The 288,358-nt window shown below is 42.5% G+C and overlaps 7 protein-coding genes and 2 long non-coding RNA genes across 11 annotated transcripts in view; 2 read left to right on the plus strand and 7 right to left on the minus strand.

The window, feature by feature from the left end:
* opn5 (opsin 5) overlaps positions 1-1,443 on the minus strand; it is a 16,929-nt gene extending 15,486 nt beyond the window's left edge. Inside the window, exon 1 of the mRNA XM_076084838.1 lies at positions 1,320-1,443. Coding sequence (XP_075940953.1) covers positions 1,320-1,443 — 124 coding nt within the window. The remainder of the gene's footprint in view (positions 1-1,319) is intronic.
* A 37,992-nt stretch (positions 1,444-39,435) lies between these two features.
* Positions 39,436-127,499, minus strand: cd2ap (CD2-associated protein). 3 transcript variants are annotated; one of them, XM_076083719.1, is made up of 21 exons: positions 121,911-127,499; positions 119,098-119,689; positions 115,697-115,778; positions 83,986-84,143; positions 74,286-74,463; positions 72,333-72,433; positions 70,925-71,051; positions 68,745-68,923; positions 64,304-64,391; positions 63,893-63,987; positions 62,396-62,494; positions 61,382-61,435; positions 59,008-59,044; positions 57,022-57,084; positions 52,223-52,373; positions 51,947-52,056; positions 49,394-49,509; positions 47,668-47,754; positions 44,973-45,181; positions 44,785-44,848; positions 39,436-42,697 (listed from the first exon to the last, which is right to left on the minus strand). In XM_076083719.1, exons 2-21 carry the CDS (start codon positions 119,224-119,226, stop codon positions 42,656-42,658), a joined length of 2,169 nt encoding a protein of 722 aa, XP_075939834.1. In that variant the 5' UTR covers positions 119,227-119,689; positions 121,911-127,499; the 3' UTR covers positions 39,436-42,655. The 3 variants fall into 3 exon arrangements, with proteins under 3 accessions (XP_075939834.1, XP_075939835.1, XP_075939837.1); XM_076083720.1 differs by lacking the exons at positions 115,697-115,778; positions 119,098-119,689; positions 121,911-127,499 and adding an exon at positions 94,051-94,458; XM_076083722.1 differs by lacking the exons at positions 115,697-115,778; positions 119,098-119,689; positions 121,911-127,499 and adding an exon at positions 84,522-88,927.
* LOC142941699 (uncharacterized) lies at positions 97,883-109,235 on the minus strand. The gene is made up of 2 exons (XR_012951528.1): positions 106,883-109,235; positions 97,883-104,277 (listed from the first exon to the last, which is right to left on the minus strand). It is a non-coding gene; the product is annotated as an uncharacterized LOC142941699 (long non-coding RNA).
* Positions 123,336-151,583, plus strand: tnfrsf21 (tumor necrosis factor receptor superfamily, member 21). Its single transcript, XM_076083723.1, has 4 exons — positions 123,336-123,761; positions 136,463-136,728; positions 146,427-146,703; positions 149,153-151,583. The coding sequence occupies exons 1-4, from the start codon at positions 123,704-123,706 to the stop codon at positions 149,380-149,382; spliced, it is 831 nt and encodes a 276-aa protein (XP_075939838.1). The 5' UTR covers positions 123,336-123,703; the 3' UTR covers positions 149,383-151,583.
* Positions 151,584-166,689: 15,106 nt separating this feature from the next.
* LOC142942153 (adhesion G protein-coupled receptor F5-like) lies at positions 166,690-198,664 on the plus strand. The gene is made up of 23 exons (XM_076084362.1): positions 166,690-166,782; positions 166,873-166,924; positions 167,402-167,554; positions 167,659-167,826; positions 168,574-168,726; positions 169,856-170,020; positions 180,532-180,672; positions 182,775-182,945; positions 186,146-186,209; positions 188,971-189,047; positions 191,003-191,109; positions 191,199-191,257; positions 191,347-191,504; positions 191,569-191,775; positions 193,777-193,968; positions 194,074-194,211; positions 194,310-194,488; positions 195,396-195,560; positions 195,672-197,057; positions 197,187-197,228; positions 198,198-198,260; positions 198,449-198,515; positions 198,594-198,664. Exons 1-23 carry the CDS (start codon positions 166,690-166,692, stop codon positions 198,662-198,664), a joined length of 4,071 nt encoding a protein of 1,356 aa, XP_075940477.1.
* Positions 198,665-203,569: 4,905 nt separating this feature from the next.
* On the minus strand, positions 203,570-208,951 carry LOC142942339 (uncharacterized). Its single transcript, XR_012951591.1, has 3 exons — positions 206,934-208,951; positions 206,601-206,775; positions 203,570-206,152 (listed from the first exon to the last, which is right to left on the minus strand). It is a non-coding gene; the product is annotated as an uncharacterized LOC142942339 (long non-coding RNA).
* A 23,507-nt stretch (positions 208,952-232,458) lies between these two features.
* On the minus strand, positions 232,459-233,463 carry LOC142941974 (trace amine-associated receptor 1-like). The gene has a single exon (XM_076084104.1). The coding sequence runs from the start codon at positions 233,461-233,463 to the stop codon at positions 232,459-232,461; it is 1,005 nt and encodes a 334-aa protein (XP_075940219.1).
* Positions 233,464-255,430: 21,967 nt separating this feature from the next.
* LOC142941975 (trace amine-associated receptor 1-like) lies at positions 255,431-256,435 on the minus strand. The gene has a single exon (XM_076084106.1). The coding sequence runs from the start codon at positions 256,433-256,435 to the stop codon at positions 255,431-255,433; it is 1,005 nt and encodes a 334-aa protein (XP_075940221.1).
* Positions 256,436-269,850: 13,415 nt separating this feature from the next.
* LOC142941976 (trace amine-associated receptor 1-like) lies at positions 269,851-270,855 on the minus strand. Its single transcript, XM_076084107.1, has one exon. It carries the CDS (start codon positions 270,853-270,855, stop codon positions 269,851-269,853), a length of 1,005 nt encoding a protein of 334 aa, XP_075940222.1.
* Positions 270,856-288,358: the final 17,503 nt, after the last annotated feature.

Genomic DNA, 288,358 nt, shown 5'->3' on the forward strand with positions numbered 1-288,358 from the left:
TTCAGGCTAGACCATCCACATCAGGCAGTCAACACCCATTTGCAGCAACATATTCATGCCATCAAATCCTTACTAAACAGGGGACTATGTACTACATTATTTATGTAAATAAGTATAAGTGCATACTGTAATGTAGCCATAATGAGAGAGAAAAAGGACATAAATATAACAACATGGTTTTATGAATCCCTTCACCCCATCCCCCTTCTGCGTTCGCAGCATCTAACGGCCTGATACTCTCAATAACAACTATATTGATTTGTATGGTCTTCTGTGTGTTCATTTAGTTTCATCAATAGCACTTAATTTAACAGTTCAGTTTACTATGCGTAAGGGTGAGACAAGAATGCAGCGAGTGACGAGACAAACATATGATATTTTAAGTGTACATTGATCCAAAGTGTATCCCAGCCCGGTGAAAACATCATGTCCAATGTGGACTGACACAGTGAACCGCCGCGGGGCTCGTCTCGTTCTCGAACAACCGAAGTGTAAAATTGTGCTTCAAAAATACAGTGAGTCGAGTTGCTTTATGCCACTCCGTAGAAAACACGCAACTATATATACCGTAGTGTGTAACCCTTAAGTGTGACAGGGTAAGAAACAAGAGATTCTCACCCCCATCTCGTCAAATAACGACCCTAGGCTTCAAACTATGATGCTCTAGGTTCCCCTCTAGTGATAGTTTTGGAAGTGACAGGGAAAGGCGGTACTTTGCCCTTTATACCACATCAGTTGCTGAGAGTCTATCAATGACGTGGGTTGGTTTACTTTGAGAGTCAGTCGAAAGTATGGTATCAGTATTGGTATCAGACGCCTAGGGGTCCTGACCAAACTTTGGTATTTGCAGAGTTGGGAGGGAGACCATGGTTATAAGTACAAATAATAAATCAAATTATTCAAATTATCGCCATCTAAAATAAAATTAGAACCGAAACTGAATCCACTTTTTTCTGCCATTTTGTCAAATTTTCCAAATCCTTGTTAATTTTATTCATTTTCTAATAGATCTAGATTTTCCATTTTGTACAAGTAAGATCACTAAGATCGCTCGAATGCCAAGCCCTGAAATGAAACATTGAACTGCTTCTCAATGGCCTGTTGATATTATAGATTTCAAAGAACAAAGAGCCACTTCAAACAGTTATCGCACGTCTCAGAATGTTCTTTTCATCTTACCTTTATCCTTATTGCCTCGCAGTGAGATGTTCATGTTCCAACACATTATCATTAAGCCTGATTGCAGCAACACTCAACGTCACTTTTATTGAAATAAAAACATTTATCAAGAGAAAAGCAATCTTTACGATCAGACTGACCTATGATGCAGATGTAAAAGGCGGCAATGATATCCGCCTCTCTGGACAGTTTCGAAGCGAAAGGGTCACCATGGAGGAGATAATGGGGGATGTATGAAGGGTGCAGCCACGTCTCGTTCTCCATCAGTGGGGGATGTCCTGTGGAGTGGAGGAAAAGGGTCAGACAATGGGGCTGCTCCCTCAAATATAAAAACCTTCCACACACACATACATACACAGGTATCAGGTAAACAGTTTCCAAACTTTTTTTGATTGGGGTGTCCAAAGTGGGACACTGATGTACGTGTGCCTGCACACACACACACACACACACACACACACACACACACACACACACACACACACACACACACATTGGAATGGCATTTATTTACCATTTCTGTCCCCACAACACATAACTCTATTACAATATCTTATGGTTTCTGACATTTATGTTTAATATTGTAATTAAAAAAGATACATAGACTTCCCAATCACAACACAACAGAGTGGCACCATACAAATGTAACATAAATCTTCCATACTTTCTGTTGTTCCTCAAAAAGAAATTGCACCTCCAGAAGTAGGCTTTGGCTAAATAGAAATGAAAACAAAGAACATTTAATAATACCGTCACAGTGTCAAGGTCTGGCTGGCAGATAGTCAATCATAGTTGAGGATAATGGGGCGGCCAATTCGATTTCAGGGGTGACCCGTGCTGCACATCCCCCTGAAACCTTCCACCATAAATTACAAGTAGATGGCCGCAATAACACTAAATCATATTTTTTTTTAGGGTGATGAAGACATTAAATATGACAGCAAACATTCAAGGCTTCATTTGAAAATCTCAATCAAAGAAAAAAAAGTAACATTCAATCCAGGGCAAAGTGAAAGTGAAGCCAAAAAAACCTAGATCGCCCCCTGGTGGCTGGCTGCAAAACAGTGCAGAAACCATGTTAGCCGATGGGGACATGGCCAAACTAAAATAAATCAAAGTACACGTCAAATACACCGTTTTTCTCTCTTGCTACCAAGCTACGACCGGGTGTGGCTCGTGATTGGTTCCACGGGGTGTATGGGTATAACCTCAAATGAGCAAGATATTAGGTCCCGTAAGGACGCATCGTCCACCTGTATCGACAGTCGATGGTGAGGACATGTTCTCGGGGTTAGGTCAGTGTCAGTTATGCTGGTTCAAGAATACCACAAAGGAACTTATCATTACCCTTGTGTTACTGTCTCATGCAACAGTGCATTGGCAATTGTTCCACGAGGAGTATATTATTTAACAAAGTTATTTTAGTAAATATTTTAAAGGTTTGTACATATCAAGCTTTATTTCAATGTTACTTTTAGGTTGTATGGAGATAGTGTCATCTCATAACCAAGAAGGAGCTTATGAAGGCAAATCACTGTCTAAATCAGAGAGCGCAAATGAGATCCACGCGCGTGTAGAGGTCCCGCGCATGCAAATCAAACAGCACGTATATTACTTTTGCGAGCGCTTTCACGTCACTCCGCGCAAAATATCTCTGCTCGCGCGAGCAAAATTGCAGCCTGCGAGGAGAAAACCATGCTTTGAAACTAGCATATTATCACTGTATGAAGTTATCATGGCAACCGTGTTCTCAAACAATTTCTTATTTAAACGCATTCTCAAAGCAACACTTTTCAGAAGCGGAGGTTGCCGTCTGGCAAATCTATTTGAGCATTTATTGAAAAAGTCGTGCAACTGTCACAAATTCGCATTGCCGCTGGTATGAATAGTTTTGATGCAAAATATTCGCAGGAGAGAACAGCACACCGTTTGGTGCTGTGCAAACAGTGTACCCTCTATCAAGCCTCTATAACCCAAGGCTTGAAATGTACTTCAGTAATCCATCACAGTGAACAGCGTGTGTCCAATTTCTGTCAAACAAATACTATTATTGCAGCCAGGAGAGGCACCGTTAGTGCCTGTAGAAAAGCATCCATCTTTCTTTTCTTTTCTTCTAAATTACCTCTTACAAACGGCAAATGATGACAAAGGGCTGTTTCTTTTTGATTGCATTCTGGCACTACTTTGCAGTACCATCCGAAAGAGACAAACCGCCTGATTCAGCAATTACCTTCCAAGAGAACTCAAAATTGACTTCTCTATACGCTTCGACTTTTCAACTCAGATTTTACAATGAAGCTGCTATCACAGTATTGATGAGGCTCATGAGGCTTTCAAAGCGGTCTCTGTCTTGCATCACCAGAGCTGGTAACAGGTGCAGGTGGATTAATGATCGATCATTGCTCTGCCAGATTTCATCGTGGGCCTCTCTGGACAGCTGCGACACGTCTTCGGAAGCGCTCATCCGCTCTGCTCCGCTAAATACCCACGCATGTTATGTTTAATGCAAAGCATCGCAAAGAGCAGATCAAGCCAGGCAATATAAATAACGGGCACTTTGTGACATGTAGATTGAAAAAGAATTATGAGGATTGATGTATTTTTTTATGACTAAAGCGAAGCCACAAATCTTCGATCCATATTGTTCATAACTCGTTGTTTTTAATAGTATTGACTTTGTCTGTCGGCTAAAGCACAAGAAAGTAGGAAATCACAACAAAAAAACATGTTGTCCACAGTGAACTTTGATGTAATGTACTGTGTCAGTGTACAATAGGCTGCTTTATGTAAAACATGGCAGAACTTTCATCCAATAAAATCCTAATTTAATTGTTATATCTGGTTGGCAAAAGAAGAGGTAGGTTTTAGGCTGTACTATATTAGAGTACAGTGGTTCTCAACCTTTTTTCAGTGATGTACCCCCTGTGAAATAGATACACAGCGCTGTTTCATTTATTGACTGTCAACACTGAAGATTGCATTGTTGCATTGGACTGAGTGCTTTTGTATTTACATTTTAGTGAGGTGCTTCTGCTTCACTGAGGATCTTTTTCAGTCTTGGTGGCAGGGAGGCAACTGCTGTGATCAAGCTCTTCTCCAGGCACAGTCTGTTTCTTTGCTTTGATCACAGTCATTGCAGAGAAGAGAGAGAGAGAGAACTTCTGTGTGCAGCAGCAGTTGTGTGTGTTCAGCAGCTCCCATGTTTTCACCGAGGCGGCGAAACAGGCGTGCATTACGTGGCCTTGACTTTATGAAGTTGATCACTTTGATGCTGTCGTTCAAAACGTCATGTAACACAGCAACAAGTTGTGCGTTTCCACTGACATCTGTGGATTCATCCAGCTGGAGTGAAAAAGAGTCGCTAAGTTTTCCCACAACTTGCTTGACAATGTCTGTTCCCATTTGATCTACTCTGCAGCACACAGAGTCATTTGACAAAGGCACAGTCTTTAACTTCTCCGCTGCGTTTGTGTCCAGCATGGTCTCAGCCAGCACAACAGCAGCTGGAAGGAGCAGGTCTTCGGCTATAGTGGATGGTTTCTTGGCTTTAGCTATGAGCAAAGACATCGCATAAGAGGCCTCCAGGGCTTTGGTTGATGTCGTGGAGGCGTTCCGCATCGTGTCTTGAGATGACCAACATGACTTGCATGTTTTGTCTTGAGATGCCCCTGAAGATGTGCTGGCTTCATGGTACTGTTGGCTAATCTCTCCCCACAGAACAAACACAAAGCTTTGGGTGAGTTGCAACTCGTGGACGTAAATCCCATTTAAACATATTCTTCTGAGTACTGCCGGAATACTGCCGGCTCTGGTTTCGCCTTCTTTGACATTTGTCCCTCCGTGTTTTCAGCAGCATTGCTGCTACGCTTCAACCACGACTCCATTGTTTGAGTTTTCAAGGAGGCAGTGATTGACGGGTGATGACAGGTGGCGTGCACCAGGTGGGGTCAAACCATCCTGGTATGGGGGAGACTCTGGGTTTTTAGGATAATGAAATTGAATAGCCTACTGAATATAAAATACAGTTTATGAACTTACACTTGTATTTTATTGAATATTTATTAAATAACTATATAAATAACGATTTTTGAATGGAAGCTAATTTTAAATATATATTTTTTAAATCTCACGTACCCCCTGGAGTGCCTTCACGTACCCCCAGGGGTACAAGTACCCCCATTTGAGAACCACTGTTATAGTACATAACAGAGTTCACAGAGTCAATAATGAAAGAGAATTACATCATCTTTATTTTCCAGTAGGAAAAATTATTGAATGGTTGAGTTCTGCCTTTTTTTTTTATTGAATCTCAATAATCTTAAAAGACATAATACGATCCCAATTTACAATAAAAGAGATCAGCAGTTTTAATGTTTTCCTGTGTTTTTCCCTCTCTCTCTCTCACATACACACAAAGTAAAGAATCCCCTCAAAGAAAATCTTGCCCCCCCTGTTGTCTACCTGGGGGGGGTCCTCGGCATTAATCCTGCTATTTAAGGATCCTCCACTATACCTTGGTGTATATTGGAAAAACAACACCTACTTAAATGCATTGATGTCAATTGATCCCTTGCTAAACCCCTTTTTCCTCGCGGCAATTGATCAATAACAGCTTAGCAACTCGGGGTGGGAATCTCGAGGCAATAGATCTTGATGCATCAAAATGTTTCTACACATAACTTATTTTTGCTAACTGTGACCATCTATTTTACTGTAACTATTTTCACACAGAAACACTGCATATTTGAAATGATTATTACGGTGACTCCATGACCCCATGGCTTTGGTTTTGTCGTAGCGTTAGAATAGTATCGCTGTGTCCGTAAAAACGTTGAGATGAATGTTCTATCTCGGTTCCAAAGTGTCGAACACAGCGCAAAAACTATGGTTCTCAATGACTGGGTAGGGGCGCAAATCCTTGGCAAAAAAAGTTGCAATCTACTTTGTGATTTGCTCCGCCCTTTCCGAGTTGGAATGAAGAAGAAGAAGAGAAGCGCTTCCATATGTTAGCTATAAAGTCAGGGGGTGCCGGTGGGATTGTATCCATATTCGGCTGCTTAAGCTCTTCTGCCCTCACCAAAACTCTGCTAGTATTTAGCCTAGCTTAGAATGTAAACAATCTATTCTATCGGGTCACAAACAGTACAATAGTATAAATACTTGTTTTTCTTTGGAATTCCGGGTTGGGGCGAAACAATCTACGCTGGTTCCACGATGAATTTTTCCAAGCAGTCCAATTAAAGGTTTTCTCCCTTTATTGCATCTACACGGTTGGAACAGATGTTTTGTTGGCAGCAGGATTAAAAAAAAACAACAGATGAGAAGATTATAGCTTGTGAGGCTTCAAAGGTGCATTGTCTAACAAGAGGCTTTGCGGCGGAAGAAGTTACGTCGCGCACTTAAACAGAGTGGGAATTATTTGAATGGCTACAAAAATACCAAGGGAAAGGTCACTCTGAAGGAAAGACGTCCGAATTGTTCCAGACAGTCCAATGAAAAGAAGAGGGTTTAGTTGCCTTTTTGTCTGTGTGCAGCTCAAGGTTGCGAATGCCTTTCAAAGAGAGAGGATTTCCACGGAGGATTTATTTAGTCTGATTGGGAGGGCCGGTCGATACCAGGACAATCTGATGCACAGTGAGACACTTTGTGGTTGGAAATGACGGGCTTGAACACGGCGGTTAGGCAACATCTAGCACACAAACTGCTGCCGACAGCACTCATCAAACATCTAAAGGGGAACCATTCCTCTGGTTTATGTGTGTCCTACATCAAAGAGTGTATAGTATAATTTGAATGAATAATTTATGTCATATGCATTGAATGTGTTCTGTCCATCCTGATAGAGGGATCCCTCCCCTGTTGCTCTCTCTAAGATTTCTACCTGTTTTTCTCCCCATTAAAGGGCTTTTATGGGGGAGTTTTTCCTGTCCCGATGTGAGGGTCCCGGGACAGAGGATGTCTTATGTGTACAGATTGTGAAGCCCGCTGAGGCAAATTTGTTATTTTGGGCTATACCAAATAAATAGAATAGTCCATATTCAATAGGTTGGGGGTGTTTCTGGTGAGAGCTGAACTGAGCGAAGCGGTGCCAAACACAAAGACACGAAACACATTAGAAGGGTCATTATGAAATAGACAAAGAGCTAAAGACAAAGAAAGAAAGCGGGATGAATTCATGAGAACATCTTTATACCGTTGGTATTCAGCATGTATGTGAACCGCGGATTAAAAACACAATTTAACATCATAGTGTGATCGTTATACGGATCGTTATCTGTACTTTCACTCAGTTTGATAAACCTGGTCAAACTGTGAATGTGTCTTTTAACGCAATTAAAGAACAGTGATAAGATATTGTGATGAAAAGCATAAAGGTGATGCTGAATTGCTTTATTTTTTTGCAGGTGAGACGAATAAGTATGCAGGAGATTTATAACACCTCAGCTGGAAGCTCACACATGCGAGGTAAAAGAAAAAAGGGGGGGGGGGGGGATGAAAATTAGTATCCAGATGCAAAAGGCCAGATATGTGATTTTGTGAACAGAAAGTCAGTGATTCCTCAGCTGACTCGGATAAGTCATCCAACATGTCCCCTTTATCTACCGGCTCATTGTCCTTGTCTCTCTGTAAAAATGATCCGATTCTTGGGCCTTCCGACCTTTAAAGGGTCTAGTTTAACCTGGTGATCTAATAACAAACTCAACCTGCTAACGATCAGGGCCGTGTTGAACAGTTGGAAGCTTCAAAGCTTCGTTCAGAACGTTGATATTGAAATTCTAAAATCAATGTTAAAACCCGATACATTTTGAGCAATAAAAACCTAATTTCCTGCATTCTGGTGAATTATTATACACCAACTTATGGTGGAAATGTCTTCATTTATGTAAAGCAGTACACTAAATTCTGGCGGCGGTTGACAATTCCGAATAAATAAAAAACTATAATGGGATGTAATTCAGTAAGGCTCTCAGGCATTCTGTGTTGATCTCAAATATAGAGTCTCCTGTAGATCATTTAATGCTATTGCTGCTGAATCATGATTTACCCTTCCCTCCTCGTTTGTGTCTTTTGTTTGGGAAAGTAACCTCATTAAGTGAGCATGTGGCACCTATTCACCTCAATGATACATTCAATCATTTTAATTCATTCATAAATCCCAGGAATTGAATAGTTCATATGGGTTCCAGGGAAGAGATGGGCTCAAGTTCAAAACGTAATGCACATTCAACGTTTCACAAATATCCGTGTTCTCCTGAGAAGTCGTAATATTTTGAGAAAAAAAGCCGTAATATTACGAGAATAAAGTGATAATTTAATGAGAATAAAGTAGTAATTTAAAGTAAATAAAGTTGTAATTTAATGAGAGTAAATTTGTAATTTAATGAGAGTAAATTTGTAATTTAATGAGAGTAAATTTGTAATTTAATGACAATAAAGTTGTAATTTAATAAGAATAAAGTTGTAATTTAACAAGAATAAAAATGTAATACAGTTTTATTCAATTGGAGTAAAGTTGTAGTTCACTGAGTCCGGATATTATAAGATAAATAAAATTGACCAGCCCTCGTGACTGCTCTGCTGGTGTGTTAGTATCCCCGTCACACCGTCTGACAGACACAGACTCTCATTGGAAGTGCCAATACAAGTGAACATAGTTATGTTTTTATTCCATATAAAACAGATTCCATGGTAGGGCATCTGGTATGTGAAATTGACGGCTATTTAACAGAACAGTATTTGACACAGTGTTTGAATCAGACTGTTCCTGTCACATTTGTTCTGGTCAACCACACTAATGCTGTCCCGGGGTTGAGCCTGAGGACGCTGAGACGAGATTGTGTCCACAGTATTGTTTCTAGGAATGTCGGTTTACATTCTACAAGTACAAAGTAATATTTGTTTCAAGTTAAGACCCAGTGCGGTTCAACCGAATCAGTTTGATGAATGATTGGTCACATCGCACTTTTATATTATTATATTTAATTATTTATTAAATATATTTATATTTAACCAATAGATATTACTGGCTTTTGAAGATATTTTTTGTAAAATTACATACATGTTCAAGATACTACAGGAGAATATGGTAAAGAAAAAACAAATCTGTTGATTCAGCACATCAAGACAATTATGAATTTTTTTGTATTACAAGTTTTCTTAAATGTTACGTTTGAATGACGGGAAATGAAAGCCTTTGATAGATTCTTGGTATACACCAAAGACTCTTCACACATTCACCCCTGAAACTAACCCCCCTTGTGATGTTTTCTACGAAACTCTTAAAATAGATGGAGGATTCTTTCTCACAGGAACTGAAGCAACGATACCGTTTATTAGCTGGGTTGGTCTCTATCTCTGATGAAAATCTCTCAAGAGTTTGCTGAAAGCAAAAGCACTTTTACCGCACATAAAACATGCAGTGTCTTCGGAGTGAAACAGTTCAACAAAGTAAGACTGATACATACTCACATGGTCGCTCCAGATGAGATTAGAGGACACGCCGCTCATTTGCATTCGACTAACAGTAACTTCTCAGCAATTTTCAAGGTTCAACGTTAAAGTGGTGAGTTCCAGAAGCATGATGACAGAATTCTGTGCCATTACATTTAAAAGTACTGCCAAACTTTGAAGTACTTTATTTGAGTATTTCTGTCATATACTACTGTATACTTCTGGAAAATATTGTGCTTTTCACTCCATTGCAATCTGACAGCTGTATAAAAACACAGTTCAAATGATTAGGAAATAAATTATTGCATTTTTTATTGAAATATTTGCTTTTGTTAAAACATTTTTGGGGCAAGAACACTGTAATCAATATGTTTCAAAATGCTTTAAAAGGAAGTGTGTCGCACTAAAGAAAGAACTTTTTTGTAAAAAAAAAATATTTTGTGGGAAAAAATACTTGATTGTTTTTCTTTTACAAACATTTTCATAATTCTAGGACAACAACCTGCCTCGTTCGTTCTTGCTTCAAGCTACACAACTTATTTTTAAACATATTTATTTAAATTTTAAAAACTGGTTGATTAGTGTTCTTGCTGCTTTGTTGGATTATTTCACCTGTTTTAGGAAAACACGGTTTTTAAGACTTAATTAAATACAGAAAGTTCTTCGTGAGATAAGGAAAGGCTCGACATTTGCGATTGCCCGGGGAAGGTGAACTCTGTGTTTGCGCAAGTGGAGTACCTCGTTCAGTTGTCCTATCGGGCAACTGAAAATATATATGTTTATTAGAGGCTAATATTCAATACAAATGTGCGATTGGGAGATCTGCATTAATGCTTTGTAGTCGCCGATACCTGATGATGCTACATTGTGAACAACAAATCCGTTAAAGTCGGCAGGAGGAGAACTAGTTACCGTTAGCTGTTAGCCGGTTGACAGCACAGTCCTGCTTGACTAAATAACAACATAGCAACATTTGAAACGACCAACTTAATCAGACACTTGTTATATTGTTATTCATTCCCATCATGCTGCTCAGAGTAATCACAGCGACGGATTCTCTCCCTACCACAGTCCTGCTTATAACGGAGCTAACAGCTATCGTCAACGGAGGTTGCATTGAGTTACAACATACTGCGTTCAAGCTCCAAACAGTACAAATTTGTATTGGGCAAAGGTAAATTACAATTGTAGTCTTGTAAAAGGTAGTTTTGGGCAAGAAACTTGAATAAATGCAGTTGCTTGAAGGAGATGTTTTCACAGCAATATAAAATAGATATTAGAGATGGAAATACGACCTCTAACTTAACTTCCTATACGTCATCTTGTGAAAAACTCCCTTTTCATTGCTTGTGCACATACATTACCAACCCACAAAAAGAGAACAAAAAGAAAAAAAGACAATCAAGTCAGGTTTTTTTTTTGGCTGCCTGGATCAGAACACATTTGATTCAACAAGTCATTCAGATTTGGCATTACTGGAAGCCTGACGAGATGCAGTTTCGCGTGATATGTGATCCTGCAATTAGATCTGCATTGACATCGCCGGAATCCAGCTACTGTCTACAGTCTACAATCTAAGTACCTCCACATTTTTCTCGCAAACCAAGCAGAGCAAGACTGGCCTTTTTTCAGAGGCGCTAAAACGGAGCATTTTGGGACTACGGGTGAATACAGGTATAGTCAGACAAGCAGTATGTTATTTGAACATTTAAAGACAGAATCATTCCTGTACAGATGCTGTTTAGTTTAGCTCATAGTAATCAAGTAGTCCGCTTACAGTCTTTATTTTGGCTACCACCTTGAGTCGTCTACTCAAACAGTGAGAAACATGGCTCGAGTCACGGCTGCTAGTGACGGAGTATGAAAATGCCCAATGAAAGCATCTGAGCTTAAAGCTGCGTTTGAAACAACCGCACTTTATTTTGAAATTCACAATAAAAAGAAAGTGATCAATTTGACCTGGAAGGAGGTAATCACTTTAAGTGGTTTAAAAGAGGTATTAACCTGAAAATTTGCATAATATGTCTTCTTTAAAAATAAAATGTTCCCAGTCCACCAACAACTGTAAAAAGAACAGCTACTTACAGGGTCATTTTGTCTGCATAACGTGTACTTTTGATACATTTTGCTGATAATGCACACGTTTACTTAAGTGCAATACTTAAAGTTACTATGAGAAACTTTCATTTTGTGTGGATTTTGGCGGTCCCCTGTGGACAAAAGCGGTCCAGAGCACCAGAGTCCCTTTAAAAAACTTCTCGTTTTACTGCGGCAAGGTCCGACAGTCTGCCCTGCCGGGTCCTGGTTCTCCCGTGGCTCCCATCCCCCCAAACAATACTCTGGAGAAAGTCTGGAGTCCACAGTGGACTGGTCTCAGCTGGAGACCCCGCTGGAGTCTGATCTGAAGGAGTTTCTGGTGAACCTGCACGATTCCAACCCCAGTGGAACCAATGAGAACCCAGATAGCAAACTGACTCCGCTCCGGATCCGTCCTCTGAGTATTTCTTCCACCACTTTAACATATTTTACATTTTGAAAACTTTTATCCTTTGTTGCTCAGAGGCACACTTCAGACTAAACAGGATTTTGAAAGCCTGACTTTTTTAAACTAAAGACTGCAACAAACCCATCTGAAGAGGAAGAGGGTGTGTTTGTTTGTTTAACCACAATAAGACAATCAGGGATAGAGGGATACGGCTGCATTTACATCTCTAACCACGCAGCGCAATAAGAAATAAACAACACAGCTGAAATGTTTAGTCACACAAAAAATAATTCTTGTCTCAGGAACACTTGAGAAACTAATGGCAACCAATCGCATCTTTTCACTATATTAACCCGGATGGACCTGAGACCCCAAACAGACCCCCACTTAAATAACACACTTTACAGTGCAATCACCGCGATAGGTCATGGCTTCTCCTCATTTTTATGAGATGCTTATAAATTTTGAATAAATGACTTAATGTTATTGTTATTAGAGTTTTGTTATGTAGGTACATACACAGTGTTGATGCGGTTTGAACATACGAGTTCAAACAGGGATTTACGGAGTTCGACCTCTTATGAATACACATTCGTGAATGCAATGCCAATATTAAAACAACACTTATTTAGTATAATAACAAGGCATAAACGGCCATGTCAGTATTTTGCTACCTTTATCAATCGTGCAAGTCCAGTAAGTGGCAAAGAGAAGGGTACTACGTCATTAATAATCTACATAATGCTTAATAAGCTTAGGCGAAAGGAAAAACATGTTTAAGGTTTTGGATGGTGTTTTGCAGTCATAATTAATATATCGGCTCTGAGACCCCAAACAATGACGTAACGTAAAAAAAACACAGGGTTATAAAATCACAAGCTCTCATCTGAGCACATATTCCAACCCCGTAGAGTGTCTGCAGACCCCCCCCCCCCCCCCCCCCCCTTATTCTATGTGCTGTGAGCTCTGGTTAACATTTATATCACACCAGAGCTGTTTCCATCGATAAAAAAAACACATTTTGTCAAATTAATCTAACGGAAAGTTATTCAATAAAATTTGAAAAGTTGGGAAACTGACGCCCCTGCATGCCTTTATGGAGCTTCTCGGTGTGCTCACTCGTTAATAATATCAACAGTTGTTTTTAAAGAAAACATTCTCGCTCTTAACTAAGTCATGAGAATTGACTTAACTGGGGGATCATTCACATGGGACATAAGGAAAACACAGCTGGAACCCCGCATTACACACGCGCGCACGCACACAAACAAAAACAAAAAATGCTAAAAGTGAAGGTTTTGGCTCATCACTCACCTTTTGTTCATCGGTCACCAGTCATCCCGAGTGGAGTTTAATTCCCAACAATTAAAACTCTCCCTCTGTTAGCAGAATACGCCGTGAGTTCCGGTCCTGGAGGTGAAACATGTAAATATTCCCGGTGTTCAGCTTCCAACTCGTCCTCTGAGCTGCTCTTGGCTTCCGCTGGTGTACTGAAGCATTAGTCAGTCTGCCCGGCGCTCTAATTATTAAAAAAAAATATATATATATATACACATCTACAGACAAGGTGTAGTGAAAGGAATCGCAAGTTCCGGTCTAATCCTTCACAATAAAACTCTTGTTTTTCCCCCTCGACTCTAAAGCGAAAGAAAAAAAAGATCATATTTTCATGATCAGCAATATATATATATATATATATATATATATTAATTTGACATATATATATATATATATATATATATATATATATATATATATATATATATATATATATATATCATAGAAATAATCAACATTGTTAATTAACTTAATTGCAGTCCTTAAAAGATCATAAACAATACCATGTATTCATTACTTGACTGTTCTTAATTAAATGAAAGCACAGAAAAAAATTGTTACATAAAGTAAAAGTGCGCATTGTGCAGATTTGCCCATTTCAGAATAATATAATACTGTTTCATATTAACTATTTAACTTTAAGGTTGCAGCTGGTAAAGCTGGGGCTAATTGTAACTACTCTATATTCGTGCTGAATAGCTTAATCTATAATAATACATCATAATGTATGATAAGCATATTACCAGAAACTAAAGTGAAGTAAAAAGAACAAAGGGAGTAAGATTTATAAAGCAGCAAAAAAAATTGAATTACTGAAGTACATATTTGGCGAATAATATAGAAAGGTACAAATGTCACATGCGGACGGGGACACGTGTTACGTGTCCATAGGGGAAATGTAGCCTACTGACTTTTACTTTGTAGGGAAACGGTCCCATTTCCTGTTGTGCGTCTGACTTGACCACCATCGGTGTGTGCAGAAGCTGCCGCCCCCTGCTGAAGCGGCTCAGCGGGGACTCGCTCAATCCCAGAGGACGACAACGCAGCTGAATGGACGACTTCACCAGGAGAATAAAATCATTCCGGTCGCCCTTTAAAAGATGAATAAGGAAAATGTCCCAGTCCAATGTTGACTTAGAGAAGAACAAGGCTGAACTCATATAGACCCATTTCTATCGGTATCACACTGCTGTCGCATTGATATTGACGGGTCCATATTCATGCAGATAAGATAATTGCGCGTCGTTCAGGCTTCAATAGAAGTAGGAATATGCAATATGAACATGTTCTAAATGAGTGTGGAAACAAAGAGAAAAATAAAGCAATGTGTTTCATAATATGTTGCAGGAGTAGCCAATGAAGACATCATTACAGCACACAGTTAAGGAAGCAAACACTGTTAGCCACTCTCTTCCACTCTTTTAAGAAATAAACTATTTAATGATGTCTGGTGTTTGTCTGCGGTACTTTGAGCTCATTGAGGCTTATTGTGAAGCCCTTAATACCCACCTTTCCCATTTAGTTTTCCAACATGGAATTAAAAGCCCTGAAAACATGTCTATCAGCCGCTTACGAACAATAGGGAGGTATAAGAACACAACATTGTCTGTCAAAGTAAGAACAGTTAATTGAGGTAATTTGACATTAACATTTGTGTTGCTTTTATATGTATTTGTGCCTTTGTTTCCTGGTTCAGCACTGAAAAGATGAACTAATGTTGACAGTGATCTTCATCAATGCAGTTTGAATCTGCAGTTTTAATGAACCAACTTTCAATTTCTCACATTACGACACACGGATGTTAGATGCCTATACTGAGAGCATGCTCCCCACCATCCATGTTATCTAAGTCCAGCACGTAAACGCAATCACTTCTGCCAGTGCTTGAATGCACGGTGCAGACCAGATGATGCTTACCAAAGGACTGCATTTCAAGGACAAGTGGGGATGCTCGTGCACTGAGGCTTCAGCTGACTTTGCTCCCCTCTGTGTGGGCTCAACTTAAAGCTGCTATTATCAATATTTTATATTAATAATAAAGGGGGTCGCTCAGAGTGACAAACCCACAGAAATGTCTCCCTCTGTGACTGTTGTTCCCTTCCTCTGCAGTTGTTTTTAGCAAACTGTTTTGGTTCACTCTCACCGCTCTCATCAGCAAAAACATTTCTCATTAAACCATTACACGCTATCTGCTGAGCACCAAACAGTAGACAGACAAAGTTAGCCTCTAGCTTATGAACATACAGTGGTGGATTTAGAAAGAGACGTGGTGCAGAGCAGCAGGAGAGAGAATATCGAACTTGAATTTACCAAGCGGACAAAAAACACAACCCGAAATGAAGGCTAATGTTGCTCTGTATGTGCCGGATGTTTGCTAACAAGTTCACCACATCAACTTAAAATGAGATAATGTGGCGCAGTTGTGATTAAAGCTTGTTTGTGCTTCCCCCCCCCCCCCCAGTGGCCTGAGGAAAAAAATAAAAGAGTAATGTGTTGTCATAGTGTCATAGTTGCTTAGTGACAGGCTCAGAGGGTGGATCACTTATCAACACAGAACCGGTTCAGCCCAGGCAGCAACCTCTGGTTCTGAAAACATAAGCCAATGTTGCAGTTCCTTAAACTTGCATTCTCTCTAGTGTCCATCAGGGGGCGACTCCTCTGGTTGTATAGAAGTCTATGAGAAAATGACTCTACTTCTCTCTTGATTTATTACCTCAGTAAACATTGTAAACATGAGTTTATGGTCTCAATCTCTAGTTTCAAGTGTTCTTCAATACAGCATGACGATCATGTAGTATATTCGCTACAAAATGAAAGCATTTAAGGTTAACTTCTATAGACTGCTAAAATTAGTCCTTTTTTCAATTATTTTTTGAATAAAGGCTCTGCATCACCCCAAAATCCCAAATAGCTTGTGTAATAAGGAATAGTGATATGTTAGCATGAATTATTGCGATTCTCAGCTGGACAGCGCTGTTTCTTGTGTGTAGAGAGTGTGTGTGTGTGTGTGTGTGTGTGTGTGTGTGTGTGTGTGTGTGTGCAGTGCTTTCTGCGGTACTGAATTAGCTGAGGATAGTCTCAACAAAGCCAGGTCTATTTATTTACTCATTTGTTCATTAGCCTACATATGAGCAAAGCCGTTTTTAAGGGCTATCGCCGTAATTTATTTGATGCGATTATAGCACATCTAGCAGCCATTTTTGTTAACCACAATATAAGTGAATAATGACCAAGTCAAGAAGTCAGCCGCCCACAGGGCCTTGGGTCATGCCCTCTTCCTCTGGAGGGACCTCCCTATCGACATCAGACAGTCGGATTCTGTTTAAATCCAAACTTCATCTCAACTTTTTCCCTTTAACTTTCAATTAGTTGCTTATCCTTTCATTATCCTATCATTTAAGCCTAGTAGTCTTGCCCAGGGGGATATTAACTTTCTGAAAGTCACTGCTTCTCAATAACACTGTTGTTTGTGTCCCACCAGCACAGCTGTGTGCCTCTCTGTATCTCTCCCTCCCTCTCTTATTATTACTCAGGCTTCTCTGTGCTGCATCATTGGTCGTCCTGGGACCACACTTAGACCATCCACATTTTTATTAGCACAGCCAGTTTCTGGTTCTGTACGACGTCTAAAAGCCCAAACCGTTCCCATCCAGACCGCTATACAGCTACACCACATGCTGTTTGCTGACAGAGGGGAGCTGCTTGCGACCAGGCGGCAACCTCCGGTTCTGAAAAGTGAAGCCAATAGGGAAGTGTTTTAAACTTGCATTCTTTTTAATGGCCATCAGGGGGCGACTCCTTTGTTTACAAAAAGAAGTGTGATTGTATAGAAGTCTATGGGAAAATGACTCTACCTCTCTCTTGATTTATTACCTCAGTAAACATGAGTTTATGGTCTCAATCTCTAGTTTCAAGTCTTCTTCAATACAGCATGATGTTCATTTAGTAAATGATGGTCCATTTAGAGTCAAACAGACCATAAAGCAGAGTATGCTTTAGGGCGGGGCTACCTTGTGATTGACAGCTCACTGCCGCTACCAGAAACGTGTACGGCGTCTCTACGTCCCTCATTTTGACACAAACTGTGATGTGCTTTCTAACTTTAACCAAACAGTTTTGTTGCCTTAACCTACCAATCGTTTCACAACATTCACAACTTTTTTATGAGCGCGATATGGGGCCGATATGAAACATATTTATAAAACTCATTTTTGATTCAGAAACACACAGTGACAACTTTTTTCTGGCGACTCTGTTGTTCAGAGACATCTTGTGAGGCTTAATAAAGGTCATTTGCTGAATAATAGATTCAGACTTCCCCGAAGAGGAGCTGAACAGCTGGATCGTCTCTCTTTGTTTTTGTGAAAGAATTAAGAGTCACAGCTACAAAGATAAAAGTGGAACGTTCTTGGGTTTTTCTTACGCTGCCCCGAAAATCTGTCGATGGATCTCCACTTCAGAAGCACACTTTGGTGTTTTTGATCACAGAGCAGCCAGCAGTGACGATTGATGGGAGTTTGGGTTAAGCCCTGAAAAGATGGAGAGAAAAGGAACATCTTGGAAGTACGCTCAGGGCAAAAGATGCAACTTTTGAACAGATCACGTCTGTGGCATCAGGTGCTTCGCTCTGACATCCGCAACCCAGACGTTTCTTTTCCCCCTCTGCCTGCGTTGGTTTGGACAAAGATGGAGTGACAGTTTGATAGTTCAGCCCGAAGCACATACAAGTTACGAGTTAAAAAAGTAGTTTCTTAGGTTTTTACACTAGAGAAGTCAGTTTATACTTTCAGCTTCTTGAGCTTCAGCTAAAAGTGAAATTTTAACTCTTACTTTTTGTGTGAGGCAATATAATTTATAATGTCACTAATGTATACTATATAAAATAGTTTTGTTTATCTAACAAGCTTAAATAAATTACATTCGCCCTTAGCGGACTTCGTTACGTAACTTAGCATGACAACTTATGTAATAAGACTTTTGGCTTCACACAGAGCGGTCACCTGGGTAAAACTCCTGCGTTTGCTTCACTCAATGAATGATGAAACGATTCACTGTTAAAAACCAGCTGAGAGAGGAGCGTAGAAACAGCTGTTGGGGCATGTTGTGAGCTGGCAGGCAGCTGCTAGCAGGAGTATCCTGTTAGTGACGTAAGAAACTATTTTCTCAGAGCCACAGTACTTAGAAAGCATCTGTGGATTTACAGTGTTGACTATGAAATCGATTGCCATTGTTTGTTGTGGCTTGTTGTCATGAACGTTTTGTTTGCAAGTTCAAGGAATTGATTGTGCTTGCGTGGTTATATTACATTTAGCCTTTCAGTGCTGCAGCATATTAGCTCGGGATCATTGAATCTTGTTTTTTTTGGTAGCGGCATTATATTGGATTGTTTGTTGCGTCAAAATTCATCAGCACCTGCTACAAACAATCCCGCCCCCTCCGTAGCTCCCCCTCCCCCGAGTCTAGTGTTCAAAAAAAAATGCACACATCTGAAGAAATGACTGTACAGTTCATGCATTTGCAAGCAGCTTAATGTTCAAAAAGGTTGAATTGATTCGTAGCACGCCTCAATGTCACATATATTATCCCCTCTAGTGGACATTTAGTCCACTAGTGAGTATTTCAGGCAGCAGGACGGCGTATGTGGGATTGAGTCAAAAAAAACTGCAGAGGGTGTGTTCATGTTAAAGACAAAACAGGTCACGCTCATTAATGCGTTATTGTACCAGCATCTTCTGATTGGCTGGCATGTGTGTATAATCAAAAATTCAGGTTTTTATTTTTGAAGTTCATAATGAATGCACCAGTATTACAGTACAGGTAAAGGACAGCAGCTGTGCATCCTAGCTAAAGACCAGGAAACTAGCATTATTTGATTAAAAAACAAACAAGATGGTTTTCTTTAGTTCCTAAATAATCCAAATCTGAGAAAAATTCCGTCGCTGTACAGAAATTGAGCCGAAAGAAACCTTGTTTACTGCAAACTCATGACAAGGACAGAGCGGCTCTGTGCAGTCTCCCCGTTGCAGTTAATTGGTTTATAATTGTTTAGTCAAGTCATATCTTGATGAAGACTGAAGGGTCAAGCATGTTACACCACACAATGTGCACAGAGACGCTACTCCACTCTTTGTTTCGTACAGTGTCTTCCTTTGTCCAAGTCTCTCTCTCTTTTGTCTTTCTCTCCACAACCTCCTTAGAGCCGTGTTGGATAACAATGATGAAGAGCTAATACATTGAATAACTCAGAGGATCAAGTGCACATAATGCAGAGTTATATCACCAAGATACACCTTACTAATCGGCACTGCGAATCCAACGGCAACCCTAAATGGAAGCGCAGGTGTACCTTTATACTGCACTTCAGCACTTTGTCATAAGTGTTAACAAAAAAATTAATAAAGTGGTTTCAATGAGAAGATGAGGTTAAATCCATTTGGCCGGCCTCCAAATGTAACTATAGTTCGAGCAAAGCCCAAATTTGAACTGGCGGACATCGTGTGCTCCCTGCAAGGGGCGACTTATCTCCAGCGAGGTCGCTCAACACCTGGACGCTAAAGAGAAGAAGAAAAAGAGAGAAACGAAGGGGAGAGAAATCGGCGTACTGAAAATAGAGAGGATCACCGTGCAGTGTGCAGAAACGTCACAGCACGGGGCTCAGAAGCTGCGGTGGATGAGTGGGCGCAGTGCGAGTCAGATCCGCCTCGTCTGCGTAGACCTCAGCTTTGCTCCAGATGGAGAGTCACGGCTGTCAGGGCTGAGGGGAAAAAAGACACTGGACATGTTTTAACACAATCGTTTTATACAGTTGTGTGAAAAAGTGTTTGCCCCCTTCCTGATTCCTTATTTTTTTGCATGTTTGTCACACTTAAATGTTTCAGATCATCAAACAAATTTAAATATTAGACAAAGATAACACAAGTAAACACAAAATGCAGTTTTTAAATGAAGGTTTTTATTATTAAGAAAAAAAAAAATCCAAACCTACATGGCCCTGTGTGAAAAAGTGATTGCCCCCTAAACCTAATAACTGGTTGGGCCACCCTTAGCAGCAACAACTGCAATCAAGCGTTTGCGATAACTGGCAATGAGTCTTTTACAGCGCTTTAGAGGAATTTTGGCCCACTCATCTTTGCAGAATTGTTGTAATTCAGCCACATTGGAGGGTTTTCAAGCATGAACCGCCTTTTTAAGGTCATGCCACAGCATCTCAATCGGATTCAGGTCGGGACTTTGACTAGGCCACTCCAAAGTCTTCATTTTGTTTTTCTTAAGCCATTCAGAGGTGGACTTGCTGGTGTGTTTTGGATCATTGTCCTGCTGCAGCTTTTTTTTTTTTTTTAAATTTTTATTTTTTTTTACATGGAGAAGATGTTTTTGCTCTTCTCCCGACTGGCTTCACCAAGAGTTCATTTCACAGATTGTTCATCCAATCATGACATTACTCACAGCCCCTCTTTCCAAATTAGAGACTGCTGATGAAACGGGCATCACGCCTGCTCTCATGTGGGGAGGCTGTGGCTAAGTGGAGAGCAGGGCCGTCCTTCAATCAAAGGATCGGCTGTTCGATCTCCGGCTCTGCTAGTCACATGTCGATGTGTCCTCGAGCAAGATACTTAAACCGAAAATTGCTCCCGTAGCTGTGCTAGAAAATGTAAACGTGATAGAATCTGAATTGTAAGTCGCTTTGGATAAAAGCGTCTGCTAAATAAATGAATGTAATGTGATGGCTACAGGTGTTTCATCAACTGCACAGAAAAGAGCTGGCATTCTACCGGTTCTACTCGTTGAACAGAACATCGGTATTGACGTTTCTGTGAAACTTCTGATTACACTGTGGATGCTATTATAATCAGCGTCAACACAGCCTAAACTAGACCTCTCCTCTCAATAGGTTTAATTTGGGCTTTCTGCATGTACAAACCAAACAGCATGCTCCCATACAGCAACGGTCTCGTGGTAATCCCTTACTGGGTGACTGACTCAAATGTTCTGTAGGAAGGAAATTCCTGTGGTGTACTTAAGTAGAGTTAGAAAGGGGATGTTTTTTTTCCCCACCTGATCAGAAAACCCTTTTTCAGAATGGACATCCTTTTCAAAAGCAGCTCATGATTATGAGGTGAGGTGAAGGCTGCTGCACTCACATGAACCAGATAACACGTGGGCCAGAAGCAAATCACCTGAAGGTTGGACATAAGCGTGGTAACAAATTATGGGACATATAGATTTAGACCATCTGGGAACGTGCCTGCTCCAGGGCCAAGATGTAAGCTATAGAAAAACTCTGCCGGTTTAATCTTTCGACATTATTGACAGCGTGCAGCATCTTTATAGGGATTTACAGTATCTGGGTCTATGTCAGCCAGTCATAGGAGGGCAACACTGCTACCACTTACCAAGATAGCGATCTGATCATTTCTCTGCTTATCAATACGGCTAGTAGTTCTGTTCCGCACAGGTGTTACAGGACGATAACATGATAACATAGGACCAGTTGACAGGAGAAGATGGCAATTTCTTTTTTTTTTTGCCAATGCCAGTTGTTGCGCTTGGTATTGTTTTCACACTGTTATACGACCAACTTCGGGGTCTGCGGTGACCCCAGAGGCCTCACAGGTGCCTCTCATTAAAAATGTTCATGGCTAATTTGTTAATTTAGCCATTAATTTGTTCTTGATTAACAAATTAATTTGTTCTTGATGACTTCATATCAGACTTCATATTACTGTTTCTGTTTTAATTAGTGGGTTTTTTAATACCAATGTCCTGGGGGATTCGAGTCAAATGCAGTTTTATAAAATGTTTGCCATGGGTCCTGATTAAAAGCATTATTAGGTGGTAGGTGCACCTTATTTTGAAGTAGGGCAGGAGCAGATTTCCTCATGTGCTCTCTATTTTCATTTTATACAAATATGCAAAAATATAATTACAATACTTTTTTTTCAGGTGACATTTATTAGATAACTATGTTTTGAGAAGAAATAAATTAACATTTTTGCTATGATGGAAAAACAAAAAACAACTGGCCCCACGTGTGTTCAGAGAGGCTAAGCTAACTAGCTTAGCGGGGAAACAACAGCAGTTAGCTGTTCCCTACTGATTCAAACAGAGAATCAAATGTCCGAAATAACCCCGCGATGACGGGATGCTTCGTCATTAACGGACAAGTCAGAATTAATGTCATTAACACAATGACAAGAACCAGTCACATATATTTATAGGACAACATAAAATGTCAAGCATGACAAATCAACACAGCAGCGCTAGAGCACGAGACATTCATATTATTCATAAAAACGACACGATAAGACAAATGAACAGTAGTAACGTTACTGCAGATGTAAAAAAAAAAAAAATGCAGTTTGTCACTTACCGAATGCTATTCAGTCAAAGACAAAGTCCATCCTCCTTTCTTTGTTGACAAAGAGTTTAAAACCGCGGTTGTTCAGTACATCGTTTCAGTTCCAGTAAGAAGTACTTCTCCATTCATGGACGCCAGTGACAGTCGAGCCTCCCCAGTTGCGGACCGGCCGCGGGTGGACCGCGGTTGTGGAGCTCCGTTTCCCTGCGAACGCGTTCATTCATCTGTAGATCCACTCGGGTTTCTCCAAAAGTTTTCAAAAGCACCGTAGTGTCCTGCCGTGCTATGGCGGGCCTCTCTCCTTACATAGAGACATAGGGGCTGAATCTGATTGGATAAAAGCTCTCCTTAAAACAAGCTTTGCTGGAAGCAGAGCAACAGAGGAAGACAGGAGCTGTGCAATGAGAAAATAAGCTAATGGGGGGGGGAAATGATGACACATGTAGTGTATTTGTGAAAAATTTTTAAATAGCTATAACTTTGTGATTCTGTTTAGGCCAGCAGAGAAGGCTTAGCTGGCCCTGACGGCCCACCACTGCGCTTTACACACCATAGCGCAAGCTCCGAGCATGAACGGAGGCGTTCATACTCAATGCGCTGTTTGTTGCATTATTCTCCAAAACGCCAGAGGGCGTACAAACAACATGAACTGCGAATGAAACCCGGAGATTTGCCCGTAGACTGTAAGTGTGACCGTCAAAGCCATAAACCAGCCTCCACATTGCGGGGAGGGATTGTAATTATCTGTAAACTCGTATCTCATATTTATGGACTACTTTATTGCCTTCATACAAGGCCTGTGAAGAAAGAAGTCAACTAGTACATAAGAAACAACGGTTGAATATCCTGTAAAGTATTGTCAAAATATAGACTCAAATGAAGATATTTCTTTTTAGATCTCTCGTTTCTAAAGCATTTAAAAATGAATTGTCCTTCTTTGTATAATCCCTAGACTTGTAACAACTGCTTTTATCAGTGAACTATTTGTGATAGTCAACTGATCGCGTGCCAAGTTACAGAAATTCAAAAGGTGCACGACCAAGCCCCGAGACCACTTGCAGAGCCTAGGCGCACTGGTTGTGATTACATCATTTTCTGCCACATGCCCCTCGCGCCGGCTTCACTCCAGTAAGTATAAACTACGCTTTAGGTGTCGCCATGTTGAGTGCCGTTGCAAGGCAATAGAAATGCACCCAATCCCGTATTACGCACCTTTAAATCACACCTCTGATATAGCAACGGCTAACAACATTCAAGTGAACGGGTGCCAATCTTTGTTTCCAATATGAAGTGATATTGTGAACTATTTTTAAAATGTATTTTTGCAAGAATATTCATTCTAAACGTGTGTATTATTTTGGTGGTAAAGCTATCTTTATATTTCCACAGTGACCTTGTGTCAAGAAAGCAAAGCACAGAGAAGAAGAAAAAAAACCATCATGATAAGCAGTGGAAACACCTGGCTGAATCCAAATTAGAAACATATTGTTCCAACTGAATCTGCAGCTGAAGCTAAGCCTGTTTGCATTTCCTGTGTTTACCAAGGCATAACCCCGCTTTTTGTTTACGTTCATGTGGGTAATGGTGCTTCACGCCTCATAGCATCAGGACATGAGGTGTCAGATTTACATTAGCTTTCAGTTTTAAGCCGATGCATTTGAGATTTATCGCCTGACTGAAAATATCTTATGAGACTTATGAGATAAATCTTTATATTTTCCTGATGTAGCAGCTGCCCAGCAGGTTTAAGTCTCCCAGCAGGTAGGTAGAGATATAGATATATAGATATATAGAGATATATAGATAGATAGATAGATAGATAGATATACATGCATTCATTGTAATGTATGGTTGATTTTTAATGCACATCTTGAAAATCAATACAAATTTGATCACAAAAAAGAAAGTCTCCCAGCAGGGATGTGCCGTTGTCTCCGCCACTAATTTCCCATCTTTCTGGGGAGCCATTCTTTTCATTTCACTGCGGCGTCATATTTTTTTCTCACACATACATTTCCCCTGTCTGACTCATTTAACATATAGAGTATGTAGAGCATGTAGGCAGAGGCTGTTGGTTTTTTAGACTGTGGTGTTGACAGCAACAGAGGAGTAATTACAGAAAATGTGTCAGTGGTTGTCGTTTTGAAATTACACAACTACACACATACATTATATATATATATATATATATATATATATAGTCTACATACGCACACATACATATACACATAAATGCATGCATCCGGTACGGCTATGTAAGGACGGCATTACCTCACTATATTTTTACATAACAAATAGTTGTTTGCTGCTATATTAATGCACTGAATATTGATTTCAGCAGCTTTATATTTGGTGAGACCTAAGCTGATCCAATAAACCTGTTAACAGAACAGATGTTTGTACCAAAAATAGGATAGTATTCACAGATTGCACATTATTTGCGCCTCAAATATTACTAAATGAGACCAAACAACTCATTATTGCCAGAGCAGATGGTATGTAATCTGTTGTATGTCTGTATATGCGTGTGTGAAAGAGGGAAGGAAAAAATGTATCTTTTCCTGCTGCATCACTAAAAAGCCACACACTTTCTCATTCTTCCGACGTTGTCTTATGCAAGAAGTGAGCAATTACAGTTCACACCCTATAAATAATTGCAGCAACTGTTGTGTAAGTTGTTGATTGCATTCCACGATGCCGTAACCGCTTTTTGCACTTTGTAATCAAAGGAACTGCCGAAAGTGTGAAGTTAATTTCAAACATGATTAATTCAGACATAACTAAACATGATGGGTGAATCCTGCATGTGCCATTTTTTATTCATGGTTCAACAGCAGTTTTGTAGTATGGGAAAAAGCCATATCTCTGCACAGCCTAATGCTGTTCCTCTGAGGCTTGTCTGGGACATGTTGAGCCCTACTTAGCACAAAGACTGGAATGAGGGTGAAATGGCTAGCCTATTTTAATAAAACATTAGGTGCCTTCCAACCACTCCAAAGCTGTCATACTTTAACACGTTCTCACTCCCAGCTCATCAAATATGGCAGCTTAGCAGTTACATGCATAAATCGCCTTTCCAAAATAAACCTCCACGTCTGTAGAAAACTCAAAATTATAATAGGTACGATTCTTAAAATGTTAAGTGAAGTAAGGTAACGTAACTTAAAATAACGCCACATTGGCTTTTGGTTTCACACGGGACATGAACACCAGTCTCCTGGGTGAAAGTCCTTTCGACCTCCTCCCTACGTGGACTTTAACACTCATACAAAACCTGACTTCCTCCTTTATTCACGCCATAACCACAGCCACAAATAGCGTCATAGTTTGACGCGTAGGGTCACTGGCCAAGCTGCCTCAAGTAGGAAGTGACGGGCTTCATACTTTCACATTGTATCTTGCACCAACGTAAATAATTATATGCTTAACTAATGATCAACTAAACATTTTTTTGTAATAAACAAAGAATCAAATGTGAAATTGTCTCACACAGTGCAAAATGTACAGCAGATTATCGCTTAACTCCACAGGAGCTCAGCCCACGTGTATGCACTGGAAGGTCTTGCATGAAAGCGGCGAACGATCTGGCAGTGAGTGCGTGTGTGACTGGGGTTTAAATAGTGGATGTATCAGAGTGAGCAGGTGAGAGTAATGAACTGATTAGGTGAGTGAGAGGTGGAAAAAACAGGCAGAGTGGCAGAGCTGTGACAAATTTCACACAGCAGCAGACAGCTTTTTTCTACAAATATTATGGAAAAGTAATTCACCACCCTAACCCTAAAACAAGATAGAGCAAAATTGTACATGTCCAACAAATAAAATCTGTTAGGAATAAGCCAGTGAGTCTTCAAAAGAGATTTAAAATAAGAGTATTTCCAAAAATATTAAACTATTCCATTAAAAAACTGGGTACAAATATGTGTAAAAGGACTTCATATGAAAGGATTTTGTCTATCTGTGTTTTGTGACCCCGTTCTCATTCCGAGGGCGTCAAATACCGACAATTTGTCACGCCCCTCGGCAGTGTGATGACCGAGTACAAAGACAGAAAAATAACTCTTAAAAGTAAGAATGCATTTTACTTCGTTTATGTACTTAGGTTAAATAATTGTTTTCGTTGCCTAAACCTGAGCGGTTGTTTTTGTTTGATTTTACAACGTTAACCACGTGTTTACTGCGACCGTAGTGGAGCGTAATAGTTTGATCAGCTGTGACTGAAAGTAACCAATCATCAGTATGTGACTAGTTGGGAAGAGAATGTGTTGAACTTAACCACATGCTCTAATAAATTTATATTTAAAATCTTTTATCAGACAAAAAAAAAAAAATATATATATATATATATATATATATATATATATATATATATATATATATATATATATATATATTTGCTGGTGGATTCGCGGGCCACATAAAATGACGTGGCGGGCCGAATTCGGCCTTGAGTTTGACACGTGTGATCTACATCAAATCCACCTCTGAAGTGGGATCCAAATGATCCTGAATTTTATCATCAATGTGATCTAAATTTTTGCTTTAAATTATGAAATACCTAAATGCAGCATTTTGTCACCACTGACCCAGCTGTTGATATTGTCCGGCCAGTTTTTACCCTCTCAGCAAAACGTACTTTTCAACTATTTACTTCGGTACAACCTCGTTTAGTGAAAACACAATACACTTTTCACTTTCCTGTTGTCGTATCATCAGAACATTCCATCACATCTCCACCATAATAAAATGTTTTACATTTTACACTTTAAAGGGAGATATTCCCTTTAAAGTATTTTTATTATTTTATGTTTTTGATACTTCAAGTACATAATATGTGTTACTTATGTGAAATTCTAAATGCAGGGATTTTATTTGTTAGAATTTTTTTTTGGTTTATCCTTTTAACCATTTCATTTTTTTCAATTTCCTCCGGACATGTTTAGTGAAAACACAATACACATACCTTTCTTATGGCCCTTACATGATCACCTTTAAGTAGCTTGTGTGAAGGATTAAATAATGGGTGAGATTGGAGCCACGGTCATCTGTTTATTCACTGAAATTCTTCTGATGGGGTGAACACACACTGTCAAGGACACGCCGTCATCTCACCGTTCAAGGCTCAACAAGGGCTGCCAGATTTAGCTAATTAGCGATGTTAGCTAGAACAGCAACAATGCCAAAGTGATTGTGAATGAGCTACCTAGCTGCTACCGCATTAGCCTGTGTTCGTAGCGACGGTCCACCTTTCTTATCGGCAAGTCGCAGAAGGAGTGATATCTTTTTTTTCCCTTACTCTTGATTCTTATCAATCTTTTTAAAATTGATCTGCCAACAAAATCCAATTCTAAATGTAATAAAACAGCAGGACAGCATACTGAGGCTACAGCAACATTTCATTAAAATACAGTACAGTTAGCAAAGCTGTTTAAAGCAGAGCAGTGTAGTTCTGCTTCAAGAAAATAGAGCCCTCCTCTCTGATCCTCTTCCTGTGTTGGTTTCCTATAATACCGTATTTAGTATTTGTGCGGAAGAGGGTCTCCTGTGTGAACAACAATAGAGTTACACATAATCAGATGAAGACGACTCTTTTAGGCTTAAGACTTTCCTCTTTGATAGCACTAGTTAGGGCTGGCTCAGGCTTATAGTTAGGGCTGGCTCAGGTTTATAGTTAGGGCTGGCTCAGGCTTATAGTTAGGGCTGGCTCAGGCTTATAGTTAGGGCTGGCTCAGGTTTATAGTTAGAGCTGGCTCAGGTTTATAGTTCGGGCTGGCTCAGGTTTATAGTTAGGGCTGGCTCAGGTTTATAGTTAGGACTGGCTCAGGTTTATAGTTAGGGCTGGCTCAGGTTTATAGTTAGGGCTGGCTCAGGTTTATAGTTAGGACTGGCTCAGGTTTATAGTTAGGGCTGGCTCAGGTTTATAGTTAGGGCTGGCTCAGGTTTATAGTTCGGGCTGGCTCAGGTTTATAGTTAGGGCTGGCTCAGGTTTATAGTTAGGGCTGGCTCAGGCTTATAGTTAGGGCTGGTTCAGGTTTATAGTTAGGGCTGGCTCAGGTTTATAGTTAGGGCTGGCTCAGGTTTATAGTTAGGACTGGCTCAGGCTTATAGTTAGGGCTGGCTCAGGTTTATAGTTAGGGCTGGCTCAGGTTTATAGTTAGGGCTGGCTCAGGCTTATAGTTAGGGCTGGCTCAGGCTTATAGTTAGGGCTGGCTCAGGTTTATAGTTAGGGCTGGCTCAGGTTTATAGTTAGGGCTGGCTCAGGCTTATAGTTAGGGCTGGCTCAGGCTTATAGTTAGGGCTGGCTCAGGCTTATAGTTAGGGCTGGCTCAGGTTTATAGTTAGAGCTGGCTCAGGTTTATAGTTCGGGCTGGCTCAGGTTTATAGTTAGGGCTGGCTCAGGTTTATAGTTAGGACTGGCTCAGGTTTATAGTTAGGGCTGGCTCAGGTTTATAGTTAGGGCTGGCTCAGGTTTATAGTTAGGACTGGCTCAGGTTTATAGTTAGGGCTGGCTCAGGTTTATAGTTAGGGCTGGCTCAGGTTTATAGTTCGGGCTGGCTCAGGTTTATAGTTCGGGCTGGCTCAGGTTTATAGTTAGGGCTGGCTCAGGTTTATAGTTAGGGCTGGCTCAGGTTTATAGTTAGAGCTGGCTCAGGTTTATAGTTCGGGCTGGCTCAGGTTTATAGTTAGGGCTGGCTCAGGTTTATAGTTAGAGCTGGCTCAGGTTTATAGTTCGGGCTGGCTCAGGCTTATAGTTAGGGCTGGCTCAGGTTTATAGTTAGGGCTGGCTCAGGTTTACCTTGGACCAGCCCCTAGATAAGCTGCTATAGGCCTAGACTGCCGGGGGACTTCCTAGGATACACTGAGCTCTTCTCTCCTCTTCTCTATCTCCTGTATGAATTCATGTCCCATTATTAATGCACATTACTGACTTTGCTTCTTCCCCGGAGTCTTTGTGCTTTCTCTCCTCACAGGTCTCCATGGACTACAGTTATATCTGGACTGCTTTTGTTATCATTGTTATTCTTTTATATCCACTTCTGCTGATATTAGTAGCCATAATGTTTCCATCATTATTATGCATACTACTCTCATTATATGAATCCTTTCTGTCATATGCATTGAATGTGTTGTAACTGTTATGTTTTTCATTCTGTACACATGACATCTATTGCACTTCTGTCCATCCTGATAGAGAGGATCCCTCCTCTGTTGCTCTCCCTAAGGTCTCTTCCTCTTTTCTCCCCATTAAAGGTTTTTTTGGGGAGAGTTTTTCCTGTTCCGATGTGAGGGTTCCGGCACAGAGGATGTCGTATGTGTACAAATAGTTAAGATCTCTGAGGCAGATTTGGGCATTTGGGCGATACAAAATGAAATTAAATTGAATTTGCTTGTTGTGTCTGAGTTGCTGCCGGTCAAAACCATCACTAATAAAGTATGCAGGACGATCTTATTTGTTAACATCACAACAGCAAAGAAAGAGGGAATGGAGAGCTCTACTCTTTGCCCACATGTTTTTGCAGCCAATGTTGAGATTCACTGAAAACAGACCATCGACAAAACCTTTTTTAAAGGTGCTAAAGTTGAATTAACACCTCTTTCAGAGCCTTCCTCTACTTTTCCAGCACCAGTAAGTGGAGTACAAAAAAATCAATTCTTGAGATTTCTTGAGGTGAAAGAATCAAAACTTTGTTTGCTGACGGTTGTTGGTGGGGTTTTGTCAACCGCCGTCTCCTACAGAATTATAATACAACTGCATTCTCAACTCGGTAAGTCCCGCCCCTCAAATGCAGACAATGGTAGCATAGTTTCGGCCAGGGTCAGGCACAGCAAAGGGTCTATAACGCGAGAGAAAACATGTTTCCTCCTGAGAAGCAATTGACGAAGCGGTGGCGTTTTGTTAAGGAGACCAAGCTGGTTTTGTTTGTACCGTCTGATCAAATACAGATGAGTGATTAAATGATGAGTGTCAGGTGTCACGGACAAAGCGCAGGACCTCACTGATCAGAATCAAAGCACCCGACCGTGGCGCTCTGCGGTGTTTGGGGGCCACAGCACACCAAAACAATAATCAGACTCCCACCGAGTGCCGCACATCTCACTATTGGATTTTCGGCCGTTCCAGCTCCACTGACATTTCCAGAAACTCAGCAGGCTGACCACCATCCGCCTGCCTTTTTGTTCTCCTGATGTCCATCTCTCAGTATTTGTCACACCTTGTTGCATTTAGAAGACATTGAGTTCAGTGCTGGTTGCTAGCGTTCTTGACAATGCGGCGTGCTGTGTTTCGTTAGTTAACCGTCAGTTCCTTTCTTATCCATCACAGCTACAGGTGAACCGGATACAATCGATAGATGAAGTTTCAAAGTTTATTGCATTTTTTTAAGGTAAACGTGTCTTCTTGTTTCTTGAAGCTCAAACCCTTCTGCTTGTTGTTTCAACTAGATGAGTGTCACAGGAAATAAATAAAGTTCCCACATCAAATCACAATTAATTCATTTTTCCCACAATATGAGAATTTAAATTGTTTCTTTGTGTCTGAGTTTTCATATGTAAACAAGAGTAGGTGGAACCCTAGAATATGTTGGTCAATGTGCTAAATTGTGGCCCAACTGTATTTAGTACAAATCTAATTCGTGTAAACTTTGTTTTGTTTATCTAAAGAGTTTGATAGATAGTTGCACCATTGCTCCGTTGTGAGTGACTCATTGGTCTTTTTCCTAATGTGACCTTGTTTTGTCATATTCATACAACAATAGTGAAAGTATAAAACTAAAATGTATCTATGGTAGATTGGAACTTTGCCAAACTGCCCCTCTGTTACGTTCATTAATGTCTTTAGTGAAATGGAGTTAATATTATAATCTAATTTTCAGCTGTATAGATGTATGATAATTTGCATTATCATGCATTTTCATTTCATTAAGATATAAAATCAATCATAACATGATTGTTAACATTTTACACAAATATTACCAATGTCTTATAATATTGAGATTATTTATCCTCCTGATAGCATCATGGAGCTGCACGGTTTCTGCCCGCGGTGTGTTACGACACAAGCAGAGCAATAAGCTTGGCTGACGCATCGCACTGGAGGCGTTGTAAATGAAAATTAATTGAATTAGATGTTTTCGTGACACAAATTTCATCCGTTATCAACCTTTGGAGATGAGAATTGAGCCCCATTAGCCCTATTACGTCTGCAACGACAGCAATGCACGAACAAAATATATTTCAAGGGAGTGAGTCAGAGCAATCTGTTCATGGTCCTGGTCCCGCACACACACGCACACACACAACCGCTCGCGAGCACAATCCAACATGTTCATACAGTCTGATCCTGGAAATAGCCTTTGGGTGAAGTACAACACTGAACTGAATGTACTGTATGAAAGAGAAAGACTGTAGCTGTCACATTATTTTTATTGTGTGTGTGTCTGTGTGTGTGTGTGTGTGTGTGTGTCGCGCCTTTATTCCTGACGTTGAGGGGACTCACCCTTACGTTTTGTGGACAAAATGCACGTCCCCATAATTTTAAGGCGAAGACTAGGTTGAAGGTTAGGGTAAGGTTGGGTTTAGGTTTAGTTTAAATAAATGTAAGTCAATGTAAAGTCCTCCATAATGATGGTAACACGACCCTGTGTGTGTGTGTGTGTGTGTGTGTGTGTGTGTGTGTTCTTGTACTTGCTACATAGGAGGGCCGGAACCCGTCTTTTATCGACATAGTGAGGACATTTTTGTAAAGTGAGGACCTCACTTCTTCAAAGGCCTGTTTGAGGGTTCAGACTTGGTTTAAAAGTTAGAATTAGGTCGGGGTTAAGGTAATGCTGCGTTTACACTACAAGCAACACAGCAACAGGCTACAAGTAATTTTCAATAGAAAGCCGGTGACGGCCAACACTACGAGGCGCTAGAACTGGTCTTTTTTATGTGCTCCATTGAGAAGGTGAAACGATAACCATTCCTATGTTTTTGTTTCACCTTGATCAGTTTCATCTTAAGAAAAAATGCTGTTAGCCATTTCCCAGTGATATTCAACAACATAGCTTCGCCAAACGAGCACTTCAACGGTGAATCGCCGACAATGTAGCCGGCCACGCTTGGCTGTTTTGTCACTCGTAGTTTGAACACAGCATAAGGTTTGGGGATAGGTGTTAAGTTATGGTTAAGGTGAGGGTAAGGACCTCAACGAGTGCGTGTTTGACTCCATGACTGTGAATGAGCTTAACGTACAAGCTAATAGACATTATATTGTTAATATGCGTGGAAAAATGTATCTAAGAGACAAAGGCAGGATCATGTTCCCAGAGAGCCCAGGTTTGGGCTTCCACAAGCTTCTGGGCTCTAAAGCTCAATTCTACTTGGCGTAGTGAAGCCTGTGCGCCAGAAAATGATGCTTTTCCGGTCACATTTGTCGTCTTCTTGCTTCTTCACAGTACATTTTTGTTTGTAAGCTCTCTGGCGTTTCGGAGAATAATGCAACAAACAGCGCATTGAGCAAAAATCTTTGTGTGCTCGTAGCTTGCGCGCCTGCGGAGGCTCACGCTATGGTGAGAAGTATAAACAAAGCCTTAGAGATCAGCAATATTGAATGGATGGTTAAATAAATTAGATGACCCCTAACTTTTTATCCATTGCCACTTTAAGGTCAAAATGTCCCTGTCAGTAACTCTGTGGTCCCCTACAAGCTGTTTAAAACCCTTTTATCCTGATTTGCTTTGTATTCGTGGTCTCCAGAGGATGACTTCTAATCTCAGATCTCTCAAATTGGTTTTCAAAATCTTGAAATCTAGTCCTAGATTCAGAACTGATGTCGATAGAATACTGCTTTGCCTAGATGAAGCAGAACATCATATCTCTAAATTGGAGGATGACAACCACCAGCTTTGCCAAACAGCGGAAAGAAGAGCTAAAAAGTGCGAGGAACTGCATCAGGCCGTGGAAGACGCCGCTAATAGAGACAGACGCCAGAGTCTACGGCTCATCGGTCTGAGGGAGAAGCTCGAGAATGGTAAACCATCAGAATGTGTGAGGAAGATCATCTCTGAAGCTCTGGGGGTTGAATTGGATGGAGTGCAGCTGCAACGAGTGCACCGAGCCCCGGTACCAATGGAAGACCGGTCACCCTGACCAATAATTATTCGGTTTCTAAACTTTCTGGAGCGGGAGCGAGTGTTGGCGGCTGCTAGGGAGAAGTACAGAGTCAAGACGGATCTAATCTGGGGAGGCTGCAGGCTGTTATTCTTCCCCGACATGACTAAGGAAATGGCGGAGAAGAGAAGAAAGTTTAACAAAGCGAGAAGACGACTACATCACCTGGAAGTGCGTTTCACTCTCACATATCCAGCTGAGCTACGCTTCACATGGAGGGGGAAAAGAATGAGGTTTGCAGATCACCGATAAGCAATGGGCTTTCTTTAAAAGGAGGAGATGGAGCAGCAGAGTTTATCACATGATGCTACGTGAGCTTTAACCCTAATGGCAGACAATAACACCGGCAACAGACCTCTATGTGCGCATCTCTCTGACAGGATGGCAACGCTGTGCGCTGTGGCGCAGCAATATGAACAGGACATGGCTTTCTGTCATTGCATTATTTTCTCTATAGTTATAAACAAGCCCAAATCACAGTGAGTATAGGAGTTTATACCCTCCAACCGGTCAGGGAACCTCATACTTGGGCTTGAAGTCAGGGAATAGCTGGGATATTTTCTTTATTTACTTTTCTTGTGTGTGTGCGTGTGTGTGTTGCTAGCTTCTCTGACCTGTGTGTTTGTTGCTAGCTTCGCTGACCTGTGTGTGTGTGTGTGTGTTGCTAGCTTCCCTGACGTAACATTTCTCTGATACTTATTAAGATTAACATATAGGTCAGAGAAACTAGCAACACACACACACACGTCAGGGAAGCTAGCAACACACACACACACACACACACACACACGTCAGGGAAGCTAGCAACACACACAGGTCAGAGAAGCTAGCAACACACGCACACACAGGTCAGGGAAGCTAGCAACACACACACATGTCAGGGAACTAAAACAATGCTGGTGAAGTACTGTCAACAGGTTATGCTGAAATCCACAGCACATACTGCAGGTAGAGAAACATTTTGTAAGGGGATTGGGTGGGGGGGAGGGGGGGATCCTGGTGACCTCTTCAGTGTGCCTCATGGTCCTTTTTGGCGGTCGATCTCTTCTGAGTGAGAGCGGGAGAGGGGGTGGGAATAGGGTTTTGTTATGTGTTCTTTGTTTAAGAGGGGTTTTGTATTGTGTGTTAATGTTTACTTGGGTTTTGATATGCAGCTGGGTGGGACCTCGATTTTGGTTCAGTTTTTTCCTTTTTGCTTACTGCTCTTATATGCCAGCTATCATCTTAATATGGAGAGTACAAAACCTTCTGTTAATCAATGGCGCAGATGGTTTTTCCCTCAGAATATTAAGAAATATGTCGATAAATTGGTTCCCATCCTGACAGAGGTGTACGAAGAATCATTCCCATCGGGAGAGCTACCAAAAACATGCCTGTGAGTTTGATTAATGTGGACTGCAAAATCCTAACTAAGATTTGGGCTCTGAGGCTGGAAGCTATTCTACCACGCTTATTAATACATGCAGATCAAGTAGGATTCATAAAGGGAGGGTCATCCATTGACAACATCAGACGTCTGTTACAGCTTATACAGCTTAATCAGGACGAAACCACTCCCATAGCTGCCTTCTCCTTAGATGCTCAAAAGGCATTTGATAGGGTAGAATGGAGCTTCTTGCGACATACCCTCGGAAAATTTGGATTTGGGGAAGCTTTTATTAAATGGGTGGATGTAATTTATTCAAATCCACGTGAAGCAGTGATAATAAATGGAATGATATCGCCCTACTTCAACCTAATGAGAAGTTAGTTAGTTACTCTTTACGCTATATTCTTGGAACCTTTGGCTATTGCAATCAGGGCAGAAGCGGACATTAAAGGGGTCTCACAAGGGGAAGAGGAACACATGTTTATGTACGCAGATTACATTTTAGTACTGATCAAGGACCCTTTGATATCAACACTTTTCAGCACATGCTGTGTGCTTGTTCTGGAAGCATAGAGGTACCTAAGCCAGCATTGTTGGCAGTGAAAGCAAATGAAGACGTCCACGCAGAGTCAAACTCTCTATTTTCCTCCGTGACTTTTCTTTATTTGGATTTATCCATTGATAGTTTACAGAGGGCGTGGGTCTGAAAATCATGATTAGCCGTTCGCGTTCGCGGGGGTAAAACGCTTGACAGAGGTAGAGGATTTAACTGCCTGTGGGAATAATTAACATATAAGATTCTGTTCATTCTTGATTATAAATTATTTCCTCTCTGAACATGTTTCTCTTTTTGGAGAGCGTCATGCGAGATATCTTCTTCGATCAGCGCAATATTCCTGCTCTTCTTTCTATTTCCTCGTCTCTCCCCCGTGTGTCACGGAGTGTGTAAACCTCGCTCGAGTCAGGAAACTTGTCAGAATACTCATATTTGATTGGCTGAGCTGCATCACCTGATGTGATTTACAACGCATTGGTCGGTGTGTTTCCTGCACCGCCGAACAAGTGCCGTAACGGCTGAATAAGAGGCGCCGGTTAAAGTATAAACTCAGTGCCTAATATGTATAATTCCGAATTATCAATCGGATTTAGGTCCTGGGTCCGGATCGCCAGTTGGGGACCCCTAATGTAGACTCAGGGAGCCGCAACAGAGGGGCTGAAGAGCCGCAGGTTGCCGACCCCTGGTCTAGGGAAAACAATATTTCTATGAGATACATGGCTGGCAAAAGGAATACATGTTATCAAAGATCTCTATGGAGATGGCTCATTTAGATCATTTGAGGACCTTAAAGAAAAATGTAATTTAAATGAGAAGGGGGATTTCTGGAAGTATTCACAGTCGAGGAGCAGCATAGGGTCAGTGTTTGGACTGAAAAGAGAAGAGACAGAAGAGAATAAGATTCAAGAGTCTCTAAGTGCTTCCCGTGTACACTCTGCCTCTATATTTTATAGGAAAATGTCAAATATTCAAACTAGAATGTGTGAAGGCCTGAGATTGATATGGCAAAAGGATCTTGGCAATGATATTAAGGAAGATGTATGGAAATAATTAATATCAAAGTATCTGCAAAACTGGAAGAGCCCACATACGCCTGCGTTCACAGAATGGCTCAAAGTCATGACAGAGACGGCTGCATTTGAAGATATGATTGCCAGGGTAAAGAACACTCCAAGCAGAACTGACCAAGCATGGGGAAATCTGATGGCTTCTATTACAGATTCACAATTTTAGAGGTGTGGAGTACCCGTGTATGGATATGCAGGTATATGGGCATGTATATGGAGGTACATGAAAAAGATAATCAATGGGGTGCCGGGGGGGGGGAGGACTCTTGTAGCTGCCTTTTAAGTTAAGTGCTGAATGTAATTTTTTCTATTGTATTTAATTCATTCTGTGGTTTTGTTTATTATTTTCATGGTTATTTGTCGTCTTTCCTTTTTTTTTTGCAGTCTGACAGGCCTAGCTTTGATGTGTTTGGACAACTAAAAACTTAAATGAGAAAAAAAAAAAAATTAAGTCTGGAGTTAAACGCTATGTTACATTCAAAACATTTTTTTCTTTGTTTGCAACCTGCAAGGCATTCATTTACATAGTAATCCTTAAGACAAATTGAAGTCTGCTCCCACTCACCTTTCACACCCATTATCATAATAGACCTTCAGCTTCAGCACCTGTTCTCCCATTGTGGAATTTAACTCACAGCGATGGCTGAGCCCGCTGCCCTTTCTGTGACAGTGCAATTACGGCACGACTTGTGCGTCGTCGTGCAAAAGGTGAGAGCAAGAATGTGGACGAGCTTTTCCTGACCTCGGTGCAAAGATGGCGGAGAGGTGCAGGGATAAAGAATCCATTCGTGGAACAATTGGACATCGCCCTGAGCAGGGGTGTTTCTAGGATTGAAAGACAGGGGGGGCTTAGCCCCAAGGGGAGTGGCATGTTTGCGCGCGGCAATTTGTTTTGGAGCCGTGGATATCCATTGTTTCAGACAGTTCATAGATTGGTTCAATCAGAAAGAGTGTGATGTTGCTCTGTAGTTTTGCTTGCATTCAGTATATGATAACACAAGAGACAGAATTTCAGGGTCATAGTGAAATTTGACAACACAAATATGAACTTTTCTCAAATAAAGAGAGAAATAATTTTCCTGCTTGTAAAGGAAAGACGGATAAACTAGCTCCCAAATCCTAATTCTTAAAAGGACCGCACACAATGGATGGAGAATGGACCTGACAGTGTCAACTTTACATCGTTAAGTATGATGATAGGCTGTTGGATTGTAATTTGAAGGGGGAGAAAACATACAAACCAGAACGCACGCACATATGTAGCATGTTAGAGTTATAAATAACTTGTCCATGTGAGAAACAATAGTTTAATTTAATGGCATCACCATTTTTTTTTTTTTATTAAAGCCAAATTATTTGGGGGGGCTGAAGAACATTTTAGGGGGCTTCAGCCCCCCTAAAATAGGCCCTGAGAATCATTTTATTTAATTAATCATTCAGTTGATGATTTGGTGAGCAGAAAAAAACAAAAAAACAAAAAAAACATCTATCTGATTGAAAGACATCGTTCGTTTCGGAGTCTCTGGTCACCTGGTTGACGTCCACTCTCTCTGAGTGGCCCTACTCTTCGAACTACGACACCCTACAAACGCCTCTGGCGGCAGTTTCTGATTTGTCGGCGACGGCGTGCTCAGTTTGAATCGCATGGCGAGAGCAACGGAGGCCCAAGGAACAGGAAATGAGCAAAAAGTCACATGATGCTGATAAGAGGGCCAAAGCACACGGAGACTAAATGAAAGGAGAAGAAAGTGGAAGGGAGGAGGAAGAGAGGGACACTTCAAAAGAATCGCAATTATTTTTGCTGTTTTTTTGCCAGACAAAGCCTCGGCCTCCCCTCCGCACAAACGCTTTCATTTATCGCAGGAGGCCCTTTGATCTCTGCCACAGGGGCCCGGCTCTCTGAACTAAACTTACACCAACGTACAGTGCTCACGCTGGTTGACTCCAGCTTATGCCCAATCCTTTCTTTTTAATGGAAAAAATAAAAAAACATACCGAACTGACCTGAACTCCAGATGTACTATTCTCTTTGGGCGGCCTTCGTCGTCTGCAGTTAAAGAGAGAGAGAGAGGAGACTGTTGTACAGCAGCAGCATTCAAGTGGCAGATATCCTTCCAGAGAGAGAGAAAGGTACGATGTCTAGGTTCAGCGTATCTTCCGAGAAGATTAATACTAGAAAAGAGGCCCTATGGCGTGCCCCTAAAAAGGCAAACCCACCTCTGTCCTGATTTCCTTTCTTTTTTTAATTTGCTAAAACAGACAGAAGGTATAACAACATTAATGCTTATTCTACATAAACTATAACAAATACAGATATATATATATATATATATATATATACATACACACACACACATATAAACTACATTAACTTAAATGAAGAATTTCTTATTTTCTTAGTTCAAGCAGGGCAAAAGTGTAACGGCCGTCCTTGACAACTTTCAAGTGACGCACAATTAAAACTCAAAATAAAAAAATAGTCTGTGACAGTAAATAAAGATATTTATTCATTTTATTTGATGAGAATCTCAGCTCATGCAAGGATACAGCTCTTGTAAACAAATATCACTTGAAAATATGTTATAAATGTGCACAGATTTTCTTCTTCGTCTCGGTGTCAAACTCTGGAATGTACAACAATGTGGAAGTTGAGTCGTATTACAGATTATTACATGTAGCCCGAATATTTCATCGCCCGGCCATATTGGTTTAAGAGCCGCTTGCTAAAAGGGCGTGTTAGGCATCGACACATCGCGCGAGGGCCAACGCTCTGTAAGGTCAGACATGCAGTATCAACTTGCACTCTGGAGTCCACAATCTGACATCATGGACTCTGTTACAGTTTTGCAGACAGACACCAGTGAAAACACACACACACACACACACACACACACACACACACACACACACACACACACACACACACACACACACACACACACACACACACACACACACACACACACACACACACACACACACACACACACACACACACACACACACACACACACACACACACTATGGAAGGAAGCCTGAAGATGATTTAAAAGCAAAGTAACACTTGATTAAGACATTTGTGAAAGACATGTTTAAAGATATTTAACATTAAAAATATAAAATAACGAGGAATGATATTAACCAGTACTCGGGTACACGGGAGTAGATGTGAAACAGTTGTACAATATTATGACTTGGAATTAAAAGCTGCTGTGTATATTGTGAACACTCGCGGCTGAAACGTTCCTCTGACCCGTATAGCAGACCAGAGAACTTGGGGGGGGGGGGGCGGCTTAATCTCCGAATAAACCACGCTGCCGTACATCCAGAGCTCGGGGCTAACTCACATCACGCGGTGCATTAGTTCTACTCATTTCTGTAGCCCTGAATCTTGCTCGCAGGGAGATACTTTAAAAAAAAAAAAACGAGATGAGCATAAAGAAGGGCAGCAGTAGTTCTGTGCCGCTTCCCCCCCCCCCACACAGCAGCGTACGGTTAGCCAATGAGCCCACTCCTTTTCTGTTTGTAAGCTTCCTCGGATTTGAAAGTTTTTTTAGCCGTTGGCGACTTCTACTGGTGGTATCAGAGAAACTGTAAAATGCACAACTCGTTATAAATCGATGACTTTGCGTATCTCGTTTGTAATTGGAAAAATAATCCTCATCAAATGTTTTTTTATGCTGTATATTTGTGTATGTTTTTTTTTAATTCAACAGTCGAGATGTTTTTTGAAGATCTTTTTTAAACTTCATATATTAATATCGGCCTCGATAATCCAGTATTGGTCAGGCAACAATGTCAATGTGCAAGTTTAGCATATTAGCATGTTAATATTTGCAAATAAAGACTTAAAACCGACTGCACCTTGCTGCAGTGACTTAGAAGTGCACTCCAAGGTGTGTCGGTACGCCGTGACCTCACTGTGTGGGTGTGGTCAGAGAGGTGTCAGTGAAAAACTGCTCTCCAGCGTGGCGTTAGGTTACTCGAAAATGTTACCCTGAAAAGTCAGAGGATCACTGAAGATATATCATGTGGTAACAATGAACGCGTCTGTTAAATATTGAGATATTTCAAATCAATAACTTTGTTCTGTTGATGGCGTCGCACAAAAAAAACTGAAACAAAAATTAGGGGGTTGCAAACATCGTTAGGATTCGCCCTCTGGGGACCATGAATGCACCAAATGTCTTTGCAATCCATACAATAGTAATCGGCATATTCCAGTTTGGGTCCAAAGAGGTGGATCGACAAACTACGCGACAGACGGATGGCGATTGTTAGCTCTAGAGCGATGATGCTAAAACACACAGATTGCACCAATTTCACCCGGGATTGTCTCGTTTTTCAACACACACAGAAAGTTCCACCAAGAATAAGTAATGTGAAGGATTATATAATCACGTAAAAAAAAAAAAAAAAAAAATCTACACATAGGGGATTTAATTAATTTTCATTCACTCATTCACGCTGCTTCCAGTTTAGTGTGTACTCGGAATGTAGACCAGAACAGATCATGTAGGATGAGGAGACAGCTGATTCTCATGCGCGACACAAAGCAGAGACAAATGAATCGCTCTGAATCAGAGAGGGATGGGAGAAAGGAGAGGAAGAGGTAGAAAGGGGCCGCGATGGAGATTAAGAGGTTAAGAGGCTTAAAAGCAGGTTGCAGATCACTGTGTTGGTCAGCAACCTTGATAACAGAAGAGTGCAGTCTGTCTTATTGTGTTGTGTGCATGTGGATTCGGTTTGCATGGTCTGCAGAATATAGAACTCTGAATGAGAAACATTCCCTGCGAGCGAAACAGCTTGACAAAAAATAGAAGACACCATCATAGGAGAGGCCCTGGATATAGCATTTGACTAGGCATGTCAGTAGACTTAAAAAATATAGATATACAATATATCATGCTGCAAACTGTCCAGACACCGTCGTGGTATATGTGTGTATATATATATATATATATATATATATACGCTCCCGTTACAAACTTAATATAATTCTTTTTTTTCTTCTTTTTTTTTTAAAACAGGCACAGTAGTGTTACCCTGGGCAGAAAAAACATAAAAAAGAGGAAAGAAAGCAGAGCGCTCTCTCTCCGAAAGCACCGCAGCCTCGGGGTGGAGCACTGGGAAAAGAAAAAAAATGAATTTGCTTTGAGGAATCAGAAGATGTTAACTGAAATCGAACATTTTCTCTTTTTTAAAATTTGTGCATCGTTTAAAAAAAACAATTGAGGCGAGGAAAACAAGCGCTCCCTTGCTTTATACAAAGTCAGTAGTACTGAGAGCGAACCTCCTCCCTGAGGGGTTCAAGGAACGCTGGAGTGACAGGGGAGAGAGTGGGAGGGGCAGCGCAGTAGTTTGAAGTAAGGCCTCTGTTGTAATTTTGTTGTGTGTTGGCAAAAAAAATAAAATAAAAAAAAACATATATATTTGTAACTTAATTACATGTAGCTTGATAATGTTTTTATATGTGCAAAAGTGTAATTCTTACAAATATGGGGAGAATGTATTTTCGTAGGTCACAGAGAGAAAAAAAAAAAAAAAGGATTGTGCTCCCGGTGGTTCTCGTGATTCCCCCCCCCCCTCTCCCCCGTCCGCTGAACAATCCGTCCGGGTCACCGCCCCCCTTCTGCCGCTCTCCGGTTGGTCCGAAAGGGCCGGCGGCTGATCTCGAGGCTCACCGCTGATCGGGACGCCGGCTTCACGTCGAGTGGACGGTCCGCTTCAGTTTTTCTATCTCCATCTGTGAGGACACGACACACGCACACACACACACGCACACACACACACACACACACGCACACGCACACGCACACACACACACGCACGCTCAGTACGGGAGACTGTGACGCTGATAGAGAACTTCCCATCCCTCCAGCAGAGTTTGTCTACTCTATCTGCCAGGGAGGGTTTTGAGCCCGTGATCCAGGCAACGTTGATCCCCGCTGTGAGGCACAATGGTGGAGCTTTTATTACTGCCGGGGATTAGGAGTACCGGAATGACAATGAAGCCGGAGCCAGGAGCTGGAGGAGAACTTCAGCCGACGTGGACCAAGTGAAATTGAATGATTCCTACACATTAAATACATTTTCGCAAAGCTGAATTCTTTCATTTTAGGTAGCTCTTATAACACTGATGTATGTTACAGTGATTCGTTTTTAATGACTTATTGGAGGCTATTAAAAGGGGGCGTGGCATTATGATTGACAGCTGCTCTGAGTGAAGTAGTCGCGGAGCCAAAAGGTCAGGAATCCTACGAGACCTTTATAAAAAGTTAGCAGTTCATTCAGTCACTGATCGCTGACGCTAGTTAGCTTAGCAACATTTCCACTGATAGCCAGCGCTGTCGCATTGTCATGTGAACATAACAGACACGCAGACGGCGTTTCTGAAACACGAATCACAAGACAGATGCGTACATTTTAGGGATGCACCAACATCAAGTATGGATAAGTACTTACATTGGAGCACTTGCCGATACCGAGTACCAATATTAGTATTTAATATCGTTACAGCTCTAAGAAGAACTTTGAAAACATGTTTTATCAGATGCTCTTCACTTTCTGACTGTAACACATGAAATATACAACATGATGCTGTATTTGCTGACATTTTAACATTCAACGTTGTGTCTTTCTAGCCAAACGGGTGCGAGCGTAGCAGCTAGGTGGGATATTTCGGCTTCATTTTTATGCAGTGGGCGGAAGTGCAGATGCGTCGCCCATCTACAGATAGAGTCCATGGGTAAAACCTGCAGGCCCACAACTTATTATCACCTAATTTGAGCTTCAAACAGCATGAATACATACAGAGCCTTGTTTAAAGAAAACTTGGAGGAATAGTTCAATACACTTCTCTTCCTTGCCGAGAGTTGATGAGAACATCGTTACCGGTCCCATGTCTGTACGGTGAACTGGGGCAAGAGACAGCTTAGCTTAGCACAAAGACCGGAAACGTTACTGACTGATGCTATATACTGACATGAGGGGCAGCTGTGGGCAAAAACCAGTTAAGAAATACAAGAGTTAATGTGCACAGGAAGCCAGCGGAAGAAGATTTACTATGGAAGGGAAAGAGAGAAAGCATTGAACAATCCATTCGAATCATCTTTGTGTTCCTCTGATGACCACTACTGTACTATAACTCCAGCTGCTACGGACATATCTGAATGAGAACCGAGAGGAAAAGCTCCAAAGTCCTGAGGGAAAAGAAGTGTGACTGCAATCTCTCCATTGTTTTCATCATCTTTGTCTTTCCCTGGTTGGCGTCTCTTCTTCCTACACATCTGTGGGAGTAGAAATGAACCGTGTGGTGGGGGGGGAACTAATCTGCGGCTATGTTTCTGTGTGTGGACTGTGTATGCCGAAGGCTTTCTGCAGGGCGCTCCCTCCTCCTGTGATGTGATTGGTATCGGTGCCGTGCTGGGATGGGCCGGGGTTCGCGTCCACCGCTGTTTGCTTTTTTTTTCGCTAGAAAACTCTAATGGTGTGACCCGGCATCACGGGTCACACCAGAACACAGGGCGGCTGAATGTGTTCACTCTCCAGGGACCACTAAAGCGAGCACGCCGGCAGCCATGTGACTAATGGAAGGAGCTGACCCGGCTTACATAAAATATTATAATAATCATTTAAAAGAAAAAAAACATTGGCTGAAGGGTCTGCTCTTTTTTCTTTTGATACAATGTAACAAGCTGTAATGAAGCACGGTACAATGTGTTTGATGGGTGTGCATTCCAGCCATTGTCTTTGTTCTGGTCTTCATCAACATTTGGCTAAACTAATGAATGTCGACAGCCCGGTGTGTGTTGCTATGGCGATCAATGTTACCTGCAAGACCACGCGCTTCAGCCTCTCCTCATCCAGCTCTGCTCGTAGCTCCGCGATCTCTCTCCTGGAAACAGACATATAGACTCATTAGTATGTGTAGAAGCTAAATGTCATTTACAAGCTGAACCACAATAAAGATGGGAACAAAGCTCCATAACCCTGCTCCCATCTGCACTGAGCTGCATTACATTTGCTGAGCCTTGAGCAGCTCCACGGACATCAGCAGCTCCTTCATCTGGCTCCTCAGCTCGGTTAGCTCGCCGTTGGGCTCGTCAGGCTCCAGTCGGGCCCGGCTGCCCTCTGAGCTCGGGGCTGCCGCGGGACTCGGCTTGGCCTCGGTGCCGGTCGTGGCGGGCCTGAGGAGTGCCGGTGACTGGGATAAGGTGTTCGTGGAAGGCTGTGAAGGACGAAAAATACAAGACAGAGTCAGACAGACAGGGATTTGCCAAATGTGTTGAATTCTTCTGGAGCAGCAGATATTCCCTTATTTGGCTCACAGATCACCGTTCATTTTCAGACTCATCAAATGTGTTCAGTGATCCTTTGTGCAGGGCTTGTTACAAGGCAACTGTTGATTTGCAATGACTCTTTCTTGAGAGGGGACAATGTCCGGAATATACAGCATGGGTGACCTAGGATTAATCAGATCCTTCCACATCGTTTCCACATCTTTCACTTCATTTTTGGCATCACTGCACTCTCAAAACTAGCATTCACCTTTGAAAGAAAACTGCAAATAAAAGGATATTGTTGGGCTACAGTGCATAGACCTCTCATCACTGACAGCTTTTCTGATCCCACGCGGCACCGAACATTCTCCGTCGATGCTTTTATCACATCCATCACGAGTCTCTCGGGAGAGAAATGCCTCTATGAGAAATAACAATGCACGCGTTGACTTCACCGATACTAGAAGCTACGCGTATTGTGGGCTCGTCTAACCGCACATATCTCCTGCTGTCTTTATGTGGTGAACTTAAAAAGCTACTCTGGAGTTTTGGACCAGTAGTAGCGCAATCTTTTCAAGTGTGAGTCCCACAAGACAACACAGTTTCTGGGTATTCCAATGTGCCACAAAAAGGAAGGAAGAAAAGGACTGTTAGCAAACAAACATGGATGATTACAATATTAATAATAATAATAATAATAATAATACATTTTATTCATATAGCGCTTTTCATAGTACTCAAATCATCAATCATCATATATAAAAGCAATACACTAAAAACATAAAATACACAATAGTGGTCACACATTAAAAGTAGTTTTGAACAGGTGGGTTTTGATTTGAGATTTGAACATGGAGGTCAGTGCAGTCTCGGATGTGTTTGGGGAGAGAGTTCCAGAGGGAGGGGGCAGATATGGAGAAGGCTCTGTCGCCCCATGTCCGGTGCTTGGTCCTGAGTGGAAGAGACAGGAGGTTGGCATCAGAGGAGCGGAGCCGACGGGATGGAGTGTGGTGGTGAAGCAGGTCGGTGAGGTAGGAGGGGGCCTGATTGTGGAGGGCTTTGTGAGTGAGGAGAAGGATTTTGTATTGGATCCGTTGTGGGACGGGGAGAGCCAGTGGAGGTTCTGGAGAACAGGGGTGATGTGGTCACGGGAGCGGGTGTGGGTGAGCAGGCGAGCAGCAGAGTTTTGGATGTACTGGAGTTTATTTAGGATTTTGGATGATGTGCCGTGGAGAATGCTGTTGCAGTAGTCAATTCTGGAGGTGATGAAGGCGTGGATCAGAGTTTCAGCAGCAGATGAGGAGAGTGATGGGCGGAGACGGGCGATGTTTTTTAAGTGGAAAAAGGCAGTTCTGGTGATTTGTTTGACGTGGTGTTCAAAGGAGAGGTTGCTGTCGAACATGACCCCAAGGTTGCGGAGTACTTCTCTCACACAATGTACACCTGTATATCAAGTACTCGCCTCGCGTTACCTTGAATTCTTTAAGACAACTTCATCTTTCTCGCATGCCTCCGCGGTGAACGTTAATTCGAAAAATGTATTCAAGACTGTGATGCATCTTTCTTTTGAGTGTAAGTTACTTAGACTCACTTCGACTCCAAACAGTTCCAATAGAAGAGGAAAAGGCAGTGATGTTATGTTTGGGGCGACCGTGGCTTTGGGGCGACCGTAGCTCACTGAGTAAAGAGGGTTGTCTGGGAACCGGAAGGTCAACGGTTCGATCCCCGACTGGGATGTGTCACGTGTCGAAATGTACCTGAGCAATACACTGAACCCCAGGCTCCCCAGGCGCCTGTCATTGGCAGCCCACTGCTCCCTATATACAGGGATGGGTCAAATGCAGAGACAAATTTCCCCCTTAAAGGGATCAATATAATATAATAAATTTCAATTTTTTTAATTTAAATTTTCCACAAAGGAGTGGGAATTAAAATGACATCCCTACATTTCAGTGAGAGGAAACCACAAGGTGAGGTCTTCGCTGTGGCTCACGAAGAACTATTATTATGAATATTATATTCCACTTCTGCAAATAGATCCACCAGAATGCGACACACTGGCCCTTTAACCATTCTACAGCAGTAGATCCAGTTCTTCACTTTCAACCAGTATTAATAACATGGCTGTAAAATACATATTGCATTTCATTTTTTGTCTTGTGCGGCAAGAGAGTTCTGATGCTTGCATCCCAAAGCTAAAGACACAACAAACAATACTGAGAAACCGCTACACACAGAGTAATAAAATGACATGAGAATTGATATTAGACATATGATATTTAACACCCAACAACTTTGAGTACACTAAGCAACTAAGGGGGATAAGAGTTATAGTGATGAGGCATTTTAAGGGGGTCATTGTAGCAAACCATTTCATGGATATCGTACCATTTGCAGTGTTTGTCATCTGGTGAAAGATGGCGCTCTAAGTTACCTTTCTGGTTTCTGTCAGCTTTGGTTTGGCAGCAGCATCGTCCTCATCGAACCTGAAGGACTTCTCCACGCTCACCTCCTTGGTGGGCTGCGAGGGAAGAGTTTGATTCATTGTTTGAGTCACATTCACTTTACGTTTGACTTTCAGCATACAGCTTCCTGAGAGGCGGACCTGACTAATGGGGAACGTGATAACACTCGGGGTAGTGCCCGTCCCCGGTGACTCCTGACAGTTACTCTCACACAGTCGTGAGGCGGGGCTACTTGTGTGTGTGTGTGTGTGTGTGAGAGAGAGAGAGCGTGACAGAGTGTGAGTGAGTGAAGGGGTGTGATGGGTAACAGAGAACCAAGGGACCTCAGAGTGAAAGGAAAATCCATGGAGTGGTACATCCATTTCAGAAGAGAGCGAGAAAATAAGATAAAAAAAACCCAGATCTGATATGTAATAACGTAATTTTGGCCGATGAGCCAGAGAGTTTTTAATGGTAGCCTTATTAACATGTATAACCTGTTGATCCAATCTGAAAAATGTAACTTTTTTAAAGTAATAAGTGTAGCCTTATTACATTACATTACAGTCATTTAGCAGAAGCTTTTATCCAAAGCGACTTACAATTCAGATTCTATCACATTTTTAAACAGCTACGGGAGCAATTTTTTGGTTAAGTGTCTTGCTCAAGGACACATCGACGGAGCCAGAGCCGGGGATCGAACCACCGATCCTCTGATTGAAGGACGGCCTTGCTCTCCACTTAGCCAAAGTCGCCCTCATGAAAGCTGACTTTGAATATGAAAGGTCCATATGCAACAATATGAAGTTGATGGCCTGGTTGAATTACTACTGTAGATTAATATAAACATAAAGAATAGACACCTGACAACAGCCAAAAGTGTCTTTTTAGCTTGAATTGATGTTGATTAGCTACAGCTGATTCATTTGATGCCAGTTGTGTTTTCTCATTTCAACTGGAGAAAGCAAAGTTTATCAAAAGCTAAATTGTAGTTTTAGGTTATGATGAATAATAAAATATAATATAGATAAAAAAATGTAAAAGAGGTAGGAAGGAAAAAAAGGTTTGTTAAGAAATCTTATATGTTTGAGCTGAAAGCTGCTGCGAGGAACTTTCATCTTTGTGTTGATTTTGGCGGGCCCCTGTGGACAAAATCAGTAGCTCTCCTCCTACCACCGGCAGTAAAGCCGGATCTGGGTCCGTCCACGGTGGACTGGTCTCTGCTGGAGTCTGAGCCGAAGGAGTTTCTGGTGAACCAGCATGATTTCATCTGATTTTAGCAGAATCTGACGCCGTGGCACCGATGACAAGCATTAAGAATAACGACATAGAAATAGCCAATCTTCTCTCTGCCGTTCTCGTTTACGAGCATAGGTCATACAGAGGCGTCAGTATTGCATTGAGACTGCTTCATAACCAGTTAAACGTTGCTTGTATTAACTTGAATGAATCTAGGTATTTGGCCTACTGGAGCCAGGTCTAAAATGGAACAGTTATCAGAACCCAACCCAATCTGCTACACAGTACTGCATGTGTAAATCAACCGTATCATGTGACTATCCACCTGCAACAGCAATGTGACATGATATCCTGCAGTAAAATGCAAATTGGAAAGAAACGGTAACGATTTCCAACATTTTGCTCATCCTGACATGTAGAACATGATGGTCATGATGGGGCTAGTTGCGAGTTGCCGAGGTGCTTGTGTGCACTCACCGAATGTCCTCCGCCAAACTGGGCGGGCAGCCTCCTGCCAGGCATCTTTGGTCTGTTAGCAGTGGGGTGAGAGAGCTTCTCCGAGGTAGACGACAACTCGTCAAAGCTGATCAGATCTGTTGGGAATAGATGGGGGAGGCAGAGAGGGAGAAGGAAAACCGATGAGTAATGGGGTGAACGCACAATCTCATTTCATTATTGCTCGTGAACAGCTTGGGCAGCAGAAAAATGAGCCTATAGCCCTTTAAACTCTTAAATCTGTCAATGGGTGATAGAGTTGCCGAGTGATGAAGTTACGCCATTGGTCGAAGTGAGTGACGAAGTTACGCCATTGGTCGAAGTGAGTGATGAAGGTATGCCATACAGGACTGTGCTGTCCAGTACTTCAGCAATGAAGTACACACGCTTGAACATTGGTGTATCAGTTGGAAAATACACAAACTAGGTTCCTTTAGTATGCGTTGGTACGTAAGCTGTTGCTGCTCCAATTCTTTGGACGTATTTTCCCTCAGAGGCATGTTAATAGCTAGCTAACATCAGGTATATTCTCTCTGGAACAGCAGAATTAGCACAATGCTAAATGGTAAATGCTACAGTGCATTCTATCTAAGTTCTGGTAAAATGCCATTTAACGTCTGAACACATTCTCAAACAGACATCGAGTGACTGCTGAGCAACCGTAAATTCTCATGTAGCCGTTTCTTAGTGCGATGCGAAAATGAGACACGTGGACTAAGGAAAATCTGCCTGCTAATGTTCAGCGTGACGACTTTGCACTTTGGAAATAAAGAGGATGTACGATACACATTTAAATGTAACTATACGGTAATATGACATTTGTTTATGAGTGTGTGCATAGGAGCACAACAAACTTAAACAGAGGACAGAATGAGTCATTTCCACTCGGCCGTTGTGCAACAGCACTTTGCAGCTTCACAGTGACAGACCTGCTGCAGTCGGAAGAGCATCGCACGTGACTGCAGGAGAGATTGGATTTTCATGTTCGACGGCAATGTGCGTGGTTCAGGATGCCAGAATGAGTTGTCTGGCGTTTTAGCGGCTTTTAGTCGCCTCTGCACGGAATCTGTCGCAAACAGAGAACTCTCTGGTGGGTAAAAACAAATCAATCCTAGTTGTCTTTTTTCTGGACCCTTTGGCGCCCCCCCCCCGTGCTTCTGTTTATCACTGAACGCCTCAAAACTATTCATCTTTTAAATTACGTCTCCCCCTGTTCAGTTTCCTCGCCACGGCCTGTCTTTTTTTTTTCTCCCACGCTTACACCGAGCTCTGCCTATGTCGATTGAAGCTCTGCGTGTTTTCCCTCACGGCTTTTACCATTTTATTGAAGGCAAATTTGCATATTGATGCACAGCTCATAATGTGCAAAAGCCTGACGACTGCAAACTGCTGACTGACAACGTTTCAATGGTCGACGTGAGGGAACTCTTGGTGGTAAAAGGTTCATGAGGAATGTGTCTTTTAACTGGTATTATAGGTATTCCAATAGGTAGTATTCCTCTACAGGGCATCTAAACCTAAACTACAGCTCTGAAATAATCGACTATTAAATTAACAAATAAACCACTTTGGTATACAAATAGATCTTTGTATCCATAAAACTAAATGGAAAAATGTAACCTAGTTGAGAATGCCTGTTTAATAGAGTAGGGAGGATTTTTGGGGGGATAACATTTCTTATGTAAAAACAGAAGTTGAGTCTGTGTGTTCTGGAAGAAGAGAGGGTTGTTACTGACGTCACGTCTCCAGCAGTGGAGAACTCCCTCATGATTGCCTGACTCCACCTGCTTTAGTATTATATAACTATAGCATGATTTAAGCGCTCCCCTTTTCTTCCAAATTAAGTAGAAGGTTTGTGTTGTAAACTGTGCCGTCGTGTTTGAGTTCCACCCTTGTAGTTGATTTCTTGCGATTCTGAGTCGTAGAAGATAAAGCTTTGTTTACACTCGCGCTTGGCGCCGTAGCGCGAGCCTCCGCAGACGGCGCGCGAGATCCGGGCATGAACGGAGCCGTTTATACTCTTATTATTCTCCGAAACGCCAGAGAGCGTACAAACAAAAGGAACCGTGAAAAATCAAGAAGACCACAAATGTAACCCAGAGATATGCCCACAGACTGTAGGTGTCACCGGCAAAAGCCAGGAACCATCCTCCACAATGCAGAGCAGGGATTGTAGTTATCTGTAAACTAATATCTCATATTCATGCACTACTTTATTGCCTTCATACAAGGCCTGTAAAGAAAGAAGTTAAGTATTGAATGCAAATGTAAGCAGTATATCATTAGTATATTTTAGCAGTATATACTGCAGGGGCAGATCTGGGTGCTGCACTATTTGGGGAACTAATCTATTCATCGCTTTTGGCCTAAAAACACAGATTGGAAACTACTCATTTCGTCTCACTCGTGGAACATTCCGTTTCACCCTGAGTGCGTTTTGCAGTTCAAATAATCAAGATTCCGACATAACAACAAGCAAAACTAATCACCTCCATTATTCTGGACTGTGACATCTAAAGGCAATACTGTACATACCCATATCCAAGGACTTCTCCCCCCAGTCCCCGGACAGCGTTTTGGGTTTGGTGGGCAATAACGGCTCGAAGTCGGACTTTGGTCGCGTGGAAGGCACCTCTCCATTGTGCCTGAAGACAAGGAGGGGAAAACTTTTTTCAACATGAAATTACCGTACTGAGAGTACATTCAGGTAAAAATTGCTGCTCACATCAACACACAAGAGACAAGACTAATAATGGTGCACACGAGCAGATGCTGGACTGACGGCTAAATAGACATGGATAACGGACTCACTTGAGGTTCGGCGAGGGAGCGAGAGGCTTGTCCGGCCTCTTCGGGAGGAAGCCTCCGGGCCTGCCTTTCCCCGGAGGGGGGACTGGCTTCTTGGGTGGGACCACCGGCGCCGCGGGCTTGGATGGTTTGTGATCTGGCGCGGCCCTGTCAACTGAAAGCAGAGAAGAGGTGAGAAGAGAGTTGGAAAAAGATGTTGATGAAACTGTGAATGATAAAAGAGAAACAAAGAGGCAGAGAGGAGAAATTGAACACATACTGAAAATATCATTATGGAAGATTGAAACTGACTAAATTTCAGCTTCCTGCACTCAACTCGACAATGACGCTCAGGAAACCAAGGCAAATCCTTTCGAAGTCTGAGTCTCAAAAGGTAAATTTGTTTTTGTGCAGCGCTGAAGCGACAAGAACAAATTGATGTTCGACAAGCGTATCTGCTGATAGAAGTTTGTCCTCAGTTGAACGTCTCGTCATCAGGCAGCACTGTTTCGTTGTTTTGAGCGAGAGGACTAGTGCAGTGGCCGTTCAGAACGTGTGCCCCTTCTTGTCTCCGGGGAAGTGAAAAAGAGTTTGATTGTAATCAGGCGGCAACCTTCGGTTCTGTCGAGTGAAGCCGATCCAGAAGTGTGTTAAAACCTGCATTCTCTCTAATGTCCATCAGGGGGCGACTCCTCTGGTTGTATAGAAGTCTATGAGAAAATGACTCTACTTCTCACTTGATTTATTACCTCAGTAAACATTGTAAACATGAGTTTATGGTCTCAATCTCTAGTTTCAAGTCCTCTTCAATACAGCATGATGTTCATTTAGTAAATTATGTTCCATTTAGAGATAAATAGACCATGAAGCAGGGGATGCTTTAGGGCGGGGCTACTTTGTGATTGACAGGTTGCTGCTGCTACCAGAGTTGTATACGGCGTCTCTACGTCACTCTTCCGCATTCCAAAGATGGTAACTTCCGGTCATCGGATGCAAACAAGCCAAGATGGCGACGGGAAATTGCCGTCAAGATGACTACGTCCACTTCTTATATACAGTCTATGGCTACTGCCACGTGCTCGTGGGACCGCATTAGTGCAAGCGGAGCAGGAATTCTCCATTTTGAGAAAACTTTTCTGCTCATGGATACTATTCTGTGCGCTCCAATCACGTTTTGAGACTAATTGACTAATTGAGACTAAGCTCAGTTTTGGGGCCGTAAAAAGTCTAAAATTCAAAATGATGCACTATGAAAGTGAGCTAGTTCATTTTATTGTGTGAACTGAGCAAGCTCTTGTGAATTGTGACTGACTGATGAAATCACTCCGTTTAATTATTACTGTGGAGCTTGTGGAGCCCCAGCAACAGCCGTCAGACACACTGGAAGTATTTCAAGAGCTCTATTTTACTGCTTTATGACGGTCAAACACTTGTTTTCTTTTTTCTATTGTTACACAAGATAGAAATAGCCCTGCAATCACTGATTGACTGAATTGTTTTGTCACTTGAGCATGTGATTGGCTTACTGAGAGGGAAATTGGTTTGCCTTGACTAGAACAAATAAAAATACTGCAAATGACAGTCAATATGTGTACCGGTGTCACATCAGAAATCAGTCACTTTATCAATCCGATGAACACCTAACGAGTCCAGAACACATCTGTTCACCTTATATTCCAGAAAAAAAAGGATGTTCGCAGTGTTGATGTTGATGTAGCTCATAGTGAATGATTGTCATATCACATCTACAACAGATTTTTATGCTCGAAATGCTCCATGATCTAATTTGCATCTGAAAGTGGGGCCTACCATGTACTCGTTTAATGTGAGGGGAAAAGAACGTGGATGAAATGAGTGATGTTAACCGACATCGCCGAGGGTGCAAGTTGAAAATGGCATAAATGAAATTGCAGGTAATAAGCTTCACAAGGACTGACGGCTAAAGGGTTAAACCTCATGTTAGAAGACTGTTGAGGAGGAGAGATGTGAATTACATTTGAACATTCTGCTGTGAACGAAAGATGCAACTAGAGAACTCAAGGTTGCTGACAGTTTTTAACATCTAGATTAAAGCTTAAACAAGGAATTGTATGACATGAGATTGATTTGGTCACTAACAACAACCTCACAGTATTTGCCTTGTTAAATTCAAATATCTTTATATTGTCTTTATAAATTATTTCATAAAAAATAATATATTTCTCCAGGAACACATTTTTAAATAAATGTTGATGCCATTGCTGTCTAAAATCCACATTTACTATACCCACCACCATTTCATAACTATATATTAATAAACCATTATTATTTTACTATTAATAATCAGTTTTAATAATAATTTTAAAAAGCTCCATATAACCAAACTGAATTCTAAACATACAATTAAATCACATCTGAAAATGATGCGACACCGACACAGTAGTATAAGCAACTTCTTGCAGACCCATTTACACACACACACACACACATCTGTACTGTTATCTTGATGAGGATCTTGATTAAGAGAAGACATTCCCTAGTCCCTTACTCCAACCCTAATTCTAACCTGAACCTTAAAATCAGGTCTGAACCCTAAAACAAGCTTTAGAAGAAGTGAGGACCGGCCAAAATGTCCTCACTTTCCAAAACGTCCCGACTCAGTCGGTTAAAAACAGGTTACGGTCCTCACTATGTATCAAGTACACACACACACACACACACACACCAAGTATAAAACCGCACACACACACACACACACACACGCACACAGAGCTCATTTCCTGTGCGATCCGAAGTAAGATAGAAACTGCATTGAGAGCACATCTGTCTCCTTACCAAGAATGACTTAACAGAGCTCGCCTCGACATGTGATGCGATTAGATAACTCAAACCATCTGACTTCAAGGTGTCAGCGCTTCCTGCAATCACAGAGCGACCGCCACAGAGGCGTTTGTCGAAATCAGTCACTTCTATTTCTATCTATGGATAACAGCTTAATTTGCTCCCATACTTCTTGCGGCTTTGCAACAGGGGTTTTATTTTGTTTCATGTGTTTAGTGGGTTGTTGGTACCTGCATTTATTTCGTATGTTATATCCGATTTGTGTATGCGGGTTTTTAACAAACCTTTGATTTTAACATATTGGAAATGTCATATCATCCTTTTTATTCAATTATTCCAATTTGGTAGATTTAGAAAAAAAATCAAATTAAAAACTTTAAGAAGACAGAGAAAACACGGAAAAGGACGGATGGCAAAAGACAAATAACCAATTACAAGGAACAATTTTTCTTGTATTTACAAAATGGGGCTTTTCAAAGGAGCATTACTAGAGTCACACACAAAGCTAAAGCGATGCCTTTAAGGCGACGAGGAAGAGCGCTAAATGCTACGGTGTCTTGAGTTAACAGACTATTCTCACACTATGGAAATGTGGAGGAAGAGCAGCATGAGTAACAGAAGAGCAAGGATGAAACTCAGAGAGCAAATGTAGGAAAAATGAATACAGTGAAAAAAAGAAAGAAAGGAGTGCTGAAGGAAGGACGAAATGAATGTGGTGGAAAGTTACATTTACTCAAGCATCAAGTACAATTTTGAGGTACTTGAACTTCACTTGATTACTTGTTTATGCTTCTTTATACTCCAGGAGATACAAGTACTTTTCAGATTGAGATGCTTCCATTAAAATCATATGATAATCTTAATACAATACAATGTTGGCTTGCGACATTTTACGTGACATCCGACAATGCAGCAGAACTGTTTTCCTCTTTCCTCTCCCATTATTTAATCTGACGACCCTTTGGAGGGGCCTGATTCCTAGACTGGACTAAATGAACGAATTGTATTCAAAACATAGACTGTATATAAGAAGTGGACTTTGTAAGAATGACATCAACCATCAGTTTATGGACTATGAGTTTGAAGCCTCGAGTTTGGCACTTTGACCGTCGCCAACTTGGTTTATGGCTGTCGCCATGTTGTTTGTTTTTTTAACCGGAAGTGACACAAGAGGGTGGAGCTATGTACAACCAAGCGCTGAATAAGACATTTGTAAGCAACCAACATTTTATAATCAACTTTCATGAAGTGAAAACACACTGACAGGGTTAAAGTTCGAAGACGAAAACACCGTGGTAGCGACCTGTCAATTACAATGTAGCCCCGCCCTAAAGCATCCTCTGCTTTATGGTCTATTTGACTCTAAATGGACCAAACTTACTAAATGAACATCATGCTGTATTGAAGAAGACTTGAAACTAGAGATTGAGACCATAAACTCATGTTTACAATGTTTACTGAGGGAATAAATCAAGAGAGAACTACAGTCATTTTCTCATAGACTTCTATACAATCAGACTTATTTTTGCAACCAGAGGAGTCGACCCCTGATGGCCATTAGAAAGAATGCAGGTTTAAGTCTTCACTTTTCAGAATCAGCGGTTGCCACCTGATATAGAATAAGCTAGCTCCACCTCAACCCGCTACAACAGTAAAGATTCTGCCTACACATTCAAGTCATTGGTATTGACAATCGATCAATCACAAGGGACATGTTTCTAACGAACCACTACTTTTACTTTTGATGCATCTTCCACCACCGGGTAAGAAGTCACAAAGGGAAGAAGGCACAGTTGAATTAAAAGGAAACAGAATGGCTCCTGGTTACATCAGGTCAATAGTGGTGCTACGGACCACAGCACGTGAGGAATGATGTGTTCCACATTTTTTTTTAAAAGGAGGTCAAAGCTTCGAACAAGTGATACAAAGGTGAGAACGACGTTGAGAAAAGGAGAGGATAGAAGAGCTGAGGAGGGTGAAGAAGTAAAGATGGACAGTCCTACCTCTGTCCTCTGGCCTGATGGGATGAGGCTTCCTGTCGGCGCTGGGAACCTCCGGCCTGAGAGCTGAAAAACGAAACATGGTCCACAATCTGTCCGAACACGACTGATTCAAGACTCACCAGACAATGAGGAGGAACACACACTTTCACAAGTACAATCACACAAAGAAAACCACCGGGTACACACACACACACACACACACACACACTATATTACGCACTGAGAGACAGTTGCAAACACACAGATTCAATATGCATCTCTATCTACACTGTACTGTGCATGTATAGCTGCATGCGCTCGCCTGTGGTTTGTCTGTGCACGGACACACATTCATAGATTCCTCAGAGAGACACACACCAAACTGCAACACAATGTCGTGGTGTAGAGGTTGTGAATGCACATGCTCCGCAAATACTTCCTGTTCAGACAGTAAAAAGATGATGCAAGCGTGTGTTTTGCAAACTGCAGATCTTGGTGCCGATGTGAAGCGCTTGCTGGAACTAAAAGGACACTAACGGAAAAAACATTGTTTTTTTTCATGCGCTGGTCGACTTTGGCTGATTTTGCTTCCATAACACTTCTTCTTTCAGACAAGTGGGGAGAAAAATAAATGTTACTACATTTGTCTTTTTGCGTCGGTAGATTTCCCCTAAATTAACCACAAGTTACCATTAGATGATGCCTCATTTGCATATTTAAATATAACATTTCAGAGAAACAAAACATAATGGTCTTACTCAAAGTAAACAACTGTGGAACTTAAATTGTTATATATCTATTAGTTCACAATTTTACTCTATTCACAGGTAGGGTCTCCCCTCAACAGTAACACTCCACCACCATTAAAACTATGCTGCCTTCTACTTCCATGTTTGGTGAAAGAAGAACTGCAAAACACTAAGTGAAACCCCCACGTAAATCTGGAACAAAGGGCTTGTCTTTGAAACGTTCCATGTATTGAGTTGAACTACAACTCTACATTTAACGCTCGGTCCTCTCTGTGAATTGTACTCATGTGGTAACCACGCGCCAGGAGATAAAACAAGAAAAGCCCTCATCGACCTCTGCATGTACGTTCTCCATTCTCCTGGTGAACCGCACGTAGGTAATGCGATTACTGGCCGTTTTCAGCCCTGATTGTATTTCGGAAACATCATGCAAAGGGAACACAATTTGCTCTTATCGGGTAAAGTCAGGGCTTCTCAGCCTCTTTTCTTTTTTTGTTTCATGTACTGTTTCTATACAGCCACTGGCATTTGGGGATTGGACATCTGGAAACCATTACAACCCCATTTAATACTAACACTCCCCTACCTGCTCTGCAGAAAACACTCAAGGACACAGCACGTGCTGAGCTGAAGTGATTGTAAAAACGTGAGTTGCATTGCATGCAATTCTGGTGATCCATTTTCTAAGTCTGATCTACATTTTTAGTTTTCTCTCCTGGGTTGATGAACAGGTGAACATTTGTTTTGTTTTGTTGTTGTTGTTGTTGTAATACTCACAAAAGGCTGCGGTGCAACACTACTCCATGTTCTAATTAGCACAAAACACTTCTTCCAGGTGAGTTCTAAATTCCTCCATGGACTCTTTGGTTAAAAACTTATTTAAATTGGCTCTAAACTGCCATTAGGGAAAACATGAATGCTTCTGGCTCTATTTAGAACACGGTGTAATGGTGCACGTCAGCCTCTTGTGGCTGAAATGAGAATTACAACAACACACACATTTTATTCATCAACGCCTGAAAGAAAGTAATTGAAATCTGACTTAGTACATGTCTTGGTACTTTGACTGAGCCTTGGTCCTGCTGTGGCTCTGCAGACTCAGCACACTCTCAATCAGTCTAAAAAGGTGACTGCATTCAGTATCCAGTGAGCTTTTGTTGGAGAACCAGCGTGTTCCACTGCACTAATCAAGTCCCACCATTTCCTCACGCTCCCCACTGAGCTGGGGACGTTAAATGAGGCGGACGTTGGTTCTTACCTATGCTTTTTGACGGCGGAGGTGGCTTCTTCGGCTTCTGACAGGAAGAGATGGTGAGAAAAAAAAAAACAAATAGGTCAGAGTGACTCACATCTGTTCTCTCAATTGCAGAAATCAGAAGGCAGAGGGAAGGAGAAAAGGACGACAGATTAGGGTTTCGGTCTTAACACAGAACATCTAATAATATCCAAGATCCCAGACTGGAACTTAAGCCTTTAATGGTCGGAGGATTGCAAATTATTTTCGCATACAGTACAAAGGCTGGGCGACAATTCACTAATACAACAAAGACCATATCATGTAATACGCATGCTGTTGACTTCCACCATGCTTCCCAGCCTGTACATGAAGAAGCTAAAGCTTTGGCTTTACCACTGCTTTGCTATTTGAATATTCAATAATAACAACGTTCGTTTTTATCGTTTTCGATCATTCGTAGAAAGAGAGAGAGATTGCAGACACCATGGCAACAGCAGCTTGAAAGGGAGGCGTGTCTACTTAAAGAGCGGACCGTGACTGCATCACATTCTTCCAGAAGGTCAGCTGCTTTTTGCCTTGATCAGCACCTTTACTGGTGCTAAGCAACTATTCACTGAGAGTGCTCTTGTCAATAATCCTTGAAGGACACGCACTTCAAAACACAGCGTGTATAATTATTCCTGTTGCGTTATTAAATCTCAGCGCGGCCCATGCCGACACGTCACTGCGTGGATTCCTATTTGAAGGGCGGAGGCCACTTCGTTGTCTGTAATTACACATCTGAGCGTAACGACATGTGGAGATCCCCAGAGCTCCGTTCTCTTCTGCTCTCCCTCTACACGCTCCCGCCAGCTCAGGTTATCAGACGACTAAATATCTTGCCGCGATTATGCAGCTGACGCGCAGATTTACACGACTATAAAAGCGTGTGACCGCGGTCCCGTACAGCGAGTGCATTCAAACGTTAAAGGCCACAAACTGAGCCGGAAGTCTGGATGGAGACATGGACTCATCCCAAAGCCTAAATCTTAGGTGACTTCCAGTATCTGAGTGGGACACTTTTCATATTCATACAGTGTGTTTATGATTAAATTGTTTATTGAGATAGTAAAAGTCCTGCATTCACAATGTTACTTAAGTCAAAATACAAAAGTATTCGCATCAAAATATATTTAATGTACCAAAAGTAAAAGTATACTCTATATTCATGTAATATATTTACAGTAGGCCTATATCATTGGATTACAATTATTGATGCTTTAATGTGTTCATCCCTTCATCACTTGTGGAGCTGGTAAAGGTGGAGCTCATTTGAACTACTGTATATACTTAATAACTGTACACTACTTAACAATACATCATAGTTTATTAGTTGATTTATATGTTGTATCAAGAATCTGAAAAGAAGCCGAACTACAAACTAATATTTTCATGTTTCCCATGTATTGGACTAAAAGTATAAAGTTACATAAAATACTCAAGTATGGTACAAGTACCTCAAAGTGTACTTAAGTACAGTACTTGAATAAGTGTGCTTAGTTATATTCCACCACTGATAGAAAAACAAACTGCTCTCAAAGTGCACCAGATTGGTGCATTTAACTCCATTACGGGGGAACATGCCCCCTACACCCCCTGAGAGGGTCCGAGCGCCGCCCACTGTAGTCTCACATAATCCTGTGTGATGACCTGAGTTGAAAGAATAATTGTCAGTCAAGCATTGAGTTTGTCATGGTGATGGATTCATTACTCTTTAGCTGCTTCTATAAATCAGGGCATTTCACCAGGAGTGGGCGATGCTCGTTGTCTAGTGGTCGCTGTGATGGCCGTGCTGATTGAATGTAGAGGAATTAATCTGATCTGTGAACTGCCAGCGTCTGTACTGTATTATGAAACCCACCCACTGCGTCCTGCTTGATGTGTCTGTCTGTGGTTTGTGAGGTAGTGAGCGGAAGGACTATGTTGTAAAACAGGTCATGAGCCCGGCCTTGCTTTGCCCTCAGACGTGGTGCTTTTCACACAAGAGAAATATATTGTTAAGAGAAATATATATATATATATATATATATATATATATATATATATATATATATATATATATATATATATATATATATATATATATATATAGAGAGAGAGATTCGTCACTGAGTCACAGTTCAGTGCAGTGTATCCTTCACGGGGAAACCTCCGCGGGGTTATAAGGACACTGATTTCATCTCTGCGTTGAGCATCTTTGCGTAAGACAGAGAGACAAACATGGGAGTCTGGTGGCTCTGAAGAGAAGGGTCTGTACCTCCACCTGCTATAGGTTATAACACTTCAAAAGGTCTCAACCGTCCCGTTAAAGAGGAACCCATTGTGTTTCATGGCACTCACATCACCAGCGGCTTACCTCTTCTGACTCCTGCTTGGGAGATGATCTCACCGAGCCTCTCGACGTGGGCGTCTGAAACACGGACACAAGGACGACAGGATCAAATAAAGTAATGACGTCTGTGGAAATCACGGCCTCGCTGCAGCTGCTTTTCAAAAGCCGGAGCAATAAGCTAAAATGCATCCGGCTGATTATCCGTCGGCCTCGTTACCCGATAGTGGGAAAGCCCTTCGTCAGAATTCAATGTGTGATGTGGAAAACATAAGCTGTGCTTTACTGCTCCAGAATATCAATTAGATGATGTAAGGTAATGGACCACCATGCGTCAGGAATTGAGATTAACATGAGCAGGGTGAGGAATAGTCTCACCCCCTCCCAACTCTACATGTTTTGTTTTGTTTTCTAAACATATTTCATGATAAACTTTATAGAGCTTTTTAAAAAGGTAACTTTAGTCTTTTTGTAACCTGTTCTCCCATGTTTTTATGGATAACTGACTAATCAGGGCAATGGAACTGGTCCAGTATCGAGGGGAGAACGCAGTAGATGGAGTAGCCTCTAAACGGGCTGTGATGTTATCACACAGAGGCAAGCTGCTCATTAAAGTCCACTGAAAGTGCTCGTTTAACCACTGACGAGCTCGGCTTGTTGAGGGGGGACGAAAAAAAACAAGCAAAACTAAACTGCCGGAAACGGCGTTCTCCCTCAATACTGGACCAATTTTAAAAACTGCTGTCCTCAGTAGTCACTTTGACACTAAAACATGAGAAAAGAGGGTCCAGTTTGAAAAATACAGATGGTACTCTTTATCATTATTATAAAAAGTAGTAACAGGCCTTTCAAGGGTTACGTTCTGAAAAGGAATGAATGTTTGGAAGTTATTATCAGGACTGTTGATGCTTCAAAGATTGAACTCTGTGAAAAGTGAAAAAATATTATTCATTTGTTTTTTGTTTTCATGCAGACTATATGCTGTCCTGAAACGACATCACAGTCATCTCTTTTTAGACGAGGCTCTTAAACTGATCTCACCTCTTTCTCTGCTTCAGACACCGCGACTACAAAGTTGTCCGGGAAGACGCCGTCTCTGCCCCCGATCTCCCCTCGCCACCAGCCGGGCTCTCCGGTGTCCTGTCGCAGATCCCCAAAAAAAAAAGAAAAGTCACATTCTCTCCAACGGGCCTGCTACTTATTTACGTTGCAGCAAGAGGCAGATTCTAAAGAAAATAAATGAAACTTCACAAACTACCATCCAAAAGTTAAAGTCAGTCTAGAAAGCTAGAAAAAAAAAAAAAGATATCAAAAACAACACTTGTGATCTTTTTACCGAGCACTTCTCATCTGTCTCCACTAGATGGTGGTAGCGTTCTACTGCAGTCTTAGTGGGGCAACTGAAGGAGTCGGAGTCATCACACCTCGACATGATGTCACAGGCAGCTGAGCTGAGCCAACAGAGTCTGTGGCCCAATCCCAAGGCTCTTAATTGTCATTTCCTCGCTTCTCGCTTGAACTGGAAGTTGTTCTGCTCCGCCACATTGACGGACGTCCCAAAGCTCTTATTTCTGCTCTGAGAAGCAAAGAGCGAGGAGCAAGGAGGGATCTCTGAGGAGCCATGAGCGAGGGTGCATGAGAGCAGCCTTCCAGGAAGTGTTTTAGCGACCGACACGCCCCCTCATTGTTGATAAGTTATGTGATCGGATGCTGCAGCTGCTTGGACTGATTATTCTCAACATCTCTGGAGTTTAACACCAGAGTGAAGACAGATCACAGATTAAACTCTACTTTATATTTGAATAGTTTTCTGAATCACCGTCTGGTTTAAATAAATGTTCATTGTAGTCTGAACAACAAAAGGACCACAAACAACTTTCTTCATTTATTAGAAAGATTTGTCTTTTCATGATCTGATATTTCCCTCATTAACTTTTATTATGGACACAATTAAAGTCAGAGAGAGCTGGAGAGACTAAACACTTTTTACATCATTTGTAAAAAGTGTGTTTGATGAGTTTTATCATTTAACTTTAACCTGAAACATTGAGCCTAATAAATGAATTCCAGTGTTCAAGAGAAACCATAATCACATTCTGGTTTTGTCTGTTTTAGAATAATACTTATGATCAGCGCATAGATCTATGTTCATTCATCAAGTCTCTCCCATTTAACTCATTGGTGGCCAAACTACGGCCCTCGGGCCAACTGCTGCCCGTTTGTTACAATGGCCTGAGGTGGATGTTTTTTTGGCTCGAGCATATTTCTAATAGATTGCACTGTATGTGCATTGGACATTTTTTAGCTTGAACTCCAGATGTCGCTGCCATATTGAACGCCTACTTGACCAACACTGGTAACTAGTCGATGAAAACGTTCACCCCAGTTGATTGGGTCGGCACGGTGGAACCAAACAGTTGGCAAATAGCAAAAGTTTGCTGACAAATTTCTAAAACCTTGTGAAAATATGTACTTTTCCCCCCCACAGAAACCAAGCGGTGAAGTGTTCCTTTCATGCACGAGGCGGTGAACGCGTACCTTGCTCAGGACGTGGACGATATCGCCCTCCTTGATGGTCAGCTCGTCCTCATTTGTCGCCTCAAAGGTAAAGGTCACCTTACAGTACTCTTTTGCTGAGGAAACAGATACAACGAGGGTCTGAACAAGGATTCAAGGAAACCAACACACAAGGTTTACATCAACACAGTCTGTCAGAAGAACTGAATAAGGGATGTTTCATCATATCCAAACTACACAGTATAGCTTTTAACTAATGACAGACGCTAAAAATGCTAACAGAGCTAGCACGCCCACTTTAGAAGTAAACAGGACGAACAGAAAAAAAACACTCACCCCCCCCACACACACACACTGACAAGGAACAGCTGACAGTAAATACAGGTTTCCACACGTCAAAGCGTCCTCTGCAGTACTTTTACGGTGCTTTACCTTTGGATTTGCCATCTCCGTCCACTCTCTGCGAGTCTGTCATGTTGGGATGGGCGGGCTTTGCAGCGGATGGTAATGATGGGATTGGCTAAAATGGAGCAAACCATACAGATGGAAATGATTTAGCGCACATGAGTGGATGTGTGGCGGAGTCCCCGTCTGTGAGACGGGTTCGTGTGTGTGCAACCAGTGAGCAGAGTCACGTGACTCCGTGAGTGTGGAGTGTAAGTGTGTGTGTGTGTGTGTGTGTGTGTGTGTGTGTGTGTGTGTGTGTGAAAGATGCCGTTCATTTTGGGGGGTTGAAGGGCAGTTAAAGGGGCGGGTCCAGCAGCATCCTTTTCAGAGGTTTTCAGATAAAAACTCATGTGATGTAGGTTACCAAAGTGAGCTGATCAATAAGGTTATGAATAATGTGAATGCAAGCACAAGGTGAGTCAGCGTTGTGTGTCTACTCCCTTGTTCTACAGTGTGGCAAAATGACTGTTTTTGTCAATGGAGGTTTTGAAGAAAGCAATAGAACGGTTTCTGTTCCCCCCGTCGTAGCAGGCCGTCTGACGGCACGTTTCAACGGGTCACTGGAGGAGTTATCTTTGGGCTCTTCAAAGTCACCAGATCCCATTAACAAAAGCAGTACTTTAACACGGCAGGACATGAGATCTGCTGGTCTACCGCTGCCTCGGTCGGTCAGTTTGTTTCTGTTATCATGTGACTAGCGACAAACTAGCGCAGCGTCCACAGCAGCACTTTACTGAGCTTCCTCGCTGGTACTCCTAAGTGCTTCTCCTAGCTAAGGAGCGTGCCACCGTCAGCTAAGTTACTGTATGCAATAGAGTGGTGAAGGGATTGAGGATTGTTAATAGGCCACCAGAGAGTTAGCATCACACTGGTCCCCTCAACAAAAAACAATGAGATTTTACCACTGAAAGTGTGAATGCAACTGGACAAAGTAAACAAAACTCCACCAGAGTCACATGACTTCACGTCACCTCCACAAAGCTAAAGGAGGACCAGTGTTCTAGCGTAAAAGCCGGAAGGGTTTTTACTGAACCCTTTTATATCGTAGAACAAAGCGATAAAATCTTTTAAGCTTGTGGTAACATTTCCGGGTTTAAGGACTTATTCATGCGGTACTGTATAGACGGAATACAAGGATGTATACAAACTGTGTATGTAGCAGCGTCATTAAGCATAAACCTACGTCAGCATAAACCGTTTGGTCGAAGTACGTTTTTGACTCAAAAACGTACTTCAACCAAATGGTTGTGTTGAATACATAAAGAACAGCGTTGGGAAGCTACAGAATGATGTACAAACGTCAAAAAAATAAATAAATAATGGACCCGCCCTTTTAGGATTGTAGATTATATGGAAAGAAAGAAGAATTATTAAGTGATGATTAGTCAGTCACAGCATAAAAATAAAATAAAGACTACATGGAAATAAAGAACCCGAAAATAGAAAAGGAGTACTATCATGCTGTGGTGACTGAGAGAAATGAAAGCAGAGTATCAACCTGCTAAAAGTAACCAGGCAGGTGTACAACAGAACTTTTCGGATTAATTGAAAATCATCCCAAAAAAAAAAAAAAAAGAATGTCCCGAGCAGGATGCTTTATGTCCTCGATACTGCTGCAGGCAGAGGGGAGAGCAGCGAGAGGATTGGTCGAGGCCAAGCGGAGATATCTTTGGCCGCGAGGAGGAAGAGCGTGAGAGCATGCGACATGTGAGGAGTGGAGGAGAGCGAGGGAAGCCGTGTTAGTGGTACTGCAGTAGATGGAGTTTAGACAAACCAGACAGGAGTACCAGTAAATGTGGACGTACTGTAGACACCTAAAAGAATCTATATCACTTTAAGCGCTGTGCTGTCAGACAGCCCGTTCTGATGGGGAACTGAAGTCCTCGTATCCATCTGTGTGATCCTCATCGCCACCAGACTCCATTGGAGAAAAGAAAACAGGAATTTTAACAGGAAGAACACGGGGGTTGCTTGTCTGCCGCCACCTCCATCTGTTAAGCTTAGTTGACACTCGCCGTAGTAAGAGGCGCGCGCCAGAAAACGACGTAATCCCGGCGGTGCTTCGTCGTGCCCCTCGGAATTTTTGTGACCGTCACAAATAGTTCACTGACAAAAGCACCGTTTACACGCCCAGGGATTATACAAAGAAGGACAAGTCGCTGTTAAATGCTTTAGAAACGGGTGTTAAAAATCTTCATTTGAGTCAATATTTTGCAGCCAAATCAAATAGTTTACAGGATATTCAACTTACGTTTCTTTACCATGCTTTTAATATTGAACTCGTTTCTTTACAGGGCTTGAACAAAGGTCTCCATGAAAATAAGTTTACAGATAATTACTATCCCTCCTCTGCATTGTGGAGGCTGGTTTATGGCTTTTTGCCAGTTACACCTTCATATCTCTGGGTTACACTCGCCTTTTTGATTCAAAAACAAAGTTTTTGTTTCTTTGTGTTATCGTGTGACTTTGGTGAATCACAACTAACCAAAGACTCACAACAACACTCGCTAACTAACCCGATGGAGGCAGCGGTAGACCAGCCACTCCCGTGCTGTCTGAGGTAAAAATACTGTTTTAGTTGTTTTTCCCAATGGAGTCTGGAGGCTTGGGCGACATCATATAGAACTGCTTCAGTTGCCCGTAGGAACACACAGGCTTTATAGCTGTCTGACAGCAAGGTATATTCGCTGCAGATATTCTAAATATAGCGTTAGTTTCTCCAAACTCCATCCACTGCTGTAACACACAGACTATGGAGAAGCACCTCTTCCAAACCATCCCTTTCATATCAACATGCCATTGATCCCATATCCTCCCTTGTGTTTATTAAAACTCAAAATACGAAATAAACGAATAAACAGAAAAAAAAAATCAAAAATTTGGGTTTTGTTTCCATTTAAAAAAGTAGACTTCCTGTCTCCACACTGGCTGAGTTGATCTTAAACTGTGTCAGTGTATCTGGTATTTCCTGCTTGAATTTACGGTCATTGAACGTGCCGATGACAGCGAAACAGGTGTATTCACAAAAAGAAGAAGCTTCAGGTGAATCTGGGACTGTTCCTCCAGTGTAAACAACAGAAAGATGCATCTTCCTCCAAACGACACAGAAATAGAGAGAATAGACCCGTGTGTCGTATAGATAGTTAAGAGATAGAAGTGAGACATATGTTTACATAGCCTGCTGCTAGTAACTGTCAGGACTGAAACATTTTGGGTGGATGTTATTTACATAGACCACAGATGGAAATGAGCCTCATCTCATTTGCATAAGTTGCGGCTTTAAATGATGTGATGCCAGGCTATTTAGAACGGCTACGAGTCAGGAACCATCAGAGTCCACTGAAGGACCGCTGGTTGAGTGCGTTGACTAGATTATTTCTGTGAACAGTAGTGGGTGTGAATCCTTCAGTTTCTCGTGATTCTCTCTGAGTCGCTGCAGTCTGCATGTGTACGATTATGCAGTTTTACATTTGAAAAAGTTGTATCAACTGATTGCGATCCTGCTGAACTTGCACAAATAAACATTAATGAAATGTTTTTAGTATTTCTCAATGATGTATCTCAGTGATTTCAAAAACAACCATTTAAAAAATTGAAATAAAAAATAAATATGCTTCATGTTACATAAACAAAATCTGCTAACCTGAGGTGAGCTGCCTTTGTATTTCTCAGTACACTTGCCAATGAGTGTATGATTACTGTCCCTCAGCAGCAATATGTAAATAAATGAAGGGATAGATATTGTAACTGGATTTAGAATCTTGATTCTTACACAAACCCCCATCCCTAGTAAATAGGTAAAAACATTAACTCAAATGCCAACGTTATGAATGAAGCTTCCAGCTATTCGGTACAGCCCTACTAGTAGGTGTTGGGCTATGCCCAGTGTTATATCTGACTCACACAGTGGTCAGTCTGTGGTGATATTCCTCACCTGTTACAATACATAGTGCATGTGCTAAAACAAAACCTTGGTGCAGTCCTGAATAAGGATTGAAGCAAGTTACCCTTCTGAACCCCACGAGAAATGTTTTCTTTAAAAAAATATAAATACACCGTTTGTCAAAGCCAGAAACTGCAAAAAACAGAACTTATTGCTGGTTTTCAAATGGTCCTTGAACGCATCATGTGTCACTTTTGCCAAAAAATAAACTGTTTGCACAAACGATACCGTGTAAGAAATATTAAATGCTGTGCTCCTCAGTGCAACTGTAAAACCAACAGTCATAAAAAACAGTCAGTGACACTTGGACTGAACTGCAGTATGTTTACACAGAGCAGAAAGGACTGGAGAGCTTGTAAATATGCAAATGATGGTCACCACCTCCAGATGATTGCTGGCTTTAACAGTGACACTGGTGAGCAGTGGTATGTACGTGCACATTCGGCTAGAACAACATTTCATAGACTGTATGTTCTCACTTACTCTCTCCTTCTTCTCCTCCAGTTCGTGGCTCGGCAGTCGGGCCCTTAGTTTGACCGACCCTTCTCTGAAAATATCGCCGAAGCCGACGCCTCGGATCTTCTTGGGCTGAGCGATGACCCCGTTCCCCGAGGCGGGCTGCGGGGGCACGGGGGAGGCGCCGCTTTCTATTCCACTTCCATCTGCGGAGGAGAGACACGGCGGTGGTGAATTAATCACATCTTACTGCTGCAGTACTCTATGGACCCATTAACAGTTTGGAAACTATGATGCCGTACGGACATGTGCGCACGCAGTTTGGCAACGGAAGTACGGCAAAAGCTCGTCTAGTTTGAATAGAGAATAGTAGAATATATCAGCTGTTGAAAACAAGAACTGAACATGTAGGTGTCCTTGTAAAAGCCTTCAATCAGTATCAGATACATACTCATCTGTGTTTAGTACCTACGCCAACCGTTAAGTGACTACCATGGGCTAAGAAGCGTCTGTAGTCGTCGTGACGTCACCCTTTGGTTTGTGGACTGTTCGTTTTGAAGCCTAGAAGTTCGGCGATTCGGTTGTCGCCATTTTGGCTTTTTGCAACCGGTGAACAGAAGTGACCATATTAAGACTGCAGAGGAGCGACGTAGAGACTCTGGTAGGGTAGCGACCTGTCAATCACAAGGTAGCCCCGCCCTAAAGCATACCCTGCTTTATGGTCTGTTTGACTCTAAATGGACCATAATTTACTAAATGAACATCATGCTGTATTGAAGAAGACTTGAAACTAGAGATTGAGACCATAAACTCATGTTTACAATGTTTACTGAGGTAATAAATCAAGAGAGAAGTAGAGTCATTTTCTCATAGACTTCTATACAACCAGAGGAGTCGCCCCCTGATGGACATTAGAGAGAATGCAGGTTCAAGACACTTCTGCATTGGCTTCACATGTCAGAACCGGAGGTTGCCGCCTGGTTACTACAAGCAATCACGGACGTATTTGTCTGAAAGTCACCAGTTAACACGGTTACTCGTTAAACTGAAACACGGGACCGCAGTAGAACTTGAATCCCCTGTTGGAGTATCAATTCTGACAACCGAACATGCAACAAGCAGACATTGTGATGCTGGCAATGGTTTTAATTCAACGTTTAAAGCTTGCCAACTCGTCTAGACGGCTTTGGAAAGACTTCTGTTGCCCACATGCCCACGCGTATCTTTGATGAAGTCGGCTGTGAAAGGGTCTATAGGACAGGATACATTATTATTCTTGGAAAATACACATTTTATTCCCCTTTCAGCCACCAGAAGGTGCTAGAACTCTGTTTGTGAGAGAACACAGATTACATTACACCATTCCTAAATGTATGAATGACAATATTCATTCTTAAACAACTTTATGTCTGCAGCACACCAACACATAATGAAATGAAAAGCAGGCACAAGATGGGGAACTTGATTCACAGAGCTGTTGGACCTCCCAGTCACACAACTAGCAGACAAAAGGCTTCAAACGTCTGAACCCTCAGCCAAACTTCTTGTTCAGGCTTGTTTCACTTTAGCCGCAGTAACACCTGAATGTAACTGCACTTCATTTTACTGACAACGAATGAATGGCCACAATGCAAAGAGAAGCAACATGGGGGGAATGGGAAGGAAATGCTCGGCATCAACAATTCTCGAATAAGTCTTGAGGCAGATATGAGAGAAAGTAATGGTCTCTGTCCTCTGACGCAGGCGGCTGCCGTCACATGCTAACAGAGCTTGTTATTGTTCCATGAGAGAGTAACTAGAGAGAGGAGTATTGAAGATCTTGTTATTCTTGTTGGACTCTCTGTTATCTGGGTCAATTAACACTTTGTTGGCAACGTCCCTTGACTTCTTTCTGCGTCTCTTACCTAGAGGTTCAGGCTGAAGTCGTCAATAAGAGCACTTCTTTTCGATACATTAAAGGACGGTTCCATTGAACCGATGTTTACGGTCTATAGACGCTATAACCTGGAATACAAGAGACGCCTGATGGGTTTGTTCGAGTGAGCCAAGTTTCAGAGACACGAATAATCCAATAACAGCCAAAGTTGAGTCGAAGAATAACAAGAAACCCTTTTGCTGAACTGCGGCAAATCCACCCGCCTTGAGCTTGAGAACTTCACATTTGTGAGGGGGGGGGGGGCGCTTGTTTGCCGCTTTTCCCGTCTTACCGGTCTCGTCCGCAGCCGCGTCGTTGGCGTCTCCGTCCTCTCCCGTGGCATCCAGCTCTTTGACGAAGTTGGAGGGAAACAGTCCTGACTTGCCGTTGAAGCTGCCGTTCCACCAGCCCTCCTCAACCTGCGCGGGGACGACAGTAGAAGATTTAAACAACCTGACATAGTAATGCAATTTGGGTTTTTCTGTACTTTAAAATGCAAAAAACAACATGGCTGACTTAACCCCGACTAACCCCTCTCGACAGACGAAGGGGATATCAGGTCGTTAGGTGTTTACCGATCCAGTCTTAAACCTCCAGAACTGTTGCCAGACTCATCTAATATGTCATATATGTGTCGACCGTGTTTCACATTTAGGAGTTCAATGCTGGATGATTATGTCGGCATTTTCCAAGCTACGCTACGCCAACGAGAGACACGAGCCGGAGCAGCCGACTGTGTTTCCGAGCGACTTGTAAGCATCCTAGCCACGGATGCTAACATTAGCTAACACACTACAGTTGACTGATATTAAAACCTCCAGTTCTTCGTGTTGGTCGCGTCTCCCCAACTGTGTCTCATCAAGACCTTCTACCTTTTCGGGGCGGGGGGGGGGGGGGGGTTCTCACTGCAAAGCATCACTACAGCGAGTCGTATCCCCACATCAGTCCTCGTCTTGTTCACACCGGCTTCTCCATGAGATCCCCAGAGAGAGATTACGTACGTTGTTGTTGTTTTTGGCACGACAATCTTAAGAATAGCCTGTAGTGTGTGTGTGTGTGTGTGTGTGTGTGATGCGCTATTTTTCTCTCAGATCTAGTTCTCAGCTGTGAACATTCCCGTTACGAGCGTGATGAAACCCACATTTCACAATAGTTTAGTCCACAAAACTCTTGTGGCTTTCAGGAAGCTCAGCGGTTCCACTGGTTCCATCGATATATGATCAACACGAAGATGATAACGTTTTTATTAAGAACAATTTTAATAACAATGCAAAGCAATTTAGAAAAATAAAATAAAATGTGCATTTGTTGCAATAAGAAGTATAAATTGACATGTTAACGACCAACTTGTACATTGTAATACACACACATTATGCATTTAATGTTCGTCGCCACAGCGCACACATCTACCTCCTTATGAGAACGTCTCTCCCGTCTCTTACCTGTTCTGACTTGCCAGCACCACAAATAACCAGTTAACAGTTATTTGTTTTAGTGGTTGTAATATTACACACAAAGCAACTCAAATTACACACAAAAGGAACTGAGCCCCGCTGTCTTGTTTATCCTTAACGCCCAAAAACAGGTTGGCCGTTAAAAAGGGCCCATGTGGATGATCCAGGAAACGCCTGCTTTACTCAGCCGCTCATGACAGAACTTCATTAAAAGTCTATCGCGTTGATGAACGCATCTAAAAGTACCTCTTCGATGACGTCTACGATCTCTCCGATTTTCAGCTCCAGCTCGTCCTCGTTCTGCGGCTGATAGTCAAACAGGACCTTGCACTGTCTCCTCTTGGGCTCTGTGGAGGGCGGGTCAGAAGACAAGAATAAAAAACAAACAAACACCAGTTAGTCACCCAACCTGTTGTGAGCTCGTGCCAGTCTGTGTTTTGTCAAATGTGGAGAAGCGCTTGGGTGTGCGCGCATGTGTGTGTGTGTGTGTGTGTGTGTGTGAGCCACGAGCATGTCTGTCTCCTCTAGAATATGAAAAGGGGAGGGGGGGGGGGGGGGGGGGTAGGTTGGCGTGAGAGCTGAGACGGGTGAGACAGCAAGCGAGGTGTAAATCCAGGGAGTGGGAGGCGTCAGGCACACACCCTGCTGAACAAGCAGACCTGCACACGGGGGGAGCGAGCGGAGAAGGAACGGCGCTGACGTGAACGTGAAGGGACAGCATCCAGCAGAGCTTCAAGTCCAGCCTGAGGACGGCTGGCACAAAGCTGGTCCCCACACTTACAGGACAACTTTGTTCATTTACATTCCCTGATCGACTGCCATGTGGTAAGAATACAAGTAGATCAGCTTTAATGTGCATGACGAGGCGCAACGAGAGCAGTGAAGACTCACAAACGGTGCAGATGCAGAAGATAGCGCGGGGACTTTTCCTTCGCTCCTCTGAGCGTGAGAAACAGGTGTAGCCGGCGTACAGTCTGGATAGGCTCAACAATAAGACATAAGGAAATGTCCCGCATTACTTTATCTTCAATGTAATCAAGAAGCAACATTTCTCGTGTTTATTCGCATCACGTCCCGTGTAGAGAGCAGACCGTGCAGAGTGACAGCTGGTGCAGGAGGAGCTCTGCACCAGCTGTCCCGTGGTGAAGGGGAACTGAAATAACGAAAATACATTGGGGGAAGGAAAACGTAGACCGTACAGGGATTTGTATTAAACACAAATAGGAAGTGTAGTATTTCATGCTTTCACCGGCAGTATTAATACTGCACATCACTCCAACCATCTTCTGCACTCGCATGTGTGCATGCAGGGAGGGACACATGAGCTCAGGTGAAGCAGTATGCAGAAGGAAGTGTTGACCATGTCAACACACTCGTCCTGTACTCCACGCTAACTAGGGACGGGTGTCATTAGGACTTTATTGATACTAGTACTCTTATCCACACTCTCATCGGTTCTTTTTTATTATATCGTTAGGAAAAAAAGACAATTCATTAAGAAAATAATTTCAAGCAAGTTCAAATACATTCACAGCTGAACAACTAGCTACGCGATTAGCTTTCAATAACTTTATTTATATAGCACCTTTCCAAAACAAAGTTACAAAGTGCTTCAGAAAATAAAACATGAACGCAAATAAGAAACAATCAAAAAGGGAAGATAAGATAATAAAATATATAAATAAGTGAATAAAATAAACCACACAGTAAGAGTGAGTCTTCAGAAGAGACTTAAGAGGAAATATTATCCTTTCTTCTGATCAAACTCTGCATGCCGTCGCTGACGTTATCTGCAGTGGACGAGGACGGACGGCTGCTCCACAAACACAAGACAACTGAGCATTTCTGCAGATTTGTGTTCTGCCTGTTGGCCAAATGTTGTGATAAACTGCTCACAACATTTGAACATTATAAAGTACTGAGCCAGAGTGTGTGCGTGTGTGTGTGTGTGTGTGTGTGTGTGTGTGTGTGTGTGTGTGTGTCAGAGTCAAGCACAAAGAGACAGAGAGAAGAGGTTTGAGAAGAGGACATGTCACTGCAGAGCTTCTAAAGTAGCGATAGCAGAACCGTTAACTTATCAATACTGCGGGTTTTTACTCGTTTAGAACCGGTTCCCTTTTAGAACTGAGTTTCCGGGTTTCCCTAACGCAGACTATTCACATGCATCCTTCCAACCACAGAAGAAGCAGAGCGTCTTACTCTTGGAAGCGGCCGGCGGCTGAGGCAGGAAGCCGCCGGTCGGGATGCCGATGGTGCTCATCCTCTGGACCAGGTTGGCCACGTTCCCCGCGCTCTTCTCTCTCCTCAGAGGCTGAGACGCCTCCTCTTTAGGCTCGCTCTTGGTTTCCTTGACCTCTTTGGATTCCTTCTTCACTTCCTACAAAAAAACAAATAAAAACACCAGACACGGCAATAAGTGGGAAGCTCTCTGTTCCACCGCGTCTTTAATGCACCATACTTTAGGATCACTGTTATTAAATCACTATTCTATCTGCAAGATGTCATGAAATATTCTGCATCTGTGGCTTCCATTGCTAATTCAATACTGAACAATGACATTCTTTCCATATTCATAAAAGACATTTTGAATGATTTCTTAAAAAACAGGTGATGTATTACATTTAAATGAAAATGAAATGTGAAAATTGTAACGAAGAAAATAGATTTTTGCATTGACATCAATCAAAATATAGGTGAATGTTAAAACAACGTGGGAGACATTATACTAGATGAAGTCATCTTCTCAGAGAGGAACACCGTGATCACTTTTGTTTGTTCGGTGGCAGACAGAAGCTTTATCGTTTGCTGGGCGCAGGCCGTAAACCTCACTTTATAACCCACAACCCTAAACCCCAGATGAACCCGTCAGGGAGGCGAGGACACGCACACAGCAACAAATAAGCCCAGCAGACCCTATTGTTCCTCTTGGGACTGCAGCCAAAACAGTGTGATCACCCAGACCACTTCCTGATGTGGTCTACGGGACATTCCGCTACGCTGCAAAACACGATGCATCTCCGTTCCACATCCAGGAGCCATGTGCACAAAAGGTGCACATGGCAGCTGAGACTGCAACAGTGTGGTCACGTGACGCGAGGAGGGGAAGCGAGATGTGACGACGACGCGCATGCTGCCGGGCTAAAGAGCCATGAAATAACCCGCAGCTATGGCAACGTGTGGCAGTGCTGCGTGGTACTGGTCACAGCCCACCTGTGCTAAATGTAGCGTCACGCAGCCACAGCTGCTCTCCCAGCCGGGGGAACTCCCTGAGATGAAAGGCACAAGGTCCAAGTCGCACCTTCACTAGGTAGGGGGGGGGTCACTGGTGCATTGTGTGTCAGTCCTATAGACACGCAACACAGCAGCTTTTTTCAAGTATAATAATTAAATGAGTGTACTCAAATACGGGAACATCTTAAAATGTCCATTACCCAACACACAACCATATTTGCAGGCAACTTAAAAGTCTCAAATGATCCTAACCTGCATGGGGAATGCTTTTGCAGCAGCTTATTACGGCACTGTAACTATATCTGTGGTGCATTATTTATTTTTATTCATTACTTTGTCTAATTGTATTCTATTTGAATAGATTTGTTTCTTATTTTATTGTATTTAAATGTCATTCTAATGCACGTCTTTGTGCGGCACTTTGAATTGTTTGAAAGGTTTCAGAGTGTCATTCATTTGCCAACACAAAAATAAAACACAATAAACAATGTTAGACATCGTCGTTATTGTGAATTATTTTAACCGCATTGTGAAAGTCTGATACACCTTGTATTGTGTAGTACTATTATTATTATTATTATTATTATGTATGCAGAAATAGTATTTTAACTGTCAAATTCAAAAAAGGTGCCATCAGCCTTTCAGTGCATTTATTAAGGGCATTTAGGATTACTGAATGTTTCGTGCAGTTCATAAAGAATAAGGGACACAGACATCAGATAGCATCAGTCCTTCCTCTAGCAGATTGAAGCGGCAGCAATCCAGCAGCTTTTATTCTCACACATGTAGAAAATAAATTTCTTTCTACCGGCCAGAGCGACGGGCAGCCTCCGTAATTTACTCTCATTCGGCGACTGAAGAGTGCTCATTCTGGACCCTGTGCGCAAGAGAAATAAACTTGCCTTTAAACAAACGGTTCATAAAGAAGTCTGCTCAGCAGACGGCGTTCACAGCAAAGTTCATATTGCAACAACCCTGCATCTTTAAGTGTGCCTTCGACTAAAACCAGCAACCCAAACTCTACTTAGACTCTCAACAAGTTCAAAAAGGAAGACAAATCAGAATCTATTCTTTCCAGCTCTATGCATCTTGTTCTTTATGAAGTTGGAAGTCCCGTCCTCCTGTCAGAGGAGCAACTTTTGGGTGGGATCGCTGTGAACCCCACGCAGCTTAGGGGCATTCCCGCTCCTGTCACATTCTACTCTCTGTGTCCTCGACTTTCACTGCAACATAGAAGCATCACCTCTATGGAAACAGCACACGCATGGCTAGAACTAGAGTTACAATGCCATAAATCATAAAAAAGAAAGTTAAATTTATTATTTTACAATAATTTGACAACATTGGAATCTACAACATGTCTGCAGGTTGCCACAAGAGTTACCAATGTTGGAAGGCTCTATGTGCTATATATATATATATATATATATTGAGCTCTCCTCTCTGCTCTGTGCTCAGTTCAGTCAAAGTTTCACAGAATTGTTGTCATGTGACTGTTGGTCTCAGATGAATCAATCATGGCTTCATAGTTGCGCTGAGCAGCTCAGAATTTAATGTTTTTTACAGCATCTGATTAAAGCAAAAGGTTTACTTGTGGCGAGATTTTAAATGAGACATCTAGAATAACATGATTTTGAAGAAATATCACAATTTTAAGCTTAGATTCTTTTCTTTTTTTCACAAAACCATCACAGATGGTGTGTTTAAAGAACGTCGGAAAGATGAAACACTGACGATAATGACAGTCTTTACAGCTTCCGGCTATAATAACGGGTGTAGTTTGAGCGATTGTTAAAAAAAAAAAAATGCTTTTAGGTTAAAGGGTTAAAGGGCCGCGGCGTATGACCACGAGCGTATACAACGATCCTCAGACACACTCTGTGTAGACTCCAGTCAAAGGGTGACGGAGGCTTTTCCTGCCAATGGCTCCAAGGCCCACAAACAGGCCCAACAAGTCAGTATTACCGAAACTGAAGGGAAAACTTCCTGTATAGAGAAAATGATCATTATCACTCAAACACACCCACACGGAGGGACTGGTTTGGTGCTCCGCTGTTTTCAGTCATTAAAAATAAGAAACGTCACACTGGGAGCTCAGAGGAACAGCAACTAAGTGTGTGTGTGTGTGTGTGTGTGTGTGTGTGTGTGTGTGTGTGTGTGTGTGTGTTTAGCTGGACGATTAACCAGTTCACCATCCACTTCCTGGTTCGCACACGCCGACTTCGCTCTTCCACGGGAGAGGAAGTCCAGCTGTGTGTGTGTGTGTGTGTGTGTGTGTGTGTGTGTGAACAGGCATGAGAGGAAAAGCAACAGAATAGAGTGCTTCAGGAATGTGTCCAAAAAACCTGGAAATGAGTCAGCAATCTTTGCACTTCCGGTTCCCTTGTCTCAAAGTCGATGTTTTTATGGGTTTTTGGTTTAGTGTCTGGAATAAGGTCCGTGCTTAAGAGATTGCGTTCTACACTATAAAACACAATCAGTAGATCCCCCTCTCTGGAATTTTCAAGCTTTTATGCGTCTTAAAAAAGGCAGTTGGTAACAAGCGGCTAAATAACTAGTCCTCCTTGCAGTGTAGTTGGTTCATAGCCTAGCGTTAGCTTTTTACTCCACGCGATTGCATTTACCCTTCAAAAATAAAAATAATGATGTTCATCTGTGGAGAGTATCCCACTGAACAAAAATATTGGGGGCCACAGAGCTGATTTCCTGCAATAATCCAAAACTCAGTGGTAATAAATCCCACTGGCTTTTTGTCTAGGGAACCACTTACCGATTGGCCAATAAAAATGCTTGATCCCTGTATACCCTGGATATATTGAGGGTATTCTCTGGACACCCTCTATAAGAGTACATCACAGTAAGACACCATCAATTACAGAGGCAGAAACAGACTACAGTAAAAACAGCTTCCACAGAGAGACGATGATACGGAGAGAGGAAAGCGTAACGTGTGCGAGTGTAGTTTGTGTGAGTGGATCTCTGCTGAGAGCTTCACATCGCCACATATATCCACACACACACGTGGGGGTGTTAATTAGATTGAACATTAACTACAGGCATCATCTCCTCGTCCTGCACACTCATAAAACAAAAGGACCTTTTGTCTTCCCTGACAACTTTGACAGGTCTCATGGTTGAAGTGGCCAACACGATAGAAATTACAAGAAACACTGGGCTCTTCACTGAAGAGGTGATGCCAACAGCTGCCAGTCTGTCCCGCGTGTTCTAGGACTCGGACCGCAAGATCTCCATGGACAAGAGTCTAAAGGCTTACAGCTATTTTGTGAGCAGTTTAGTCCACGACCTCGGGACCAGAGTAGCCGTCTTGGTTTTGCCCGGGTAGCTAGCATCGCTAAAAACAAATCCCCCGGTAGATAGCGAACTAGCTTTCTCCTGCATGAAAACAATGAACAAAACGACGACAAAAAAAACACAGACCTTGGTGGTGATATTGCCGGAAACATAGCCAGACACATCTGTGATATTATCACCCTGTGGTGTCTGATCTGTAGCGGGTGTTTCACAGTTTTAGCTAGTTAGCAAAATCACTCCGCTCCTCCAGACTTTAGACGGAGGTTTTTGATCTATGTCTTTTTTTAAACTGCTCACATTTGTGTACAACTACTGGCGGGACTCAAAAGCAGCCCTTGTTTTTTCCCCGATTTGATTGGTTGGAACAGCCGTAAACAGCGCCTACTAGAGGCATTACTGCTGCAGTGTTGAACCTGCCTCCAGTTGCCTGCCCTCCATCTGGAAAGCACGCCGATGTGTGATGTCATCTGCAAAGAACCTATCAGCATGGCAGTGCAACAGTTATTTATAATCATGAGGAGCGAATCGGCAATGATCCCTATAACAGACCTGGGTACCACTTTGAGATATTGTAGACGTGAATCACTGCTGTCTGCACAATGAATGGCTGCACATCATTGGCATAAATCATCTCATGCTCCCCCCGAAGACAAACATTTTTAGATTAAATTGAAAGCAAAATTAGGATCGATCTAAGATCTTTGTGCTCTTCACTGTAAATAACATGTTCTTGTACTTTACTTGAGTATTTCCATTTTATGTAACTTTATACTTCTACTCCGCTACATCTTAGAGGTGAATAAGTACTTTTTACCTTAATACCTTTTTTTGACAATATTAGCTACTTTGCAGATTCAGATTCTTAATACAAAATATAAATGTGTGTAAGTGTCCGTTGACATGTTGCGTATGAAAATGCATGGAAAACGCCAGCCGTGCTCCTTTCATCCATTTATCCAAGGTGCGTGGGAGGTTGCGCTCATGTCAAGACCATAGACTACAAGAAGTGGACGTAGTCATGGTGACGTCACCATCTTGTATTAAGGCCGTCGCCATGTTGTTTTTCCGCAACCAATGAACAGAAGTTACTATATTTGGAATGTGGAGGAGTGACGTAGAGACGCCGTATACGTCTCTGGTAGCAACCTGTCAATCACAGTAAGCCCCGCCCTAAAGCATACTTTACTTTATAGTCTGTTTGACTCTAAATGGACCATCATTTACTAAATGAACATCATGCTGTATTGAAGAAGACTTGAAACTAGAGATTGAGACCATAAACTCATGTTTACAATGTTTACTGATGGAATAAATCAAGAGAGAAGTAGAGTAATTTTCTCATAGACTTCTACAACCAGAGGAGTCGCCCCCTGCTGGTCAGTTGAGACAATGAAAGTTTCAAGACACTTCCGCATCGGCTTCACTCGGGAGAACCCAAGGTTGCCGCTTTGTCTAGCCTGCCGTTACTAAGCAACCAAAACCTGCGCGCTGCGATGAAGGTGAAGTTGCTTTAAGTTAGCAGAAAGCTTCGCTGACTAAACTAAGTCAAAACAAAGAGAATATATGGATATGGATATATGGATGTCCAGCTGTGTAAATCCCTCACCTTTCAGCCGGATGTTGTGACATCTTTGGACAAACCGGGTGAATAAAGACCGTAAAGCTCAGAGCAATAATGTCACCTTCTCCTCAATATATTTACGGATATATAGAATATATTTCAGACTGAAAGAAAAAGATGTATGCGAGCTGTGAATGGCTGTTTCTCGTCACATGACATGTCGCTCTCGCTTTTGAGCCCTCTGCTACATCGATCATTTTGAAGACGCAATAAAACCCGACATGTGTGACATGGGCCTCCTTTTAAGTAGTACATGATCGTTAAGTATATATTGTGATGAACGCATGAATAATTATAATCCAATACATTATGCTGAAATGGCTCATTCTGCATAGTGAGTATACTTTCACTTTTGGGACTTTAAGTGTATTTTGATGCAAACATTTGGAATGCGGGACTTTCTGAAGCAAACTGCTCACCACTGCGGAGGAAATGCACCAGGCGAGGGTGCTTTTCCTATAAAGAAAAGCTTCCTGTTCCTATTAACATTTCCGGTTTATAATGGCAACTGTAGTTCCAAAACTTAAGAGCATGATTGTTCCCACAAATAGAAATAATCCATCAATATGAACGTTTTTGTGGTGCACTATAAATACTTTTTTAAGATTACAAATGTTCAGCAGGCCTCAACATGTTTCTGATATCCAGACAGTCAGATCCGATCCCCCAGAAACACTGCTCGTACACACGGACCTGAACACCTAAACCCCACACAAATCACGTCATCTTCATGACAATCTTTTCCATCAATTACAGTCATTTCAAGGAACCAGGGACACATTCAAGTCAATTAGTTAGCACAATGAAGCGCTCCTTACCATCTCCTCCCCCGACATGTTTCATGTCCTCCCCCCCTCGGCAGCTACGACGGCATTTAAAAAAGAACCAGGAAGAGGGACGATGTCGTGGGGGCCAAAGTTCAGCCGGGCAGCAGGATCTTTAAAGGATTAACTATCCGAGTGACTGGGCCAGGCCGTTTAGCAGATTACCTATCTCACTACGAAGGATTAGGACCATAAAGGCATGCGCGGCGGGAAGATAAGCCAACTGCTCTGTAGTGACTCATTTCACTTTGTATCGGCTGTGTAAATACCTCGCCCAGAAAACCAGATTTCACAGCAGAGCGCTCAGGTGCATCGAGTGTACTACCGAGTCATAACGAGAGATGACTCGACTGATAGCGTGTCTCAGTCTACAGCTGCAGACTCAACTGTGTCACCGCATCAGCCGCAAACTGAGATTACAAATTGGATTTTAAATGGAATATTACATTTAGATATGTATAATATATTTAAATGGAATTTTTATACCAATAGGATGTTGACTGCTGCTGCTGGTAGGCATCGAGAGGGGACTCAACTGCGTACCCTTCTCACTCAGCTAATAACCGACAAGCAGCTCTCTTTAACCCTCTGAACACCAAAAACCACCGGCGGGTTTGAAAGCATGTTTCCTTTAAACAATCAGTAAAACTACAACGTTTATCACAGCCAGAAGCATGGAAAAAAGAAACGTCATTATCGTCAGATTTTCATCTTTCCGACGGTCCTTGAACGCGGCATGTGCCACGAAAGATTCAGTCAGAAAAAAAGCAACCAAAACGAAGCTTAAAATCGTGATATTTCATCAAAAACATGCTATTCTACATGTCTCATTTAAAATCTCGCCACAAGTAAACCTTTTGCTTTAACCAGATCCTGTAAAAAACATTACATTCTGAGCTCATCAGCGACATGTGTGAGTCTTCTCTCCTTCTAGCCATGAGTGTGCCGTTTCCACAGAGGTGCAGCACTTATTTCAGTGAAAGTCAAGGACACAGAGAGTAGAATGTGACTGCTTGGGTTTCAGAGGGTTAACAGGGTAAACGCCAGGGCATACAACAATTTGTGACGCATACTAATGAGCGTGCATTTAAGAATTTACACTGCCCAAAACGGCATGCTGGGTAACGTTATAGACCGGACAGCTAGCAGCGTGACAGCTGGGAGAGGCTCCGTCGCCACTGCACATTCAAGAACAGAAGAGAGCAATGAAGAAAGAGAAACCTGTTGGAATGTCCAACGTATTTTTAACTTCTTGATCCTGTTTTTCACTAAGACGTCGTCTCTGCAAACGTTTCGCTCATTCTGATTTCTTCATATATTGGATCATTTTGTGGGGACGAGCAAACCCTAAACCATTAAGGCCTTCAGTTTACACAGGACATTAAAATGTTTGTTTTTTTGTATATATTATATGCACTCGTGAATGTAAAATAACCAGCCATAAAAAAACGAGATTACCACTCTTTCACAACATCACTTCCTCCGCAGGGAACGGAAAAAAATAATTTAAAATAACGAGAAATGTCTTAATAAATTGAAGCAGCAGCAAAACTATTGCAAAACATCAGTATGTAAAAAATCTCACATAACCCAGTCCTATGCTCACTACTTCCCAAACACATGCATATTTGATAAAACCATAATATTTACTTCAGCATGAACACATTTAAACAGTAAGGTTTTTGTGATAAATGAAGTATTCCTTTAAAAGGACTGTCGAGTCTCAAGTCGCCTAATGTCACCAGTTTTCATTCAAGTTACTTTTTGGCTAAAAATAACCTTTTTGCGCGCATTGTAATAACTTGATTTACACATTTGAATGAATTCACTATATTGTCCAGCTCTAATTCTAAGAGTAAAATGCGTGTTCCTCGTTCAAAAATCCTCATCGTCGATGACAATCAGGATTGTTTTTCTTCTAACCACGACGAATGGACGACAATAACGCAGCTCTGTGTTAATCGGAAAACAAATGCTCCTTATCGACAAGCAAAGAGCTTCCTGCAGGGACAGAGAGGACACACTGCGCTAACTCATGCTTTCAGTCCCGCGCTATCGGGACTTAATGGATCCATTAAGTGCTGCTTTTAAATAGTCCATCAAATCTGATATCAATAAAGGCTGGACTATAACCTCTTTTTACGGTCAACCAGCGCACGTCCTTCATCCAACCAAAAGCACAACAACCATCGGTCAAACGGCCTCCTCGGGCCTGACACTGCAAACTCTAGACCCGCCTTCTTTTAGTTCTGGTTCCTGTTCACACTGACTTCTCTCAAACAAAGCCAGGAGGAGTAAACATGAAGTTATGGAGACTGACGGGTAACTCGTTTGATTGGACAGTTTTGGAGATTATCATCCTGCATCATCAGGACCAACGTGGGGAAATGATATTACAGACGTTCATGCAGCACTTTAATGCTTCTGATGAGTATATTTATGAAGAGATAACTGCATTATTAGTACTACTAGAGGGGAGCGCACAGCCACGAGGTGTCGAGTACAGTCACGACTCAGGGCTTGTTTTTACTGTGGGATCGCTGTCTCACACTTTTTAAAGGACTTGATGAACTGACTAAGTACACAGAGTCGGATACAAGCACAGCAGTTTCAACAGCTTTTGATGGAAATCGAGTCGTCCCCATACCGTGCACTTTAACACCTGCTCATATGCTCTTTTTTTACTGTCATTTCCTGCAAAGAAAAACGTCTACAGGATTCAACAAAGATCCAACAAATCCAGATGTGACTCTAAGAAATCAGCCCCCACATCTCCAACACAGATGTGACAGCCCTCGCAGCTTCAATGAGATTATCTCTGATGGAAACACAGCGTTTGCAACCTCAGAGGAAGTGCGAGGTCAGCTCTAGTGAAGAGTCAATTGTGATCGAGCCTTCCTCTTCCTCTCACCTTAACAAAGTTGTCGGGGAAGAGGCCCCTTTTCCCGTTGAGGTCCCCCTCCATCCAGCCGTCCTCCTCTATGTAGCGCACGTTCTTGATGACGTCGCCCGGCCGCAGGGTCAGCTCGTCCTCGTGGAGCGCGTCGTAATCGTACTCCGCCACGACCTCTGCTCAGGGAGAGAATGGTGGAAGAAAGAGAGGAAGTCGGCACAGGGGGGGGGTAGCAGGAAGAGAATAAGGGTTTGAGGGGGCGATAAGAGAAACAATAAGACACAGTTAATAACTGAATATCAAAATGACATCTTTACTCGTATTAATTCCAGAGCGATAAAACATAATAGTTGTAATAACTTTTGTAATTCTGGCAGTTTGTATAGAAACCTCCAGGGCAGTTCAGTAGTTAGAATAGCCTGCAGTAGTCACAACATTCAACATTTGTAATTATGAATTGTCATAATTAGCATACAGGTTCTTGAGCTATGGCCAAAAACCTGTTTTGTGAGGTCACAGGGACCTTTGACCACCCAATTAGAAGTCGCTTTTACCTCGAGTGCGAGTGGACGTTCCTGAGTTATCAGCAGAACGGGATGGAAGTGAGGTCACAGTGACCTTTGACCACCAAATTCATCCATTCAGTTCCTCCTCGAGTCCAGGTGGAGGTCTTTGCAATTCAAACAGGTACTCAAGTATCCGTGTACACACTGCGCGTAATATTCCGAGCGGCTCGAATACGTTTCTGATCACAAGAACAGCGAGTGAGAGAGACAGAGGCGAGGGACGTTTTGGCAGGTCTCCTGACTGCTTCCAGAGCAGCAGGTTGAGCAGCCTCTAAAAAAACAGCAGGGCTGCAGAGGACTAACTGGTAGTCAGGTATTTCACCGCGCGGTCTGGCCCTTTGAAAACACAAGACTCACGGCGGAGAGACGCTCCACTGGCACGGCCGACTTCACACAGAGCACAGCCAAAACAAGTACAAGAAGGGTGCACGTACACACACGCACGCACACAAAAAATTGCACACCTGGGCAAAGTCATTCAGCACCACAGCTACATTGGTCCAGCAGCACAAGATTAACTGCTGTTGAACTTGGCCGTTCCCACCGCCGGCTCTCCCCTCTGACATCACCGACCTTGGCCTCAACGCTACAGCAGCCCGGGCCCACATCCAATGATCTCAGAGCAGCTTTCTCCACTACATCAAATGCCAAAAGACTGAAAAGAGGATAAGGATAGAGCAGCAGCGGCTCTAGAGGGGGGAGGGGGGGCTGCCTAGTATAGCTGCCTGGAGTAAAAAAGCGAGAGGGTCAAACACGCTAAATATTCAGCGGTTACATTATTTCAGAAAATGCTGTGGAAGTCCAGTGGATGCACCAATCATGCGTTTTAGGGCTCATGCTGATCACAGTAATGCCACATATAAACCATGTGGTCAGAGTGGGCTGATGGAGCAGATACCAATCACCGATTCTTCCTACATAATGTCCCATTGGCGGCACATCGTTTACACCGTCATTACGAGTCTCTGAGTCGGAAAACTGTTCACATGAGCTTCCTGGTTGTACTTCTGAGTCAGCAGGGACACAAAATTCACTGTTTCGGATTGTGTCGCTGTTTTGAGCCACAAATCGGATCACGGATAAAACGCGATCTGTTGCACCGTGACCCCAAAGAACTACAGAAGTGTCGAACTTTCTTCACGATTTTTTCTTTTTGGACACTTGTAGGTTTTTTTGGACATGCTGCAGCCCGTACCTTCTGTGAATTCTGCTACATTTTTGTCTTTATTTGTGTTTATCACTAAATGGCATATGACAGAACACATTCATTAACATCTGAAAAGGAGGCGTGGGGATGGTATTACGTGCAGCAGACTTTGAGAAGATCACCGGCCAGGGCGGACCAACCAGCCAGACCTGCCGGACCAAATGCCACCAAACTGGCCCAGGGAGGAGAGCAGAGATGGAAGATAAGCTAACCCAGCTATAGGAGCTGAGGCTACTCCACTACCCAGCCTGCCGCTGGCTGTCTGACGTCCGGTCGCAGAAAAATAAGATGGGTGAAAGCAGCGCGAGGTCGGTGACTGTTGAGCCCACATCTTCACAGAGACCTGGATCCATCGTGGTCCAGGATCAAGCTGCACTTGACGGGCGGACAGCAGGACAGAGAGCAGGACTCTGGTGGACCAGAGGAGGAGGACCCTGTGTTTACATCATGATGCTTGGTGCTCAAACACAGTCACAGTTGATGGTCAATGTTTTCCTCCTGTGTGTTTAATGTGAAGATGTCGGCCATGTTGTCTGCCCAGAGAATTGTTGCTGCTGTTTACATTCCTGATGATGCAAATTCTAAAAATGCTCTACAGGAATGTACTACTGTGTTTGTTGAGCCACTAATGGGCTCCAACTGAATCTCGTTGTGCATCCCTGTGTTGCATAATGACAATAAAAGGTCCTTGCACCCTGCGGACTAGTGAAGTAGCACAAATATACAAAACAACATACAAAACATACAAAAGACACACACTCCGTCAGTAATGGGTCCAGTTCTGTGAGCAAGGCCGAGCTTACGAAGCAGTCAGCCCTAAGCAGCACACTGTGTCTAGACACATGAATCACAGCACAAGTTGAGACGTACACAATTAAACGACTGGGCCGAGGCCCCCCACCCCCATCCCTCCTAACAGTAATTGGGCCCATCTGTCCGTGGAGCCACAGGAAGAGATAAACAGTCTGCTGTAGTAAACAGAACAAGAGGCGACACCGACGGGCAGGAGTCCCGCTCCGCTGAGCTGATGGGGCATCTTCCAGACGACTGGATGTGGAGCTGAGGGCATATCACGGACGGACAACCCCGAAAACATAATTCCTCTGGCCGGCGTGGACGCATAAAAAACACATCATTTTTCTCACATTGTCTGTCTGAATATACCTGTATTCACCCTCAGTCTCTTTAAGCATGTCTCCCAGAAAATAATATATGGCGCAGGTAGTGGTGGGTGGAGATATTCAGATGGTGGGGGGGGATATATTCTAGTGCCATAGGAAGGGGAGCCAAATGTGATTGGCTTGTTGAATCACATGTTTTCAGATCAAGCACTGAAAAAGTTCGTTTTTTCATGATGTGTCCACTTTAATTAAATAATTCTGTGTGTTTAAAGCCAACAGCTTTCACTGGTAGAGCAGGAAGCTCACTGGCTGTTGATGCATCATGTGGATGTGGGTCAGCGGGTCAGCTCGTCATCCATGGTCAGACTGTACAAACGGTACAAAGTGAAGCTTTCATCCCGTTCCTGGTGTCGCACAAGCAGAGCACTCAGAGGGAGTCGCTAATGCGACGTTAATTTATAATCGATTCCTGAACACATTATTGAACAATATAAGATCAAAAACAACATCATGGGGCCCCAGCAGCAGCAGCCACAAACACGCTGCAAGATTTGTTCTTTGTTCTGACACAAATGCAGAAATAGGTCAAAAAGCTGAGAGCCGAGGCCAAAAGTGCATCCACTAAATGGTGTGCTGTCGAGCAGATGATGGCAGCAGAGCGAGAGTCAAAAGCCGGCACGAGAGTGAGACGAGATACGACGAGGTGCTCTGGGGTCTTCAGACAACCACGATGGGATATTACCGACAGCGTAGAAATATTTTCTATTTTGTGGTGTTTCCTTTAGTCCCGACTTGTTTATGTTCTGGTTTGGTTTAAAACCAAAGAATTGCCTCTTTGTTTTTTTTGCTAACGGGAGCAGACATCTTTCTTTCTGGGCTACATGGGTAATTACAATACACAACGTGTTTTCATCCAACGAAATATTCCGCTTCAATTTGTTGCCGTTTGGCCTTTCAAAAACAACAGTTTCCCTCTCCAGCTTGCTGCGTGCACGCCAAACATCAGCGGCACATTCACGAGAAATAATGATAGCAAGATAATGATGATGCTCATCTGTCTTAACGACGCTCTTCATACACTTTTGTAACTGCTGAGTCATCGAATAACGAGTTCGACTGAGTGACAAATGACGACCAATTTAGCAGAAAACCTCGGGTCTGTGCTTTGTCAAGTAATATATATGATCATTGGTTATCAGACACTGAACGTGCTTATGTAATGAAAGAAGTACGGTACGTCAGGAACACAATCCCAGCCTAGATGGCTGAACACAAGGAACGCCAGGACCAATACCTTCAATAGAATCCATTACTATGTCATTAAAAAAGAACATGATCACTAAAACATCGAATAGATTTTAAAACTAAATCTCGACTTAAACTAAACAAATTGACTAAAATGTGATTACAACTTTCAGTAAGCGACCAAAACTAAATTTAAAATCGGTATCAAAATGAACACTGACAAACACGCAGCAGGAAACCTGTTATCTTTCTCATTAACAGTGGCATGACACCTAGGCCTGTGGGAGTGGCGGCTCAGGATTCCTGTCATATTTAGACATATATTCACAAAGCTGAGACTCATGAGCAAGGGGGGGGGGGGGGCGTATTTACTGACGTATTCTATGTCGTAGAGCAAAACATTAACATATGTTAAGCTCACGTTAACCACCGACCTTATTTCAGGCACCAATCCAAAAACACATTAAAAAAAACACAACACATGGACTTCTAAAGAACGGAACCGGATGTGCTAAAACGCTGACTCATTTCCAGGTTTCAGGGCTCGTTCTCTCTAGAATGGGATTACTGCAGTCAGTCAAAGTATCGTAGTGTATTCTCACCACAGAGAGTAGTGCTACTGCCTGTACGTCACTCCGCATGTCTTTTGAGTGTGTGCGTATCGCCTCCTCCGCATACCTCCGTCATGCCAGCTCTTGTTCTAAACTGTCTTCTTCTTATCAGATCCCCCCCCCCCACAGTTTCGTTTCACTGAACTGGCCCAGTGGCCGAAGGGTTAAACTAACAGAGTGAGAATCTCAGTCTTCACTCGACATATTTCCAAGACTTCTTGAAGCATACTACATCATGTTCTATGTGTCATCTCCACTCTCGCGTGTGGCTATCTAACCCAGAGTGCACGCCACATGTTGGACGTCGCTTCCCGTCTGTGTGGCGGAGAAGGAACGGAACTTCCAGGTTATTGTTTTCCTTTCCTCGCACGACGCTTCCAGGTAAGGAGTTTGTAACAATATGGCTCTTATGTAAAGCCAGTGACAGACAGGGGGATGTAACGGGGGGAGAGGGGAGGGGGGCAGAGAAGGAAAGAGGGGAAATACCCGAGGCCACGCAGGCAAGCCGACTGCCAGGCAGACAAGTCAAAAAAGATCTGTGCGCTCTCTGTGCTTCTCTCGAGTCGCTCACGCAATCAGCGAGGAGGAAACTCATAACCGCATTCCTTCGCCCGCGAGCTGAGAGGAAGCTGATACGGAGGGCACGGTGTCAGCGAGTGAGCCGCTTCAGTCAATGAAAAGACAACCCTCCCGTTCACCTGCGTGTTACCCACGGCAGTGTGTGAGGAAAATAGCTCGACATGTGTGCGTTCTACCAACACACACACACACACACACACACACACACACACACACACACCTGGGAGCAGCACAGGCTTTGCACGGTGACTGCATCGCTATCGCTATTGAAACACGTCCTGTTTCACAATGTACATAACCAAGAGTTCCGTTAGCGGACTAAAAGGCCTACAGCCGCGCGCAGACAACGGCGGTATCCGTGAAACGTAACTATTGCTGCGTGTTACGGCTGTAACGATGCACAGGCAAGTAACAGATCAGACGACCGTGGTGGGAGCAGGAGTGTTAACATCTATCGCTGGTTTTGTGGTACAATCTGCTAATTCAAGTGGAGCTCCCGCCAATAATCAATGCGCTTGTATCCATGTGTGCAAAGTGCCTCTTGTATTTCACGGCATTTTGCAGTTTTTGCAAAACTATTAATCAATAAATCTATTGAACCGGACATTACAATTTCTTAAATGTGGGGAATCGCTGCTTTTCTTTACATCGTGTGATAAGAATATTGATTATGTTTTGACTTTTATTGAGAGGAACGTGAAAAGACCACCTACCTCAAACGATTTCTCAAGAAACAATTGACAGATGAGTACATTTGGAAATGAAGCAATCGTCAGAAACTACTTCATGTTTCCAACGTTTAAGAGTTCAGTAGCATCTCAAATATGAGGGTTTGGTGCTTTCTCCTTACTTACATTAATGAATTGAACACATTTGGGTTCTGACATTTGGTCAAAGAAAAGGTTCAAGATTTGGTTCAAATGAAAAGGAGGCTGGTGTTAGGATGCCAACATCTGCCTGACGTATCCACTCATTGTGGAGCCACTGACGTGTCCGGCTACACAGTTTGTACCTGAAGCAGGTATTGGGTCAGATGAGACGAGAGAAAAGATTGTGTAGGATTCAGTTTACGATCTAGGAGAACAGCGGAGCATTGTTTTCTCTGGTGAATGCATCCAAACTTGCATAATGATAAATACATCTTAGCTAAAGCTGACCGATTTTGAAAAAACATCAAAATTTCCGTTTTTACGATATTAAATTTGTTATACGATACAATAAATTTTCACTATTCTCATTTTAATTGAAGAAAATATTAAAATGGTGTGATTTTTGCAGGGATCTGCACCCAAAAAAATCAAAAGATGTTTTCTTAACAATGTAGAATATGATGTGTGGACCAGGTCATCTCTGCAGCACCAGAATATTGTATTTAAAACGGTATATTAACGCACATTTTGCCTTCGACAAGTATTGCGCCTCCTGCGATTTGAAAATGATAGTAGGCCACACAATACATAGATGTCTTGGACATAACGTCAACACTGGAACCTCTCCACGTTCTGTTGATAATGTCACGCGTTGCATCTTTAAGCACCAGATTAACCAGTCCAAGCTAAGTGACCTTCATTGGTTAAATTAAAACCTCAGTGGGAAATCAACACAAAACCACTCGCTGGTAAATATTAGTTGAAGCCAGTGAGGTTAATATTCAATCAGACATTCTGGCACAAGTCCAGTCTTTGTTTCAGTGGTGCTCCGGGATCCTGCAGTGAGGTTGACTCATGAAAGAGAGCACTAGAATGGCGTGTTGGTGGGATTAAGAAGTTGTTGATGTCGTCACAACGTCCCTAGTTCATGTCTCGCAGGGGGACATTTGTTGCATGTCGTCCCTGCTCAAAACAAACAAAAAAGGGGGGAAAATGCACCAAAAGATACAACACACTGTTGAACAACAGCTTCTGGCTGGTAGGAAGAAGACCAGACAAAACAAAATTACAGTTTTTGGATCTGTTTATAACACGGATTTTACAAGACTGTGGTGGGTGGACTGAGGTCCGGAGGCATGCTTCCCCCGGAATCATTTTAGAGTGAAATGCAGTAATCTGGTGCACTCTGAGAGCCAAATTAGGAGGCTAGATCTATGAGGACGTTTGTGCTCCAGCAGTGGTGGAACGTAACAAGTAGGGATGGGTACCGGAACCGGGGATTAAAGGGGAACTGGTGCTAAATCACTAAAGATATGATAAGGTAATGATAAGCTTAGACATTATCAGGAAATAATATTTCAGGAAATCGAGAAAAAGTATTATTTCCAAAACACAAAACTAAAACGGTGTATGAACACCAGAACTTTTATCACTGCTCACACTGAATGGACAGCTAGCAGACCGTGACCAGATGTTCAGTGACGAGGTTATGACGGAATTTTTACAACCCTTTCCGTCAAAATGACAATGACATCGAGAATGTTCAACGCAACCACTGTTTTGGTGCAATTTATGATCACGCTACAGCTCCCATCTCCTCTGCTCTCTGAGCCCCTCCAACTGACAGGAGAACCGGGACGGAAACAGGCGGCCCTGCTTGCAGCCCCCCCTCGCTCTCGTCGCTTTCACCCTGGGCCGCTCTCTGCGTCGCCACAGAGCAGGACATGCGCCCGGCGAGGGCTAGCCATACTAAACTGCCAAAATGTTCATATGAAACTTTGGCGGGACAAAACAGCCTATCGCGGGTCGCCACAGTCAAGGTATCTGCACTGGTGGATTACTAGTAGCAGGAGGCATGCGGCCAGAGCTAGGTTCAGAGAACAGTAATGTGAGGGGCTCACACACACACACACAGCTCGGACATGTTCAAACACAGCCAAGATATCCTCAGAGATGAGCTGCCCGAGGGAAGGCATACCAAAGAGGACAATGCATTACATGTGAACGTAGACTTCTATAAATGGACATGAGTACAGCCTGTTTTGCTGGATTCTCATACGTAGCGATTAGATATTCGAATGAATCCAAGAGAAAGATCTGTATTAGTTGTGGGATCACATTCTTTGTCTGCTTTCCTCCTGCAGTGTTTTTTGTTATTCTCGTTGCTAATTAAACGCAGTGTTAGCTTCACATGTCTCCTACATCCTGTCAGTGGTGTATCACTGTAGTGTTTACACTGTAGTGTTTAATACTAAGTGTAAGCAACAGAGTTCATGCAGAGCAGTCTTGTGTGGAAGCAGTTACAATGTGAAAAGCACCACGTCTGAGGGCAAAGCAAGGCCGGGCTCAAGACCTGTTTTACAACATAGTCCTTCCGCTCACTACCTCACAAACCACAGACGGACACATCACGCAGGACGCAGTGGGCGGGTTTCATAATACAGTACAGACGCTGGCAGTTCACAGATCAGATTAATTCCTCTATATTCAATCAGCACGGCCATCACAGCGACCACTAGACAACGAGCATCGCCCACCCCTGGTGTATCTCTTTACAACTTATTAACCTTCTTTCATCCTTTGAGGCAATACTCGCAAAATGAACCACTCGGTCATCACAATCTGTCAAACACATGAGTATAGTCCATTAATATCTATGATGGTGTTAACATAGTGTGAGGAGGTACAATTCCTTTCGTTTTTTTACTGAATTGACAGGTTTTTTTCAGTGTTGCAAGGGTTGTTGTTTTTTTACATGGATGTAATTTTGAGGCAAATATTCTACTCACTGTATATAACTTTAAGTGATAGATCACAGGTAACTTTTCTGGTACAGTAGATGTAATGCCACACAAATAAAAGTACTGTTGAAATCAGAATCTAAAGAGCTCAGTGCGATACGCAATAGCACTCAGCTGGACAAACGTGTATCGTACACAGCAAGTAGTCAGTGTCAACAAATGAGTAAAACAAAAACAGAGATCTGTATATAGGAAACACTTCCAGGCTTCACTGCTGTGGGGAGAAACGAACATCCAAACATATTGCCCAGCACGGCTCACAGGAAGCACTTTATATTTCAGTGGCATTGGCCAATAGGGTTTAAAGCATGAATGAGAGTGTTTTGGATGAGTTACTACTTTTTTTGCATGCATGCAAAAGAGTTGTGATGTCCCATGAAACAGTGATTGCGCTTACAGAATAGAAAATGTTAAAACTGTTTCATTAAAAAAAGAGCCAAAGCGATTGATAAAAGACCTAACACGCTGCTGTAAAAGGTTAAAGGATGGGGGTCCACACCAGAAAACCAGACCCCTGGTCCTGTGTTACGTGGGGACAATACACACACATGCATTTGAGTAGTGGGATAGTCACCACACACAGTGTGCACAGCAACGTGTACCTATTCCAAATGTCAAAAAGGGGAGCTAACATATCAGAAGAAGCTAACTTAATGCCTTTAAGTCTCTTGTATGTGGAGTTCTTTCAACACTTTAACCGCAAGGAGTCCTAACGTTGCCCAGCCAGGCGAGAACAAACTGGGCATTTAGAGCAACCAACGTCACAGCAGCGTTCAGGGCATAAAGTGGTGCCATGTTGACATCAGCTTTGAGGCGGCTCTGCGTTCACATTAGCTAGACGTGCATTCAAGGATGGAGGTGGCGTTATCCTGTTAAGCGGACAGCTAGCTGGCTAGGCTAAGCAGCAAGCTAACTGGCTTGCTAACTTTTAACTCCCCTGCTGGCAAACACCGACAGCGATTTAATGTCACCGGTATTCGGTTTTAACGCCTTGCGTGTGTTCGACTCGCTTCGTCCGTCGAGTCGAAAAGAAGGCGGCAGTGAACATATTAAAACGCAGGCGCCACATCATGGAAAAACTCACCCATTCCCGTCCTTCGCACCGCCTCGCTATCGAACGCTGGGAGTCTCTTATCCAGCAGCAGCAGTCTCGCTGCTAGCTATCTAGCTACTAGGCAGGTAGATGTTATCAACCGCAAAGTGGGGTTTTCTTTTGCCGATTCACAACAGCCGAAAAGACAGAAAAATAAATAAGCCGTATATCCATTCGTCCTAGCCCCAGCAGCGGCGGCGGCGGCAGCAGCAGCGGCGTCCCCAGTTCTCCTCTCTTGGTGCTGCTTCAAGATTATTGTGCAGGAAGTTAACCAAGGAGTCTCCACCTTTCTTGGACTTGTCTCCACGGGTTGCTGCTGCTGCCACCAAAATACAAAATAGCAGGAAACTTCGCGATGTTTCCGCCTCGGACAGTCCCCGCGAGAGGAAGGTTTAATGGAATGTTGGTTTACACCCCCACCACCCCACCCCACTCCTTGAATTATTGGCCCACTCAGCAAGTACAGTAACTACTGTACGTGGGTGCGCGAGAGAAACTTTAGTCACTCACTCGAGCGCTTGACAGCTATTGTGACATTTGTTAAATCCATTTGTTAAATCCTGAAACTCATTAGGGTTTCAGGATTTAACTCCAGTTGATCCTGGTGATCCTGATGCAGAATTTCCTCAATGACTTCTGGCATGGTCATAAAGGGCCCGGCATGATTCTAAGCATTCACACCACGCCCCAAACTACGTGATTGCTGGGAAGGAAACAAAGAGGTAAAATTGCTCATAGTACAATCCTACACCTGAGCCTGTCTGAAGAATCGTAAAAAAAGAGATTGAAATCCCTGGATTGCCAGAAAAAAGCCAGTCATTGCTGCTTTATTTAAAGGCATGGGGGCTCCCGCTGCAAATTACCCAGCTTATCTCTCTCCAACACCAGAGAATGAACTGTGAAAAAAGGAAGTAGTTGAGGGCAAATTCATCCTGCCAGGGTCCATTTAAGCAAAGTGTCAACAGTTTCACAAAGCGGCATAAAGCACAACTTCAAAGCAAACGTGTTTGACCGCGCGAGTACCACACACAAACACACACACACACAGAACATGGTTCATTGTTGGCTAGTGTGAATGCCATGCAGTGGAAGTCCAAGTGGTTTATGGAGACCACAACAGTCCTCATTTACATCTGGGATTTCTGTCATGGCTGCCCATTTGTTGTCCACACGTCTGCATTTCTTCACCAGAAGCATGTCTTTAGAATGTCTCCATTGACATTAATTAATCCGCTTAGATAGTTAAAGATAGCATGACGAGTGTAGATTCATCCGCACTAACGGATGAGAGTGGATGTGAAGGATTTTGTTGTCAAGTTGGCATCAAGTACACTGTAAAGAACTAAATAGATACTACATCTGGGGAAATCAGAGACAGTGTCGTGTAACTTGAACATGATAAAAAAGGGAAATTAGTGTAGAGACAGATGTGAAATTCAACACGTTTGAGGACAGCATGACACATCATTTTACAAATCCATCAAATTTCCAATAACAACTTTGTAGTTCAGTGCTAATTGTAAAGAAAATATGAATGCCCTCTTATAAAAAAAGCTATATTGCAGCGATGTTCATTCATCATTTATTTATCATGTAGTGGAAACTTTAATGTTTGGTAATGCGTAATGTTATTTGTCTTCAATTCCCTAATCATTGTCTTGAAGTCTGCTAAACAGCTCTCTGTATAGTTCAGCTTTAATTGCAGGGAAAAAGAGACAGTACAACTGGTGCACTTCCAATTATTAATTCCAAATGACTGCAGACATAACACAATAGAAACTGGTTATTTATTTGGGTCTGAGTAGCAGAGCAGTAATTCCTATTTTCTACATAATTAGTAACAAATTACCTCCAAAGACATGTGAGCAGTAGGATTCCTGAAATGGCTCAGCTGTACGGAGGCCCAGAGCGGAAATGCTTGCAATTCTTTTTTTCTTTTTTTAATGCCTTTATGATCGCAAGTTGATCATGTCGTTATCTCAAGTCACATGATTAGCTAATCATTAAGGAGTGACAAAGGAGTCACGACTGACGTGACAAAATGTTTACTTTAGTTTTTGCACTAGACACGAACAGCGGCCTCCATGGTGAAAGTCTTGTTTGACCCATCCAACACAACACACACATTGTAATGTTGAGATAACGACGAGATAAGAGATAAGATAATACGTTAATGGTCCCACAGCGGGGAAATTTGCAAGAATGAACCCTATCACTAGAAAACAAAGTGACAAAAAAAACAAAGTCTCTTGTTACTTCAAATATGTGGGTCGAATCAGTTAAATGCATTCAAATGACCCGACTTGGTGAAGTCAGCGAAAGGATACACGTGGGACTACGTCTGCGTTTGCAATTATTATTATTTTTCTAAACGTTAATGGTAACAAAGCTCATTCTCTTGCGTTGACGACATAATTAACTTATGATTCGTTACATTTTTTTTTTTTAATAAATAAGTAATTGTAAGTATGGCCGTTCTTGGCTTCCATACAGTTGTATCCGTATATGTGTGTTAAAAGCTATTATCAAGGAGCCCTTCAAAAAGAGCACCGTACATAAACAAAAAACATAAAGCAATGAAGCTGTTCAGGGCCCAACAGTAATAGGGAGCACATGTACATTAATGTAAAATGTATTTGCACTGAGCTGTCCTGTGACTGTCTGAACAAACAAACAACAAAATTACATGGAAATGCAAGGAGCAGGCACTGCTACAATGAATGGCAACTGAATGAAAAGAAGTTTATGTTTATGTATTTATACTGCAGCAAACATATTAACTATGAATCCCTCCAGACATGTCTGTTGCTCAATGTAACTTGGCTTCACTGTGTAATCTAGCAAATTGAAACTGCACTTGTATCCTGTAGTACTGTATGTATAAGTTCATATGTATAAAAATATGGCTGGCTGGCTGGATAAAAGGATGGATGGATGGATGGATAGATAGATGTACATTTGTAAATTGTTTGTCTGTCTCATTTTTTTCATATTTGAGCTTGTTTTCCAAATAAACATGTCAGGATCCCTGTCTGACCCGTTGTGTGTTACCTGTGTTTCCCCTGATCTCCTCTCCTCATGTGTTCTGTCATTCCCCTGTTTGTTATTGTGTGCCATGTGCTCTGTGTTTGTCCTCTGCCTCCAGGTACCTCCCATAGCCACTCCCCTGATTAGTGCACAGCTGCGGACACTCCAGCCGATTACCTCCTGCAGGCTGACACACCTGATCCTGATCCCACTAATCATCCTCCTGGCACTATATCAACCCTGGTCCCCCAGTACTGGGTGGTCAGTCCGTACCATCTACCACCGGCTTCAACCCCGTACCGACTCGGTTGCATGCTTCTGGTGTCGGTCCACGGGAAACCACACCGTCAATCCTGCCTGTCATCCTGTGTCGGACCAAGGGATCCACACAGGTGATCCTGCCTGTCTTCCGGTGTCGGTCCACGGGAAACCTGCCTTTTGTCCAGAGTAAATCAAGTCTGTTCTGTACCTGAATCCTGTCTTGCTATTGGGTCCTGTCCTGGAAGCCATTTACGTTGTTGAATGTGGTCTACTATTAAACCAGGAGGTGGCAGCAGAGTCAAAGTATCTCGATCTATTCAACAACCCTGATTTTTATTTTTATTTGGTTTTTAAGTCTTTGGCAGATTTGAGTGAGGCCCCTCAGAGCCGGGGCCTCTCCTGATAGATGTTCATCTTATGTACACCCAATGGCTTAACTAGTAGAGGTTTCAGTTTGAATATGCAAATTAGGCATTCTCTTCTATGTGCTAATTTGCATACATTTGCAGTGAAGAAATCAGAACATTGGACAAAGCCAGCTTAAAAGTTCTCGCTTTTATTTTGTTGACTTATTGGAGTTTTTTACAGAGGGAAGTTTGGATAACTCTTTGTATCACTCCATAAAACAGAACATATTGTCAACAGCCATAAAAAGATCAATTTTCACCATGTTTTGTGTCATAAAATGTTTCATATATCAGGCTATAGATGATAGATGAACAAACCGCTCTGTAAAAACCTTCAGAATGAAACTGGAGGGTTTTGTGTTTGAGAGCTGCTGAAGTGGAGATTTCTAACTTTGTTTTGTAAAATAACAGACATTTTGAAGACGCTATAAGTGAGTAGGGTAAAACAATTCTAATATATATCACCATGAAACGACCCCAGTTGATTATTAAGACAATTGTTTTTTTCTGTTACAAGTTATATTTAAGTATGCAAATGAGGTATTATCTAATGGTAACTTCTGGTAAACGTAGGAGAAATCTACAGATGCAAAAGGACAGTAAAATAAAAGTTGTCTTTCCAGCAGTCTGAAAGAAGACGTGTTATGGAAGTAAAATAGTCCCAAATAATACATAAATATCGTGGTCATTTTGGATCCAAACATGAAGAGGCAAAACAATTGGTTTGGTGCTGTGCTGTAAGTTATCGCCAAGTTTGTCCAGCAGAGATCAGGCTAACCTTGTTATTGTACTTCAGCAACAAGTGTTGTCCCTCAGCTGCTTCCACACATTTAAAGGGCCCGTGCTAAATCCCCCAAATGAGTGTATTCAAGAGTATGTATTTTGATTTGTTCCAAAAGCTATTGTAGTGTAAATGGTGTTATTGTTGTGACTTAATATACAGTGGGTACGGAAAGTATTCAGACCCCTTTAAATTTTTCAATTTGTTTCATTGCAGCCATTTGCTAAAATCAAAAAAGTTCATTTTATTTCTCATTACTCAGCACCCCATCTTGACAGAAAAAAACAAATGTAGAAATTTTTGCAAATTTATTAAAAAAGAAAAACTGAAATATCACATGGTCATAAGTATTCAGACCCTTTGCTGTGACACTCATATTTAACTCACATGCTGTCCATTTCTTCTGATCCTCCTTGAGATGGTTCTACTCCTTCATTGGAGTCCAGCTGTGTTTAATTAAACTGATTGGACTTGATTAGGAAAGGCACACACCTGTCTATATAAGACCTTACAGCTCACAGTGCATGTCAGAGCAAATGAGAATCATGAGGTCGAAGGAACTGCCCAAGGAGCTCAGAGACAGAATTGTGGCAAGGCACAGATCTGGCCAAGGTTACAAAAGAATTTCTGCAGCACTCAAGGTTCCTAAGAGCACAGTGGCCTCCATAATCCTTAAATGGAAGAAGTTTGGGACGACCAGAACTCTTCCTAGACCTGGCCGTCCAGCCAAACTGAGCAATCGTGGAAGAAGAGCCTTGGTGAGAGAGGTAAAGAAGAACCCAAAGATCACTGTGGCTGAGCTCCAGAGATGCAGTAGGGAGATGGGAGAAAGTTCCACAAAGTCAACTATCACTGCAGCCCTCCACCAGTCGGGGCTTTATGGCAGAGTGGCCCGACGGAAGCCTCTCCTCAGTGCAAGACATATGAAAGCCCGCATAGAGTTTGCCAAAAAACGCATGAAGGACTCCCAGACTATGAGAAATAAGATTCTCTGGTCTGATGAGACCAAGATTGAACCTTTTGGCGTTAATTCTAAGCGGTATGTGTGGAGAAAACCAGGCACTGCTCATCACCTGCCCAATACAATCCCAACAGTGAAACATGGTGGTGGCAGCATCATGCTATGGGGGTGTTTTTCAGCTGCAGGGACAGGACGACTGGTTGCAATTGAAGGAAAGATGAATGCGGCCAAGTACAGAGATATCCTGGAAGAAAACCTCTTTCAGAGTGCTCTGGACCTCAGACTGGGCCGAAGGTTCACCTTCCAACAAGACAATGACCCTAAGCACACAGCTAAAATAACAAAGGAGTGGCTTCGGAACAACTCTGACCATTCCTGACTGGCCCAGCCAGAGCCCTGACCTAAACCCAATTGAGCATCTCTGGAGAGACCTGAAAATGGCTGTCCACCAACGTTCACCATCCAACCTGACGGAACTGGAGAGGATCTGCAAGGAAGAATGGCAGAGGATCCACAAATCCAGGTGTGAAAAACTTGTTGCATCATTCCCAAGAAGACTCATGGCTGTACTAGCTCAAAAGGGTGCTTCTACTCAATACTGAGCAAAGGGTCTGAATACTTATGACCATGTGATATTTCAGTTTTTCTTTTTTAATAAATTTGCAGAAATTTCTACATTTCTGTTTTTTTCTGTCAAGATGGGGTGCTGAGTGTACATTAATGAGAAATAAAATGAACTTTTTTGATTTTAGCAAATGGCTGCAATGAAACAAAGAGTGAAAAATGTAAAGGGGTCTGAATACTTTCCGTACCCACTGTACCTCCTCGTGTTGCATCCAGGAGTCAAGGATCATTTATTTGTATTATGTTACACGGGGTGGCACAACCAAATGCAGTTGTAGTCCATTTGCTAAACAAGAAAAACATGATCAAACAAGACAAAAATCGATTTTCTGGGCAGATAATATGGTTGGGCCGTTAACATAAAACATTCGACATCAGGGAAACGAAACAAAGATGTAAAATGTCACATTATATGACTTTAAACGTTGCACAGTTACTTTTATACATATATATTTATATATATAATTTTGTTATTATTAAATATGTCTGACAGTGACGTTAATATGTGACTAAAAACAAACTGTCTTTTATGAAAGATTATTCAATTTAATTTTCAATTTCATCAAATGTTTTATAACAAAACTAAAGAAACTTGACCAGCACAACAGTGATTGAGATTCAGGCAACGTTACTGATAATAATACATTGTTGTTAATGTAGAGGGACTAAAGAAGCATCTGGTACTTTTGTCCCAACAATGACTCCTGACACTTCAAAAATGACTTGCTTCTGCGGAGAACAACTCTGACACGGCAAACTTCAGGATTGTGTTAAAGCACTGGTAGGTTTCCTGGTAAAACACCACAACACTGACGTAGTTAGGCAGATCAGACTCCTATGAGCTCAGAGAAAAGTAAAGTCATGTGGATTTGGTTTCAACTACAAATCAGTTTTTCCAAACGTGATGGCGCAGTCGGGTTAACTCTGAAATCTGCCACTTGCGGATGCTAGCATGAGTGTTTCCCCTTTAGGCCGTGCTGTGACGGACACTTGGGCTGGAGTCTGGTCTGTTACCAGGAGACTCCTCTCGACAGCTGCTGCTGAAGCCTCCAAACTCCAAAAGGAAGGAGACGAGCTTTTGACACGAGTTCACACCCAAAGCTGTGAATCCAGAATTGATTAGTTTTGCAACAACTTAGAAAATGGGTTTCAACAGAGATACACAAAATGACAAGTGGGTGACAGGTAGCTTACATAATGACATATTTGGATTATTAAACCATAGGGCTTTCATGGAGTATTGACTTGTGGAGAGTTATGGAGTACGTGAGACAAGTTGTAAACTGTCAGTGACATATGTTAGGCTAATTTGTGTTTGAATTGCCAGAAGACCTACGGCATCAACAAGCTTGTAACTTCACATATACGTGGTGGAGCGTCCATCTTTCTCAGGGCAAAAACAAATCTGCAGGTTTTCCAGCACAACCCTCAACGTGTCTCTACACGCTGCCGATACGAATACGTCACAAAGGAAGCACTGCTCTGAAACTTGCTCACGTATGTCTCTGAACACCCATCGTTGACGAGGTGAAATTTGTGAGTAGGAATGTGTCAAAAAAAGGATTAAAAGTTAATTGGGCTGCCATTTAAATCAGTGGAGAGACACCTTAGGGTAAAAAGATTGCTTTTCATGCTCTGGTCAAATTACAGATTTTGGGTTATTTTGCTTCCATAACAGGTCTTCTTTCAGACTAGTGGAAAGACTACTTTTATTTCACTCCTTTTGTCGATTTGTGTCTGTAGATTTCTCATAAATTCACCAGAAGTTACCATTACATAACGCCATCATTTCAGAAAACGTGTAATAAAAAAAATGATTGTCTTCATGTGAGTAATCAACTGGGGAAATATCATGATATCTATTTATTTATTTATTTTTTACCCTATTCACCTGGAGTGTCTTCAAAATGTCTGTAACTTTACAAAACATATCTTTTAAAAGCCAGAAATCTCCACTTCAGTAGTGCTTACATGCACCAAACAGAGGGGCTTGTTTATATATTGTTCATAGCCTGATTTATGCAACATTTTATTCATGCAAACATGGTAGATTTGTTTTTATGGCTGTCGACAGTATTTTCTAATTTATGGAGTGATACAAAGAGATATCCAAAATTCCCTTAACAAAAACCTTTGACCCTAATATGTCAACGAAAGGAAACAAGAACTTGGCTTCACATTTATGTTGTGGAAATGTATGCAAATCAGCGCAGAGTACAGTCCAATAGGTTCATTTTTAGGTTGTGATTCCACCGTTCGCCTTCTAATTAAGTTCAAGTAACCTGGGGGATTGTTAACAACCGACATGGTCCTCTGACTGCTCGCGTGCCTTATCCCTCACCTGACTTCTTTTTACCAATGTCGCCTAAAAATACAAAAACCCAGTGATAATAAACCGGAATTTACTTTTAAAAAGAAGTACGGATAAAACACACTCTGTCCAAATCTTCAATGTGTAGTGCTATGGCACTAGTAGGCAACATAGAATTCCCTGGTGGTTGCAGAGACTGAAAGAGGTTCATACAAAGTAAAAAATGACTGCAAATCTACAACTGAAAATGGACACTTTAATACGAAGGTGGACCTGTGTTACATTGTAACTATGGGGGTTTAAACTATTAGAAGGGTTGTTGTAACAAAACTGTGGTGTACTATAAGGACTACCATTGCTATGCTCCTCTGTTACTAATCCTCTTCTAATACAAATGCCACCCTGTTTCTCTCTTTTATTTGTATTTATTTATTCATTTTGTTTTCATTTATTTATTTAATTCTATTCTAGTTTAATTGTATTATATGTATAACTGTACACACACATTGTATATATTATTTATTAATGTTTTTTCTCCCTCTTATATATATTCTTTTTTGTGTAAATGTGTGTATGTATATATGTTTAGGTGTATATATATTTAGATATGTATTCACTACTTGTTAAATTATTAATACTATTATTATTGCTATTATTTTTATCACGTGCATTGTTTTTTTGATGTTTTTTGTCAAGGACTGTTCTATTTTATTAGAAACAAAATGACCACAGCAGCGATTAAAATATTTGCCAGGTTGCACTTTTGCTTGTCAGGTGTGCTGCTGTTTGTGTGCTGGTAGTAGATGGTTGCGTGCATGCTTAGAGGATTTGAGCTTGTGTGTGTGTGTGAAGCTCTTTGAGCATGTTGGAAAGTGCACACACTTTTTCTTTGTTTCTTCTTTCCTCAACACACAGACCAAACACTCTTTTCCCCATAGCATGTTTTTTATTTCTCCTCTATAGAAGGCAACTTCACCTAGTAACTGCAGTCTGAGGACATGTGTTGGCCCCGCAGGGACCAACCCTTTGGCCCACTGAACAGTCAGCTCAGCTCTGCAGCATGAGCGAGCAGTGGCAGTGTCGGTCAGTAGGACACATGTGCCCTAATATCCAGAAGGATTGCCCTCACTCTTATTTCCTCTTTTGTTTTCCCTTTCCTCTGCTGTCATCCTGCTGAGTCACTGACCCACTTCTACTCACTCCTCCCCCCCCCCCCCCCCCGTGGCACGTTTCATCCCTTTATCTCTTCCCTTTCTTCCCCTCCATCCCTCACTTCCCCTATGAACGCAGCGCCTTGAGCCCCTAGCGTCCTGCGTGAAGGGGCCAAAACACTGCCCGCATTGTGTGTGTGTGTGTGTGTGTGTGTGGATGTCTTGACAGCGGGGGCGGTAACTGGACGGGGGACGGTTTCGCAGCTTCGCTCAAGGCGCTATGTTTGATTCATTGATATATACGGGACAGTGGCAGGCCTAATATCGTGATGAAAGAATAGCCCCGTGGAAACACTTGTGAAGTAGAAATCATGCAGGTTCACGAGAAACTCCTTCAGCTCGGACTCCAGCAGGGCCTCCGGCAGCGACCAGTCCCCAGATCCGGGCTTTGCTGAAGCTTTCGACCTGCAGTCGGAGCCCTGGCGGGAGGAGGAGGGCTCAGCTCCTGGCCTGGAGGAGGAGACACTTCTGCCTGGAGCAGAGCTTCGCCTCGCTGTTCCTCCGGTCCCCGCTGGGAGCCGACACCAACACCACGCTGCTGGAGACCCAGGACGTATTGCTGAGCCTGCTGGAGCGAAGGGAGGCACATGGAGAACCAGAACCAGGACTGAGCGGGGCAGACCGTCAGACCCCTGCTGCGGTAAAAACAATTTTTTAAAGGAAGTCTGGTGTGAGGAAACACCACAGGTTTTGTCTGCCAAAATCAACACAAAATGAAACTTCTTCCAAGTAGCTTAATTAAAGATTGCTAACACCTCACTTGATTTGATCTTTTCCAACAAGTCCTCATATTTACATGGCAAAATAGAGCCATATAACTGTTCCATATAACTAAAATGATTTCTGTTCTGGAAGCTGTATAGCCTACTAAATCTACTTTACAAGATGGTAATATGTCAATCTGCCATTCAAATGGTAATAGTAAATGGACTTGTAAAGCACTGTTCTAGTCTTCCGAACACTCAAAGCGCTTTAACACTAAATGTTAACATTCACCCATTCAGACCCATTCATACACTGGTGGCAGGGGTTACCATGCAAGGTGCCAGGACTCTAACTAACCAGCCACGCCCATCCACCAATTTAATTTGGGGTTAGGTGTCTTGCCCACGGCACACCGACGTGAACTTGTGGAGCCGGGGATTGAACCACCGATCCTCTGATTGAAGGATGACCCTGCTCTACCACTGAGACACAGTCGCCGCTGGAAGGTTTCTGACATGACAGCCCGGGGTAAATAAGTTAATTGCAAAAAGTGAATAAAATATCACAGCGCTAATTAATTTGTCTATCTAGCAGACGTAGGTGGTTGTTCATCTTTCCATCGGCCATATGTTTGTCGTCTTTTCATTTTCCCTATCAAAATGACTACAGTACCTCAGGTAACACTACAGTAGGTCAATGGGCACAATTCAGGGCACATCAAAAAGGCTGTTAAATTATTCATACGTTGAGCATGACTCTGCACTTTCTATTAAAAAAAATCCAAATACACAGAGAATGGCCTAATGCTGTGGGGGAAACTGGATGACGAGGTTACTGTAATGGCTTCGTAATGGAAAACCCGGCTGTATCACACTTCAGGGGAGTGTGAGGGGGTAGCCTATACGTCCGAGCTCAAAAAGCCATTACCGCTTTGTTATCTGCATTCACAGGGGCAACCTTAGAAGCAAGTAAAGGGGACATTAAGGGAGAATGGAATACTGTATTACTGTATTTCATAATAAAAGTAAACCACATAAGACTTTTCTGGAATCATGTTCTACTCACAGAATTAAGGTGAAGTGCTGGCCCAAATCCAGCTCCAGTATAAAAACCTGCTATCGCTCTCAAACTGAATGGCTGATTGTCTTAATACAGGCAGAGATGTTAAATAATAATTCCGTCTAAGTGACTAAACTTCTCTGATGTTGCTGAAGGTTTATTAGTGTCAGTAATGTTTGTACATACAATGATGCAACTGACTACATTAAACTGATCATATTCTTAAGTGTTATAACTCGGCTACTTTAAGGACCTCGTCATGTTGGGGCCTGAGGTCCACTATTCTCTTCAATCCTTTCCAAGACAAACCCCGACCCCCCCACAACAAAAATGTAAGATGGAATTAGTAGCCTAAGCTTTTAATGGAAGATGTCATTTTATCCATGAGATAAAACTCCCAACGTGCCAAATAACGAGTGAGTCACTAACGAGTCACGAAAAATTTGTGTTCGTTTTTGAAGCATCGTGAGTCGTTAGTCACGTGAGTCGTTTTTCTCCGGCTCGACTTTCGTCCAGGAGACCGCGGTTCCCGTGCGAAACTAAAAGTAAAGTTGGTATTATGTCACCTGAGTTGTTAGTCAATTAACTCATTAGTGTCGTTAGTCATGTGAGTCATTAGTGGCATTAATCACGTGGCTTTTTTGCCCCTCGCTCAACTTTCTTCCAGGAGACCACTTGTTGACCAATGTTGACAATTTGTCAAGTGAGTTGTCAGCCATGTGAGTCGTGAGTGTAGTTCGTCACGAGTCACTAGCGTGACCAGCGACTTGTTTGTCACTAGCTACTAGCTAAGAGTCGTCAGTCACATCAACGTAAACCACGCTCTTCTCCTAAACCTAACTAAGTAGTTTAATTGCCTAAACCTAACTTCCTGTGGAGAAGGAAGTTTATTTTGAAAAGACACTCTGCATGTAACAAGCATATAGTTTGAGGCGTAGTGCCACGGACCAAGGTGTATTGTTTTGCGGCATCGGTGTGAGAATGTGTTGATAATAGACTTGATTCTGACTGAAAGACGTGGAATGATTAGTATTTAAAAGCAGAGTATTCATTTTTATTTGTTTTACAACTTTATTGAAATAAATACACAAGTTTTTATCTTGCGTACAAAACAAAAAATAAAAACATGCCGTGGAGGCTAACAAATGTAAGAAAAATTAAATAATATCTTGTTAAGCTTAAGGTTACAAAAAAAATCATACTGTTATGTCTCACAGCACACCAAGGACATGATGTCCTGGGCCTGAACCCGTGTTCACCTGCAAGAACAACGCCCCCCCCCCGTCCCGATATACGACGGGGTTCAACCACACACGTGCACGGCTCTTACGAAGCTGCGATTGGCCGAGGCGCGTCACTAACGCCCGCCCCTCTTTGACTACGTCATAGCAGCAGGGCTGTGTGGCGCTACGCAGCGCCGAAGAGAGAGAGAGGGAGAGAGAGAGAGAGAGAGAGCCGCACTGCACACTGACGAACCTGGACGGGGCGAGGTGGGGTTGCGATTCCCCCCCAGCGTGGCCCTCATCCATCATCGCAATGGGAATCACCAACACAGCGTTCCTTCTGTGCCAAGCCCTGGTCCCGTACTACCTGAAACCGGTCCACCTGGAGACACGGACTACAAAACCCTGCAGTTGAGACTACTGCTGCACCAGAGCTCCTCTCCTCCAGCAAGCCGCGGAGGAGGATGATGATCAGGAGGAGGAACATCTAGGGATGAGAAGTGTTTCTCCAGCAGGCAACTTGGACAAAGACGTTTGCTCGACCCTCATCTGTATTTAGCACACCAGGACGATGTCTGCACTGTGTGCGTCCGCAGTGGTGAGTACACCCAACCTTCCTTTTTGGTTTTTTTATTCTTTATTTCTAAGGACTCCACCAGCAGGTTCTCCATTTAAAGGGACAGTGCCTGTTTTTTGTTTTGGTTTTTTTGGTCCCAGACTGAACTTCAAATCAAGTATCCAGAAATAATGTCCAACTTTGCCTGCTAAATAAACTCCAAGAGAGACATCTTTCAGGTTTAAAACACCCCAGCAGTGTGTCATTCATTCATTCCCTCTGTGGGTGAGCGACACAAAAGGGTCTCCAGTTGGAAGGATGGAGAAAGTCAGCGGCCCATTGTTCACCTTGTAAACGCTCTGTGTCGGACAAACAACTGGAAATGTCAGTCCTCTGACCCCGTCTCAACAAAGACACGGTTTGATTTGGAGCAAGTAGAGAGAAAGGAAGTACATTTAATACAGTCGCGTGGGTTTTAATCAGCAAATAAATTGAAACTGTGATAAAAAAAGTTATTTTTTTCCAGTGAAAAAGGACGTTTTACTATCACCATCAGTTTAATTTATGAGTGGGTGATGGGTGGATGCCTTTGTAATTAGACAGGATTTCCCTCATTCACACGGTGGAGGTGTCCCTTTGTTATGCCAGACGTGTTGAATGTAGTTGGATCTGTAAACTGCTTGAGCTCTCCTCACCCTCAGACTTTGCCTTCGTCTCCTCACTGTGACGCAGACGTCAAATTCACTTCTTCTTTTTTTTTTGGTATCAAGACAGGATAATAGGAAAAAGATGGGACATAATCAAAGAGGCTTGGCTATGTGGGGATTATTTCAACTTTTAATTTAACAGCAAGGTTTGTCTTTGACCTCACATTCGTTTCGCCAGGTTCTAAGGACTTGATTTATAAAAAAAAAAACTTAGAATTTGAATGTCTATTATGTGAACATGTCTGCCAAAGCAAAAACACCCAATGTAGTGTAACTGTAACTATATTTTACACCATATCTAAGACTTAAGTAACGTTCTGCTACTCCACCCAAAATAAACGAGACAGAGAGTAGCCAACGCGTTGCATTTAGGCTGCCAAGATAATGGTCAGTTATAGATAAAATAATGGGAAAGTATAGCCTCGGGTCTCAACCTGGTCTCAACCCCAGCTCGTCAAAGACCGACGCTCGGCACCGAGGCACCCTTTAGCGTCTTCATGAGACGCTCCAGGCTTTCAACTAACTCCTACATAAACCCATCTGTTTAATTATTAGACTCTCAGAGCATCTGACACAGTAAAAAGAGCGAAGAAGGCCGCGTAGGAGGAGGTTAGGGTGGAAGGTTTCGTCAAACAAACACAGGACTTTCACTCAGGAAACCCGCGTGAAACCAAGTCAACGTTTACTTACTGTACCGTACTTGTTACGTACTTAACTAACGCCACGTACGTAAGTAACATAACAAGAGTACTTATTTTACATAGCACACCTACTTTTCCTAAACCACCATCTTTTCCTCAACCTAACCGAGTACTCTTGAGGCCTAAACCTAACCAAGTAATCCTAAAAACTAAGTAATCCTACGTTGGAAGTTTATTTTGAAAGGACGCTTTGCATGTAACAAGCGGGAACTGTCCTAACCTGACCAGCCAAGTTGAAAAAAATATGTGGCAGATGATTGGATGAACCATCAGTCATTTAAACTCATGCCTAAGCCAGTCTGCAGAGGAGTGAGAACATCTTTTCCACGGAGAAAAGCCTTCAGTGTCGTTCTTTGCTCCTATTTCTTTCAATAAAGAAACACTCCCCAGTTCTGATAGAACCGATGCTAATGCAGCAGCTACGCTAACCTCTCCCTCCTCTCCGCGTCGTGTCACACACACCTTAGCCACGCCCATAGCTACCAGTAGCTCCTAAACGGGATGCTGATTGGGTCCGTGCTCTGGCTCGCCGGACACAAAAGCATCACTCGAAGCCTGACGAGATGGATTTCTGAATGTCATGCGATCCAGCTTCCATTTCAAAGGTAAACGCCGTATCTGTCACGTGGACACATTTTCATGATGGACGGCTCAGTTCCATTTACAACAGAGCCGTCGGTAATGTCGGCAGTAAGTCAAAATCTCTGCTGTGAATAAGCCAGCTCACTAGTGTATTTGTGGCAATGCTTTAAAATATTTCAAATGGAAAAGCTGGCTCTCCAAAGCAACCCGTTTCGGTTATAAGACATAACACAACTTCAGTGACATCCCGTAAATCGTTGCCCTGTTTCGTCCATCTCCGTCTCCCTGGTTAATACATTTTAAGTGACGTAAAAAAAACCACTAAACATTTTATATTAACCCTTTAAACAAGCTACCGTCCGGCCGCCGCTCCTATCGCTTTAAGAAATGCACGACTTAGAGAATCCGCCCGAACCGCGAAACCAAGACTGCAGAGGCCGACGTTTTGTGAGTTCTACTTTCACAGCTCAGTTCCAAGGCACCAGCAGAAGACTCAAAATATCTATTCCACGCATAAATAATCTATTGTCAGCGATGTCTGTACTCTGTGAGCTGAAATGGGCCCGAGGACAACACAGCAGCAACAGATGCTGCTGCGCTGCATGCCGCGTGTGTGTTTGTGTGTGTCCCTTTAAATGGATAGTAATTACAGATAATGTCTTCTGCCACACACAGATACACAAACATCCCACACTCAAATGTTTGTATGCACACACCTCATTATGTAACACACGTGTTCCAACACACACACACACACACACACCAGACTAAACAGTAGCTTGATTGTTTTCTGTCTGTGTACAGTGAGTCGAGTCGTCCCGGGGGAAAAACCTGCAACAATTTCTGAAAGAACCACAATATTGAGCCGTTTGAATCTGCTGCTCGGTGCCTCAGTCTACTTACTTCCTGCTCTGTGGTAAAGCGTGTTGCCCACTAAGCACGAGTCACTAAGCCTCGTCACAGGGTTTGTGTGCAGCGGACGGTCACCGCCGTGCCTCGCGGCTCTTCCTTTGGGGCGCGCTGGCCCCTCCGTCCACGTGCACATTAACCGCTCATGCTGTTTAGAAATGTAAAGACAGGTGCTTTCGCCTGTTGCTCATATCAAGTTTCAGGTGGGTGGGCTAAGTTGTCCTTTGTGCTGTGGTCATGATTAGGCTCAGTTCCTGTAAATGTTGGGCAGTGGTTAATAATGCTGCGTATGGTATTCCAAAATCATTCCAGTATTACGTTATTTAGTAGAAAAGGGAGGTGTCAGAGTGTCTCACAGCAGCAGATGGTTGAAAGAAAAAAGTCATGATTCAGCAGTTTTGATAACAAAAGCGTTCACACATAAAATCCTCCCGGGACCCTCTTTAGAGAGGTCAAAGTGAACACTTTAAACAAACGAGAAAAAAAGCAGCATTTGCTGTGAAAGAAGAGGGGTTTTGTGGGAAATGTGGTTTTATTCGACAGGGAATCAACCAGCCCTGACTGGACCCAACCAGCAACTGCCCCGGCTGGATGTTAAGGCACAAATAACTACATTAAAGGGCTGCTCCAGTGATTCAGTGTGGCACTTCCACAAAGTTGGGAGACCTGCAAGAGACGGATTAAAAATAAGAATTGTCAAAAAGAAAGCAGCAGAGGCGGAGATATGCTGACTTTTAGTCCCTAATGTGGATCAAACTCCAAAAACATTTGATCCTACAACTTCCAGAATGCAACTCGGTCGTGTCTTTTGTCTCCCACAAAGTCCCCAACCCCAGCTTTTGGTTAAAAATGATATATTATACAGTACATTTGTTGCTGAGATAACCCTGATCATCTGGGTTAGTTTTTTATAAGACATGTTTCCACTCAGTACATGCATAGTGTCTTTACAGAAATAACCTTCCAACGTTGATTTACTTTCTTTGTTTTCTTGCGCAACAAAAGCACTCGGTTAGGTTAAGGAAAAGATCGAGATAAAATGAGTATGTTTTGTTGCGTGGCCAATGAGTTATTTAACAGCTAGGTAAAATAAGTCAATGATGTCTTGGTTTCATACAGTACACCCATCTCCTGTGTGAAATCAATGGGAAAACCCTCTACTTCCCTCTGTGAATACAAAGTCAGCAAACCTATCCACACAAAAAATGGGACCTTGAGAGGTTTTAATTTCATAAGTAAGACTCTCAGAAAAGATATTTTGAGGCTTAGAATAATAATCTTGAAGATTTTCATTCAAATAAATGCCTGTTAAGTCGCTTTCCATCGCCGAATGAGGTACCACATTGGGGATTGAGCCTATGGCCCACTGATGAAAGCCTGCGCATTTGCAGTATTACGAACTGGGTGTCTGTGGGGACATTCTCCGGGAAGAATCACAAGTTGCCATCATAGGTTGCCATCCCAGCTCGGCTCTGACCAGACACCACTCGACATGTCCTGAAATTTGAATATTGACGTTCAAGTACTTGAATAAACGATGGTGGAAAGCTTTAAAAAAGTAAATAAAGGATTCATAATGTGCCCCCAGAAACGTATGGGTGATGTCACAGATGCTTTTGCCCAATCAACACCAATTCCACTGTCATGAGACATTGGCTATTCACCGTAATTCTACTATGATATAAATGCCTTGGTGTTTGGAAATTCACTCCTCCATAACTCTAACATCGGTCATAACAACAACTGTCTGATGAAATTAGGCGTGCAGCCGTGGCCCATCACATGCCGAAAATGCTGATGTCTGTCTGACTGCTCACTTACAAAAACAGGGAAGTGGAAAAAAGGGGTTCAGCTTTAGGCCACCTGTCACCTAAAAAAAGATTTGACCTATCAAGTCGTGCTCCTGCTCCGATGCCCACGAGCAAACTGGGTCCTGGGCGTGTCTCCGGATGGCCTGTGGTTGCAGTCTGGGGGGTAGAATTACAGAACGTTCTGCACAAAGTCGGGGGTGTTGAGGTGTTTGTTTCTGAGTGCCTGCGTGTGTGTGTATTGTGGGTGTCTGTGCTTAACAGGATCACTGCTCTGCAGTGGTGCAGCGGTGCCACAGTGTTGCCTGTGTGATGTAAACAAGAGCTGCCTGGCTGACGGCTCCACCCTGGGATCTCTCCCTTCACTCTGTCCTCCGTCAGTGAGTCACAGCGGCATCAAATGAAAAGTCCCCCGAGCCTCCCGGCATGCAGCAAAATCCTTGGGATTGAGTTACACATTCAGACATAGATCCTCGCTAACGTAAGTTTGTTTCAAACGAGAGATTATGTCATTGGTTTCCTCGGGGTCTGAAAAATAAAGCCAATGCGGAAGTGTCTTAAACCTGTATTCTCTCTAATGTCCAGCAGAGGGCGACTCCTCTGGTTGTATAGAAGTCTATGAGAAAATGACTCAACTTTATTCCCTCAGTAAACATTGTAAACATTGTAAACATGAGTTTATGGTCTCAATCTCTAGTTTCAAGTCTTCTTTAATACAGCATGATGTTCATTTCGTAAATTATGTTAATTTTAGAGTCAAATAGACCATAAAGCATGGGATGCTTTAGGGCGGGGCTACCTTGTGATTGACAGGTCGCTACCACGGCGTTGTTTGGTCTGGGAGTTGTCCGTGTTTTCGTGTTTGAACTTTAACCCTTTCACAGAGTGTTTTTCAGTTCATGAAAGTTAATTGTTACATGAAACTTCTTATTCAGCGTTCAGTTGTACTGTTGTACGTTTCTTTGTGTCATTTGTGGTTGCAAACAGCCAAGATGGCGACGGTGAAAATGCCAAACTCGGGGCTTCAAAATGGTAGTCCACAAACCAATGGGTGACGTCACGGTGACTACGTCAACTCCTGATATACAATTTATGGTTTTTACCCATCACAATATGGGGACTGTTAAAGCTACTATAATGTGTAAGTCAGTTAATAAACAACATCTAGAGCTCGATGTAGCTCCGTTCAAAAAGCTTCGTTCTGGGTGGCAATAGCAAATAATGCACATTTTGCCTAGTAGGAGAATGTCAAAAATACATTTATTTTTTCAACTGAGCTTTACCCCCCCTGCCTGCTGGGGGTTAGGGTTTAGGGTTTAGGGTTAAATAATCAACAATATTTTGAATGATTGTAAAAGGTTTTATCGTCATCGAAATGCTTCTGTTTGTTTTACCGTGACACAGAAGTGAGTCAAAGCACGTTGGCACTTCTTGGTGACTATAAAACCTTTAACCATCATTCAAAACATTGTTTATCAGAATTTAACCCCAAACCCGCTGGCGGGCAGGTGGGTCTGAAGATGTTAAGGGGTACTGCAGCAATTTGTTAATGCACTTCCATAACGGGGAAAAAATAAATAATGGTCAAAAATCAATGCAACAGAGGGGGAGACATCCAGACCTTTCTGTCGCTCTCACAACAAATAGGATGGAAAAGGACACCAGCAGTTTTAGCAGTGACAGGGACACACCGGCGTGGGAGCAAAGAGGGATAACGGCATAGCCCAGTTCTTGTCCCATCGCCCTGCGTCTGGCCGTCTGATTGGCTGGTCGGCCTGTGCACCGGGCAGATGATGTAGTTTATAGGCAGTGCGGCAAGACAAAGTTAGCATAATAAGAGGAAGGCTGGCAGCACTGAGACTGAAATTGATTCATGCTTTGCTGAGCTGCAGAGGTGGCTGTGTAGAGAGCCTGTCTGTCCTGTGTGCGTGTGTGTGTGTGTGTGTAGGCAGTTGTGTACTGACAAAGTGCCAGCGCTGCACTTTGTTTCCATCTTCTGCTTTTTTGAGTCTTTGTTGGCATTTTATTTTCCTAATGGCTGCAGTGACAAAAGAGTGGTTGCATACTTGTGTCTGATTGGGAGGGAGTGGTGCTTACAGCGAATGCCCAGGCGCAACCAGACACGCTCACCGTCTCAGAATATGAGCCTCTGGTTTGCTGCACGTTAGCTTTCTGCACTCCCTCCCTGATGTGCTGAATGGGTCATGAATGAGCATGATATTAGGCTGTTTGGTCCAGCAGTATGCGAGAAAGCTGTTGACAGACAGACACGCAGACACACCTGAGCATGCACAAGCATACACATGACCATATACATAATCTCCTGGCAGAGATAATAATTAGTGAGTTTTAGAGGTGTTTATGGGAAGATACATCTTTGTACCATTAAACAAAGCCAGGCTAGCCGTTTCCCCCGGCTTCCAGTTGTAATGCTAAGCTAAGCTAACCACCTGCTTTATTTTTAGCATACATACATGTAAGTGGTATCAATCTTCTCATCTAACTCTTGGCAAGACAGCAAATACACACATTTCCAAAAATCTTTTCCTTTCAACCAACTTGAACCTGATGTTTGACCAACCGCGCCGTTTGCACTCCTCTGTTTTTCCTCCACAGTCCCACCTGATATGTCACAGCGGGAAAAGCACATGTGTAAATAATAAAATTAATTTGCTGCTTCAGTTTTAGTGTGCATAAAGTAAGTCTACTGTGCAGTACCATTTGTTCATGAACTTGCAGAAGTATGTTTCAGGCTTTGGAATAAGTATGTTTACCTATAAAATTACTTATTAAGCTCCTTTTGTTGACTTTTGGGAATGGCCTGGTATTTTCCTATGAGCCCGCTTCCCCACACAAAACCAAAATCTGCACCACGGGTTCAGGCTCGAAAAGCACAAGGGTCCTGTGAAGTTCTGTTGAATACTAGCACGTCTTCTCTTCCACAACCTCACGTTAAAAAGTGAGTGATGTACCTCAATTACATCAACGGCAATGAGGGCATGCTATTTCAAGAATAAAACTCGACAAATGAGCAAAAAGAGCAGACGGAGAGGGGACCGCCCGTTGTCCCGTAAACAAGCAGAATGTTCCCATTCACTGCTGCGTGCGCTCTCTACCAGCGTCACGTCGATGTTGCGTCAGTAGGATCAATGCATTCATTCACATCGATGTGCAGAGTTATGAGCAGCATGTCGAGAACATGCTCCTCTGATGTTTATGGATGAGGGTTCTGGGAACGAGCACAAAGAGCCGAATGGGTGGTGTGCGGTGAAAGGGCAACGGAGCGGCGAAAGAATGGACTGCTTTATTCTTATTAGCACTAATTATAAAGCAAGTTTGTCTTCTTTCGATTGTTAAATGAAGTGAAGTTTGTGGGAAAAGTCTCTTTATATCCTGTTCTCCTCCTTGATGTCTCAATTTTCTCTGCGGTGGATTGCGTTTAAATCACGGTGTCCAAATAAAAACACAATTCATGATTTGTACGTGGGGCCAGTTTATGGGCCTCTTAACCTCTCCTCTTCTGAAGGAAACATGATGCAGTGATGCTTTACTGGTATGACTCTAAAGAAATGCTTTTGTTCAGTGCTCATGGATGACCAACATTCATGTGCGTCATCAGCTAAATTCTCCCCTCAGTGCATCACTTCAAACCCAGCAGAACTGTTGCTTCTGCACAGAAGGGCTGCTAATCTTCATTCACATTAGTCTGAGTACACACACTCAGGGAAGGGAAGAACACTCGTAGACACACATTTTTGCACACAGATCCACCCGTCCCCATCCTCGTTTGTGCTTCTCTCATACCGTCTGCCGCTGTGTGTCCTCCTCTTCCACTTCTGTGTCGGATCAGGCAATCGTAGAGTCGTAAATTCTCGGCGTGACTTGGCTGCGAGACATGGCAGAGTACACGTTAGGCCTTGAAGTACGCTGGTAGGGATGGAAATCGATCATTTTTATTGATAATGCTACATTGTGAACAAGTCATCCATGTTGAAATTGGCAGGAGAGCTAGTTAACGTTAGCTGTTAGCGGCTAGTGGGCAGCACAGTCCTGCTTGGCTAAATAACAGAGCTAACATATCGGAGGTTGCATCGACATTACATTACAGTCATTTAGCAGACACTTTTATCCAAAGCGACTTACAATTCAGATACTATGACATTCATACCGTAGGCACAGCTACGGGAGCAATTTTGGTGTTAAGTGTCACATGGACATGCGACTAGTGGAGCCGGAGCCGGGGATCGAACTGCCGATCCTCTGATTGAAGGACGGCCCTGCTCTCCACTTAGCGGCTAGTGGGCAGCACAGTCCTGCTTGGCTAAACAACGGAGCTAACAGCCAATGATATCGGAGGTTGCATTTAGTTACATTATGATGCGTTCAAGCTCTATTCAGTAAAAATGAGTATTAGGCAAATATAAATGATACGTTATGTTGGCGTTCCAATGTAAAGACAATTTTGTTTTTAGGGAGAAACTTGAATAAATCCAGTCGTTGAAGGATGTTTTTACAGCAATATACAATAGATATTAGAAAGGTAATTTTGACCTCTTTAACTTACTAACACTAGCTCTGAACAGCTTCAAATGCATCATAGAAACTACTAATAACAAGAATATTTAAATGAAAATACAATCATACATCTCCTAATAATTTGAATTGTGTTGTTATGCAGTTGAACACTATAGATGATAATAACAAAGTAGAGGGAAGTATTGGGAGTGTGGTAAAAACAGTTAGTCTGGTGACTGGCCTGTATGTACTCTATTCTACACAACAATTTATCAGCAATCAATCGATAAAGAATTGGATTGATGTGTGGTGGTTGTCTGTGTTTCCGTCTTTGAACTTGCCGAAAAGTCTCTTTTCAGCGTTTTACTTTGCTCCACCCTCTCATGTCACTTCTTGTTGCAACAAACCACTTCTTGTTGCAACAAACCAAAAATCAAGATGGCGACAGCTAAATACCAAGATGCTGATGGTCAAAATTCCAAACTCAAGGCTTCAAAATCGTAGGCCTCAAACCAATGGGTGAAGTCACGCCGACTACGTCCACTTCTTATATACAGTCTATGGTCAGAAGGCAAAAAAACAATGGTCTTTCACTACGACACAAGACACAGGGTGAAATGAGCAATTATCCCTCACAAGGCTCATTTTCCTTCTCGTCACCACATGTCTGTTGGGTCAGGCTATCATTGGGCTGCTACAGTGTAGTCAAATGTTGACATTAGCCACAGACTCAGATCTGCACTGTCAGCCCTCCAGCATTATTGGAGAGGTGGCTGCCTGAAGTTATTGCTCTGACATGACTCAGTCACTTTGTGTATGTGTGTGTGTGTGTAAACTTGAGACATGTGTGGATTATTCCCCTAAACCCAGTGAGCTGTCAGCTTCCCAGCAGAGGTGAGAGGGGAGCCAGAAATACACGCACACACACACACACACACACACACACACACACACACACACACACACACACACACACACACACACACACGAGGAAAGCCGGACTCATACTGTTTATCTGTTAAAAGTCTCAGTTGTGGTTGTAAAGTGAATGTGAACTGTTAGCAACTCAAATGAAGGGGGGGGGACAGGATGAGTCATGAAATGAGGCTGGATTAAATGGGTATTTTCCGACAAATTTCATCAAAGCAGACTCATACATTGGGAACCTAAATGGCACCACTGGAAATTGGACTTTCCAGAATCCATGTAACCCAAAACACACTCATCTCTGCCAGCCTGGCCCGTGATGTTTCATACCAAATTCTACAATGAGAAATCTGAGCATTAGTCTTGCTCACTGTGCGTCTGGAAACAGTTTGATTGGATGTGTCAATGCTTTGGTTTTGTGGGTCCTAATTCTTGACCTGATCAGCGTACAAATCCAACATCAACAAAAATGTATTTGGGCAAACAAGAGTGAGGAGTCTCAGTTAGGTTGGGGCGCTCTTGGTCCTTCTGTCGCTTGCTCCGTCCAGCCAGCTGTCCATTTGTCTGTCCAATCAATCCAGCCATGTGTCCAGCCCCTTTGATCAAGAACTAAACGCTCTTCAGAACTTGTGGTCAGTTTATTATTCAATCTGTGGTTATTCATGAATAAGGATTACTACTAATGTTGGTCTGCTCTTGATTGTTCTTCAAGCTCTACCCTTTGGCAATAAAATGTGATTTCTGCTTTTGGTTTATTATGGATTGTGGCTTGGAGGATTGTGAACATAATGGAATGTGCATGCATTTGCTCCCAATTTTACTAGAATTTTAACATTTTACACAAGATAACTGACAGACGGTTTTCCTTGATATTTGCTGTGGATTATCATGTTCCCTAGAGGATTAAACCCTTGTGAGTTTGGTCGCATTTTGGTACATTAACACGGCTCTAAGCATTCATGCTCCCAGAGGGAAGAACCATTTAGAGGAATCATTTGGAGAAACGGTGGGCAACTTACCTAAACGGAGTACATTTTGGACTTGCATTCACCTAGGCCTAGGGTATTGTAGGTATTGTGGAACATGGGGCTCTAGGTACTATACTATATACTATACTTGTACTACAATAACCCAGTACCAAGTAGTACTGAAACCTCTTCAGTCAAACAATACCTGCCTCAGTACCTACACCATTGTATCTGTATGGTTTAGCTTGCAGCCAATCACTGCAAGCATTCCCCCATTTAAATGCGACAGGTGATTGGCCTGCCGGCAGTTACAACAACAAGATGCAGTATAGTGTGACGCTGTGGCGAGGTCAAGTTGAGTGCTGTGTATTTGACAGAGTTGGCAGTTTGGCAAAAATGGTCAAAAGGTTGGCTACTGATATAAATAAATGTGGTGGTGGCATTTTACGCAACTAAATGCATTCATTCACATCATAGGTATCGAATGAAGTAGAAGAAAAGGTATCAAATGAAGTACTCTATTAGTATCGGTATCACTTGAGGGTGCTGGTATGGTAAAATTATACCCAGCTCTAATGGGGCTTCAGTCACATTGCATAGAGATATTCTTCTATCTAAATACTATTGCCTTTTTTTTTATTTCTCTTTAACTTCCACGCTTTCTTTTCCTCTCAGCTCTTATGTGCAGTGATGGTTGACATCTCAGCTCGGGTTTTGACCACAACCAGCCCAGCTGACCAATCCATCCTCTCACCCCGCCACTATCAGCACACCGACCCAGACTCGGGCACCCACCTGGTCTGTGACAAGTGCCCGGCAGGCACCTACGTATCCGTCCACTGCACCCCAGTGGCCGTGAGGGAGTGCAGCCGCTGCCCTGAAGGCACTTTCACACGGGGCGAGAACGGGATGCAGAAATGCCATCTCTGTCAAGCTCCATGTCCTGGAGGCTTCGTCGAGAAAGCCATCTGCACGCCCATCCAGGACAGAGTCTGCACGTGTCCCCCCAACAGCTTTTGGTTGCGGGATGGCGGCACAGAGTGTAAGCCCCACTCACTGTGCCCGCCAGGGACCAGGGTGAAAAGGCGGGGAAGTGAAACAGAGGACGTGCTCTGTAAGCCGTGCACCAAGGGAACTTTCTCAGATGTGGAGTCGAGGGTGGTGAAGTGCCCGACCCACACAGACTGCCAAGCTCATGGGCAGGTGCTGCTCACACCAGGGACAAAAGGGACAGATAATGTCTGTGGAGCCCCTTCTGCAGCCCCCTCTTCCTCTTCCTCTTCGTCTTCGCCTGTCTCCACAACCACCCTACTGGGGCCTGCACAGGCTGTGCTTGTACAAGAACCCATGACTTCTTCATCCACTCCATCATCATCCATGACTGGACCTGCACATAAAGGTGAGAGACACTGATTGAATGCAAAAAGTGCCGTGATGTCTACTTAGGCTACACCTTGTTGAGATGGGCTGATTTAGGCTAGTAAGAGCTGAAGTATGCATGTACTTTCCTCCTTAATTTAATTGGCATTCATGGTTAAACATTTTGAGTAACAGGCAAACATACTTTCAAGATGTGAGTGTAGATAAGAAAATACCACTTATTACAGGGCTGGAAGTCAGGATCAGCTTAGCTTAAAGGAGTGGAAGCATTACTACGCATTATTGCTGAATTTGCCAGTTGGACAGTGTGGGAATCCTAAAACGAAAGACATTTGTAGGCATGGAAACAAACTGGTGGCAGCTCCCTACCTCCGGAATGTTACTATTTCTTCCTCATTCACCCTCCTTTTTTCCTACTCCCTCCCTCCTTACTTTTCCCTCTCCCTTTTGTTTTTCTTGCTCTCTGTCCTCCTCCCTCCCTCGCTATCCCTCTTACATCAGTCTTGTCTCAGTCAGTCATTTCTCAGAATCAACTATCTATAGCCAGTAAACCCCTTCTACAATGACAATGACCACAATTGGAGTGGACACAGCGCCTTGTCAGTAAAGGTACATTTATCATGGCAGAAGGTAGACATTCAACAAGTGAATGGAATTTTCAAAACAAATTTGTCTCAAAGTATGTTGACACTTTTAATGAAGTGCAGATTTAAAAAAAGAAAAATGTAAATCTGTTGAAACATTTTAAAATGTCAAAGGCTCTCTCTATATACAGTATGCTATTCAGAGCATTAACAACATTTGTTACAGTTTCTCACAAAAAACTAATTTCACAAGAATACATTTGAGCACATCATGATCGCTTTACTGGCTGTCCTCCCAATTTCAACACAGATTTATTGTTCACGATGTAGAATTATCAGGTCAAATTTTCTGTTGTCCGACGAAGGTACACTAGTAGTCTCGAGTCCTGATGCCCGGTTCAGGGCACCATCACGTTTTCAGAATCTTCGACTTGGTACCGAAGAATCAGTTCTCGTGACATCCCTGGAAGTGCATGTGAGCGTGTCGCCCTGGCAGGCTCATGGCCGCCGCTCTCCACTGCACCCATATGGCGGTTACAGCTGATAACGCCGTCCAGACCAACAATGCCATTAGTGTATTACTATAAAAAGTTGACTTCTTGCTGCCAGCCAAAACAACAGCTCTAATTTGGGGATTAGACCCGCTTCTGTGTACCTGTCTGCTGATAAAAGGATGAGAGGGATTACCAGCCATCCAAGTGACAATCCTAAAAACAGTCAGCAGCGCATTCATGATTTAATGCCATTATACAACACCTATCCCTTTAGCAGCAGTACATGGGCACAGAGGGAGCAGCAGGGAGGTGATGGCGGCCACACCGATAATCAATAGCAGTTAATGACGTACTAATATTGACTGACCATTACAGTTTGTTTCCATGTCTGAAAAACACTGACCCTGCTGTTGGGACAATCCTAATTGTACTTTTCCCATATCAACAGATTTGTTCGGCTGCGAATAGTTAGCCCATCCCAATCCTTTCTCCTTTTTTTTCAAATTATTCCTGCACTGGAAGCCTAAATGTGATTACAATTGCCCTCACTTAGGCTTAATCAAGGGGCAGACTGTGGGATGAGCAAATTCAGAGCTCATCTGCTGTAAGATTACAAGGTGGAGCACAGTTGTGCCTAAGTGTGGGGGAAGGAGTACAGCTGGATCGTACTTTGTTTAGGGAATACACCAAGATTTTTACTCAAATAAATACATGAAACAAACAAAAGTATCGTATTTCCATCATGTTTTCTAATGTTTGACAGGAGCTCTCTTTATGTCTCGCTGTGCCATCTTCTTCTGCAATGGTTAAATTGACTGGAGAATACCACGAGCTGTTTATCTTGAAGAACCAACTCCTAATATTGGTAAAACAGTAGTGGATGGAAAACTCATATTAATTAACATTTTCTTTTGGCAATTCTCTGAAATTCAGTTAAAACCTGCTGTACATTTGGATAGAAACCTGGCTATTGACAACCAGCTAACTTGTAGTGAACGTGTTGCATCTGTCATCTGTTCTGTATGCAACTCAATTCCTTGTACATGTCATCTCTTGCCTGGACAGCTGTAAAATCCTTCTGGCAGCAGTAAGGATGCATTTGGTCCAAAATGTTCAAGTCACTAATGCCTATCTATAGAGTGACACCCACCTTTTTGTACTCCATCCATCATTTAGGTTTATTTGCCTTCTCATTCGCCACTATCAAGCAGTGAACGTCAAAAATATTGGTCTTCAGTTTGGTATACACTGGGTGGACACCCAAGGATGGAGGGTGTCAGCAGGGAAGCAGATGACCGAGATCACAGGGGGGGGGCGGGTTATTCTTCCTTTTGTTTAAGTGTCAGATTGCTTGCGTGGATTAAAGTGTTAGGTTTCCCTTCCGTGATACCTTCTGTTTTCATTGTCTGGGTAAAGCAAATCTCTGATGTGAATTTCCTCACCCTCCCTTTCTTGTCTCCCATCTGGTCTCTTGGCTCTCTCTGTTCTCTCTCATCTCTCTTCCTCTTACTTGCTCTATCTTCATCGTCGTCATCGATCCCTCTGTCTCTCATCACAGGCACCTACAGCCAGTCAGCAGCCATTCAACTGTGGGGAAAACCGGGTGGGGAAGACCACCGTGCAGAGGGGCTACTCCTCAGCCGGTCTGGCACTCCCACCCCACCAAATCGCGATCCCCCACGGATTCCACATCTCCCAGCTCCCAAGCAACACATAGACCTCGAGCACCAACGCGTGCAACCCAATTCTGACCCTGTGCCAGGCCCCATCAAGAGTGCGGTGGAGGGTCTGGAGGGTGCAGAGGTAGTCAGGGTTGGTATCAGCAAGGTAGCCGGCCAGGGGAGTGGGGGTGGTGGAAGTGGGGTCTCCAGCTACTACAGGCCCACTCGCAGAGGGTCCCCAAGGCCGAGCACCCATGATCACTTTGACATCAACGAGCACCTCCCCTGGATGATAGTGCTGCTGCTCCTGCTGGTGCTGGTGGTGATTGTGATCTGCAGCGTGAAGCGGAGCTCTCGCGTGCTGAAGAAGGGCCCCATACAGGACCCTAGCAGCATCATAGAGAAGGCAATTCAGAAGAAAGCAGCTGCGCCTCCATCGCAGGTCAAAGAGAAATGGATCTACTACTCCAACGGACAGGGTAAGCCTGCTGTTTCTTTGATTTCAACAAGAGTGATTCCATTAAAAGAGTGTATGACATGGCATACAAACGGGTGACAAGTGAAAAGGGAAATCGAACATAAAGTGTCTTAGACCAGTGGTCCCCAACCACCGGGCCGCAGACCGGTACCGGGCCGTGGATCATTTGGTACCGGGCCGCACAGAAAGAATAAATATTATATTATTTCCGTTTTATTGATTATCAGAGTCTGAAAGAAGTTTTATTTTGAAAAATGACCGGATTCTCTCGCAATTTCATCCGCCTGTGCCTCTTGACACATGTTAAGACGCTTGTCTCGGTCACGTGATACGTTACCTCAAAAATGAAGCCCACAAACTAGCGAAAATTAGTAAATAACTTTTGGAGAGCTTCTTTGCAAAGGAAAAAGGCCACTAAGGAGACAGAAGAAGAGCCTACAACTTCCAGGAAAAATAAATCTTCATTTAACAGACAATATCAGGAGTCTAATTAAATATGAGGAGTCATTCTGACGCGCCAAACCCGCTCTGCAGAATATGTGGCGACAGAGGAAGATCAGCTGCTGGAGATTGTAAATGACGGTGGCCTTAAAAGTATGTTTGAGAGAACAACTCTGCTGGTGTTTGGATTAAAATCAAGGCTGAGTATCCTGAGATCACCACTAAAGCACTGAAAACCCTGCTTCCATTTCACACATCCTCTTTGTGAAGCAGGATGTTCTGCAGTGACGGCAATCAAAACAAAATTACGGAGTAGACTGGACATAAAACACTTCGGGTGTCATTGTCTCCCATTACCCCCAGATGGGACCGTCTCGTTGCAGAGAAACAAGCTCAGAGCTCCCACTGATTCAGCGTTATTGTGAGTTGTATTTATTTATGCATTTTATATTTGTTTTCATGCCGATCGTATCATTTTATTTCGTCGTGTTTTTCCGCCACACCTTGAACGCCGGTCCGTGAAAATATTGTCTTACATGAAACCGGTCCGTGGTGCAAAAAAGGTTGGAGACCCCTGTCTTAGACCACCACAAGCCTCTAGAACAGAACAGATTCAAAGGTTGTTTTTTCAATGGAGTGACGTATAAAGCTGTGCTAATCCACTATATAGAGGATTCTATACTTTCCCTTCCACACTTTAGGACAATAAGTTAGATTTGGCTAAATTTGGAATCCATTGGTTAATTGTCTGATGACGATTTAGCCTCTGAAGTGCCATGGCCAATATTTTCGGGGGTTCTGGTTTAGCTGGACCAAAACTCCGTGCTGCGGTCTTTGTTTACATTCCGATAAGCAACTTGGGATGCGGGAATGGAGTTGGAGCTGAGAGACGACGTGTACGACTAGATTGTTGCACAATTGGCCAGTTACCAAGCTAATTCTAAGTTATTGAAAAGAAAAATCGTCGTCAACGGAACACATTGGCCCAAATTGCAATTCGGCCAATGTGTTCCGCCTATTTTGTGCTCTACACAGACTGTTTACCTGCAATTAACCCAATTGGTACTAATACTACTCGGACTACAAACGGAAACCAGAATGCTTCCTGTAACAAAATCTTGTCCCGTTGCCCACATATTCTGCATTCATAAGCAGATATCTGTTTATTGAGAATAGATCATGTTGGAAGTTTACCTGAACAAGCAGGTACTCAAAAGCACATTCACAGTATTTCAAAATAGAGTTTCTCATTTACATCTTAATGAAAATTCTTGACTCTGGTGTTCCAGGTGGTAGTATGAAATAAGATGCCGCAATGGATCCGACTGGAGTACACTGAGATGAATGAGCTGATAGCAACACATTCATCCCAGTGTCCACATCAATTGTCACAGTTTGTCCTATTTTTATATAAGCTAGAACTCTATTTTAAAGGTCTTTATGTATGATTTTGTTGTAAAACATCTCACGTCTCAATAGCAACCATCTTTATGAGACTTCTACCAACCTGGTAGCACTCCCAACTCATCATGTACCGACGGTTGGTCAGTGCCCCTGGGAGTCTAATGTCAATGCACTGGGCATTCAACTAACTCTACTGTAATACACCTACAGTGCATGACATCATGTTTATGACAATGTCAGTAGCATTATGACATCCCTGTTAATATGTAAGACATATGCCCTCAAAGAACGTGTCATAGCAGTAACCTGCCATGATGTTTTGTAATCTCAGGACTAGTGGTTCTACATGGTCTACATCCGCAGCTAACACGGTCCCATTCGGGTGTGGTGACACACGTTTTGTTCTGCTCCCGAGCCGTGTAGAACCTTCAGTTGATGCCATCGAGCCACTGTGGGTTTCTGATCCAATCGATTGTGCCCCATAGCACATGGCGTGGAGGCCAGTGGTTACACAAGCAAGGACGTGACCCTGTTGTAGTACCACCCTGCTGTCACAACCATCTAACCCCAACACACACACCCAGGTTGCATCACTGCTCTCAGTTGTACAATTTCATCTTGGTTTCTATTCCCTCTACTCACCTCTCTTGTTTTAACTCCTTGTTCTTAGTTGCTTCTCTCTTCCTTTGTCATTTCTTTGTACCTTTATTTCCGCACATTTTTTCCACCTGTTTTGTTGTTTCGCTCAAATCTTGTTGTTTCTTCTTCTTATGTTTCACTCACTAAGCTTTATTTTTGACCTCTTCCTGTCTCCAGCTGTCTTACATCCTCTATTTGCCTCTTCTATGTGCCTCATTTAACTTCCTCTGTCTGATGATTGTTTTGGAAATTTTGGATTTCACTTCTCTCTATATTACTACTGTTACACCCCCCCCCCCCCATGCACTCCTCTACAGTGCCCGTCTGTTGACACTGTGGCTATCAACAGGTAGAGTACATTTTGTCCCACAGCTCAGCTCTAGATTTCAATCAGAGAGAAAGACCCAAACCCAGGGGACACCTCCTGCCTGAGACACTCGACTCTCCATTTTGAAACTCTGTATGTATGTGTGTGTGTGTGTGTGTGTGTGTGTGTGTGTGTGTGTGTTAAAGCCGAGCCACCCGCCACCCTCTCTCTGCTCCCTCAGTGCCTGGCCACAGAGAACTGGAATAATCTGGTTTCAGCTGCATCAGGGTTGTTGTTTGGTTGGCAAGGCACATTAGTGGGTCAAGCGGGTCTCTTACAGGACGACAAAGAGAGATATATAGACAGAAGGACATGGACAGAGAGTGAGAGAAATGGTGCAACACTGGTGTGCGTTTATGTTGGAAGCGTGAGTTGTGAGTTTGACAGTGGGAAATGTTGTATTGTACCGTTGCTGGCTAACCACACTGGGGTTTCCTTGTCGTTACCTAGCAGCCCTTGTTAGCCCAGATACTGGAGATGCCTGACAAAGAGGTATGGATGTAAATAGAGACAAGTAACTTTGAAGAAGCTTCTTTGACACCATAAGAGATAAAGTGCAGGTTTCCTCCAACCCATGAACTGTGCTCTATGCATAACTTAAGTTTCTGTATGTTGAATGCAAATGCCAGAAGAACTACATTCCCTTAAAGCTGCACTGATTATTCTTATCTTAATAGTGGACAAAATGACTATATTTGAAAAGGATCAACCCACAGAGAATTATCACTTAACTCTGCAGTTCCTCTCTGCTCAACAGAGCGTTTTAGCATCTCTCAGCTCATTGTTTTGGTTTTCCCTGCCCACAACTTTACTTGTCTTTTTTTAAAATAAATAATGAGATCAAACCCACAGCTCAAATACACAGACAAAGATAATGATACTCATGCTCATCACCTCATGCTTAGTACTGTTGTTGTTGAGAGAAATGTGTAACCCAGAGGATTTTTCCTGGGAAAGACTCAGTATTTGTTCCTTCAGGCTGCCACTATGGGTCAATAATTGTGGAAACATGTCGAGCTGAAACCCATTGCTGTGTAAGGATCAGTGCTGACGCCTTCATGGCATTTAAAGACCCGTTTTTAAACTGACCTTGCGGTGTGTCACGTTGTCACGTTATTCTGCGCCCATGTGAATGCATTTACGTGGAGATGTATGTATGCACATGCAACTCAAATAGCCATTTTACACCGCTGTTTACTCTCTGGAGCATAAAACAAAACAGCTTCTTAATCCTTCCAAGGTGCGTGGCTGGCTCAACTTGAAGGTTGTAATGCCCCTTTACTAGAGCAGTTAAAATTCTCAGGCAATAAAGGAAAAAAAGAAAAGGAAACGTCAAAGCACAGATCACACACATACAGTACTTGGCGTTTGCTCTGAGCCGGGTCAGGAAGTAGTGAACACTGCTAGTCCTCCACCGCACGGCCGAATGGGGCTTTCCAGGGCCACGCGCCAGATTTGTATTGCGCAGGATCTGAACAACCTATTTGTTTATCTGGAACAAGGGCGCAGCAGTCCAATGAAACAAAAGGGAATCACAAGAATGTTGTATAAAAGTTACCCTGTGGTCCTACATTTTTTTCGTCCTCAAACAACTGTGTCATTTGGTCACTTATGGTGCTTTTATGTAGCTATTTTGCGATACAACAGACGATCATGGCCACTTTTATCAGTGATCGGCCAGGTGTGCAGAGGAGAAAAAGGCAGGATTTGATCTGTCTTAACTTGTTTGTACAACCAAAGTATGCCACCGCAAATGTCTTCAGGGAGAGAGTGTGGACATTTATTTATCTTGTCAAAACACATTATTTGGAGTGAGAGCGAGGAGGTGATAAGATGCACCCAAGAGGAGGCTATGACCGCAAGCGTTTTGCAGCGCCTTCGAGCGTGGCTGTACAGAACAGATACAAACAGATTGGCCCGAAGCAAAATTAACCTTACTGGTGGTTTTACATTTTTCAGTATGAGATTGGAATCAATACAGTAAACATTTTATCAGCCCTTTGTTTTGGTCAAAGTTACTTTTGGTGGCTTGGTAATGCAATTGCAAGCAGGAACGGTTTCGATAGCCCTTGTTGTTGGTGGAGGAATCAGAAACTTGAGAATTGACTGCTTAGATTGTTAAAAACTAGAAGTTAAATAGTAAGTAAAGGTGTACATAACTGGAATTTGGTTCTTTTTTGCTTCAGATTAGCCTCGAATTCTCATGAATACAAGGTAAAGATACAGCAATTACTTGAAATTATATCTTTTATTTAAAGTTTTAAAAGTAGATTTTTACACCTCAGTAAAATTGAATTGAAACCAGTGGCAGTCTTGAAGGTAGCACATCAATCCAAGACTTTATAGTCTTCTTTGGAGAATGTTAATGTAATGTTTAGTGAATGCACTTTGAACCATAAACATGGAAAAACCATATTGGTCCTTTGAGAGAACCTCAGATAGAGGCAGGCTTGGTGTGTTCACAAGGCGTACTATTCACAACATACTGTATATTGCCAAAGTCAGATTCAGACTGGAGGAAAACATGAAGGAAAACAACATTCTACCTGCCCACCACCCTCCCTCGTTAAACATCCACACCGTTAATAAAGCCAAGTTCCACATCCAAGCCTAGCGGGGAGCCTCATGTTAGAATATACTGCGCTGTGCAGTACTAAGGTGGGCCGAGGTAGCCTGCTCTCGGTTCAGCCTGGGTTTGATTGTGAAGAGCACAGTTTGGGGCGGGTTGTTGCCCGGTTGGAGGTACACCGCACTTGTTATGATCCCATAAAGCACACACACACACGTTTCACCAATTTAATGTTGTGCGTTCCGAAAGTGGAAGAAATGTGAGATGACTATGTGATGTGATAAACAGAATGATATTTGTGAGGATGCTGACGCACACGGCGCCCTGCTTTACATCATGTTACACGCAATAAGAAGGCGCTGGAGTGAGACGACTTGTTGGATCCATAGGTTTTTATTTTTTCTTCACGTTAATTTTTCATTCGCGTGTTTAATTTATATGATGTGTTGGACACTTATGCTGCAGCACCCATAAGCCACCGCTGCTGCTATAAAGAAACGTGTGTCATTGTCATTGTAGTCATTAAAGAAAACTATCCTATCTTCCTATTACGGAAGCAATTCTGAAACTCATCAATGTGTCCTATCCTATCTCAGACATCCTATCTTATCTTAACTAATGAAATCCTAACTACGTCTGTAGATTCCATTCTTCACTCGGCACGCGTCCTGTCATGCCTCTATCTATGTTTAGAATGTAGGACTACACGAGACTGCCTGTATCTGCAACCTTAGTCTGGAGGTCAGCCAGAAACAAGTGCGTTTCTGATCTGTATGACCACCGGCAGAGCCCCATGCCTTCTTGTTGGCCTCTCCAAAGTCGATACGTGATCCGGGAAATTTAAAGCGTCATTATACTGTTTGAGTAGCCTTTCAATCATTATATTTCAGTGTTTATGATATACTGTGTATATATATATATATATATATATATATATATATATATATATATACACACACACATAGAAACCTTACAGTTCTTTTGAATTTCAGATAGGTTGTATGCCATTCAGGATTCCTAACTTTGGAAAGTTGGGACAGTTATGTAAAAGATAAATTCTTGTCCGAAGATAAGACAAGGTTTTTTTCCCCCTAAATGCAGTTAGAAAACATGTTTTTGTAACAACAGACATCCTAAACCGAGAGAAGGATTTCAGAATTTGGAAGTTTCTGTAATGAGGCCTCAGGTGGGCAAAGTTGTCAAACTGATCCAAAATCTAGAACTGCATTGTTTCCAACCGCTCAGTTTTCCCAAAAACATTCTTTGTTTTGGAAGCAAAATAATGAATGAATAGGCTATAATAAGTCAAAGTGGTACACTTTCTTATCTTACAGTGGGGCTGTACCGAATAGTTCAAAACTTCATTTCCAGTGGCATTATCAGAGTGAGCCACTATAGTAAACGAGTTCTTGGGGTCTTTGAGCGAGGGTAACATGGAACAAGCGGTTGACAGACAGACGGACAACAATAATGCTGACAGGTTTGACGAACTGTTGTGGCGAAGGCGAAGCTCAGTCAATCTATGGTACAATTTGTTAGGTTTTTAAGAACAAAGGATGAGAGAGCCTGCAGGCCGCAGGTACTCTTCTGCTGCGAGCTTCTTACTGCGCACGCGCATCAGAAGAATGAGCTGGACCCGGTTCAAATTAAAAACAATATTTAATGTACTACACAAAGTTCACTTACAAACTGAATTAACTATCAATAGTAATGTTCTCGAGAGCAGAGACCACATACACGCATCTCCTCACAGTCCGGCGCGGCCAGTTAGCTGAAAATGAGAGCTGCAGTGATCTAAACTCCCTAAAACTCCCTAAAACATTGTCTTTTGTATCCCCTGAGAGTCGGAAAGTGTCCGATACTGTCATAAAACGTGTGAATGACCCTCCGTGGCGATTAGTGATTGGCTTCATTTGAATTCTGTCCCCTCCCATTATCGATCCCTAAGCAAAACATCTTGGCTCCTCGCAAAACATCTTGGACTCCTCCTCTCTGTCCTGCTGGTCAGCTTGACATTTGACCGTCCCACTGGCCCCATCCTCCATCGATGAGGTCGCCTCCATTTGCTGCTGCATGTCTGACACCTCACTCAGAATCCCTATCTGACCCTCAAGACTATTCTTAGTGTTTTAATACCTACAGTGACTATACTTCTATGATTTAATACATTCAATGAGTTAATATACTGTAACATATAATATCCTCTATAAGTAAGAATATTGTAAACCTATAATGCATTCCATATGGAAACATATTGTGACTAACATATTTATTATTGTAACACTTCTACTCACCACTAGGGGTGTTATTAAATCCTACTAATAATGCGTTTAATACTGAAATTCTCCACAATTCCAAACTTCACCTGTGGTCATGCGCTTATGGTAATGATGCAAATAATGCCATTGTGGATGCAAGCGGCTGAAAGGTGTTTCTTTGGCAGAGTGGCTAGGCCACAGAGACCCTGAGAGATAGGGTGAGGAGCTCGGATATCTGGATGGAACTTGGTGTTCCTTTTGCATCAAATGAAGCCATTTGAGAAGCGAGCCCCTAGACGTTCTTCTTTTTTGTCAGATTCATTCATTGCTGTCAGGATGAAAGGAAAATTTCAACAAATGTGACCAGAATGTTTTTGAAGCAGGTTACCAACCCTACCTTTTAAGATAATGAATAACTGTTATTCTGTGGCACTTATCTACAAAGATACATACAGTGTCCACTGAGAACCTTTTTGAGTGCTGACCTCCCTTTCTTATTATCTGCTGACTGAATGTCTCGTACCAGAAACTTTAGATCGTTACTTTTCCACATAAGTAAAGAAGACTACTGCTTGCCTATGTTTGGTGATGCAAAAAAAGACGCTTTACTCTTTAGTTTTAATGGACAGATGGAAAACGCAAATCAAGTGGTGTCACAGTAGAAGTCCTTATCACCTGCACTGCCAAACAAGATGTGTCATTGTCAACTAATCAGGATAGGACACAACACTTTGTTTTTCGTTAACATTTGTTGTGTTGGAAAGTAACACCAGTGTCTCATTCGGTGCTGTGTGCAAAAATGACACTCGCGTCGTGTAGCGCACCCTCAGGATAGCTCGCAGTGCGTCCCCTCCAGGCAGCGGTATCCTGCTTCATATGACATTGTGATAAAACACGTCAGTTTGCATAAATACCAGCAACAAGCAGCTGTTTGACAGTTTTTTTCTGCTAATACACACGGATAATTCCCTATGCAAACACATAAACACATCCGCAGGCCGACGCACTGAATTATCACGAGACTTATATAGGTCATTTAAATGTGCTCAGCTCGCAGTGGCAGCGAGGCATGCAGAGCGGGGGGGGGGATTTCTCCTCTGTCGCCGTGTGTTATGGCAAGCGAAGTCGACAGGCTCCCTGCCAAGAAGGCCGGCACGCGAGGGCCTCTGGGTCCCTCCACGATTCATGAGAGTTCATTCATCTTGAGCTGGAGGAGGGGATTGTGTGTGTGTGTGTGTGTGTGTGTGTGTGTGTGTGTGTGTGTGTGTTCGTCAACACCTTTGAGTTTTTAAGCAATTTTGAGTGAGGACACTTTGCAAAATGAGGTCAAATGAAGTCAGCTTGAACTCCTACAAAGGGTCAGTTAAAGACCGGGGCTCTGGTTTTGGGTCATTTACTTTCAAGGTAAGGGTTAGTTGTCAGGTTAGTTTAGGATTATGACTTGGGTTGAGGGTTAAAAAAAGGATTAGGTTTAGGTTAAATGTTGAAGCTAACCATGTAGTGATGAGGGTTCAAGTTGGGATCAAGGATCGAGAAGAGGAGGATGAGTGTAAACGGTAGAGTTGTAGTGTGTGTGGCATATTGGGGTATTGTCTAAATGGGTGCCAACGCCATTGGGCCAGAGTAACGGGAGTGATTCCACTTCTTATGCAGTGCCACTTTTCATGTAATACCACCTGTATAGTGGCACGGAAGTAACCACCAGTTCTGGCAGGGCCTTAAACCTGCATTCTCTCTAGTGTCCATCAGGGGGCGACTCCTCTGGTTGTATAGAAGTCTATGAGAAAATGACTCTACTTCTCTCTTGATTTATTCCCTCAGTAAACATTGTAAACATGAGTTTATGGTCTCAATCTCTAGTTTCAAGTATTCTTCAATACAGCATGATGTTCATATACTAACTTCTCTCTCGGCCTATGTGTGCTTCTCTGTCTGTATATATCCATGTACAGGCAATGTGTTTATGTTTCTGTCGAGTCATGAATTACCACCACTGGTTTACATCCATTTAATCTCTCTGAATCATCCTGGATTTATGTACTTAGCATGTTTTGCCCCAGTAGACTAATAGATTAATCAGGGATCAAGCTGATACTTATCAAAAGTGGTGTCATTAATTCTGTGCCGATGCTCTGGAAGTGTAACCTCCACGTAGTAGGCCGCAGGAGGCTTCAGTGAATTTACAGAACCAGAAAAAATTCAACAAATTGACCATTTTTCTGAGCTTTCCTACTGCGAAGACAGGCATCAGCCAATCATGTTGTGCGGAATATTCAAAAACGTTTGCTACAGTACTTTATTAGGATTATAAAACAATAACACCGAGGCTCTGCGGTCCCGAACCAAGCCGGCAAACCATGGCTTATGCATACACGCACAGTGTCACACAAAACATCCGAGGCGCTACCTTTTTGCTTGACAAACGCACGAGTCAGCATTTATATTGCCAGCCAAGTTATTGTTGAGTCACGCAACAGTCAGCGAGGAAGTGGAGCAGAGAGTGCCCAAACAGGGAGCAGAGCGTCTGAGGGGGGAGAGCTGCTGCTGGAGAAAAATCAGTAGTCACAGCTCCAAGAGAAACGTCAAGTGGTGATGTGTGTGTGTGTGTGTGTGTCACGAGAGAGATCGTGAATGGCAAGTGTGAAGGTATTTGAGATGCATGAATTTACTGTGACACACTTACAGTAAGATTAACAGAAAAGTCCTTTCCAACACATTCTGCAACAATGACCATCTTTTTTTAAAGACGTTGAGTTAACAAAGAGAAAAATTCAACCCAAGTGCAAAGTCCTCCTAATAGCGTCTTACTGCAGAACTCCAGGCTCCATCACCAGGACCTATGGTAGAAAAATATCCCATGTGTGTTAAACTAGACAATCAAACGTTTATCGCGCTTCCTTATCAATAGATAGTGTTTAAATGCAACTGTATTGTATTGCACAGCATATTGTTTCATCACGCTTATTGGTAATTAATAAAGAAGACTACTGAGCATATATTTAATGCAATGTATCGCGTCCATTACATAACCCACATCAATAACACTAAGGTAAACAATAGAACCTTCATATTTCGATGTGACTGCAACTTGTAAACTTGCAAAGTTGTGTAATGTAACGTTAAGCAGCAAATAACTTGTACTAACCTTTTGACTTTGTTAAGGTTCGCAAACATAAGCTAGCTATGCTAATATTGTTAGCAAACTAACGTTAGCACGACAACAGGAGAAAAACGCAAAAAGCTCATTGTAATCATTTAAGCCAACGTTTTGCATTTACATTTTGTATTTATTATATATATATATATATTTTTTTTTTTTTTTTTACTGATTAATGGTAATTTATTTGCTCACATTGCACAGATAAGTAGTGTTTTGATGTTGGATGTTACAGTGATCAGACCCGTCATAACAAAAGTAAACCTTTTTTCCCCATTTTTTAGATGGTTGTGTGTTCTTTGTACTATGACTAATAGGTTTTAAACAGCAGACCCCAGAAAAAAAGTTCCTTGACCCCAGAGGCTGATCATTGTCCGAACAATAGCCAGTGGGTTCCAAGAATTTTCTAGGACAGTTTTTCTATCGCAATATAGTTAATCATAACCCCTGTATCATGATACGTATCGGATTGCCAGATTCTTTCAAGTACCGAATGCAGTCTTCCCTGGTGTCCATGTTCTATATTTCTTCACGTATCCTTAACTGGTATGAGCACCAGATAAATAACAGCAAGTGTCGACAGGTCCAGTATTTGTTTATCTGCACTGAACTTCCCGGTTACACAACAAAAACACTTGTGAGTCCATGTGAGCTCTGTCTACAGGCCCTGGTTTTCCTTAGAAGACCATGGTGTGTGCTTGAATTAACCAAATATGAAATCTAACAACAACAAAAAGAAACATGCTAATGATACTAATTCTAATAAGTTTCAAATTTGATTGATTCTCCACTGTGATCGACCCAACTTGACGTGTTTGGTGTAATCACAAACACTTTTGGAAATCAGACCGGCATTGGCTAAACAGCTGTCTGTCTTCAAGATTAATGACTCTGTCTATTTCCTACTTCCAACGACACAGCAGGTGTGTGTCCACATACTAAAGTAAGAGACTGCCTCAGCTGATCCAGGGGGATCAAAGACTAATGACATGCTGTCTGTTGCATGACAGTGTGTGGAAAGCTGAGGTGTTGGTTAAGAGGGGGATCTGTTGCACTGAGTGGATTCTTTGAGCTCCTCGAGTGCTACTGGCCTCATGACTAAGTTGGACACCCTGAAGAGGATCGACTTGCTCTTCTGCACAGAATTCTCCTGTGTAGGACTCGTTTCTCTTTGACGCCGGATCCTGTTATCGTCAATCAAACAGAGGAACGCCTGAAGCATACTTTGCTACTTGACCAGTCCATGGTTTTGTGGGCTGCCATTTTTTAAAGTTTGGGTTGAGTGAATAAAAAAAATTGCAGCTGCTATTGGCTGTAGCTTGGCTATTGAAAAATGTCAGGTTTGTGTAGGATGTCCCAACCACTTGGTGGTCTGCAGTGTTTTAACTCCACCTTCTAGTATCTGCTCAGCTGGCTTGAAACCTCTGAGGTGATACCAAAAAAAGTACCAGGTAGCCTCAATTGCCACAATTTTTGCTAACGTAGAGTCGAGCCGCTCCGTACGATGCGTGAGAGTCCACGGACATGCTAGCAGCTCTCTGAGGCTGTACTTAAGCACAGCAGTGCTTTGAACTAAACATGCTCATAATTGGCAGCAAAGCACAGCTGAGGCTGATGGGATGTCAATAGTTGAGCAGGCATTTGGTCAGAAAGCAAAGTTTAGAATGACCTCATTATGGCAGCAAATGAAAAAGATGTGTACAAGTGCGATAATATATACTGTATGTCAGTGGCGGGCCGTGTATTTTATACCTGGGCCTTCAGTGCTGTCCTACTACAGTTGAACCACCTCCCAATAACCTCAGCTACGGGTTATTTGTTTCGTGTAACAAAACGCATATTCGCGTAACAATGCAACATTTATCAAGTGAAATAAAATGTTACATGAAGCTCAACACCTATGAGGGCTACAAGTACACTAACTGCAGAGTGCAGATACATGAATACGCGCATGATGGGATGCTTCGTCATTAACGGACAATGCATATAGTCATATAAATCCTGCAAAACTGTGGCGCTAACAAATGCATTCCTCCACACACTAAAGAGCACGGGACTAAAGAGATGACACACTAGTTGCACAAGCTGAGACGGTGTAATTCCAGACACACTCATTCACACACCTTATAGAAGTTCAGTGTAATTGACAGAAAGAGAACAATGGTGTATTGTGTGGCGGATAGCATGAGGGCTCCATTAGTTAGAAATGAGGCAATTGTTTGCTGCTGCATCCTGTTAGTTAGCACAGCGTACAGCTACATTCTTCAATTAAGAGGAAATCCAGCAATCATCTGAGTCGTTTTTTTTATACTGAATAGTGGTTCAACAAATGATCACAAGCCTTTCTTCTTTCAACCTTAAAGAGCGGGTTTATTATTATAATGGGGGGGTTTTGTGAGTTTTTTTTAATCATTCTGTAATTTCCCAGTGTTCCTTATGTATTCAAATCCCAACATTTTGGTTGAAGTAGGTCTGTTTTAGTGTCAAATGCAATTTTCCCAAGCCCGTCTGAAAACCTTTCCCCACGTGACCCGACGTAGGTTTACGCATAGAGACGCTGCTACATATTTAGTATATATCCATCCTTATAGTCAATGTACCGGCAAGGAAACTAAGCAATTTTTTTGCTAAAGGCTGAGTGGGCGTTTCCATTTGAAAACCTTGGAAAAGAACCCAAATGTAGTCAACCTTTAAGCTTGCGTTCGCTAACTTTTCTTTCTCTGCTCAGGGGTGGATATCTTGAAGCTGGTGGCGGCCCATGTGGGCACCCAATGGATAGACATCTATCAGTTGCTGGCCAATGCCACAGAGAGGGAGGTGGCCGCCTTCTCAAACGGCTACTCGTCGGATCACGAACGGGCGTACGCCGCGCTGCAGCACTGGACCATCCGGGATGCCGACCCCAACCTGGCCAAGCTGATCAATGCCCTGCACAGACAGCGCCGCATCGACGTGGTGGAGAAGATCCGCTGTGTCATGGAGGACAACCCACAGGTAGGCCGGATGGATTTGTGGGCAAGACTGTTTAGAACCAGCTTGTATTCAGAAGTGTGGCAGGGGAATATCTTTGACCTCTCCCTGTGTACACATCTTTTCCCTCTTCAGCTCCGTCAACATCGCTGGCGCAAGCTGTAGTACACGCTGTTCTTTGCATCTCCCTCCAACTGAAATCTAATCTGTGAGGAGAGCTGCGTGTCCCGCTGGAACCAGTCCCTGTGGTTTAGCTGCATTCCTCACTTTAAAGCAACGGCTCACTTTGGGAGAATGATTTGATGTTGAATCAGTGATTACACTAAGTGTTGCAGCCGCTCTCTGCAAAAACTATAGAGTAATGGAAAATGCGTGTTGGGATGATTGAGATCGTGAGGGAGGAAGTGGTGTGACTTTGTCTGTTTGAGGACAGAATGGAACATTGGGACCCAATGGGACATTTGAAGCAGTTTTTTTCTGTTATTAGTCCGTTTATTGAGATATACTACATTTCTCGTGAACATGTGTACTGTTAGTTAGCCACACACACCATCCAAGACACTCTGGGCACTAAACAGCAGACGGGGGTCGGCGACTACCCTCTGATGTGTTATCAGTAGCGGCCCCTCTACTGATACTGACCGTTAAGAGTAGTGAGTGAGGAGTCAGCAAGCAGGCAATAACAAAGCTGTTTTGAGAAAGTGTGAGTCACCGCAACCACGAGAGGTCCGAGAGTATGCAGCCATAACTGGCTGACCAAAATATTATACAGCTTGCTGCAGCAGAATGCGAGATTAGCCATGGACAGACACATAGTTGCACACATTCACTCACGGACGCACACACACACACGCATATGCAACTGATCGCATGATCCTCTTGCGGAGATAATTACATAATTTCCACATGTAAACAGTTTGGTTTCATTTTGAATGCATGGCTTTATATTTGACGGATGTCATTGGGGCTGGAAAGTGCTTTGAGAACTCCATTTTGGCCTACCGTCTACAATAAAAATATGAAGCAATTTAAACCAGCAATCTTCAATTTCTTTCCAGCAGCAAGGCAACGGAGATAGCGCACATAAGTCCTCTCCACGCTTCGTGTCCGTAAGTCAGTTTATGCAGAAGTTAATGTCGAAGTTAGTACCTCACAGTTCTTTGCAAATAGCACACATAAAACTGTCCGCAGCTCTGACCACCGGCACCCACCCGCATGCCCAGTGTACGTGAATAGTCACGTGATATTCGATTTCAGGCGTTTGAGTCTGGACGGAGATCATTTAGAACAGAGGTCCCCAACCTTTTTTGCACCACGGTTTCATGTAAGACAATATTTTCACGGACCGGCCTTCAAGGTGTGGCGGAAAAACACGATGAAATAAAATGATACGATCGGCATGAAAACAAATATAAAATGCATTAATAAATACAACTCACAATAACGCTGAATCAGTGGGAGCCCTGAGCTTGTTTCTCTGCAACGAGACGGTCCCATCTGGGGGTAATGGGAGACAATGACACCCGAAGTCTGTTCCTGATGTCCAGTCGACTTCCTTTTGTTTTGATTGCCGTCACTGCAGAACATCCCGCTTCACAGAGAGGATGTGTGAAATGGAAGCAGGGCTTTCAGTGCTTTAGTGGTGATCTCAGGATACTCAGCCTTGATTTTAATCCAAACACCAGCAGAGTTGTTGTCTCAAACATACTTTTAAGGCCACCGTCATTTACAATCTCCAGCAGCTGATCCTCTGTCGCCACATATTCTGCAGAGCGGGCTTGGCGCGTCAGAATGACTCCTCATATTTAATCAGACTCCTGATATTGATATTGTCTGTTAAATGAAGCTTTCATTGTCTTGGAAGTTGTAGGCTCTTCTTCTGTCTCCTTAGTGGCCCTTGTCCTCTTTGCAAAGACGCTCTCCAAAAGTTATTTACTAATTTTCGCTAGTTTGCGGGCTTAGTTTTTGAGGTAACGTTCCACGTGACCGAGACAAGCGTTTTGACATGTGTCAAGAGGCACAGGCGGATGAAATTGCGAGAGAATCCGGTCATTTTTCAAAATAAAACTTCTTTCAGAATCTGATAATCAATAAAACGGAAATAATATATGTATTCTTTCTGTGCGGCCCGGTACCAAATGATCCACGGCCCGGTACCGGTCCGCGGCCCGGTTGGGGACCACTGATTGAGAAAACGATGCTGAAATCATGTGGACGGAGATCGTTTAACAAAAACGTATTATTGTGGATGTAGACTCAGGGAGCCGCAACAGAGGGACTGAAGAGCCGCATGCGGCTCCCGAGCCGCAGGTTGCCGACCCCTGCTTTGGTTGATCAGTGATAGTGGTTGAACACACAAACCACGAACGTTTAGACTTGGTTCCTCTATTAGTTGCCTCTACAGGGGACAAGCTAGTTTCACAAACATAAATCTCATACTTTTCTTCCTCTGAAACCTGCGCACATGTGTTGACATGATGCAGCCTGGTGCATGTGTGTAGCAGGATGACTGCTGTTGATTACACAACTCACATGTCCAACCTCAGTCATGGGCCTTCTGGTATCAGCCTCGCACTGTAATCTCCTCAGAACACAAACACACACAAACAAAAAGCCACAAACAAAGGGGTTACACCGAATCCTTCATCACCATTTACTTACTTCTTACTCTCTGTTAACTTTCCAGTGATTCATATCTTGGTGCCCTTGACTGCACTGTCCACGGTCAGCGATGCACAGTCACAGCCTTGTTTTGAAAAAGCTCCGGCTGTCTCAGTGTCTCAGCTCTTTAGTCATCCGTTGTAATTTGTCCTTTCATCGCAGCTTAATAATGAGCAGATCATCTCCGGCGATATTTGTCTCTCTTTGGATAAGATAGCAGATAATGAAAATGTTTGGCGAGGGGGAGGCATGGTGATTACGGAGAATTCAGTATGTTGAAAAGGGCCCTGTTGGAACAATATTCATACTTAATTAACTTGATTTAAGAAGGACAGAAACACAGTATGGCCAATAGTATGTGGACACCCCATGTGTCTCACACAAGACGGTGTGTCTTGTGCAGTTTGGGGCTGTTTTTAATGGTTTGTGTTTGTCACAATGCCCACATGCACCAAGCCAACTCCATTAAGAAAAGGATTTTCCCAGTTTGGCGTTGAAGACCTTAAACTTTAACCACCATCCAACACATTTGGAATGAGCTAGAACACTGACTGAGAGCCGGGGCTCATCACCCAACATCGGCTTCCAAAATCTGATTTGAAAAGCCTTCCCAGAAGAGCGAGGGCTGTTATAGCATCAAATTACTGCCCATGGTTTTGTAATGACCCGTTGAACTATTACAGTACACGTGGACGTAATGTTCAGGTGACCACCTACCATGTAGTGTGTGTTCTTATTTTGTTGAAGAGAGATTTTCTGGTTATTTGCCTAATTTAACAGAAGGCAAACTGAAAATACCTAATAAATGACAAGTACTGATTGCACACCGAGGTTTTTTGGCATGACTGAATGAGGGTACTGATTCCCCAGATCAGCCAATCAGGAAGTAGTCTGTGAACCAGTTCCCAAACACAGACATATTTACTTAGAGAAACAAACCGTCACAAAGGGAGAGAACGAGCAAGACCTCATCGTTGGTGTTTGTTCATCCAAATATGAAACACACAGTAGCTAGAGAGAGAGACAAAGTTGGGTGTAAAGTCTTTCTAGTTACGTCTTTTCACAGTCTCATACATTCTTGACGTGCAAATGTATCTTTTCAAATTCAAAGGGGATTAAAAAATCATTTGTCTCGCACCATTTACTAGCGTACAATTCATTTTTCTGAAATGGTCCACAAGAAGGGGCGGGAATGTCCCTATTAGGAATATAGAAATGGCAGCAAGTACTCAGGGACTGCTACAACTGCTCTGACCGATCTGGACCTGGTACCTAATTCAGTCCTTGGTACCATCATTTCACAGAGTAGAAAAAAAAACATTCACTGTATCGATGGTATTCCCATTGGAACAACTGAGTGTCAGCTGGTTGATGGATGTTTCTATTGGTATCTCTGCTGCTGCAGACTGTAGAGCAATAAGTGAGTCTGCAAAGCAGTCAGATCAAAAATAAAACCTTGAGTATGTGCAGTCCCCACAATTATACTGACCTGTATCCAAAATGTTTACCCAGTACCAATAGCACTGCTATCTGGTGTAGTGTATGTGACAAGAAGACTCATTTTACACTTGGAAAGCAACCAAATGTATTCTGAATAGTTGACAGGAAGTTGACTAATCTTAGTCTCTGTATACAAATAATTTTAGATTATAGTCGACTTCTTGTCAAGTAACAACAATACACGCTTTATTCATGCCATAAATACATGTTTAATAGCTGCCTGCTTGCTTTTCTAGTGTGATCAGTGTGTACAAATAAGTGATTAAAGAGAAGCCATGCTGTTTCACTTCGATAAGTCTTCTGAGTGTGGCTAATGAATGCATCATGTTAGAGACCGCAGCAGACCGAGCTGTCCTGGGGGAGGAGTGAAAAACAATGAATCATCAAAGGGGAAACATGGCAATTGTTTTTCTTTGCTGTTCAGCCTTTTCGGTTAATATAAAGACATAAAGTCAAAATTGTTCGTGTAAGTCTTTCAAAATATCAGAAAAAGATTTAAAAGTGTGAAGAAATAATGGACCACCACAAGAACAGCTATAGAAATATCATATTTGCTGTTGAAGTGAATGAGTCAATGCTGCCTTCATGATCCATCTCACTACCATTATTTAAATTCATCAGCCAAGTCATTGGATTATTATGAGAATGTATAAAATGTATAGTCGTGATGTTTTTTGGTGTTTCTCGTCAAACCCGGAGTTTAGCACAGCCGGAAGTGGGGAGTGACCTGGCAGCAACCTCCAGGTCTGAAAAGACTTAAACATGCATTCGTTCTAATGTCCAGCAGAGGGCGACCCCCATTGGTTGCTAAAAATAAGTCTGATTGTATAGAAGTCTATGAGAAAATGACTCTACTTCTCACTTGATTTATTCCCTCAGTAAACATTGTAAACATGAGTTTATGGTCTCAATCTCTAGTTTCAAGTCTTCTTCAATACAGCATGATGTTCATTTAGTAAATGATGCTCCATTTAGAGTCAAATAGACCATAAAGCAGAGGATGCTTTAGGGCGGGGCTACAAAAACCAAGATGGCGATGATCAAAAACCAAGATGATGACAATAAAAAAACAAGATGGCGATGACCAAGTAAAGTGACACGAGAGGGTGGAGCTAGGAAGTGAGTTTGGTTTTCAATGAGTACATTATTCACAGGACACACGGATACACACAAGCAGAAAGTGATACGCCTCCTTCTCTTTCTACGCCTTTCTCTGAGAGGGGAATTCACAACAAACTACAACACACAGGAGTCATTATCCCTTCCTGCCACAATGATGCACAATCAAGTGGAATTTCTTCCATAATTGGGTGTTTATGACTCGGGTCCTATTAGACGGCTTTCAGTCCCTTCCATAAACAGCCCCATAGGCGGATGAAATGAAACCACATCCATTACTTTCTGGAGAAAAGGACAAAAAAAGGACAAAATTCCCAGAAACTGCATTGATTCTTTTAAAAGTAATTCAGAGGATTATCTGCACGTGTTTGTGAGTATGTTAGACATTTGAATATGCATTAATAAGAGGGCTTATCCATTTGAAGATGTACTTAAAATGTCATCGATGAATTAGTGGTAAAGGCTGAATGTACGGTGACATCATAGATTCTATCAAAGTGGGGTTGATGCTGTGTTGGGACAAGTTCCTGACTTAGCTACAAGCACATCTTAGTTAATAGCTCATCTGTTTAGAGTAATTACAGCTGAGTGAGATACTTTTTTTTGGATCTCATTAATCAACACATCTCTAATGTGTGTGTGTATGTGTGCGTGTGTGAATGTGTGTGTCTGTCCCCTGTGCCCTTCACTCTGCAGTACTCTGCCAACTCTAACAGTGAGGCTGGCTGGCTCAGTCTGTATATGTGTGTGTATGTATGTGTGTGTGTGTGTGTGTGTGCTTAAGTCCCTGTCCCCAGCAGGGCATTGTGTTGTGCTGACAGGAGCAGTCAGCAACTCAGGCTGATCTTTTTCTCTCTCACACACACACACACACATACACACACACCAGCCTGGGAGCTTTCTGGAACAGCGGTGCCGTTCTTCCTCGCAGTGACCCCTCAGCGCTCCAGCTCCGTTCTCGGTAGCTCGGCAAAGAGCCGCTGAAGGCTGCCAGCGTGAGGAAACCAGATTCCAATGCGGTGTGAGAGGCCCTCAGACAGAGTGGCAGATGTACGCAAAGTGCTCTACCAGAGGGGGGAGCGGGTCAGAGTTTGTCACTGGTGGTGTGATCTATTGTATGGCAATGACTGCATCGCACATGTATATGGGAAGGCATGTAAGTAGCAGGGCTTTAAGGACGCGTTTTAGGCTTTTTGCATGTCATTGCACACCACGTTGTTTCCGTGAATCTGCCGCAGTTGGGTTTTGGCAACAAACATGGGCAAAAACATCATGGTTGGGCTAAAAGTAAGCATGTAAAGTAAGATAAGCGAAAAACAATGTGGCATCACCAACTTCAAATTAACTCAGGAACACTTTGGGACCAGTCTCCTGGTTGAAAGTCCTGTTTGTTTTATCTAATAATTAGTCTTTTTCCCTTTGGCTCTGAGCATAGCATTCCCCCGCTCATGTGTTTACATTGCAGTCAGTACAGACTACGTGACATGTATGTCGCAGTTATTGCACGCTAAATGACTTACAAATTGTTGTGTTATTTGCACGCCAATTGGTGAGCGACACAAACCTTATTTGCAAAGCGTCAGAAAAACAACAAACCAAAAAGAAAACTTCTCTCTAGGATATCCGTATAACCCAGTACCAAGTAGTATCAAATCTCCTCTTGACATTTTGTATGCTTTTGCTGGCAGCGAATCACCACAATTGTCAATGACCGACTACCGCATAAGCTACAACCCATACAGCCGGGATAGACTGCCGGCACACGGCTCTGCAAACAGGGATTTATGAGTGGGCGGCTGGCAGCTACTGGCATCGTCATTTTTTTAAACAATACCCAGCCCTACTTCTACCTCAACCCTAATAGAGAGGACGTGTCAGCATTGAAAAGTGCTTTATTCATCTTTATTCCTTGATGTTTAACCACTCGGCAACCTCTGGTTTTGCCGATTGAAGTCAATGCGGAAGTGTCTTAAACCTTACATTCTCTCTACTAACCAGCAGGGGGCGACTCCTCTGGTTGTATAGAAGTCTATGAGAAAATGACTCTACTTCTCTCTTGATTTATTCCCTCAGTAAACATTGTAAACATGAGTTTATGGTCTCAATCTCTAGTTTCAAGTCTTCTTCAATACAGCATGATGTTCATTTAGTAAACTATGGTCCATTTAGAGTCAAACAGACCATAAAGCATGGGATGATTTAGGGCGGGGCTACTGTGATTGCAGGTTGCTGCCGCTACCAGAGCCGTATACAGCGTCTCTACTCCTCCGCACTCCAAACATGGGGACATCTGTTCATTGGTCACAAAAAAAACAACATGGCGACGGCCGTAAAAAAAAAAAACTTTTTAAAACGTATTTTTTCCCATAATCAACCAAATAAAGTAACCAAATAGGTACATTTTGAAAAAAATGTAAGTACATTTCACTACTTTTTGAGCCAAATCTGCAAAGAACTAGCAATAAATTTAGATCTGAGCCACAAAGTTGAATATCAGGTTGTATAATTTGGCCTGCTATTATGTTCCAGTTACATGTGCTGCCGTGTGAAAGCCTGCGTGTCTTTTGTCACGGTGTGGGTACGTGTCTGTGTATGTATGTATGCACGCCTTTGTCAGCTGGACACAGCTTGTTTGTTCCATCACAATCACGTAAGTTGTGTCACGCTGCAGCCCAGTGACCCAGACATTATGGAATAAAGAAATAAAAAGCACCAGAGAAAGAGAACTGGTGTTTCTGTGTCACGTCCCGCTGGAGCTAATTCATCAGGCCTGATGTTGAGCTGAGCAGAAATCCTCCACAGCATGAAGATGGATTTATCATCATGAGGAAAGAACGTTTATTTTTCTTTGTTGGTTCCGTTTTCCATTTCCAGTGTTTGCAGCCAATGAAATGACCTCTCTGCTGCTGCGACCGTTAGGCCAGACTGGGCTCACACTGAGGGAACCGAGACGTGCTCTCATGATCTCATCCGCAAACCAGTCGCTACTGGTTCAGACCACAGGTTCATTACCACACCAAAGAGAGAGAGAGAGAGCGGGGGGAGAGGAGGGGTTGCAACAATAGAGGAAGTAGAGAGAAAAAGAGAGGCTGACGAAGCGATAGGGAGGGAAACTGAAACAAAATGGGACAAAGGGAGAGAAAAAAGAGGGGGAGGAAAAGATGAGGGAGGAAGAATAATGATGGAGGAGGCATAGATGGATGAGAAAGAAAGAAACAGTGATTAAATTGAAGTGGTAAAGAAAGGTTTAACTACAAAGAAAGAGTTAGAAGAATAGATGAGTGCACAAATATGAAAGGATGTGGAGATAAACAGATAAAAATGTACTGAGAAATATTTAGTTTTTTTTTAATGAGATAAAGAACAAAAGATGACGAGTCTTTTTTTGAATGATGATTAAGTTCAGTCGCACTTGTTTTAACAAATGAATACAAAATTCAAAAAAGCATTCATGATGTTTGTAAATTGAATATATTTTTATTCCGTAATGCCATTACATTTGGTAAAGAGCGCATTATGACTTGTTTTGAATTCGAAACTCAAAGTCTGGGGACTTGGGGCCTGCCTCTGGACTTGCCTGTCTTATCTTGGGACATGACTGGGGACTTGCCCAGCTTAGCATTTCCATTTCTTAACTGTGGCCGACATTTTGGCAGGCAACACGTGTGCAACAAGTGTGTCTGCTTCAGGTGTCAGACACTGTTAGAATATCAAGTGACCTGGAGTGCTTTTGGAGACTCGCTCCCACATGTCCCACATGTTTTTACCCGACAAGGCATTTCTGGTCACCAAGACATGTGATGGTTCTCAGAGGACAGACTGTGGTTTGTTAGCAGTGGCCTGTGTGAGTATCAGCCGTTTCTTTCCATCTTCACACTCATTCAGGCGTCTTGCACTCATAGAAAGCTGTGTGACAGCAGTTCAAACATGGACGTGTGGATGCTGACTGCCCTCATGTGGTCCCTCCGGGTGTTGTTGCTAAGAGAAAAACATTTTTTTGCATTTCCTCATGTCTCATATTGTATTAATAATAAGGCTGTATTTAAATTATGTGATAAAAGAACACTGCAATCTGTAGCCACAATTTATGGGATATTTTATACAAATTTCTAGAAAATTTGTTTATACAAATGTCAATATGCCAGCGTGTTTTACTTTAAAGATCCCTATAGATTTGATAGATGTGTGACTGGGGTTAATCAGGGCCGATGATTGTATTACTAAGATTATAATTGTTTGTTATTGTAATAAGAGAGTTGAGAATGAGGGCGATGAAGAAATGAAGAGATACAGGACAAGGATGTGGAATTGTGCCCAGTGGGCAGCAAATACCAGCCTGTGTATCTGTGTGTGTGTGATTATTGGTTCGTCACACGCTCATGTTTATTTTCTCCTCTTGTCCTCACTCTCCACTCCTCCCATCTTTCTGTTTCTATCTACAGTTTGACATCAACCAGCTGATGACCTCAGTGAATGTAAGCCAAAGCCTCAGTCCCATCCACAGGCCGCTCGAGTCCCCCAGCAGCGTCGGCAGCGTCGGCAGCGTCGCCAGGGCCAGCGGCGGTAGCGTCGCCGGGGCCAGCGGCATGGGCGTGGAGCAGTCGCCGCTGGACCGCACCAAGGGCTTCTTCCCCGACGAATCAGAGCCCCTGCTCCGCTGTGACTCCACCTCCAGCAAAGATTCCGCCCTCAGCAGGAACGGCTCCTTCATTACCAAAGGTGAGAGAGTTATCCGTGAAACAGTGTCAGTGCCCAGAAACCAGGGCCACTCTTTTGGTATGACTGTACTGTTAGCATAGTTTAAAAAGTACACCTTTATCAACCATGACTGCAATTATAACTGAGATTGTAACATTCGTGAAGTGCCTTACATCTTACATGAAAATCGCCATCAGAGGAATAGAGCGTCTTGTTTGAGACGCATCAGGCTTTAAACTAACTCCAATTTACACCCTTCCGCCTCACTACTCGACGGTCAGATCAACTGACGTGGTGTAAAGAATGTGAATGTCCGAGCATCGAGGTTGGATGGGTCTAACAAACTGTGTCTCATTTGAAACCAAAAAGTTAACGTTGACTTATTTTACTGCACTTTTGTTACGTCACTTCCATACTTTACTAACGCCAGTTACGCAACGCACTTACTTATTTCAACCCGAACCACGATCTTTTCCTAAACCTAAACAAGTAGTTGTGTTGCGTAAGTAAACCTAAAAACGAAGTATCTACCGTTAGAAGTTTATCTTTTAAAAGACACTGTATTCATGCAACGAGTGGAAACTGTATGCTTTCTGGGAACACGGAAGTTTAATTTGAAAAGACACCACGACACGTCCAAAACTGATGCTAAAGGGGTATCTAGAGCGTCATAAATTGAAGCGTGAGGCCAAGCGTCGGTATTCGATGAGTTGTCAGTGGGATTGTGTTGCTAGCAGTAACCACAGATTCTTACCACTTTAAGAAAGTCTTTCTATGATAGAATACTATCTATCTGACTCCAGTTTTGCTGTGTGGTGAAAACATATTAATTTATGAATATGCAATATAGAAGCACACAACTTGAAACAGTGAAGATTGTGACACAGGGCCCTTCTTCATGAAAGGGCCCCTGGCGCTCAGGAGCAGCTTGCTTTGTTTGTTATCCCACAGTCGACACATAGATAGAATAGAAATGTTCCATGCTGAGGCAAGTCTGCGTTTTATGTCTGACGGAACCAAAAAGATGATAAAGGAAAAGTTTCATTGTGTCTCTGTTACATCTTCAATGAGTGAAGACTAATAGGGTTGCTTCTATTTTCACATCAACCTCTTGCTTAATGGAGCTGTAGCATTTCCATTTCTTAACTGTGGCCGACATTTTGGCAGTGTGCAACAAGTGTGTTTTTAAATGCTTCAGGTGTCAGACACTGTTAGCATATCAAGTGACCTGGAGTGCTTTTGGAGACTCGCTCCCACATGTCCCACATGTTTTTACCCGACAAGGCATTTCTGGTCGCCAAGACATATGATGGTTCTCAGAGGAGAGACTGTGGTTTGTTAGCAGTGGCCTGTGTGAGTATCAGCCGTTTCTTTCCATCTTCACACTCATTCAGGCGTCTTGCACTCATAGAAAGCTGTGTGACAGCAGTTCAAACATGGACGTGTGGATGCTGACTGCCCTCATGTGGTCCCTCCGGGTGTTGTTGCTAAAAGAAAACCATTTTTTTGCATTTCCTCATGCCTCATATTGTAATAGCAATAAGGCTGCATTTAAATTATGTGATAAAAGAACACTGCAATCTGTAGCCACAATTTATGGGATGTTTATACAAATGTCAATATGCCAGCGTGTTTTACTTTAAAGATCCTTATAGATTGATAGATGTGTGACTGGGGTTAATCAGGGCCGATGATTGTATTACTAAGATTATAATTGTTTGTTATTGACTTCTATTAGTTCTTGCCAACTGCTAACAGTCATGATGAACTTTGTACACATGTTCCTACTGTTTGCTAGCTGGCAATTATCCAGCTCGTCAGCAAGGTCACCAACGTAACAATAAGTTCACACAGACTATTCACAAGATGTATTTGTACCATCCACTCCTGGCTTGACTTGGGACCACACGGCTTCAACATAAGTGGATGGAGAAGCAAAGCTAACAAGCTACTATAGCATCCTCCTTCTTGGACTCTCCGTCAGTTCAGTCAAAGGTCAGCGATGTAACGGCAGCTTGCTATTGGCCAGACAGGCCAATCCACTGTTCAGATTGACTACATCTGAATTGATTTTTGTTTTTTTAAATGTTGGTGTGACCAGGCCTTCAAAGCTCAGATTTGTTACATATCATTAAACCTGCATTTTGGCCCACTTGGAGGAAAAATTTTTGGGCTATTTTTGGAAAACGTTTTGGGCTATTACGCGAGGACAGACAGACCCACACATGCACGCACACACGGCCGAAAACATGAGAGCTGTGAGAATGAACCAAAACAGTAAAACCAAAACAATGATCTCTAAGATGCTAAAATGCTTTGTAGAGCTGAGGTAGACAACAGAATTGAGCGTGGGTTTATCTCCACAAGTGAACCCCTGTCACGTAGTCTTATGATCCATTGTTAATATGAATATATTGATTAGATTAGCTTTAATCCCAATAACCGTTCACCCTCTCCGTTTCCCCTTCAGAGAAGAAAGACACCGTGCTCCGGCAGGTGCGTCTGGACCCGTGCGACCTGCAGCCCATCTTCGACGACATGCTGCACATCCTGAACCCGGAGGAGCTGCACGTCATCGAGGAGATCCCGGCTGCCGAGGACCGGCTGGACCAGCTGTTTGAGATCGCGGGGGTCAAGAGTCAGGAGGCCAGCCAGACACTGCTTGACTCGGTCTACAGCCACCTCCCTGACCTGTTATAGTGCAAGGAAGGAGGAAAAAAACAAGCTGAACAAGCTGAATCGGCACAGGAGTAAAACAAGGAGTGTCTCTGTGGGAGGGATGACTCAGATCTGATGGAGTCTGACATTTCACATTGTCACATAATTTGAGCTAGGTGTTGTAGATGAGGTGGTGATCTATTCCTCTCAATGACTCATTCAAATCTCTGCTGGTACTTTACTCCTCTTTACCCTCCTCTTCTGTTGTCTTGTGTGTACACACTATTCCTTCAAAACACCTCCATCCTCTACCAGGATACAGGGTCAACCCTCAATGTGATTAAAGTACACCGAGTGTCACACCAGGAAGTACTTGTGTACTATGTGTACAGCCTTGTTTAAGGTAGTGTTAAGAGAGCATTTTGACCAGAACAATTAGGCTCAAGGGCAGCCTAACTTAGTTTCTACATCTCAACTGGCCAATGCCTTCACCTTTAAAGGGTTTTACTGGTGTTTTTTGTCGGTCGTGCCAATCGTCCTGGCTTAACATGATTTCAGTGTTGAAACAAAAACAAAAAATTAATCTAATTTAACATGGTGGTTATTGCTATATGACTGCAATGAAGGAAACTACACACAGACAATGGTAAATAAGCTATAACTCTAAATGGCACTGGTAATATTCTTAGGGTTTTAAAGGGTTTAGGAATCTTGTAAACCACATTCACAGATATTTTGCCCAGGTATGATTTGGAGGAGCTGGTCCCTTTTCTCAGCCCCTCATTTTTTTTTTTTTTTGCCTGTACCTGGAGCAAAATCATCTGTGGGTCATTTTAGCTGGTAACCTACCAGACCAGCAGGGGGCAGTGTCAGATTAGAGGGCTGACCTGCTGCTCTGGAACCAAAACCATATTTAAAAAAAAATACTGGATTAAACATCAAAGTAATCCAATATTACATTAGTCTAGTAATATTCACCTCATCTAATATTATGATTTATGGCTTTGCCTTTGAACTTTATGTTTTTGGACAAAGGGGTCCAAAACTATCACTGAACTGAACAGGAAGGGAGCAGCGTTTACCGCCACTGCCTTTGCTGCTCTGGAACCAAAGCCATATATCTAAAAACGGTTTAGATACGTTGCTTTGGAAGCTCTGTCGCTGTTGGACTCAAGGACAGTAGAGAATAAATACTTCTACCAGAACGCACATCCAGATCTCTGCTAGCTAGCCCTGTTTGCCTCAACAAATGTAGCGTTGATAAAGTGTTCTTGATACATTTCGGAGCTTAATGTACGGCTGAGTATTTCAGTGCTTTTTTTTTCATGCGTGATATGTTGCAGATATGTATGGATATTAAAATCTAACAATGATGCACTAATTCTATTTTCTAGACTGAGGCTGACTGTATTTTTCCTTCATTTTCACAGTCTTTTATTCTGAAATGCAGATGACTAACATTTTATTTTGTTGTCATGTTTTCTACATTTAGTTTGATTACGTTATTGTAGCACCTCTTTGTTATCATTTTGACTTCATTGTATCTGGTGTTTTCGCTGGCATTCAGATGTATTCCCCCCCCCCCCCCCCCCCCCCTCGCTTGGCTTGATGATGATGACCTGGCCGGGATGTAAGTTATGCATTACTCCATACTTGAAGTCTACTTGTGTTACTTGATTGAAATGAGGTAGAAATAATGTGCTCTTTCTGTTCCTTCGAAGTTCCAAGTTCTTAAAATAATAATAAAAGTGAAAAGCACCACCAAAAAAACTCATCGCTGTTTGGAGAGGACTTTGCAGGCGCCATGAGAGCAGCAAATGATGGACTCTGTTTTCAGCAAACCAGTTACTATTGAAGCTCCCGTGGTGCTAGATGTGAACTCTCACCGGTTGGCCTGTTGCAGGGGGTCTTAACCCCGGACTGACTATTTCAAGTATTCCAGACAGAGCGAAGGAGAATGAAGGTTGTGTTGCTGTGGATTGTGAGATGTTGAAAATGATGATGGTGATGTTGGGGATGAGAATGTGTGAGCTTGCTCTCCATGACGCTGTGGAGACTCAAACTGCAGGGTGTGAGCTTTTTTTTTTCCTTTTATCTTCTAAGGAAGTCTGACAGCATGAAGATGAGGTGTGAAACGCACATGTGGCTCGAGTGGATGATTTCATTACTGTGTGTAACCAGTATGTTTACTACTATGTAACCTCTTAAATTCAACCAATTAAAGCTCAAAGCATTTGTCATAACTGTGTGTGTGGTTGTCACTCATTCAGATTGTTAACAGTACTATAAATGTAAAATGTAAGTTTAATGTAAAGTAATGTAAAGTGTCAGGTGTATTTAAATAAAGAATCAGAAGGGATGTGCAGGGGAGTGTACCGGAAGGAAATTTTCCTGGGGATGACAGCGTCAGTGGGGGTCCCGGGATTTGTTGATGAGCCCCACAGCAGATGGGAAAAAACTTCTCATGTGGCGTGAGGTCTTGGTCCTGATGGACCTCAGCCTCCTGCCAGATGGAAGGGGCTCAAACTGTTTATGTCCAGGGTGAGAGGGGTCGGCTACAATCTTTCTTGTTCGCTTCAGGGTCCTTGAAGCGAACAAGTCTTGGAGGGACGGCAGATTGCAGCCAATCACCCTCTCAGCAGAGCGAATGATGCGCTGCAGCGTACCAGACCATGATGGAGGAGCAGAGGATGGACTCAATGATGGCTGTGTAGAAGTGCGCCATCATTGTCTTTGGCAGGTTGAATTTCTTCAGCTGCCTCAGGAAGTACATCCTCTGCTGAGCCTTCTTGGTGATGGAGCTGATGTTAAGCTCCCACTTGAGGTCCTGGGTTATGATGGAGCCCAGGAAGCGGAAGGACTCCACAGCGTCAACGGGGGAGTCACACACAGTGATAGGGGCTGGTGGGGCTGCATTCTTCCTGAAATCCACAACCATCTCCACTGTCTTCAGAGCATTGAGCTCTAGGTTGTTCAGACCACACCAGGTCACCAGATGGTCAATCTCCCACCTGTAGGCGGACTCATCCCCACCAGAGATGAGTCCAATGAGGGTGGTGTCATCCGCGAACTTCAGGAGCTTGACGGACTGGTGACTGGAGGTGCAGCTGTTTGTGTACAGGGAGAAGAGCAGAGGGGACATGGATGAGCTTAATATGTGCGTCCACCACGAAAAAGGATTCTAACTGATTTTCAACTTGCATTCTTTTTGTCCATGTACACAAAACCAATACATTGTTGTTTCACGACCTGCCATGTCACTGGGCTGGTATTTCCTGCAGCAGAGGCGAGATAGGCATCAGTCCAGGAATTGGTACCTTATACTACCATAGACTGTATCTAAGAAGTGGACGTAGTCAAACATTGGTTGGTGGACTACAGTTTTGAAGCCTAGAGTTCGGCATTTTAGTCGTCGGCACTTTGGTTTCTGTTGCTGTGGTCATAAATGGGGCTAGCCTTTTTTATTTTTAAATGTCCACCCTTTTATACTGGATGTGCACTACCTGGTGGTTCCAAATATACACGGTGTTAAGCACGGACATTCCTAAGATGAAATGCATAGTTACAAAAAACAAAGACAAATTGGATGTGATGCACAGTAAACAATTTAAATACTGCCCAACAAACAAAAAGCACAGCAGCTAAATGAAATGCACTCATACATAATGTTCTACCTACATCTTTTTCTTTTTTACTTCTCTTGCTCATTCCTATAGTCTAAGAATAACTTTTTGATACGCACATCATATCAAATGTTTCCCATTCCTCTACACACCCAGTGACTCACTCTTTTTATTACACATGCACAACGTGAGGATTTATGGCAACCATCATAGATGGGTTTCGCAATTTATTATTATAACATGTTTTATTACATGTAAACTCAAAGTGCTTTTTTCTATCATTCCAATTTCTTATTGTTTTGTTAATTAATAACATGGTTTCTGTTATAATTCATGCTTTTCCAAAAATACCAATGTATACATTCCCCTGGAGGACTCCAGTCAAAAACGTCCACTTGCAGCCCATGCAGTAATGTTAATAGATGCAACTATTTATTAAGTTCATGTTTGCCTTGGGGGTAGGGGCAGTCATTTTGAAGAAGACGAACACAGATGCAGCAGACACTGTACCGCTTCAAAGCTGAACCCAAAAGCAGACAAGCAGGTAAGATGAAAACAAGTCTTTGATCGTGAGAAGCAGGCAGGGATTGTGAGTTGGTGGCTGGCTGGAGATACCGTGACAAACTAATGTTTCCTTGGCAAGTGTACACACAATTCATTTTGTGCAGAGAAGGTAACTGTCGAGACTGTTTACTGTAAACAGCTATAGCGTGGCAACACACTTTGACATCAATTTACATGCAGAACAGGTTTTACTAAATGATAGTATGTATTATTTTAATTATATATAGGCAAATATACTTCACATTGCCTTGTAGTTGGCAGTTAAACATTTACAACATGTGCTACCATTGTCGTGTGACATCAGACACGCAACAATGGAAGCGCACAGACAAGGTTTATGGATGAAACCTGAGCTCTGACATTGAGTGGCGTTTCATTGCAATTTCTCTCGCAGGTCGGAAATTTTTTAGTTCCCAGTTGTTGAGTATTGCTTGATGACAGGTGTGGGGGGGGGGGGGGCAGAGAGAGAGAGAGAGAGAGAGAGAGAGAGAGAGAGAGAGAGAGAGAGAGAGAGAGCATACTAAAAACGTAACAACTGTCACGGAGGTGGGACCGTGACAGACACAGATTCCCTGATGTGCTCTCTCTGGTTTAGTTTCACAAAACATGCATATTAACTGTAACTTTCCTAAAATAATAATTAAATGCTCTTTTTTTTCTTCAGATGACACACATTACATAACTGATAACTTTTATGCAATGCTAGTTGTTTCTTACTGTACAGCAGTTTATTCTTGGGGTCCGTAGTCCATGTATGTCAGACATAAATATAGACTAATCTGGGTACTGCTAGAACTTCCAACACGTTCTCAATCCCAGGGCGTCACATGCAGATGCTCCCGACTCGTTACATACTGATGCTTCGTCAAACCCCTTGTCGTCATTTTCTATCACACTATGTAGCCCAGCGCACGGTTGAAAACACATTGTTAACATTGTTGACAATGTGAATTCCAACAAAAAGTTACATTGTAGTTACTGGAAAGTCCTTAATGTCTCAATGACAAAGCGTCGGTATCAGAAGTCGAGGGCCGTGAAAAAAAAGCATCGGTATCGGACGTACATCAACCTGTGTCCTGGGAATCAGTTTCTGTCTCTAGTGTGTCCCCATTGTTGTAAATCCCTCACTTTCTCATTTAAATTAAATAGAAGGTCAGTGTGGCTTTAGTTACAACAACTGAGGTGGGTGCAGTTTGGGAATGAGGACCTGCCGAAAGTTGGAGTTGCAAAGATGTCTCTGATTCCCATCAATCCACAAATGACATGGTGTTAGACGGAGTAGAATAGAGGACATGCAGGTGATGTAACATATCCTCTGGCAGCCATATTACAGGTTGCAATGTCATGAGAGGTCAATATAGCAGGCTAGGGTGGGTTGGTGCAAGGCAATTAATAAAAACAGGCAAAAATCAACGATTCCCAGAAAAAGGTCAAGGTTTATTCTTCTTTAACCAACTCAAAAGGTCCAAAACAAACAAAAAGCGTCCACGAGGAGATAAGGCTTTGTTAGACTGAACAGTATTAAAAAACTCAACATAGGGTGTCCTCGGTTTCACAGGCTACCAGTTCTTCTTCCTTTGGATCCTACTCAGTCTGGTTCAACACTTTTCTGCAGTGGTGGGCCATCAGGGCCTGCAAGGCCTTCTCTGCTGGCCTAAACAGAATCACAAAGTTATAGCTATTTTATAATTTAATAATTTTTCATAAATACACAACATGTATTATAATTTTTTTCCCATTATCTTATTTTCTCATTGCACAGCTACTGTCTTCCTCAGTTGCTCTGCTTCCAGTGCAGCTTGTTTTAAGTAGAGCTTTTATCCAATCAGATTTCACCTCTGTGTCTCTAGGTAAGAAGAGAGGCAGAGGCCTGCAGACTCTCATGTGAATCCCTTTGCAGTTTAAGTGAATGGGGACGATATTGTTGATTGTCATATTCTTCAACCAATCAGATCTTTAGTTTGACATGTTGGGCGTATTCTTTGACGTGTCAGAGCCTGCTAGCTGGCCTACAAGTAGGTGATTGGTCAGTGGGCTAGCGTGACATGTTGGGCAGTGACAATCCCAATATCTGCTGCCTCTGTGGAGCGGACATTTTCAGCCCTCAAACGCATTAAAACCTATTCAAGAAATACAACTAAGGCTCGACTGTCTTCACTGGCGTCCATGAATCGAGAAGGACTTCTTACTGGAACTAAAATGCACGGATGTACTGAACAACCGTGAGATTAAACTCTTTATTAACAAAGAAAGGAGGAAGCACTTTGTCTTTAGGTGAACAACAGCTTTGGTAAGTTAACTGCTTTTGTTTTTACATCTGCAGTCGCTTTAATATGCTTGTTTATTATTATTTGTACAACTTGTTTTTATGAGGATGGATTTTTGTTTGGTTTAATATGTGATAGGAACCATTCGCTGGGGACATATTTAGCAGGTACCAGTGTTGCCAATTTGGAGACTTTCTCGCTAAATCTGGCGACTTTCCAAACCCTCTTGGCAACTTTTTTTTGTCAAAAGCTATTCGTGACAAATCTAGCGACTTTTCTGGTGTTTTGACTCTGACGTGAAAGCGCGTACCGCTCTGTACCGTTCGTGAACGACAGGAGGTCACTCTCACAGCAGCCTCACGCAGCAGTCCCAGCTGCAGTCAGAGCAGAGAGGAGACGCACTCTCGGCGTATTCATGTATCATTTTTACATTTTTACACAAAACAAATAATAACCGTAGCTGTGGCGTCATATTGAGATTATTCAGCTGCAGGACAGCAGTGAAGGCCCAGGTATAAATTGCACGGCCCGCCACTGCTTTTCTGTACGCCGTTCTCAGAGCTCCTTCCAGCCACGTGCTCTCTCTTCTCTCCTCTCCTCCTGCAGCTCTCCAATCCTGTCTTAATCAGGTGCATTAAATACCCACACCTGGGTGAGTGGCGAGGCCTTCTGGGAGCTGTAGTTGTTGCCTCGGCAGCCATCTTGTGGTGTGGCTGCTGATATTTAAAGGGGAAGTAGCACCCATCTACCACCTGGCCCCTTGTGATGCCACAAGGTCTAACAGCGTTCGAGGACCGTTAGTATTTGTTCCTGTTTGCACAACTTCTGTCTCAACTGAGTTACCAACATGTGCTTCTCTTTGATTGTAAATTCGACAATTTAGTGTGTGAATCATCGAATTTAATTTTTCAGATACCTGATTGATACTAAAGTACAGGCATTGGACACTTTCCTATCGTTGTTTGCATATAGATAAAATAAGTGCTAAAGTAATAGCTAGTTAAAAATGTGAGCAATGGTCCTATAGCTAGCTAGTAGTGAGTTGAAAAGCTTCAGAAAACAGACCACAGTACGGAAAATACCAAAAATGACTTCACTTTCACTTTTACACCACATAATATTCATGTGCCATACGTCATAGATCTCATAATATAACACTGGTGAGAAATTATGAGCAAACAAGTCATCAGATCCAAACGTTTTTGATTGTGGGCCAGTTTTCACCAACAAATCATCAAATTCAACAAACACACTTCCCCTGTGAAAAAGTAAAAATCTTCCTAGTTTTTAAATTCTTTGCCACTGACTTGCTATCTTCTGTCTTTTTGGTTTACCTATTCGATTACAGTAAATGTTTTCATCAACTAGTAATCAATGTAGGTCAAGTAGTTCAAAATGTTCAAAAAGGCAGCGATATTTAGTGTTCAAACGATAAGAAAAAGGCTCTTATTTTTTTATTTCATAGTGGGCCATTTAAAAAAGGGCAGAGGGCAGTAGTTTGGCCTGCGTGCCATAGTTTGGCCACCCAAGGCTCAGATGCTTCCAACTAAAAATGTATCCGTGATCACGTACAGAACGCCAAAAATGATATGACACAGACATTCATAGATGCCGAAAGTCACCACTTAACACAGTCACTCGTCTAACTGAAACACCTGTTGCTCTCCAACAGTCGGGAGATCCTGTCTGTAGAACTTGAGTTCGCTGTTGGAGTATCGATTCTGACAACAGAACATGCAACAACCAGACATTTTGATTCTACTTTTAATTATAATTAAATGTTTAAAGCTTGCTAACTTGTCCGGATGTGTGGTGCAAAACGCGATTGCCGTTGCGAACATATTTTTTACAACGTGGGCTGTAGCAGGGTCTATGCATTTGCAGTGCAATAAAAGCACAGTGCTGTATCTTGTTTCCTTATGCTGCAGTTGTATGAAAACCATTTTCACGGTCACCCATCCATCCATCCATACGGCGCTCCAACTCAGCTGTAAAATCTGCAGTATAGGTTGAACATAACTTGTCATACTGGATTCTTCAAAATGCGCTCCAAGCACCGACCTTGTACACATTGACAATAGACAGATGATTCATTGAAGGATCATTCCCTCAGGCAAGGGTAAAATATCTCTTGTTATTCTTGTTTTTTTCTTGGAACTAAAACTCATTACAATGACTCATTAAACTTGTTATATAATTGTCTGAATTCCAGTGGTTTACCATAATCAAGCAAACCAGCAGAGATTTCGCTGACTACATTAAGTCTCAAATGTGGGTCTGTATGTTTGAGTCCGACGATTTGAGAGACAAACTGGAGATTCTTATCATTGGTGCGCTTATTTAGTCTGTCGGACTAGAGAGTTCAAGTTGGAAGTCATGATGTAACTTGAAGCAGATCATACTTTCCAGAGCCTTTCTGTATTTAAGAATATTGCTTTAGGGGGCGCAGCAGCAACCTGCAGCTTCACCCTCAGCACTGATGACTTCAAGAAATAGAAATGAAAACGACTTAAAGCAAACTTAAAGCTACTACGAGGTATTTATTTTTGTTTATTTTTGTGGTACCTGCGGACAAAAGCGGTATTGTTTCTGAGCTCCGGATTCCCTTTCCGAAAATCTGTGATTTTATTGCAGCAGGGTCTGATACCCACTCAGTCCTGGTTCTTGTTCTCCCTTGCCTCCCTTCCTTCCAGCTGGCCCATCAATACAGCTCCCAATAGGCTCCCAATTGGCTCCCAGCGGGGTTCGGCGGAGCAGCGAGTTAAAATGAATATGAAAGGCTAGCGTACATTCTGTTTGTGTTACTGATGAGAGGAAATGAAAAGAATGAGAGAGTCTGTTAACTCCTTAATGCATTTGTTTGGTCTCATTTAAAAGGTATTTAACATGTGAATATGTTTTCAATAACCCATGCATAAAACAAACATATATCTCTTCTAAATGGCTGGTTTACCTATTAATGGCAATAATATAAGATGAAGTGAGAATGTCAGTTAAAATGGTCAGGAACGTTCATTTACACACACATTCTTTTGTATTCTCACAATTTATAGATAAGGCCTGTGAATCGTGTTTGTCATTTTTAAACAGCGGGTCAACACGGATGGTTAACGCGGATATACGAAGAGGCATCAGTATTAAACTGAGATGGCTTCATAACCAGTTTAAAGTAGCCTCATAGTAACTTGAACCAAAGCTGAACTGAAGTGTGAAATTGACACAATGTGTGCACTGCAAATAGAAAAGAAAAGAGAAATACTAAATGAGCGTAAACTATAGAACCTAGGTGTGTGCGTGAAGGTGGCTTACTGACATTCGAGTCAGCTGTGTGGCACAAGATGCTGCTACTGGCAGAGCATATTGATGAAACACCTTTCTCTTACACATTAGATAACTATGTTAGATTGTCAAAAGGAAAGATACCACGTGTTTTACCACCTGTACACCACCACTGAACCATGGCCCATAGCTGCAAGACCAGCAGTAGAAATGACCTTTTAACTTGTGGTTTTAAATGGCACTGACTGGCAGGAGGTGACGGTGCTGTCAAGTCACACATTCTTAGCAGCAGAGCTGTGAAACCTGCGGAGCAAGTTCTCCAGCCTTGACTCTGACCTGTCACATCTCAGATTTTTCATTTCAGTGATTATATCGCAACCTCTACAGTAATAAAACATTATACATATCACTTTCATGTTTTATAGTCTGGTTGATTATTTGTTTTATTCACTTATTTTTACCCAAAACACAATTTTAAAAGATCGTGGTTTGGGTTATAAAATAAGATAAAATAAGTCATCGTTGACTTAGTTTCACCCATTGTGAAAATATATTACAACAATGTAATCCATCAATTTACACCTCAGGATATTTTCATATAAATGATAAAATCTCCAGTACGAAAAAATTGGTTTTACCAAAACTGAGATTTACATTGGCTATTTATTTAGGCAGGCTTGTTTATTACTTTGAGTTTGATGTTTAGTTCCAGATTCATATCCAGTTTGTACAGTCTGTAATAGAATCAATAATTCAGATTGATTCATTTTTTCACGGGGGGATTGAATGGCAGCAGGGTATCGGATAATTAATTGGCTATCGTCTTATTATTATATAGTTATTATGTTTTTATGTCGGCCTTTAAAAATCCACAATGGGTGTACCTCTGAAATCATTACTCATAATAGTAATAGGTGACTCCCAGGAATGTCACTGCCGAGCAGTGTTTACACTGTAGACAAACACATCAACAAGGGTTGGGTACACAGAACCAGTTCTGAGTTGGAACAACATGAACTAATTGAGTCGGGTTCGTGACGAAACGTATCGCAAGCTGAAGACAAAAGGTCACTGCGTAGCGTCACATCGTCAGCAACTATCAGTGTCAGTATAAACAAACTTTTGGTTTCACTTGGTACACGATCGTTCGTCTCCTGACCAAAAGTCCTGTTTGTCTTACCCCCATCCACTAGCCTCCCATCTGTAGACTTCTCTCCCTTAAATACTACGCCTGTTGCTTTGTGTCTAATCCCCATGCGGATGGTTTAACGTTGGAGTTATTTGAAAGCCTGGTGCGTCTCATACTGTTGTTCTGATTGGTATTTGATGCCCTGGGAGTAAGACCAGGCTGACCAATGCCAAGTTCCAAAGAGTGAACATTCAAAACCTGCTTTTTCTCATTGCCATCCTCTCTGACAGTCAAACATACAATATTGACAATATCAGTGCACCTGGTGCACTAGCTTTAGGTTCCACCATTTCATTTGAGTGTAAATTCCATCGACCTTAAACATTCACACTATGGAATGAAAATAAAGTTCCCTGGCACGTACTCCATCCTGCAATGCTATGTGTCACATTTAACCTTCCTGTTCGTTTCTCCCCCTTACTTTAGTGTTCCCGGTCAAATAGTGTTCCCAGTCAAATTTGACCAGTCTGTTTTAACTGCTCTTACATTAACACAAAAAAACATTAATCATCACCAAATTTTATTTAACACTTTATTTAAGCTGTAAACATAGTGGTTTATATGAACAACTGCTGTGAATATACAAAGAATAGACACTGAAAATGTACCGCTAAATGAAATGAAAGTGTTGTAAGGAATTGTTGACAGGAATTGTTGACAGGAATGTAGGCCTCCCGGACTCCGCATTCCACAGACTTTTTCTAGCCTCATTGTTTGAGCGATATACTCCTGCTAGAATCAACAGAGCCATGTAAGCTTGGAGGTCTGGTCCAATGCTCTCCATGTGTCCACAAACACACGCCTCCCTTCCAGGTTTGTCATGTCCAGTATAATACCCTCAATGGACTCTGGTAAAAAGAGTTGGAAGCTGGACTTGATGTCATCCACACGAGATGTTGCATATCGTGTTGGCCCTGGCGTCATCCTTATTATGTTTTCAACTCTCGCTCTGCCTCCTCTGTGCTGGGAGGATGAATACCAGAGCAAGTTGCCACCCTTGGACTGGAATGTCACCTGAGGTGCCTGTTCCTCTGATGCCACTTCCTCTCCATCTGTTATAATAGTCCGGGTCGAAATCAGGATCACTGTTGTCTTCAATTTCTGAGACATCTTCGTCTATCTCCGGTTCAATCTCCTCTTCATCTGGTTCAAAAATTAGGTCCAGAGCCTCTCTGACAGAAAATTGCCTCATCAGTGGCCTACTCATTGTGCTCACAGAGTAAAATGAGAGCAAGGCACAGATAATGGTTTATATGGGGGGAAAGTGAGAAGATATGAAACATTGTTTAGTCTGGAAGGTGTGTGGGGGGATGGGCACATAAGCGTGGTATAGAGATGGGCTCCCATAACAAACACCTGATTTTTTGTTTGAAGTTTGAAATGTGTACAACTTTATATATGGGGCTGTGAACAGGTGTTCACACAGGTAGGTGTGTGTGTGTGTGTGTGTGTGTGTGTGTGTGTATGGGGCATAATCTAGTATTTCCCATTCATTTCCTATGGTGGTCACTTTTGACCGGTAACACCATGGGTGTTACAAAGTTGACTAAACCACTAAAAATTCAATGAAAGAGGTGATCAGCAATTTAATATGTTCAAATGCCTAGTGTGGAGGATATCATGAGGCCTTGAGGCAATCAGATGTAAAACACAATATTTATGATTGATTAAAGTTGTAAATCGGTCAGATTTGACCCGAACACGACAGGAGGGTTGTAGGTTGGTAAATGTGCCTACACCTGACAGTGAAGATGGGAAAATTATAACTGAAATCTCAATGAACTGCAGACTAACAATACGAAGTGAAAGTAAGTGAACTGAATGAATGAACCAGTGTCAGCCAGCGTCTATATCTTCAGTCTCCAGACGGGCTTTCCCTGGGCATTGTTGAGATTTGGGCGGTGTGCAGCCTGCTGTCGGCTTGTGTTAAGGATTGAGTTAAGTGTGAAGAGTGGTTGGGCTCGGCTTTGTGTGTTTCCCAGCAGCCTTAATAGTTTTAGGCGTGATTGCTTTGCCAGATACTTAAATCCCTCCCACCTCCTTAACTTTGTGCCTTCTGTTGATTCATGTGAACAGAATAAAAGTAATTCACCTGCGCAACAACTGACAGTCTCTCGTTGACACAATGGATTCTTCTAGAATTCTGAGTCACTGTCGTTCTCTTGGTGCTTTGTGTTATCAACTTTACTGTGTTTCCAACTTCCTGCTCGTGCCACTTTAATAATGTTCTCTCATGACTTGTTTTGAGGAGATGAAAAACAATGTATTTGATAGCCTATTATCTTAACTTATCTATCTTTCATTGCTTCACACATTCCTACGGGTACAAAGATGAAGTAACTGATAAAATCAGTCAAGGAAGCTGAGGGAATTAAACCTGTTGAGCTACCCTTACTATATTACAGGAAGTGAGCTGCGCAGCACGTATCCCATAGTTCCACTTGCCTGTTGACAGCCTCCACACTACACTGCTGACTTCTGCATTGGCGTGTGTTCCCTGAACACAGGAGTGGATACATACATAGAAGTGCAAGAGAGAGGATGGTAAGGAGCTACATTTACATGTCTGTGGGGACTTTATTGAAGAGGCTTTTTTCAGTGTTTGTGTTTTCAGGTTTGAGCTCACTGAGGCTGGCTGTTTACAGACAGCGTGACCTCTTCTTTTGTGATTGTGTAGAAATCATTTGCCATGGAGCCTTTTCAACAAACCGTAGCTTTGAAAATGTGTGTGTGTTAAATGACTGGTTATAGTGAAATAGTTTTCCCTACTGCACAGTATTTACTGTATGTTTTCTGGGAAGTTATTTTGTATTGTTGGCTTAGTGTTGATACCAATACTTTTGCAAACTGACAAAGTCAAATACGAATCATACACAATTATTCCTTGACATTAAAGAGGGTCAAAATAAATTACATTTATTCGTCTTCGGGGATCAAAATGTGTTTCTGAAAGCTGGAATATACTCAGTGAGTGTTTGATGTGTGACATTTCAGCGGGTTCATAGTTTGCTGTGCAGTTATTTTCCTAGTTTTGACCAATTATTAATGTAGCCGAAATAAAGGTGTCATTTTCATGGCATTAACACTAGTATTTTTAATACTTGACTCACTCTTTTATTCCCGGGAAAGTGTAATTATTACAAAAACAGTGTAGAAAAATGACGTGACTGTGACTACAATGACCATGAGTTCCTTTTGTGAAGCGTATGAAAATATTTCTCATTTTTTGAATGCGATGGGTCATATCAACAGGAACTGGGACAGGGTTTGATAATACCTGATGGTTCATTCTATGGATTGATTAGGTTTGAGAGAATAACTGAAGTCAGTTGGGACGATTTCGGAAAAAAGGAAGAAATCGTCTACAAAAAGAATTCCAACTTTGCAGCAATATCTTTTGAGCCAGATGCAACCTGGCGGATCTGACTGACCTTAACATCCCCAAAGTGTGGAGAAGGCATAAACAGATTCAGAATGCAGAATATTTGTACAGAGATTAGGAGACAGGTGACTAGTCAGAGGCATGGAGGATGACAGATAATGACATTGTGTGTTCAGCAATGGAAACCGCTTGCTCATCCAGAACTCCTCGAACACCTTGATACCATGCGGTGACAAGTAGCCCGCCGCACAGTTATTTTCCTTGCGTACAGCGTTCCAAGGATCATCATGCTACGGAGTGGGATTAACTGGAGCAATCTTTGGTTTTGCTCCCAACCGAGTCCTGGAGGCTGGAGGAGCAGGCTCACTGTAGAGTCTAGCTCTCTTTAACACTTGCAGAGCTTGTCACCCAGAACTGAGATTCTTACCTCCAGTTGGGCGATCTTCTTGCCTTAGGTCTTTGTGTCCTTTGTTCCCAGTGTGAATGTGTGTGACTTTGCCTGCCACATCCCAGAATGTAGAATATGGGTTCTAAAAGGGGTCTGGCTGGGTCGGCGCCATGCAAAACCTGCCATGCATTGTCCAGTTGTCCGTTGGTATACTCTAGTCTTTGAGGGCCATTGCATAACCCGGATAATCAGTCTTCTCGTGAAAATGTTAAGTTGAAGTCACCAATACTTGCTACACATGACTCTCTATGGAGTTAACTTTTCAGTGTCTTTCATAAAGCAAGTAGTGAATGAGGGAACAAGCGAGTGATTCTGGACAGAGCCCTCTGTTGCAAGCTTTCCTACCTGAAAACACTGGTAGCCAGACGCACTAAGCGCCAGCCTTTTCAGCCAATGAAGGCCAAATTTCATCATAAAACCACAGCATCTTTTACTGTATTTTGTTTTGTTCTGATCAGATTGCTGGATGTTGAATTAAGGATATCTTGACATGATCTTTGAGAGACTCTTAATTCACATACCTTTAAATTATGTAACAACAGCTCCTTTGTTCAGAGCAGTACTTAACAAAGGAGGTGTTGTCACCTGAGAGCCAGCCTCGCACTTATAATGACATGTCACTGTCCCCGCTGTCAACACATTGTGTCTTTGTGCCATGTTAAATGCAGCACTATGGGTCATCATTCAGCATTCACTTGGGCCAAACAAGCACATTAAAGTGGCAATAGACAATTTTTCAACTTTCCCCCCTAAACGACTGGATTGCTTTCCCTTTTCCTCATAGCCTACTACTAGGGACAAATGAGGGAAAAAGCAAAAAACATATCAAAATATATGATATTGTAATTCAGTGCTTAGTTAATCGCATTCCACGGCTCTTCTGGCAACAGCACAGTGTCTTTCCCTAGCTGCAACCAACGCAACCACAAAGCTTTACTCAAATGAATGCACAATAACGTCACCAACGGGCAAATGAGCGTTTGATAATCATCTGGTGACATGTATACATTTGGATCTATTCCCAGCTAATTTCTTTGGGAAAGAGTTGCACAGGTCACACAGAATTTTGTTTTCCACAGTTACTCCGGTTGTTCCAGCGTTCACCATTTCCACCATTGGAGATGATAACAAAGAACTAACATTGATACTCTTTGGTGACTGGGGAAGGCTACGACAGCTACCGGGGAAAACAAAACAGCTATACTCTAAATATTTTGGTTGCACACAAGAGAATTGCATAGTGAAAGCCAACCAATTAAAGGTAACCAATCTAAATGCCATCGGTGTCATTATTCCACAGCCATTAGATGGTGAAATCAACATCGTTACTTCATAATGATAAGTTATAGAACTTTTTAAAAAAAAGTATCTTCATCTAAATAACTGCATGTCTCAATCACTTCCAATTGTGAACAGGTCACCATTCTGACATCCTACAAATGATAAATCCTCCACTGTTGTGCCATCTAGCCAAACTGGATCTTGTTGAGCCACAGCCAACATGTGGAAGCTTTTCTGTCCAGTGCAGTTAAAGTCAACTTGAAGAGGAAAAGTCATTAAATCCGTGTTTAGAGGTAAACGATGCAGGGTTTGTGTTTATTGTCTCTAGATAAAAAATACATCTGATACCTATGTCACACTTGGCAGCACAAGTAGTTTCAGGAGTCAATGCTTCCTGGTTTCACCCAAATACCAAGAAATATAAAGTTACCTCAAGCTCACTGACATTTTAGATTTGATATTTGTTTCACTTGACTGAAAGCAAACAATAAACACTTACAGTGACTTATAATCACATTATAATGCATCATGACATGAATATAATGAATCATAAAAAAGACGATTATGTATTACAACTGTGGGAATTATGATCCTTGCGCACACGCATGTCCCTGAGTCACCATCAATTATGAAGTATGTTTATACTTGACCTTATAAGTCATTGTAAAATTATTTTGAATGAGTTATGATTATTAGTGTAGTAACACTACTACACTTTATTACTACAATAATACAGTGCTATAAGCAGATTATAAAGCATCATACGTATGTTTATAATGCCCATGTGTTTCCAACACTTGCTGAGTCATCGGCAGCTTCCTCACAGCTTGTCCCACGTTATACAAAGGATAGGGGGTCTAGCTAATGTCTTTCCTGGTTCCATTTGTGGGGATGGGAAACAACCAGGCCATGAGGACTCGCAGGATGTGCTGTAACTCCAGCACTAGGAATGCAACCCTGTGATTTCATGTCACCGATGCAACAAAGCAACAGCTGACAACGCCCCTTCCAGTTAATTGCCCGTGGTTGAGATTACCATAAGTGATCCTGCAAACGGTTAGTACCTGCCCACGCAGATATTGCAGCAATGAAATAACGACACAAATATTGTCATGCGGAACCAGTTATCGGAGACAATAGACATGCTCCCTAGCTCCCCTTTAAACCCTCAAGTAATGAATCCTTATATCTTGGACTGTTTTAAAAATACAAACAATAGGCTGTGAGGCAATGCAGCCAGTATGCTAAAGCTGAATAGAATCACTATGTAACTTATTGTTATTTTTTTCTGTCCCTCCCAATCTTTCTTGAAAGGAATGGCAATACCTAAGCATGGCTTGGTCATCATTGCCCTTCTACTGACAACTATTATTTTGGAAACAGGGAACTTCTCACGTCACTTCTTACCGGTAGGTCCACTGCTGAATGGAAAATATGGGATCAGAGGTTTTAATTAATAACACAAAGCAACTCTCTGAACGCGTGTTCTGTTTTCTCAGGTGCAGCACGAAGAAGAACACTTTGTATCTCACATTAGGGAGAAAAGGACTGGTGAGTCCCATTAATGAATATGATATGAATATTGGGAAATACACTTATTTGCTTTATAACTCATAGTTAGATGAGAAGATTCATAAATACAACTCTGTTTGTCCGCACATGTGGAGCTACAGCCAGGAGATTGGATCGCTTTTGACATGAATTGTTCTAGTTAGGGAAAAAAACAGCTGACCTGAAGTCTCTTTTTGTTACTGTTGTGATGATGTTTCAAGGAAGTCACCGGTTTTTTTTCACCTTGGTTTTATTGACTAAACAAACACTATACAGCATGTTAATCAGTCAGCTTTATTTTGTGGGCGGTCTTTATGCTAAGCTAGGCTAATTGTCTCTTGGTTGTAACTCTTCAATGTACCGACATGAAAGTGCTGTCAATTTCCCAAAAATATCCATCTATCACTACCTTGTATATCATGCATGCATGGCTGTCATGTGTTGTTGTTTTTCTAATCTCATTTCAATCTTTTGCAGTAACTACAGACCAATGGAATTACATCATTGAGGTCGTAGTGTATGTCCCTAATGTAGAAACAATCCAGCAGATTCGGTCCGCCTTGAATGCTACCAGTTTTCCCAAAGCACTTGATAACAGCACAGAGATCTCTGACATTAACATCACCACAGGTGAGTAGCTTGAGCATCAAGCCTCGGCCTTCTTTCAACGAGTCAAAGACAAACATGCTACCAAGCTCTATAGTCTATAAACACAAAATCTACTCTTCTGACAGTGTGCTCCAGAAAAATTGAAGCTGGCTTCCAGTGTAGATGTGAGGAACATTTTGCTTTGCCGAACAGCATTTGTGTCACGTACAGAGCCTGTGATGGAATATCCAGTGGCATCTGTAAATGCATCCACGGCATTCCAGCTGATGGACAGTTCTGCCAGTCAATATCAGGTAATCAAGTTGTAACTTATAATTAGGGGTGTCCCTGACTAACAATTTGCACAGTCGAATGTGATCTGTCCATACCTAATAAACTCACAGTGTATACTACTTGTCCAACACCAAACATAAGACAGACAAAGTTTGCGATTAGCTGGTGAGCAGGTGGAAAATTTAGCAGCTAAAGAGCCTGAGTTAAACAAAGCTAAAATGAGGAGAGGAAAACAAAGCTAAAATGAGAGTGAATATTGGACTTAAAATTCATTAGTTTCACACAAACACCCTCCAAATGGCTGTGTCATGACAAGTGACAAATGTTATGTTCGCATCACCTTTCATGAAGTTAATATGGCAAAGCTGATATGGAGCTAGTGTTTTAATAATCCGTCTATGGCTGGTTTCTGCTGCCCCTTTATGGTTAAACATTTTTTTTGCAGATTTAAAAACACTATGTAGACACTCCCAGCATGTCAAAAACAGTATAAATGAATTAATAAATTGATACAACACAAAAATCGATGTTAATGTGGAGGTTTGTAGTACACTGGCCCAACCACCGTCACTACTTTAGGGAGAAAGACATGATCCCTCACTGGCTTCCCACCCCATTGAACTAGGTTCCTGTCTTACTAGCTGAATGTATATGCCAGTGAAATTTGAGTGTCCCTGTCTGTAGATTAAATGCCAAATTGATATTTGCTTTTGAGGGTTGCACTGATGAATAAAGCTCATTGTACAAACCGATTGCTTTTCATACAGCGCTGCTAACTCAGGTTGAGTATGCAGTGGATGTGGAGCTGAATGTTACCGACATTGAGACGGTGGACTACCTTAGGAGCCTCCTGAAGAGCGGTGCCTTCACCCTGGCCTTGGGTCCCACTGTCAACGTCACACACATTGACATCACCACAGGTGAGAATGGAGCTTCCTCTGGTCGGAAACACCAATGGAGGCTAATTTTTGTGAATCAAGGGGCAGTAAAGTGTGCAGTGTACCTTTTCACAACAGTTGACAGAGTGATTAATTCCATTCAATCCATTCCGAATGGATTTCTGTGTATGTTGCTATTTTCTTTCATGAAGACATTTGTCATATTAGATATAATATTACAGTTTGTTACAGGAAGGACCCTGGTTATCCTCTGCATTAATGGACAATGTAATGTCTCACCTATTAACTCCAGATATCTGAAAGATGTGATAAAGGAGCTGAAGTCATGCACCTGCTCTCTTGACCTTCACCCCCAATCACCATTAAACTGTTCACTTGTTTTTGAACATTTTATTTAATATAATGCGCTCCTTCCTTGTTACAAACTGGGACTTTCCCCTTATCACAAGCAGAGAGAGGCATGGAGTTAACTTTAGCACTGGTCAAATATTTCTGAACTGTAAAAAAAAAAAACACCAACCCCGCGTGAATTGAAAAGTCAACATTAAATGACGTAAAAAAAAGATTATTATTTATTTTATGCCAAACTTTGATTGCCTGAAACTAAGTCATTTTATTGCCTTTTGTTTTTGTTACAATTTACTTCGTTTGAAACTGCGACCGAAATCCGGGATAATTGTAATTGAGAATGCAGTTCAGCTGGAAGGGTATCGTATTGTATCGATGCTGCATTCTACGGTTTACTAAACCTGTTTTCTGGTGCGTTCTTTGGGTGGAAAAGGAGTCTTATCTCCTATTTTGGCGGTTCACCGCGGTTGGGGCAGTCGCAGGCACCAGTTGCCTTCGTCCCCCTAAGTACAGACTTCGGGATGCCCGGTGCGGTGCGGGGGCCCTTGCATATATGCGCTTATTTTTACAACAACAAAAACTGCTATCAAAAACTATCAAGGCCTGCACACATGCACAAGTTACAGTTTAACAATATCAAATCCTGCAGTCCGCAGAGACCAAATGGCCTGTGAATGATTGATCAAAAAGGTGTCTCATGTTCCTCGTAGTGTTCAACCAAGAGTGAAATGTATGAAACTGCATATATTTTAACACTTTTACTCACCTGTGTGTGTGTGTGTGTGTGTGTTGTTTTGTTTAGTGTGTTTCCCAAATGGTACCAACTTCCAGTGCAGGTGTGAGGAACAGTATGTTTGGTCACATGACAACTGTATCACATACGGAGCCTGTGACGAGATCATTGGGGACACGTGCGGGTGCATCAACAGTATTCCTACCAATGGGCAGTACTGCCAGCCACAGACAGGTGATTTTAAAGGTTACTTTATGCTTAATTTAAGGTTAATTATTAAAGGTGTTCTTTTACATTTCAGCTGCATCTTGATGTTTTTGTTCTATATGGAAATAAATGCATCTTTAAGTATTGTAATACAATAGCGTGGCTGTTCGTTCTTGAGCATTGAAAACGTATGCAAAAAAAAAAGAATTAAAGAGTTAAGATCGTTCAGAACTTTCAGCTGCATCTCACAGTCTTAGCTCGGGTGTCATCACATGACCTTGATTTGGAACGAAAATAATCACAAAGAAATTAGCTTCTAATTACAGTCTCTTTTCCAACTGTACTTCCAGTGTTCTATGAATACCAGATCTTCATTGAGGTGAACACCACAGACACAGATCAACTGAGGAACACCCTAAACAATATACCTTTCCCCGTCCAAATCAGCTCCCAATTACTCATCACAGAGGCTAATATCACTACAGGTAAGAACACGGAGATTCTAGTCTATGCCTATCTTAAACTGTTTTACCTTTTCATAAGAGAAAATACAGTGGGGTTTTTTTTTTTTGCTTTTAGTTTGCAGCCAAGACCTCACTGGGATCCAGTGCCAATGTGAGGATGACTACCTTTGGCCTTGTGACAAGTGTGCCACCTATGGGAAATGTGATGGTAATACAAGCAGCACATGTGGGTGCATTAAAGCTTTTCCCATAGATGGACAGTACTGTCAGTCAATAAGCAATCAAAGTGAGTACTATGATCGCATTCTGATTCCAGTTTTAATGCCCAAAATTAAAACATTTTACTTTTCTTTAATTTAATTTGTAAATCAATTCATGACATTACTAAGTGACATATCTTTTGTTTCTCTCTACAGACTTTACGATGTGTCCTCAGACAACAACGCCACCATCAACAGGTGAGAAGACGCTGCTGTTTCAATCAGAAAAGAAAATGCACAACCGAGACTCTTGTTAACGCTTTGATCTATTTGATTTCTTTGTAACGCTTTTTTTCTCTCTCCACATGATCAAACTACTGCAACTAATTGTTCTTTTATTTTCTTCTTTTTATTTGCAGTTCCACCAGTTCTTTATGAATACGTCATTTCCGTTGAGTTGAACATCTCAGATGCGACACTAATAAATGCACTGCTGTCCATTCTGAGCAACATCATTTACCCTATCAGCATCAACAACGACGTGCAAATCTATGGTGTCAACATCTCTACAGGTAAAGATGGTCGCTTCTGTCGTTTTGGTTTTCTTGATTCAAGGTTCTTTTACAGTTATTATGTGAAATGCATGTCTCTACATTCATGATATTGTGTCCAGTACTGTCCTTGACTAAAAAGAAAAAAAACATTTATTTTGTTAATGCAAAGTCATGTCGGCCATATTGTTCAAATTAACATCTAATTATCAATAGTTCACAGTTAGAAAAACATATTTAGCTCCCACACGTGAAATTCATTGTGTTTTGGTATCCAGGTTGCTCTCTGAGCAGCGGTGGTCCAGACTGCAGCCTTTCCTTGCCACCGTGGCTTCAACATCCTGTTACTCATGCAAACTCTGTGAACACAATCAAGCTTTTGTCTTTGTAGGGAGTGAACTTTTCTTCACCTTTGATTTAAGGGTAACAACTCATAAGTGCATATATACTTTGTATTGGTGATTGGTTAATACATCTGAATTGAATAGATCAGATTAAGGATACAAATATACAAGGTCACATTCCGTCTAATACAAGAACACATTTTCCTACCACATTTCCCCCCTTGAGTGACTGTTGTCACTCTCTCTGGAAAATGCTAAAACCTCCCGCTGGTCTTCTGGTCCATGTGCTTTGCGCACAGTAGAGAACCACTCACGCAAATGGTTACTGGCACCTCGTGGCTGAATGCATGAGTTTGTTGTTGTCTTCAGAGGTTTGTCATTCTTAGCTATATTCTATTGATTAACTATTACAGTCTTAAGTTAACACACAACTTAACTATAGGCTACCTATATATATTATTATTGTATAACATTTTAGATGATTACATATTAACCCTACTTATGTCACTTAAGGTGACCAACTGTTTAATGCTGAATATGCTGTTTTTTAGGCCCTATACACCTAAGAGTAATGCAAGCAGATTACATATTGTTATTACTGTTACATCGTAGGTGGTTAGCTATATGACCTATACGTGTCATTACATGAGTGTATGAGGGTTCTAGGAGTAGTTTGAACTACCTTATGGTTACTCCTTGAGGGTGGCTTCTTCTGCCCATTGCAGTGCTTTTGGTTGCTGAATAGTTTGAGTACCCAGGTATTATTTCTAACTGGGGCAAGGGGCTGCTATTTCTTTACGTGTGTCATAATTCATACAGATTCGCTTATGCCTGCTAATTATCATCATCATTATCAAGTGCCAGTCAATCTCTCATACTCAGTCTGGTACATTTTACTCAATTTTTCTGTGTGTAACTATGGGGAACGGGTAAGTTGAGTACAGAACGAAAGTACCATGTAGTGGGACTACACAGCTTTTTATCTCATATGTAGTGGTCACTAATAGGCACACTCTGTTAGGACCATGACAGCCCTGCTGCAACTCCCTTCTCTGATCATATTGACACCTGAGGCTATACTATTTAACTTGGATGCTGGGGCAGCATTTACTAATGGAAATCACCTGTTCTTGTCGAATGATGTCCAGGGCCTTGAACACTCTTTGGCCTCCTGGTAGACTGTCTCAATCAGGAATTGGTGCTGGGTATCCACAGTATCTATACTGCGGCATGACCGGCCTCCTGTTATCAGCCTAATTGTTTGGGAATTTGATGGAGTGACCGTCTCCCTAACCCTTCTGGACTTTTCACATGGATTAGTCCCTTTCGGCATCTGCAACAATTGTAATATAGTTAGTTGGCAGTCAAGCATTAGTCCTCAAAAAAGGATTAGTCGCTAATCCGGGACCTCTTTCGTTTCATGTACTATGGATAGATTTCCAATTGTCCTTCTTGAAATATTTCTGACAGCCACTCCTATGGGGACACTATGTCTTCACAACAGTTCCTGAATGTTGCTGGACATGAGTGCTTTGATGGCCAGTGTCAACCTTTGCACTCTGACCAGATTGGGATATTTCCTTCAAGTGCAATATCCACTCTGATGTGGCTTTCAAGTTTCACTGAGTATCTTGTCACACTCCCTGTGTGGTCGTAAGGGTCATTCATCAGTACAGTTGTGAAAGGTACATTCCATAAGTGGACCCCTCTGCTGAATTGTAAATTGTAGCTTTGCCACCCAACACTAGTGTTGCATGTTGGTGAGTGGTAGAGCCTGTTACCGTTGTTATGTACAATTTGTTATTTCCTCAGTTATCACTTGGGCTCTGTTACAATATCGCCATACTCTGAAGTCTGGGTCACTGCACCTCAAACATCTGTGAGGCCGTGGTAGGTGGGATTGTAAAGTGAGCCAGAGGTCTATGAGTTGTGGATGATCATTTCTATTTCTTTATCTGATGTTGTAGTAGGAGATCTGCCACTACATAGAACCTTGCCTCCAGGTCTCTAAAATATGTTGTTCTGCCATGAGACACGTTGTTTATTTAGTTAGACGTGGGTCTTTCCGTCAGGGCTGGTGCTCTTGGAATCATGATCTGGTTCTTGTCTTCGTTTTGCTGCTGCGTCTTGATGTCCAATGCTTTTAACTGCTGTATTATCTTCTGATAGGACGGTGGCTCTTCAGGGGAGGGAGACCTGCTGAGGGGTTCTCAGTCAGGCAATAGGTCAAGGTAGATGTAACCTGTGAGGATCCTGGAGTCCGTCTTTGATTGTGCATCCTCCATGTCTTCATACAACAGTGTCTCCCCTTGCTATCTGCTCCTCCTTGGTGTGCTCCTTTGCAGTAGCGGGACAACTTGGATTCAGTATTGTCCTTTACTTCCCATCATTTTGGTTATCATGATTTTGACACAGGGGATGAGGATTAGGACCCCATCAGCATCAGGAGCATTGTAAGTAGTGCACTGACTATGAGCGCAATGATGTGTTGACATCCTCTATCCATTATGTCCTACCATTTTTGAGACCCGTAGGGCACTCCTGCTCTTCCGTCGGGACCGAAGGCGTTTGCTATTCAGTGTGTGGATGACGTGGGTCATGTTGGCGGTGATGTCTACAGCCAGAGTATAAAATGTTCCTGTTTCATTTGGATGTAGTGCAGCACACAGACCACCTTGCTTAACTAGCAGGAAATCCAGAGCCGCTACATGTTGGAGTAGGGCCATCCACTGGCTTTTGGCTGAGTCTGACAGGAATTTGAATCCTTCTGTGGTCTCATTGGCAAACTCTTGGAGATTATATCGGTGATGTTGTCAATGTGTTCTGCCAAGAATGGGACACCATAAAATGGAAACAGTCCAATTCCACATTTCTCTCCAATTCAGTAGAGGAAGGCTTTGATGGTAATTAATTTTGCCAATGACCTTGTGGCCCTTTCATACAGGTGATTCTGTGTTGTTGAGATGTTGCTCCAAAGAGACGTCTGTCACGTGATACGGCAGTTTCAACGTTGCCTGTCCGCGACATGCATTGAAGTCTCTTGGTAAGACAGGGTAGGAATGCACCACTCCATGCACCACTGATGAGTGATTACTTGGGTACACCGGAATGAGTTGTGGTCCTGTCGTATCTTTCATGCGACAGCTCTGTTGAAGTGATGAGGAAGGATGCTCCGTGGACACTGTTCTTGCTGGTATAATAAAGTTTATTACAAACAAGCAACACATGCCATAACGGACGTCTAGATCGTCCGGAGGTCTCAAGTCGAATCCTAAAGTCCTGCCTTTAGGGCTCTCGCTTCATCTTTATATAGGGTACATGTCATGCAACATCTGGGCGGAACATAAGAGAATGTATGTGGCCTCCTCATTCTACACATCCACCCTTCTGCCCCTGGTCTCCTGCACATCTGGTTTTCATCTAAGACAACTACACTTGGGGTCTTCGCTGTACTGTGTAAGGCCTGAAAATATACCACAGTCCACTGAGGCTTTTTACCTCCGTTTGGTAGATGTCGCCAAGCTTGCATCCATAGATTTGTCCCTCGTAGGCTCTTGAGTCCTCATTATGTCCCGTGACACTTTCAGACACTTACTCCCAGCTGTTGTTCTGTTCCATTTCCACATCTGCACCACTGTAATTACCTGGCAAGACTGCTATTCCGGCTATCTTACCTTCTTGGGTTGTGTCTGCTTTTTGGCTGATGGTGTTGGAATCATATAGCTCCCTCGAGGTGTACCTCCTGGGCTGGATGCATTATATCCTTCCGTAATCATGCGGCAGCTGTAGCACACTGCCCTGTCAATGGTGCGACTATTGGTCGTCCTACTTCCTCCCAAGTCAATGGGACAGGTATTCGTACCAGATACAGCTTGGGTTGCCTCCTCTTATTCAGTCCGAATGACAGCTGTCAATGCCACTGGTTCCTGCCAGGGTGTGTGCATTGAAAGCATAGGTGTGATTTCGTCCCTCTGGTTGTCCTTAGGTTGTGTAGTGAGATGATTTCCTCTTGGTGCCTTGTCTAGTGTGGGACATGGCATGGTTTGCTGTCCTTCTAACCGCTACTTATTCCGCCGCCGACGGGGTGGCCCCCCCATTGCTCTAGAAGTGGAGGTGGGCTTGATATCTCCGCTGTTTTCTTTTGCAATGTTGTTCATAGTACGTCCCTATCTATTCTGGTTACGGAGAAGGGCCATTTGCCAACACTCTAAGCAGGGTGATGTAAGTTTCCAGTCCACATTGAAGATCTTTCAAATGTGCCGGTGTTGACAGGTCTGTCGGTTCCTGTCCATCCCAGGGGGATTTTCTTGTTCGTCTTGTATAGACTCTACTCCTTCTCCAGATATTACTCTATACCCAGGAGAAGTGCTCCATGTCTTAGCCTCCAGCAACCTCATGGTTCTTCAGGGGGGGTCCTTCTGACGTCGGCTTGAATCCTGGTCTATGCCCTCACCTGGGGTTAGTTTAGCTTCATCGTGCTGTCTTCTTCAACTTCCTTTTCCCTCGTAGCCGGTAACGGGGCAGTTGTAATTTGGGAGAGTGTACACATTAACAAATGAAAAAACATCAGACAGGGGGGGACTTGAGAGAGAATGGGATAGAGGTCAATGAGGCTTGCTAAACGAAAGCAACATTACAGGGTCATTCATTCATTATTCCACAAAATCTGTTCGTAAGGGTTTTACGTATCTCACCCACTTGTCCCAGAGTTGAATAAACAGATTTTTCTGAAGGCGAAGGGAAAAAGTGATCCTTACCATAACATAGATGTTGTTTACTATATCTATCTACTCCTGTATCGTGGGGGGCTCAGGAAGCAACCAGCGCTTTGTGAGTGCTTTTTTACAAGCTGTTATTAAAATGCCAAATATGTATTCATCTGGACGCCCAGGGGCAGGTCAGTGTTGAGTATGCTTTTTAATGTTTTATGAAAGGTTTTATCACTGGACACTCCAAATACATGCCGGTGATTTGCTTCCCGAGCCCCACACCGTCTCCAACATGTAGCATCCCCTCCAGCAAAGCGTGCCTTCTGCTTCAGTGTGATAAAGAAACAAATAACACACTTCCACGCAAATTCCCACCACATGTGAGAATTGGTGCATTTCCATTGAAATTTACACACATCCACCCAGTCCTTGTTTGATATTGAGAGGTTACCTTCTCTTTCCCATTTTTCCTTAACATATACTGCAGTGTGGGTTTTTTTTGTCATAAGGCCTTTGTAGGATCTAGAGATAATTCCCTTATTTGAATCATTTTGGTAGGCACCGAGAAATATTCTCAGTATTGGGTCATCAAGGTCTGTTGTATTTCTAATGTTATGTTCAAAATGGTTGCGTATCTGGAGGTATCTATAAAAATCTGATTCTTCAAGAGAATATTTTTTCTTCAGGTGTTCAAAGTCCTTTAGTTGACCCTTTTCTGTCAGAGAATAGAATGTTGTTATACCTTTTGGAATCCAGGATTTAAATCTATGATCCATTTCATTTGGTTTGAACCCCGGATCATAGGCATGCCATTGAAGTATTTGTAGTTTATGATCTAGTTTATATTCTCCTTCGATCACGTTCCAGATTTCTAAATGGAATTTGATCCATGGATTTTGTAAATTGTCTATAAGCTTTCCCAAGTTTTTGCAGTGGTGGGCCGTCAGGGCCTGCAAGGCCTTCTCTGCTGGCCTAAACAGAATCACAAAGCTATATATATTAAAAAAAAAAAAAATCTATTTTATAATTTAATAATTTTTCTTAAATACACTACATGTATTATAATTTATAAAAATATTTTTCCCATTATCTTATTTTCTCATTGCACAGCTACTGTCTTCCTCAGTTGCTCTGCTTCCAGTGCAGCTTGTTTTAAGTAGAGCTTTTATCCAATCAGATTTCACCTCTGTGTCTCTAGGTAAGAAGAGAGGCCCGAGGCCTGCAGACTCACAAGTGCATCCATGTGCAGTTTAAGTGAATGGGGACGATATTGTTGATTGTCATAGTGTTCAACCAATCAGATCTTTAGTTTGACATGTTGGGCGTATTCTTTGACGTGTCAGCACCTGCTAGCCGGCCTATAATGACGTCAGCATTAGTGCAGCTCAGTGTCTGCCACGAGGTGCAGAGTGTGCTGTGATTGGTCAGTGGGCGAGCACGTGATTATCGTGAAACGAAACTTAACAGTACAGGCTTAGTCGGGTAGTGAATCACATCACGTGATGCAGCTCAGCCAATCAAATATGGGCATTCTGACTGAGTGAGATGTACCACACACCATGACACAGGGGGCTGAGACGAGGAAAGACATTGCAGAGCAGTACGTTCAATGTTCAAGTTGTGAAAGTAAAATCCTAAGACAATCTCTTTGGGCCGTGACTTGTCATTAAGGAATGATGGTGGGTCCCACAGCCAGACCAGCTGAGAACCACTGTCCTCCATGAGTGCAGTAAACATTATATTTACCTGAATATAAGCTTCTGCATTTTTCAAATGCTCTAGTACTATTTAAACGTATTGCAAGTCTCGTACCGAACGGTACGTACATAGATACGTACATTTACTACGTACATAGTTACAGCCTTAGAAACTAATAATAGCTGTGGTGCCATCATGTGGTTATAAGGTGGTATTTCAGCTGCAGGACAACAGTGAAGGCCTAGGTATAAAATGCACGGCCCGCCACTGAGTTTTTGTGGGCCAATACTGCATGAATTGGGGGATCATTCATAATAGAGAGTTCAATATCTTTCCACCTGGCACAATAAATTGTGGTACACATGTTAATTAAGGATTTAATCTGGACAGCATAGAAGTAATTCTTAAAATTGGGTAGACCCATTCCTCCTTCCTCTTTTGGGAGTTGTAGAGTTTTAAATGTAATCCTTGTTTTTTTCCCTTGCCAAATAAATCTTGAAATTCGTTTTGGGGGAATTTCTACAGTTTCTACAGGAAGTGCTTGAAATAAGAACAGATATCGTGGGAGAATATTCATTTTTACAGATGGCTTAGTCCGAGGAAAGAAATAGAGTTCCATCGATGTATGTCATCTTTAATTTTTGTTAAGAGGGGGGTGTAATTTATCTCTGTCAATGTTGAGATATTATTCGGTAGGTGTATTCCTAGGTATTTCAAGGAGTTCTGGTCCCAGTTAAGGTGGAATTTCTCTCTAATGTTTTTAGGAGGTGTACAATTAAAAGTCAAAATTTGTGTTATTTGCAGATTTAGTTTATATCCTGCATATCTACCAAATGTTTTTAGCAGGCTCATTAATTCAAAAAAGGAGTTAGAGGGGGTACTTAAATAGATCAAGATATCATCAGCATACAGGGCCACCCTGTGGGTGTTTGTAGGTTTTAACATATAACATAATCATCAGGTTGGACTGCACTCCAAGGATCTGGAGGTCATCTGCAAAGCGACAATCAAACAAATGTTTTCATTTTTGGGAATGGCTGGTTATAGCCGTCCATGGGTCTCAGACTATACTCTCAAGTCTCAACCACTCCGCGATCTCATGAAAACCGCAGTTCAGAACAAAACCGTTCTTCTGCAATGGACCAACATTGCGGAAAATACTTTCATGCTATTTAAGGCTGATCTGTTAAGTGCACAGGCTCTCCTAGACTACTCCAAACCTTTTCACTTGTTCGTAGCAGAAAAACAAGGATTTGCTAATGCAGTCCTGACACAACAACAAGGAGAGCACAAGCAGGCCATACCCTATTTCAGCACACAACTCAACCCAACCTTCTGAGGCATGCGACCCTGTTACAGGGGATTGGCTGTTGCTGCTTATGCAGATGAAATGGCATGTGAATTGGCACGCAGGACAAGTTTCACTTGGTTGCAATCTGCAGCCTCACCGCTAGATGGAGCCATATTTTACACACTGTACCTTTAAGTTATTCAGTATATACAAAATTGTTTTCCATCTTGTGATGTATTTTAAATATTTGACACATTGAATTTACAGCACATAGCGCAAGTTGTATTTTATTATATATATGTTTATTTTATTTTATTTCCATCTCCAAATTTGGCATGCATCATTTCTCAAGTTCCATGATATGGTTATGAACACATTTTGTATTGATTCACAGTTGATTGATCTGTTTTAGTGTGTGAAATATATTTGACAAAAGCAGCACGAAGTTCAAAATGCACCAGCAGCTAATCATGACACTCAATGACAACATCAGATGATGACTCTGACTGGCAAAATGTCAAGAAATATTTTAACTGGCGGTTCAGGAAAAAACAAGGTGTTATCAGAGTGTACCAACCCAACTCAAACTGATACTGTGTCTCTACCAATCCATGAAGTCAAGTGTCACAATGAACAAACATAGCTGGTAGGACAGTTCAGCAGCATGAGATTATACAGGTTTTCAAGGCTCTACTTACATCAAATATATGTCTTTGAAATGTGTTACACATGCACATGTTTTACACAATGTATATGATTGTCCCCAGTTTGCTCTCCGAGCAGCGCTGGTTATCAGTGCAGATGTGAGGACCAGTATCGTTGGTCATGTCACCAGTGTCTCCAGTACGGATCCTGTGACAACATCACTGAGGACACATGTGGATGCATCAGTGCCATTCCTCCTGATGGACAATACTGCCAGCCTGCTGATCAGCACAGTAAGCTGTTCACTATCAAACATCAGGTTTTGCAAAAGAAACAAAGCCAGTTGAACAATGCAATTATTGTTATGACAGTTTTTTTAAATCTTATTTATGGCCTGATAAAAAGAGAGAGGGTATTACTGATTTGTTCCAATTTGTAAAACCGGTGTGTGCTTGTGCATTAGTTCTTATTCAGCAACATTTTTTCTCTTTCTTATCCCTGACAGACTGGACCTCCTGTCCTGTTACAACACCACCTCCATCACCAACACGTAAGACTGAAAAGACCACAGTAATCCTATTAATCACAGCACGGATCAGAAATAATGAAACATAATGCTTTTCTCTGTCTCTGCAGCTCCTCCAGTCGTCTACGAATACGTGATTTCTATTGAGCTGAACACCACAGATGTTGCTGTCATAGAACGACTGAGAAACATCAGTTACCCGATCAGAATCACGGTCGACGTTCAAGTCTCTGAGTTAAATATATCTACAGGTCAGAATAATGCATTTTAAAGATCCAGTGTGCAACATTTAGGGGTAGTTTTTTGTAAACATGGAATAATACATTAATCCTACAACCTGCACACTGCACCTTTAAGTTATTAAGTATACACATTTTTTCCACCTTGTGATGTATTTTAAATATTCTAAACATTGAATTCATTGGTGGATTCCAACTTTTTGTCTAGGGTCCAATCACATGGCAAAGAACTGTGTTTTTTTAAAATATTTTATTTATTTATTTATTTCTATCTCTAAATTTCACATGAATCATTTCTCAAGTTCCATGATATGGTTATGAACACATTTTGTATTGATTCACAGTTGATTGATCTGTTTTAGTGTGTGAAATATATTTGACAAAAGCAGCACTAAGTTCAAAATGCACCAGCAGCTAATCATGACACTCAATGACAACATCAGATGATGACTCTGACTGGCAAAATGTCAAGAAATCTTTTAACTGGCGGTTCAGGAAAAAACAAGGTGTTATCAGAGTGTACCAACCCAACTCAAACTGATACTGTGTCTCTACCAATCCATGAAGTCAAGTGACACAATGAACAAACATAGCTGGTAGGACAGTTCAGCAGCATGAGATTATACAGGTTTTCAAGGCTCTACTTACATCAAATATATGTCTTTGAAATGTGTTACACATGCACATGTTTTACACAATGTATATGATTGTCCCCAGTTTGCTCTCCGAGCAGCGCTGGTTATCAGTGCAGATGTGAGGACCAGTATCGTTGGTCATGCCACCAGTGTCTCCAGTACGGATCCTGTGACAACATCACTGAGGACACATGTGGATGCATCAGTGCCATTCCTCCTGATGGACAATACTGCCAGCCTGCTGATCAGCACAGTAAGCTGTTCACTATCAAACATCAGGTTTTGCAAAAGAAACAAAGCCAGTTGAACAATGCAATTATTGTTATGACAGTTTTTTTTAATCTTATTTATGGCCTGATAAAAAGAGAGAGGGTATTACTGATTTGTTCCAATTTGTAAAACCGGTGTGTGCTTGTGCATTAGTTCTTATTCAGCAACATTTTTTCTCTTTCTTATCCCTGACAGACTTGACCTCCTGTCCTGTTACAACACCACCTCCATCACCAACACGTAAGACTGAAAAGACCACAGTAATCCTATTAATCACAGCACGGATCAGAAATAATGAAACATAATGCTTTTCTCTGTCTCTGCAGCTCCTCCAGTCATCTACGAATACGTGATTTCTATTGAGCTGAACACCACAGATGTTGCTGTCATAGAACGACTGAGAAACATCAGTTACCCGATCAGAATCACGGTCGACGTTCAAGTCTCTGAGTTAAATATATCTACAGGTCAGAATAATTCATTTTAAAGATCCAGTGTGCAACATTTAGGGGTAGTTTTTTGTAAACATGGAATAATATATTAATCCTACAACCTGCACACTGCACCTTTAAGTTATTAAGTATACACATTTTTTCCACCTTGTGATGTATTTTAAATATTCTAAACATTGAATTCATTGGTGGATTCCAACTTTTTGTCTAGGGTCCAATCACATGGCAAAGAACTGTGTTTTTTTTAAATATTTTATTTATTTATTTATTTCTATCTCTAAATTTCGCATGAATCATTTCTCAAGTTCCATGATATAGATATGAACACATTTTTCATTCATTCACAGTTGATTGATCCGTTTTAATGTGTGGAATATATTTGACAAAACAAGCCCCAAATTCAAAATGCACCAGCAGCTAATCATGACACTCAAATGACAACAGCAGATGATGACTCTGACTGGCAAAATGTCAAGAAATATTTAAACTGGCGGTTCAGGAAAAAACAAGGTGTTATCAGAGTGTACCAACCCAACTCAAACTGATACTGTGTCTCTACCAATCCATGAAGTCAAGTGTCACAATGAACAAACATAGCTGGTAGGACAGTTCAGCAGCATGAGATGCTCTTGTGAATGTCACATTGAAAATATTTTAGACAACATCAAACACATACAAGGCTCTACTTACATCGAATATATGTTTTTGAAATGTGTTACCCATGCACATGTTTTACACTATATATGATTGTCTCCAGTTTGCTCTCCGAGCAGCGCTGGTTATCAGTGCAGATGTGAGGACCAGTATCGTTGGTCATGTGACCAGTGTCTCCAGTACGGATCCTGTGACAACATCACTGAGGACACATGTGGATGCATCAGTGCCATTCCTCCTGATGGACAACACTGCCAGCCTGCTGATCAGCACAGTAAGTTGATCTGTAGTCGTTATTGCTTTCAAGCCAGAATGTGATGTGCCTCATTGTAGAAACCCTTTTTCAACTCATGCTTTTGTATAAAAATTTAAATGAAGATAAGACACTTAGTGTGGCTGGGTATAGTTTAAAAAATGCCATTACCAATGCCAGTGCTCCTAAAGTGATACCGGTACCAGTGGGGTGCACTGCACAGCGCTCATACAGATGTGGTCCCCCAACCTACGTGGCGGGACCTAATTATCGCGGACGCATAGTGCCCACCCTCCAATTCCTCCCAAGTTAAAACTGTTAGCTCAGTCGGCACCATTCTCGTTGCCTGGAGCTGCTGCGATAGTGGGCCAATCACCTGTCTGTTAAAAAAAATACGTGGGCACAAAAAGGACGTAATGCAGGTGGTCATTGGGTCACAGAACATTTTACCCAGGAGGGGAGCTAGCCAGCTAGCGTCTGGTGGTCGGGCCTTGGCACATGAGGTTCTGCCAGGCAAAGCTTGAAAAATCTGATTTGAAAGCCACTGCACTGTGGGCCTGCCACATGCAGGGATAGGCATTGGGGTCAGGTGCAATGTGAGCCAGGAGGCAGGCATGGGCATGGACCTAGATATTGTTGGTCTCATCTCAATGCATAGCACTGGTTCGGGAACCAAACTCCTGAAGGAGGGCTGGACTCCATCCTTTTCTGAAGTTTCCCAGAGTAAGAGGTGCCTAGCAGGTGCCATATGTCTTTGACACTGGTGAAGAAAGGAGCAGAGCTGTCAACTAATCACCACCTGGTGACGAATTGAATCAAAGATGGCGGAGGGAGGCTGCCCAACAGACCTGGTAAACCCAAGTGTGTAGTGAGGGAGAACTGGGAACGTCTGGCTGAGGCCCTGCGAGGTCTTCAACTCCCGCATCTGGAAGATTTGTTTGTGGATCCTCGGGGAGACTGGGGACATGGAATCTGAGTGGGCCATGTTCAAAGCCTCCATTGTGAAGAACTGTGGTTGGATGGTCATCAATGCCTGTCGTGGCCGCAATCCAGAACCTGATTATGAGGTGAGGATTGGTAAAATGGAGCTTGAGATGTACAGGAGGTTTGGTGCAGCGTCAGTAGTGCTACGCGAGTGGTACCGGACCGTTGTGGTGAAGAGGGAGCTGAGCCAGAAGGCAAAGCTCTTGATTTACCACTCCATCTACGTTCTGATTCGGTAGTGACTGAAAGAATGAGATTGTGGATATCAGCGGACAAAATTAGCTTCCTTCGTAGGGTGGCTGGGCTCAACCTTCAAGCTCAGACAGACAGCTGAGGTGGTTTGGGCATCTACTCTGGACTTTAGAGGTTTTCTGGGCACAGCCAACTGGTAAGAGGCTCCTGGGTAGACCCAGAACACACTGGAGAGATTGTGTATCTCATCTGGTCTGGGAACACCATGGAGTTCCCTCGGAAGAGCTGTGAAGTGTTGCTGGGGAAAGGGATGTCTCGAATACCCTCCTAAGTCTGCTGCCTTCGCGACCTGGCCCCCGGATAAGTGGAAGACGATGGATAGATGGATGGATGGATGGATAGATAAATGCAGACAACAAAGCTGTGATTTATCAAACATATATCTCTTCCAAATGGCTGGCTTACCGATTCAATATATTAAAAGGTGATGTGAAAATGGCAGTAAAAATGGTCAGGAATGTTAATGCATGCTCTTTTCTTGATTGTGAATTGGGTCGCAATAGTTTGTCAATTATTGTAATTGTCTTTTCCTTAAATGAAAGATGACTCCACTTTTTGAAATGTAATATCCGGAAAAATGACGCGAGTTATAGTCAAGCAATTAAAGTGTACAGTGGTAATTACCTTTGATGTGTCAGTCTCTATATTTCCCTATATTTGTATCTATTCAGCAGCGACTCCTCTCTCTCTTCCTGCTTACAGACTTTACAGCGTGTCCTATTTCAACAACAACTCCATCAACAACAAGTAAGACTGGGATGACAGTATTCAACTTATGACAAGCACAAAATGTATTTACAAATAAGATTTAGGCAACACTCTGACAAATAAATGTTCAAATGGTCTTTTCAGATTCAACACCTGTTACTACAACAAATTTAGTGTATTCTTAGTTTTACAATCTTAAAATTCGAAAACATTCGACTGTACAATTTATTTGTTTTCTACTTTTCTGACATTACTTTTATATTTTGATATAAATTTGAGTTTTATAGTTTATAAAATGTTCTTTTCAGATTCAACACCGACTGCTACACCTCATGGGAACACTACAACCACCACAATGTCACCAACAAGTAAGTGATGTTAAACAATCCTTACCCTTCCTCATAACAAGGCAGCTATTGTCTTCAATGATTTGATTCTACAGCTTAACATACATGATAATGAAATGGGAGTGAAATATGTGTAGGGTCTAATTTAGTATAACCTGACGGTAAATGATTTGGCTTTGACGAACTCAACACCTCATGCTACAACACATCAGAGCATTACATCACACACAACTACACCAACTCAAGTTACCATGAAGTTGTTAGATACAAGGCATTGGCAACACTCTTCTGGTTACTATTTGCTTGAAACCATTAAGGATTTTTCCTGACTTGAAAGATGTTTTCTTTAAACATATAAAATAGTATTTATTTAACAGATGTTAACCCTATAACGGTTTCCACAACACCAACAACAATTTTAACAAGTAATTGCTTAAAAATAGTTGTCACAACATAAAAAAATAATTTAAAAGTTAAATAAATAATAAATACATTTATATTTTCAAGAAGTGCATATGATCAGAATATTGCTGATCCTGACTGAACATGTATTGCCACATCACATCGTAACACCCAAACTACACCAAGAATAGTTGCAATGTTCTTCACGTGGTAACGTGGTAGTTATACCATGGTATTAGGTATTTAAACTATGCATCCATTGCAGTGCAGTATACATGTTGTAAAGGCAACTGATCAGGGCTAGAATACTGTTGCCTTATACTGTCAGCAGTAACACACTGTTATGAAATGTCTCTAGAATTCTGACATCGCCACCATCAGCTGTCTTTACCAGTGGGTATTTAGAAATGTGTGCTGGGAAATCTCATCCCTGGTTGACATTTGTTAAAATACTTTCTGTAATATATCTTCACTTGAAGGATTTCACTTTCCAGTTAAACATACATGATTATGAAATCATATTTTTAGATTCAACAACAGGCGTGATCACAACAGCAGTTACCACAACAACTACAACAATTGGAACAAGTAAGTGATGGAAAAATAATTGTTTTAGCACACAAATAAAAAATAAAAAACATTATAGTTAATGCCACATCAGTTGTTACCTCCACTCCAGCTCCAAACCCAACCCCCACAACGGCTACAAGTACCAAGGCTACAACCACTACCACCACCAGAGTTCCTCCCACTATCTCCACCACTACTAACTACTAAAAGACCACAGTAATCCTATTAATCACAGCACGGATCAGAAATAATGAAACATAATGCTTTTCTCTGTCTCTGTAGCTCCTCCAGTTGTCTACGAATACGTGATTTCTATTGAGCTGAACACCACAGATGTTGCTGTCATAGAACGCCTGAAAAACATCAGTTACCCGATCAGAATCACGGTCGACATTGAAGTCTTTGAGTTAAATATATCTACAGGTCAGAATAATGCATTTTAAAGATCCAGTGTGCAACATTTAGGGGTAGTTTTTTGTAAACATGGAATAATACATTAATCCTACAACCTGCACACTGCACCTTTAAGTTATTAAGTATACACATTTTTTCCACCTTGTGATGTATTTTAAATATTCTAAACATTGAATTCATTGGTGGATTCCAACTTTTTGTCTAGGGTCCAATCACATGGCAAAGAACTGTGTTTTTTAAAAATATTTTATTTATTTATTTATTTCTATCTCTAAATTTCGCATGAATCATTTCTCAAGTTCCATGATATAGATATGAACACATTTTTCATTCATTCACAGTTGATTGATCTGTTTTAATGTGTGGAATATATTTGACAAAACAAGCCCCAAATTCAAAATGCACCAGCAGCTAATCATGACACTCAATGACAACAGCAGATGATGACTCTGACTGGCAAAATGTCAAGAAATCTTTTAACTGGCGGTTCAGGAAAAAACAAGGTGTTATCAGAGTGTACCAACCCAACTCAAACTGATACTGTGTCTCTACCAATCCATGAAGTCAAGTGTCACAATGAACAAACATAGCTGGTAGGACAGTTCAGCAGCATGAGATGCTCTTGTGAATGTCACATTGAAAATATTTTAGACAACATCAAACACATAACTTTGTTTTTTGTAACTACAAATATTATACAGGTTTTCAAGGCTCTACTTACATCGAATATATGTCTTTGAAATGTGTTACCCATGCACATGTTTTACACAATATATATGATTGTCCCCAGTTTGCTCTCCGAGCAGCGCTGGTTATCAGTGCAGATGTGAGGACCAGTATCGTTGGTCATGTGACCAGTGTCTCCAGTACGGATCCTGTGACAACATCACTGAGGACACATGTGGATGCATCAGTGCCATTCCTCCTGATGGACAATACTGCCAGCCTGCTGATCAGCACAGTAAGTTGATCTGTAGTCGTTATTGCTTTCAAGCCAGAATGTGATGTGCCTCATTGTAGAAACCCTTTTTCAACTCATGCTTTTGTATAAAAATTGAAATGAAGATAAGACACTTAGTGTGGCTGGGTATAGTTAAAAAAATGCCATTACCAATGCCAGTGCTCCTAAAGTGATACCGGTACCAGTGGGGTGCACTGCACAGCGCTCATACAGATGTGGTCCCCCAACCTACGTGGCGGGACCTAATTATCGCGGACGCATAGTGCCCACCCTGCAATTCCTTCCAAGTTAAAACTTTAGCTCAGTCGGCATCATTCTCGTTGCCTGGAGCTGCTGCGATAGTGGGCCAATCAGTGGCCCTAAAAGACAGGTTAATGCATGCTCTTTTCTTGATTGTGAATTGGGTCGCAATAGTTTGTCAATTATTGCAATTGTCTTTTCCTTAAATGAAAGATGACTCCACTTTTTGAAATGTAATATCCGGAAAAATTACGCGAGTTATAGTCAAGCAATTAAAGTGTACAGTGGTAATTACCTTTGATGTGTCAGTCTCTATATTTCCCTATATTTGTATCTATTCAGCAGCGACTCCTCTCTCTCTTCCTGCTTACAGACTTTACAGCGTGTCCTATTTCAACAACAACTCCATCAACAACAAGTAAGACTGGGATGACAGTATTCAACTTATGACAAGCACAAAACGTATTTACATATAAGATTTAGGCAACACTCTGACAAATAAATGTTCAAATGGTCTTTTCAGATTCCAAAAAATAATTTAAAAGTTAAATAAATAATAAATGCATTTATATTTTCAAGAAGTGCATATGATCAAAATATTGCTGATCCTGACTGAACATGTATTGCCACATCACATCGTAACACCCAAACTACACCAAGAATAGTTGCAATGTTCTTCATGCTTATAACGTGGTAGTTATACCATGGTATTAGGTATTCAAACTATGCATCCATTGCAGTGCAGTATACATGTTGTAAAGGCAACTGATCAGGGCTAGAATACTGTTGCCTTATACTGTCAGCAGTAACACACTGTTATGAAATGTCTCTAGAATTCTGACATCGCCACCATCAGCTGTCTTTACCAGTGGGTATTTAGAAATGTGTGCTGGGACATCTCATCCCTGGTTGACATTTATTAAAATACTTTCTGTGATATACCTTCACTTGAAGGATTTCACTTTCCAATGTAACATGATTATAAAATCATCTTTTCAGCTGCAACAACAGGCGTGATCACAACAGCAGTAACCACAACAACTACAACAATTGGAACAAGTAAGTGATGGAAAAATAATTGTTTTAGCACACAAATAAAAAATAAAAAACATTATAGTTAATCAGTTGGTACCTCCACTCCAGCTCCAACCCACACAACGGCTACAAGTACCAAGGCTACAACCACTACCACGGACACCACCAGAGTTCCTCCCACTATCTCCACCACTACTGACAGCCCAACAGGTATTGTTTCATTGCCCAAAAAATGGTCCTACGGATCCATTTATGATCACTAAATGTATCTTGCATTATTAATTACATTACTTACATCAGATGTCTTAAACACCACTGTTCCAGTTGTCTCATTTGATGGCCATTAGAACTGAGGGTCAAACGCTCAAATTCAAACACGATGTTAGGATCGCTTTATTGGATCAAGGAAGAGGCAACGACATCTCAGTTGCTCTTCAGCAAAGCTGCAGAGGATGTCTAAAAGAAAGCAGAATATCAGGCACTAGAATACCATTCATATTTATATTTAAAAAAACGTTACCTCATTTATGGATCTCCTGCAGTGCAGTATAAATGTTGTAAAGGCAACTGATCAGGGCTAGAATACTGTTGCCTTATACTGTCAGCAGTAACACACTGTTATGAAATGTCTCTAGAATTCTGACATCGCCACCATCAGCTGTCTTTACCAGTGGGTATTTAGAAATGTGTGCTGGGACATCTCATCCCTGGTTGACATTTGTTAAAATACTTTCTGTAATATATCTTCACTTGAAGGATTTCACTTTCCAGTTAAACATACATGATTATGAAATCATATTTTTAGATTCAACAACAGGCGTGATCACAACAGCAGTTACCACAACAACTACAACAATTGGAACAAGGAAGTGATGGAAAAATAATTGTTTTAGCACACAAATAAAAAATAAAAAACATTATAGTTAATGCCACATCAGTTGTTACCTCCACTTCAGCTCCAAACCCAACCCCCACAACGGCTACAAGTACCAAGGCTACAACCACTACCACGGACACCACCAGAGTTCCTTCCACTATCTCCCCCACTACTGACAGCCCAACAGGTATTGTTTCATTGCCCCAAAAAATGGTCCTACGGATCCATTTATGATCACTAAATGTATCTTGTATTATTAATTACATTACTTACATCAGATGTCTTAAACACCACTGTTCCAGTTGTCTCATTTGATGATGTAATGTCAGGCACTAGAATACCATTCATACACATATTTAAAAAAAACTTTACCTCATTTATGGCTTCAGAGTCAGGGGCTTACACATAAACAGAGCAGACAGTGCAGTTGCACTGGGGTGCATGCCCTCCAACAATATATTGGGCAGAAAACAAGCCCTTGCAAGTAGTTCAGACTAACACCTCAGTCACTCCAAGTGGCTTTTTTGTACGTCTCCACATTTTACATCCACCTACCAAATTTCATACATGTATGTGAAACCTCAATGAACGGCTTCATTTAAAATGTATATTCAAGCAACTTTGTATTGGGGGCTTTGAAAGGAGCCATTTTGCCACTCCAAAGCCAGAGACCCCTAGAATATACCATTTTCCTCACGTGTGATGCGTATGCAAACTGTCCCAACTTTCTGAGCATGTTAAGCCCCTCGAAAAGGTGATTCATTTGCATATTTAATAATTCCTTCCTTTAATAGGGTCCTCGCACGGAGGTCATTACTCGAGCCCTTAATATATACAGTACAATTAACAATGATAAAATGCTACGTTATGCTACAAATACTGTTCAAGTATTGCACATATTGCACTGTTCAAAGTAGGGGGCTATACTTTCCCATACAGTGCGTGTGTGTGTGTTTGTTAAATCTTCTACCAAATTGCACTGAATACTGTTGGATTATCGGCCTGCCTATATAAATTCCGGCAGCCACGTTACAACTCAAAACTTCAATGGCAAAGGATGTTTTAAGAGGATATGAACACTTTTGAGAGAAATGGTTCAATACACCATTGATATGCACTGGTGTTCAAATAGATCCTACAGTGAGCCATGGTTTATTGTCCACTCTCTTGTGTTTTTTCTTTTGTGTCCTCTATCTGACTTTTTTGTACTGGTGTTTGTCAGTTTCTTTAAAGCATAAACATTTATCCATAACTTTGCTCATGTATTTCATCTCTTTTAAATAAACAGAATTCAACGTGGAAATGTCTGTCGAATTAAACAAAACCTACACAGACGATTTAAATAATGCATCAAGTTTTGCATACAAGGATCTTAGGAAAAATATTCGTACAGTGGTAAGTGCATTGATAACACCATATTCAGTTGGTCCTTGTATTTTCAGTTCTTCGTGTTCCGATGTTGATATTATTAATCTCTTCCACAGTTATTGAACCAGTATAAGGGAATCACAGGGTTTGTCAATGTCTCTGTGACCGGATTCAGGTATTGGCAATTCTTCCGTCAAAAATGTTTGGAAGCAGGAACCCGTACACATTTTACACCACAACGCTGACTTGTGTTTGTTCTTACAGGGAAGGAAGCATAATAACAGACTTTGATATTCTGACAACGGAAATTAATCCATCTGAAGTGGACACTGCAAATAAAAACCTTCCAGAAGCAATGCGGCCCATTGCTTCTGTTATTGGCTCAGTTACTGCACTGTTCAACAGTAAGTTCAAAAAAGCTAGTAGGTAATACATTTTTGTTTACTTGATTGAATTCCAAACTGATATCTTTTCATTTTTCCAAAGGTCAAACTCGCATTATTCCTCCAAGCCCCCTTCTAACTGGCGAACCCATGAAGCTGATGTGTGAGGACAACCTGAATGAGGCAGTCATGACCGGTTCTGTGTGGAAATTGAATGGAAAGAAAATTAAAATCGATGGAAGGATTACAAAAACTGATTCTGGTTTGACCTCTAGCCTTCAAATTGAGAAAGTCATCCTTCGTGATATTGGTAAGTCAAAGCTAGCTGAATTTGTTGACTAATAAGAAATAAATTACCACAATATCACTTTGCAATTTGTATAAAGCAGTAGTTACCTCACCACTCAAAGCTGGGTTCTACATTCCATATTTATGTGAATTGAGATCAGATATATCATAGTTTGGGGATTTTATTCCTGTTATGTCAGAATATTGTGAATAAATATTAAAGTTGTCTTTTCCTGTGTTAGAGTAAAATTACTTTTTTTGTTTTTTGTTTTAGAGAAATGAATTCCTCTTCTTGTTTAAGGAAATATTTGGCACCTATGTGTTCGGTGTTGATTGTAAATTAAGTGAATCGAAGCAAAACAACTGTGCGTACTATATTGACCAAAAAAGCAGAGTTGTCCTGCTTGCGGAGCCATGCTTGCAGTGCCTACATGTACCAGGATGCATTGCGCGCTAGCTTCTGTGCCTCTATATGCCCCTTATCCCTCCACTCAGCAGCTGGGATGCAAAACATAGGAAACTTCTGTTGGTCCTTTGCTTAATCCTGCCGGAACATGATCCCGAGACCTTCCAGAATGAGATCGGAAAATCAAAATATTTAAATACATAATACAAAATAATATGCAACTCCGTGCTTAATGCGACTTAAAAGGGCATACACTCAGGCCGAAAGCCCCCTGGGTTCTATTGGAGACTGCTCTGACACCGGCAACAGTGATGGCTCCCATTGGTTAGTTGACTGTGGTTTTGAGGCCTTGATTGTGTTGTTTTGGCCATCGCCGTCTTGGTTTTTTGCAACCACAAATGACACGAGAGTTTGGAGCTAAGCACGACCAAACATTGAACAAAAATTGCTCCGGGTATGGGTATGAAGGATTAGTTAGAGTACTGATGGGCAGGTGGCACCTTGCATGGTAGCCCCTGCCATCAGTGTATGAATAGGTGAATGATGACCTTTAGTGTTAAAGCCCTTTGAGTGGTTGGAAGACTAGAAAAACCCTATACAAGTACAGTCCATTTACCATCTTACTTTCAGGAACTGAAAACACACTGGGTTTTTTAGTCTTAGAACTTTAACCCACACACAGTGTCACAAACAACTCCCACAGGACAACACTGTGGTAGCGACCTGTCAATCACAACGTAGCCCCTCCCTAAATCATACCCTTTTTTATGGTCTATTTTACTCTAAATGGGACCATAATTTATGAAATGAACATCATGCTGTATTGAAGAATACTTTAAACTAGCAATTGAGAGCATAAACTCATGTTTACAATGTCGACTGAGGTAATAAATCAGTCATTTTCAGACTTCTTTTTGCAACCAGGATTCGCCCCCTGATGGCCATTAGAAAGAATGCAGGTTTAAAGCTTCACTTTTCAGAACCGGAAGTTGCTGCAAGCCCCAGAGCTACTAGGAGTTTGTGCTGTGCGATGAAATTAGTGTAATTATATATATTGTATATAATTCCCATCGTTGTGTGCATAGTGTTTACTCGGCTCCATTGTCATGTCAGAAGAAGCAACAATATCTTCTATCGGTGCGCCGCGCACAGAGTTGTTTATTGTGTCATTCTTGTTTAGCTTCAGCACAGCAGCAGCCTGTGTGTGGTTTTGATGCGTGCAGTGCACACATGGCAGAAGTTTGCCTTCAGGACTTTCTCCCACAAATCTTGTAATGTTTAGACAATAATCCCACTTGGTTAGGTTTAGGAAAAGATCATGTTTTGGGTTAAAATAAACAATTTCTGGCAGAAAGCCCTCAGGGTCAATATAGCACGCACTAAGGAAATGCTTCAATGGACTACATTTACCATCAACACTGATTGGACATCCACTTAAAAAGGGGACACATTGTCCCTTTTTAGCTAGCATACTAGCCACAACATTCATCTCGAAAAATAATGTCAATGTATCAGTATCAAAAATGTTTAGTAAGAGCTATAGTGAAAAGTTAGAATGTTTTCTTTATTTTACAGCATAAAATTGCAACCATTGACACTTGCTTCTCTTAATCACAGGACGTTACGAATGTACTCTGACGGGCGGAATCATAACTTTCAGCCAAAAAGGAGATGTAACGGATATCACACAAGCTCCCAATATACGACTGCAGAGGGAAGTCAATGCTAAATGTAAGGAGGGAGAGACACAACCCCTTCAGTGTTGTGTGCAGTCCCCCTATAAGATCGAGTGGGTAGGAGTGGACTCTAGTAAGTATCAAGTGACGTTGAAAACTACTCAATCTGACCATACTGAAACGCTGGACTCAGCTGTTTGCAGTTTCTCTCGTTAACAACACTGTTTAACGTTCACAGCCCCTGTCGATGGAGGAAACTGCATCAAGTATGATTACGAGTTCGAGAGCTGCAGCGTAGCAAAGGAAATCGTTTTCATTTGTAAAGTCAAGGATCAATCTAATCAAGATCAAACTAGGTTGAACGTTTTCATAGACGGTAAGAGCAACACTTAAAATATGATTTTGCTGTTCCTTAAGATGTTTGTTTTTTTGCCATCTTCATGTCAGACACTAATTGATAATTTAACTCTTCAGATGTTGTATGTAATGATCATCTATATGGGGATGGACAAGAAGGCGACATATCAAGCATACAATGTGATGAAGGTCTAGCAGGGTTCAAGAAGGCGCAGTGTCAGCTATCAAGAGAGTGGAAACTTTTGGAGGACACCTGCATTGTAGCAGAAATCAATGAATTGTTAATTGCTTCAGCGGTAAGTGATCAATTATGCCATTTCACCAATATGTAGCTTCAACTTAATTAACTCAACTTCTGGTCTCAGCCATATCATCTTCATGATATAGTCGGTCAATCAGTACCTTGACATGCTCACTAGTCCGTTTTATGTTGTATCCTGGTTTTAATCAGGTTGTGGATTTGATATGAAAACATTCACTAAGACAACTGGTCAATGATGATTCTATTATAGGTGTTTCTGATGCTTCTGTGATGTAAGGTATCTGTTATGTACTGAAGTGCAGGAATTATCAGTAGCAGACTTGCCGTTGTGAATGTCCTGACAAAAATTGTATGAGACAATGTATATTTAAAGTTATTACGAGGAAATTAATTTCATGTTAATCATGGCGGTCCCTTGTTGACAAAAGCGGTGGTGTTTCTGAGCACCAGAGTCCCTTAAGAAAACCTCTCATTTTACTGCAGCGGGCCCTGACAGTCTGCCCCACGCATTCCTGGGTCTGGTTCTCCCGTGTCTCCCTTCCTCCAAGTTAAAACAATTATTTACGTCATTAATTTGAGCTTATCAATTTTGAACTAGGACCTTCACTATTTGGATGAAGACACTTTTGAACAATAATGTGCGTCAGATGCAGTAGGCTACAGCTGTTATTACAATGTGTCAAATACATTTTTATTAACATTCAAGTAAATATTGGATGCACCCAGTATGGCAGATACCCAATATTAAAGGACTCAGATCGAGATCGGTCCAAAATAACTGAGACATCCTTAAGACCAGCCAATTCTTTTAGCCTGCTCTTTCCTCTTGTGGCTTGAAAGGTGCACAGCTGTTGTCTGTAGCAGTTTCTAGTGACCAGGAAGAAACATCTCTGCATATGTCATGAATATGTTTTTGTGTTTCTGATGTTTCATTCTTTTAGAATTTGAATGAGGAGACGGTGCCAGACTTTGTGGCGAATCTAAGTATGATTGTCAGAAATGAACAAACTCAAGTTTCTGATTCACCTGCAACCATATCCGCTATCGTCGACATCATAGGGAACATAGCCAATATCGGTGATGAAATCAGTGCATCTGACATAAAGGTATGTTAAACCTTCCCCTCTGTAGCCTGTTAATAAAGGTTATGTGTGTACTTTGTGAAGAGGCCCCACCCTCACAATGAAATGTCTCTTCATCTGCAGGATGTACTTCAGGATGTACTTGAAACAGTTGATGTCATCATTGGTGATGATTCAAGAGAGTCCTGGGAATTTCTGAATGCAAATGAAACCAGGAATTCGAGCTCAAGCCTACTGGGTTCACTGGAGACCCTCGCTAGTGGATTGGTGGATGAGGTTAACTTTACGACTCCACGGATCATATTAAACAGTACCACATTTAACAACTCCTTCATGGCAAATCTGAATTCAAGCGTCTTCTTAGAACTACCAGACGACCCCAACCTTATCAATGTCTTTATCACCACCATTACCTTTCCTACTCTTAACAATGTTATGCCGGCGCGGAACTCCAGCCTCTTCAACACCACCAGCAATGAGACTGTCATCAATGCTGCTGTCGTGCTAGTCCAAATAAATATGAATGAAACAATTCAGAATGTTACTCTGCGCTACAGAAAGCTGAACAAGTCGCTGTCACAAGTCCCACAGTGCGTCTTCTGGAACTTTACACTCTTTAATAATCTGGGCGGTTGGGATGATGAGGGTTGTACATTTGTTTCCGACATAAACGACATAGTAACCTGCAACTGCAACCATCTCACCTCCTTCTCAATTCTGATGGCGACCGACATCCCTCCAGGGCTGGGAGTCGCCTTGGATATAATCACTTATGTTGGGGTTGCGATATCTCTGGCAAGCTTAGTTATATGTCTAATAATTGAAGGATACGTTTGGAAAGCCATTACCAGAAATAGCACTGCCTTCATGCGTCATGTTTCCATCATTAACACTGCCCTGTCTCTGTTGATCGCCAACATCTGTTTCATCATCGGAGCCTCTATTGCTAACAACCCCCTCGAAAACCCAGGGGAGAACTTTGTGGTTCCAGTTGGACCATGCAGCACAGCAACATTTTTCATGCACTTTTTCTACCTCGCTGTGTTCTTTTGGATGCTGGTGTCAGGCCTACTGCTCTTCTACCGGACGGTTATGGTCTTCTCCCACATGTCCAGGTCAACCATGTTGGGCATTGGCTTCCTATTAGGCTATGGGTGCCCTCTGATTATAGCTGTTATTACTGTTGCTGTCACAGCACCAGGAAATGGATACATCAGGAAAGACGAGGCTTGTTGGCTCAACTGGCTTGAGACACATGCCCTGCTGGCCTTGGTGATACCTGCCTTGTTAATAGTTTCCATCAACCTCGTAATCGTAATCGTGGTCTTGTTCAAAATGCTGAGAAGAGGTGTGGGAGACGCTGCCCAAACAGATGAAAGGCACACACTGGTGGTCATTCTAAGGTGTGTGGTCATTTTGACTCCTTTATTCGGACTGACCTGGGCTTTAGGAATCGGAACCATGATATCATCAACAAATAAGGGAATCCACATTGCCTTTGCCTTCTTCAATTCACTACAGGTATTTACCACTATTGAAATACAACGTTGTAATTTAATAATTACATGGCAGTATTTTTGTGTAATGAAACACTTTGTGTTCCATCCTTTCGATTCTAAAGAAATCTGCATGTCATCTGCCTTTCCTCAGGGTTTCTTCATTTTAGTGTTCGGGACACTGCTTGATTCAAAGGTAAGTTGGCTTCAAGGAAATAGTTTTTTTTAGGAAATGCACTTATTTGCTTCTGGAAGAGATCGATGAAAAGCAGTGGAGGGAGTATTTAAATCCTGCATTTCATAAATTATTCTCAAACGATCGTACAGTAGTATTGTGACTCAAATGTACTTACAGTATCAAAAATAAAAGTACTCCTTATTGAGCAGAAGGGTTCCTATCAATGTTATTGATATGATTATATATTCTATAATTACATTATCATGATAAAGCAGTTTTTTTACTGTTGTAGTTGGCTGATGTGTAGCTAATTACTACTACTTAGCTATTCATTGTATTTTCAGTTTTCTGTGTGTAATCTGCGAAGTAATTGGTAACAGTACAGAAGTACAATATTTCCCCAGGATTGTAGTGGGGTAGAAGTATTATGTAGCACAAAATATAAATACTCAAGTTAAGAACAAGTACCTCAAAACTTTACTTAAGTACAGCACTTGAGAAAATGTGGTACTTTCCACCTGTGCCACCTTCATGTATGCACTAAAGCCTCGGTTATACTCCCAAACAGGTGCATTCAGCTGCAGACACAACGTAATAGTTCTGTTTATACTGTAGCTTAGCTTAGCAACAAATTGCCAATACCCCTACACCCACTGATGACAAAATGTACATCATGTGGACTCTAGTGGACCCTCGCTTACTCTAAAAGTAGAACTTCGGCTTGAGTGTGGAGCTTAGAGACAGGAGGCAATTAGCTTAGCATAAAGACTGGCAGCAGCTAGCCTGGCTCTGTCCAAAGTAAAAAAATCTGCCAACCATTACCTCTAAAGCTCACTTAAAAACACATCATTGGAAAGCGAGTAAGCTTATTACCCACAATGTCAAACTGTTACTTTTAAGCGTTAGTCTTGCTAAATATATACCAAATTACACAGTAGTTGAACATACTAAAATCTGACATTGACATAAATTTGATTGTGCCTTTAGATCCGTTCTATCCTGTCAAGAAAAATACCTACATCAAGCACAGGCTCAAATAATACAACAAGAGTAAGTATTTTTTATTTTATATCCCAAACTGTTACATAAACTCTGTTAAATTCATGTAGGTTTTCCTTGTTCCTAATGATGCAAGCCTGTAGTTGAATCTACAGGCTTTTAATCAATCAATCTCAATGACAATTACGCAAGTCTTTTCTGCAATCACTTGCTTTTACAAGCATTTTTTTCTACCATAGAGTACCAGTGGTGGCATTGCCTCTCACAGTGGACTAAGCTGGATAAATCGACTGCGTGGAAGAAGATGCAAGTAGTTGTTTTAAATTTTGCAATTTTTCCGTCCATTTGAATTAGCTGTTAACAATTTGTTTTTTTGTCTTTCAGATATGTACCATGTGTCAGAAGCGGCAAACTCAAGAAGCAACGGTGCATCGGAGTCATTCAGCAATATCTGAGTCAGCGCTTCAACTGTTCATATAAAATGTGTTTCATTACTGACTTAAAAGATCAGCCAGTTATTGTTTATAATAACAAACTAAAAAGCATAAAGTTCACTTGGATGTTCTCAGTTTTCTAATGAGAAGCCCTAGAAAAGCAAGCGTGACGTGTCTGAATGTAAAGTTTTGTGTTATTTGATAGTGAATAAAAAACTGAAATGGTACTTTTGAAACATATGCCTTGTGCTGCTGATTTTGAAATGTAAAGTCTACTGTTTCTTCGTTTGGTAAGAAGCACAAAAGCCAGTCCGGGGGGGATAATGTAGCATTCTGGTGTACTCTGATAAGAAAATTAAGTGATAAGCCATTTACTTTAAGCAAAAAACTAATTTATTATTCAGTTATTAATCAGTATTTCAGCTCTATTATTATTAACCTTTATTCAGACAAAATCCATTGAGACCGAGGTGTCATTTTCAAAAGTTTTAGTCATATAAAAACAAAGATAGCAAGAGTAGCGAGAACCATCGCCTTTACAAAATAAAGTGATTAGTTTTCATTGAACCCTGTTTACTGTATGGCTTACTATTAACTTCCACTGTTACTGTAAAGCTGTTAGAATTGTGGCCTATCTTCTATTTGCAATTAATATGCATTCAATCCAGTTCAATTATTTAAATTAAAATGATAATCTACTCTGGCTAAAGTAGCTTATCAAGAGTAAAATAATAGCTGTGATATATACACTCCTCTGCATTAGCAACCTGCTGACATGAAGATACAGGCACCTTAACACTCTCTCTCATTACTTCAGGGCCCTTGGGAGCAACTGCACGTGGGACTGTTAGTACACTGGCTGTGGTCATCACAGTGAGCAGTGTGTACAGTGTGATGAGAGGGCATGTGAGCCCTTGTTGCTGTACTTCATCTCCTTGGAGCAGAGGCTGCATTTAGCATACCCTGCCTTATCAATTTAAAATACTGTGACAGCGGGAAGCTGTACTCACGTCTGTTTAGACCTCCACCTTTATCCAGGCCCACCTCCACCTTTATCCAGGCCCAGCTCCACCTTTATCCAGGCCCAGCTCCACCTTCATCCAGGCCCAGCTCCACTCACATCTCAGCCCTGCGTGAAGCTGTGCTGCACAAACAGCGTCCTCTTCATTAAGCTCTTTGACCTCATCATCTCATCAGTATCTGGGCCTCATGTTTCGTGGTCATAAAAGTTATCACCATGAAATTGCCTCATTCTACTTTGAGTTAAAACAAACAACCTGCAACCAGATGCGCCGGTGTTCCGGTTTAACATTAATGAGTGACCGTGTGGACTGAACCGGAACACGGGGGGGCTGCATGTTTAATCACGTTACGTTTTTTCCTCCTAAATCGCGATAATGCCGAACGTTAACAATCGACAAAGTTCCGCATGCACAACGTAACTTAAACTTTAACGGAGGGAAATGAAGACGGTGTAGACATCTTAACGCTGATTGGCCAAGACTCGACAGTCAAAGATGTTTTATTGCAAAGACCATGACATAACCTTTTCTCCTCGTCTTACTCCAATCTGAGAAACGCTGGCTGGCCAGTTGACCCCCCCCGAAAAGTGACAAGTTTGCAGGTATGCTTACAATGTTTGTTGTTATTTTGAGGGATTATTCGACATTTGGCCAAGGTCTAAAAAAACAGTTATGCAGTGAAATAACTGTTCATTAGCCCGTCAAGGTGAACTTTGCTGTTCAATGATTTGTATGGTACAATGAGTTTTAAAGAAACAGTAGATTTATTATTACCATGTTGAATACTATAAATAATCAATCCGTCACAATTAAACAAATAAGCACACTATATTTAAAGATAGATTGGTTCCTTGATGGTCAATGTCAAATTATTATGTCAACCAGAGAAAATGTATCGGAACATTAGAGAGTAAAAAAACCTTTGGTACTGTATACTGGATTTCCCTTTGAAACATGGACAGACACCGGAATCAACAGTGTTACATCAATGTAAAGGTGTCTGTCATGATAAAATGAAGACATGGCGAAGCAGCGTGAATGTGTTCAAAACACAAAACTGATTGGACCCCATAGCATGAATTTGGTTTCCATTTCTCTGTTGCCAAGCACACATTATTGTATGCAGCCTTTTAATCCGTCATCCGATAAAATCGGTTACCTTGCAGCTAAGAAACCTTGCACACCAAGTCGGATGTGTTTTATTATCCTATCTGTTGCGAAAGCATTAAATATACTAGTCCCAAACAGGGCTAACGAATAAATCACATTGGAAAGAAGCTAAGCTAAGGAACTCGTGCTCGGGGCAGCTTTAGCTATACGGACTGTGTGCAAAGGCCTTTACACTAAAGAAATCAACAATTTGTTCACTGGAATACCATAATTATGTATAACATCATCACATTTGAAATTTGACAAACATTTGTCATGACCGTTTGTAGAGCCGCCACCCCATATCACGGGCAGAGGAGTTAGTTTGGCACAGGAAAACTTTAAAAAGTGATGTTGAGGAGCCAGGTTGATAAGCAGGAGTAGTGCATAAAAGTGGCATTTATTAATAAAAAGTTTAATGAAACAAAGTGCAAAAGCGTAACCGTAATTTTAAAAAAACGAAAAAAAAAAAAAAAGCTGCCCGGTAAATGGACTGTACGTGTATAGCGCTTTTATAATCTTCCGACCACTCAAAGCGCTTTAACACTACATGTCATCACTCACCCATTCACACCCATTCATACACTGATGGCAGGGGCTACCATGCAAGGTGCCACCTGCCCATCAGTACTAACTAACATTCATACATCGCAGGAACAGCCTGCAGGAGCAATTTGGGGGGGATTAGGTGTCTTGCTCAAGGACACATCCACATAGACAAGAGGAGCCGGGGATCAAACCGACGATCCTCTGATTGAAGGACGATCCTGCTCTACCACTGAGCCGCAGTCTCAGTAAAATTCGTAGCAATTTACGTACGTAGTTATAGTAACACAACAGTTTCCACTGTAGCGCGCCGTGCCCCCGCACACTTTCTCAATTTAATTTTTAATTAATAAAAATAAAAAGTAATAAACAAATAAGAGGCCTTTTGTTTGAAACGAACAAAAGTGGAACGAGGCACCCTCAGCAGTGGATGCACGAACTGAGAGGACCTCGCCGGCGACGGGCAGACCCTAGCTGCCGCCGGGATGACCACGGATCCACGGCACTTGTGCCCCGCTGTCCGGTCACCCCCTGTGAGCACCCCTGATGCAGCAAGAGACTGCGAGAAGGGGGGGAGAGGCAGAGTTCAGTTCTCTCTCTATGTGACTTGCTCACCTGGCCTGGAGGAAAGTGGCTCCCGCACCCTTCCCCTTGTTGTTTTTTACGGTGCTTGTTAACATCTAATAACCATGGCCTTCCGTGTAGTGGCATCACAATTTCGCAAAACACTCCAACATGTCTAACACCCTCTCTTGCGAATTGTGAATTGCTTCTACCGGCACTCCGTAGGTCACACAAAATCGTTGTTACCACGATTAATCGGTACCAAAACCTTCGACACTGTCTATCACAGTGAGATAGTTAATCTAAAATCAACTATCGTCATCACTATCTGGGCTCATTCGCAAACTCACCTAACACCACTTACAGGACATATGACACAGGCAACAATTAATTTGTATTTATTAAGCAACAATATAAATATAACATGAACAATGTTCTTTAAATACAACTACAATGAAATAGAAAATGCACGATTGTTGAGCAAAATGGCCCTTTCCTTCTTTAAATGTGAGCGACTGTGGCTCAGTGGTAGAGCAGGGTCGTCCTTCAATCAGAGGATCGTCGGTTCTACCCCCGGCTCCGCTAGTCCATGTGTCCTTGAGCAAGATACTTAACCCCCAGGTTGTTTCCGTAGCTGTGCCTGCAGTGTGTGAATGTTGTATGAATGTTAGTTAGTCCTGACGGGCATCAGTATGAATGGGTGAATGATGACATGTAGTGTAAAAGCACTTTGAGTGGTCAGAAGACTACACAGCAAAATCAGAAGTGTGAATTTAACTCGCAGTGTTTATATAATTCTCACTGGTTCCGAGTTAAATTTACACTTTGGATAGTGTTAATATTTTAACTCTTTCATAGTGTTAAATATCCGACACTCACAGTGTTGTTTACAGTGTATTTGTAACACTAAATTGTGTATCCATGTTGTGACAAAGTGGGTGAGAACACACCATTTGTCCCATATTACATTCATCCATAAATCGAAACCATGCGTGTCAATTGTTTGTGTACCATACCCACCATGTGTTCCAGAGGCTAAAGGGGGAGGCACCCAACCATTTCCTCTATTTATACACTGGATGATGTCAATAATGACGTCATTGGGTCAAACCAAGTATGGGGGGGGAGTATGTACAGGTAGATTTGTAGGTTAGTTGTGATCTGTTTTACATTGTTGTGAGTGTATAGTAAATTATAAACCATATAAAATCGTTGGTTACCTAAAGGGGTGCTGTAAGGTATAGGTCGTGTCTGTTAACTATGGAGTCAGTAATTGGTGTCACCTGCACTCATGGTAGGAACTGAAGCCTGCTGATAGGAGGCTCTATATAAAGGTGATGACTTTGACTGAACAGGGGACAGAAAGGGAGATCAGTGTTTAGCTGTGTGCACGTGATTATGTTACTTTAAGTTGAGTTTTATTCAGTTAAGCTACGTTAAACATTTGTTTTGTTTTGTTTGTATATATGTTTGGTTACACGTGTCGCAGGGCACTTTTATAAATAACACCTTTTTGATATCTGAACAAAGTCTCTCGTGTCTGCCTCCTACCACTACAGAAGCCACTCAGGTCAGGCTTCACCACACATGTTTACATAAGTTTAAATGTTTTCACCCTGAAGACATAACAGTCAACTACAATAAATCATTGATACAAAAACATGTTCTTTTTATTCAGAAAATATCTTCCAAGCACCATGGGCACAACTTAACTACATATGCACATTTACAAAGAAAATAATGGTACAATATATAGGCTCTCATCTTCACCATAAGCACTTTGTAAGTCAAAGGGCTTATAAATAACAAGACTGTCTGCTTTGATTACATCTTTCTCATCACGTTCACATACTTGGTAGGCATAGAAATGCTCACTGAAATGGTCAACTACAAGCTTGTTCACTTCAGTCTCACTGCAAATGATTAGTCCTGCCCTGTACTCTGTCCCACTGATTTTAACCCAGTTGGTAGAGAAGATGTCTTTCGGGACAGCGGCATTCAGGGCTCGGGCAAATATGTCACTATTGTCCACATATGGACATTTGATGTTTCTTTGCAAGAGATTTAGTTATGTTCTTGAAGTTGTGTTTTTAAAAGCCTTGTGTTTTGCTTCAAATCTCATGCTCCACATCAGGGGTCCGATTTTGAACAATTATTATAAAATGCTTTAAATGTACAGTCATGCCTAGTGTAACAGATGGAGAAGATATGATGTTGATTATCTGCAGTAAAAGCAAAGTCCACTTTTGGTTTCCTTCTGGCACAATGTCACCAAAAAGCAAAGTGTGTTTCTTACCAGACAAAGTGGAATTGAGTCCTATGTTATTGCCACTACCGTCCATGTTAATCCTTGTAGGGCGATTGTTGCGCTCCAAGTATCCATAGTCAAAAGCATAAATCCTAGAGAACAAACATTGACAAACATTGTCCTTGACAAAACATTTTCTGAGAGATACTGTAACAATAACTTCATCTCATACTGACCCACCCCATCAAGAATGTCGTGCATTATGTCCAAAGAAAAATTGTGGCAAACATGAAAAAACTGCAGGCTGAAAGTTGAAATTCTCTTTAAACCAAACACGGATAACTTCTGTGGTTCTGATTGCAACTAATTGCAGTTTATTTCAAAAAACTCTTTTCCACGCAAGATTATCTTGGGGTCATCCTCATTGTAAACATTCTGTGCATCAGCTTTTTCAATCAAACACAAACGACAGAAATAATGTCCAATAAAAGACTGAGTAAAACCCAGAATTGCGTGCATCCCTAAATTGTCCCCAGTTATCTGACATATAGTGCCATGGACTTTTTCAGTGGAGAAAGACAAATCAAGGCCGTGACTCTCCAGCATTTTGATGTCATCAATCAGAGGTTGCAGAATAGGATCAACGCCATATTTTTTCACATCTTCAGTATGAAACAGTGCAACCAAATGAATGTTTATCGAAGTAGAGTTAAACTTTGGCGGCAGATTTCTGAGGACAAAATAAAGAAAGAAATATAAAGAGCCCCTATTTTGTGAACGCCACATTTTGAACCCAGTGGGTTAGCCGTTTCAAAGTCATCTTAGTACATCTGAATTTGTAAAGAAGTTTGTTGTTTCGAGAAAAATGGATGTGTCTTGAAGACATTTCCATTGTAGAAGTCGTCATATCTGTCAGTTTTTGATACACAAGGTTCCCCAAGCAGTTTGCAAATATCAGAATTGCGGCATATACATTTGATTGTTTCCAAAATTGGATTGTAAGCAAAAATGTTTAAAAGTTTTTTTTATTTCGCCTGGTATCAAATCGAACTCCTAACATTACTTCTACTGGCTCCCCCCATTTCTCATTGAAATATTTCAATCATTTCGTTTCAGTATTAAATTTAACAAATGGGTTTTCGAAATTCTCAAGACCTTCTTCTAATGTAGATCTTACAGGATCATCTTTAGGCACAGCAGACAGTACATCATGCTTAAGTTGGGAGTGCAGTCCAGTAGCAAGTTCTTCCAAATCACCAACAATTGTTGAAGCCACACTATTTGCCATACCGCTTCCTTGGAGTTTAGCAATAATTGACGTGCAAATATTTTTTGAAATTTTCTCTGTAAAGGCCTGATGCATTGTTCTCAGAACACCCAGCCTCTGGGCTCCGCGTGGCACTTGTTACAACAGCTTCTGTTGTATCTTGTTGACTGTGAAAATTTGCTTGAAATGACTCTGCTGCATCACCACTTTGACAAACATTCCTCTCATGAACTCTAATTAAATGTTTTTTTTAAACCAGAATATGTTGAAAACTGACTCCTACAACGATCCTGTGCACACACCAACTTAAACCTGGTGCTATCATAAAAACTGATCAATTCTTAAATGGGTTATCAAGTCCTGGCAGGCCGCATGTACAGCTTGACAAATGAAACACTTTAAACCACGTGTAAGACTTTCGCCCGGAACTCACGGACTCTTGGAGACTCATCTGTTCATCAATGTTGTAGACTGTTGTCTGCACGAAAGTGAAGAGTTGGACCAGGGTTTCATCATAAGACAGGTTGAACACGTAGTGGGATTCAAACAGTTCGTCAACAGCACCCAACGAGCTGGTGGCTTGGCAGGGGATGAGCTGTTTGTCCACAACGATGTAGAAAAGCATCCATTCTGTTTTTGGTTCGGCCAACAGCAAGGATGCGTGGTTGTTTAGCTTCTCTTCCCTGCAGGTGTTCAACGATGCTGCAGCATGACTGAAAAACAGAATAACATGAACCTTAGAGTGGCAGTTCAGGTTCTTAGCCATGCAGTGGTAGTTATTGTTCCATAAGAAGTTTAATAGATCCTCCAGTTTGACCAGTCACTCGCCCCCGTGTTGCAAAAATGTGAGCTTCACTGGGAGTGTGTTCCTCCCAAATGAAGTCCCAGTTAATTTGGAAGGAACACACTCCCAGTGAAGCATGCGTAAGAATCTGAATTATGACTTTAAAGCAGCGTAGGAAAAGGAAGAGTTAGCAGGTTTTCAACTGCTCACTGCATACTTGGGTCTGTTAGACAAAAGAAAAGTTGAGTTGCTACTGTAGGCCTATGTGTCCAAAAAGAGTAAATGAGGCAAAACAAGTCATTAGTATGTACGTGGAATGCACAAAGTTAATAGCGCCAGCTATTTGGAATATAAACAAAGGATATCATGTAGCTTACTGGTGTAATCGTTCTCTGCCAGGTTTTCAGCAGCTGTCAGAAGTCGGCATAGCTCAGTTGACTGAGTCAGGTGTTTGGCCTCTTTGATAACCTTGGGCTTGAATGCTGTATCCCACTTCTGAAGCATCTTGGAAGCTGTTTCAGCACCAAACAGCAGCATGAAGTCTTGATTCACCTGTTGATCATACACAGATGCAAAAAAAGAGAAGAAGAAAATCAAGCAAATCGTGTGTGCACTGTTAACTACTTACATTTAACCAAATTAAGGACTAGAGTTCTAAGAGCTCTAAGTTGTTCAGTCCACACCAGGTCACCAGATGGTCAGTCTCCCACCTGTAAGCGGACTCATCCCCACCAGAGATGAGTCCAATGAGGGTGGTGTCATCCGCGAACTTCAGGAGCTTGACGGACTGGAGGTGCAGCTGTTGGTGTACAGGGAGAAGAGCAGAGGGGAAAGAACGCAGCCTTGGGGGGCCGTGCTGATGGTCCGAGAGGCTGAGACGTGTTTTCCCAGCTTGACGTGCTGCTTCCTGTCAGACAGGTAGTCTGTGATCCACTTGCAGGTGGAGTCGGGCACGTGCAGCTGGGAGAGCTTGTCATGCAGCAAAGACGGGATGATGGTGTTGAAGGCAGAGCTGAAGTCCACAAACAGGATCCTGGCGTAGGTTCCTGGGGAGTCCAGATGCTGGAGGATGAAATGAAGGGCCAAGTTGACTGCGTCGTCTACAGACCTGTTGGCTCTGTAGGGGGTCCAGGAGTGGGTGGGTGAGGGTTTTAAGGTGGGACAGGACAAGGCGCTCAAAAGACTTCATGACCACAGAGGTCAGGGCGACGGGCCTGTAGTCATTAAGTCCTGTGATCCTTGGTTTTTTGGGGACGGGGATGATGATGGAGGCCTTGAAGCAGGCTGGTATGTGGCATGTCTCCAGGGAGGTGTTGAAGATGTCTGTAAACACCGGAGACAGCTGATCGGCACAATGTTTCAGGGTGGAGGGGGAGACTGATGCCCTGTCCACACTACTCCGTTTCTCCTTGGATGCAGATTTGTCAAATAGAAACGATCTCCGTCCACACGGCAGCCGTCGAAGGCGGACAGCACGTGACCATTAACGTACACTGGGCATGCGCGTGACGGTGTAAACAGGAAGTGAATTGCTTGCTTAGTTAAAAAAATAAATAAATACGACAGAGTAATAAAGTAGTCTTTAACAATGAAAGGTTGTATTTGATACTTAAGATCTTCCTCTAAAATCTCTCTCTATAAACTCAAACAGACAGTTCGTGGAAAGTTTTATTTTTCAGACTTAGTTACAGCGCTGCGGGTCTCTCGCTCTCTCTCTCTCTCCAAATTTACTTTAACATCAACACTTACACATAAACGTTTACTAGATTATGGGTCCATCAATATGGTCAACACACGTCTCACTCGTTTCCTCCGTGTTGTTGATGTCTGTTCTCACTAGTAGCTCTGAACGTCATGTCCGCCTAGCTAGCTTCTAAGCTAATTTTAACATTACCGCCAATGGAGAAATGCTAACCGCGCTGAGCATTACAGCGCTGCGGGTCTATCTCTCTCTCTCTCTCTCTCACATCAAATTTACTTTAAAATCAACACTTACATGTAAACGTTTACTAGAATATGGGTCCATAAATGTGGTCAACACACGTCTCTCACTCTATTCTGCTCCTGCTTCGTGCAGGAAAGCTTAGCAGATCGCTAACAGTAGATCCATGAAATAAAGACCATGGAATCCATAGAAGAGTTTCAAGACTTCAGTGTGAATCTTTATTTGTAAAACTGTGGAAACACAATATGAAATATGGCTTTACGAACTGTCCCTATACACATTACATGAATACAAAAACAATAATCCATGATATAGCCAGCATGTAACATGTCCGCCTAGCTAGCTTCTAAGCTAATTTTAACATTACCGCCAATGGAGAAATGCTAACCGCGATTAGCATTTAATACAACACAAATGTTATACTAAACACGCGAATAGAATATATCTACGTACATCTTTTCATGCTCCATAAATACATACTTACAGACTAAGGTCTCTCAAGGCTACCAAACGGAAGAAGTAAAACGTTAGTGCAGCGTGTCTTCTCATTAGAATCTAAAAACAACGAGCTGCTCCATAGGGCTGATGCCGGTCACGCCGCTCGCTAATCACTCCAACAGCTGCTTCCTCCACAGAAATGCAGACTTTTACTGCACAACGCAGCAACATCATGTAGCTGTTGTGCTAGCAGCAACGCTTGCAATTAGTTATCCATGTTGAAATGAATCGCTGGTAGCCCAGTTTGTTTTCTTCCGGGTACGGGTCACGTGATAGTGAGTGTGACGAATAAGGGACGGAGATGTCATGGTTGCCAAGAACCAATCCAGTAGCGAACACGGGTGTGGGCGTAATTTTTTCTAAGCACATCCGTATCTGACCGTCCACACGCAAACGCAACCCCGGAGTTCTCAAATACCTCCAACCTCGGCGGAGTTTTCAGATTCCTCCGTTTAGGGTGCTCCAAAACTCCGGCGTAGTGTGGCCGCTCAGTGTAAACGTAGCAAATACGGAGTAGAAACGGAGTAATGTGGACAGGGCGTGAGTCTGGGCCATCTGCTTTGCGGGGGTTTTGTTTTTTAAAAAGCCTGTTAACGTCTCTCTCCAGAATAGAGAGAGTCGTCACTGGGGAGGGGGGTGGGGGGGACACTGGGATGGGTGATACAGAGGCATGGGCCCCTGCTGGGCTGGGGGACCTGGTGGTCTGGGGCTGGTTGATGGAGCTGTGGGGGATGGAGTCAGGGCTGTCCCATTGTCTATCAAAGCGACAGTAGAACTCGTTCAGCTCGTCTGCCAGGCGGAGGTCGTTCATGGAGTGTTTGGCTTGTAGTTGGTGATCTGTCTGAGGCCTCTCCAGACAGAGGCAGAGTCATTTGCTGAGAGCTGGTGTTGCAGTTTCTCAGAGTACAGTCGTTTAGCATCTCTCACCGCCTTACTAAACCTGCACTTTGACTCTTTATACAAGTCTTTGTCCCCACTCCTAAATGCCTGATCCTTTTGCAGTCTTAGCTGTCTGAGACCATGTCCACATTACTCCGTTTTTGTTTGGAAACGCATATGTTTTACTACATTTACACTGAGCATCCACACTACGCCGGAGTTTTAGAGCACCGTAAACGGAGGAGTTTAAAAACGCTCCCGAGGACGGAGGAGTTTGAAAACTCCAGGGTTGCGTTTTCGTGTGGACGGCCGAAACGGATACATTCAGAAACGATGACGCCCACACCCGCGTTCACTACTTGATTGGTTCTTAGCAGTCATGACGTCTCCTTCCCTGATTCGTCACATGCCTATCACATGACCCTTACCTGGAAGCTCACAAACAACAACATTGATTACCGATCGACTACCAGGTTAATTTAACATGGACAACTGATTACAGGCATTGCTGACATTGTTGTCTTTATCAGCAGCTGTTCAGTTAAAGTCTGCATTTCTGTGGAGGAAGCAGCTGTTATTGGAGCGATTAGCGAGCGGCGTGACCAGTGGCGTCATCAGCCCAATGGAGCGGACGTCAGAAGCCACAGTTAGCGGTAAATGCTATTCAGAGCTACGAGTGAGAACAGACAACACCGAGGAAACGAGTGTGTTCTGCCCCCACATTTCTGTGTGGTAGAATGTCATTGCATTTTCATGCTCGTATTTATCCCTCCTCTCTTGCCGTAGTTAGTGCCTTGTTGTTTTTAGATTCTAATGAGAAGACACGCTGCACTAACGTTTTACTTCTTCCGTTTGGTAGCCTTGAGAGACCTTAGTCTGTAAGTATGTCTTTATGAAGCATGAAAAGATGTACGTAGATATATTCTATTCGCTCTTTTAGTATAACATTGGTGTTGTATTAAATGATAATCGCGGTTAGCATTTCTCCATTGGCGGTAATGTTAAAATTAGCGTAGAAGCTAGCTAGTCGGACATGTTACATGATGGCTATATCATGGATTGTTTTGTATTCATGTATGTGTATATGGACAGTTTGTAAAGCCATATTTCATATTGTGTTTCCACAGTTTTACAAATAAGAAAGATTCACACTAAAGTCTTGAAACTCTTCTATGGAGTCCATGGTCTTTATTTCACGGATCTACTGTTAGCGATCTGCTAAGCTTTCCTGCATGAAGCAGGAGCAGAATAGAGTGAGAGACGTGTGTTGACCACATTTATGGACCCATAATTTAGTAAACGTTTACGTGTAAGTGTTGATTTTAAAGTAAATTTGATGTGAGAGAGAGAGATAGAGAAAGACCCGCAGCGCTGTAACTGAGTCTGAAAAATAAAACTTTCCACGAACTGTCTGTTTGAGTTTATAGAGGAATATTTTAGAGGAAGATCTTAAGTATCAAATACAACCTTTCATTATTAAAGACTACTTTATTAGTCTGTTGTATTTTTTTAAACTAAGCAACCAATCCACTTCCTGTTTACACCGTCACGCGCATGCCCAGTGTACGTTAATGGTCACGTGCTGTCCGTCTTCGTAGGTTGCCGTGTAGATGCAGATCAATTCGAAAATGATGCTGAAACGCCCGTGTGGACGGAGATCGTTTCTATTTGACAAATATGCTTCCAAATAGAACATTAACAACTAGAACACAGCTGATATATGAAGTCACAACCTCTGTGTACTCATCCAGACTGTTGGTAGCAGTCCTGAAAACATCCCAGTCTGTACAGTCCAAGCACGCCCGAAGGTCCTCCATAGCTTCACTGGTCCACTTCTTGAATTTCCTCACCACAGGTTTACAGAGCTTTAATTTCTGCCTGTATGAAGGAATCAGATGGACCATGACGTGGTCAGAGAGACCCAGTGCAGCACGAGGGACGGTGTGATAGGACCCGCTGATTGTGGTGTAACAGTGGTCCAGAATATTCTCCTCTCTGGTAGGGCATTTAATAGACTGTCTGTCTGCATTTGGGGAGTTCATGGCTGAGGTTTCCTTTGTTAAAGTCACCAAGGACAATAACTAAAGAGTCCGGGTAGGTCTGCTCCACACACAGTATCTGTTCGGCGAGTGTCCGCTGTGCTTCCTGCACGTTGCTCTGCGGCGGCATGTAAACACCGACTAGAATGAATGAAGCGAACTCACGGGGAGAGTAGAAGGGTTTGCAGTTAATGATAAAAGATTCCAGATCAGGAGAACAGTGTTGTAGAATCACTGTCACATCGTTGCACCAGCCACTGTTGGAGTAGAAACAGATTCCTCCACCTTTTGATTTGCCGGAGAGGTCCGTGTCGCTATAGCGTTTCACTGCATGGGCTAAGGTGAGCGCACCTTTGACTAGAATGTCCAGTAATTCCACAGAAGTTAGCAGAAAAGTTGGAACTAAGTCTGCTGGAGTTGTACCCCTGATGTTCATGAGCTCATGTCTGGTGAAAGAGCTCCGGGTATCGCAGCATAAAACTGAATTAACGACAAAAACAACACAAAACAATGTGCACCAACACATCGAGGCAGCCGTCCGTGAGATCTGCTCCGCAGTTCAGTATTCCCGCCACATGTGTGGCCTTCAGAGACAGAAACTGTCTGCTGCTCCAGACAATCAGTCTGTGTACCAGCATGTGTAACCGAAGGGATCTCAAGCCCCCTTCTCTGTTGATATAAGCCACTACTGTGGTGTTGTCCTTCCGGACTATCACATAATGTCCCCTCAGAAAAGGGAGGAAATGTTTCAGTGACAGATAAATAGCCACTAATTCCAGGTAATTTATGTGAGAGGAGAGCATGTGAGGATCCCAGGTCCTGTTCACTGCTCTCCCTTCGAACACGCCCCCCCAGCCTGAGAGGGAGGAATCTGTTGTGACCACTTTCCTGCACAAAATAACCCCAATAGGCACTCCCTGAGTCAAGAAGCCCTCGCTTCTCCATGGGATTAGTGCTGCTGAGCAAGCCACTGTGACTCTCACCATGTGAGAGCCATGACGACGTGGGTCTAGCCTGTGAGAAGCCACCCAACACTGCATTCCCTTCATGTGCAAACGTCCCATCAGAACCACCACTAGAACGGAGGCCATCAGCCCTAACAACCTTTGGCATAGTCTGAGAGACACAAATTTGCCCCTGTGAAAAAGAGCAAAACAATCTCTGAGTGCCTTTAACCTTTCCCCAGTCAGCCTCACTCTGGCCTGAGCCGAGTCTATACATAGGCCTATAAAGGAGATGGTCTGACAAGGAAGAACACTATTTTCTTGATTTATTTTGAAGCCCAGATTCACCAAATGTTCCATGAGTAACTTTGTGTGATCTGCTGCCCCCTGGTGGGAGGGCGCTGCAATAAGCCAGTCGTCGATGTACGTGGCTACTCGGACGCCTCCTGAGCGGTTCCACAGTTGCCTCAGTTCATTTGACAAACACTCTTGGGCTCAGTGTCACGACCCGGCTCAAAAGGCCGCAACATGAGGGAGACAAGACGAGTTAAAAGTAATAAATAGACATTTATTTAATGAACCATCTAACAAAACCGAAACAAACAAAACAAAGCAGCAGCCAGGTCCTCGAAACAGGAGGCAGAGAGGAGAGGCGCGGAGAGGCACCACAACCAAAGAAGAGGGGCAGCCTTTATAGCTGGGACCAACCCAAAGCTCAGGTGTCGCCCATCAGTGGCCGATTAACATCCTGGAAGACAACTGAGGAGAAAACAGGACACAGACCCCTGATGGAAGGGAGGAGTCGTCACAGAGACCAAAGGGGAGGACTAGATACTCGTAACTTGTCCCCTGGAAGTTGAATCTGAGATACTTCTTGTGTGGTGGGTATATTGCGATGTGAAAATAAGCGTCCTTGAGGTCGATTGAAGTGAACCAATTGCCCGGGCGCAGGAAACGCAGCAGAGACGTTAACATCCAGAATTTGTATTTCTTGAGGTGCTTGTTTCGCTCTCGGAGGTCTGATATTGCATGCATTCCCTTTCTTGGGAACCAGGAAATATCTTAAATAGAACCCACTCTGTCTGTGTTCGGGGGGAATAATTCTTATTGCTCCTTTCTCTAGCAGGGAGGAAATCTCTTCCTGCAGAAAACAGCCAGCTCCGCCTGGAGCTTGTGACTGAATTACCCCCCTGAACTGTGGCGGTGTTACGGCGAATTGAAGCCTGTATCCCCTGCTTAATGTTCTCATAACCCACTCTGAGCTGGTGCATTCTGACCAGCTCGCTGTTTTCAGTGACAGAGGGCTGATAGGCCAGTCTGTCATACAAAGAGTTAGAGCCCCCTCTAGCGGCATAGGGACATCGCACCGCTTGTTCGGTACTACGCATGAGTGAGACGGAATACTCACATTTATGCCCGAGAGAGGTCTCACTCCCTCTGGGAAAGGAGGGACCAGCAAAGGTTTTATTTTGTTTTTCATTTTTATCAACTGCGCCCTCGGCACATTGCCTGGATGCGACAGTTGGGACAACTTTAATTATTTGTAACAGTAAGAAGTGCTTATGAGACATGCTTTGGGACCACTGATGGTTCCTAACTGCATCTCTTCACGGGGCGCTGGGCCGGGTCGAACATCCCGTCGTCCTAACGCCGAACAGAACCGAGCTCAGTCAAACTGCTCGTGAACAGGGCCGCTGGAGTGAGCGAAGCCAAGGGGGCGGGCGAGAGCCGCCTCGCTCCTCACGACCAGGGTGGATATCAGGCCAGCCGTTTCTTCCTCCTTACACCGTGAAAGGAGGCCGAGGGTGGTTGGTCAGACCAGGTTTCTTCTTGAGGGAAAGACTTCCTCTGCCACGGGGCCTTCGGAGCTGATGCTCTCGGCGGAGCCTGAGGTACTGCTTGAGGTTTCGGCGTTCCCCTTTTTGGCATCTAAGGGATGCGGGGAGTAGCGGTGTTTATTTCCCGGGGAAAGAGAGACTGAGCAATGATGACGGTTTAACGAAAAGAGTATTTATTGTAAAAAGGCTAGCTGCTTGCACGGCAGCAAAAGAAAACTATTTCCTTATAGAAAGAAAGCGACACTATACACACAACAGCCCACACGGCTGGAACAAAGGTGCAACACATACGCAGCTCCACCACTACGCGTTGCCCAAGGGTTGTCATCTCACAAGCACAGCCTCACTACTGTGGTCTTTCCAAGAGGTTGTCCTTCTCCTCTTATCCACCGCTTATCGCGATTGTCCGCAGCCGTGTCCAATCAGCCGCTGCAGCTTGCATCCGGGATAGAGGGTGGAACCCAAGAAGACACTGAGGGAAAACAGAGGGAGAGCACAAACACAAACACAACACGGCACGTAACAATGCTTCTCTCTGTACGGCTTTTTGCGCCAAGAGACAGCAAATTCCTCCAGTAGTTCTGGAAAGATAGGCAGGAGCTGTTTTCCTGTCCTTTTCACTTTGCGCAGCTTTTTCCCGTCATAACGGGACTGTGTCACCTCAGCCTGGACTTCGGGCCATCGGATCTTGAGCTTAGCGGCGTGCATTTGCATACATCCTGCAAGTCCAAGTCTAATATAGGGGAAGATGCGTTCCCATCACCCGCCGGAGCCGCGGAGGCTTTGGGTTTTGCAACCCGGCCAGACAATAGACAAGACTCATCATCGTCATCCTCGTCGGTCATGAGGAGTTCCGACCCATCATCCGAGTCATCCGCCACCTCCACCTAATAATCCTGCGGGTGTGCTGCGAGGCAGGGACCGGCAAATTGGACTAATTATTGGGGCAGCGGGTCCGCAAGGTCCAGTTGATCTCCCCAGCTCGGTCCAGCCTCAGCTTAGGGGACCATCAACTCGGCTAGCTCCATCGGCTCTGGAGCTGCTGCAGTGGAAGCCATAACCGGGTCTCCGCCGGTCATATTCGTCTGACAAGCCAGACGGCGACGTAGCACTTTGAGGGAGAATCGGCCACAGTGCGTGCACTCCTCTGTGGAATCAAAGGCGGCTTGGGCATGTTTCAAACCAAGACACATCACACACATCTGGTGAGTGTCCCTGCTTGATATTTTATTGATATTTTATCGCTCGCGCCTGCATTTTCTCATCTGCTTTAGGGACAAAAGTGGTAGCCATTGTCACTAGCAGAGATAATTAGCTGTAAAGCTAAAGTTAAGCTGTGTGTGCTGTGGAGGCTGAAATCTTCCCCACCGAGAGAAGGCCGGAGAGCACGCTCCACTGTTTTACAGTAGAGTTGCTTCTTAATAAATCTACCATAAACTGGTTAACAATTAAAAAGTATTTAATCCTACCGAAGCTAATACAATTACAGAATGAAGTACACTACTAACAGAATATATAATAATATGATCCGCGCGGAAAAGCTATTCATTCGCGACTCAGCCTGGAAACACAGATGTTTCCAGGCTCAGAGCCGAGGAGAAAGAGCGTGAATTCCTTTCCAGCACTTCCCCTTACAGTTTGAAATCCCCTCCCTTTTGTCCATCTTAATTCCTATTGGCTAATTTCGGTTGCCTCCTCCTGGCGTCAGGCTTCCGAAAACCCTCGCGCGGGCACAACCTGCAAATGTCTGTCTGGAAGTCTGACTTTCCCTTGGCTATTCTTCACAGTTTAATACATTCAATGACTGTCTTTTATGGCTTAACACTTCTATGATAAACATTCTATATAAAGATAAGGATTTGCAACTTTTGGCAAAAACTTCACAAGTTTCACAAACCGATATAAAGGTGCTACTAAGATACACTTCTAACTACAAATCACTTCTACAATTATGAATCTTCTAATTATGTATTCCAAAACACTTCTAATTATGATTTCTTAATTATGAATCATTAAACACTTCTATTATGATTTCTTAAAACATTTCTAAACCCAAATTTCCTACAACTCCCCCCTAATCCACTGTTCACAGTGGATTAAATAATACGCTGGAAACACAATCCCCTCAAGCAATCAGAGGATGAGTTTCCCTATCTAAACAATAGCAAACAACTATTATTTTTTTTCACCCCTATCTGATCACCCTACGCTTGCCTCACTACACACAATAACAGTCGATTCCGGTTGAAGTTCTCAGATGTCCAGGTGGTGGGGCTGTAGATGGTGGAGGTGGGAATGGTCCTGCATCGAGTCCAGGCTCCATCCTGAGGGCTAGAGAAAATTTCTGAGAAGCCTTGTCTGCTCTTTTTACACTTGACAAAATTACATTTCTTAATTATTGCACCCTGAAATCCCATTATAACCCAATAAAACAAAAACAATCCTCAAAGTACTCAAAACAATCTCTGTCTGTTTTCCAAATTTCCAGTATCTCACCGGATGTGTTTAGAAGTCCATCTGGGCCTAATCAGGTCCTTCAGGATCTCAGTGAAGATGTTCAGGAGCTGCTTGTGAAGTCCTGCTATGGCATCGCTGGTGGCCTCAACTAAACAGTGGCCATCAGAAGTTCAAATTCTTCCTCATCGTCGACACGTAACTGATTGCACCTCCTACCAGTCGGTGACTGGATTATCGACACCGGAGTTCTCTGCTAGCTCGTGGCTGAGTGTCGTCAATCCGGCCAGCGCCTTGGTCACCGACCCATCAGAAACTGTTATTTGGAACAAAAGTACCACAGGCGGATCCAAACTCCGCCCCTCTCAGCTAAAATCATATCTAATGCTATTCTATTCTGCAAGGTCATTAAACTAGTCTTCGCTAGCTGTGCATGCAGTCCTGATATTGCAACGCTGGTGAACTTTACAAAACGCCGTTGGTTATAGTAAAGGTAATTGATCCAATTGACATTTTTATTGATTGACACCCTTTGAGAGAAAGCAGATTCTAAATCTGCAGCTATTTGATTTCTGGCTTTAAATTCATTAGACACCCCCCTTGGTACCCCTATGTCATCTATGTATCTTGGCTATAAAATGAACCTCCCATGGTCCAGTCCCCCCTGTTGGTCAGCACCACTTACACCTGTGGACCCCATCCACAGGCAGCTGCCTGGTGATACAATAGGCAACTGCTTTCTCCTGTCAGCGGATGCCTCTGTGTTCTCCACCTGTGAAAACAAAACTTGACTCATGTTAGTTAGCGCCCTTGTATATTCTTTTGGTCGGCACCGCCCCATGGTCCTGGTGGCAGCATGGGCATCTGTCGCTGTGGGGGTCTCATGAAGGAGGTGGTCCTGGCAGACCTGGTTTTGAGTACTGCTGATGTGGTGGGAATGGAGCCCATTGTGGTGATGCACTGAACTGTCCTCCTGCTCTCTGTGGGCAGTCTCTCACCCAATGACTCTCACTCCCGCATATGTAGCACTCCCCTCTACCTACAGGTCTTTCATACCCCCCTCTATAGTTACCTCTCCCTCTGTTGAATGCACGTGCATGTCCTCTGCCTCTGTAATGTGGTGGAGGTTGGTAGTACACCACTGTGGGGGCCGGTTCTGCTGGATTTTGGGGCTGTTGTGAGGCCTGAGCCTCGGCTATGACCATCTGTTTCTTGGCCTGATATTTTCTACTTATTTCTCTGTCGGCCTCCGCTATTTGAAGTTTCAGCAGCTGCCGCGTCATTCGCTTCAGATCTTCCTGTCCACTTGTCTCCTCAGTTTGATGTCTCTGGTTGTAGTGAGTAAGGTATTCCCTCCACATGGCATCTTCCATGTTGCTCAAGCCTACTACTCCTCCCAGCGCTGTTTGTACTGGTAGGGGAAGGCCTTTCTGCACAGTGTGTCGCCATACTACAGTGGTGGCTTCATTGCTGTCATGTCCCCCCCCTGTGGCCCTATGCCACTCTTCTTCAGCTCTTTTCAGATATTGATGGGTTTCTTCTTCTGGTTTTATCTTCAGTCCAGAAAGGGAGTTCATATTCGGTTTTGTGGCCCAGATGCTTCGCATTGCTCTCCAGAAGACTCCTCGAAAGGTGTCAAATGAGGTTTCATCCCCTCTGTTGGTCGTTCCTGTTCTTACTTCCAAAGCGGTCAATTGGGCTGTTCCCTCGGCGCGGATTATCATGGCTCGTATGTCTCCTAATGCCAATTTATCCGCTGCTGTGTGTTTTTCAAAGAGACGGATCCACGGGTTGGCTCCTCCTGCCAGCGGTGGCAGCGCCTTTTCCAGTGCGTCCATGTCTCGATGTCCCCATGGCACAAACTCAGCTTGTCCATTGGATTTCACCAGCAAGGGGTACTGTTGGGTCTGGGCTAATGGTGGCATCTCACCTCTTACAGGACAAAACCAGTCTGCATAGCATTCTGGTTCCTTCCTTTTCCTGCTGGACCGTCTGGGAAGTGGACAACCTCCGGCTGCTCCACATATCCCTTCTCTTCTGTCCTCCGTATCAGTGTCGTCAAGGGTGTCATCATCACTTGTGGCCGCTCTCCGTCTGTTTCTGGGTTTGAGGAACAAATAACCTTTTGTCTTATACTCACCACTCCCCATCTTCCACTCCTGTTTTTTCTTTTTTGTCTCTTCCTCTTCTCTGCACCCCATTCGCCCTGCTTCGTCCTGGCAGCTCCCTGGAGTACTCACCTTCTCCACGTCCATATCCAATGTTCCCCCATTTACTCTATGCACAGGTGCCTGGATTGAGGGTTTTAACAAAGAGGGATTGATTATTCTGCACTTCTTCCTGTCATACGGCGGGGGAGGTGAGGGAAGCTTAGTCTGCCCGTGTGCTTCTGTCAGCACTGACGGTGTGTAGACTGGGTTGTCAGGTCTGGGAGTGGTGGTGGTTTTGAAGTCTGTCTCTTGCAGGACCTCAGGTTGTCCCACAGCATCTGGAGGGGTTCTCGGGTCGGCAGCCTTCCAGTAAGTTAGCAGACGCTTGGTATCTGAGCACCTCTTGTCTTCCATGTTGAGGGCCCTTTTCCTACCGAATTTGTTCAAGCGACTGGCTCCTACATGATCTGCAACGGCATTGTTTTTAGCCTTTGCAGCTTCTCTCCACACTCTGCATCTGTGTTCCGCTATGGGGGCCGTCACGGTTGGAAACCACCCGTTCCTCTGCCATCTCATCAGATATTTTTTCATCTTCTCCCATTCTTTTCCCCTCTCCTTGGGCACCGTTTGATCCTCCATCCTTTCTCTGGCTCGTCCCAGCATTTCCTCCTGAGTATTTAGCGCGACCATTCTGTAGCCTGGGCCTCGTACCAGAACACATGTGGAATCTCCCCCTTGACAACTCAGATTTTGTGGGGACAGAAACAGAGACAGCAGCAGTATATTTTGTCCAATAAACTCTCTAAATGTGCTGTGCAGTGAAGTGAATCAGCCTGCATGTGACATTCTAAACAGTACAACCTTAATAGTTAACGTGACACGCTGTAACTATCTAAATCCTTCAATCTCATTCAAATACATGTGCTATGTGGGTGTGAGTGGCGTTTGTCTAGTTTCTAATGTGTGTATTAAATGTACACATTTGTCATCTAATGAAGCCAAAGTCAACTCACCATCTGTGTCGTATTATGTGCTCGTCGATCCAAAACTGGAATCCACTGCTCCACCAACTAAGAACGGCCATGCACCTTGACTAAAACGAAGCAAAACAGAACTACCCAAGATTCAGCAGTAAATGTTAGAATACATCTTCGCTAATCTGTAATTGGGTACAAATTTGTCACATGTAGAGATACAATTTAAAAATTCACAATCCAATTCTTAGATGTGTGTGTGTGCAACTCACCTCTGCATAAATAAATGTTCCTCTGCTCCAAACACACTCCAAGATGATCACATCCGAAACACTAGTTTGTAATTCTCTAGGAATTTCTCCTCCTGGCAGCTGAGTTGCTTTTTGCCGTTTTTCTTCTTCTACAAAATAATAGTACTTCCGGTAGCTTAAGCTATGTTATGCTAACAGCTATGCTAACGGCGAAGCGTAATTTATAACAAAAGATCCCCACTCACACGTTTCGCCAAAATCCACACTTTATCTACACTCGTACGTCCGTTGACCCCTCTCATAATCCACCGGTTATATTCTTTATACGCACCTTTCTTTTCTATTTGCAGTACAATAAGGTCCGGAGCAAGCGCTTAGCTAGCTCCTACAGCTACAAACGTTTTTGGCACAGTCTCATTCAACAATTAAACACATGTCAACACTGCTAGAACGCAGACTAGACACACGTATTACTGGACTTATTGTCTCTTAATTCCCTAATTACCCACACGATTCCTTTATTCACTCAAAGCAAAGGCCTGGCGAGTCAGTTCTCAAGAGCCGGGGACCCTACAGGAGCTACCGGTTTTCGGGGCTAACTCTGTCCGCCTCTGCCCAAGTAAGCGTAAGTATATTCTGCCCGAAGCCACGATACTTGGACCTAGATGAAATGCCTTTCAAATACTCTCCCAAGTATGTGTCCTCAGTTCGCAGAACAAGACAAACCCTTTTAAACAGTTAGCACACTAGCCCAGTAACACGATGAATCAAACCCCCTTAAAGCCGCCACTTAAAGACGGATCAATTCACGCATCACCAGTTCGCCGGTAATACCAACCATTTTTCTTAATCCCAATGTGGTAATTTTATTCTTTATTACAGTGCTCGTAATATTAACCCTTAATCACAGCACTCGTAATATTCACCCTTAAGTCAGTACCCTTAATTCATTCTGCAGTATGTTTCACAATGTAAATATACATTACTCAGTTCAATGAGGCCTACCTCTCTTTGTCCGCTTCTCGTCAGCTCCCAGCAGCGTTAGCCTTTAGCAACGCCAGCCCTCGAACACCTTCGCTAAATTGTCCTATAAACTACCTATACAGATTTTATTAAAAAGGTTCTGCTGACCTCTGTGTTTGTGGGCCCCGAAGGTGTCGATGGCGAACGCTGTCCTCCAGCCCACGCTGCTTCTGGCGAGAGTGTCCCTTCGTGGTTGCCAAATTTGTGGAGGCTGAAATCTTCCCCACCGAGAGAAGGCCGGAGAGCACGCTCCACTGTTTTACAGTAGAGTTGCTTCTTAATAAATCTACCATAAACTGGTTAACAATTAAAAAGTATTTAATCCTACCGAAGCTAATACAATTACAGAATGAAGTACACTACTAACAGAATATATAATAATATGATCCGCGCGGAAAAGCTATTCATTCGCGACTCAGCCTGGAAACACAGATGTTTCCAGGCTCAGAGCCGAGGAGAAAGAGCGTGAATTCCTTTCCAGCACTTCCCCTTACAGTTTGAAATCCCCTCCCTTTTGTCCATCTTAATTCCTATTGGCTAATTTCGGTTGCCTCCTCCTGGCGTCAGGCTTCCGAAAACCCTCGCGCGGGCACAACCTGCAAATGTCTGTCTGGAAGTCTGACTTTCCCTTGGCTATTCTTCACAGTTTAATACATTCAATGACTGTCTTTTATGGCTTAACACTTCTATGATAAACATTCTATATAAAGATAAGGATTTGCAACTTTTGGCAAAAACTTCACAAGTTTCACAAACCGATATAAAGGTGCTACTAAGATACACTTCTAACTACAAATCACTTCTACAATTATGAATCTTCTAATTATGTATTCCAAAACACTTCTAATTATGATTTCTTAATTATGAATCATTAAACACTTCTATTATGATTTCTTAAAACATTTCTAAACCCAAATTTCCTACAGTGCTATTAGCCTGGTGTGGCTAGAGTTTGCGGGGGCCGACTGGGAGTGTTGCGACTTCCAGGCGGGTTATAAAGCGGGAGTATTGCTACTCTGTGATGCATTAGCCCCGTGAAGCTAACGGTTTGAGGAAAGGGTTTCACTTTCGTGGGGTATTGCTACCTCGGAGTGTTGCCATTCGGTTTGGATAGCTGTTGAAAGTATTGCTACTCTCCACAGTTAGCAGCTCAGACTACTGTTTGGTGACAGACTAGTATGGTAATCTCTAATAACTGAGCAGTCCGTGAACAAAGCGCCCGGTGACTGAGTTTTCACTCGTGTCTATGGACAGTTAAGCTAGGTCCCAGATAGACAGTTAGATCGAGAGATAAAAGGTTGGAACTTCTGCTCGTAGCGAGAAGAGGTTTTTGAATGACTGGCAGCGTAGCGTCAAGCCCTTTTATAAGGGGAGGGCCTCCACCCTCCTTGACACTGACATGCTTAGTTCCAGCCAATCCTGGCTGGCAGAATGCAATAGGAGCTTCTGATGAGGGCACGCTGAAGGCATTCCCAATGTGAGACACGAAACGAATGCTATGAAAGAGAACCAGATATGTACGTAATTCAGTCAGGATTGCATTGCGTTAACTCGCTGCAAGAACTCCGCCCCCAGAGCTATTTAAGTGCGAAAAGAACACCAAAGTCAACACTGATCAACTCAAAATATTTTTCACTGGAAAATGAACACCAATTAACACTACCAATTTTGCTGTGTAGAAAAGCGCTATACAGGTACAGTTTGTTTATCATTAAATGTTGTCGATGCCACACGGGAGCCGGTTTCAGATGGTCTGTGATATTTTCAAGGTGGACATCTGTAAATAAAAGTATTAGAAAAAAATATTCACTTTTTGAAACCAGTTTTGATCGTTTAATCACCAATGACCATTGTCGTTTTTTAAACATCTTTTTTAACAGAGAGATGCTCACTGGGATATTACACAGTATAATACTTTGTGTGTATGTTGCTGTCTGCCAAACAACAACGTTTTGACCCTCTTCTTGTTAACACATCGCTTTGTTTTACTCATTTCCTCCCCATTCAAACTGTGTACAGCCCCACTCGCCTTCTGTAGTGTTTTAGATGTGAAATGGCCTAAAAACGCACTTCATACAGCTACAGCGACAGCCCATGAAGACAGTCTCCAACATCAACTTACACACTTGATTGTGTTTACTGTTGATCCATGCTACAGTACGCTACAAGCTTACAAGCTAACATGCTAACGCTACAAGCTACAAGGCCACATCGTGAGCAGCATAAAATTATCCTACTGGTGCTAACTTTGGTTTGCATTATTAGAATCCAGTGGTTGAAGTACTTACAAAGTATGTAGTTAGTGTGAAGCCTCACGGTTATGCCGTCAGCTCATTCAATTCGCTTAGCAAGTCCAGTGCAGAGTGTCCGGACTGGTTCTACTTTCAAAGTTGTTGGGGCAGTCTGAGCCAAAGTACCTGCGCATGCGTGTTCCAGCAGTAACACACACTCGTATTTTACATGAATGTATAGACAGAATGTACACTGCTCCCGTTACGATATCTTGGGAGCATCTTTTTGGCAGCACACGGTCTATAGTTCCATATTTATGACATTTTATATGAAACATTTAAAGTGTTCAAATCTTTGTGTAGACCACTTTTCACCGTCTAGTGTAATGTGACTTTGGAGGAATATGTTCACAACCAATATCGTCTCTCTTTCAACCTTCAAACATTTTCAAACAAATTGGTGTTTTGTGACACGTTGATGTTCTAACCGCATTTCAGCTGGTTGAAAAGACGGCGAAAATAGGTCTTAGATGTTCAAAGCAAATATCACCCAGTTTTCAACTAGAAATCAACATTGTAATCCCGGTTGGGGCTCACTGGGAAGGCTTTAATTCGACCAAACTAGATTGGATGGTATTCGCAGTGGAAACTAAGCAAACCAAGATGGTTTTGATTTGTTGTATTTTGTTTCTGTTGAGTTGTGTTTTTCAATAGTGTCTGATAGGTTTGAGGAGAGCATAACAGCTGTTTACATCTAACTCTGTGAATAATGGGTTTATTACGACCAAACCACAGTTGGTGATTGTACACTGGAAAAAGCCAACCAACATATTTTTAATGAATTTTATTTCTTTTTTGTTTATTTGATTTTTTTTTACAATCAGTAAAGTAAAATTAATGTGATTTTTAATTGTCAGCATTGTATGTTTTGTACATTTGTTTTGTACATTCCCTCCTGATTGTATTTATTTTCTAATAAGCCTACAAGTATATTGTTTTGAGGAATGCAAAATCAAAATTCCTACTAGAAATTACAATGTACTAAATGTATCTGAATAAAGTTAAAAAAAAAAAAAAAAACATACAGATGATGACTTGAACCCTAATGCTAAGTCCAAGGAACATATCAATGCTTGGTATGGATGGAAGGAACTTAAAAAGGTCATGGAGACAAATTCTTCCATGCTCCACGTGAAAAAACAAAGCAGGCAAAAGAAAATAGAAGAGAACTGCAAATACAAAAAAACTGTTGCAGATGTACTCTAGCTAATTGCGACGCAGAACAGAGAGGTCATAGAAAGTCTGAAAGTCGCGTGACAGTCAGCCTGTTGTAACTTGATGGACAGGCTTCCCGTGGTCTTACTTGTTCTTCAGGACATCACACATGAGATAAGTGGGGTCGGAGCAATCGATGTACTTACTAATCCAACATGTTGTTAGGCTTCATGGCATCCCTGCGGACATCGTTTCGGACCGTGGCCCGCAATTCTCATCCCAGTTATGGAAGGCGTTCTGCCACGGCCAGTCTCTCCTCGCGATTCCACCCACAAACTAATGGACAAACGGAGAGGCTGAACCAGGAGCTCGAGGCCATCCTCAGGTGTGTGACCGCTACCAATCCCTCCTCATGGAGCCGTCCCCTCCCGTGGGTGGTGTGCGCCCACAATTCCCACACGTCTACAGCCACCGGACTATCCCCATTTGAGGCCTCCTTGGGCTATCAGCCTCCCCTGTTCCCTAGCCAGGAGGTCGAAGTTGCAGTTCCATGAGTCCAGAGCAATGCCCGTCATTGTAGGCGGGTGTGGAGAGAGACTCTGGCCACTCTGCTTCGCACGGCAGAACAGAATAAGAGAGTGGCGGATCAACGTCGTGTTCCAGCTCCTGTCTACCGTACCGGACAACTGGTTTGGCTCTCGACCAAGGACATCCCCCTACGCACCGAGTCTAAGAAGCTCTCCCCCAGATATATCGGTCCCTTCTCCATCATCAACCCGGTCACGGTCAAACTACAGTTACCTCGCTCCATGAGGATTCACCCAGTATTTCATGTCTCCCTCCTCAAGCCCGTAGTCTCCAGACCCCTAAACCCTCCGCCAGAACCCCCTCCACCCCCCCGACTCATCGAGGGGGGACCAGTCTTCACGGTGAATCGCCTCCTGGATGTCCGCCGACGAGGTAGGGAGTTTCAATACCTGGTTGACTGGGAGGGTTATGGACCAGAGGAGCGTTTTTTTGTGTCAACTGTCTCTCCACTGACCAGCAAGGGGCGACTCCTCTGGTTGCAAAACAAAGTCCAATGAAGTCCGAAAATGACAACTTCTCACTTGAGTTATTTCCTCAGTAAACATTGTAAACATGAGTTTATGGTATCAATCTCTAGTTTCAAGTCTTCCTCATTACAGCATGATGTTTATTTATTAAATTATGATCCATTTAGAGTCAAATAGACCATAAAGCAGAGTATGCTTTAGGGTGGGCTTACTGTGATTGACAGGTCGCTGCTGCTACCAGAGCTGTAAACGGCGGCTCTACGTCACTCCTCTGCACATATCTCTTCAAATATGGTAGTTTCTTTTCACTGGATGCAAAAAGCCAAGATGGCGACGGCTAAATCGACGAAATCGATGAAAAACTTCAGCCTAGCACATCCTATTATCCCAAAGCGTGGAAGCCGGTCCTGGATATTACTCACATTATCATAGTGTAAGGTAGTGTTAGCGACCTGGATTAATAAATATTTATTGCAAGATGCAAACAATGTACTCGTAAATACATACCTCTCAGCCATTCATTCGTGTAAAAAATCAAATCAAATAGATTCTCCCTCAGGAGAACATGGCTGGATATAAAACGTTCACATTCACTCCACTCATAAACAGATAAATGGTCATCTAACATTATCGTTATCGTATATTTATCCAACAGTCTCCTGGATTGCTCTATTTACAACTTAGGTGACACCGTGGTCTGCTCCTGTCCCAGGACCTGTAGTTAGTGACATGCTAGCTGGAAGGCTAGCTAGATACTCATCCTCCATAATGTGTACGTGCCAGCTAAGAAACATACTGACATACTTTTTTTTTTTTACACGAATGAATGGCTGAGAGGTATGTTTTACGAGTACATTGTTTGTATCTTGTATTAAATATTGATATGTTCTTTATCACTTTGTCTATTTGCCTTTTCTGTTGAGAAGATAACTGAGACTTTTGTGGGTTTTGAGGCACTGATGGCCTTTCAATGTCATTTATAAATGCTTTGTAAGGCATTGATAGTCCTCACTTTAGATAGTCACACAAAATACTTAACGACTAGTAACTACCTGAATTAATCATGAATTGCAGTATTAATACGTGTTTATAAAGCATATATTGGCATAGTCCCTAACCATTAGTGCATATTTAAATCATTATATATATATAAACACATGAATAATGTACATCTAAATAAGTTATTAATCATCTACAACTCCTTAATAATTGGTTTGTAATATTATAAATACATAATTTATAAAATATGAAAACACAATCACGAAACACATAATAGACGAGCTTATTAATCAAGAATAAAACATTTATAACTTTTGTTATTAATTGTATACCAATGAGTGTTAATGTAGGAACAATGCTTTACAAATGATTAATTAAGTGTTTACTCATACTTAACTAATGCTTCATAGCATGTAGTTATTATAAAGTGTTACCGCGACCTGTCCTGCTCTTTATTGGATTTGGAGTTTATACTTCAGCAACTCCATCTGAACTTGTTATGCCAGATTTCCTTACATTCACAAATTGATTTGACTTCAAAACATTTACGACCACATAATATTTCTGTGTATCCTGTTAATTTCCGTACTTATTTCCTGTTGCAAATTAATAGTACTTATCAAGATCTTTTGATGACAGTGTTGACTCAGTAAGTCCGGTAATGATGGGCACAACTCTATATTGGGAACGTAGAGGAGCGTGTTTGGGTTATCAGCATCTAAGAAACTAAATTCTTGACATCAATAGAATTATTAATGTCAGTAACAATTATTAATGATTATTAATAATAACGGGGCACCACCCTGCGAACAGGGACCAATAACCAAACAATAAAACTAAGTCTCATAATTAGCGTTCACTCATAATGTCAATAGTCTGAGTACTATTACACATTCAGAGTGAAAGTGAAGGTTTAAGTTCGAGCACAGGCCACTACATCCAGTTATTATTACACACATATGCACAAGTAATCACAGACGACTGCTCTTTAAAATATAACAGAGTTTATTAAATCAAAACAATAAATGATCAAATCAAGTACTATCAAAATCAACAAACACTATCATACAATTATATATCTAATACCTAAAGTCAAATGAATAAAGTGGGGTAAGGATATGTGTATCAATATATGCACATGTAGGTGTGTGTGTGTGTGTGTGTGTGTGTGTGTGTGTGTGTGTAAAGAAAGGGGGAAGGGGGAGCCTACTCAACAGTGATGGTGGTTAATCTCAATAGGGCGTGTGAGCCTACAGGCCAAGATGGTGAGTCTAGAGACCGGCGACCAAAATGGCGGAGAGGTGGCTGCTAGAACCACGTGGGACGGTGTACCATGTGGGTAGGGGTCAGAGATTAAGTAATCACGAGTCTGAGAGGTTCACCCAAAATCAGTAGCTCTAACTACGTGTATGTGCGGGTTAGTAGAGGGAGAGAGAGAGAGAGAGAGAGAGAAAATCGAGCTCTGAGCTCGGTGCTCTGCGCAGTAGTGAGGCAGTGAGGAACAGCACGCTTTTGCGGTGATAGTTGCAGGTTCTAGATCTCACTCGCAGAGCCGATTTAAAGAGGAGAGAATAAAACCAAAAACAAAATAAAAGAATCCCCAAAACAAACAGATCTTTGTCACTGCGGTGAAACGCGAGTATTGCTCTCTTATCACCCCGAAACTCGGTCGGCGAAGACGAGGCTCCGCCACCGTGGTTTTGGTCTTTGAAATGATAAAATCACAACCTCCACATCCACTAGCAGCGACGGATCTAATGCAAACAGTTATAGCAGGAAATACACAATATAACGGGACTCCGTGGTCCGCGATGCTTGCGCAATAACACGTTATAACACGACCGTAACTTAACGTAACAAGATACAGGAATAACAACGACATAACGAATAGGCTAAATTAAGCTAATGCTATGCTAAGCTAAGCTAGGCCCAGATACCAGTAACTCTTACTTGTAGAAGCTTTGTTCGGTGGGGTACGTTTCCCGTGGTGGGGATCACTCGGTCCTCGAGTAGCTGCTGGCTCTCGGTGGCGCGGCCTCGGGGCTGGCTGGCGCAGACTCGGCCTCCTCGCTGCAGAGAGGGGCTTTTTAACTTCGGCTGAGGGACGAGGTTTGGGTCGTCCTTCCCGGAAATCTTCGGCGAGGAACGATTGTTACCTTCTGCCGGCGGTGTGTACACAAAAAGGGTGGGAGAACGGGGCATAGAAGTTATCAGTTCTCGCACTACAGGATCCAAAACTCAAAATAAAACACAGTCTGTTCGACCAGCGAATGTTGCATGTGACCTGATAGGATTTGATGAGGCAGCGGTTCCTCGTGGATCTTCTTGTCCCCTGGACGAGTCCGGGGTGAAGAGAGCCTTGTGGATCTCCTTACACCAGCGGTGTCTGGACGGAAGAGCGCGAATTCTAGCTGTGCTCAGGCTTATAAACCAGGTGGCACAACCAGTGGGGGGCCCTTTCTTGGCCAATGAGGGACCAGCATCAGGTTTCTGCTGTGCTGGGAGGTGTAGTCATTCATCTTGGAGTTTTCCATCAGACGTTGTATGACAGGAAGGAGCATGGGTGCTTCTAGACTAGGGCCAGATCCCAACATCTACATTAAGGCTCAGATATTTAAGTTTTTTTTCCATTAAGATTTTAGCTTCTATGGCGGAGCAGCACCTAATAGTCAGGCAGATTGGTGTCAAACATTTTGAACCACAAATAAGTTCCTCAACAGTTCTGTTTCATTCAGGCATTTAACTGTGCAAACGGGTTTAGTTGTATTACTGAAAGTAAATATTTAGTCATTAAATCCAACATAGAGTATATTCAGTTAGTTTAAAGTCATATGCAATGATATTATGCAAACTGACATCTCTCCCATTGGGGGTATGAATGTTGAGTTTTTGGTCCCTGAGCTGCTCTGGTGGTGCAGAGCTCGGCTTTTCCCCAAGGTACGCTGTATAAACAAACTATCTAATTGTCACTAGGCAATTAAGTAATGTTGTTATGTGAAATGTTTCCAACAAGGCTACAAACTGGGAACAAAAAAAGAGAAGCTGAGTAAGAACAACAATGACATGACATGGTAACAGCAAAAATAACTGCCATCACTATTGTGCAAGAGTCAGGTTTTAGTTACAACTAAACTTAAAAGGAAATGTTGCTGATTTCAACGCACTCTGCACACCACCCACATTGCAATCGGTTGATGATAGGCAAAGTTTCCTTTTAAGCTTGATAGCAAAAAACTATCCATCAACTAATACAAGGACATCAATAAATTACACTACAAGCGAGACAAAGGTTTAATTGTCTTCCCATACTCTTGCTCATGCCGCTCCCTCTCCCACACAGATCAATGCTCCAGCCTTGCCAGAGAGCCGTTGCACTGATTAGGGATCAAATAAAACACTACAACAGCTCAATGCACCTTTTGTATGATCGTATGTTTTAACGTCGCTTTGTGCGGAGCTGCTTTTTTCTCAGTGCAACTTCAAATTACAGGTTTCAACCCCGATTCTGTAATGACACCGTGACTCACATTATCAAGCCTCTTCTCCCACTTTTGCGCCATGAGCTTTGTGCAGTGCATGGAAGTACTAAAGGGAGTTGGAAAGCCCATTTTAAAGTCAGCAAATACTAGCAAGTTGCTTGCACTAGTCTTTGTGCTATCATGAAAAAAGGTGCCTTTAAAGTCCCTGTGTCTATTATATACACATGTCTGACATTGGGGATCCTTTCGATGTCAATCTCACAATGTCAAGACCTATCGCTTTAAAGCTGCACCAATCACCATTTCTATATTATCAATGGATCAAAAGAGATTCTGGTGTGACAGCTGTATGGACTGTATTAAAATTAATTTGAGCAAGCTACACGTTAGTTTGAATTTGTTCAAACTTAACTTGTAACCAACAGTCGACATGGGTACGTCAACTCTCAACCCAAACCTGGAGCCAGCAGGAAGGGGGAAGGATGACATTTACAGTGTGGGCAGCATCCTTTCAAATAAGACTTTGTGATTGAAAGAATAAGCGTATTCTGACTGATTGCTAACTTTTTTATGTTTACCGTGTTCTTATCTCCAGGTGACTGTAAGCATTTGGTGTATTCATGTTAAGAACAAATATGGAAAATTTAAATCATGCCTGTATGTGAAAATGATGTATACATTTATACAATACTTATTACAATCATGAAGCCTAATATGAATGCCTACACATTATGCTTTGTATGTGTGATGGCTGCAGCTACTAGCCAAACCATCAACCAGGCATCGTGAAGGACATAGTAACATGTTTCCCAGTTCTTTCGTTTAACATCATTATACAAGACATAAAGACACTTGTTTTGGCCCACTTTATTTTTCTAGATTGAGTGCACGCAATCAAGTAAAATTGAGTTAAGGTTAGTAAAAGTGTTAACAACTTTCCTGTCAGTGTCCTGTAGCTGACCATCCTTCTGGCAAAAGACTGAGTCCTTGTCAGAAGAGTACTCATAATGTTGTTTTGAACTAAGTTCTGTGTAGGTAAGTTGTGCTTAGACTCCAGAGCAGTTATGTTAAGTTTATATAGTTATTCAAATTTTTCACTTTTGCTTGATTTTGTTACCCATCTTAATTCTTGTAAATACTTTGGGTCAGTAAAATCTCTATGTTTTTCCACCTTTACCTGCTCTCCCAGCTTTATGCATACCCCGGTCCTTCACAGTATGGTAATAGAAATAGATGACATTTTGTTGTACACTTGCATATGGGAGTTATTTTTATTCAAAGTTAATTTCATAGTCTCTTGTCTTTTTTGATAATGCATGCACAATTTGCTTTATGTTCCACCAAAAAAAAACGTCAATGTGAATACAACAAATGCCATGAGTTTGTATAATCTCTATTTTACAAGTGATATGTATTATGTCCAGGACAGTCTAATATAAAGCATATGATGTTAAGAAATAAAAAAAACATTTTACTATCTTAACTAGGTCTTTATAATAGAAACAAATGTATATACAACTTCGTCAATACTGGTATAAATGTTAAAACGGTACTGTCCTGCATACACATAGTTGTTTATCCAAACGTGAAGATAATTGCTTCTTGTTTTCAATGAGTTTGTTTTATTTTTGGTTTCATTTCATCTTTCGTAATTATAACATATATACAGTAATAACCTCACAATTTGACAGAACAGAGTGTACTGTTTAAGTGACTTTAGACACCTGTGTGGTGCAGACTCTGTGTACATATACTAACTACACAGAGCACCAAACAGTGACAGTTCCCTTGCACCATGAATACTTTAATAAGCTAGACAGAGTGGATCCAAGATGTTAATCTTTATTTTTTTCCTAATAACATCAATAGTCAGTGCAAATCATCAGACGATGTTACACTCCATAATATCTGTCAATAAAAATACAGCACAAGTTCAGAATGGAAGATGTGCTTATCAAAGATGCCACAAGCAGGTCAGCCACAGAGTTTGTGGGAGCGTAAAGCTGTGTGAAGTAAATGATTATCACAGGAAGGTTTCTACATATTGTGTCAACAGTTAATGAGTCAAGGAAAATATATAACTCCACATAACATATAAGAGGGGACTGCACATTGTTCAGACGGCCCATTGCTATGAAACAACATTAGTCCAAAAAATGTTGCATCAGAGCGAAAGCCCATTTGTCCGACAGCCCGTTATCCCGAAAACAAACATCCATTCGAAGGCCGGAGTTTAACATGTTATTTAAACAAAAGACGAGTCAAAGGAGTTTTGAGTTTGCAAAATTACCTTGAAATAGTTTTCCAGAAATGATCATTCTGAAAGCTGTTCTGAACCAGCTGTAAAAGAAAGCGTAAATAAATGGATTAAGCATTGAATTTGACAGTGTAAGCCAGTTCAGTGTTTCAATCACAGCAATTGGTGTAACATTGTACGTTAAAGGCTGAAAGATGATACAAAGAAAGTACGGAGTCCAACATAAGAGAAAAACTCCCAAAACAATAGCCAGAGTTTTGGTGGCCTTTCTCTCCATCTTACTGACGGTTGCTCCAGATGACTTTGTGCTCAGACCGGTTGTGTTCTGAATGCTGATTGCCTGTCTCTTTGCAACAAGGAAAATTTTCAGGTAGATACTAAGCATTATAATGACCGGGATATAAAATGAAAAAATACATGCCAGAGTGGTTGATATTAGAGCATCAATTAAGCAACTTTCTTCACATTTTCCTTGATTAAAACCTGCAAATATAATGCTGATGCCAATTACAGCAGCAACTGCCCAGCTCACCAGGATCATAATTCCAATGACACGATCATTTACTTTACTTTTATAAGCAAGAGGCTGACACACTGCGTAGTATCTGTCAATAGAAATACAGCATAAGTGCAAAATAGAAGCTGTGCTCAGTGTAACATCAAAGCTTCCTCGTACTTTACAAAACAAACCCTCGTGATACCAACATGAGGTTACAGTGAATGTCATACTGAAAGGAAAGACTAGAACTCCTACAAGCAGATCGGCCACAGCCAGAGACAGAATGAGGTAGTTTGTAGGGATGTGGAGCTGTTTGAAGTAAGAGACGGAGATTATTACGAAAAGGTTTCCACATATTGTGACAACAGACAATGCACCGAGGAAAACATATAATAAAACACATATTATGGAAGGGTTGCTTGTGAATAAGTAAGTTGTATTATCTGATTCGTAGCAGGGATGTATGTCATTAACAGTGTAACTCCCGTTGTCAGTCGCTTCTGGTTCCATGCTTCTACATAGATTCCTGAAATTCAAATTTCCAATATTAACCAACTGAGGAAAATTCTCAAATACTTGAATATTTACTTGTGCATGTGTAACCACAATATCAATCTTCTTGAGAAACAAAGACATACATTTAAAATAACAAAATAATTGTAGTGTGTTAAGATTCATACCAAACCACTCAAAATAGATGACACATCAGCGTGGGGTGTCCTGGGTGTGTGGCATTCTCTGTGCTACTGTGCAAAACCTTTTGACTAGATGTTAAAATAATCAATCCCCACCTAATTACCATAATTTATTAAAAAGTCACCAGTCTAATTAGATGAGATATGCTACATTCTGTTTGCATGTGATATGAGGTATTTTATACTGTGTGTGTCCTTGAGCCTGTTATAACAATTTCAAAGACATTTTTTAAATTAACAATTTAATGTTTACTAAAAGGCTAATATAAGATATACTGCACTTATAGAAATGCAATGACAAGAACCTAGCTACTGCAAAAATGTACAATAAAATGAAGACTCTAAGGCTACATCCACACTAATATAAGTTGTAAAACAAAATGATCTCAGTCCACAACTGAAAACGAATATCACATGACTATTCACGTACACTGGGCATGCGGGTACCGGTGTAAACAGGAAGTAGATTGGTGGCTTAGTTAAAAAAATGATATATATAATACATATAAAGTAATATAGTAGTCTTTAATAATGAAAGGTCGTGCTTGATACTTAAGATCTTTCTCTAAATTCTTCCTCTATAAACTCAAATAGACAAATTTCGTTTTAGAAGTTTTATTTTTCAGACTTAGTTACATTGCTGTGTGTCTTGCTCTCTCTCTCTCTCTCTCAAACATCAAATTTATTTTAAAATCAACACTTACACATAAAAGTTTACTAGATTATGGGTCAAGAAATTTGGTCAACACGCGTCTCTCACTCGTTCCCTCTCGGTTTCGTTGTGTTTTCACAGTTGTAGATCTGCTGGTGGCTGACGTCTCTGTCGTAATGGAGAGCAATTACTGCTTTTGTTCCTTTACAGTTCATGTGTGTTAACTTCACAACAGTTGTGCAGAACAAAATAAGCACTGATAAGGAAAGGAAAGTCCTCCGTTTTGTGTCCGCCGTCTTCCTCAAAGCCGCAAACCGTGACTTCAGACGTCTGCTCTGCCGCTCACTAATTGCTTCAATAACAGCTGCTTCCTCCACAAAAATGAAGACTTTAAGTGCACAACAGCTGTTAGTAAAGACAACAAGGTTAGCAAAACCTGTAATCAGTTCATGTTTTGTGATCTTCCGGGAAAGGGTTGTAAAGGACTCTTAAGAGGTTCTGTGAATGTTTCCTACAAACCTTTTAATTAGAAGTTACTTAAGTTAATCACTTCCTGCTAGCTTTTATTTTGTAAGTCCCTTTTTACGTTTTGGGTCCTTTATTTTGAAGTAATTTTGGCGAAACCGGAAGCAGATCCAAATCTCGTCAGAGTATGTTAGCTTGACTTCGCCACAAGAAAAGTATGAACAGTACAGACTAAAAGGAAAAGTATTATAAAATATATTACTCCGCAATAACAGTTTAATAATTAACGGTTAAGCACCTAGCTGGAACGGGAACAAGGTATTGTGTTTTCATTGTGTTCATTGTGTTTGATGTGTTGGTGTTTCAACTGGATGCTAATGTTAGCTTAACAGATATAGCTAAATGACTAGGCTGTGGTTTTGAGCTGGCATTGGCATCTGGTTGAAGCATTAATATATGCTCCCATGTATATTTAAATGTTATTTTCTGAATGTTTAAACTCGTAAGAGCTCATTCATGTTTTATCTGTTCCGTAGCTCTTACGGTGTTTTCTGGAGAAAGGAGAAAAGTAAATTTGTGTTCATCAAAGTAAAAGTCAACGGTTGAATATGAATAAAGGCCTCTGAAACATCAGTACGCTTCACCATTGTTCGGCTGGGGTCCGCTACAGTAAGAGCTTGGCCCTCACCGATCTGATGACTTGCTGCCTCTATGACGGGCCGTGACAGAGTGTCTTCACGGCTACCTGCTGCTGCTGCTACGTCTCCACATGCTGTCCACATGGATTCCTCCAGCGTCACATGTGCCCATGTGCCAGCACGTAATGCACTTCGGCAACTGTGGTAGTGGTCTCATGGATTCGGTGCATTGGTCAAGTACGGTCACATTACACCCCCCCCCCCCCCCCCTTTATTACCCACAGTCTACAGTACTGCAAATAAGGAAATAAGGTGAGCCTTGAGACTGAACCAGTGAACATTTCATACTGACCTGCTCATCTACAGTAAAGGAAAGACATTGTTGTTTACATTCATATGGACTCTTATTAATTACAAACATTTTACTACTTTGGATGCTATATTCCAATTACTTTGAGAATTGTGTTAACACGGTACTTACCTGAATATTTACAGTAATTTGAGTATATGCACACGAACGCAACTGTGTTACTTTCTACTGTTGATCTGATATTATACGTTCATGCTGTTTATTGCAAGGGTTTTATAATATCTGTTTAAAGGTTTTTCTATTGGCTAAATTATTTAAGAAATTTAGTTTACGATGTCAGAGTCGGGTAGCGTTAAGGAGACTGAGGAACTTCAAGATTTGCAGAGTGAGCTCCTCTCACTGACTGATGTATCTGAGAGACCCAGTCTGAAAGATAATCTTCACAAAAATGATGACCAACCTGAAGGTCCTCGACGCTCTGAACGTGCACGGAACCCTACAGAGAAAATGCTTGTGTTGCAAGGTGAAGAAGCCAAGAGAAGGGAAAAAAGGCTGCTCTTAATGTATGAGAAATGGAAGCTCAATGTACGTAAGGCAAGAGATCAGCTGAAGACGTACATGCCAGAGAGCGAGCTCTGGCCTCTCATTGAATAGCTGAAGAAAAGTAAAGATAACGTAACATGTATTTCGAGAATCGAGATCTCGCCACACCTCCCACTGACGTGAGAAGACGAGTAGATACGTGTGAATCAATTACCACGGAAATTATCAGTATCGCCTATAATAGAGCAATTAATGAAGAAAGTGAGTTTAATGAGGACCAGGAAAGACACCGCCTTCATGAACTGCTCCACCGTGACTGTGCAAAGTCTGTTTACGGATCTGCTGCTTATTCTATAAGTCACAGCAAATCTGAACACCATTCTATAACTTCATCCACGGCAGCTAAGCGTGTGGATGCAGCTGATGAACTTGCAGTGAAGGAAGCGAATTAAGATGATGGTAGCAGAAGAAAGGCAAAAGGAAGTGATCCGAGAGTTAGAGGAACAGCAACGGAAGGCTCTAGAGGCACAAAAGCGTGAGTTGGAGCGATTGCAGGCAGAGAAGGAAGTGCGGGCGGCTCAAGCCAAACTTAAGGTGTACGATAAGGAAATGGAACGTGAAGCCGCTGACTGCATTAACAACGAAAGGAACGAGGACTCAAGGAATGAGCCTGTAACCACAGTCCCTCTTTCACATGCTGCAACACACTCTCCTGCAGACATTTCCTCTCTTGCTCAGGTCTTTCAAGACAGCATAGCCTTAAATAGGCTCCCTCTTCCAGAGCCATCCATCTTCAGTGGTGATGCAATGCAATTCATTGAATGGAAAGCAGCATTTACCTCACTCATCGACCAAAGGGTGATCGCTCCAGCTGAAAAACTCTACTATCTGAAGAAATACGTTGGTGGTCCAGCACGTCAGGTGCTAGATGGCAATTTCTTCCAAAATGATGATGAGGCCTATCAGGATGCCTGGAACAAGCTAAATCGTCGCTTTGGCCAGCCATTTACCATTCAGAGAGCATTCAGAGAGAAGCTCACCAATTGGCCAAGGATTCAAGCTAAGGATGCTGAAGGACTCAGAAGCTTCTCAGATTTTCTGAGTGCCTGTCAAGATGCCACGCCTCATGTCAAGGGTCTCAACATATTAAATGACTGTGAGGAAAACCAGAAGCTCACCCGTAAACTACCAGACTGGGCAGCTTCACGCTGGAACCGACAAGTCACACATAGCCTAAAGGAGAAACAAGAATTTCCAAGTTTCAAGGACTTTGCAATCTTTGTGTCAACTGAAGCTGAGATTGCCTGCAATCCAATTACATCTTTCCATGCTCTTCATACATCAGACTCTCGCACTGAAAAGAGAAATCTCCTAGACACAAAGAGAGACAGGGCCAGTGTTCTCACCACTCACACAGCTACAGACAATGCAAACCAAAGGTCGGATCAGAGACAAGTTATAACGCCCTGTATTCTCTGTGAAGATAATAGATACCAGCTACATGCATGTCCTAAGTTCATGGAAATGTTGTTGGCAGAGCGACGGAACTACGTAAGGGAGAAGAAACTTTGCTACGGATGCTTAAAATCTGGCCACAGTGCAAAAGACTGTCGTCACCGTCACTTCTGTGACAACTGCAAAGGAAAGCATCCTACTGTCCTCCATGACTACAGCTATGGAAATGAAAGGTCTTCATCAGAAACAGGGACAAATCAAGGTGTCGCTGCAACGTCCCTCAGTGTAGCAGGTGAGGGCTCATCCTACACATCAATGGTAATGCCTGTGTGGGTGTCATCTAAACACAACCCTACAGTTGAGAAGCTTGTCTACGCCTCTACTCGACACTCAAAGCGATACCACATTCATCGACCAAGAAGTGAGTGACAGTTTAGCTGCTGACAAGTATCCAGTGAAGTTGAAGTTGACCACGATGACTGGAAAGAACACGGTTCTCCCAAGTGAGTGTGTTTCTGGCCTTTGTGTAAGAGGATACAGTTCATCCATTCATGTTGAACTTCCAGGTGCCTACACAAAGGACTGCATACCTATAAACCGTGCTCACATTCCCACTTGTGAGAAGGCTAAACAATGGAGCCACCTCAGAGAAATAGCTGACAAAATCCAACCACTAAAGGACTGTGAAGTAGGACTTCTGATAGGCTACAACTGTTCCAGAGCAATGGCACCAAGACAAATCATTCTAGGAGGAGATGAGGAACCCTACGCTGTATGGACGGATCTAGGATGGTCTATTGTGGGGCGCTCCTCACAAAGCCATGATTCACTGAGCACAAGTGGCTTGTGTCACAGAATCACAGTTAAAGAGCTACCTCTGGTACCACCTGCAGATGCTATTCAAATTCTAAAATCCGACTTCAAGGATGGCAGTGAAGACAGTGAAACTGTGTCACAAGACGACATCACTTTCTCAACAAGCTAGATGAGAGCATATGGAAAAATACGAATGGCCACTACGAAATGCCTCTGCCTTTCAAAAGCAGACCCAGCTTACCTTACAAGGATTCAGCCATGATACGCCTCAACCACCTGAAAAGGAAATTGCAACGGAACGGAAGGTATACGGAGCAGTATGTCAAATTCATGGAACAGGTAATCGAAAGAGGAGACGCAGAGCAGATCGTGGGAGTGAAGGTGAGAAATGATACATTCCACATCACAGCGTTTATCATGCAAGAAAGCTGGATCGACTTAAGGACCAGCCTGCAACACGCCGCGGCATTCTGTCAACAGTGGCCTCACTGTATGATCCTCTCAGATTTGTGGCGCCAGTTCTGCTCAAGGCAAAGGTCATTCTTCAGGAGATGTGTAGGCAAGGAACAAGTGGGGACGATCTTCTCTCAGATGAGCTTCGTCCGCCATGGGAACATTGGAGAACAGATCTAGCTCAACTAGATAATGTCACCACATCCCGCATTTACTCACCTGCTGGAGACTGATTAAACTTGCTTACTCCACTATGCTTCACAATACTTTCTCCAAAAGCTTGTGAGCTCACTTAGTTTATGAAGGTTTTCCACTTTCTTATTGTATATGGAAGGTCATTTTCAGTTAAAAATCATTCGTTCCTAATGTAAATTGTATACAGTTACATTATTTACTCATGATTGGTGGGAGTGTAAAGGACTCTTAAGAGGTTCTGTGAATGTTTCTTACAAACCTTTTAATTAGAAGTTACTTAAGTTAATCACTTCCTGCTAGCTTTTATTTTGTAAGTCCCTTTTTACGTTTTGGGTCCTTTATTTTGAAGTAATTTTGGCGAACCGGAAGCAGATCCAAATCTCGTCAGAGTATGTTAGCTTGACTTCGCCACAAGAAAAGTATGAAATTCACGGTACAGACTAAAAGGAAAAGTATTATAAAATATATTACTCCGCAATAATAGTTTAATAATTAACGGTTAAGCACCTAGCTGGAACGGGAACAAGGTATTGTGTGTTCATTGTGTTTATTGTGTTTGATGTGTTGGTGTTTCAACTAGATGCTAAAGTTAGCTTAACAGATATAGCTAAATGACTAGGCTGTGGTTTTGAGCTGGCATTGGCATCTGGTTGAAGCATTAATATATGCTCCCATGTATATTTAAATGTTATTTTCTGAATGTTTAAACTCGTAAGAGCTCATTTATGTTTCATCTGTTGCGTAGCTCTTACAGTGTTTTCTGGAGAAAGGAGAAAAGTAAATTTGTGTTCATCAAAGTAAAAGTCAACGGTTGAACATGAATAAAGGCCTCTGAAACATCAGTACGCTTCACCATTGTCTGGCTGGGGTCCGCTACAAGGGTCACGTGATAGGGGGGTGACGTATAAGGGAAGGAGACGTCATGACTGCTAAGAACCAATCAAGTAGCGAATGCGGGAGTCTACGTCATCATTTCCAAACTTATGCGTTTAAGACCGTCCACACTAGGAGGCAGTGGTGGGCCGTGCATTTTATACCTGGGCCTTCAGTGCTGTCCTGCAGCTGAAACACCACGTAATAATCTATTTATGAGGCACGCGCAAGCTACGGTTATTTGTTTCTAGGGGTGTAACAATACACGTATTCGTATTAAACCGTTCGGTACGAGGCTTACGAACCAAACAATACGTTTGAATAATACTAGTGCATTTGGAAAATGCAGAAGCTTAAGAAAAAGTATTAAATTATAAAATAGCTATAACTTTGTGATTCTGTTTAGGCCAGCAGAGAAGGCCTTACTGGCCCTGATGGCCCACCACTGCTAGGAGGTAACCCCGGAGTTTTCAAACGTATCTGTTTTCTGTGCTCTGAAACTCTCGCCTAGTGTGGATGCTCAGTGTAAACGTAGCAAAAGATGTGCGTTTTCAAATGGAAACGTAGTAGTGTGGACAAGGCCTAAAATATCATGAATCAATGTATCCAATTATGCAACTCCCCGACACCCTGAACCGCTTCTTTGCCCGCTTTGATATACAGCACAGCAGAGCAACAGCTGAGAAGACCCAGCCCAAGGAGGAGCAGACACTCTTCCTCCAGCACCACCAGGTGAGGTCCGCTCTGAGGAGGATCGACATCACCAAGGCAGCGGGACCAGACAAAGTGTCGGGCCGCACACTGAAGACCTGTGCCGACCAGCTAGCAGAGGTTTTCACTAACATCTTCAACCTCTCCCTGCAACAAGCTGCAGTCCCCACCTGCCTCAAAGCCACCACCATTGTCCCTGTCCCAAAAAAGACCGCAGTCACCTGCCTCAACGACTACCGCCCAGTTGCCCTGACCCCAGTCATCACGAAGTGCTTCGAGATGATGATTCTATCGCACATCAAGGACGTCCTCCCAGCAGACCTGGATAGACACCAGTTTGCGTACTGAGCAAACAGGTCTACGGAGGACGCGGTCTCCATCACTCTTCATACGGCCCTGTCTCACCTGGAGCACCCTAACACATACGTCAGGATGCTCTTCATTGACTTCAGCTCTGCCTTCAACACCATCATCCCCCATAAACTGGTGCATGAACTCAAAAACCTTGGACTTTCTACATCACTCTGTTCATGGATTCTGGACTTTCTCTCAAACAGACCACAGAATGTCAGGATAGGGAACCTGACATCAACAACCACCATCCTGAACACAAGTGCACCGCAGGGCTGTGTGCTCAGCCTGGCCCTCTTCCCCCTCTTCACCCAGGACTGCTCCGCCACATATTCCTCCAACACAATAGTGAAGTTTGCTGACGACACCACTGTGGTGGGTCTCATCTCCAACGACGACGAGACACACTACAGACAGGAGGCCCAACATCTGGCTGAGTGGTGCTCGGACAACAACCTGGTCTTGAACACCACCAAGACCAAAGAAGTCATAGTGGACTTCAGGAGATCCAGGAAGACCACACCCTCTCCACTCTATATAAGTGGGAACTAGGTGGACAGTATCAAATTCCTGGGGCTCCACATTACTAAAGACCTCACTTGGTCCCTGAACACATCACACCTGGTGAAGAAAGCCCAGCAGAGGCTCTTCTTTTTGAGGAAGCTAAAACAAGCTGGCCTGCTCCCTGCACTTCTGGTTAACTTCTACAGAAGCGTGATCGAAAGCATCCTCTGTCAGTGCTTTACTGTGTGGTATGCCAGCTGCACAGCAGAGAACAGGAGGGACCTGGCCCGGGTGGTTAGAACAGCACAGAGGATTGTGGCAGTTACTCTGCCTGACCTGGACACTGTGTATGCTGGCCGTCTCCAGAAGAAGGCCAGAAACATCTGTACAGACATCACACACCCGGGTCACTCTTTGTTTGTTCCACTACCATCAGGAAGGAGATACAGGACCATCAAAACCCGGACTAACAGGCTGAGGAACAGCTTCTTCCCCAGAGCGGTTTCCTCCATCACCCCCCCACCGCCACCCACCACCCCACCCAGCTCACACCGGACAGTGCTGAAACAAATATAGTCAATAACACGACACTGTAACCAAGAACATTTTTCACTTTGAAGCCATTGATGCCTGTTCTTTATCTTGTTTTATCTTGTATATATTTATTTAATGTCTTGTTTTTAAATCGTCTTGTCTTAATGTTTTTATACACTTTTTAACTGTTGCTGCTGTACTGATGAGTCGCCAACTCAATTTCGTTGTATGTTCGTACAATGACAATAAACATCCTTATCCTTATCCTTAAAGTATGAGACAGAATTATTTTGAACACAATGAAAAAAACCGGTTAATTCCTCAATCAGATATAAAAAGATTTAAAAAACCCACTCCTAACAGCAATCCAAGACACACCGACATTTTGTATACTCAAAAGACATGAACACATTTTTTTGTGGTTACTATCAGAGACTTCATCATTCAGATAACGTATCAAGTATTATGATAGATAAGATGTAACTTTATTCATTGTGAGGGACTGTACAGTAGTTGCAGCACAAAATAGGGAATATATGTAGAGTGTAAATCTACATGATACCAGAAATGCAAACGGGTTAACGGTGTCATAAATATGAGCTGTTTAATGTAAGGTGCAAATCCAACAATGCCAAAAATAAAGCAATTATTGGGAAAGACCACAGATATGTATGAGAAATGGCATATAGCCTTGTATGTACAGTATCAGATCTTAGTTCAGGTGGGTATATGTGATTAATTAGACAGTGGACCAGCTCTTTACCCTTGCAGGGCTGTTGGAGGGGTTATGGGACTCAGGCCATCCAGTCTACATGAGTTTAGTGAACTTGGAAAAGGCTTAAAACTGTGTCCCCCCCTGGAGTCCTGTGGGGGATCTGCGGGAATACAGGGAACCAACTTCGTTGCTACGAGTAATCCGGTCCTATAACAGAAGTAAAAGCTGTGTCCGTATAATCTGCACAAAGTCAAACACTTTTCCAGTGGGTGTTGGCCTCCACTAGGGCTGTCCCCAGTTTGGGGATCTCAGAATTGTGTTTCTGTTCTTTGCAGATGATGTGGTTGTGTTGGCTCCTTCATACCGTGATCTTCAGCATGTGTTGGGAGGGTTTGCAGCTAAGTGTGAAGCATTGGGATGAGAGCCAGTACCTCCAAGTCTGAGGCTATGGTTGTGCGTCTTCGCACACGTGGATTTCGCACACCGCTGCCAGGCATATTTCTCTCAAACGTCCGCTCACTGTGCAACAAACTGGACGAACTTCAGCTACTGGTGGGGAAAGACAGAGACTTTTCTTCATCTTCCGTTTTGTGCTTCACTGAGACCTGGCTCTGTGGATCGATAACGGACTCTGCGCTCCAGCTGGCTGGCTTCAGAGCGGATCAGAGCGGATCGCGACACGGAGCTCTCCGGCAAATCAAAAGGTGGAGGAATCTGTTTCTGCTCCAACAGTGGCTGGTGCAACGATGTGACAGTGATTCTACAGCACTGTTCTCCTGATCTAGAATCTTTCATCATTAACTGCAAACCCTTCTACTCCCCTCGTGAGTTTGCTTCATTCATACTGGTCGGTGTTTACATTCCGCCGCAGAGCAACGTGCAGAAAGCACAGCGGTCACTCGCCGAACAGATACTGTGTGTGGAGCGTACCAACCCGGACTCTTTAGTTATTGTCCTTGGTGACTTTAACAAAGGAAACCTCAGCCATGAACTACCCAAATACAGACAGTTTATTAAATGCCCTACCAGAGAGGAGAACATTCTAGACCACTGTCACACAACAATCAGCGGGGCCTATCACCACGTCATGGTCCATCTGATTCCTGCATACAGGCAGAAACTCAAGCTCTGCAAACCTGTGGTGAGGAAATTCAAGAAGTGGACCAGTGAGGCTATGGAGGATCTTCGGGCGTGCTTGGACTGTACAGACTAGGACGTTTTCAGGACTGCTACCAACAGTCTGGATGAGTATGCAGAGGCTGTGACTTCATATATCAGCTTCTGTGAGGACAGCTGTGTTCCATCAAGCACCAGGGTGAGTTACAACAACGACAAACCCTGGTTTACAGCAGAACTCAGACAGCTAAGGCCATGTCCACATTACTCCGTTTTTGCTACGTTTACACTGAGCGGCCACACTACGCCGGAGTTTTGGAGCACCCTAAACGGAGGAGTCTGAAAACTCCCCCGAGGTTGGAGGTGTTTGAGAACTCTGGGGTTGCGTTTGCGTGTGGACGGTCGGATACGGATGTGTTTTGAAAAAATGACGGCCACACCCGTGTTCGCTACTGGATTGGTTCTTAGAAACCATGACGTCTCCGTCCCTGATTTGTCACACTCACTATCACGTGACCCGTACCCGGAAGAAATCGCGATTCATTTCAACATGGATAACTAATTGCAAGCGTTGCTGCTAGCACAACAGCTAGCAGCAGCTAGCAGCTGTTGTGCAGTAAAAGTCTGCATTTCTGTGGAGGAAGCAGCTGTTATTGGAGCGATTAGCAGGCGGCGCTACCAGCGGCGTCATCAGCCCTATGGAGCAGCTCGTTGTTTTTAGATTCTAATGAGAAGACATGCTGCACTAACGTTCTACTTCTTCCGTTTGGTAGCCTTGAGAGACCTTAGTCTGTAAGTATGTATTTATGAAGCATGAAAAGATGTACGTAGATATATTCTATTCGCTCTGTTAGTATAACATTTGTGTTGTATTAAATGCTAATCGCGGTTAGCATTTCTCCATTGGCGGTAATGTTACAATTAGCTTAGAAGCCAGCTAGTCGGACATGTTACATGATGTTCAGAGCTACGACTGAGAACAGACATCAACAACACGGAGGAAACGAGTGAGAGATGTGTGTTGACCACATTGATGGACCCATAATCTAGTAAACGTTTACGTGTAAGTGTTGATTTTAAAGTAAATTTGATGTGAGAGAGAGAGAGAAAGACCCGCAGCGCTGTAACTAAGTCTGAAAAATAAAACTTCTAAAACTTTCCACGAACTGTGTCTGTTTGAGTTTATAGAGGAATATTTTAGAGGAAGATGTTAAGTATCAAATACAACCTTTCATTATTAAAGAGTACTTTATTACTCTGTCGTAATTTTTTTAACTAAGCAACCAATCCACTTCCTGTTTACACCGTCACGTGCATGCCCAGTGTACGTTAATGGTCACTGCTGTCCGCCTTCGAAGGTTGCCGTGTGGATGCAGATCAATTCGAGAATGATGCTGAAACGGTCGTGTGGACGGAGATCGTTTCTATTTGACAAATCTGCTTCCAAATAGAAACGGAGTAGAAACGGAGTAGTATGGATGTAGCATAAGACTGCAAAAGGATCAGGCATTTAGGAGTGGGGATAAGGACTTGTATAAAGAGTCAAAGTACAGGTTTAGTAAGGCAGTGAGAGATGCTAAACGACTGTACTCTGAGAAACTGCAACACCAGCTCTCAGCAAATGGCTCTGCTTCTGTCTGGAGAGGCCTCAGACAGATCACCAACTACAAGCCAAAAGCCCCCACTCCATGAACGACCTCCGCCTGGCAGACGAGCTGAACGAGTTCTACTGTCGCTTTGACAGAAAATGGGACAGCCCTGACTCCATCCCCCACAGCTCCATCAACCAGCCCCAGACCACTTGGTTCCCCTCCCCCAGCCCAGCAGGAGCCCATGCCTCTGTACCACCCATCACAGTGTCCCCCCCACCCCCCTCCCCAGTAACGACTCTCTCTATTCGGGAGAGTGACGTCAACAGGCTCTTTAAAAAACAACATGCCAAATACCAGCCTGCTTCAAGGTCTCCACCATCATCCCCGTCCCCAAAAAACTTAATGACTACAGGCCCGTCACCCTGACCTCTGTGGTCATGAAGTCTTTTGAACGCCTGGTCCTGTCCCACCTAAAAACCCTCACTGACCCACTCCTGGACCCCCTGCAGTTCGCCTACAGAGCCAAGGTCTGTAAACGACGCAGTCAACTTGGCCCTTCATTTCATCCTCCAGCATCTGGACACCCCAGGAACCTATGCCAGGATCCTGTTTGTGGACTTCAGCTCTCCCTTCAACACCATCATCCCGTCTTTGCTGCACGACAAGCTCTCTCAGCTGCACGTGCCCAACTCCACCTGCAAGTGGATCACAGACTTCCTGTCTGACAGGAAGCAGCACGTCAAGCTGGGAAAGCACGTCTCAGCCTCTCGGACCATCAGCACCGGTTCCCCCCAAGGCTGCGTTCTTCCCCTCTGCTCTTCTCCCTGTACACCAACAGCTGCACCTCCAGTCACCAGTCCGTCAAGCTCCTGAAGTTCGCGGATGACACCACCCTCATTGGACTCATCTCTGGTCAGGATGAGTCCGCTTACAGGTGGGAGACTGACTATCTGGTGACCTGGTGCGGTTTGAACAACTTAGAGCTCAATGCTCTGAAGACAGTGGAGATGGTTGTGGATTTCCGGAAGAATGTAGCCCCACCAGCCCCTATCACTCTGTGTGACTCCCCCGTCGACGCGGTGGAGTCCTTCCGCTTCCTGGGCTCGACCATAACCCAGGACCTCAAGCGGGAGCTGAACATCAGCTCCATCACAAAGAAGACTCAGCAGAGGATGTACTTCCTGAGGCAGCTGAAGAAATTCAACCTGCCAAAGACAATGTTGGTGCACTTCTACACTGCCATCATTGTGTCCATCCTCTGCTCCGCCATCACAGTCTGGTATGATGCAGCCACTGCCAAGGACAAGGGCAGGCTGCAGCGCATCATTTGCTCTGCCGAGAGGGTGATTGGCTGCAATCTGCCGTCCCTCCAGGACTTGTTCACTTCAAGAACCCTGAAGCGAGCAAGAAGGAATGTAGCCGACCCCTCTCACCCTGGACAAAAACTGTTTGTGCCCCTTCTATCTGGTATGAGGCTGAGGTCCATCAGGACCAAGACCTCACGACACATTAACAGTTTCTTCCCTTCGGCAGTCGGGCTCATTAACAGAGCCCGGGGCTCCCACTGACTCCGTCATCCCCAGGACAATTTCCTACCGGTCACTCCCCTGCACATCCCTTCTAGGTTCTTATTTAATTATACTTTTACACTACACTTACATCTCACTTGTTTATAGTCCTATTATCTGTTTGTTTGTGCACTTTATTTTATATTTCACTTTATTTTATATTCCACTTTATTTTATATTCCACTTTATTTTATATTTTACTTTATTTTATATTTTTCTGTAAATTTTAATATGTTTCTACTTTGCACGGTTGATTGTTGTTGATTGTCGTTAAATGTTATGCACCTCCCGTCATGTCAAATTCCTTGTATGTTCAACATACCATGGCAATAAACGGTTCTGATTCTGCATCCCTTGGAATGGGAATGAGTCACCCACAGAAGTGAAGGAGTTCAATTATCTTTGGGTTTTCTTCAGAAGTGAGGGTAAAATGCCACCTGTGGAGTAATGTACATGGTCACAGAGATCCAGTTCAGCAAAAACGAGAACAGCACACCTTAAGTTTTATTTTCTAACTTTTGCTAGCTTTCAAATCAGCAGTGATTTTACTGATGAGAAGCAATATGTGATTATTGTTTTTTGTACTAAGGCAGCTTAACTGTCTTGTAAAAACCCAACAGCTTCACCAAGATGTTACTCAAGCGTTTGGTGGAGTAATTATGTTGATTAGTAGTACAGGGAACTGGTTAATGGCATTTTTGATGGAACAGAACTTGGGGAAAACTAAACACATAATAGGTTGATGCTTAACTGGAGCACTGAAAAAAGTTGAGACCAGCATTTGTAGTGTGGGATGCCCGTATTGGGCGTCAGTTTGTAGCTTCATGTCACCGGCCTTCATAGAAAATGAGATATAGCCTGTTGCTGTGTTGTTAGTAGTGTGAACAGAGCATTAAGGTGCTTTAACACCTAACCCGTTTGATTCCTATAAAACAAACTCAGATCTGTTTTCCTGGTTAGTTCAAATGGGGGGGTGGTGTGAAAGCTGTCAATCAAATCCTGGTGCGGACCTGGTTTGTTTGTGGCACGAAAGCAAATGAACCAACCACATGATTGAATGATAGCAGATATGTGATTTTAGCACTATTTCGAAAGCTAAATTACTAATAAATCTATGTCTATGTCAGGATAAATCTATGTCCATGTCAGGGTGGGTATTTTCCCTAATTAATAGGTCAAAAGATGTTAAAAGTCCTGTTCTTGTATCCGACTCTGTGGAGTCCTTCCGCTTCCTGGGCTCCATCATATCCCAGGACCTCAAGTGGGAGCTGAACATCAGCTCCATCACTAAAAAGGCTCAGCAGAGGACCAAGACCTCACGCCAGACGAACAGCTTCTTCCGGTCCGCAGTCGGGCTCATTAACAGAGCCCGGGTCCCCCACTGACTCTGTCATCCCCAGGACAATTTCCTTCCCTCCCTACTACTCCCCTGCACATCCCTTCATACTTAAATACACTTGTCACTTTTACATAACACTTGTTTACAGTCCTGTTATCTGTTTGTTGTGCACTTTATTTTATATTCTTTTAAATTCTATTGTAAATTTTAATATGTTTCTATTTCTTGCACTGTTGATTGTTGTTTATTGATTAATGTTATTGTCTAATGTTATGCACGTGATTCTGATCACCGGGTCTACTACAGCTCTGGTTGCTGCTGCAGCCTGGGCCGGGAGGATCCACAAAAAATCTCCCCCTGCGGTATACCATCCATAACTTTCAACAGTATTGGTGTATGTTGAAACAAAACACTGTTAAGATGAAGTGGAAAGTTGTTGCTTTCTTCTATTTTTCATTGTTGTCAGAAATGATTAGACTGCAGCTTGCTTGTGTCAGGACATTGTTCCTGGCCCTGACTTCAGTGAAGCATAAAAGGGATTGAGTGTCTTTCTAGAGGAGCAGAGCTGACAACTGATCACCATTTTGTGGTGAGTTGGATTAGGCGTACGGAACTGGTAAACCCAATCATGTAGTTTGGCTGAACTGGGAATGTCTTGCTGAGGCCACTGTCCTCGAGGTCTACCACTCCAACCTTCGAAATAATTCTTTATGCAATCCCGGGGGAGGCAGGTTTTGGGAATGAAAAGGAGCGAGTTTGAGTTATCAGCCTACAAGAAGTGTTGTTTGTGTGGGTCTGCATGCAGTGTGTGTGTAGGGGGGAGAGAACAGCTCAGACAACGTATGATGTAATCTGAAACTTGGCGACGTCTCTCGCGAGCCCACAAGATGGCGCGAGGCTCTAAAATGGCGGTAGACAATAGAGATCTCGTTATCTACACGTATCAGAAGTCGTTAGCGCAACCCCGGAGCTACATTAGCTTAAACCTATATGTGTGTGTTGGTTAGTAAAAGAAGAGAGAAAGCAAACAAAACTAAATAAATCCTCCAAAAACACAATATAATCCTCCCTGCCGCGGTGGAGTACGGAAGATTGTTCTCATCTACAGAAAAATAGCTGATGACTCTCTGATTCGCACAGCCACGGTTCTGACCTCTGAACTAATGAGAACTTCCGGCCTCACCAGCAGTGAAACATCTCCACACGATTGCAGCAGATACACGGTAACTTCTACACACCATTAACGATCTCGGTCGTTAATCTCGGCGATTTTGAGCATACACACCACGTTATAAAAATGAAACAGTAACTTAAGCAACACAAACAAAATAATAAACACAATAACCTAACTGCCCAGATTCTTTGCCTTACTATGAGTCGATTTCTTGGCGGTCGATGAGGTCCTTCTGAGTCCTTGGCTGACTCAGGTTGCGCGGCTCCATGCGGCGCGGTGATAAAACTCTGTGCGTCAGAGAATTTCTTCGGGGTGTTACGGGAATCCTTACGGCTGAAACAAAGGCGGCTTGGGTGGAGAGGAGAAATGTGCTTCTCTCTCTGAATAATCCGTTTCTTGACTTCTGCAGGAAAATTGTCTGCTTCCTCTTCCAGGATGCGAACAAAAACAAAACAAACAGTCCACTAAATTCGTCCAGCGAATGTAAAAATGTTTAACCTAGGATTTTCCTTTAAAACACAGCAAGGTTGCGTGCCTCCTTTTCCAATGTGAGTCAGATGGGAATGGCCTAGAGGTCAGGCTGAAAGACTGTTTTATGGAAACCGGGCTGGTCCACAGGGCACCTGGGGTGTCTGTGGGCCTTGGCCAATGGGAGGACAGTTTGGATGCTATCTACCCAAATCAGGATGGGTCTTGCCTGCAGAATCGGCAGGCCTAGATCTTTGTGTCAGAGCACATGGTGAAGCCAAGGACATGGTCCCAACACTGGGGATATGGAATTAATCTGGGCAATGTTCATAGCCTGCATTGTGCATGAGGCTGCTAGTAGCTGTGGTCAGAAAATCATCAGTGCCTGTCGTGGCGGCAACCTAAGAATGAAGGAGGCCGTCAAGCTGAACAGGTACAGGTTGTCCAGAAGGTCTGCAGCTGTGGTTTCCAAAGCAAAACCCCGGTTGTGGGAAGAGTTCAGAGAGATTATGGACAGGGACTTCCAGTTGTCCTCAAGAAAGTGCTTGCAAACCGTTAGACAACTCAGGAATGGAAAGCAGAGCTTGGCACAGGCTGTGTTCAGCAGGGGAGGAGTACTGCAGAAACGGACTGGGAATTTTGCCGGGCAGTAGAAAGAGCACTTTAAGGAACTCCTGAACCAGACCAGCATGTCCTCGGTGGAGGAGGCAGAGTTTTAAAACTCCGGGGAATGACCCATCCCTATTCCTGGCAGAGGTTTCTATGGTTGTAAAAAAAAGCTCCTCGTCTGCAGGGCGCCATGGGTAGTTGAGTTTCGCCATAAAATGCTGAAAGCTCTGGACATTGTTGGGCTGTCTTGGCTGGCATGCATTTTCAGTGTCACGTGGATGTCAGGGACAGTGCCTGTGGAGTGGCAGACTGAGATGGTGGACAGGGGATGTGCTTTGATTATCTCTGTATCACACTGTTCAGCCTGTTGGGAAAGTTTATCGCAATGTGTTGGAAAGGAAGCTCTGACTCATTGTTAAACCTCAGATACAGAAGGAGCAATGCGGATTCCGACCTGGCCATAGAACAGTGGATCACCTCTTTAACCTTGCAGTTCTCTTGAAGTGGTCATGGGAGTTCGTTTACTACTGAATTTTATTTCTTACACTGCTTTTTAGTGTTTTAATGACTGTTTTTAATGTTTCAATGAATGTTCTTAATTGTTTTCAAATCTCATTTTCTTTTGCCTTATGCTGCGTTCACACCAAACGCATCGCGAATTATTCGCGCGAGTAGATTACATACAAAGTCTATGCACAGACGAGATGAGACTGGCGCTGCGCGAATTTGCGATGGTGCGGCGCGAATTTGTGATGGCGCGGCGCGATTGACGCGAATTCGCGTCAAACGCCAAATCGCCCCAAACGCGCGAGTTGAAATTTTTGAACTTCTGCGAAATATTCTTGTTACGCCCCGGCGTGATAGCCTATCAGCGTTGAGATGCTCCTCCTGTCATCACTGACGTCCTGCCGTTGTTGAATCAGGAAATAAATACTGTAGCCCTCTGTGTTCACCCAGAGCTCTACGATCAAATCGGCATCATTACGGAGTTATTTCGGAGTCTCTTTTTGTCGGTTTATTCCCGTTAAATCACAGCCAAATCAATTTATTTTGTGTTCATACAGCTATAGTAAACAGCGACGTGTGGCTTGCTAGACACAGTGAATACACCTCGATACTATGTTATCAACCCAGACATGACAGTGTTTAGTTTCCCGGGATATCTGTGACTTCCACACCACGTACTAAGCAGAAATAGAGGTTATTTTTCCATGGTTAATGGCGGACAGTTGAACGGCTTTCAGGGCGATAGCCTCTCCGGCGCATCCAGCACGAATGACCACAAATGGTCCCCGGCATTTTGACCGGCGGCGCGGATGACTAGAATACGCGGCGCGATAAATTCGCGACGCGTTTGGTGTGAACGCACCATTATGCTTTGATGCTGTTAATGGTTTTATGTGAAGCACTTTGAATTGCCTTGTTGTTGAAATGTGCTATACAAATAAACTTGCCTTGCCTTTGTCCATCAAGTCAACATGTGTATTGTAGACTTGGAGAAAGCTTACAACTATGTCCCTCTTGGAGTCCTGTGGGGGATACTGTGGGAATATCGGGCACTGGGGTCGTTGCTACGAGCCATCTGGTCCTTGTATGCCATAAATTCTCACCAATCCTGTTTGTGATTTTCAGGGACAAGATCTTAATTGTCTTCCCATACTCTTGCTCATGCCGCTCCCTCTCCCACACAGATCAATGCTCCAGCCTTGCCAGAGAGCCGTTGCACTGATCAGGGATCAAATAAAACACTACAACAGCTCAATGCACCTTTTGTATGATCGTATGTTTTAACATCGCTTTGTGTGGAGCTGCTTTTTTCTCAGTGCAACTTCAAATTACAGGTTTCAACCCCAATTCTGTACCGACACCGTGACTCACATTATCAAGCCTCTTCTCCCACTTTTGCGCCATGAGCTTTGTGCAGTGCATGGAAGTACTAAAGGGAGTTGGAAAGCCCATTTTAAAGTCAGCAAATACTAGCAAGTTGCTTGCACTAGTCTTTGTGCTATCATGAAAAAAGGTGTCTTTAAAGTCCCTGTGTCTATGATATAAACATTTCTGACATTGGGGTTCCTTTCGATGTCAATCTCACAATGTCAAGACCTATCGCTTTAAAGCTGCACCAATCACCATTTCTATATTATCAATGGATCAAAAGAGATTCTGGTGTGACAGCTGTATGGATTGTATTCAAATTAATTTGAGCAAGCTACACATTAGTTTGAATTTGTTCAAACTTAATTTGTAACCAACAGTCGACATGGGTACGTCAACTCTCAACCCAAACCTGGAGCCAGCAGGAAGGGGGAAGGATGACATTTACACAGTGTGGGCAGCATCAGGGGCGTTTCTAGGATTCAAAGAAAGGGGGGGCTTAGCCCCAAGGGGAGTGGCATGTTTGCGCGCGTAGTGCACGGCAATTTTTTTTGGGGCCCATTTGGGGCCACGGATATCCATTGTTTCAGACAGTTCATAGATTGGTTCAATCAGAAAGAGTGTGATTTTGCTCTGTAGTTTTGCTTGCATTCAGTATATGATAACACAAGAGACCAAATTTGAGGTCATAGTGAAATTTGACAACACAAATATGAACTTTTCTCAAATAAAGAGAGAAATAATTTTCCTGCTTGTAAAGGAAAGACGGATAAACTAGCTTTCATATCCGCGTCACTCCCAAATCCTAATTCTTAAAGGGGCCGCACACAATGGATGGAGAATGGACCTGACAGTGTCAACTTTATATCGTTAAGTATGATGATGGCTATTGGATTGTAATTTGAAGGGGGAGAAAACATACAAACCAGAACGCACGCACATATGTAGCATGTTAGAGTTATAAATAACTTGTCCATGTGAGAAACAATAGTTTAATTTAATGACATCACCAAAATAAAAAAATTATATATATATATATATATTTATATATATATATATATATTTATATAAAGCCAATAATGCCAAATTATTCGGGGGGGCTGAAGAACATTTTAGGGGGGCTTCTCAATAACTTTTTTATGTTTACCGTGTTCTTATCTCCAGGTGACTGTACGCATTTGGTGTATTCATGTTAAGAACAAATATGGAACGTTAAAATCATGCCTGTATATGAAAATGATGCATACATTTATACAATACTTATTACAATCATGAAGCCTAATAGGAATGCCTACACATTATGCTTTGTATGTGTGATGGCTGCAGCTACTAGCCAAACCATCAACCAGGCATCGTGAAGGACATAGTAACATGTTTCCCAGTTCTTTTGTTTAACATCATTATACAAGACATAAAGACACTTGTTTTGGCCCACTTTATTTTTCTAGATTGAGTGCACGCAATCAAGTAAAATTGAGTTAAGGTTAAGGTAAAAGTGTTAACAACTTTCCTGTCAGTGTCCTGTAGCTGACCATCCTTCTGGCAAAAGACTGAGTCCTTGTCAGAAGAGTACTCATAACGTTGTTTTGAACTAAGTTCTGTTTAGGTAAGTTGTGCTTAGACTCCAGAGCAGTTATGTTAAGTTTATATAGTTATTCAAATTTTTCACTTTTGCTTGATTTTGTTACCCATCTTAATTCTTGTAAATACTTTGGGTCAGTAAAATCCCTATGTTTTTCCACCTTTACCTGCTCTCCCAGCTTTACCCCGGTCCTTCACAGTATGGTAATAGAAATAGATGACATTTTGTTGTACACTTGCATATGGGAGTTATTTTTATTCAAAGTCAATTTCATAGTCTCTTGTCTTTTTTGATAATGCATGCACAATTTGCTTTATGTTCGACCAAATAAAAACTTCAATGTGAATACAACAAATGCCATGAGTTTGTATAATCTCTATTTTACAAGTGATATGTATTATGTCCAGGACAGTCTAATATAAAGCATATGATGTTAAGAAATAAAAAAAACATTTTACTATCTTAACTAGGTCTTTATAATAGAAACAAATGTATATACAACTTCGTCAATACTGGTATAAATGTTAAAACGGTACTGTCCTGCATACACATAGTTGTTTATCCAAACGTGAAGATAATTGCTTCTTGTTTTCAATGAGTTTGTTTTTTTTGGTTTTATTTAATCTTTCGTAATTATATAACATATTTGCAGTAATAACCTCACAATTTGACAGAACAGAGTGTACTGTTTAAGTGACTTTAGACACCTGTGTGGTGCAGACTCTGTGTACATAGACTAACTACACAGAGCACCAAACAGTGACAGTTCCCTTGCACCATGAATACTTTAATAAGCTAGACAGAGTGGATCCAAGATGTTAATCTTTATTTTTTTCCTAATAACATCAATAGTCAGTGCAAATCATCAGACGATGTTACACTCCATAATATCTGTCAATAAAAATACAGCACAAGTTCAGAATGGAAGATGTACTTGTCAAAGATGCCACAAGCAGGTCAGCCACAGAGTTTGTGGGAGCGTAAAGCTGTGTGAAGTAAATGATTATCACAGGAAGGTTTCTACATATTGTGTCAACAGTTAATGAGTCAAGGAAAATATATAACTCCACATAACATATAAGAGGGGACTGCACATTGTTCAGACGGCCCATTGCTATGAAACAACATTAGTCCAAAAAATGTTGCATCAGAGCGAAAGCCCATTTGTCCGACAGCCCGTTATCCCGAAAACAAACATCCATTCGAAGGCCGGAGTTTAACATGTTATTTAAACAAAAGACGAGTCAAAGGAGTTTTGAGTTTGCAAAATTACCTTGAAATAGTTTTCCAGAAATGATCATTCTGAAAGCTGTTCTGAACCAGCTGTAAAAGAAAGCGTAAATAAATGGATTAAGCATTGAATTTGACAGTGCAAGCCAGTTCAGTGTTTCAATCACAGCAATTGGTGTAACATTGTACGTTAAAGGCTGAAAGATGAGATAAAGAAAGTACGGAGTCCAACATAAGAGAAAAACTCCCAAAACAATAGCCAGAGTTTTGGTGGCCTTTCTCTCCATCTTACTGACGGTTGCTCCAGATGACTTTGTGCTCAGACCGGTTGTGTTCTGAATGCTGATTGCCTGTCTCTTTGCAACAAGGAAAATTTTCAGGTAGATACTAAGCATTATACTGACCGGGATATAAAATGAAAAAATATATGCCAGAGTGGTTGATATTAGAGAATCAATTAAGCAACTTTCTTCACATTTTCCTTGATTAAAACCTGCAAATATAATGCCGATGCCAATTATAGCAGCGACTGCCCAGCTCACCAGGATCATAATTCCAATGACACGATCATTTACTTTACTTTTATAAGCAAGAGGCTGACACACTGCGTAGTATCTGTCAATAGAAATACAGCATAAGTGCAAAATAGAAGCTGTGCTCAGTGTAGCATCAAAGCTTCCTCGTACTTTACAAAACAAACCCTCGTGATACCAACATGAGGTTACAGTGAATGTCATACTGAAAGGAAAGACTAGAACTCCTACAAGCAGATCGGCCACAGCCAGAGACAGAATGAGGTAGTTTGTAGGGATGTGGAGCTGTTTGAAGTAAGAGACGGAGATTATTACGAAAAGGTTTCCACATATTGTGACAACAGACAATGCGCCGAGGAAAACATATAATAAAACACATATTATGGAAGGGTTGCTTGTGAATAAGTAAGTTGTATTATCTGATTCGTAGCAGGGATGTATGTCATTAACAGTGTAACTCCCGTTGTCAGTCGCTTCTGGTTCCATGCTTCTACATAGATTCCTGAAATTCAAATTTCCAATATTAACCAACTGAGGAAAATTCTCAAATACTTGAATATTTACTTGTGCATGTGTAACCACAACATCAATCTTCTTGAGAAACAAAGACATACATTTTAAATAACAAAATAATTGTAGTGTGTTAAGATTCATACCAAACCACTCAAAATAGATGACACATCAGCGTGGGGTGTCCTGGGTGTGTGGCATTCTCTGTGCTACTGTGCAAAACCTTTTGACTAGATGTTAAAATAATCAATCCCCACCTAATTACCATAATTTATACAAAAGTCACCAGTCCAATTAGATGAGATATGCTACATTCTGTTTGCATGTGATATGAGGTATATTATACTGTGTGTGTCCTTGAGCCTGTTATAACAATTTCAAAGACATTTTTGAAATTAACAATTTAATGTTTACTAAAAGGCTAATATAAGATATACTGCACTTATAGAAATGCAATGAGAAGAACCTAGCTACTGCAAAAATGTACAATAAAATGAAGACTCTAATTCATCGAATTCATCGCGCCGCATATTCATCGCGCCGCGTATTCACGCCATTCGCGCCGCCGGTCAAAATACCGGGGACCATTTGTGTTCATTCGCGTGAATTGCACTGGACGCGCCGGAGAGGGGGCGCGGCTTATCGCCCTGAAAGCCGTTCAACTGTCCGCCATTAACCATTAAAAAAATAACCTCTATTTCTGCTTAGTACGTGTTGTGGAAGTCACAGATATCCTGGGAAACTAAACGCCGTCATGTCTGGGTTCATAATATTGTCCAGAGGAGCTCCATGGATTTTATCGAGCTGTATTCACTGTGTCTAGCAAGCCACACGTCGCTGTTTACTACAGCTGTATGAACAAAAAATAAACTGATTTGGCTGTGATTTAACGGCAATAAACCGACAAAAAGGGACTCCGAAATAACCACGTAATGATGCTGATTTGTACTTGTCTTCTCAATGGAGCTCTGATGGATCGGTGCTAGGCTAAGCTAACATTGTAGCAGCTCCACCAACACTCAGAATAACGTCATGTAGACGTAAATACGGCAGCGTCTATTCATTGTTTGTACCATATGGTTTACACACACACATTTATACACATAGTTTGGTCCGGTCTCTATTGATATGAGGTATCGTAGAGCTCTGGGTGAACACAGACGGCTACAGTATTTATTTCCTGATTCAACAACGCCAGTCCTCGATGGTTGTTTCTGATTCAGCAACGGCAGGACGTCACTGATGACAGGGGGAGCAACTCAACGCTGATAGGCTATCGCGCCGGGGCGTAACACGAATATTTCGCAGAAGTTGAAAAATTTCAACTCGCGCGTTTGGGGCGATTTGGCGTTTGACGCGTCAATTGCGCGGCGCCATCGCAAATTCGCGCCGCGCTAGTCTCATCGCGTCTGTGCATAGACATTGTATGTAATCTACTCGCGCGAATAATTCGCTTTGGTGTGAACGCACCATAAGGCAGTGGTTTTCAAACTGTGGGGCGCGCCCCTCTAATGGGGCGCAGCGGTATTGCAGGTGGGGCGCAGGGGGAAATGCAGAATTTGTTTATTTCAAGAACTTTATTCATACCTGCAAACTTGTCGCTTTACAATATGTACACATTTGACATCCTCTTGTCCCGGGACCCTCACATCGGAACAGGAAAAACTCCCCCAAAAAACCCTTTTAACGGGGAGAAAAGAGGAAGAAACCTTAGGGAGAGTAACAGAGGAGGGATCCCTCTCCCAGGATGGACAGAACTGCAATAGATGTCATGTGTAGAACAGGATAAGTGAATTACAACACATTCAATGTAATTACAACACATTCAATGTATGACATAACCACGGCAGGAGGTAAGACCTGGTCCAGGTATAACCCGGATACACAGGAACCTGTGAGGCGAGAAAGCACAGAGACTGGTGAAGAAGCAGGTCAATAATGTGCATTAATGGTATCGGTAATATGAAATAGTAATGTGAGTAATAATAAAAGTGATATTAGCAGTTGGAGTCAGCAGGGCCATGGTAGGAGGAAGGACCAGGGTCCAGATGAAACCATGCTCCATGGAAACCTGTGAGGAGAGAAAGCACAAGGACTCCGGGGGAAGAAAAAAAGTCAGTACTGTGCATTAATGGTATCGGTAATAGGGTTAATAATGTTAATAATGAAGATCGTAGTAGGTGTCAGCAGGGCCATGGATGGTTGAAGGACCAGTGTCCAGATAGAACAGCGGTCATGGGAACCTGTGAGGCGAGAAAGCACAAATACTCCGGGGAAGAAGTAAAGTTAGTAATGAGCATTAATGGGACATTAATGCATAAAGACAGAAGTGAAGAAGAGGAGGAGAGAGGTGCTCAGTGTATCCTAAGGAAGTCCCCCTGTAGTTTTTGCCTATACCAGTTTGTCTAAGGGCCGGTCTAAGGCAAACCAGAGCCAGCCCTAACTATAAGCACTATCAAAGAGGAAAGTCTTAAGCCTACTCTTAAATGTGGTGAGTGTGTCTGCGCCCCGGACTGAAACGGGAAGCTGGTTCCACGAAAGAAGTGCTTGATAACTGAAGGCTCTGGCTCCCATCCTACTTTTTAAGACTCCAGGAACCACAAGTAACCCTGAATTAATGGAGCGCAGCTCTCTAGTAGGGCAGTATGGTACTATAAGCTCTTTAAGATATGATGGTGCCTGACCAATTCGGGCTTTGTAGGTAAGTAAAAGGATTTTAAATTCTATTCTAGATTTTATAGGGAGCCAGTGCAGAGAAGCTAATACAGGAGTAATATGATCTCTTTTCTTAGTTCTTGTTAGTACACGAGCTGCAGCATTCTGAATCAACTGGAGAGATTTAAGAGACTTATTAGAGCAGCCTGAAAATAAGGAATTGCAGTAATCTAGTCTAGAGGTAACAAATGCATGAACTAATTTCTCTGCATCGCTTTGAGACAGGATGTGCCTGATTTTTGAAATATTACGTAGGTGAAAAAAGGCAGTCCTAGAAATTAGTTTTATCTGAGAGTTAAAAGACAAATCCTGATCAAAGGTAACTCCAAGATTCTTTACGGTGCTGTTGGATGCCAGCGCAATGCCATCTAGAGAAACTATATCATTAGATAAATGATGTCGGAGGGGTTCTGGGCCTAGTAGAATAACTTCAGTTTTGTCTGAGTTTAACATCAGGAAGTTGCAGGTCATCCAGGTTTTTATGTCCTTAAGACATGCTTGCAGTTTAGCAAGCTGATTGGTTTCATCTGGTTTGATCGATATATATAATTGAGTATCATCTGCATAAGAATGAAAGTTTTTAGAGTGTTTTCTGATAATATTGCCTAAAGGAATCATATATAAGGTGAACAAGATTGGTCCAAGCACAGAACCTTGTGGAACTCCATAATTGACGTTGGTCTTCATCGAGGCTTCATCGTTTACATAAACAAACTGAGATCGATCCGATAAATAGGATCCAAACCAGTTCAGTGCGGTTCCTTTGATGCCAATATAATGTTCTAGTCTCTGCAACAGGATGTAGTGGTCTATAGTATTGAACGCAGCACTAAGGTCTAACAGGACAAGAACAGAGACTAGTCCTTTGTCTGATGCGATTAGAAGGTCATTAGTTATTTTTACCAGAGCTGTCTCTGTGCTATGATGCTTTCTAAATCCTGACTGAAAATCCTCAAATAAACTATTGTTACGTAGAAAGTCACACAACTGATTTGCAACTGCTTTCTCAAGGATCTTGGAGAGGAAGGGAAGGTTAGAGATCGGTCTATAGTTGGCCAACACCTCTGGATCAAGAGTGGGCTTCTTAAGAAGAGGTTTAATTACAGCTACTTTGAAGGACTGTGGTACATGGCCTGTTAATAAAGACAGGTTGATCATATCTAATAAAGTCGTGCTAATTAATGGTAGGACTTCTTTAAGCAGCCTAGTCGGTATAGGGTCTAAGAGACAGGTAGAAGGTTTAGACGTAGAAATTGTTGAAGTTAGTTTCTCATGGTCGATGGGAGTAAAGCCATCTAAACATATATCAGGGTTTACAGCTGTTTCTAAGGTTATTCTATTTGTGGAAAGATCGGTACTAGTCGAGGGCAGTACATTGTTTATATTCTCTCTAATAGTTATAATCTTATCATTAAAGAAGTTCATGAAGTCATTGCTACTGAGGTCTATAGGGATACTCGGCACAACAGAGCTATGACTCTCTGTCAGCCTGGCTACAGTGCTGAAGAGAAACCTGGGGTTGTTCTTATTTTTATCCATTAACGATGAGTAATAAGCTGCTCTGGCATTACGGAGGGCCTTCTTATACGTTTTAAGACTGTCTCGCCAGACTAACCGAGATTCTTCCAAGTTAGTGGAACGCCATGTTCTTTCAAGTTTTCGCGATGTTTGCTTTAATTTGCGGGTTTCAGGGTTATACCAAGGAGCGAACCTCCTTTGTTTTGCTAACTTCTTTTTTAAAGGAGCAATAGAGTCTAGTGTCCTTCTCAGTGAGCTTGTAGCACTATCAACAAGATGATCAATCTGGGTAGGACTAAAGTTAGCACAGGAGTCCTCTGTTATATTGAAGCATGGTATTGAGTTAAATATAGATGGAATCACTTCTTTAAATTGAGCTACGGCACCATCAGATAGACATCTAGTGTAGTAACTCTTGCTTAACGGTGTACACTCCGTTAGTAGGAATTCAAAGGTTATTAGATAATGGTCCGATAAAAGAGGGTTCTGTGGAAAGACTATTAAATCTTCTATGTTAATGCCATAAGTCAGAACCAGGTCGAGAGTGTGGTTAAAACAGTGAGTGGGTTTCTGTACATTCTGACAGAAACCAATCGAATCTAATAATAAGATAAATGCAGTACTGAGGCTATTGTTCTCGACATCCACATGAATATTAAAGTCACCTACAATAATTATCTGTTTTAAGGACTAGACTTGATAAAAACTGAGAAAATTCCGATAGAAATTCAGAATACGGACCTGGGGCCCGGTACACTATAACAAATATAACTGGCTGTATTGTTTTCCACGTTGGGTGTGAAAGACTAAGAACCAAGCTTTCAAATGAGTTATAATCTAGTTTAGGTTTAGGGTTTAATAATAGGCTTGAGTCAAAGATGGCTGCTACTCCACCTCCTCGGCCGGTGCCTCGAGGAATGCGAGTATTAATATGACTTGGAGGAGTTGATTCATTTAGGCTGACATATTCTTCATTACACAGCCAGGTTTCAGTAAGACAAAATAAATCAATATGATTATCTGTTATTAGCTCATTTACTAGTACAGCTTTAGATGACAAAGATCTGATATTTAAGAGTCCACATTTAATTATCCTATTTTGTTGCACTGTTGCGGTAGTTTTAACTTGGATTAGGTTATTTTGTTTAACTCCTTGATCGTTTATTTTTGATTTAATTAATTTAAGTGGCCGTGGGGCAGACACAGTCTCTATGTGGTTTTGGGTGAGTAACTGCTCTAATGGAAGCTCAGAGAAGTGTGTAAGACTGCAACTCTGCTTCCTGGTCTGAACTCTGGGTTGTCATGAACCAGGTCCATACAGAAACTGGGTCATATTTGCAGAAATGAGATCTGCTCCATCCAAAGTGGGATGAATGCTATCCCTCCTAAGCAAACCAGGTTTTCCCCAGAAAGTGTCCCAGTTGTCTACGAAGCCGACATTGTTTGCTGGGCACCACCAAGACAGCCAGCGGTGAAATGATGACATGCGGCTAAACATTTCATCATTGGTCAGATTCGGGAGCGGGCGAGAGAAAACTACGGAGTCCGACATGGCTTTTGCGTATGTACACACAGATTCCACATTAACACTAGTCCCCAGTTTGGGGATCTCAGAATTGTGTTGCTGTTCTTTGCAGATGATGTGGTTGTGTTGGCTCCTTCATACCGTGATCTTCAGCATGTGCTGGGAGGGTTTGCAGCTGAGTGTGAAGCATTGGGATGAGAGCCAGTACCTCCAAGTCTGAGGCTCTGGGTTTCTGCGTCCCCTGGAATGGGAATGAGTCACCCACAGAAGTGAAGGAGTTCAATTATCTTTGGGTTTTGTTCAGAAGTGAGGGTAAAATGCCACCGGTGGAGTAATGTACATGGTCACAGAGATCCAGTTCAACAAAAACGAGAACACCGTAAGTTTTATTTTCTAACTTTTGCTAGCTTTCAAATCAGCAGTGATTTTACTGATGAGAAGCAATATGTGATCATTGTTTTTTGTACTAAGGCAGCTTAACTGTCTTGTAAAAACCCAACAGCTTCACCAAGATGTTACTCAAGCGTTTGGTGGAGTAATTATGTTGATTAATAGTACAGGGAACTGGTTAATGGCATTTTTGATGGAACAGAACTTGGGGAAAACTAAACACATAATAGGTTGATGCTTAACTGTGTCATTGGAGCACTGAAAAAAGTTGAGACCAGCATTTGTAGTGTGGGATGCCCGTATTGGGCGTCAGTTTGTAGCTTCATGTCACCGGCCTTCATAGAAAATGAGATATAGCCTGTTGCTGTGTTGTTAGTAGTGTGAACAGAGCATTAAGGTGCTTTAACACCTAACCCGTTTGATTCCTTTAAAACAAACTCAGATCTGTTTTCCTGGTTAGTTCATTTCATGTGGGGTGGTGTGAAAGTTGCCAATCAAATGCTGGTGCGGACCTGGTTTGTTTGTGGCACGAAAGCAAATGAACCAACCACATGATTGTATGATAGCAGATATGTGATTTTAGCACTATTTCAAAAGCTAAACTACTAATAAATCTATGTCTATGTCAGGATAAATCTATGTCCATGTCAGGGTGGGTATTTTCCCTAATTAATAGGTCAAAAGATGTTAAACGTCCTGTGCTTGTATCCGACTCTGTGGAGTCCTTCCGCTTCCTGGGCTCCATCATATCCCAGGACCTCAAGTGGAGCTGAACATCAGCTCCATCACTAAAAAGGCTCAGCAGAGGATGTACTTCCTGAGGCAGCTGATGAAATTCAACCTGCCAAAGACAATGATGGTGCATTTCTACACGGCCATCATTGAGTCCATCCTCTGCTCCTCTATCACAGTCTGGTACGCTGCAGCCACAGCCAAGGACAAGGGCAGACTGCAACGCATCATCCGCTCTGCCGAGAGGGTGATTGGCTGCAATCTGCCGTCCCTCCAAGACTTGTTCACTTCAAGAACCCTGAAGCGAGCAAGAAAGATTGCAGCCGACCCCTCTCACCCTGGACACAAACTGTTCGTGCCCCTTCCATCTGATAGGAGGCTGAGGTTCATCAGGACCAAGACCTCACGCCAGACGAACAGCTTCTTCCGGTCCGCAGTCGGGCTCATTAACAGAGCCCGGGTCCCCCACTGACTGTCATCCCCAGGACAATTTCCTTCCCTCCCTACTACTCCCCTGCACATCCCTTCATACTTAAATACACTTCAATCAGGAGAGACAAGTAAATGATTAGTAGTTAACATTTATTATGACAGATGAAGCGTTCATAAGTTACACGGAATTTGTTTGGCGCTTGAACTCGACAAGGATATTTGTGATTGCGTTGTGATTGCCCTGAGCGGCAACAATATATATAAATCCCCCCGAGGAGTCCAGACACTGGTGGTAGTGGCTGGAGGTTCTGCTGGAGTTGGCTGGAGCTGCTGATGGAGTACTGCATCTGCGAAGATGGATGGTGCTGGGGAGGAGGGTCGCATGAAACAGCAGCAGGAAGCTGGAGGCGGGGATAGGGCACATTTAAGAGGAGACAGCAGCAAGCTGATAGGCTAACGAAGAGGGTGTGACTCTGCGCTATTAGCCGGGAACGGCCAGCTGTTGAACAGCTGATAGAGTCTATGACACCTCTGACAGTGACAGCCGGAATAGAGAATGTGCTGCTAGTTAGGGAGCGGTATGAGAGAAAAGCATATGAGCATGAGCGTGCAGGGATAGTCTTCCTGTCTGAACTTGCGCTAGAGCTTCATTTGTCACTTTTACATAACACTTGTTTACAGTCCTGTTATCTGTTTGTTGTGCACTTTATTTCATATTCTTTTAAATCCTATTGTAAATTTTAATGTTTCTATTCCTTGCACTGTTGATTGTTGTTTATTGTTTAATGTTATTGTCTAATGTTATGCACCACCTGCCATGACAAATTCCTTGTATGTTACATACATTGGCAATAAACGGTTCTGATTCCGATCACAGCCCCAGGCTGCAGCAGCAACAAGAGCTGTAGTAGACCCGAGCCGGGAGGATCCACAAAAAATCTCCCCCTGCGGTATACCATCCATAACTTTCAACAGTATTGGTGTATGTTGAAACAAAACACTGTTAAGATAAAGTGGAAAGTTGTTGCTTTCTTCTATTTTTCATTGTTGTCAGAAATGATTAGACTGCAGCATGCTTGTGTCAGGACATTGTTCCTGGCCCGGACTTCAGTGAAGCATAAAAGGGATTGAGTGTCTTTCTAGAGGAGCAGAGCTGACAACTGATCACCATTTTGTGGTGAGTTGGATTAGGCGTACGGAACTGGTAAACCCAATCATGTAGTTTGGCTGAACTAGGAATGTCTTGCTGAGGCCACTGTCCTCGAGGTCTACCACTCCAACCTTCGAAAGAATTCTTCATGCAATCCCGGGGGAGGCAGGTGTTGGGAACGAAAAGGAGCGAGTTTGAGTTATCAGCCTACAAGAAGTGGTGTGTGTGTGTGTGTGTGTTTGTGTGGGTGCATGCAGTGTGTGTGTAGGGGGGAGAGAACAGCTCAGACAACGTATGATGTAATCTGAAACTTGGCGACGTCTCTCGCGAGCCCACAAGATGGCGCGAGACTCTAAAATGGCGGTTGACAATCGAGATCTCGTTATCTACACGTATCAGAAGCCGTTAGCGCAACCCCGGAGCTACATTAGCTTAAACCTATATGTGTGTGTTGGTTAGCAAAAGATGAGAGAAAGCAAACAAAACAAAAGAAATCCTCCACAAACACAATAAAATCCTCCCTGCCGCGGTGGAGTACGGAAGATTGTTCTCATCTACAGAAACACAGCTGACGACTCTCTGATTTGCACAGCCACGGTTCTGACCTCTGAACTAATGAGAAACAACTTCCGGCCTCACTAGCAGTGAAACATCTCAACACGATTGCAGCAGATACACGGTAACTTCTACACACCATTAACGATCTCGGTCGTTAATCTCGGCGATTTTGAGCATAAACACCACGTAACACCAGTAATTTAAGCAACACAAACAAAATAAAACAATAATCTAACTGCCCAGATTCTTTGCCTTACTATGAGTCGATTTCTTGGCGGTCGATGCGGTCCTTCTGAGTCCTTGGCTGACTCAGGTTGCGCGGCTCCATGCGGCGCGGTGATACAACTCTCTGTGCGTCAGAGAATTTCTTCGGGGTGTTACGGGAATCTTTTTTTCCTTACGGCTGAAACAAAGGCGGCTTGGGTGGAGAGGAGAAATGTGCTTCTCTCTCTCTCTCTGAAGTATCCGTTTCTTGACTTCTTGACTTCCGTTTCTTGACTTCTGTAAAAATGTTTAACCTAGGATTTTCATTTTAAACAGCAACGTTGCGTGCCTCCTTTTCCAATGTGAGTCAGATGGGAATGGCCTAGAGGTCGGGGTGAAAGACTGTTTTATGGAAATCGGGCTGATCCACAGGGCACCTGGGGTGTCTGTGGGCCTTGGCCAATGGGAGGACAGCGTTGCATATGGGTGATGAGTTCACATCTAGATGTGAACTTTTTTCTGGTGGGGGTTTGGATGCTATCTACCCAAATCAGGATGGGTCTTGCCTGCAGAATCGGCAGGCCTAGATCTCTTTGTCTCAGAGCACATGGCGAAGCCAAGCACATGGTCCCAATACTGGGGGTATGGAATTAATCTGGGCCATGTTCATAGCCTCCATTGTGCATGAGGCTACTAGTAGCTGTGGTCAGAAAATCATCAGTGTCTGTCGTGGCGGCAACCTAAGAATGAAGGAGGCCGTCAAGCTGAACAGGTACAGGTTGTCCAGAAGGAATGCAGCTGTGGTTTCCAAAGCAAAACTCCGGTTGTGGGAAGAGTTCAGAGAGATTATGGACAGGGACTTCCAGTTGTCCTCAAGAAAGTGCTTGCAAACCGTTAGACAACTCAGGAAGGGAAAGCAGAGCTTGGCATAGGCTGTGTTCAGCAGGGGAGGAGTACTGCAGATACGGACTGGGAATTTTGCCGAGCGGTAGAAAGAGCACTTTAAGGAACTCCTGAACCAGACCAGCATGTCCTCGGTGATGGAGGCAGAGTTTGAAAACTCGGTGGAATGACCCATCCATATTCCTGGCAGAGGTTTCTATGGTTGTAAAAAAAAGCTCCTCGTCTGCAGGGCGCCATGGGTAGATGAGTTTTGCCATGAAATGCTGAAAGCTCTGGACATTGTTGGGCTGTCTTGGCTGGCATGCATCTTCAGTGTCACGTGGAGGTCAGGGACAGTGCCTGTGGAGTGGCAGACTGAGATAGTGGACAGGTGATGTGCTTTGATTATCTCTGTATCACACTGTTCAGCCTGTTGGGAAAGTTTATCGCAATGTGTTGGAAAGGAAGCTCTGACTCATTGTTAAACCTCAGATACAGAAGGAGCAATGCGGATTCCGACCTGGCCATAGAACAGTGGACCACCTCTTTAACCTTGCAGTTCTCTTGAAGTAGTCATGGGAGTTTGTTTACTACTGAATTACATTTCTTACACTGCTTTTTAGTGTTTTAATGACTGTTTTTAATGTTTCAATGAATGTTCTTGTTTTAAAATCTCATTTTCTTTTGTGTATTGTAGACTTGGAGAAAGCTTACAACTATGTCCCTCTTGGAGTCCTGTGGGGGATACTGTGGGAATATCGGGCACCGGGGTCGTTGCTACGAGCCATCTGGTCCTTGTATAAATTGTCACCAATCCTGTTGTGATTTTCAGGGACAAGATCTTAATTGTCTTCCCATACACTTGCTCATGCCGCTCCCTCTCCCACACAGATCAATGCTCCAGCCTTGCCAGAGAGCCGTTGCACTGATTAGGGATCAAATAAAACACTACAACAGCTCAATGCACCTTTTGTATGATCGTATGTTTTAACATCACTTTGTGCGGAGCTGCTTTTTTCTCAGTGCAACTTCAAATTACAGGTTTCAACCCCGATTCTGTAATGACACCGTGACTCACATTATCAAGCCTCTTCTCCCACTTTTGCACCATGAGCTTTGTGCAGTGCATGGAAGTACTAAAGGGAGTTGGAAAGCCCATTTTAAAGTCAGCAAATACTAGCAAGTTGCTTGCACTAGTCTTTGTGCTATCATGAAAAAAGGTGTCTTTAAAGTCCCTGTGTCTATTATATACACATTTCTGACATTGGGGATCCTTTCGATGTCAATCTCACAATGTCAAGACCTATCGCTTTAAAGCTGCACCAATCACCATTTCTATATTATCAATGGATCAAAAGAGATTCTGGTGTGACAGCTGTATGTATGAACTGTATTCAAATTAATTTGAGCAAGCTACACATTAGTTTGAATTTGTTCAAACTTAACTTGTAACCAACAGTCGACATGGGTACGTCAACTCTCAACCCAAACCTGGAGCCAGCAGGAAGGGGGAAGGATGACATTTAGAGTGTGGGCAGCATCCTTTCAAATAAGACTTTGTGATTGAAAGAATAAGCGTATTCTGACTGATTGCTAACTTTTTTATGTTGACCGTGTTCTTATCTCCAGGTGACTGTAAGCATTTGGTGTATTCATGTTAAGAACAAATATGGAAAATTAAAATCATGCCTGTATGTGAAAATGATGTATACATTTATACAATACTTATTACAATCATGAAGCCTAATAGGAATGCCTACACATTATGCTTTGTATGTGTGATGGCTGCAGCTACTAGCCAAACCATCAACCAGGCATCGTGAAGGACATAGTAACATGTTTCCCAGTTCTTTTGTTTAACATCATTATACAAGACATAAAGACACTTGTTTTGGCCCACTTTATTTTTCTAGATTGAGTGCACGCAATCAAGTAAAATTGAGTTAAGGTTAGTAAAAGTGTTAACAACTTTCCTGTCAGTGTCCTGTAGCTGACCATCCTTCTGGCAAAAGACTGAGTCCTTGTCAGAAGAGTACTCATAATGTTGTTTTGAACTAAGTTCTGTGTAGGTAAGTTGTGCTTAGACTCCAGAGCAGTTATGTTAAATTTATATAGTTATTCAAATTTTTCACTTTTGCTTGATTTTGTTACCCATCTTAATTCTTGTAAATACTTTGGGTCAGTAAAATCCCTGTTTTTCCACCTTTACCTGCTCTCCCAGCTTTACCCCGGTCCTTCACAGTATGGTAATAGAAATAGATGACATTTTGTTGTACACTTGCATATGGGAGTTATTTTTATTCAAAGTCAATTTCATAGTCTGTTGTCTTTTTTGATAATGCATGCACGATTTGCTTTATGTTCCACCAAATAAAAACTTCAATGTGAATACAACAAATGCCATGAGTTTGTATAATCTCTATTTTACAAGTGATATGTATTATGTGCAGGACAGTATAATATAAAGCATATGATAAGAAATAAAAAAACATTTTACTATCTTAACTAGGTCTTTATAATAGAAACAAATGTAAATACAACTTCGTCAATACTGGTATAAATGTTAAAACGGTACTGTCCTGCATACACATAGTTGTTTATCCAAACGTGAAGATAATTGCTTCTTGTTTTCAATGAGTTTGTTTTATTTTTGGTTTTATTTCATCTTTCGTAATTATATAACATAATTACAGTAATAACCTCACAATTTGACAGAACAGAGTGTACTGTTTAAGTGACTTTAGACACCTGTGTGGTGCAGACTCTGTGTACATAGACTAACTACACAGAGCACCAAACAGTGACAGTTCCCTTGCACCATGAATACTTTAATAAGCTAGACAGAGTGGATCCAAGATGTTAATCTTTATTTTTTTCCTAATAACATCAATAGTCAGTGCAAATCATCAGACGATGTTACACTCCATAATATCTGTCAATAAAAATACAGCACAAGTTCAGAATGGAAGATGTGCTTATCAAAGATGCCACAAGCAGGTCAGCCACAGAGTTTGTGGGAGCGTAAAGCTGTGTGAAGTAAATGATTATCACAGGAAGGTTTCTACATATTGTGTCAACAGTTAATGAGTCAAGGAAAATATATAACTCCACATAACATATAAGAGGGGACTGCACATTGTTCAGACGGCCCATTGCTATGAAACAACATTAGTCCAAAAAATGTTGCATCAGAGCGAAAGCCCATTTGTCCGACAGCCCGTTATCCCGAAAACAAACATCCATTCGAAGGCCGGAGTTTAACATGTTATTTAAACAAAAGACGAGTCAAAGGAGTTTTGAGTTTGCAAAATTACCTTGAAATAGTTTTCCAGAAATGATCATTCTGAAAGCTGTTCTGAACCAGCTGTAAAAGAAAGCGTAAATAAATGGATTAAGCATTGAATTTGACAGTGTAAGCCAGTTCAGTGTTTCAATCACAGCAATTGGTGTAACATTGTACGTTAAAGGCTGAAAGATGATACAAAGAAAGTACGGAGTCCAACATAAGAGAAAAACTCCCAAAACAATAGCCAGAGTTTTGGTGGCCTTTCTCTCCATCTTACTGACGGTTGCTCCAGATGACTTTGTGCTCAGACCGGTTGTGTTCTGAATGCTGATTGCCTGTCTCTTTGCAACAAGGAAAATTTTCAGGTAGATACTAAGCATTATAATGACCGGGATATAAAATGAAAAAATACATGCCAGAGTGGTTGATATTAGAGCATCAATTAAGCAACTTTCTTCACATTTTCCTTGATTAAAACCTGCAAATATAATGCTGATGCCAATTACAGCAGCAACTGCCCAGCTCACCAGGATCATAATTCCAATGACACGATCATTTACTTTACTTTTATAAGCAAGAGGCTGACACACTGCGTAGTATCTGTCAATAGAAATACAGCATAAGTGCAAAATAGAAGCTGTGCTCAGTGTAACATCAAAGCTTCCTCGTACTTTACAAAACAAACCCTCGTGATACCAACATGAGGTTACAGTGAATGTCATACTGAAAGGAAAGACTAGAACTCCTACAAGCAGATCGGCCACAGCCAGAGACAGAATGAGGTAGTTTGTAGGGATGTGGAGCTGTTTGAAGTAAGAGACGGAGATTATTACGAAAAGGTTTCCACATATTGTGACAACAGACAATGCACCGAGGAAAACATATAATAAAACACATATTATGGAAGGGTTGCTTGTGAATAAGTAAGTTGTATTATCTGATTCGTAGCAGGGATGTATGTCATTAACAGTGTAACTCCCGTTGTCAGTCGCTTCTGGTTCCATGCTTCTACATAGATTCCTGAAATTCAAATTTCCAATATTAACCAACTGAGGAAAATTCTCAAATACTTGAATATTTACTTGTGCATGTGTAACCACAATATCAATCTTCTTGAGAAACAAAGACATACATTTAAAATAACAAAATAATTGTAGTGTGTTAAGATTCATACCAAACCACTCAAAATAGATGACACATCAGCGTGGGGTGTCCTGGGTGTGTGGCATTCTCTGTGCTACTGTGCAAAACCTTTTGACTAGATGTTAAAATAATCAATCCCCACCTAATTACCATAATTTATTAAAAAGTCACCAGTCTAATTAGATGAGATATGCTACATTCTGTTTGCATGTGATATGAGGTATTTTATACTGTGTGTGTCCTTGAGCCTGTTATAACAATTTCAAAGACATTTTTTAAATTAACAATTTAATGTTTACTAAAAGGCTAATATAAGATATACTGCACTTATAGAAATGCAATGACAAGAACCTAGCTACTGCAAAAATGTACAATAAAATGAAGACTCTAAGGCTACATCCACACTAATATAAGTTGTAAAACAAAATGATCTCAGTCCACAACTGAAAACGAATATCACATGACTATTCACGTACACTGGGCATGCGGGTACCGGTGTAAACAGGAAGTAGATTGGTGGCTTAGTTAAAAAAATGATATATATAATACATATAAAGTAATATAGTAGTCTTTAATAATGAAAGGTCGTGCTTGATACTTAAGATCTTTCTCTAAATTCTTCCTCTATAAACTCAAATAGACAAATTTCGTTTTAGAAGTTTTATTTTTCAGACTTAGTTACATTGCTGTGTGTCTTGCTCTCTCTCTCTCTCTCTCAAACATCAAATTTATTTTAAAATCAACACTTACACATAAAAGTTTACTAGATTATGGGTCAAGAAATTTGGTCAACACGCGTCTCTCACTCGTTCCCTCTCGGTTTCGTTGTGTTTTCACAGTTGTAGATCTGCTGGTGGCTGACGTCTCTGTCGTAATGGAGAGCAATTACTGCTTTTGTTCCTTTACAGTTCATGTGTGTTAACTTCACAACAGTTGTGCAGAACAAAATAAGCACTGATAAGGAAAGGAAAGTCCTCCGTTTTGTGTCCGCCGTCTTCCTCAAAGCCGCAAACCGTGACTTCAGACGTCTGCTCTGCCGCTCACTAATTGCTTCAATAACAGCTGCTTCCTCCACAAAAATGAAGACTTTAAGTGCACAACAGCTGTTAGTAAAGACAACAAGGTTAGCAAAACCTGTAATCAGTTCATGTTTTGTGATCTTCCGGGAAAGGGTTGTAAAGGACTCTTAAGAGGTTCTGTGAATGTTTCCTACAAACCTTTTAATTAGAAGTTACTTAAGTTAATCACTTCCTGCTAGCTTTTATTTTGTAAGTCCCTTTTTACGTTTTGGGTCCTTTATTTTGAAGTAATTTTGGCGAAACCGGAAGCAGATCCAAATCTCGTCAGAGTATGTTAGCTTGACTTCGCCACAAGAAAAGTATGAACAGTACAGACTAAAAGGAAAAGTATTATAAAATATATTACTCCGCAATAACAGTTTAATAATTAACGGTTAAGCACCTAGCTGGAACGGGAACAAGGTATTGTGTTTTCATTGTGTTCATTGTGTTTGATGTGTTGGTGTTTCAACTGGATGCTAATGTTAGCTTAACAGATATAGCTAAATGACTAGGCTGTGGTTTTGAGCTGGCATTGGCATCTGGTTGAAGCATTAATATATGCTCCCATGTATATTTAAATGTTATTTTCTGAATGTTTAAACTCGTAAGAGCTCATTCATGTTTTATCTGTTCCGTAGCTCTTACGGTGTTTTCTGGAGAAAGGAGAAAAGTAAATTTGTGTTCATCAAAGTAAAAGTCAACGGTTGAATATGAATAAAGGCCTCTGAAACATCAGTACGCTTCACCATTGTCCGGCTGGGGTCCGCTACAGTAAGAGCTTGGCCCTCACCGATCTGATGACTTGCTGCCTCTATGACGGGCCGTGACAGAGTGTCTTCACGGCTACCTGCTGCTGCTGCTACGTCTCCACATGCTGTCCACATGGATTCCTCCAGCGTCACATGTGCCCATGTGCCAGCACGTAATTCACTTCGGCAACTGTGGTAGTGGTCTCATGGATTCGGTGCATTGGTCAAGTACGGTCACATTACACCCCCCCCCCCCTTTATTACCCACAGTCTACAGTACTGCAAATAAGGAAATAAGGTGAGCCTTGAGACTGAATCAGTGAACATTTCATACTGACCTGCTCATCTACAGTAAAGGAAAGACATTGTTGTTTACATTCATATGGACTCTTATTAATTACAAACATTTTACTACTTTGGATGCTATATTCCAATTACTTTGAGAATTGTGTTAACACGGTACTTACCTGAATATTTACAGTAATTTGAGTATATGCACACGAACGCAACTGTGTTACTTTCTACTGTTGATCTGATATTATACGTTCATGCTGTTTATTGCAAGGGTTTTATAATATCTGTTTAAAGGTTTTTCTATTGGCTAAATTATTTAAGAAATTTAGTTTACGATGTCAGAGTCGGGTAGCGTTAAGGAGACTGAGGACCTTCAAGATTTGCAGAGTGAGCTCCTCTCACTGACTGATGTATCTGAGAGACCCAGTCTGAAAGATAATCTTCACAAAAATGATGACCAACCTGAAGGTCCTCGACGCTCTGAACGTGCACGGAACCCTACAGAGAAAATGCTTGTGTTGCAAGGTGAAGAAGCCAAGAGAAGGGAAAAAAGGCTGCTCTTAATGTATGAGAAATGGAAGCTCAATGTACGTAAGGCAAGAGATCAGCTGAAGACGTACATGCCAGAGAGCGAGCTCTGGCCTCTCATTGAATAGCTGAAGAAAAGTAAAGATAACGTAACATGTATTTCGAGAATCGAGATCTCGCCACACCTCCCACTGACGTGAGAAGACGAGTAGATACGTGTGAATCAATTACCACGGAAATTATCAGTATCGCCTATAATAGAGCAATTAATGAAGAAAGTGAGTTTAATGAGGACCAGGAAAGACACCGCCTTCATGAACTGCTCCACCGTGACTGTGCAAAGTCTGTTTACGGATCTGCTGCTTATTCTATAAGTCACAGCAAATCTGAACACCATTCTATAACTTCGTCCACGGCAGCTAAGCGTGTGGATGCAGCTGATGAACTTGCAGTGAAGGAAGCGAATTAAGATGATGGTAGCAGAAGAAAGGCAAAAGGAAGTGATCCGAGAGTTAGAGGAACAGCAACGGAAGGCTCTAGAGGCACAAAAGCGTGAGTTGGAGCGATTGCAGGCAGAGAAGGAAGTGCGGGCGGCTCAAGCCAAACTTAAGGTGTACGATAAGGAAATGGAACGTGAAGCCGCTGACTGCATTAACAATGAAAGGAACGAGGACTCAAGGAATGAGCCTGTAACCACAGTCCCTCTTTCACATGCTGCAACACCCTCTCCTGCAGACATTTCCTCTCTTGCTCAGGTCTTTCAAGACAGCATAGCCTTAAATAGGCTCCCTCTTCCAGAGCCATCCATCTTCAGTGGTGATGCAATGCAATTCATTGAATGGAAAGCAGCATTTACCTCACTCATCGACCAAAGGGTGATCGCTCCAGCTGAAAAACTCTACTATCTGAAGAAATACGTTGGTGGTCCAGCACGTCAGGTGCTAGATGGCAATTTCTTCCAAAATGATGATGAGGCCTATCAGGATGCCTGGAACAAGCTAAATCGTCGCTTTGGCCAGCCATTTACCATTCAGAGAGCATTCAGAGAGAAGCTCACCAATTGGCCAAGGATTCAAGCTAAGGATGCTGAAGGACTCAGAAGCTTCTCAGATTTTCTGAGTGCCTGTCAAGATGCCACGCCTCATGTCAAGGGTCTCGACATATTAAATGACTGTGAGGAAAACCAGAAGCTCACCCGTAAACTACCAGACTGGGCAGCTTCACGCTGGAACCGACAAGTCACACATAGCCTAAAGGAGAAACAAGAATTTCCAAGTTTCAAGGACTTTGCAATCTTTGTGTCAACTGAAGCTGAGATTGCCTGCAATCCAATTACATCTTTCCATGCTCTTCATACATCAGACTCTCGCACTGAAAAGAGAAATCTCCTAGACACAAAGAGAGACAGGGCCAGTGTTCTCACCACTCACACAGCTACAGACAATGCAAACCAAAGGTCGGATCAGAGACAAGTTATAACGCCCTGTATTCTCTGTGAAGATAATAGATACCAGCTACATGCATGTCCTAAGTTCATGGAAATGTTGTTGGCAGAGCGACGGAACTACGTAAGGGAGAAGAAACTTTGCTATGGATGCTTAAAATCTGGCCACAGTGCAAAAGACTGTCGTCACCGTCACTTCTGTGACAACTGCAAAGGAAAGCATCCTACTGTCCTCCATGACTACAGCTATGGAAATGAAAGGTCTTCATCAGAAACAGGGACAAATCAAGGTGTCGCTGCAACGTCCCTCAGTGTAGCAGGTGAGGGCTCATCCTACACATCAATGGTAATGCCTGTGTGGGTGTCATCTAAACACAACCCTACAGTTGAGAAGCTTGTCTACGCCTCTACTCGACACTCAAAGCGATACCACATTCATCGACCAAGAAGTGAGTGACAGTTTAGCTGCTGACAAGTATCCAGTGAAGTTGAAGTTGACCACGATGACTGGAAAGAACACGGTTCTCCCAAGTGAGTGTGTTTCTGGCCTTTGTGTAAGAGGATACAGTTCATCCATTCATGTTGAACTTCCAGGTGCCAACACAAAGGACTGCATACCTATAAACCGTGCTCACATTCCCACTTGTGAGAAGGCTAAACAATGGAGCCACCTCAGAGAAATAGCTGACAAAATCCAACCACTAAAGGACTGTGAAGTAGGACTTCTGATAGGCTACAACTGTTCCAGAGCAATGGCACCAAGACAAATCATTCTAGGAGGAGATGAGGAACCCTACGCTGTATGGACGGATCTAGGATGGTCTATTGTGGGGCGCTCCTCACAAAGCCATGATTCACTGAGCACAAGTGGCTTGTGTCACAGAATCACAGTTAAAGAGCTACCTCTGGTACCACCTGCAGATGCTATTCAAATTCTAAAATCCGACTTCAAGGATGGCAGTGAAGACTGTGAAACTGTGTCACAAGACGACATCACTTTCTCAACAAGCTAGATGAGAGCATATGGAAAAATACGAATGGCCACTACGAAATGCCTCTGCCTTTCAAAAGCAGACCCAGCTTACCTTACAAGGATTCAGCCATGATACGCCTCAACCACCTGAAAAGGAAATTGCAACGGAACGGAAGGTATACGGAGCAGTATGTCAAATTCATGGAACAGGTAATCGAAAGAGGAGACGCAGAGCAGATCGTGGGAGTGAAGGTGAGAAATGATACATTCCACATCACAGCGTTTATCATGCAAGAAAGCTGGATCGACTTAAGGACCAGCCTGCAACACGCCGCGGCATTCTGTCAACAGTGGCCTCACTGTATGATCCTCTCAGATTTGTGGCGCCAGTTCTGCTCAAGGCAAAGGTCATTCTTCAGGAGATGTGTAGGCAAGGAACAAGTGGGGACGATCTTCTCTCAGATGAGCTTCGTCCGCCATGGGAACATTGGAGAACAGATCTAGCTCAACTAGATAATGTCACCACATCCCGCATTTACTCACCTGCTGGAGACTGATTAAACTTGCTTACTCCACTATGCTTCACAATACTTTCTCCAAAAGCTTGTGAGCTCACTTAGTTTATGAAGGTTTTCCACTTTCTTATTGTATATGGAAGGTCATTTTCAGTTAAAAATCATTCATTCCTAATGTAAATTGTATACAGTTACATTATTTACTCATGATTGGTGGGAGTGTAAAGGACTCTTAACTCTCACAGTTGTAGATCTGCTGGTGGCTGACGTCTCTGTCGTAATGGAGAGCAATTACTGCTTTTGTTCCTTTACAGTTCATGTGTGTTAACTTCACAACAGTTGTGCAGAACAAAATAAGCACTGATAAGGAAAGGAAAGTCCTCCGTTTTGTGTCCGCCGTCTTCCTCAAAGCCGCAAACCGTGACTTCAGACGTCTGCTCTGCCGCTCACTAATTGCTTCAATAACAGCTGCTTCCTCCACAAAAATGAAGACTTTAAGTGCACAACAGCTGTTAGTAAAGACAACAAGGTTAGCAAAACCTGTAATCAGTTCATGTTTTGTGATCTTCCGGGAAAGGGTTGTAAAGGACTCCTCTTTAGCACGACGCCCCCAAATTTGGGGGCTCTCGGGCTCAGAACCCCTCAAACTCACATGCGGAAAATAGCATGATTGTTAGCCAGTAGTGTGGACACGGCCACTTTTTTTTTTCGATGAACCAGCAACGTCTGGACAACAACATCATATAAGTCACTTATTATAAACTCCAAAGACAACTATAGGCTACTCATATAAGCAAAAGTATATCGTGGCATAAAAGCACCAAATCCGGGACAGAAATCGGCGCTATGAGTACAGTAAATCAATGTTTGTACCCTCATGCTAACAGCTACCAAGTCATACAAAGCATGTAATAGCATTAGCACACGTGGCGGAACACGTAACTAACTTCTTTTTTACGATCCGTAGAAGCACTAAACAGTTGTGTGTGATCAAACGTACCTTCATGCTGAACTTCGCCGAAAAAAATCGTGGGTATGCGCCCAAGTTTTCTGAAAATATGGATAATAACGTCGCGGAATTTCTGTTCCAAAGCTGTAGTCATTGCTGCCAACTGCATACTGTTGACTTCCGACTTGTTTCCAGAATAAGAGCGGTCAAGGGGGCTTGGGCGAGTGGTCAGACTGCCTGCGACCGGAAATTTCCGCCGGGGTACACGCGTCACTTCTGGCAACTTTATTGCATGAAATCTTTTGACGATCACCACCAAATTTGGCATGAGTCTTCCTAAGCCTGTGACGCGTCTAAGGAGGGGTTGTTTTTGGAAATCGACCGAGGATAGGCTGCCATGCAGCCACACACACAAACATGAAATGAGAAAATCCTACAGATGACAGCCAAAACTGGCTCTGATGATGTTATGAATATGAATATGATTCCTATTATCTGTATTTGGATGTATTGAATCATATGAGTGATAAAGAAAGTGAAATATATAGTTATATAGTGTATAAAAGTACAATGTAAGAGCTGCAACAGCTGGTTCGAAAATGATGGCCTCGCCTGACTAAAACCTCTTATTCTTAACTTTATTCCACTTTAACCTTTTTTTAATAACTACTGATCAGTTATGCTATGACTTGGGAAAGTCTCAGGGAGCTAGCTGCATTATTTCAATAACCTTTTATCACTGAAAGTGCATTTTTCCCAGGCGAGGCTGAATATTTTCACTTTCAGCTGTGTTATGTCTTATTTTCTATATTAACCAGCAACATATTCACAATATGACCTATGTAAACTATGTCACAGGTGTTGTGATCTGATTATATCAACAAAAATTATTAAAATCGACCTTGTAGTTACAGAGCTATGATCAGTTTTGTAGGGCTATGCTTTTTCGCTCAGAGACCTCAAAAACGGCTCCGAGAATAAGAGGTTATTAAGAGGTTCTGTGAATGTTTCCTACAAACCTTTTAATTAGAAGTTACTTAAGTTAATCACTTCCTGCTAGCTTTTATTTTGTAAGTCCCTTTTTACGTTTTGGGTCCTTTATTTTGAAGTAATTTTGGCGAACCGGAAGCAGATCCAAATCTCGTCAGAGTATGTTAGCTTGACTTCGCCACAAGAAAAGTATGAAATTCACGGTACAGACTAAAAGGAAAAGTATTATAAAATATATTACTCCGCAATAATAGTTTAATAATTAACGGTTAAGCACCTAGCTGGAACGGGAACAAGGTATTGTGTGTTCATTGTGTTTATTGTGTTTGATGTGTTGGTGTTTCAACTAGATGCTAAAGTTAGCTTAACAGATATAGCTAAATGACTAGGCTGTGGTTTTGAGCTGGCATTGGCATCTGGTTGAAGCATTAATATATGCTCCCATGTATATTTAAATGTTATTTTCTGAATGTTTAAACTCGTAAGAGCTCATTTATGTTTTATCTGTTGCGTAGCTCTTACAGTGTTTTCTGGAGAAAGGAGAAAAGTAAATTTGTGTTCATCAAAGTAAAAGTCAACGGTTGAACATGAATAAAGGCCTCTGAAACATCAGTACGCTTCACCATTGTCTGGCTGGGGTCCGCTACAAGGGTCACGTGATAGGGGGGTGACGTATAAGGGAAGGAGACGTCATGACTGCTAAGAACCAATCAAGTAGCGAATGCGGGAGTCTACGTCATCATTTCCAAACTTATGCGTTTAAGACCGTCCACACTAGGAGGCAGTGGTGGGCCGTGCATTTTATACCTGGGCCTTCAGTGCTGTCCTGCAGCTGAAACACCACGTAATAATCTATTTATGAGGCACGCGCAAGCTACGGTTATTTGTTTCTAGGGGTGTAACAATACACGTATTCGTATTAAACCGTTCGGTACGAGGCTTACGAACCAAACAATACGTTTGAATAATACTAGTGCATTTGGAAAATGCAGAAGCTTAAGAAAAAGTATTAAATTATAAAATAGCTATAACTTTGTGATTCTGTTTAGGCCAGCAGAGAAGGCCTTACTGGCCCTGATGGCCCACCACTGCTAGGAGGTAACCCCGGAGTTTTCAAACGTATCTGTTTTCTGTGCTCTGAAACTCTCGCCTAGTGTGGATGCTCAGTGTAAACGTAGCAAAAGATGTGCGTTTTCAAATGGAAACGTAGTAGTGTGGACAAGGCCTAAAATATCATGAATCAATGTATCCAATTATGCAACTCCCCGACACCCTGAACCGCTTCTTTGCCCGCTTTGATATACAGCACAGCAGAGCAACAGCTGAGAAGACCCAGCCCAAGGAGGAGCAGACACTCTTCCTCCAGCACCACCAGGTGAGGTCCGCTCTGAGGAGGATCGACATCACCAAGGCAGCGGGACCAGACGAAGTGTCGGGCCGCACACTGAAGACCTGTGCCGACCAGCTAGCAGAGGTTTTCACTAACATCTTCAACCTCTCCCTGCAACAAGCTGCAGTCCCCACCTGCCTCAAAGCCACCACCATTGTCCCTGTCCCAAAAAAGACCGCAGTCACCTGCCTCAACGACTACCGCCCAGTTGCCCTGACCCCAGTCATCACGAAGTGCTTCGAGATGATGATTCTATCGCACATCAAGGACGTCCTCCCAGCAGACCTGGATAGACACCAGTTTGCGTACTGAGCAAACAGGTCTACGGAGGACGCGGTCTCCATCACTCTTCATACGGCCCTGTCTCACCTGGAGCACCCTAACACATACGTCAGGATGCTCTTCATTGACTTCAGCTCTGCCTTCAACACCATCATCCCCCATAAACTGGTGCATGAACTCAAAAACCTTGGACTTTCTACATCACTCTGTTCATGGATTCTGGACTTTCTCTCAAACAGACCACAGAATGTCAGGATAGGGAACCTGACATCAACAACCACCATCCTGAACACAGGTGCACCGCAGGGCTGTGTGCTCAGCCTGGCCCTCTTCCCCCTCTTCACCCAGGACTGCTCCGCCACATATTCCTCCAACACAATAGTGAAGTTTGCTGACGACACCACTGTGGTGGGTCTCATCTCCAACGACGACGAGACACACTACAGACAGGAGGCCCAACATCTGGCTGAGTGGTGCTCGGACAACAACCTGGTCTTGAACACAACCAAGACCAAAGAAGTCATAGTGGACTTCAGGAGATCCAGGAAGACCACACCCTCTCCACTCTACATAAGTGGGAACTAGGTGGACAGTATCAAATTCCTGGGGCTCCACATTACTAAAGACCTCACTCGGTCCCTGAACACATCACACCTGGTGAAGAAAGCCCAGCAGAGGCTCTTCTTTTTGAGGAAGCTAAAACAAGCTGGCCTGCTCCCTGCACTTCTGGTTAACTTCTACAGAAGCGTGATCGAAAGCATCCTCTGTCAGTGCTTTACTGTGTGGTATGCCAGCTGCACAGCAGAGAACAGGAGGGACCTGGCCCGGGTGGTTAGAACAGCACAGAGGATTGTGGCAGTTACTCTGCCTGACCTGGACACTGTGTATGCTGGCCGTCTCCAGAAGAAGGCCAGAAACATCTGTACAGACATCACACACCCGGGTCACTCTTTGTTTGTTCCACTACCATGAGGAAGGAGATACAGGACCATCAAAACCCGGACTAACAGGCTGAGGAACAGCTTCTTCCCCAGAGCGGTTTCCTCCATCACCCCCCCACCGCCACCCACCACCCCACCCAGCTCACACCGGACAGTGCTGAAACAAATATAGTCAATAACACGACACTGTAACCAAGAACATTTTTCACTTTGAAGCCATTGATGCCTGTTCTTTATCTTGTTTTATCTTGTATATATTTATTTAATGTCTTGTTTTTAAATCGTCTTGTCTTAATGTTTTTATACACTTTTTAACTGTTGCTGCTGTACTGATGAGTCACCAACTCAAATTCGTTGTATGTTCGTACAATGACAATAAACATCCTTATCCTTATCCTAAAAGTATGAGACAGAATTATTTTGAACACAATGAAAAAAAACGGTTAATTCCTCAATCAGATATAAAAAGATTTAAAAAACCCACTCCTAACAGCAATCCAAGACACACCGACATTTTGTATACTCAAAAGACATAAACACATTTTTTTGTGGTTACTATCAGAGACTTCATCATTCAGATAACGTATCAAGTATTATGATAGATAAGATGTAACTTTATTCATTGTGAGGGACTGTACAGTAGTTGCAGCACAAAATAGGGAATATATGTAGAGTGTAAATCTACATGATACCAGAAATGCAAACGGGTTAACGGTGTCATAAATATGAGCTGTTTAATGTAAGGTGCAAATCCAACAATGCCAAAAATAAAGCAATTATTGGGAAAGACCACAGATATGTATGAGAAATGGCATATAGCCTTGTATGTACAGTATCAGATCTTAGTTCAGGTGGGTATATGTGATTAATTAGACAGTGGACCAGCTCTTTACCCTTGCAGGGCTGTTGGAGGGGTTATGGGACTCAGGCCATCCAGTCTACATGAGTTTAGTGAACTTGGAAAAGGCTTAAAACTGTGTCCCCCCCTGGAGTCCTGTGGGGGATCTGCGGGAATACAGGGAACCAACTTCGTTGCTACGAGTAATCCGGTCCTATAACAGAAGTAAAAGCTGTGTCCATATAATCTGCACAAAGTCAAACACTTTTCCAGTGGGTGTTGGCCTCCACTAGGGCTGTCCCCAGTTTGGGGATCTCAGAATTGTGTTTCTGTTCTTTGCAGATGATGTGGTTGTGTTGGCTCCTTCATACCGTGATCTTCAGCATGTGCTGGGAGGGTTTGCAGCTAAGTGTGAAGCATTGGGATGAGAGCCAGTACCTCCAAGTCTGAGGCTATGGTTGTGCGTCTTCGCACACGTGGATTTCGCACACCGCTGCCAGGCATATTTCTCTCAAACGTCCGCTCACTGTGCAACAAACTGGACGAACTTCAGCTACTGGTGGGGAAAGACAGAGACTTTTCTTCATCTTCCGTTTTGTGCTTCACTGAGACCTGGCTCTGTGGATCGATAACGGACTCTGCGCTCCAGCTGGCTGGCTTCAGAGCGGATCAGAGCGGATCGCGACACGGAGCTCTCCGGCAAATCAAAAGGTGGAGGAATCTGTTTCTGCTCCAACAGTGGCTGGTGCAACGATGTGACAGTGATTCTACAGCACTGTTCTCCTGATCTGGAATCTTTCATCATTAACTGCAAACCCTTCTACTCCCCTCGTGAGTTTGCTTCATTCATACTGGTCGGTGTTTACATTCCGCCGCAGAGCAACGTGCAGAAAGCACAGCGGTCACTCGCCGAACAGATACTGTGTGTGGAGCGTACCAACCCGGACTCTTTAGTTATTGTCCTTGGTGACTTTAACAAAGGAAACCTCAGCCATGAACTACCCAAATACAGACAGTTTATTAAATGCCCTACCAGAGAGGAGAACATTCTAGACCACTGTCACACAACAATCAGCGGGGCCTATCACCACGTCATGGTCCATCTGATTCCTGCATACAGGCAGAAACTCAAGCTCTGCAAACCTGTGGTGAGGAAATTCAAGAAGTGGACCAGTGAGGCTATGGAGGATCTTCGGGCGTGCTTGGACTGTACAGACTAGGACGTTTTCAGGACTGCTACCAACAGTCTGGATGAGTATGCAGAGGCTGTGACTTCATATATCAGCTTCTGTGAGGACAGCTGTGTTCCATCAAGCACCAGGGTGAGTTACAACAACGACAAACCCTGGTTTACAGCAGAACTCAGACAGCTAAGGCCATGTCCACATTACTCCGTTTTTGCTACGTTTACACTGAGCGGCCACACTACGCCGGAGTTTTGGAGCACCCTAAACGGAGGAGTCTGAAAACTCCCCCGAGGTTGGAGGTGTTTGAGAACTCTGGGGTTGCGTTTGCGTGTGGACGGTCGGATACGGATGTGTTTTGAAAAAATGACGGCCACACCCGTGTTCGCTACTGGATTGGTTCTTAGAAACCATGACGTCTCCGTCCCTGATTTGTCACACTCACTATCACGTGACCCGTACCCGGAAGAAATCGCGATTCATTTCAACATGGATAACTAATTGCAAGCGTTGCTGCTAGCACAACAGCTAGCAGCAGCTAGCAGCTGTTGTGCAGTAAAAGTCTGCATTTCTGTGGAGGAAGCAGCTGTTATTGGAGCGATTAGCAGGCGGTGCTACCAGCGGCGTCATCAGCCCTATGGAGCAGCTCGTTGTTTTTAGATTCTAATGAGAAGACATGCTGCACTAACGTTCTACTTCTTCCGTTTGGTAGCCTTGAGAGACCTTAGTCTGTAAGTATGTATTTATGAAGCATGAAAAGATGTACGTAGATATATTCTATTCGCTCTGTTAGTATAACATTTGTGTTGTATTAAATGCTAATCGCGGTTAGCATTTCTCCATTGGCGGTAATGTTACAATTAGCTTAGAAGCTAGCTAGTCGGACATGTTACATGATGTTCAGAGCTACGACTGAGAACAGACATCATCAACACGGAGGAAACGAGTGAGAGATGTGTGTTGACCACATTGATGGACCCATAATCTAGTAAACGTTTACGTGTAAGTGTTGATTTTAAAGTAAATTTGATGTGAGAGAGAGAGAGAGAAAGACCCGCAGCGCTGTAACTAAGTCTGAAAAATAAAACTTCTAAAACTTTCCACGAACTGTGTCTGTTTGAGTTTATAGAGGAATATTTTAGAGGAAGATGTTAAGTATCAAATACAACCTTTCATTATTAAAGAGTACTTTATTACTCTGTCGTAATTTTTTTAACTAAGCAACCAATCCACTTCCTGTTTACACCGTCACGTGCATGCCCAGTGTACGTTAATGGTCACTGCTGTCCGCCTTCGAAGGTTGCCGTGTGGATGCAGATCAATTCGAGAATGATGCTGAAACGGTCGTGTGGACGGAGATCGTTTCTATTTGACAAATCTGCTTCCAAATAGAAACGGAGTAGAAACGGAGTAGTATGGATGTAGCATAAGACTGCAAAAGGATCAGGCATTTAGGAGTGGGGATAAGGACTTGTATAAAGAGTCAAAGTACAGGTTTAGTAAGGCAGTGAGAGATGCTAAACGACTGTACTCTGAGAAACTGCAACACCAGCTCTCAGCAAATGGCTCTGCTTCTGTCTGGAGAGGCCTCAGACAGATCACCAACTACAAGCCAAAAGCCCCCACTCCATGAACGACCTCCGCCTGGCAGACGAGCTGAACGAGTTCTACTGTCGCTTTGACAGAAAATGGGACAGCCCTGACTCCATCCCCCACAGCTCCATCAACCAGCCCCAGACCACTTGGTTCCCCTCCCCCAGCCCAGCAGGAGCCCATGCCTCTGTACCACCCATCACAGTGTCCCCCCCACCCCCCTCCCCAGTAACGACTCTCTCTATTCGGGAGAGTGACGTCAACAGGCTCTTTAAAAAACAACATGCCAAATACCAGCCTGCTTCAAGGTCTCCACCATCATCCCCGTCCCCAAAAAACTTAATGACTACAGGCCCGTCGCCCTGACCTCTGTGGTCATGAAGTCTTTTGAACGCCTGGTCCTGTCCCACCTAAAAACCCTCACTGACCCACTCCTGGACCCCCTGCAGTTCGCCTACAGAGCCAAGGTCTGTAGACGACGCAGTCAACTTGGCCCTTCATTTCATCCTCCAGCATCTGGACACCCCAGGAACCTATGCCAGGATCCTGTTTGTGGACTTCAGCTCTCCCTTCAACACCATCATCCCGTCTTTGCTGCACGACAAGCTCTCTCAGCTGCACGTGCCCAACTCCACCTGCAAGTGGATCACAGACTTCCTGTCTGACAGGAAGCAGCACGTCAAGCTGGGAAAGCACGTCTCAGCCTCTCGGACCATCAGCACCGGTTCCCCCCAAGGCTGCGTTCTTCCCCTCTGCTCTTCTCCCTGTACACCAACAGCTGCACCTCCAGTCACCAGTCCGTCAAGCTCCTGAAGTTCGCGGATGACACCACCCTCATTGGACTCATCTCTGGTCAGGATGAGTCCGCTTACAGGTGGGAGACTGACTATCTGGTGACCTGGTGCGGTTTGAACAACTTAGAGCTCAATGCTCTGAAGACAGTGGAGATGGTTGTGGATTTCCGGAAGAATGTAGCCCCACCAGCCCCTATCACTCTGTGTGACTCCCCCGTCGACGCGGTGGAGTCCTTCCGCTTCCTGGGCTCGACCATAACCCAGGACCTCAAGCGGGAGCTGAACATCAGCTACATCACAAAGAAGACTCAGCAGAGGATGTACTTCCTGAGGCAGCTGAAGAAATTCAACCTGCCAAAGACAATGTTGGTGCACTTCTACACTGCCATCATTGTGTCCATCCTCTGCTCCGCCATCACAGTCTGGTATGATGCAGCCACTGCCAAGGACAAGGGCAGGCTGCAGCGCATCATTTGCTCTGCCGAGAGGGTGATTGGCTGCAATCTGCCGTCCCTCCAGGACTTGTTCACTTCAAGAACCCTGAAGCGAGCAAGAAGGATTGTAGCCGACCCCTCTCACCCTGGACAAAAACTGTTTGTGCCCCTTCTATCTGGTATGAGGCTGAGGTCCATCAGGACCAAGACCTCACGACACATTAACAGTTTCTTCCCTTCGGCAGTCGGGCTCATTAACAGAGCCCGGGACCCCCACTGACTCCGTCATCCCCAGGACAATTTCCTACCGGTCACTCCCCTGCACATCCCTTCTAGGTTCTTATTTAATTATACTTTTACACTACACTTACATCTCACTTGTTTATAGTCCTATTATCTGTTTGTTTGTGCACTTTATTTTATATTTCACTTTATTTTATATTCCACTTTATTTTATATTCCACTTTATTTTATATTTTACTTTATTTTATATTTTTCTGTAAATTTTAATATGTTTCTACTTTGCACGGTTGATTGTTGTTGATTGTCGTTAAATGTTATGCACCTCCCGTCATGTCAAATTCCTTGTATGTTCAACATACCATGGCAATAAACGGTTCTGATTCTGCATCCCTTGGAATGGGAATGAGTCACCCACAGAAGTGAAGGAGTTCAATTATCTTTGGGTTTTCTTCAGAAGTGAGGGTAAAATGCCACCTGTGGAGTAATGTACATGGTCACAGAGATCCAGTTCAGCAAAAACGAGAACAGCACACCTTAAGTTTTATTTTCTAACTTTTGCTAGCTTTCAAATCAGCAGTGATTTTACTGATGAGAAGCAATATGTGATTATTGTTTTTTGTACTAAGGCAGCTTAACTGTCGTGTAAAAACCCAACAGCTTCACCAAGATGTTACTCAAGCGTTTGGTGGAGTAATTATGTTGATTAATAGTACAGGGAACTGGTTAATGGCATTTTTGATGGAACAGAACTTGGGGAAAACTAAACACATAATAGGTTGATGCTTAACTGGAGCACTGAAAAAAGTTGAGACCAGAATTTGTAGTGTGGGATGCCCGTATTGGGCGTCAGTTTGTAGCTTCATGTCACCGGCCTTCATAGAAAATGAGATATAGCCTGTTGCTGTGTTGTTAGTAGTGTGAACAGAGCATTAAGGTGCTTTAACACCTAACCCGTTTGATTCCTATAAAACAAACTCAGATCTGTTTTCCTGGTTAGTTCATTTCATGTGGGGTGGTGTGAAAGCTTTCAATCAAATCCTGGTGCGGACCTGGTTTGTTTGTGGCACGAAAGCAAATGAACCAACCACATGATTGAATGATAGCAGATATGTGATTTTAGCACTATTTCGAAAGCTAAATTACTAATAAATCTATGTCTATGTCAGGATAAATCTATGTCCATGTCAGGGTGGGTATTTTCCCTAATTAATAGGTCAAAAGATGTTAAAAGTCCTGTTCTTGTATCCGACTCTGTGGAGTCCTTCCGCTTCCTGGGCTCCATCATATCCCAGGACCTCAAGTGGGAGCTGAACATCAGCTCCATCACTAAAAAGGCTCAGCAGAGGACCAAGACCTCACGCCAGACGAATAGCTTCTTCCGGTCCGCAGTCGGGCTCATTAACAGAGCCCGGGTCCCCCACTGACTCTGTCATCCCCAGGACAATTTCCTTCCCTCCCTACTACTCCCCTGCACATCCCTTCATACTTAAATACACTTGTCACTTTTACATAACACTTGTTTACAGTCCTGTTATCTGTTTGTTGTGCACTTTATTTTATATTCTTTTAAATTCTATTGTAAATTTGAATATGTTTCTATTTCTTTCACTGTTGATTGTTGTTTATTGATTAATGTTATTGTCTAATGTTATGCACGTGATTCTGATCACCGGGTCTACTACAGCTCTGGTTGCTGCTGCAGCCTGGGCCGGGAGGATCCACAAAAAATCTCCCCCTGCGGTATACCATCCATAACTTTCAACAGTATTGGTGTATGTTGAAACAAAACACTGTTAAGATGAAGTGGAAAGTTGTTGCTTTCTTCTATTTTTCATTGTTGTCAGAAATGATTAGACTGCAGCTTGCTTGTGTCAGGACATTGTTCCTGGCCCTGACTTCAGTGAAGCATAAAAGGGATTGAGTGTCTTTCTAGAGGAGCAGAGCTGACAACTGATCACCATTTTGTGGTGAGTTGGATTAGGCGTACGGAACTGGTAAACCCAATCATGTAGTTTGGCTGAACTGGGAATGTCTTGCTGAGGCCACTGTCCTCGAGGTCTACCACTCCAACCTTCGAAATAATTCTTTATGCAATCCCGGGGGAGGCAGGTGTTGGGAACGAAAAGGAGCGAGTTTGAGTTATCAGCCTACAAGAAGTGTTG

The sequence above is a fragment of the Anarhichas minor genome, unplaced genomic scaffold, assembly GCF_050575085.1.
Source record: "Anarhichas minor isolate MPS153535 unplaced genomic scaffold, ASM5057508v1 ptg000136l, whole genome shotgun sequence".
Lineage (NCBI taxonomy): Eukaryota > Metazoa > Chordata > Actinopteri > Perciformes > Anarhichadidae > Anarhichas > Anarhichas minor.

Coding starts and splice junctions, on each gene's coding strand:
- cd2ap (XM_076083719.1), bottom strand. CDS start 119,226: ATGGCATTTCTGCATCCCGTTCTCGCCCCGTGTGAAAGTGCCTTCAGG. Junction 72,434..74,285: donor GCCGCCGGCCGCTTCCAAGA/GTAAGACGCTCT, acceptor CGCCCTCCACAG/AGCCCAAGAGGAGACAGTGC. Junction 62,495..63,892: donor TCGTCCACGTCCTGAGCAAG/GTACGCGTTCAC, acceptor GATCTGCGACAG/GACACCGGAGAGCCCGGCTG.
- tnfrsf21 (XM_076083723.1), top strand. CDS start 123,704: ATGGGACCGTCTCGTTGCAGAGAAACAAGCTCAGAGCTCCCACTGATT. Junction 136,729..146,426: donor TCATGGAGGACAACCCACAG/GTAGGCCGGATG, acceptor TTCTATCTACAG/TTTGACATCAACCAGCTGAT. Junction 146,704..149,152: donor CGGCTCCTTCATTACCAAAG/GTGAGAGAGTTA, acceptor TTTCCCCTTCAG/AGAAGAAAGACACCGTGCTC.
- LOC142942153 (XM_076084362.1), top strand. CDS start 166,690: ATGGCAATACCTAAGCATGGCTTGGTCATCATTGCCCTTCTACTGACA. Junction 166,925..167,401: donor CATTAGGGAGAAAAGGACTG/GTGAGTCCCATT, acceptor AATCTTTTGCAG/TAACTACAGACCAATGGAAT. Junction 191,258..191,346: donor GTCTCTGTGACCGGATTCAG/GTATTGGCAATT, acceptor TTGTTCTTACAG/GGAAGGAAGCATAATAACAG.
- LOC142941974 (XM_076084104.1), bottom strand. CDS start 233,463: ATGGAACCAGAAGCGACTGACAACGGGAGTTACACTGTTAATGACATA.
- LOC142941975 (XM_076084106.1), bottom strand. CDS start 256,435: ATGGAACCAGAAGCGACTGACAACGGGAGTTACACTGTTAATGACATA.
- LOC142941976 (XM_076084107.1), bottom strand. CDS start 270,855: ATGGAACCAGAAGCGACTGACAACGGGAGTTACACTGTTAATGACATA.